Source organism: Carassius gibelio, chromosome B8 (assembly GCF_023724105.1).
Source record: "Carassius gibelio isolate Cgi1373 ecotype wild population from Czech Republic chromosome B8, carGib1.2-hapl.c, whole genome shotgun sequence".
Taxonomy (NCBI): domain Eukaryota; kingdom Metazoa; phylum Chordata; class Actinopteri; order Cypriniformes; family Cyprinidae; genus Carassius; species Carassius gibelio.
Window position 1 is genome coordinate 4343361 of NC_068403.1, and position 288358 is coordinate 4631718.

At 36.4% G+C, this 288358-nt stretch overlaps 1 protein-coding gene across 3 annotated transcripts; it reads right to left on the reverse strand.

Moving 5' to 3' along the window:
• Positions 1–23933: 23933 nt before the first annotated feature.
• On the reverse strand, positions 23934–231480 carry LOC127963696 (leucine-rich repeat transmembrane neuronal protein 4-like). 3 transcript variants are annotated; one of them, XM_052563739.1, is made up of 3 exons: positions 231351–231480; positions 139873–141413; positions 23934–26570 (listed from the first exon to the last, which is right to left on the reverse strand). In XM_052563739.1, the coding sequence occupies exons 2-3, from the start codon at positions 141385–141387 to the stop codon at positions 26349–26351; spliced, it is 1737 nt and encodes a 578-aa protein (XP_052419699.1). In that variant the 5' UTR covers positions 141388–141413; positions 231351–231480; the 3' UTR covers positions 23934–26348. The 3 variants fall into 3 exon arrangements, with proteins under 3 accessions (XP_052419699.1, XP_052419698.1, XP_052419700.1); XM_052563738.1 differs by lacking the exon at positions 231351–231480 and adding an exon at positions 158762–159384; XM_052563740.1 differs by lacking the exon at positions 231351–231480 and adding an exon at positions 158762–159384 and having other exon boundaries at positions 26433–26570; positions 139823–141413.
• Positions 231481–288358: the final 56878 nt, after the last annotated feature.

Sequence of the window (288358 nt, forward strand, 5' to 3'; positions counted from 1 at the left end):
CATATAATTTGAACTTGTTTTGTAGAGTTCTTCACTTCTAGTCACAGTTTCTCACCCGCTTTATTTAAACAAGGAACCTAATTCTCTTTGCAGTGGGTTCCTGTAAGGAGAATCCTCAAAATAGACTGGAGTAAAGCACTTTATATGATGGGAATTGACGTTTAGTGCTTACCTTGGCACAAATCTGGTGTTCCTCCTGCTTTTTGTCTTTCCAAAACACTCTGAAGTATGTTTGCCTTCATAATTCATCTAAGCTGAATCTATTTGTTCTCAACCCGCTGGCACATGTAAACAACTCGTCATGCCTATATTTAAAGTCTTATAAATTTGGGTTTGGCAGGAGTAGAAACACAAAAGATTTCCAAGTCGTTCTGCATGCCGGAGATCAAATGCCAAGCTGTTTGTGCAATCGATTGAGCTCTTTGTTCTGGCCGTCTACATTCAAGGGTGAATCTAATAGTATGTTCTTATGTAAATGCCCTCAGCATCAGGGTTGTGTCACAAGTCAGCAGTGATAATGCCTTTGAAGTTACTGTTTAGTGAATTTTAAGGCATGAACTTGAATCAAATTTGAGTTGAAGTCAGGTGGCAAACAGCACACAGAATTGTTTAAAATATATTTGAATATATAAATAATTTATATATGCATATATTTTAGAGGGGTCATATGATGCTTTTTTTTTTTATTATTATTTTGTGTATTTGGTGTAATAGAATATGTTGACATGCTATAATGTTCAAAAAACACATAATTATTTTTATTTTAAATACTGTACATTATTGTAGGTCCTCTATGCCCCGTCTCTCCATCCGACAAGCACATTCTGCTCTGATTGGCCAACTGACCCAGTGTTTTGTGATTGGCTGAACACTGCAAGCACTCATCAGAAATGCAACGCCTCTTTCTATAATCGGATGCTTTATCTTTCAAAATAAATGTAAAGGCAGTTAATAATGTCCTTAGTTTTACCATCAGATCAAGTCTGAAAGGGGAACAGAGTCGCGTGACATACACAGTGATGAAGCTCGAATGTGTTTGCAGAACTCAAGACGCGGACGGTTAAGACAGCTGACTCCCCTGTTTGATCATCTCTCTCTCTCTCTCTCTCTCACACACACACACACACACGCACACACACACACACACACACACACACACACACACACACACACACACACACACACACACACACACACACAACACACAAAACTCCACATTTGAACTGTCAATAGCAAAGCAGAATGACCTCCTCTCCTAGGTTCACGAGACGGTCGTCCATAAAATGCATTGCTGTTCTGTTGTAAATAATCTTAAAGATAAATGCATCTACTTTCAGAAGGCCAAATAAAGTACTTTTGCTTTTGCCTAGATATACACAGCATCTCCCTGACATGACTGCTTCAACACTAACTGTGTTACTGAACCCACACCTTCTTTCTTTGCATGAACATTTGGGCGGCATTACACAAATATTTCCCCACAGTGATGTAGACATGTGGGGGCGTGTTTAAACGAGCCGTTTTAGGAGGGCGTGGCAGAGTCTTAACTTCGATAAAGAATATCTCTTTGGATTTGAGACTTTAGTCTTTGCAACTTCAGGGATCTTATCTATGCACAATCAGCTTGTAACACTCCAAAGAGAAAGGAAAATTTGAAATAGCATCTTATGATCCCTTTAAAATGTATCCTGTGGTCAAAGCTGAATTTTTATCATAATTACTCCAGTCTTCTGTGTCACATGATCCTTCAGAAATCATTCTAATATGCTGATTTGATTTCTGGTTATCAATGTTGGAAACAGCTGTGCTGCTTAATATTTTTGTGAAAACTGTGATGCATTCTTTAAGAATATAAAGTAAAATAAAAAGCATGTACCTGAAATATAAACATTTGGTGTAAAAGTCTTGATTTAATGCATCTTTGATAATCTTTTTTTTTTTTATCAAAAAAGAAAACAACTTATTGACTCCCAACTTTTGAACAGTAGTGTATATTTAATTGTATCAATTATATAAATACATAATTAAATAAATGTATTTAGTTTAGCTAAATATGTTAAGTAAGTTATAATAAATGTATTTAAAATGCCAGGGTAAATCTGGATAATTATTTAAAATTAATGATGCATTTACTTAAAAACATAGATGCTGGAATAATTTATCGCATTTGAAATCACACACTTGAACATCCTGTTATTTAAAGAAACTCTGACCTCATGATGGATGAAGTGTTCTTTACTGTGCAGGTGTGTATGTGAACATATTTCCATGTTGCCAGAACCGAATGTTCTACAAACTGTGATGTACAAACAACAACTGTGAAAATAATTCTTAACCACGAGAAACAACTTTCTTGGCATCTACAATCTTAAACAGAAAGGGGTTTTTCACAGTGATGCCATAGAAGAACAAATTTTGGATCCCCCTAAAAAACATTTTGGTAAGCAAAAAAAGGTTGGAATTGTTCTTAAAAGCAGCAAAAAAAAAAAAAAAAAAAAAAAAAAAAGAATCTTCCCCCCCCCCACCTTTCTACTATAAAGAACATTTTGTGGAATGGAAAGCTTCCACGCACTTAAAAGGGTTATTTATTAAGGGCTATAAAAGTTATTTATTGGCATTAATGGATTCATGAAGAACATCCATAAAACCTTCCAATGCACAAAAGATTCAAAAAAAAAAAAAAAAGAAAAAAAAAAAGAAAAAGAAACTAGTCCCAAAAGAAAGTCTTGGCAGTGATGTAATACACTGTAAAAAATTTATTGTATGTCTTGACATAAAAAAAAAAAAAAAATGAAGGTGATTAAAAATGCTTTGTATATTTTTATTAAATACATTTTGTTTCTGTGCATTATAGAAAATAAATGGGCACATCTCACAAATAATATTAAATTAATTGTATCATAGATTAAATAATTTCACATATTTGACATGGTTTATTCAGTTAGATTCCATTAAAGAAATTAAGAGAAAAAAAAGACATTGTAACATTGGTAACCTTTATTTTTAAGTATATTAAAGGTTCTTCAAGAAACCATCAATGGTAATAAAGAAATGTTATTTTTAATAGTGTATATCACTTCAAAAGATCTGCCTAGCTAATAATTCTGTGCCATGCCTTACTTTTTTTTAAATCTGAAAGCTAGCTCCCTTACATATATGGATATATTACAAAATCTCAGCAGATGCAGGTATTGTTGGCCTTTACGGTTTCATGAATTCTGTGGATTCAGACATCCCACTTATTTATCATACAGCATTTTGCATGCTTCACAGTAAGAAAAAAAATGCCTATTCAGACTTCCAATTTATGCATTAAGAGAAACCAATTCTTCAATTATGAATTTTGCCTGACCCTGTTCTGCATACTACTTTTATTAATAATAGGTCAAGAGGTCTGTATGCTAATGAGTGTGCTAATAACGAGCTTTGATGTTGCGAATCAACTGTCAGATCAAAGACCAGCCTCGCAGACCCATGAGGGTTTGGCAGCCACAGTCTCCAACCTCCCTGTTTTCAGAGACCAATTAACACCTGCCTCCATCTAATTGCCTGATGCCCTCTACACAGCAAAAATGCTTAGCAGGTGATTAGTGATGCAAAATAGGTGCTGACGAGACCAGTCATCCTAAGCCTGCACGTTTAAAAACTCCTGTAAAGTTGAGCCAATCATTCGGGCGGCTGTTCCCCGGGCAGAGTACTCAGCGTGCTAAAAAGAGGTCAAGATAAAACCTGAGACTCTGCGCGCCAGCGTTTGGTGAATTAAGATGCAAAGGAACATGCAGTTTTGGAGGCTTTGATTTAAGGTAAATGAATTAATTCAACATTGTCGTAGTTTGCTTACTTTCATGAAGCAGATTTCCATACAAGACAGCAAAAAGTTTTTAAAAAGACCATAAAATTAAAATAATGTCATTTGCTAACCTTCATGTTGTTCCAAACCAGTATGACTTTCTTTCTTTCTTTGAACACAAAACAATAATTAACCCTTGTGCTATCCTAAAATTGCTTTAATTTGGTGTTCCTAGTCAAAAACAGTTTGTAAATCTTTCATTATGTTATCTTAAATCACCAGATCTTGGATTTAATATCTTTTTTAAACCTGTTAGCACGGGTTTAGAGTGAGAAAAAAAACGTTTTATATGTGGATCATTTTGAAAATGTACACTCAAAAACTAAGGTGCAAAAGCTCAAATCAGTAAAGTCTACAAACAATCAGTTGCAAGAAGAAATACTAAACCTATGCTAATTGAAAGAAAACTAGTTGCTTAAATTGAATTGAAATTGATTGAATCCAATATAAAAAAAAAAAAATACCATTCAGAGAGACTTTTTCAGCAAGCAATTATTGTAGGGCCGGTCATTTTAGAGCAACAAAAGTGTAAAAAGGTGGGCAAAATTGGAAGAAAACTACTAAAAATACTTATACCCACTATGAGCAGAGTCGGGAGGTTTAGTTCAATGCAACAACATTAACTAGAATTTTCTCTGGGTCAAAGTGACCAGAACACAATATAAGGATTAATACAGTACAGCACATCATGACTCACTTTAATGCTAAATAATAAAAGCCTAAAAGTGAAATCACAAAAGTAATGCCAAACTTTTATCAAGTGTTCAGTTTATATTTACTGTTCTACATATTAATGTCAAGTTGAGTCACATGTATTTTGTTGTACAAATACATAGTCACATGCTTTTAAGTAAGATTTCATGGAGAGGTCACAGTTTCGTCATTGATTTGATGTGTTGTAAACACTTGAGTCTTCTCTTTGAAACCGTTTCAATGGCTGAGCGCAAGTGCACGTGCGTGACTGTGTAAAAATAGTGGTGAAAGGCATTTGCCTCAAGATCTGACGGGATTTCAAGTGGCCAAATCCACGGGTCTCAATCCGATGGCTGAATATGATTATTTTCACAATGAGCTCCATCTTTCAATCAGAAATGTACTGGCCGCCTTGCCATTTGCACATGAGCATGATTGTTCAGTGAATGCAGAATGAATTCTATTTATAATCCCTCTTTTCATATATAGCCATTTTCAAGCCACAAAAAATATGTCAGGCCACAAAATTATAGCTAAAAAATTCAGGACTGTTTGTAAATTGGAGGATTAATATCAAAATGAAGATGTGCCAAGAATTTGTTTACCGCCAAATGAACATGATAGTAATATTTGGCTTTCACCAAACCGTTTTTCTTTCTTTGCCCTGAAAAAAAAACACAAATGTGAGATTAAGTTATTTTGCTTCAAGAACATTAAATCGCTTGCTTTAGAGTCCATCTTTCCTGTCTGTACAATATATTTTGAAAAAAAACTTTGTATTTCTTAAAGCAAAACACCAACACACTCATTCATGACAACATCAAAATACAGTATGTACGGTATGAGATTATGAAATTGCATGATATGCAAGACTTGAGGAGGGAATTAAAGAGAAACAATAACTTTTCAGTTGTCATTTCCAGTTTTTAGATTGCATTGGTTTGGTTTTCATGGGCTCACATGTTCACACGCAGAAGCGGATCTAGAAAAATATTGATGGGGTGGTGAGAAGGGGGCAGGGATTTTTGAGGGGTGGCAACATATGGTAGACGTGTGTATATATACAGAATGTAGTCACAGTTATCACAGTTTGATGATAAATATATGTGCACACTACAAAAGAACACAGGCTATCATTTACAAACTTAATCTCATGCAATCAATGTCTTGCATTTGAAACAGTTCATATAAGGAATAAGTGATCATACCCCATAAGCACCCCAACACTCACTAATGCATACAGTATGCATCGACATGTAACAAAGAGCATTATAAAAGGTTCAGTGTTATCAATATGTCAATTTATTATAAGAAACCCAAGATTTTAATAGCCAATGACATTTCCAGATGGGGAGACTCAACTGATTTTCTACTGTTTAGTGTTAATCATCATCTAACTCAACCAGTCAAGAGCTAGATTTAACCTTAGATGTTATATGAATATGGTCCCTGAAGCATAGGTTTTATTAGCTGACATAATAAATAAACAGTATAGGTACAAATACAAATATACTTTTAGAATTTTTTTTTTTTTTTAAATATGGTGTTATTGTTTTGGCAAGTTTAAATTAAAACATATGTGAGAACTTGTGTGATATTCCTTTAAAATAAAGTTTTAGTAGATCTTTTTTTTTAAAGTATATTTTAATAAGCAATTTCTTACATAATTTCTTTGAGTTAGACCAAACTTTTATTCTGGTGGGTTGTAGACAGAGTTGCTGTGTTTTTTAATTAACTATTATTATTAGCTATTAGGCCTACTTGACGTATAGCATACTCTATTGTGCAATAGTATTATATTTCTGTTTGAATTTCTTCAAGTTATACCAACATTTTATTTTGACAGGTTGTCATAAAGACATTGCCGTTTCTGTCAGTCTGTGTATACGTTACGAATGAATGATGGTAGTTTTATCAAATGAAATGGTGAAATCCTCTCATAGCGTGCTTGCGTGCACATGTGTAGAATACATCATGCATCAATATAGTGAAGAGCTGGAAACACCGCGCGCGTGTGTGTGTGAAGTAGAGCACACATTCCCAGAGACGTGTATAACAACACACCTTTAATATTGCAGACACGAGTCCATATCGAGATTTGATTAAATGCTCTACTTTTGATTTATTAGTTAAAAAATGGCCGAATTCTGCTTTATATAGCAAGTTCTATTTCCGCGATTCAATCCCTGTCGCTTTTCAAACACAAACGGGGTGAATTTATGAATGAAAGTGTGAAAGTTCTGACACAAAACAAAGTTGTTACGTATCCTCACGCTTTAAAGTGGGTAACGTATCACGTAATAGACCAGGCACGTGCACAGGTAGGGCTCAACCTGTGCAGAGCACATGCCCTTTTTGCCCTTACACTCCGAAGTGCCCTTTTTTTGGTGGTGTTTTTTTATTTTTATTTTATTTTTATTTTTTTTAATCAATGCTATTGGTCACCCTTTACGCCTGTCTGTCTGTTTTACCAAATGAAAGTTCTTAAAACGAGCTTGTGTAAATCTTATTCGATCCTCAAGCTGTCAGTAAGCTGATAACTCCGCCCCCTCTATATTCATCGAATCAACTGAAGTTCCACAGCAGCCGCACAGTAGACAACAGCTGAGCTGAACAGTTTTGCGAAGGGTAAATAAATATCTTGGTTTGAATAAGTACTACTAAACACTGTCTATAAAGGCTCATATTTTATTTATTTGATGTCTGACTGACTCACTGACTGAGACATGTGGGACGTCGCCTGAGAGAGAGGGCTAGCATTTGCCATCTAGTCATAGCCAATATATAGCCAACACTTAAATAGCCTGTGCATACAGTTGCATTTCATCTTTTATAAAATGCTAATTTGGCCAAATGCATTTTACCACAGGAAAAACTGAGCGCTCCGTCTATATACCTAAAAAAACTAGTTTGTAACCTAGATGAAAATGTAATGTGATGCCGGCAGCGGCAGGCACCGTCGCCGTTTTAATGACGGACAGAAAAAAAATCACATTTGCGCACATTCGCTGGTCAAAAACTATATATTGATAAGTAATACAACAACATAATTTGTTTTTACCATCGGGAAATCATAACAGGTGCGCCCCCCGCTGTTTCCTACTGGAACTTACACAAAGCGACGAGCGATCCTCGTCACCTAGATAACATATATTTCTAAGAAATTTCTTCTTTGATTCATGATTGCTGATAGACTTAATTTATTAACATTTAGGCTAATCATGTTATGATATACTCTCTGTATAAAATGTTGTAAAACACGGTTTTACTACAGTAATGTAGTAGTAACTAAAAAAAAAATTACAGAAGATCACTGAAATCTTTATATTTTATCATGCAGAATGTAATTCATGATTCATTCCAAGGCTTCATTTATTTGATCCAAAATACAGCAAAATCAGTAATATTGTGTAATATTTTTACAATTTTAAATAACTGTTTTCTATTTGAATATATTTTAAAATGTGATTTTATTTTTGTGATCAAAGCTGAATTTTCAGCATCATTACTCCAGTTCAGTACTCTTCAGTGTCACGTGATCCTTCAGAAATGCTTTTCACTGCAACTGTACTTTTCACACTATTTTTATTTTTCATTGCTGGCTTATTTTAGGGAAAGTGTAGTGAATAAGAGACCTTCAAGAGACCAACATCCCTGGTCCACCACATTATCAATTTTTTGCCAGATACATGGGTCACAGAAGGTTGCTGTTGTATTAGATTTAAAGAAGCCCTTAAAACCCTGTTTATCTATATTATCTAATTATCTAATATTATTATTATGGTTGTTATTAATCGTGAATAAATCTAAAGCTTTTGAGACTATTATTTTGTGTTATTGAATTTGTCATGAAGATGTGACCATTTCTTCCTTTTATGCAGGCTTACTAAATAATCTTGATATAAAAAGGGGGGGGGTGCCCTTTTTCAGTTTCAGCACATGCCCCTCAAAAGGTCTGTGCACGGCCCTGTAATAGACTACACCACTGTAACGTTAGTTATTTATCATCTCAAAGTCTGTGCTTTCATTAAAGCTTCATTTATTGAGATAATCCATTTTTACTTAATGTTTCCTCCTGAGTTTCAGGCCAGTGACACACTGGCTGCATGACGTGAGCGTGGCGGTTCTGCTGCGCTTTAGCTGCGTGGCGGCTGCTTCGCGTTTTCTGTGTCTTTACACACCAGAATCGTGCCTGACGCGGTGCTGGCGCGCTGCTGCTGCTGTAGGTGACATAGAGGGAGACCGCCGACAGACCAGAATCTTGTCTTCACGACAACAATATCTATACTTCATGTTGAGCATAAATATAAAGCCTACTGATAAAGGACACAGTTAACACAGCAAAATAGACTATGTTTGACAGGTACAATATTTGAAAATTGATAAATATTATTTTTTAAATTACATTTTTATTCCTTGGCTTTCCTTGTTCCCTAACCTGGTACCTCTGCTTGTTTTCTGTATTTCTGTGTTGTGTGACGTGATATTGAAGGCTTATTTTTATCAATGTTTTATATAATTATGATTATTCAATCTATGTGTTTATATTTTTATTGTCTTTTTAGCTATTCATTGTACAGCACTTTGGTCAGTTTTGCGCTGTGTGTAAATGTGCTTTATAAATTAAAATTACTTACTTACTTACTATTTATATCTGAATATATGTCAGAGTTCGGAGTGGGTTCGCGAATCATTTGAGTCAGTTCGGGAGTTCGTAGCGGGTCCGCGAATCATTTGAGTCAGTTCGGGAGTTCAAAGCGGGTTCACGAATCATTTGAGTCAGTTTGGGGATCGCGAATCATTTGAATTAATTCGGGAGGTCGGAGGGGGTTCGCGAATCATTTGAGTCAGTTCGGGAGTTCAAAGCGGGTTCGCAAATCATTTGAGTCAGTTTGGGGATCGCGAATCATTTGAATCAGTTCGGGAGTTCGTAGCGGGATCGCGAATCATTTGAGTCAGTTTGGGAGTTCAGAGCGGCGAATTCGCGGATCATTTGAATCAATTCGACAGTTCGGTGCAGGATCACGAATCACGAAAGATTTGCGCTCGTAAATTTTCAAATTGGCTATAACCTTTAATTCGTTGCTGCACCTTTCTTTGGCATTTGCCACCCAGGTAGATATGCCCCTGTTTACAAGCAGTAGCGGCGCCAGGATTTTTATTGTAGGTGGGCCTCCAGAAAACTGGATGGGCCAGTTAAAATATGACCCCCCCCCCCCCCAAAAAAAACCCCGGGTTTCCCTTCATCTCCGTCCAGCGCTTTTCTGCGGTACTGAGGAGGACATCAACTTGTATCGCTGTCCTCAGCTCAGTGCTGAAGGCAAGCGGACAAATAAATACACCTTAATTGTTGGCAGTAAGCTAACTTCATTTATCTCCTATGAACGTTCAATACACAAAAAGACTGAAACGGAATTAAATCTTTCTGAAATCATTCTGTTTCTCTCTCCATTTATTTGTTCATTTGTTACGTTGTTCAGCTGGTTAATAATATTTCCACGTCCTGGCTGGTGACTTTGTTTGAAACCATCCATTTTCCCCAGCGCTGCAGCATGTGCCCTGCTGGCTTCATGTTTGCCACAACCGTCAGAAAAATGTTTCCAGTCTTTGAAGCCCGTATTAATGAACCTATCCTCATAAGCTGCTTCAGCGAAATGACGACAAGACTTACAAAAAACAGCATCTCTTGAGATGCTCATTTCTTGATGAATTTAAAATAAAATAAGCTGCTTTGTTTTGTTTTACGTTTCATATCGGAACAACTGTCTGTGTCTGTCTTGAATGAATGGCGTCCGCCAACGTCATTCATTTCATTGGATCACTTGCTGGTGGGGTAGAAGCCGCTGATTGGCTGAGAAGCTTTCGCTCAAAGCTTTCCTCGGGCTGCTTATTGGATGAACCGCTAGAATGAAAATCACTCACTACTCATAGGCCTGGGCCAAAATGGGTGGGCCCGGACCTTAAATGGGTGGGCCCAGGCCCACCCGGGCCCAATGGTAGCGCTGCGGCTGTTTACAAGGCAGATAAATGTGACACAAATCAGATTTTTTATTCTGTGAAAAGCAAAAATGCCAATGAATCTGACATTGTCCAATCTGGACCGCTTTCACGTGCAGAAATAAAACATATCTATGTCTGTTTTTGGCAATTTTACTGAGTTCAGTGTGAAATGTCATTTCATTTCATTAATTTCAAGCTAATTTAAGACTCCTCATGATAGTGCGCTTGATTTACCTTGGCATGATTCATTAAAAAAATATATTAATTGCATTTGAATACTTAAAAATGTGCAAAAATATATCTCATGTAATACTATATACTGATGCACATAATGTGTATACAACAGATATTTGCTAAAAGCTATTGAATATTAATCCTAATGCATAAGACTGGAAGTATAAAGTCCTTCAAGAAATGTGTTCATACTGATAGGGAGAGTGTGTTTTGGACAAAAAAGTTGTCACCTGTTAAAAGTTATTTTTGACTGGAATAAAAGTATAAGTTTCAAAACCAAATATACGCATGCTAGTTAAAAAAAAAATAAAAAAAATAAAAAATACTCTTAAATTGTAGCCTCTGTGACCACTTAAATAAACGGGTAACCCAAAAAAATTATTTGCTCAAAATGTACTCACCCTCAAGTCATCAAAACTTAGATGAGTTTGTTTATTTTATTAAAACAGATTGGAAGAAATGTAGCTTTGGATCACTTACTCACGGATGGATCCTCTTCAGTGAACAGGTGCCGTCAGAATAAGAGTCCAAACAACTGATTAAAAACATCACAATAACACGCAAGTAATTCACACCACTCCAGTCCATCAGTTAATGTCTTGTGAAGTGAAAAGCTGCATGTAAGAAACAAATCCACCACTGAGGCATCTTAACATCAAAGTGTCACTTCTGGGCAAACTACGAGCCCATAATCAATTAAAACACTTCCCCCAGTGGAAAAACTACATATTCTGTTATACTCTCACATCAAAATCCACCCACATATTTGTTAAGAACCGTTTTGGCTTGTAAACGGTGCTTGATCTGTGTATATTTCCATCCCGATTCAGATGAGATCACAACAGTGTTAAAGAACACTCCATTTTTAGCCTGAAGCAATGGTTTAGAGTCAAATACATCTTAATTGGATGGCCTGAGGTTGAGTAGCCTACATTGTTTAGCAACATTTCATTTATAATAAACTATTTCTTTAAATGAATGCAATGCTTATACAGTATATCACAAAAGCCTGTCATGATCTGGTTTCAAATTTCCTGTCGCATGACTCCAGCGCTGTCATAATGTCAAACGTGCTCTTGGTTGATTGAAGTCTTCTGTCATGGTAATTTAAACGAGCGATAGTAACTTAAGCTTTAATTAAATCCCCAGCAGATAGACCGCGAATGGAGAAGCTGTACCATGTTTTCAGGTGGTGCAAGCGAACAGCCATTTAACTGCATGATTACAGTTCATAATTAGACACTGATATTGCAATTATGGGAGGAGCGTAAATCTCACACATCACAGATTCACTTCTGGATTTACGGCCTTCCTTCCCGGTGCTCTGCTTCAGCATCAGTATTGATTGAGAATAGAGGCTTCTTTTGAAAAAGAGCCTTTTCATTTGTTTTTGGGGTATGTTGTAAATCCGCTCGGGCAGTAACTCTGACATTGTGCGTAAGTTAGCCTTTTAGGTGCGATTATGTAAATTGCGTTTCTGATTGTAGATTACATACTGATATGTTATTGCTCTCCCCATGGGGACTAAAGCATCTAACGAGAAAGAAATCCTATCTGGAATTTCTCTGAATCTCATTATTGCTTAAGCAAACTTTTATCGGGTACTTCATCAAGGCTCAGATACTGGCTAATGCGCTACATTAATTAGAGATACATTTCATTAGTATCTATGGATTGCTGGTGGAGAGCAGATAATGCAGAAGGACACGATGTGCGTGCACGGGGAGCTTGTTCAAACCGAGGAGGTCTGTGATACCTGGAGACAGCGATCGGTCGGCATTCATTCCCATCCATCTCGACTGTCGCAGGACACATCTGCCAGCTTCTCTCACAGGTGCTTCGTACTGCAGCCAGGTTCTTTTGAGCCAATTACATGAGCTGTCAATACCATGTGACTAATCAACTCCAGACCCGCAGCAAAAATTTTTCTTTCGGAGCTGTGGCAACAGAAAAAAAATATTATCAGCTGTTTGGACTCTCTTTCTGACGGCACCCATTCACTGCAGAGCATCCATTGGTGAGCAAGTGATGGAAGGGTACATTTCTCCAAATCTCTTCCACTGAAGAAACAAAAAATTTTCAACAAATCCACCAATATCAACACATGCTGCACCATTTCAATGCAAACTCAATTATCTTTTTCACAATTGACTTTCACTTGCTAAAAAAAAAAAAAAAAAACTGCCACTACAAACCTGTTGTTAAAGCAAATTTCAAATGACAGATGGCCGTACGGCTCCCCATGTGTTCACATTAGCAGGGGAAAAGGCTTTGGCATTTACGCTCTTCACAGCTCTTCAAAGAGTCCCATGTCACATTTTGTCCAAGAGACATTAGCAGGGCCTTGTAAACAGAGAGTACGAGGGCGTCTCGCTCGCTACTGAACTAGCACACAGCGGGCGAGCGGGACACGGGGCAAGTGCTCTTGTGCTGATCCATCACAGATATAACAATAAACCCTCTGAGTCAGATTCTGTGCAGGGACAGTATTTGCACTATGTCCTCTTCTGCTCTCATTTTCACTTTCCTCATATCAAGTCATCTGCTTTCCAAAGAGCCTCAAGAGGAACCCATAATCCCCCTGGGACCCGCTATTCATTTTTTTTGTCCTCTATAGAGGACATATGTTTGTGTGTGTGTGTGAGAATTTCTCTAAGAGTTTTGTGGGATTTTCAGAAATAATAAAACATTTTAAAAAAGGCTAAGATCACAATTTCAGTTCATGGAAAGAGGAACAGTATGTCAATAGGGGTGAAGCTCAAATATATTCGATATTGTAAAGTTTTGTCAAACTATTGTTTTGATTGCAATTTTTATTTTATTTTTGGCCAAAAAATTGTTAATACAATGTATGTTTGTTTATAATTATACTAAACAAACAAATTATAATACAAATTAAATAAATCACACACACACACACAGTGAATATATAGCCTAAAAGGAAATTAATAAATATCATCTTGATGTAAAATAATTTAGTGGAGTGTTTCATGTGGCAAAATGCTGAAACACTCACATTATAATAAGATCATTATAAAGCCTGAAAGCAAAAACAGATTTCTGAATGAAAAACATACTTACCCCGTAGTGTCTTGTCTTCATTTTCTGAATAAATGTAAGCGGATGGTTACCGGGGAGAGCTGTGGTTATGATTCCCTCTCACCGCATGGGTTTGGAACTGCATGAGAGCGAATAAATGATGACAGAGCCTTCTTTTTAAGAGTAAAAATGCCTTTAAACACAAGACTAAAACTGATGAAATTGCTGATCCTTCATACGGAGACTCTGAGGGGCTCCTCAAACCTTTGCCCAGTTGCCCAGAAAATAATACAGTTTCGAAGCTTTATTTTATTTTCATTTTTTTTTTTTGTGACTCTTGACATGCTTTAACAGAAGAGCGTAACACGGTTCACCTCAGCTGATGGGATTAATGAGTGTTTATTTATTTATTTTTTTTAAATCTGATTTAGGACTCTGGGAAGGTCACTGAGCATCAGTGGTCATCTCCAGATAAGAGCCACAATGGAGGAAAGTTAGCATAATAAAGTGAGTGACTGCTGCCCGCACTGGCAAGGACACCTCGTATCTGCACCAGCGAGACGCAGTCCACATAGAGCTTCATTAAGATTAATGCAATGCAAAGTCCTCGAATGAATGCGACAGACGAGAGAGATAAAGAGACAGATTCTCTGTCACGTATCCAGAATGGCGTCCCGTGGTGCCAAACACTTCTTCAAAATGGATTTGACCCCTTTCTCTACGAGCACCGCTTTGACCATGAGGTTGAAATGTAATAGGATATAATCCTCAACATTATAAGGGTGCTTAGCTATTAAACTGGAGCATTATTTCCTCATTCATGACACATCCTTGACCTGTAGGGCTGCTTGTCTTTGTGGAGGAATAAGAATGAACATTTTTTTTAGGATAATCTCTCTTGAGCTTGAGTTTCATGCAGAGCGCAACAGTAAAATCATGTTTAAACTCTCCATAACAAAACTTTATACAGTGAAAAAACAAACTAATAGAGAAATATGATCATGAAGCTATTTCATAGCAATCCAAAAGACAAATATGAGAAGAAACCTCAGAATTCAAAGGTATGTTCATATTGAGGGTATGTTCATATTGTTTTAAAATTCCCGCTGTATTTATTAAATTGCTCTTGTATTTATTAAATGTATAGTGTATTTTATTGACTTCTGTATTTTTAGGGTGCCTGTTAAGACCTGGCTAGGGAAAACAGATGGAAACTAGCACTTGTAGCTAACTCTGGCTTGTTTACAGCGAGTAACTTGTTTGTTGATCAATGAGCATTATCCCTATCAAATAAATAAATAAAATAAATAAATGGATATTAATTCAGAATTGCAATATAATTCTGAGAAGACTGGACTTGCGAGATATAAACTTGTGTACATTATAAGACAAAAGTCAGAAATTTTATATTAAGCATTGGAATTATGTTTTTTATTTGTTACTCTACAGCAGGGAAAAATGTGATATGTTAATTTGGTATTGCAAGAATGAAAATAATAATTCTAAAACTTTTTTTGTAAGTTTGAGTTTATACTTCAAAATTCTGACTTTTCTTTTCAGAATTGGAACATATATCTTGCAATTCTACCATATTGTGAAAAAAGGCAGACATGTGAGCAATTTACTCAGAATTGCAAAATGTCAGTATTGCACGATAAACCGCTGGTATTACCTTTTTATTTTTTACTCCATGACAGAAATGGGCTTCCGTATGTATGCTTAGAAGACACAAGTATATATTTTTTTAATTATATCAAAGTAGCATTGCAGCATTAGCTTAAATAACAGTGTAATTAAAGCAGGACATTCTGCTTGACTAACTAACGGCTCATGGGAAAACCTGTTCGAAAATAATCATTATTAGTTTTACAATTCCATTTTGAGACACTAGTAGCGCTGAAAGAACACTTTAACTTTGATGTATGTTTGTTTTTATTCTTCTCAGTATTCCTGCCATTTACTGGAATCCTTTTCTGGTATAAAGGCTTTTATTTGGCTTTGTCTGTCACTAAGTTTCTTTTTGGCACTTACGCAATTACATCTCAAAGACGCATCGTGTGTGAAAGATAAGATGACTTTTAGCGGGCAACCAAATGCATGCTAGTCTCTGCCATTTGTTCTGTGAAAAGCTGTTTTTAAAACATTTCTCCATTAGTCCCATCTTCTTTTTGTAATATTTACCTTTACTTCTCACTTTTGAACGTTTCAAAGTGTACATTTTATGTGGCGGGAAAGAAAATCAATTCATCTTGAAAAACATGAAGTAGTTTGTTTACAGGAACAAATGTACTGATGCATCAACACATTCTTCTCGCTTTAAAGGATGAGTAATTTTGTGTGTCAGTATCAAAGAGTTTCACACCAGACACAAGGTCTTGATGGAACAAAACTGAACTTCAGATAAAAACACTAGAAGGAAGTGTGCATAAAAAAATAAAAAAATAAAAATCTATATCTCTCAATCCATTATCTTATTTTTCATTTTGGCACAAACTATCCTTTTTCCACCTACGGACACAGGCTCACCATCATAGAACTTTTAACTATTTGCTGGGTCAACACTTCTTCAGTTTAACACAGACCCATTATGGAAAATTCTATAAGAATTAATCTCTCAAATTTAGTGTAATATACTTTATATTGTATTTTTTTTTTTTGTATTAAATGAACAAGAAAACAACAATGTTTTGTTTTTTTCTTTGTTTTTGCATTTTTAAATTTTCATGACTATTAAACACCATTCCTCCAAATCCCTTAAAAAAAAAAGACTTTAAATCAGCAAATATTAAAGGGGTAACAACTTTTTTTTTGGCCAATTTAAATAGTAATATTTGATACATTAAATCTCCTATGTGATAATTTTTTTGATTGCATTTTTAAAAAAGATCACATATATGTAGTCATAAATTTTCATGAAATTAAAATAAAAATTTTAAATTAAATGTAAAAATTAAAAATGTATATATCTTATATGTAGTCATAAATTTTCATGTGTGTATATATATATATATATATATATATATATATATATATATATATATATATATATATATACACACACACACACACACACACACACACACACACACACACACACACACACACACTAGATTGTATATTCACACTAGATTGCTGTGAAACGTTTTTTAAATGAACGATTATTAAAAGGCCGAACAACACATTTCTTGCTATTTAAATAATTTTAGTATTTACCATAATTTACTATAATGCAATATAATAATGTATCTCATCATATGTATACATACTGTACATTAGGGGTGTAACGGTACATGTATTCGTACCAGACCGTTTCGGTACAGGGCTTTCGGTATGGTGCACGTGTGTACCAAATGACCGAATGCAATATTTTGTGTGCGGAACATATACATTTTCGTTTTCCAAACTAACATATTAAGTGGCAGAAGTCTCCTCGTTCAGCGCAAATCCCGCCCTTCAGCTGATACTAAGGCCGGTGACACACTGGCTGCGTGGCGTGAGCGTGGTGTGAGTGTGGCGTGAGCATGGCGTTTCTGCTGTGTGTCAGTTGCGTGACAGCTGCTTCGCGTTTTCTGTGTCTTTACACACCAGAATCGTGCCTGACGCGGCGCTGGCGCGCTGCTGCTACTGTAGGTGACATAGAGGGAGACCGCCGACAGACCAGGATCTTGTCTTCATGACAACAATATCTATACTTCATGTTGAGCATAAATATAAAGCCTACTGATAAAGGACACCGTCAACAGTATTGACGGCAAAATACACTATGTTTGACAGGTGTAATATGCCAGTGTGTCACCGGCCTAAGGTTTACAAAAGGCATCACGCGAGTGTGAACATCACTACAACTAGGAAAAAAACGATTGTAATTCAAACGCAGCTCCCGTCGGCATTAAAACAGACCTTTGGTCTTAATTCCGATCAGTCCAACGCAATAACGAAATCTGAGCAGGTCTAAAAACTGGAACTGTTGATGCTGCACTTTACACTTTGGAAAAGTTATATATATTTTTTTAAATATGAGCAGTCCTACAAGCTTGGATTGGTAATGCTGCACTGTAATCATAGTTATTTATTTATATTTTTCATTATATTATATTGGTTTGAGACTGAGAGTATTTTATTTAACTTTGCAGCAGTATTTTATTTCCTATCCTTTTTTATTTTAGATATATTTTATTAAAAAGTATTTTAAAAATGTGTAAACAAATTGTTAAAAAACCTGCAGTTTAATGTTTGCATTTCTTTTTGTTACTGTACCGTAAATGAACCATACCATGACTTTAAAACCGAGGAACGTACCGAACCGTGATTTTTGCGTACTGTTACAACCCTAATATACGTACTTTAAAACACTAATATTTAATTGGACTGCCTTTAGCTGTTGCTTTAGAGTTGCATTCATTTTTTGATCTTGTATTGACAATGGGAGAGTCAAACCACTTTGTAAAGCACATCCTAAAGACTTTAATGAATTCAGGGTTAAGAGCAGGACTCTGTGCTGCCAATTCATACATGACAATGACTCACCATGCTCACTGAACCACGGTTTCACAATTTGAGCCCAGTGAATCTTGACATCCTGGAATATGAATGTCTTCCTCCATTGTTGTTTGAGAAATAAAAAGCTACACACTGCATCATTTAGGCTTAAAAGTATTCTTGTCAAATATACAACATACCAGAAAAATGATACTATCCTAATATTAAAATAATAATCCCTACAATAATGACTTTGCTTATATTTGTATTTGTATGAAGAAATGTTGCCGACAAGTTGTGAGACCTTGGGTCTGAAAGGTATCTAGACAGTGACTCGGACAGAACGAGGAGCCTTTGAAAGAGGACAAGGACCTGTTCAGATGAGTTTAAAAATAAACCTGATGGAAGTAGGACTGGTGCCATTCTGTAGGTCCACATCCTGTCTGTCTGCCGCCCTGCAGAGTAATCGGAGAGGTGGCAAAGCATTCCCTGACTCTGTCTTTTATCCTTCAGCTTCCCCAGGGAAATCAGCAGCTTTCAGAGCCGCCCTGCCTAGAGTCCCGTCCCCACGGCTGGCTGTGACAGGACCTCGTACCCAACCATGAGGCAGCAGAGAGACTGGGGAAGAGACAGCTGACTTCCACTGTAGTACACCAACTAAAAAAAAACAGAGCACCATCCATCCGGAGCTGATCCGAGCCATCAGCCAATCTGCAGATGTGCACTGAGCTCTGAACCCATCAGACTCCAACTGCTGCATCCAAAATAACTCTCAACAGCTGTTTGCAATAAAGGTAGTTCAACCAAGAATGAAAAATCAGTCATCATTTACTCCTGTAGTTTCAAACACGCAAGTATCTTCATATACTGTATGTTCAAACGTTTGGAGTTAATTAGATTTCATATATATATATATATATATATATATATTAAATCTCTCTCACACACACACACACACACACACACACACACACATATATAATCTTCATAGTGAGTTTTTCACCTTCATTTTACATAAATAAATCTTGAAAATCTGTCCTTTTGTACTCTACAGAAGAAAGTCAGTCACAGGTTTTGAACAACATGAAGCTGAGGAAATGATTAATGAACAGTTCCCAGGTTACATTCCGCTAATTATCCTGGAAATGCATTTACTCATTTAATTTTCTGGAATATATGTACATTGGCAACTTGCATCACACACCTGTAATCCAGAACATCCCGGTTTTGGGTGCCAAAGCAGCACTTGCCCCATCTGCCTGAGGCAAACCTCTGCCAGGAGGAACCTGTTTAAGAAATATCCAGGGGCCGTTGAGCCGTCTTAACACCAGCGTCCTTGAATTATTCTTAGAAAACGTCCTCATGACTTTGACATGTTCATAATAACATTCCAAGCTCGCAACGCATCCCTGGAGTAAACGTGTCACACGTGCAAATATGAATCCGATTAGATGAATAGCATCAGTATGGCCTAACTGTTCCATATAAAAACATTTTAAACGTATAATAGTGTGACTGGAGAAACAGACAATGTTTGATACCATGTGGAAGGGAATCAACTTCAACCCATGTCCAATTCATCTCACAGCAAGAGCCCGGAAACAAGTTAGCCTGCAAATTAGATCTGCTGCATTCATATCTCGTAATATCTTGTAATATGCATAATATAGACTCAAATAGCTTTCGCCTCACAATTACATGATAGGACGTGTCTGCCACGACTGTGTAGCGGAAAGTCTCTCATCTTCATTTATATCATTTGAGCTTTCCAATTTAAGTTTTCATATAATTACCTTGACTGATTGTAAAAAGGAGAATGATCCAAGGCTCTGAATGAAACTATTTCTTATTGCGTTTATGGCAAATGTAGTCAATGAAGCTGAAACGCCAGTAAAGCATCTTGTGAAAAAGCTGTGCCCATTAAATTTCAGAACTCAAAGGAAAACAGCTGAGGCTTAATTTGGATGTGATGAGAACAGCAGAACTTATGCAGGATAAAGGAAGTTTTTTATCCTACTTTAACAAGGGAATAGTTCACCCAAAAAAGGAAAATTCAATCATTGTTTACTTCATGCCGTTAAACCACATATAATTTTTTTGAAACACACAAAAAAGAAATGCAAAACCATCTTTATACAGATGTTTTTTTTGTTCAAAGTAAAAAAAAATACAAATAAAAAAACGATAAAAGAAAGTATATGTTTGTGTTAAGAACACCAAATTTAAGTTTAATAATACAAGGCCAAAAATAAAAATATTTTAAACTATTTTAAAAAGCTTATACTTGAATATATGCAATGCGTAAACCAGTTTTTCTTTTAAACAAAACAAACAAACAAACTATCTATTTTTTTTCCTTACGAAAAACAAAAGCTTATAAAACTTAAAAATATACAAAAAATATTTCAAATTTCACTAAAATTGAAGTGAAAACAGAAGATAAAGCTAATTCATAATATTAGAACACACACTGTGTTTTTTATATATATATATATATATATATATATATATATATATATATATATATATATATATATATATAATATATATGTGTGTGTGTGTGTGTGTATATATATATATATATATATATATATATATATATATATATATATCTATCTATCTATATATATATATATATATATCTATCTATCTATCTATATATATATATATATATATATATATATATATATATATACACACACACATACATACATACATACATACATACATACGTATATGTATATATGTGTTTTATTATCTCAATTGTAATAAAATAACACTGGAGTAAACAATGACAGTTTTTTTTATTTTGTTTGATCTTTTCTGTATCTTAAAGGTATCAAATATGCCTGTGCTTTTCTCTATGCCAATATCTGGCATGAAACTTTGCTTTTTAACGCAGTTACTAGGACAGACTCACTTCTAAACAGGCGCACCAGGCTGTAATGAAAGAAAGGCCTCATTTTGTAAAACTGCAATGTGGTTTCGGAGTCATCTGGGACAAAACCTGAGCCGTGTTAAAAGCCTTGACTATTGTATCAGCTCCTGTCGACTTGTGATCATCTCCACCGATACTGCAGCATTACAGACAGTGTTGAGTTCAGATGAAAGTCTCAGGGTTTCAATCGCTAGCTTTCATACTGAATAATTACTCTTGATTTATGTTTTGCACGGTACTGTGGGTCTAAATCAAGAAATGATAAACATGAAATGCACCAATTATTAAAGGTGATATCTATGACACCAATCAGCAATTTCATGGAAAGATGAAAGCACCATAAGATAAAAGTGTTCCAATTGTTAATTTTAAAAAAAGGCCATTGATTTTTTGAGTATACTTGTGTGAGAACAATGCAAATTGTTGTTCATGCATAATGCAAGTAGGAACATAATGGTAAAAAATCAAGAAAGCCTTGTTTTTTTTCCCCTTTTTAATGTCATGTGAAGGGCTAAAACAACAGAGAAATTAATCAGAACAAGAATGATCTTGTCCTATGCATGACCATTGCTAGGAAACACTTGTTTTGTTTACTGTGTGGAGACTAGATGCTGATATCGCGTTTGGTTCTCGTTCTGTATCACTATCTTGTCAGTGTCTGCGCTTGCTTGGCCATTTGTTGTAGAGAAAATATGGAAAGTGTGTCCAGCTGAATTAATTTAGTATTTAGTTAGACGGATATAAAAAAAGCTTAGTTTACCGTGGCAGCCGTCACGTGAAGGCTCTTTGTGTGAAGACCTATGAGTGTAATGACCATCAACTCGACTGTGCGACTCTACCAAGTAGGGAAACCCGTAAAGGATAAGTATCGCTTTGTATTTCTCTTCTTTCCTACTACTTGTTTTGCTTTCTTAATGGTTTTTTTTATTATTTTTGTGTAAGTAGCTAAGTTGTTTGTTAGCATGTGTGTTTGGCAGTGTTATTTATTAGGATTACTGCAAACTACTGTCGTTTCATTTTGTATTATTTGTATATGTTATTTATTTAAATTTTAATTCAATTATGTCTGTATTTCTTATTCTGTTTTAGTTTTATTTGAGTTATTTAAAACTTGTTTATTGAATTGTTATATCTTCCTTCACAGGAACCGCTGGCACAATCAGAACTCGTTACGTATTTCTGAAGGAGAGGCTTCATAGAACAAGGAAGTCATCAGCCCGTTTTTATGACAGTGAGAACAGCGGAATACAGATAGGGGAATTGTGTGAAAAATACAGTTTTTTTTTTACACGCGAAACATGAACACATGTTATATTGCACACTGTGAACACAATCAAAGCTTCAAAAAAGCACGAAAAACGGGACCTTTAATTTTATTTTACCCATTTTCCCAGGATATAATTTACTGTGTGTGCAAAAACCACACATAAGTAATAATGATAATAATAATAATAAAAATGTTTTTGTCATTATTTAATGTAATTAGTGTTTGTTAAAAATGTGTTGGCAATTTGGAGAATACAAGAAGTCTGATATAATTACTGAAATTCTGCATATACTTTAAAATGAATATTAACGAGCCAATTTTGTGATGTCATAAACAATCTCCAGAACTAAGTGACACCAGTAAGATGCTGCTTGTTGGTGGAGGAAATAAACTCTGTTTGGCACGATTCTAGCAATGCACGTGTTTGTCCAAATGCCTGAGAAAGACGCTGATGAAGCAATTTTTGCTGCGCTAGGAACTTTTATCTGCTTTCTCTTCAAAAGTAGGTCCTGTGAATAAAGCAGAGGCAAACTGAAATCTAATAGTCAACAGGGACGAGGTGCTTGCTGCCTATACAGTACAAAAGATATTTGTTAGCGTGCTGCAGGAAAGGCCTTTAGCATCTTTGCAACATGGGCTCTTTCTGTCCTGTCCTCTCCGCTTATGGCCGCTTTCCACCATTGACTACTGTTTCCCCCAGGTATAAAACTTAATGGGCAAAGAATTTGAAGTTTCAGGGTGAGAGCCCAAATGTCAAATTGAGCGAGTAGAAGCGTCCGTGATTGAAGGTGATCAAGCTGACGGTACAAAGCCGAAGGTTTTGATGGATGCACACGCTATAATGAACTGTAATAGATGAAACGCCATGAACAAGGAAGAATATATAACCATTCATCACCGACATGCCATATCTGCTTTTAACTTTACTGGACTGTACTTCTGCTTCTTTAAGGTCCTTCATTTTCTGGATTGGGGCATTTTTAGGTTGCTGTATTCATTTGCTAGTTGTATTTTTCTTCCTTTTCTTTGTAGAATGAGTGAATGAATGAGAATATCTCAAATGGACTGAATTAAATGTGAGGGGCTGTTCCTTTGAGAGGTGTTCTAGCATTAAAAAAAGCTAGGTGGTCTTCTGCAGAACAAGAACAAATATATTTTAAAGAATATTTGGTAACCGATCAGTTTTGGTTCCCATTCACTTCCACAGTGGAATATTTTAAAGTGGGATATAACTTCCAAATGGATATTTTACATACTTACAGTCTCTTCGAACTTGCTGTGGCATTTTAAATATTGTGCCCCAAGTATAAAAAAAAGAAAGAAAAAAACATGACATGTAAACAGTTTGTAAAGAGCCACCAAATCTTCTACATCATAGCATTTTGGAATGTTGTACATGCGACTGCCTCAATAGAAAATAAGACACAGACATATTTAAAAAAACAAATTTACGCTTTATAACTGTTGAATAGACAAAATGAAATATTTGGACCTCATTGCTAAGATACAGGGAAACACAGTCAAATGCTTAAAATAATCATCACAATCTTGGCATCAAAACATAAACCGGTCATTCCCATCCACAGACGCAAGTATTGCATTGAAGGGGTCGGGAGAACGGAAAACGGAAAAGTATATACTGGTTATCATCTTTTTTTCCCACATAAATACTGGTATAAAAACATTTGGTTGGAAAATCACTGTAATCATTATTGGAGGACAGGTGTTTGACAAACCGTCCCACCTGACAGATGCATTGAACATATGTTGCAATTATTTAAAATCGCAAAGGAAAGTGATTTTTTTTTAACCAAAGTCATTTTTAAACAGCAGGCTAATATTCTAACACAACCATCTTCTCTGTCTTTTTCCATTCACACTTTCATGCATCCACACTATCACACACACACACACACACACACACACACTCTCTCTCTCTCTCTCTCTCTCTCTCTCTCTCTCTCACTGACACACTCACACCCACACTCACACACACACATCCGATGCATGTACGCTTCCTCCTGGATTAAAGATAAGGCTCCTCTTCTAGGTAACAAGATTGTGTTTCTGTAGAAGCAAAGACATCCTTGTTTTAATTTACATAATATGTACAAGACAAGTAGTCCAGTCTGGGAAGTGTGTTTTTCACTTTATAGTGTCTCTAAGTCACTCCCACTGTCTTTATTTGTACAGTTCCAGCTGGAATGTGAGTTGTGGCAAAACAGAAAAGGAATCCATTTCCATCTCATTTAATGGAGCATCCGAGAATCCCCGAAATACGGCACAATGTCCAATAGATGATGATACCGCGACAGAGGTGCAAGATGATGATGATAGTACAGTTTATGGTACTAACGTAGTACACCACAACATACATCCACTTTCTTAATGGGTATAAAAAGGTAGGGTGACCATATGTCCTCCTTTTCTAAATAGCCTAAAATGTGCTGGTTTGGGGATTGTTTTCATGTTGACGTGCTTTCTACAGTCTTCATACATTATATTGACCATGCTCTCTAGATCCTGCCTCTCACACACCACGATTGGTCGATTATGTACAATACTTGCACACTATTGGTCAAACTGCTCATTACCTTCAGCAAGTATGAAGACAAAAGTAAAACAATGCCAAACCTGGACATTTGAGGCAACTTAGAAATAAAAAAGAGGACGTATAGTGACCATAATATAGGATACGGCAAATAGGCTTCAAGAAAGAATGTGGGTCTTTCCTGCTATGCTGGACATTTTCACGTCCTCAAATTTTTTTTATTTTTGTCCTTGCTTTCCGTTCTGTTAATTGTGTGTAATTCTTGTCATCATCCTCCAGGAAGTGACATCATTTTGGAGTGAAAAGAACATCCTACTTGATTGAATCACAAAAACAGTGTAACATCAACAGTTAAAAAAAAAAACACTGCCTCACATAGTTTCTCAGCATAATCTTGCAATAATCGTGATATAACTAAGTTTAAGTGTCTGATGTCGACCTGAAAGTTTTCAAGACCACTTTACACAAGTAGTTTGTGAAATTTCCACTTTTTTATATGTATTTTTCTCCAAAAACTGAAAGGGAACTAAAAATTGTGTCAGACATTTTCCACGGTCGGTGTAAAACAGCACTGATAAATGATGTCACAGCTGTCAGTAATTTTCAGAGTAAAACCGGCATGGCATGATGGGTTCTTTCATCATAATACCGAACAATCAAGATTCACAATAGAGAAGCCGTCAAGTGAGGGTCATATTATCATTTACAATTCAAATTCACCAGCTCACCTTGAGAAATCAAATTTGGGCAATTTCATATAAAGCAATTATCGCTAATTTCACAGATCTGAAAGGACTTATTAGAAAGGGATGAAAGAGATTTTTTTATGCTTAGAAATTCCTCGAATCCATTTAAGGGTCGCTGGTTTACATTTAATTACTTCTGGTTACAGGATAACACCGATCTTGTTGGTATGCGTGGTGTTGAGTCAATAAAACTTGATATTTATTTCCCATTTGAGATGGTAGTATGATGCTTTTGCAAAATTTAGAGGGTTGAGCTCACAAAAAGCCTGAAATAAGAGAATAAACTGTTTTTCCCCCCAGAACATCCTGTTTGATTATTCCAAACACGTCGATCGTACACTAGAATGACTATTCTTGCGAATGATAAACCCGAGAGTGTTCAACCCACTTCACGACAAAGACAGAGTCCTCTCCTGAGAGTCTGTAGTCCATCACACTGTCCCTTATATCTGTGATTCGGTCTGGCGAAGGGTTCATGTTGGGGGTAGAGACTATGCCCCCGGGGACGTTCGTGGAGGAGAGCAAGCGACGGGGACGAGTCCATCTCCGGCTCACTGCGGTAGGGTGCGGATGTCTGACAGAGGGGCTGCAGGCACGGAAGGAAGGAGGCCAGCGGATGGGACGACGCAGCGTTCTCGTGCCCCCAGCCCCTCCAGGGCCTGGGACGGGGGCTCAAATCCCCTGTTGATGTGCAGGGGCTGGTGAGCCTGGCAGTAGTCCACGATGGGCTGCTCGTATCTGTAGAACGCCAATGTGCCCATCTGTGGAGGGGCCTGAGAGACAGAAAACACAGAGAGGAAGATGGTTAGCATTAATGCTGGATTTCAGGGAGAGATTTGCTGTAGGATCAAGGATGACGGCTGGATCTTGTGTGTGGTGTTAATGAATTATTTTATCAGTTCCATGGCAATCATTAAAAAAACTAATGATTTGTTTTAGAATAATAAAAAAAAGTTACTCACACACACACACACACACACACACACACACAAACACACACATATATACTAAAAATATATTAAAAATTTATAATTAAAAAGCAAAATAAGCATTTAATTATTCTACATTAGAAAAGTAATATTATTATTTTGTTGACAGATCCTTCTGACAGATCCTTCAGTGTGTCTTGGAGGGGTGATGTTTCAAAGTCCTTGCTACTGGGGTTCCTCAAGGCTCAGTACTTGGACAACTTCTCTTCTCCATCTACATGACATCATTACGATCTGTCATCCAGAAGCATGGCTTTTCTTATCACTGCTACGCTGATGACACCCAACTCTACTTCTCATTCCAGCCAGATGACCCGACGGTAGCTGCTCGCATTTCAGCCTGTCTGAGTGACATTTCTAGCTGGATGAATGACCATCACCTTCAGCTTAACCTTATGAAGACAGAACTCCTGGTGATTCCAGCTAACCCATTGCTTCATCACAACTTCTCTATACAGCTATAAAAAATAAAATAAAAAAAAAGCTCATGTTACTCCTCTCCTCATCAGGTTACACTGGCTACCAGCAGCCGCTCGCATCAAATTCAAGGTACTGATGCTTGCCTACAAGATGACCATTGGCACGGCACCAACATACCTAAACTCTCTGGTTAGTGCCCTCCAGGCGTTTGTGCTCTGCAAGTGAACGACGCCTTGTGGTGCCATCCCAAAGAAGTTCAAAATCACTCTCACGGACCTTTTCCTGGACTGTGCCCAGCTGGTGGAATGACTTCCCAATCTTAATTCGTACAGCTGAATCTTAACTCATTTTCAAGAAACATCTAAAGACTCATCTTTTTCGCCTGCACTTAACCAACTAATACCAGCACTTTTCCTTTTCTTGTCATTTCATTTATATAAAAAATATATATATATATACCTGGCTATGTGTTCTATACTAGACTAACTGAGACTTCTCATGCCACTTGTATACTGTTGTTTTTCTCTTGTTGACCTGACTGCTTCTATTGTTCTCATTTGTAAATCACTTTGGATAAAAACTTCTGCTAAATGATTAAATGTAAATGTAAATGTTGTTATTATTGTTATTGAAAGGACAACATTAATACATAAATCACAGTTTATACAGAGAGAGAGAGAGAGAGAGAGAGAGAGAGAGAGAGTGTAACAATATTGCTATGAAAATTGCCATCAAAAAGAAAGGGAGAGAGGAATATTATATAAGCAAATATAATATAATAATGAAAAAATATATCAGTAAATAAATATAATACATAAAACAACAAAACTTTTTTTCTGAATGACAAAAACAACAGCAATAATATGCAAATATTTTTGCATTCAACACTATAGAAACAAATATAAATATATTTTAAGTCTAAAAAAATCTAAATAATTAAGTTTGACTGTATATAAAATAATTACATATAATTATATAATTATACACATTTCTACACTGGGAAATTAGCAAAATAATAATAATAATAATAATTCCACAGCGATCATCAATATTTAAAAGTATTCAAAAAGTCTAATTAAAGTTTAAGTCTATTATTATTATTACTATCATGGCCATTTGGTGGACTCTTATTATACATATTTTGGCTATTTGTTGCTGTATTCATGTATTCAGTCTTGAAAGGAAGTATATCGACAGGAAAAACGGATATAGATCTGTGCCTTAGTGTAAATGCAACCTTAAAATCTGTCAATGTCCAAGCGTTCACGGATAAAACCTATCTAAAGTGTGTGAAATGTATTTTCAGTGGAGTGCAGATGAGTTTCCCTCCCTCGTAAGAGCCCCATGAGCTCCGCAATCAACCCCATAAATACATTCTCCATTTGCAGCAACAGGCCAATCAAAAGTTTAACACACAGCAAATGGAATGAGATTGGCAAGCCGGCCACCCACTCGCTCTCCTCTTCGGTGCCAATACAGCCAGCATTTGCAAATAACAGGGAACGCATCTGCCAGGTGGAAGACGGCGGGGAATGCTAATAATATTAGACATGGCATCAAGATCAGAAGATCACACTGAAAGGGTGTTACGTTTCAGTAATTAACATCGCATTCACATTCAGATTTTTTCCTTCCAACAACCTTCACAAAAGAAACCCTAATTACTCCTTTGAGTCTAATTTGGCTGTAATTAGTACCTTTGGATTGCAGAATGTGATAACATCATTTAGAGTTCATCATTAGGGTAACCAGGGCATACGAATGAACTTGTGTGAAAAGGTTTAGTAACACGTCAAACCTGCTTTTTATCAGACGACAGTGATGCTGCAATAAAAACACTAAATGAAAATGATACGCCTACTCCAGCACAACACAGTGGCTGAAATGTCCGCTCGTTATTTTAAAGGCATGGTGCACCCATAATGTAAATTAGTGGAAAACTAAAGGAGATGTTTTGTAAAACATATGACTAGTGCGCTATATTCAAGTCAAGTCACATTTATGCAGATTGTTTCAGCAACTTCACATTAAACAGGAAAACAACAGTTGTAAAATTCTGTAATAAAGTGAAGTCCAGCTGTACAGAAGACAGTTGTGTCATAATTAAGCTCAATTAAGTTTTGTTGTTTCAATACAATTTGGTATACGTTACAGAGTTTATTTCTAAATCTATTTCTAAATATAATTATAAAATAAACATTACAATATTTTTTATATTTACAATATAATATAAAATATATAAAATAAAAGCGAAACAAAATTTAACATCATAAAATTATATCCTAAACCTTTCCTATTTATTATCCAAAAATAAATAAAAGCTTGAACATAAGTAAATTATGCTGATTTAAACATGAAAACATAATTTTTAAATTAAAAATTGAATAAAAAAATAAATACAAGAAAATAATTAAATATTCTGAAAAATGAAAGAATTGAAAAATTACAAAAATGTTTTTATTACTATATAATGTTGGCAAGTTGATTCACTCATATAAGTTTTTTATTATTACTCTGTTTTATTTTATTATATTAATTATATTGTTCATTTCTGTTAATAAAATTAAATAAAATCATCAATCATATATAATAATAATTATTATTATTGTTGTTATTTTATATAATAATGTAATTATAATTTCTTGATAAAAATGAATAATAGTTCAAACTACTATAATATAAACTACTATACACTACTACAATATAATAATAATAATAATAATAATAATAATAATAATAATAATAGTTTATAAGATTAAATAAGAATTATTAATATTGGTATTAATATATATATATATATATATATATATATATATATATATATATATATATATAAAATCAGAATAAACCAAGTTAATGGTGGGTGTTATCAAGTAAAGCAAAACATAAGTTTACTGCAAATTAGATAAAAGTCATTGCTGAGGATTTGGCAGACTGTTTCCATTCTTCCCTGAGTGTCTGTGTGTGGTGTGTGTGTGTGTGTGTGTGTGTGTGTGTGTGTGTGTGTGTGTGTGTGTGTGTGTGTGTGTGTGTGTGTGTGTGTGTATGTGTGTGTGTGTGTTGTTGTTGGGAAATCAAGGATAGCGGGTCGAACTGCAATACGTTTGACATTTAAAGCACAGAAAACACGCGACAAACAGGGTTTAGCACACACACGGACATATGTCTGTGATGCACACATCTTCAAGCAGCATGCAAACATGGCCGCTCTGAGCTGATTTATATGCAGTCCAGAGCTCCAGAGAGAAAGCGCTTACATACCACTGCTTTTATTCTCTTAAATGGAGGGCTTGACTCCATTAAGTGGAGACCACTTATTGCATTACAGCCATTTTGCTGATACTGTGTGTTTGGCTTCCACCATCCCAACCTCTGCCTCACCGCTACTTTGAATTGTATATAATTATGTGCTAATTAAGTAATATTAGCTCCTGACTGTTTTAAAGGAAGCACCCCAGACAATAATGTGCAATAATACATGAGATGAGCAGGTACAGTAAGTTTGTGAACAACCAACTGCACAGGTTGATGCTTAGCAGACATGGGGACTTGTGACTTGGTGACTTGGACTCGAGTCAACTCGAGTCGCTATTTTTAGGACTTGAGACTTGACTCGGACTTGGAAGTTAAAGACTCGAGACTTGACTTGACTTGAGACACGATGACTTGAATGACTTGAGTGTTAATCACATCATTTTTTCAGTTTGAATATAAAATATATAAATTATTTTTTATTTTTTTAAATAAAGTTGATTACTCAGCTGGAGCGCAGGCTGAGAATAGCGTCGTGACTGGATCAGGACACTATAGCCGCGTTTCCACCGCAGGAACTTTACCCAGGAACTAGGGACTTGGTCCGGTACTTGGTGTGTTTCCACCGCAGGAACCAGGAACTAAATAAAAGTTCCGGGTAAAAAAATGCCCCCCAGAAAGTCCCTGCTGGCGAGGTGGTACTTTTTTAAAGTTCAGGAACTTTCGGGGGCGGGACTTTGGCGCTAAACATCCTGATTGGTTGAGTTGACGCAGCATTGGTTGAGTTCAACCACCATTTATTCGGATCAACATTTTCAAAATATTACTGTTATTGTGTCATGAAATGTAATTTTAAAAGTATTTCAGGCGAGAATGTAGTTGTTTAAAACTCAAATCTGTTGTTTATTTATAAAGACAGCGCCTATTTAAAAATGTGTTTCGCCGATCTCTGAGACGGTGAGCTCCACACGATCAGGGAGAGCTCAGTGATCATCTATCCGCCCAGAGGCAGCCTCACCTTGGATAGACCTTCTGATATGTGCCGCTGGCTCTGATGTGTCTTTAGTGGTTAAACATAAAATATAATTCAGCTGCGGGGTAAATCTAACAGGTTTTCTTTGGTCTGTATTCAATTTATCTATATGTTAAAATGAAAATAAAAAAGGCAAGTCTATATAATATTTCGTTTCATTGTAATGGCTGTATATAACGTTACACATATCCCTGAACTAAGTACATTTCTGCAGCTGTTATTATGTTTAAATGAAAACGAAAGGAGGCAGTGGTATTTTATATCCTATTTCGTTTTATTGTAAATGTACTGAGGGGAAAATTGCAGTAGCCAAAGCGATCTGAGTTCACGCAGCATTGGTTGAGTTCAACCACCATTTATTTGGATCATTTTCAAATATTACTGTTATTGTGTCATGAAATGTAATTTTAAAAGTATTTCAGGCGAGAATGTAGTTGTTTAAAACGCAAATCTATGGTTTATTTATAAAGACCGTGCCTATTTAAAAAATGTGTTTCGCCGATCTCTGCGATGGTGAGCTCCACTCGATCAGCGAGAGCTCAGTCCTCATGTATCCGCCGAGATGCAGCCTCAAATCGGCTAGACCTTCTGATATGTGCCGCTGGCTCTGATGTGTCTTTAGTGGTTAAACATAACATATAATTCAGCTGCGGGGTAAATCTAACAGGTTTTCTTTGGTCTGTATTCAATTTATCTATATGTTAAAATGAAAATAAAAAAGGCAAATTTATATAATATTTCGTTTCATTGTAATGGCTGCATATACACATATCCCTGAACTAAGTACATTTCTGCAGCTGTTATTATGCTTAAATGAAAACCAAAGGAGGCAATGGTATTTTATATCCCATTTCGTTTTATTGTAAATAGGAAAATTGCAGTAGCCAAGACGAGCTGACTGAAGTTATCAAGTACGCTGCTGTTTATAGATTTACCGGACTTGCGTCGTCGCGGACATCACACTCCCGAGTCGAATGCACAAAGTCTGAACTAACTACCGAGGATGCACGTCCAAAATCAGCGTACTTTAAAAAAACAAAAACAAATCAGCAGTACTTTGTATTGAGAAACGCGCGCAGACCTACGTCACCAGTCTATTTGCCTAATCTACCCGGTACTTTACACCGCGGTGGAAACGCAGAAAGCAACAGGTCTGGGGGAAAAAAAGTTCCTGGGAAAAAAAGTTCCTGGTAAAAATGTTCCGGGTAATTTCGGTGGAAACGCGGCATATCATCAGTCATGTCCTCTCTACCTTACGCACACCACGCCCACTTAAATCAGATATCACATCACATCAACATGTCAGCCTGAGAGGTACCGAGGGTCATCGCTTTTGTCTTCAATAATTCGCGCCTAAAAACGCGTGGAAAACACTAGTCGCGCCGCTTTCTCCCTCTTTCCAAAGCGCTCGGGCAGAAGTGCTCCTGGGGCGTCTGTCTTTGCTAAGCATCCATGACACGCTCTCTCTCAATGAAGACGCGGAAATTTCAGCAAAGTATAAATGGATTTGCAGCACTAAAAATCGCTCGCAGTAGCTCTGCTACTAAATTCGTTTCAAAATGGCAATCCATATACAGCTATGAACAGCTGTTCCTTCATCTTAGCTGAGCTTTCAACGTTGATACAGGAAAGGATGAAGCTGATTGGTTAATTATTGTCACATGACCTGCGATGCGCTTGCGGCATTCTGAAAAGTTTAGATGTTTTTAACTCGATGCGGTGCGACGCGCGCGCGTTGCTTCCATTATGAGCGCGCATACCGCGCGCCTACATTGGAAATAACGAACTTGCGCGCGCAAAATACGTGATGTGAACGGCCCCTAATGATCTGCTATCAGGCCGTCAAAAAAACGCATTCCAGGGGCGGCGCTAGGGCTGGGCTAAGGGGGCATAAGCCCCGAATATTTTGTTACCTTGTTTTTCTCATAGAGCAAAACAATTAATCAGATTACCCAATCATGAGAAGTGCATATATATATATATATATATATATATATATATATATATATATATATATATATATATATATATATATATACAGTACAGAATATAAATATGACGTATTTTAAGTTGTTTCATACTTTTTTGTTATGTACAGTACAGACCAAAAGTTTGGACACACCTTCTCATTCAAAGAGTTTTCTTTATTTTCATGACTATTGACTATTGTAGAGTCACACTGAAGGCATCAAGGTCTATTTGAGCAAGAAGGAGAGTGATGGGGTGCTGCGCCAGATGACCTGGCCTCCAGAGTCACCGGACCTGAACCCAATCCAGATGGTTTAGGGGTGAGCTGGACCGCAGACAGAAGGCAAAAGGGCCAACAAGTGCTAAGCATCTCTCGGGGAACTCCTTCAAGACTGTTGGAAGACCATTTCAGGTGACTACCTCTTGAAGCTCATCAAGAGAACGCCAAGAGTGTGCAAAGCAGTAATCAAAGCAAAAGGTGGCTACTTTGAAGAACCAAGAATATTAAATATTTTTGGTTGTTTCACACTTTCGTGTTATGTATATAATTCCATATATAATTCCACATGTGTTAATTCATAGTTTTGATGCCTTCAGTGTGAATCTACAATTTTCATAGTCATGAAAATAAAGAAAACTCTTTGAATGAGAAGGTGTGTCCAAACTTTTGGTCTGTACTGTACATAACAAAAAAGTATGAAACAATTAAAAATACGTCATATTTATATTCTATACTCTGAGAGAGAGAGAGAGTGTGTGTGTGTGTGTGTGAGAGAGAGGTGTTCAGAGAGGAGTCTGTTGGATGTTTAGCTGTTATTTGTTTAATGGACTCAATGTTGAAAATGTAAAACATTTCAAACACTGTTGGCAGAAGTGAAAAATAAATAATTTTAGGAAGTTACAATTTTGTTTAATTCCATGATGTATTTTACTGAACATGAGTATTTACAATGCAAATCCAAATTATTTTAATTTACTGACAGTTACTTATATCTTGTCTTTTAACTTTATTAAGATCAGATTCTGCAGGTAAAATAACAATATTAAGGTGACTTGACTTGGACTTGACTTGACATAGCTTGTGACTTGACTTGACTTGACTTGCCCAAGAAAAAAATACTTGGGACTTACTTGAGACTTGAAGGTTAAGACTTGAGACTTACTTGAGACTTGCACATGTGTGACTTGGTCCCATCTCTGATGCTTAGCATCTTAGTTTATTAGAAACAAATGAACTCTGTTCTGAAAGATCATTACGGAGATAAACACAACCTGCAGTACAATGACTGGAGCAGCAATGCACATCACGCTAATGACACATGTGCTGATTGATATGACACTGTTTAGTGCCTTAAATTACACCACAGGAACAGGGTTGGTTATTTGCAAACACTTTTATTCAAAACATTAAGATGTTTTTTAGAATGGTTTTGTAAGAAGTCTCTTATGTTTGCCAAGGTTACATTTGTTTGTTGAAAAATGCAGTACATTTATGTTTAAAAGAACTGTTTTCTATTTGAATATATTTTAAAAATGTAATATTTTAAAAGCTCATCATGAGGATCATGTGACACTGAATAATGTAGCTAATAATTCAGCACTTCATTTCCAAATAAATTAGATTTTAAATTGTAATAAATAATAGATCACATTTTTTTGCCAATGCGACACTTAGCATTTTCATTAAGCTTATGTTAAAGTAAAAATAATAATAATAATAATAATAATAATAATAATAATAATAATAATAATAATAATAATAATAAAACTATAGGCCTACAGACATATTGAAAAAAACAAACAAAAAAAAACAGTGTGACTAATCAAATGACAAAAACACAACAAATTTACTAAAACTTTCAAATTAAAATGAAGACAACATTTTTTAAAAATAAAATAAAATTTTAGATTTATAGAACTATTTACTGCATTATTCATTATTATTATTCATTTAGAAAAAACTTATTATTATTATGATTATTATTAACAGTTAAATGCTATAAAATACTATAATATTAACATTATAACATAAAAAATACGCCATAGGCATGACTTTATTCAGACCTCATTAAAATTTAAATATAAAAAATAATTTCCCACAACAATAAAATTATTACTACTACTAATAACTCAACATAAAATCTAATCAAAAACTATAATAGTATATCAGTGATACTAAATTAATAATTATAATAATAATAACATGAATATATATAGAGAGAGAGAAAGAGAGAGAGAGAAGAAGAAAGAGAGAGCAAAGTAATTTCACTGGATTATCTAGATGCATTATTACAAATGAACAAACCTTGAAAACTAAATGCATCGCAATGCAATGACTGATGCGGCATTTCTATGTGCAACAAGCTAATGATGCACGCACTAATGTGAACAGGGACTATAGGGATCTAATGCTTTTGTCAATTACACCTTTAAATGTCTCAAATGACATCGCAGGAACAGGTTCCTCTGAGCCATTAAGAAAGATAGAGGAGCGTCTTTCCAGAGCTAAGAGAACTGGAACACAATCTGCTGCGATTGATTAGCAGCACCACGGCCATCTGTGAACTCTCTAAACGATCGCTCGAAACCATGCAAACACTGCAGAGCGGAGACGCAGCGTCCAGAGACATGCTGCATGTTCCAGCAGCCCACAATTGGATTGTGCTGCATTACCCAACAGATCGATTTACGACGAACGCTTGTCAGATTAAATATGGCCCTGCCGCCCAGTCGCAATGACGGCCACTGAGATATGTTTATGAAATTGACTTTAGGAAGTAGGCAGAGGAGTTGTGTGTCTGTAATGGCACTCCATTTGTGTGTTTGTTTCCACCTCCCATCCTGATTCATACAGCATATGGCATTTGTAAGTGGAGCGGGCCCAAAAAGTATTTAAACACTGAAAAATGAATGCAGTGCATTAGTGTGAAGGCAGACAGACATTGTGTGTGTAGTCAAGTTACTTTTAAATAAATTATATTTACTTAAAATACTAAAAAAAAAAGGGGGTCATGAAGTGTTTAAAGGATGCTGTGCTCCAATGGAAGGGCATTTGGAGTCAAAAGCACACATCAGGATTTCATATAAAGATACTGAAGTTTTAAATGACAGAACAACAGACAAATTGTTCAAAGTGAAGGCAAGATGTATTTGTTAAAGCCTCTTCACTAACTTCACTTTTCTTCATTGTCTTTGAATCAGCTGGTGTTTTGGTGATTTTTTGGTGAAAAGGAAGCACAGGTGCACAAAATCACAAACAGGGTCACTCAATACCTTTTGTTGTAATTTTCACCTGATTTATTGTTTTATCCTTTCCAACTTACAAAAAAAGTAAAAACAAAAACCCTTGCAAACACCTGGTTGGTGGTGGGCAGGTGCGTAGGTCACCGTGAATTAAAACAAAACAAACACAGAGAAAAAAGTTCCACACTCTTTATTAATTAACATTGTGTAAACAACAAGATATATAAATTACAAGATATACGGTAATATTGTTACTGTTGCTGTTTATATTACTATTATTATTAAAAAAAATCATTTTAATTTTGTCTGACAGTGATGGCATCGTAATTTTATGCTATAACATTAATTCATAATATTTTATAGTACAACTAAAACCACTAATGCTATTGCTACAAATTTTGGAAGTATGTTTTTATTTTATAACATTCTTGAATAATATTCATTATTAATTAATTATATATAAAATATATAAAATAATATTATTAAATAATGATTTTATTACATTAATATTATTAAATATTTTGACATATTTAATACATATAAATATTATATAATATATCTTCAATAATAAATATGATAATATGAAGTAAAATATATGTATCATTAATATGTATGAGTCAACATTATACTATATATATAAAACTTGAAAATGCTTTAAAATAAACGCACTTGGTTTAATGCTTGGTTTATTTTATTTTATTTATTTTTTATTTCTAATTCAATGACAGTCGTACATTTTTTAGTGTAACCTATGTGTCCAAATACCTTTCAGGGCCACTGTATAAATGAAGAAAACGATTATGCAAATCTGCTCAGTAGGGGTCCACATAAAGGCCCTGTAGAACGACTTCAAGGCTCGGTTTGCCTAATTACTTAGATGGAAATAAAGAAGTGAAAGTGTTGCCTTATAAGCATTTAAATGAGCCTATGGCTCTATTGTGTTAAACAAATTGCCACTTTTTACATGTTTCCAAGTGCGCTGAGAGAGGACGGCTCTAGACTTCAAGCAGCATTTCAAACACGTAATCTCTTGCTCATTTCCTTGTTTTGCACGTTCTTTTACACGCCTCAATTACAACCGCATTCTGGCAATTTAACAAAAGTGTTTTTTTCCAGTGTTCACCAGGGCTTTCGCATGCGTTTTGAATGCTACCGCGCTTGTATGCATCTAATCGCATCTGATTGTTTACATAGGTTCAGATCAGTGAAATCCACAAGGTTACATTCATCTTCATGCAGCGGAGTCGCATTCATCTGGGAACGAGGACTCGAGAGTTATCGACCTTTGCTGGAAACAAACTGCATTTGTACAGCCCTGTCAATCCTGTTTCTCTGTTTAATGGACTGCTCAAGCGATCTTTATATATCCAGCTAAGCAATCAATTATCTATAAATGTAAATGGGATTAAAGCTTAACTGTTCTCTTTTCTTTTTAAAGTGCAAAGGAAATAACTGCCAACAAACAAGACGTGTGTACTGTACATAAAACAGCATTCCTGATCACATTCCCACTGTGGTGTTGTTTCTTTCACAAACACCCTTCTGCTCCCTTTCCTTCTGAAAACAGGATTAAAGATGCTTGGAGTGATGAATATTTTAAAAATAAAAGGCTTTTTGGCTTGGCCGACCCGTTGTCCATCCCGGTTTAATCACAAATATTGGGAGCTTTTACGTTTGGCTGCTGCGGTCGGGGCTTTTAAAGATGTGACTCATGGCGGTTTGTGTCTGGGCTCCTGCCAGCGCTCTGTGTTAAGAGCTAAGTGCAGCTGATGCACAGGATCGCACGCCTTAGAAACTCCTCGTCTTCACAATACACAGCTCTGGAGTGCATGTGCTTTCTGTTGCATTTCTATTTGAGAGCTGAACGCACAACAAATAAAGGTTATGTCTGGATTGAATCCTACTGCTTACTACTAGGAGTGATATGACTACAAGCTTATATCACAGCAATTGATATTGTTGCTGGAAAACGTTTTATATATAATATATCATGCTTGTTATCATTAACGAGAACCTTTGCTGATGCTGCAGCGTGAAACTCGTTTGTTAAGCAAATGATTGTCAATAGTGAGGCCTTTTTAGATAGTTGAATTGGGTTTTCTTGGAAAATGTCTCATGAAAAATGATTTTCAGTAATTACTTTCTCTCTGTAATGCCGTTCCTATAACTTTTTAGCATTTTAAATCTCTTCAAATATCATCGTCCACCCTCTAATAACACAATGCAACCATTATTCAACGTAAGAGTACTGAAAACATGTTTGTGCTGTTAACTTAGTTAGTTAAATATTGAGTCTTCCAGGTCTTGAATAGTTTTGTCCAGACTTCACCAGGATCATAGGATTTTAAGATTTCAAGGGAAATTGAAAAGAGTTGAATCAATACATTTTATGAACAAATTACTGCGATAGTATGTAATCAAGTAATCCGTAACAAGTCATCTAATTGAATCATTAGCAATTTTAAAATGTAATATACTCTAATTAGTACTTGTTTCTGATCTGTTAACATAATCCCGTCAGTTACAACCCAGAACTGCACACCACTCTTAGCAAGCGCTACTAAAAATAGCATTCAGAAGGCCTACACATACAAACACAACCTGCGTATTCTCTGTCAATTATTTGATATTTCTAAGCAGATGTCTGTGTTTCTGCAAATCTTCCCTTTCAGATAACACCAGCTTCACCCAGGAAGCCCCTTCGTTCATTCAGAGCGCTCATCTCACAGCGTCAGACGGTCCTGTCTGAGTCATTAGTATGCCACGCTGCATGCTGGGACACATGATGGCCGGCGATTCTGATAGCAGGCTGTCCAAGTTTCCTCACTGCCGCAGCGGACATGGCCTGCACAGGCAGAATTCTCTCGCTGACAAAGGGACGTTGTGGCGGAGATTTTAACTCGGAGATTTTAACTTTATTACCGACGTCTTCTTCCTTTAACGTTTTTCCTAATCACTCAGGCATACGCTTGATGTCTCTCTGCAGGAAAAGCGTTTGGCCGCGTCCTGACCCTTGATGCAGCGCAGAGGGAAACGATCTGAATGAGCTGTTTGATAAGAAATCTAAAAGTAATAGCTCAGAAAACGAATTAATTGTGTTGCACAATGACATTAAAGTGTTGATGGCCTGTGGTCTCTCAGGTCCACATGCAAACCTACACATTGTGTTTTGTGTTTCCCACTACTGACACGTTATCAAATCTCTCTCTTCTGCTCATCAAGGCTGCATTTATTCAATCATTGTACAGTTAAACAGTTAAATATTATTACAGTTAATGATCGCAGTTTTCCATTTGAATATATTGTGAAATGTAATTAATCCCCCTGATTCAAAGCTGAATTTTATCATCATTAAACTTACGAAGAAACATTTTGATTATGATTATTAGCAATGTTAAAAACAGTTGTGCTGCTTCATATTTTTTGGTGGAAAATGTGATATAAATTATTCTGAAAATCTAATCTTTACACTACAGGAATAAAATACATTTTACAATATGTTTAAATAGAAAACAGTTATTTTATAGCAATAATAAATCACACAGATTATATATATATTTAATGGTGCTTTTGAATTCTCTTTTAGGCCTTTTTATCTAAAACTGTGAAATTTACCTACGATAGGGCTTGGAAAAACAAACGGATCAACACTGTCTTGTCTCAAACAGAGCACTCTGTTCTCGTCTTGAGCAAGATAGCATATGATGTCACTATCTGTAGTTTGTGTTTTCTGCTCACTGAAGAACAGATCTGCGTGTACAGATCCATCAAGCGTCCACTGGCCTCATGCCGGATCTGATAGTGGAGAGCATGTCATGTACACTCAAGGCATGCAAGCAGAAAGAAAATGCAGGTCTGAAAGCTGTTTGTTTGCTTTATTCTTTACTGACAGTCTCCTTATTTTGCTCTTTATATTAATCAGACAGATGGTTCAATATCTTTAAGTGGCTTTTGGTTATTTCCGAAGTAGATAAAGAGGAATATATTCCAATACATCAGAAATCTCAGTAGAATACACTGAGATAGCAAGAAAAATATCATCGGAAAACACTTTATTTGTTCTTGCGACATGCATCGCTGTACCTGCAGATCTTGTTATAAAGTTTATTAGCCAAGATGCAGGCGGCAGCATATGGATATTTTGTTTTTTTGTTGTTTTTTCCCTCTATGGCAGTTATGAAAGTCCATTTTTTTTTCTAGCTCTCAGATGCATTTGTCCTGGTATGATACGAATGATATCAACTGAACATTTCTTATGTATTGTTTGACTTTCATGTGCCTCAGTAAATTGTTTCCAGACTCATATTTTCTGTTCTATCTGCTTGGAGTTGTCAATATCTATTACCTCATGTTGTGCAAAGACCAGTTAAAGATTTGTCTATTTTTTTGCAAGCCAGTTCATATAGAGACCATGGTCTAACAGTGAGTTTTCATCTAAAGTTACTATTTCATCTTGAATTCTACAGTGTTGCTTTGATTAAAATAACCCTGTTTTATAAACATATGAAAATGTATTTGGCGGTGTTTGCTACAGCTATTAAACAAACCCGTAAAACGAAAGAATTAAATGTAAGCCGTGTAACTATTATCATACATTTTGTGCCATGGAAGTGCAAAATGTCTTAAAAATACGGGTTGACTTTAAGATGATTGAGCATCACTTGCATGTAAATAATAAAAAAGATTAAAATAATATATATATATATATATGTAACAGAAAATGCGATAATGACCTCATTAAACATGACCTCATTAAACTGCACATTACATTTTACAGTATACTGTACAATATGCTGTAAACCAAGTATATGTACTGTACAGTACACTATTGCCCAGTATAGATACTACAGTTCTAGTAGAACTAGTATGCTGGTATGCCATTCAGAATACATGAGCGCATTGCTGACCATTAAATACATGCATCAATAGCTCCTTGTTGCTAGGCAATAACATGAGATGATAAGAAGATAAATAACTTATACCTAAAATGTAAAACAGGGCTGCTGGGGGGGGGGGGGGTGGGGGGGGCTCATTTATATGATGAATATGTATAGCATGGCCTTAGGTTCACTGATCATTAGATGAACAGCAATCGATTGTAAAGCACTGAATGATGGAACTCAATATCTGTAAAGATCTGAACTTCAGTGCAAAAGAAATGACTATTTATATTTATAGAAAATGCACACATATGGTCTGTACCAGCTTAATCATATTTTATGGGTCATACATGGGTTTTTATAGTTTGAACTGAGACAAGATTCAGTAGATTCAATATGCAAGTATTTACAACAGGGCTACCTATAAATAGAATATATAACAGAATTTATATAAAATATATTGGGTTTATAAAGATATAAAATAAAATAAAAATGTAAATATATAACAAATAATTATATTTAAATATTTGTAATATTTTAACCAATTGTATAATTAATAAAATTATATACATACATACATAATATATATATATATATATATATATATATATATATATATATATATATATATATATATATATATATATATATATATATATATATATATATATATATAATTGAACAATAAATTGAACAATAAACAATAAAATTGGAATTAACACAGCATCAACAACAAATCTGTTAACCCTGCCCTCCTTCATTTAAAACCAGTTACTGAACTTCACACCATAATGACAGCGAGCTATCACACATGAAAACATCATTTGATCGCAGCTGACTGTAACACGTTTCTGACAAGCCTACAGACAAAATCATATTTAATAATCATTTAAATCTATTATTCAACACAAACAGATTCACTCTCCTAAACCAAAACTCTTTTGTAAGCCTTTCCTCTCATTCGCCACAAGATTATAAGAAACATCTGATATGCTTTTTCTGTCTTTCTGCTTTTAGATTGCATGGGATTGAATGTGATGAACGTCATACTCCATAAACTCAAAAACATGTGCCAGATAACATCATCCGTTGACGGTTATCTGCAATGAAAACTGTCTTAAATTGTGCGGTTCATGTGTTTGCTTCATCTTGCAGTGCAGAAAACCGGCCTTTAGGAAATTCATGGAGGTAAACAGCTGCGTCCTGCTTTAAGCATGTGCTGCATTATTGCTGACATGGCTGCTTTTTTAATTCACAATTTGATTTGAAATGTCAAAGTGGCTTCAATCCATCAGATGGGCAGGTTTATCTCCCTGTAATGCCGTTCATCCCATTTACAGCTCGCCAGTGTCACCAAAGCACAGCCCCGCTTGACCGCACATGCTGTTCCCGCCGACCCCCGCTGTCATCTTCATATTTCAGCATCCCTTCAAATTAAATAATCCATTTCAAAAAGCCAAACACTCATCCAGGCAGAATCTGGGCCGTGTTAGTGAATTAGAGAAATACTCCACATCAACCTGGATAGTTTTAGACATCAGCCTTAAACTCATATATTCAACTGGGTTTCCCTTTTTAAATAGAGAACCAGATTTGTTTTGAGAAATCTATCTATCTATCTATCTATCTATCTATCTATCTATCTATCTATCTATCTATCTATCTATCTATCTATCTATCTATCTATCTATCTATCCATCCATCCATCCATCCATCCATCCATCCATCCATCCATCCATCCATTTTCTTCACAGAAATCATATAGAACTGACTTGATGTTTTTCATTTGACTTTCATTAAATCAAATAAAGAAAATGTTTTATTCTATTTATGTATATGCAAATGTTTTATCAACTGTGTTACTAGCCAAACACATTATTGTTTTGTATCATCTGTCTATCTACATTTATCTACATTTAAACTCAAATTGCAGTTCTGCATTCAACTTTTTACCTCAATTAAAATTCATGAACTGAACTGTAATATAAATGCCATTCTCAATTCATTCTGAGCATTGCACGGACACCCACCCACCCACACACACAAGCACTTCGGTGTTTACGGCACGCACAAGGACACACACCCCGCCGCGCGGCCCGATGCAAATGACACCGGCAAACGCTGACTGGCAAGACGCAGCCATTTCATAAATCTACAGAGATGCCTCTTTAGCAAATGGTAATTAAAATAGCCTCAATCCACAAATCCCTGATAAATATTTCATTAAGCAGCTCTTGGTGGCTGTTATTGTTATGGTGCAACTATATTTCAAAGGCTCGCTCAGTAAAATAATTCTAAACGTTGGGTGGGCTAGAGGGGAATTAGGTTTTGGGTGATTCGGGGGTGGGCAGCTGTGATTTATTCAGTGCTGGAGAGGGGGAAAATTCAGTTCGACCTCTTGCAAAATAATGAATGCATACACAGACCCTGGTAATATATTACCGATGGCCAAAAACCAATGAACAGAGCACAGACCTTTATATATAAAAAGCACTTGTGCATTATTTATTAAAGATCTCGCCTTCAGCCCGATTCATGGGGTGGGCAGGTTTGCAGGGCCTGACTGATGCAAGAACTTTTTATCTGCATAAAACATGACAAATATAATACTATTTGTCCGGAGCATAACAATGCCCTGCCATCAAAGAGGTCCTTGTGTGTGTTTCTTATATTGTTCAGCTCTAAGAATGTACTTTTGTAATTCATAAAACTCCACTGCCCACTTATGACATTTCACATACACACTAATGTCTTATGTACACTGTGCATACACTAAAAACAAAGAGATGGTTTGAGCTTCGCTCCTGACATTCAAAGCAGTTCTGGTTAATGAAAGCCTCCACGGCCTAAACTTTTAAAATATGCCATTCTACATATTGCATTGCCATATAACATTTCAAATTGAATTTAGCTACATATATGCTTCCATAGCTGGGAAGATTACTTACAAATTGTAATCTGTTGATGATTAAAAATTACATGAGGAAAATTGTAGTTAGTAACATAATCTGGATTTATTTTTGGATTACTTTTAGATTAAATTTGAACTTGTTTATCACATAGACAAGAATGTGAATATTTTATACTGATATATATATATATATATATATATATATATATATATATATATATATATATATATATATATATATATGAAAATATATGTCATTCTGTGTTTTCAATATCATGAAATGCATTAAACATTACGTTACAGCAGGGTTTCTTAAACTCAGGTTTGTGAAACAAACAAACAAACAAACAAACAAAAAACCTGTCGGATGTTGATGAAAAGCTAATAATGAAGAAAATCATAAAAATGTCAAATTAATATTTGTCAATGCCAATGTGACAATGTGTCCACCGACATCAGAGATCTGACAGTTTATTAGTCTGTTTTATTGTCTGCCAAGTGAAAATCAAGTTCAATTGCTTAGAAAATGAATAGCACACCTCTCTGCATGATTTGAGGTATCATTCAAGTTCACAGCAAAAATGGTGTGGGAAGTTCAACAGGGTTTTGTTGGAAACTGCATTAGCGCCTCAGCCACACTACTTCAGGTTTCATAAGCAGATTTTGCACGGTAAGGACCGATAAATCCCATGAATTACCCAGTGAGAACAGTGTTTATGGTAATGTTTGGAGTCTCAAGCAAATATGCTACAAAACAAAGTACAAACTCTCAACAGAATGTTTAGTTCTTTGTTTTTTTGTTGCATTTCACATTCAGTTGGATTCTTTGATGCTTTTCCTCCATAGAGACGTGAACGCTTTCTGGAATGTTTCAACTTGTTGTGGGAGACCGCGTCTGATCAACCTTTTCCTATTGCATTCAAAAACTGAAATAATGCATAATATAAGATTTTGCAAGCACTGTATGTCAACACAACAAATCTATTCAGATTATGATGGATACAAACTTTGCGACAAACTGCAAATTTCCTTACTTAGGCCAAAAAGGGGCATTAAAGAACCGGTCAGATTATTTTCTTCCATTTTCTTTCCATACAGATGGTCTTAAAGCTAAAGTCCAAGTACTATTTTTTTAATTTCATGAGATCTTTAGGATAACAAAAACAAGATGTTTAATCAGACTAAACTATGCATACATTTTTACTATCCAACAGGCATGTTTCTTCCAAAAACGACATGTATTTGCTCTCAGTACTAATATAAAATCGGCTTAAACCAGTTATGAAATCTGGAAAATCTTCCATTGGCCCTACTTTCTATAATGTTTGCCCATTTCTACTTTGAAAGCATGAAAAAAATCGTTTTGAATGCATAAACATTAGATTATGACTAATTGTTAAAAATACTACTGATATAATATTTTGATGCTTTCTGGACCGGTTGATGATGCACAAGTGTTTACAGTGGCACATGAGTGACAGTCAAATATGCATGATACAATCACATTCATATATTGCAATATGAGTCATTTAATGTTGGCAACAAACAAAGATATTTTGAAAAATGTTGCTAACAAATGATATTTTAAAAGAAGATATTTTTAAGAATGTTGGTAACCAAAGAATTTAATTTGAAGATATTTATTGAAAAATAATATTTAGAATATTCTAAAAAAGAAATAAAAAAAAAAAGATATTTTGAAGGATATATATATTGGTTACCAAAGACATTTTGAAGATATTTAAACTTATTTTTTAAAAGAAGATATTTTGAAGAATGTTGGTAAGCAACAAGTTATTATGAAAAATGCTGGTAACCAAAGAAGATATTTTAATAGAAGATATTTTGAAGAATGTTGGTAACCAAAAAATATAATATGAAGATATTTATTTTAAAAGAATATTTAGAATATATATATATATATATATATATATATATATATATATATATATATATATATATATATATATATATATATATATATTAGTAGAATGTTGGTAACAAAACATTTTATTTTTTGAAAAATGTTGGTAATCAAACAGTTATTATGAAAACTGTTTGTTAACCAAAGAATATATTTTGAAGAATGTTGGAAACCAAAGATGATTTTGAAAAATGTTGCTAACAGAAGATATTATAAAAGAAGATATTTTGAAGAATGTTTTTAACCAAAGAGATTTTGAAGAATGCTGGTAACCAGACAGTTACCACTTACTTCCATAGCATTGGGAAAAAAACATACTATGGAAGCCAATGGCTATCGTCAACTGTTTGGTTTATGTTTAGAAGAAGAAATAAATTAATTAGGAATGCCTTGAGTAAATAATGATAGATTTTTTTTTCCATTAAGATGTCAATTTCAGTAACAACAAACATCTAGTTTCTGCTTCACATTGAGCATGACATTGACCCTTCAACATGCTCTTCATCATCTCAGCTACCACTGTTTAACCTCTTGCCTTATTAACTTATCATACTAGTTGTGGTGATTCACTCAGGACCAGTATAAACACACAGTTTCATCACACAGAAGGCTTATTTAAGGGGTTTGAACTGTCATGCTTGGCTGATTTGTCTCCTTGCACTATCGTCATATCATTTATTTTGATGCTGTTGTGTTTTATTTCTTTCTAAACCTCCAGCACTAAAGCTAGACACCATCTCTGCATTTCAATTAGACAGCATGAGGAAGAATAACCAGTCTCCTCAGACAAGGCCAATGAATAACGCTCAGCATTCAGGGAATCAGAGTAACTGTCCGTCATGTCTGTTTTATCTTTGAAGGGCCCTTGTGAAACAAATCGATAAATCTCGAAACCAATTTTGCAGGGATAATAATGTTGTACTCAAGTGCGCCTCATTTTCCACAAACACACATTATCCTTTTCGTGTAACTCTTTCGTGGCAGGATCTTTGCATGCTTGTCCCAAAAATTATTGCTTGAAATTTCTGACATGACCAAAACAAGGTTCTTGGCACAAGTAAAGAACACAAACCCCAGGCGAGCAGAAAACACACGCCGAACTCTAGTCATTTGCATTTCCGCACAGACGGGACAATGGCAATTCTGTAACTTTGCGCCATTACACAGAACCAGACGTCCCGGGTGAACCCGAGAGCTAAGATCACATTACAAACTGCTAAAAACAGCAACAGTGAGAACATTTGACATGGCTTAAACACTGTTAAAGTGCTGATGCATGTGAAGGCAGCTGATTGAGGGAAAAGACTAGCATAAGGAGACACAGCAGGAAGCATCGGATCTCCCCAGACTCAATGAGCAACTCAAGGGTAATGGAGATATCACTTTGACACCATTATTTGCTAAATTTCAGTGTTAATTTGGCCTCTAATGCTGTAAATGATATACAAATAAAAATATACAAATATTAATAATCAATAGAATATTATTTTATTCTTAAAATTTAACAAATCAGAAAAAAATCTAATTAACCACTTCAATAGTTGTGTGAACAAGATTCATATCAATTTCAAGAGAATGGGTTTCATCAGAATGAGTCCAAACAGTTGGTGAAAACATAACAATAATCCACAAGTAGTGCAAACCACTCCAGTCCATCAGTTAACATCTTGTCAAGTGAATAGATGCATGTTTTTAAGAAGCAAATCCATCATTAATATGTTTTAACTTCAGCCGTTCAGTCCTCTATCCATACCATAGCTTTCTCCAATGAAAAAAGTAATCTTATCTGAATCAGGAGAGAAACATGCACAGATCAAGCACCTTTTACCAGTGAAACCCGTCCAAAACATGTCTAAAGAAAAAGGCAGGTGGATTTTGATATTGGAGGACAATAGAGGATAGACTTTTTCTTGGACTCTCATTCTGATGGCACCCATTCACTTCATAGGATCCTTTGGTGAGCAAGTGATGCAATCTGTTCTGTAAATCTGTTTTGATGAAGCAGCAAATTCAGCTACATCTGGACTGAGGGTGAGTACATTGCAAAATTTAGATTTTTGTGTGAATTATATTTTTTGTTTTAGAAAAATAAGTAATTAGAAAAAATAAAAATGCTACAAATGGCATAAGTGTATGTAGGTCCAATGTTAGACATTATTATGGAAATTCAATAAAAACTAAAATAATTGTGGTCTAAGTGACTGTATTTTCTAAAAGCAAACAGAGCCAAGAGTGGCCATATAGAAGAAAGCATTTATGTGAGTGGACCCAGTGAGATAATTGCAGGTTATGTTAATTTGCTCAGCATTAGTCTACTACACTTCATCTGTACAAAGTTTAAAAAGCTAACTGAAATGACATTATCATAATTTGATTCACTTACTGTAAATACTGTATAGTACTGTAAATACTATGGTTTAAATTGTGTTGTTTCATAGCAAGCTTTTAGCTTCGAGACTTATTTGCATTTATGAACGGATCTTTCTTAATCAGTTCATATGAATGTTAAAAGCAAATAAAGCAAACAGAATGAGTAATTATACTGTTTCTCAAGAAAAAAATAAATACAAATATTCTGTGCATTAAGTTTACCAAGAAAAACTTATTTTTGCAGGTTTACATTACATTTTGCACCTTTTCTCTGACCTTGACATTTCAACGGGCTGTTTTTGCTAATCCACCTTTAAAGGGGTTATATGATGTGATTTCATGTTTTTCTTTCTCTTTGGAGTGTTACAAGCTTTTGGTGTATAAATAAGATCTGTAAAGTTGCATAGACTAAAATCTCAAATCCAAAGAGATATTCTTTGTCAAAGTTAAGACTCTGCCAGACCCCCTAAAACGGCTCGTTTAAACACGCCCCCACATGTCTATGTCATTATGTGAGAAGATTCGCGTAATGCCGCCCAAATGTTCATGCAAAGAAAGAAGGCATGGTTTCAGTAACACAGTTAGTGTAGAAGCAGTCATGTCAGGGAGATGCTGTGTGTATCTAGGAGAAAGCAAAAGCAATTTATTTGACCTTCCGAAAGTAGATGTATTTAGGAATCTTTTAGATTACTTACAACAGAACAGCAATGCATTTTATGGATGACTGTTTCATGAACCTAGGAGAGGAGGTCATTCTGACTTAGCTACGACAATCTGAGAGAGCGAGAGAGAGAGAGTCAAACAGGGGAGTCAGCTGTCTTAACCGTCCGCGGCTTGTGTACTGCAAACACATTTGAGCTTCATCACTGTGTATGTCACGCGAATCTGTTCCCCTTTCAGGCTTGAACTGATGGTAAAACTAAGGACATTATTAACTGCTTTTACATTTATTTTGAAAGACGAAGCTTGTGATTATGGAAAGAGGAGTTACGTTTCCGATGAGTGCTTGCGATATCCGGCCAATCACAATGCACTGGGTCAGTTGGCCAATCAGAGCAGACTGTGGAAGGAAGGAGGGTCTTTATAGAAAACGGTGCGGTTGAGAGAGACGTGGCATAGAGGACCTACAATAATGTACAGTATTTAAAAAAATAATGTGTTATTTGAACATTAAAGCATGTCAACCTATTCTGTTACACCAAATACACAAAATAGTTATCTTTAAAAAAGCATCATATGACCCCTTTAAAACATTTATTACAGTTAACTAAAACTAAAACTTAAAAACATAAAAAAGTTACATAAAATAATAAACTTAAAATACTTAAAATAAATGATGGAATAAAGTGGAATACAATCAAAAATAAATAAATAAATGTTTAGTACTTGATTAACTAAAATAATTACAAATAAATAATTATTATAACTTTTGTACTACATACTTCTATAACTCTCTCCATCTATCTCTATATATACATACGTATACACTTCTATAACTGTGTAACAATGTAGACAAAGCTTCATCATTTCCCTCCAGCAATTAAAAGCCATTCCATTTCCAATGCATTAGCAATTAACTTTAGCAAGTCAAATTGAAACCTAATACAACATAAGCGTCCTCCTCTGAGCTGCTCCATCCAGAAGGCACAGAAATCCAGCCAGAAGAATCCCCATCAGTGTCAAAGCAACACTGATAATGCAATAGGCCAAGATTCACTACACCACTTTCATGAATTCATGCAAGGAAAAAGCCATGTTTCCAACATCAAAGCTTACAAAGGTGCAGCAGAACACGCTTTCCTCCGATACCTTTCATCCCTAGATATATTTTTTATTACCCCCTTTTAAAAAAAAACTAAAATTAAGTGAGGACAAATATATTTGCCTTTTCTTCTAGTTGACACTTGGTTTTGAAGTGCTTTCAGCTGGGCAATGCTTTAGAAACGAGGGGGAAAAAGTGCTTTTGCCTTTTGCTTGCTAAATGCTCAATCGCTGCATTACAGATAAGACATGACTTCCTTTGAAAAGGGCATTTTGTATTGAATCATGTTAAACAGCCTTTTGGAGCTGGTGATTATAGTACTTTAAAATGATGGCCGGGGTTGAAAGGCTGCTTTACACGTGTAACTCAGCACAGAAGCGCTTTTCAAATGGAGTTTTCACAAAACTGTTTCAGGTTTGTATAGTGTCACTGGAGCCATCAATGGGGACAGACTGATGGGTTTTCTTCACATTCTGGCCGTCTGGTTTTCACAACTCTTGAAGGAGAGCTTGCGATCTCTGATCTAGCTTAGATAATCGCATCGCCCATTGTACACGAATACAATGCACATAGATCATCTAAGATGTACTTCTTTAGAGGTTTGCGAGACATTTAAAAATGTCTTCTCGTCTGCAAAACACCAACAGTGACCATTTTGATGTCAATTTGAGTGAGTGACAATGTAATTCTTCTAATAAATCTTTTTTTTTTTTTATGTGTGTGTTTGTTGTGGAGAAAAGAAAAGAAATGTGGGTGTATACAGTGTATATATATATATATATATATATATATATATATATATATATATATATATATATATATATATATATATATATATATATATTTTATTTTTTTTCGTTTCTTTTTTTTTTTTTTTTTTTGCTACAGTGTCTACCGAAACCTTGTTAATGAAGATATTTTCAAAACCTATGAATTTTTTTTTTTAGTTTTGCATTTTAGTCAATGGCTGCTAGTTTTGAGGTCATCTATAAACATGTTTACTCCTCAAAGTCGACAAAATCTAAACGTTTAGATGATTTTTTTATTTTTATTAAATTCATCAAACATGACAGACAGCCTTTTATATAGTTCCAAAATATTTATATTTCAAATAAATGTTGCTTAAAAAAATCACCTAAGAATCCTGCAATTAAAAATGTAGAACTATTTAGACTAAAGTATTAAGCAACAAAATTGTGTTCAGCAAATCAGCATAATAGACTAAATTCAGATATGAATCACAGGAATAAATAATATTTTAACACATATTTCAATAGAAAGCACTTAATTTAAATTGTAATAATATTTCACAATTTTGCGGTTTGTAGCGTGTTAGCTATTAAACAAATGTAGCCTTTGTGAGCATAAAAACCTTATTGCATGTATAGGACTGAATTACATGAATTGTGTTGGCATACATTTACTTTCTCAAAATATCAGTCAGTTTAGGAGCCGTATCATTTATGAGACGCCATAAGAGTCTTTGAATGATTTCCAACCTTTTAGCATCGACATAAATAATTTAGACCCCGAATCCTTAATGTTTCCACAGCAAACCTCCCCTACGCCACCGCCACAGCTTCATCCTGCAGTGCATCGTATTAAAGTGATGGAATATGGCAGGTATACAGTGAGGGTGAAATCAGCTGGTTTTGTTCCAAAACACAAACACTCAGTTTACATTCGCAGAAGCAAACGTAGGAGAAACACATGTAGGAGGCTTGCATGCGGGCGCTTTGAAGAAGCACGCAGATTCACCTCATGCTGCTAGTTTAAGTGCTTCTGCGTTTTTGAGCTGTCAGAAATGTCTTTTGGCAATATTCATGCGTATGAAGTGTTCACAGGACATCTGATGCCGACAACCTCTGCATAAACTGCTTTAGTAAAACATGTTCTCACAGAAATAACACACACCAACACTTTGACATCAATAAATAGCCTAGAATTTGTGTTATGTTAGGCTGTTATGATTTAATGTGTTCTCTGTCTATTTTATTATGTTTAAAGTCATCGAAATGCACATCCATTTTAATGCACGTTCTTGGACTTTGGCATGTGTCTTCATAATACTTTAGCAAATCTAATATAAAATGCGACATCACTCAAAAATACGCAAAACTTATTTTTATCTGTATGTCTTACAGAAATATTACTGACCACAAACTTGTCGCCAATCAATCATATAAGATGAAAAGTGTGAAATAAAATTGGGCTCAAGATAAGCTGAAGTGTTGGTCCAGTCATGTGATCATAACATTGTTACCAAACGGTTTCTTTGCTCTGTTAATCAAATAGTACTGTACATTCAAAACACCCACATGGGAGATTTGTATGATTTCTATCGCTCTAGGGATCCGACCGTCAAGGACAGGAGGATCTAAACAAGCTTCAGGCTTTCTGCTGCGAGCCTAAGCCTCTGAGTCAATATCAATACCTCTCTAATATTGAAGTGTTTTTATGAAATTCCTCTCACAGTCAGCTGCTGGAAATGAATTCTGCAGCGGGCTGAGATCGGCACAGGGCTCAAGGAGGAATTGCTGGTCTCTCATCCTGTCTAAGGCCTGTTTGGATGGGTTCCTCTCCTCTGAAATAGTGCTCCCTGAACCAGAACGCAGATCCAAAATTGAACTCTGAACATTTCCAATAACCCCTGCCATATTTAATCAGCCTATAGCGACCTGACGCCACCTGAGGAGGAATGCTCTTTCTCTCACTTGAAAGCAATGCTTATTGTCCTTTGGGAAGACGTGGTAAATGACTAATCTAAATTGTGTTGACTTTCTTTGTGCTGGATGGAAACATAATAATGATAACTGATAACAGGCAATACCATCACCCACCCAAACCAGTTCATTTCCAAAAACTAAATTATGACTCTTATGTCCCACATTTTAGATAATTTCAGAAGTCTAAAGTCTAAAATGATTTTATCTGTTGGTTAACAACTTAAATTATAGTTTTTAAACAACATATACAACCTTTGAAGAGGTTAGAGTTGGTAAGTTTTTAAAAATGTTTTGAAAGAAGAATCTTATGCTCACCAAGGCTGCATTTGTTGGAAAAAAAAAATCCAGTAAAAATAAGAAATTTTATAATTTATCTTTAGCGTCATATATATATATATATATATATATATATATATATATATATATATATATATATATATATATATATATATATATATATATATATATTTTCGTACCGGACCTTTTCGTTACAGGGCTTTCGGTACACATTATTTTATGTAGTGGAGAACTTTGCAGCTGTATTTTATTTCTTATTCTTTTTTTTTTAAATATATATTTTATTAAAAAAATATTTAAACAAATTGTAAACAACTTGTTAATAAAGTTTATAGTAATAAATAACCTGTAGTTGAATGTTTTGCCATCCTTTCCCTTACTGTACCGAAAATGAACCAAACCGTGACTTTAAAACCGAGGTATGTACCGAACCGTGATTTTTGCGTACCGTTACACCCCTAATATATTTATATTAGGTTGAAAACTGATTTAAAAACATCCAAGAAGTCTACAAGTTTAACAAATGGTAGCCATCAAATCTTTCAAATGAGCTCCTGCAGGAACATCAAATCACAAAATGATGATCTATTTATAGTGAGCGGAGAACAATGCAGGTGTATTCATCTATGGAGTGAGTGATGGAGAGAAATCAAGCGAGATTTCGAGAGTGATTGGTGTGTAATTGAATGGTTGTTCTGGAAATTTCCTGTGCTGGCTCCATCATAGCTGAGATTTCATTGTGATGCATGGCTAACTCCTGTCATAGCAGGACCTAATCAGAATTAATTCAAACATGGTGGCCTCCAGAAATGAAAGCTGCTAGAAACCATCAGCATTTCTCTTTCGAGCAGAAGAGACAGCTGTCGAGAAAACAGGACACTTTCCCCCATCAATCTACGTGCTTCCTTGCCAAAACTGCGGCCCGTTTTACATGAACAGAATGGAAAAAAGCGCTAACATCTTCAGATTTTTGATCTTACATTATGGCAGACATGACAGATAAAGCCCTTCATATGTCACATAACCATCTGTCCGATTAATTTTACGAGTCAAAGTGCTTTGACGACCAGCTAAACTTGAACTGCCATCTGTATATATAAACACAGAGCACGCTTATGTTCAGAGCTAGCGCACTGCTAATCACATGCATTACTTTTAATGCCAATGAAGCTAAATTTACCCCCAAGGCCTCACACAATAATTCATCAGGACCTTTTATTTTTAGGATAATTGACTCTCAGTAGAGTATTTTATATGTAACAGTATTTGTGGGTAATCCGTAATCAACATTAAGTACAGTAAACACATACTATCGTGAATTAGTTATGCCTATATGATATTATTATTATTATTAGGTGAAATGGACAGGTTAATGAAATTCACCCATATTTTGCATATTGCTATTATTATTCCTAATAACTATTATTTATTTTATGTAAAACAGTATATATATATATATATATATATATATATATATATATATATATATATATATATATATATATATATATATATATATATATATATATATATATATATATTATACTTTAACGAACAATTAAATAAATAAATAAAAAATTATTATTATTATTATTGATTTATTTGTATATTATAAACATTAAACATCAAAGAAAAGTACATATTTTATGGTTTCAAAAAACTGTTGTACTGTAAAATACATAACTACATTAAATTATAAATTAGGTTTTATAATTATTATTTACAATAATACATTTTCCTCAGAAGAACAGTACAATCGTCTTAATTTCTAAGTAAAAAAAACAGTTTTTTTTTTTTAAACAAATATTTTGCTAAAAATATATTTGTAATACTTTTACTAGTGTTTGAATGTTTAAAACCTGAGAATGACATTTACATGATTAATGTAAATTCAGCTTTGCCTGATGTCCACGTAAAACAACACAGTAAAGGAAGCAATTAACACACACTTCAGGCAACACACGCAGGCAACCCTAACACACACAAAAACACCGTATTTACAGCATCTTCCTCGTGACCCAGAACCAGACTTATGACTTTAACCCACCGCTGTGTTAGTGTGTGTGTGTGGGAGGTTTGTCCGCTGGTGTAGTGCAGGAGAGCGGTGTGCCGATCCGGGTGTCACTCCGTCAATATCTGACACGTGTCACACCGCGGCATTCCACCTCAGTTTCCATGGTGATAACAGCAGGCAGAAGACTGTATGTCTAAATCTATGGCAATAACTCTCATAGAAATTAGTGATGGGCGAAGGTGAAGGATTGAAGAGGAAGAGGAGAGAGGAGAGGAGGGGTCCTGAACCGCCGCCAGCCTCTCTTGCTGCCTGCTCGGCTGCATTAATGGAGTGCCTTGTGCGCTCTGAAGAGGCTTATGGAAGCTTATATCCTAATGTATTTATCCTTCATGCAAACCACAATATTTACGCAGGATTTTCACGCCAGGATCCCACTCCAAGCCTGCTTTACCCACTGCGCTCAGCTATTTAAGAGCTGATCCTCTGCGTTCCCGCCTCTAATGGAAGACACTTCCTGTTCCATTACAACAGCAGGGACTCCAAACAAAGTCATTCAAACTCGAAAGTCTTCAAGTCGACGGGAAACTGCATTCACAACATCAACTCCAACACATTTACTGCCATAATGGGACGCACTTCAAGTGTATTACATTGAAATAAAGAAAGAAAGAAAAAAAGTACTAAATAATAATTGATTCAAGAATAAACTTGTACAAAATATACAATTATAAGAAAATAAGGGAAAAAAAGAATATATATAAAAAAAATATATAAAAAATATTAGAATAGTATCGTTACAAGTGAGGAAAATTCCAAATTCCAACTAGAAAAAAAACAAGATATGAATCAGGAATTGATTGGTAAGTGAAAATGATGCCAGCTGAAAAGTAAAGTTGTTTTGGAGAAATAACAAATAACATTTTGATGAAAGATTATGACAAAACAATTGCTTTTAAGACTGACATGCATGTTGACTATGAATCATTGACTATGACCAGGAAGGAGAATTGACTTTGGGTACAAATCAAAACGAACAGGGTTGAGCTTTGAGTCAGGAGGAAATATGGTGGTCGCTGTGACACGCATGGACAAATGTTCTCAAAAGGGCACAGAAAGCTTGTACTTCGAAGCCTGGGACGGACGATTGTTGATGCTCCGTGTGAAATCTGCACCAAGCTGATGCACATAAGAGAACAAGTTATTAATGCACGTGAAGCGTCAATAAAAAGCCTGATCTGGAGTCTGAAGGTCAACACTGCTGTGATTAATAATGAGACTTTACTACACTACTTCACCACTACAGCCAAATCCATCCACCACATCTCAGGGTTTCTGCCGGTTTTATGAAGATACATTTAAAACTCTTTTTCTTTCTTTTTTTTAAATAACCAGTTTTAAGAAATAAATTTAGTTAAGATGTACTCTAGCAGTTCTCAAGATTTTTTTAGTTTGTATACTTTCTGTTTTTATTTTAATTTTAGTTAGTTTAGTATTTTGTTGTGTTTTGCTATTTTAAATTATTATTATTTAAAAAGAATGACTTATTTAAGTTTTCATTATTTTAGTATATCAAGTAAAATACTAAATAACTAAATAAAGAAGATAAATGTTCCCTTGGCAGCTTTTTATTATCCGCATAACATAAGTATTATATTTTATTTCATTTTGTTTTGTTTTATATTTAATCTTTTTTGGGTTATTGTTTATTTGGATTTTAACTGATCTAAATTACATTTAAACTAATTTTACAACAAACAAACAAATAAAAGCTTAATTTAAATAAGTAATTATGATATATCAAAATAAAAATAATATCAAATTATAAAATCAAGACACATTGAGAGGTAAAATGACAAAAGATAAAAAGTACTGTGAGAAATTGATCAAAATTAAGTTATTATATGATTCAAACAACAACAAATATCTGCCAACGGGCTCAAAAAAAATCAACTTAATAAAAATTAATAATAAATACAAATAAAATTGCATGCCTCATTGACAGATTGTTCTGGGTTTCACCACAAATTAATTTTATATTGTTGATTTTCAAAGGATTTTTATAAATTTATTTTGGAAATCAAGACAATAAATAAACAAATAAATAAATAAATAAATAAATAAATAAATAAATTGAGGAAGATACTATTTTCTTTTTCTTAAACGCATCAAACATTTAACACCATGACTAGGACTGCAAGACCTTCTGATCTGACTGAACAGCTTTTAAGGCCCTAAGCTGTGTAAGGTTGAACGAGGGGTTTTTTAAGACCCGCAGAAGCCATGATTTCTACTGTAAAGCCTCACACAGCTGTTTCTGCTGGACGGGAAGCAGCACCAGAACCCCCTTCATAATATTGATGTGGCCAAAAACCAGAGCAGACAGGAGATGAAGCAGCCAGATGCCCTTGTGTTATGATATTAGCACAGAAGAATGGGCCGCTGCAGTGGATTGTGATATGAGAGTAGGATGGGCCGTGTGATATGGACGCATGGATGCATGGATGGATGGGCTGCTGTGGGATTACTGTGAACAAAAAGCCTGTGTGCACAACACCGAGAGAATGATGGACCAATTGAGCTCCTTCTGGAAACACACTTACATTACGTCAGCACCACATTAGATAATTATGACCTATGCGATGTGGCACATGAGTCATGCTACCATTACATCCACCTACAAACAAGCAACATGCATGGGAAGCAGCATCTGACAAGCCTTCAAGAAAACAATGGGCTGCATTTTTCCCCCTGGCATCATTTAATGGATGCTGTTTGAAGATTCTGGAGAACATTCTGCTGAGCTCCACTGCACTTTCACATTGAAGCCCACACAATGAAGCATCTACACAGAACGTATTAAGGTGCTTTAGAATGTGTTAAAGGGTTAGTTCACCCAGATAGCAAATTTATGTAATTAATAACTTACCCTCATGTTGTTTCAAACCCGTAAAACCTCCGTTTATCTTTGGAACACAGTTTAACATATTTTAGATTTAGTCCGAGAGCTCTCAGTCTCTCCATTGAAGCTGTGTGTACGGTATACTGTCCATGTACAGAAAGGTAAGAAAAACATCATCAAAGTAGTCCATGTGACATCACAGGGTCCGTTAGAATTTTTTGAAGCATTTGAAAACATTTTGTTCCAAAAAAAGCAAAAAACGACGACTTCATTCAGCATTGTCTTCTCTTCCGTGTCTGTGTGAGAGAGAGTTCAAAACAAAGCAGCTGGATTTCCAGTTCGCGAACGAATCATTCAGTTCACCAAATCGAAATGAACCGTTTTAAACGATTCACATCTCTAATACGCATTAATCCACAAATGACTTATGCTGTTAACTTTTTTTAATGTGGCTGACACTCCCTCTGAGTTCAAACAAACCAATATCCCGGAGTAATGCATGCACTCAAACAGTACACTGACTGAACTGCTGTGAAGATGAACACCGAGCCGAGCCAGATAACGAACAATAGGTTGCATTGGTTTTCGGATCACCAGTAGTTCTTTCGGGCAGTTCAATTCAATAAACCGGTTAAAGAAAACGGTTCACCGGTTCTTTTGTGCTCGACGTAATGGCGTCATTGGCGATGATTGCCCTTGTGTCATGATTCTGCCCTCGTGTCCTTGATTTTTCCTAGTCTTGAGGCAGGATCATGACAGACCCGTCGTTTGTGTACAAGCGCATGGCCTTGTCTTTGGGCCATGTGCTTGTGTTGTCTCGTTCCCTTGCCCCGCCCCCCTTGTTAACCTAGTCGTGTCTTGATTGTCCCATCTGTGCCACCTGTCGTGTCTTGATTGTTCCCCCTATTTAGATCTCCTAGTGTGCTCTGTCTTGCATCGGTTCACTGTTTCACATATGTATTCCTACTGGTCAGTCTTGTGAGAAGTTTACCCTTGTAACCCCCTTTGAGAAGTCTTTGTATTAACGTGAGTGTTTGTTTGTAGTTAGTGTTTGAGAGTTTGTTTTTTCATGTCAATCCTGTCCTGTTAAGTTGTTTTGTTTCTGGCCTAGCCGTTGTTTTCCCCCTCGTGGGTTTTGTTTTTCCCTTTTTGTATAATAAATCCTGTGTTGAGTTACTTCCTGTCTGCACCTGAGTTCCTCCCTTGCAAACCCTGACAGAATGAACCGACCAAGATGGAACTCAGCAGACAGGAGGCAATGCTGGATGTCATCAGCCAGCAAGCGAGATGGTTTTGAGGGCTCTCGCCTAGTGGTGTTCCGGGGGACCAGGGGAGGTCGTTCCGGAGCAAGCGGTCGAGAGGAGGAGCCACAGAGGTCCCCTCCACCTACCCAGCTGGCAACAATTCCAGAGGGTCGTATCCTGGCCGTGGCCGCTCTGGGGGATCAGGCACATCCCTCACCGAGCCCTGAGGTGCCCCCCACACCCGTCGGTCTCCCCGGGAAGCGAGGGAGACTGTTTTCGTGGGAGTCTGCCTCGGAATCGTCGGCGTCGGAGTCAGCCCTGCCAGAGACCGAACTCCCCCAACCCGTCTCTGACCCAGCGGTGACCTCTGCACCACGGCCAAGGAGGAAGAGGAGGAAGAAGGGGTCTTCCGGTCCTGCGACTTTGTCTCCTCCTGCAGTGGTGAGCGTGCCCGAGCCAGCAGCGGCGAGCGCTGGCGTGCCCGAGCCGGCAAGGAGAGCTGTATTCAAGTCTGCAGTCGTGAGAGCGGAGGAGAGAGCCGCGGCCGACTCTGCAGCAGAAACTCTAGTACAGTCTGTCTCCTCTCGTAAGGAGATGCCAGTTATCCTAGCTGCTAAAGCCTTCTCAGAGTATTTGTCCCGTCTTGTCCAGATTCTAGAAGCCCCAGTCAGTCCTGTCTTGTCCCCAGACCCTGTTCCCAGAAGTCCCCCGTGTCCAGCCGTTGTCCCCCCGTGTCCAGCCGTTGTCCCCCCGTGTCCAGTAGATGTTGTATCCCCGTGTCCTGTCGTCTCCCCGTGCCCAGTAGATGTTGTCTCCCCGTGCCCTGTTGATGTAGTCGCCCCTCGTCCTGTTGATGTTGCCCCGCGTCCCGTAAGTGTTGCCCCGCGTCCTGTGTCTGCCCCTGTCAGGTCCTCTGTCAGTTGTCCAGAGACCTCTCCCCACCCCTCTCCACCCAGACCTGCCCGGACCCCTCGTCGTCAGCCTTCGTCCTGTCCTCCTAAGATTCCTACCCCTCCCACCCGCCCTGGTCTGTCCCCCATGAACTTTGTGGTCCCGCCCCCTCCCCTTCCCTGTTTGTTTTTTTTTATTTGTCACCCCAACCCTGCCGTTGTGTATTCATGTTTGCCCTTGTTGTTGTTCGTCATGTCTTGTTGGTTTGTGTCTGTGTCCCAGTCTGTCATGTCAGTCGTGTCCCGTGTTTGATGTTCCCTTGAGGAGCGTCTGGAAGCCGCTCCTTAAGGGAGGGGTTCTGTCATGATTCTGCCCTCGTGTCCTTGATTTTTCCTAGTCTTGAGGCAGGATCATGACAGACCCGTCGTTTGTGTACAAGCGCATGGCCTTGTCTTTGGGCCATGTGCTTGTGTTGTCTCGTTCCCTTGCCCCGCCCCCCTTGTTAACCTAGTCGTGTCTTGATTGTCCCATCTGTGCCACCTGTCGTGTCTTGATTGTTCCCCCTATTTAGATCTCCTAGTGTGCTCTGTCTTGCGTCGGTTCACTGTTTCACATATGTATTCCTACTGGTCAGTCTTGTGAGAAGTTTACCCTTGTAACCCCCTTTGAGAAGTCTTTGTATTAACGTGAGTGTTTGTTTGTAGTTAGTGTTTGAGAGTTTGTTTTTTCATGTCAATCCTGTCCTGTTAAGTTGTTTTGTTTCTGGCCTAGCCGTTGTTTTCCCCCTCGTGGGTTTTGTTTTTCCCTTTTTGTATAATAAATCCTGTGTTGAGTTACTTCCTGTCTGCACCTGAGTTCCTCCCTTGCAAACCCTGACACCTTGATTCAAGCCTTCGGTTTACCCGCGCTCATAACAATAGCACAGAATCAGTTCAGAATCAATCACCAAAAGAATCAGTTCAGTTCAGACGTCCTGTGTGTCGGTCTGCTTCACGCTGAATCACACATAGGCAGATTCATCAGCTCCTAGGTTCTCGAATTGGACACGTCTGACAGAAACGGTTCTTGACTCGTGAATGAGTCAATGTTTTGTTTGTTATCTGGCTCGGCTCTGTGTTCATCTTCAGTTCTCTCTTCACAGCAGTTCAGTCAGTGTACTGTTTGATTGCATGCATTACTGCGGGATATTGGTTTGTTTGAACTCAGTGTCAGCCACATTAAAACTCAGCCACATTAAAAAAGTTAACAGCTTAAGTCATTTGTGGATTAATGCGTATTAGAGATGCAAATAGTTTAAAATGATTCAGTCCGATTTGGTGAACTGAATGATTCGTTCGCGAATCGGATGTCCAGAATGCTTTGATTTGAACTCTTTCTCACAACAGACACGGAAGAGAAGACAATGCTCGTCGTTTTTGCTATTTTTGGACCAAAATGTATTTTTGATGCTTCAAAAAATTCTAACGGACCCTGTGATGTCACATGGACTACTTTGATGATGTTTTTCTTACCTTTCTGGACATGGACAGTATACCGTACACACAGCTTCAATGGAGGGACTGAGAGCTCTCGGACTAAATCTAAAATATCTTAAACTGTGTTCCGAAGATAAAAGGAGGTTTTACGGGTTTGATACAACATGAGGGTAAGTTATTAATTACATAAATTTGCTATCTGGGTGAACTAACCCTTTAAATGTACAATATCAAAACATAAAATTATATTAATGATATCTGATGAAGCACTCCACCGATGGACATTCAAAAGCAGACCTGTTTTCTGACTAAAAATAATATATATATATATATATATATATATATATATATAACTCAGTAAATGTTGTTAAAGTAATGCGTTAGAGGAAAAACTATCATTATCATTGACTTCGGAAACTTCACACTAGTCTTCAAGGTAAGATATTTCTGACGTTGTTTCTGTTTCAGAAGTGGCTTGGTAGCCCTTTTCTTGAAGACGTCTGAGCGTGTGACTCTTGATGCACTGACTCCAGCTTCAGTCATCCCCTTGTGAAGCTCTCCCAAGTGTTTGAATCGGCTTTGCTGGATGGTATTGTCAAGCTTGCAGTCATCCCTGTTGCTTGTGCACCTTTTCGTAAACAATTTCTTACTTCCATTCAACTTTGTATATATATATTAGGGCTGTCAAATGATTAAAATTTTTTCAGTGACTTTTCAGTGTATTAATCAGGATTAATCACTATTTGCAATTACACCTGAATCCTAACCATTTTTTTTTCTGAAATGCATACCAAAAGATAAATAACAGGACACCGATACTTAATTTTCATGTATTGATTCATCAATATGTGGTTCTTTTTTTCTGAATTTCAAAAGTTTAACATTTACTTAGATCAAATTTACCTGAGCACTATATCAAACCATGCCATTTAACTACAGATAGTGTAAGAGTTTTAGGTGAACCAGTGGTTAAATATAGCCACATATCTATGAAATTATGGATAGAGAAACTCGAAAGCATGAAATCAGAAACACAAACATGTGCCACCATCACATAAGCAGCACTCTGGGCACTCTTGTTTTTGGGAGGTGTTCATTTGCTCTGACACAATACTTTAGCATCGATATTTTCACGTTCTGAAGGCTTCAAGTGCCAGTAAAACCGAGTAAAAATGCATATGCTTTTCCAAACAGCTGTAATTTTCGCTGCATTGCATGTAGGCGTTCTGCGCATGCGCAGTGTGAAACACAGGACGCTATAACAGGAAGAAGCTCCAGCGTATCAACTACCAAAGCCGTCTCTGTTTATCGAGCTTGACATTAATGTATTTAAGAGTAACTGGGGTAAAACCTTAAGCTTCTTCAGTGTTTTCGTCGCGGCGCTCGCCGGTGTTTGTTACTATCTTGAGAATTCAGAGATCGACGAGACTTTCCTGACCTGAATAATTTGTCACACTGCGCATGCGTGAAATGCATTAAAAAATTTGATGCAATTAACAACAAACAACTACTTAACGTCGCAAACGCGCTATTTTTGACAGCCCTAATATATATATATATATATATATATATATATATATATACAGTATTGTTCAAAATAATAGCAGTACAATGTGACTAACCAGAATAATCAAGGTTTTTCGTATATTTTTTTATTGCTACGTGGCAAACAAGTTACCAGTAGGTTCAGTAGATTCTCAGAAAACAAATGAGACCCAGCATTCATGATATGCACGCTCTTAAGGCTGTGCAATTGGGCAATTAGTTGAATTAGTTGAAAGGGGTGTGTTCAAAAAAATAGCAGTGTGGCATTCAATCACTGAGGTCATCAATTTTGTGAAGAAACAGGTGTGAATCAGGTGGCCCCTATTTAAGGATGAAGCCAACACTTGTTGAACATGCATTTGAAAGCTGAGGAAAATGGGTCGTTCAAGACATTGTTCAAAAGAACAGCGTACTTTGATTAAAAAGTTGATTAGAGAGGGGAAAACCTATAAAGAGGTGCAAAAAATGATAGGCTGTTCAGCTAAAATGATCTCCAATGCCTTAAAATGGAGAGCAAAACCAGAGAGACGTGGAAGAAAACGGAAGACAACCATCAAAATGGATAGAAGAATAACCAGAATGGCAAAGGCTCAGCCAATGATCACCTCCAGGATGATCAAAGACAGTCTGGAGTTACCTGTAAGTACTGTGACAGTTAGAAGACGTCTGTGTGAAGCTAATCTATTTTCAAGAATCCCCCGCAAAGTCCCTCTGTTAAAAAAAAGGCATGTGCAGAAGAGGTTACAATTTGCCAAAGAACACATCAACTGGCCTAAAGAGAAATGGAGGAACATTTTGTGGACTGATGAGAGTAAAATTGTTCTTTTTGGGTCCAAGGGCCACAGGCAGTTTGTGAGACGACCCCCAAACTCTGAATTCAAGCCACAGTACACAGTGAAGACAGTGAAGCATGGAGGTGCAAGCATCATGATATGGGCATGTTTCTCCTACTATGGTGTTGGGCCTATTTATCGCATACCAGGGATCATGGATCAGTTTGCATATGTTAAAATACTTGAAGAGGTCATGTTGCCCTATGCTAAAGAGGACATGCCCTTGAAATGGTTGTTTCAACAAGACAATGACCCAAAACACACTAGTAAACGGGCAAAGTCTTGGTTCCAAACCAACAAAATTAATGTTATGGAGTGGCCAGCCCAATCTCCAGACCTCAATCCAATTGAGAACTTGTGGGGTGATATCAAAAATGCTGTTTCTGAAGCAAAACCAAGAAATGTGAATGAATTGTGGAATGTTGTTAAAGAATCATGGAGTGGAATAACAGCTGAGAGGTGCCACAAGTTGGTTGACTCCATGCCACACAGATGTCAAGCAGTTTTAAAAAACTGTGGTCATACAACTAAATATTAGTTTAGTGATTCACAGGATTGCTAAATCCCAGAAAAAAAAAAATGTTTGTACAAAATATTTTTGAGTTTGTACAGTCAAAGGTAGACACTGCTATTTTTTTGAACACACCCCTTTCAACTAATTGCCCAATTGCACAGCCTTAAGAGCGTGCATATCATGAATGCTGGGTCTTGTTTGTTTTCTGACAATCTACTGAACCTACTGGTAACTTGTTTGCCACGTAGCAATAAAAAATATACTAAAAACCTTGATTATTCTGGTTAGTCACATTGTACTGCTATTATTTTGAACAATACTGTATATATATATATATATATATATATATATATATATATATATATACACACAAAAAAAAATCAATTTGTTAACACATGACCTCATACATTTACTAAACAACACCTATTGGTAAAAAATGGTCATGACAACTAAATTAAAACTGATTTTAGAACAAAAAAAACAAAACAAACAGTAAACTAGGGAAAATTAAACTCTATAAAAAGAGCAGAATTTGACTATTCAAGGCAAAGATCAAATATTGTCTTTATTTTCATGCTTGACTGTATGTTCTATATTAATCATAAGCACTGGTCATGATATGAGCCGCACATCTCTCACTTATGAGGCACATCTGGTCATCCTCACACCATCAGCTGCTGTTCTGGCCACCGGCGTTTCACTGCAGTGATATAAAGCACAGCCTGAAGGAAGCTCACGGAGGAAACACACCTGTACTGAGCTCAGAGTTCACCACCAGCTCGTGTCCAGCTCAATCACATCGTACACACAGGTCACTATATAGCAGCGACTGGCAGACGGTCTGGAGATTCTGTGCTGTTTGCCAGCGTAAAATGTTAGGCTTGATGTGTCAAAACTACAGCCAAGTGTTTAGTGCATTATCTGACTCATCTCATCTTCAATATACTTATAAAACAAGCATATTCTAAAAATTATATATATATACACACACAGTATATATGCAAAATGCATTTTTTTTCATATATACTCAATGTCTGGACTATATAACACCTTGAACTCTTCTGTTTCAATACGACAACAAGAAAAGTTTGATGTCAGCAGGAAATTATGCAGACAGAAAGCAGTTATGCAGTTCTTTCTACCAGACATCGGCCGTTTCTATAAAGTTCATCTCCTCTCTAGAGCTGTTTGTGTCGAGTCAAATCAATAATGCTGTAGTTTAAGATGCTCTGCATGAAGTGTTGAGGGATGAAAGAACATTAAATAATAATAGAAGTTATTATAAAATAACCAGTCCACCCACAAGAAGAACTAGGAACATATCTCCTGTGTTTTCGTAGAGACTCCATATTATTATAAAATAATATAATAAAATGTTTCTGTCTTTTGTTTATAAAAATGTATCTTTTCTATTTTTACACAAACACTAATATTATTTTTTCTTCTTCTTCTGCTTCTTTTTTTTCAGTCACTACTAGCAAATGGGCAATTTTTTTCATATTTGGACCATTATGAAAAATATATTTATAGTGACACTAATAATAATAATAATAATAATAATAATAATAATAATAATAAAATTCATCATTTAAATTTGTATTTAAAAATGTCAAATAAAACAAAATTTTAAAGAATATTTTTTTTTAATGTATAACAATTTAAAAGTATAACTATTTAAACAAACAAACAAATGTTTATATTTATGTATTATTATTTGTCTGTGTAGGGTTGGCTGGTGTCCAATCCAGCTAAAAAGGCCGACTTAATGCAACATAAAAATAACATGTCGTCTCTGACATATCATTTCGCCAACAGTGCAACTTTTGGTTAATTAACCTTTCCCTTTAATTAATTGCTAGTATTCATATCAGTGACACACATGCAAATCATTAACGCTGATAAATGTCTCGAGTTCATGGAAAGGCTGAACTAAGACATGCACATTCCAGCTCATCCTTCCTCTAATCTAAGACGTGGCCACAGTGCAGACTAATTTAGATGAAGTAGAGGGACATATATTCTGTCAGGCTATTCACTGTTAGACAACGCTGGGTGTGGTCATCATTGACGGGCCAAAATAAAATAGTCATAAATGTCACGCCCACACAGTCCAAAACAAACTGTGGTTGGCCAATTTACCTGTCAATCATGCTGACCCATCCTGCCCTCACTAAACACAGCGTTCCCTTTAACACAAACCAATGTGGGGAAAAATGGCCTTGACAAGTACATAAAAAGTTACATTGTTAGGAACTACAACAAAAAAAAAAAAAACATGTTTTTCTGAAGATTTGTAAGAATGAATGTTTGATTTGAACAATTTGAATGAATCAAATCAAGTGAACGAAAAACTGTCAAAGTGTAATGATCCGTTACACAGTCTGCTATTACTTCTAACACTTGCATGATTCAATTTTGCAATCAGAAGTTTATCCAAGATGATTAAAGGTTTTCCGTTTTCTTCAGAAATCTTCAGGGTGACGCATTTGTGGAAATTTTCACACATCAAGCCACCAAAACATACATACTGTATATGGAGCAAAATGGTGTTTTTGTAAGTTATTTCATATATGACACACATATGAAAGGAAAACAGCTAAATAATTCAACTGTCATATGGTGTTTCAAAATAAACAAATCTAAGTGTGAATAAAATAAAAGAATAAATGTCAATTTTACTGACTTCAAACTTTTAAATGGTAAAAAAATAAAAATTAAATTAAAAAAACGCTCTCATGCTTAGCAAGTAACATCAGCTGAATCAAAATATGCATTTTTGGCCCTGCTCATAAACTTATGTACTGAAAACCAACTTTCGTTTACAAATAAAATATCATCTCTAAAATTGTGAATAGAAGATCAACTAAGTCATGTAATCTTTTGATTAATTAATAACGTTGCATATGTTTTCAAGCGTCATCAATTATGAATCAATGTATTATTAGTTGTTCAAGCCTGTACATAGTAGCTCAACCCATATTCATCCATTTTTAAAGATTTGCCAAAGCCAAGCGCAATTGGCTTGATATGGGTTAGATCTTAATTCCAGTGTCAACTTTTTCCCTTTACGCTTCTCTTTGGCTTATTTCTCTCTTCAAAGACGATTTAACTTTCTAACGCCCTGCAACAATGATGTTAATATAGCTTCTCAGTTTCTCATTTTCTGCTCCTGTCCTTGGAGAATTATTCCAACTATTCAAACCAATTTATATGAGCTCAACTTGCATTTATTCTTAAACTAGTTTCACTATGATGAAATGAACACAAATGATCTCTTTTGACCTTATTTTACCCCCAAAACCCTCTTTAGAATATTAATTGAAACCCTATAATAGCATTCCATCCAGGAAAAAAAAACCCTGCTGATGTAGGCCATTAGAAAACGTCTCGATAAATACGAATTATGCGAAGATTAATGTTTTTCATCCTGCGTTCTCAGTGAGGGTTTCATGCGGCGATAGAGCATTAATTGCAGTCGAATTGGAAAAATGATACACTATTATTTCAATAATCACTGAAGTTTTCCTGCTAAAGAGAGCAGCTGATAAACGTAAAAAACAAAGCTGTTACAACAATAGAGTCTGAAAAAAGAAAGGATTCCAACAATGGAAGGCAAAAGATTAACTGAAATATGTGTACGTGTGAAGAAAGTAAATTATATGTCGAAAAAAACTGGAGAATTAAGGCTTAGGGATATTTTACTTTGCATTTGCAAATGTCCGTGATTGTAAATACTGATTTGGTTGCAAATAAAAAAGTTTATATAAATGCATTCCACTCAATTAAACAGTATTTTGGTATTGTAGCTGGTGACTTAAAAAACATCATATTTGTGTTATAGCCAAGTGGAAATAGTTTGATTTGGGTTAGCTCTTATTTTTAGTGTCAAATCTTTCCCTTACGCTTATCTTTGTCTTATATCTCTCTTAAAGACAATTTAACTTTCTGATGTCCTGCAAACAATATTTAATTTTAAATACAGCTTCATTTAGACTCTTCAAACCTTCTTGTAAGATCAGCATTACAAAATGTAATATATATATATATATATATATATATGTGTGTGTGTGTGTGTGTGTGTGTGTGTGTGTTTGTGTGATGCAATAAAATAAATACAATTAAAATAACAGCACAGTGAAATAATATTATCTAATTACTTAATTTTTTTAATGTGGTTATCTAATTTATTAAAGTAAATAATTAGTAAAATTATATCAGAAACAAAAACTAAAATCATGTAATGCACTGAAATGAATTACAAAAATAAAATGCATACATAAAATTATATAATGCACTACAATAAAATAAATAAAAATGTGATAAATTCAAAAACTAAAATTATGCAATGCATTAAAATGCAATGCAAAGCAATAAATCAAGTATTTAAAAAAATAAAAAATAAAATGAGTAATGCAATGCAATGAAACAATAATAATAAAAAATTAAAAACAAACTAAAACTATGCAATGCAATGCAATGCAAAAAAAAATAAAAAATAAAAAATAAAAATGCAATGGAATGGAATACAAACAATGCACTATAACAAATTGTAAATAATAACTAACTGAGGATTAAGGCTCAGTGATGTTACTTGTCTTGGACTGTAAATACAGCTTTGGTCACAGATGAAGAGCTGATAGAAATGCATCCCACTCAATTAAACACCATTCCATTATTCCAGCCAGTGACCTTAAAAATGCTAACTTCTCATCTTGTACATCAGTGCATGATTACTGGCACTTCAAACACCAGCCGAAACTCCATTACGGGCTCCAGACAACACTGAGCGTCGACATCAGTCAGAGACATGAACAGAAAGGGAGTCGAGAGTGACAAGATGCCAGATCACTTTCAATTAATAATTTGCTTGGACAGCCGTGCGGGACGCTCTCTGCGGAGTTCAAACCACAGCTGACACTGCAAAGATAGCGGAGGGGGACAAGGCCACATATCAAAATGTATCAAAGGAGAACAGCAGGAGATAATTGGCAGGGGACCGCGGTCAAATTGACAGCTTCCTTAAGTCTCAGATTAGGCTTTGCCTCTGTCGCGGCGGCGTACCGGAGAGACGAGAGACAACTGTTTTATCACGCTCCACCGGGAGGATGATCTGAGGGCCGCTTTGTCAAAGACGAGCAAAATAACGTCTGCAACTTCTGGCTGAAACGCAGATCGAGGGAGGAGGGAAAGAGACTGAGTTTGACCCGGAGTGCCACTAGCGTGATATTAGTGCCGTTCATGGACCGTATAGGGTCCGAGTTCCTGCGGTTCTGCTTGACATTTTCAGCCGGGTCCATTTCTGAGATGGGGTCAATCTACACTTCTGTCATGGCCGGGAAAGTGATGAACATTTCACTTAACACGATGCGGAAAACATGTATGGGGTTTTTACCAAGCTGGTGTCTTATAGTGTCACTTTACTATACTTTGAGTTTACTGACATGAACTGCATGGATTACTTACAAACTGTGGTCATGACAGGAAGAAAACTGCAGTCCAACTGCAGTAATGAAATCTTTTAGATTACATATCTTGAGTAGTGTATCCTGACTACTATTTGATTACTTTTAGATTACTTTTGGCCTAATTGCAGAGATTTTAAGTGGATGATTTTCCACCATGTTAATGTCAAAAATATGTTCCATTCCTTGTTATCAACAATATCATCAGGTTTTATGAAGGAACTGCAACAGCTTTGGGAGTTGACGGAAAAGCTCATTAAATAAATCCTGAAAATGTTAACTTGAAGAGAAGAAGAAAAAAAAAATACATTTAAAATAAAAACAACACTTGAACACTAAATATATATATATATAAAATCTAATTACAAATACTGAATCTGATTATGTTTCCAGATTACATATAATCAGTTACTATCTAGCACTGGCACATAGCAACACCATTTGAAAAAAAAAAAAAAAGTAAAAACTTAACTTAAACTTGCATGCTTATGGTTCATCATGCAAATTATTTAGTAAACAAAGCTGTACTTAGATCTTCACACCCTCTACAATTTACTCAAGTAGCCCAGTGCAGAGGAGCATGTCCTACAAATATCCAAATATTCTCCAAACCTGCGCAAACATACCACACCCACCATAAAACATACAAACTTTTCCATGACAGGGTATTATATAGTAAAAAAAAAAAAAAAAAAAAAAAAAAAAAAAATAATAATAATAATAATAATAATAATAATAATATATATATATATATATATATATATATATATATATATATATATATATATATATATATATATATATATATATATATATATATATATATATATTCAATGCAACACAATAATAAAATATAAGCTCAAATAAAAGCTAAAATGGTATATTATACTACAATGCAATTAAATAAACAGAAATTAAGTTTAAATAATTACGGAAACTAACCTGGTGCCAGTGGTGGACGAAGTACACAAATCAAGTACTTGAGTAAAAGTACAGATACGTATAATAAAATATTACTCCAGTAAAAGTAAAGGTACTCCTTTTTCAATTTTACTCAAGTGAAAGTACAAAAGTACTAAATTTTTTATGTACTTAAGTAAAAAAGTACTGAAAGATAGATGTTTGCAATTTTATATAGGCTAATTTAATTTTATATTAGCACATTTGTTTTATTTTTTTTATAATCCTACTGCTCAAAATACCTGGGATTTTTTCCAAAATAACCACTATATGGAGTCAAGATATATTTTTGTTGTTGATATGGACTACGTTGATGAGAGTAATGTTAACTGTGAAGCTTACACTGTGATGTACCTGAGAGAAAACAGAGATGACCATCTGATTTTCACCAGTAAGAACAAAGTATTTTAAAGTTTGTTGTTTTACAGAACATCACAGTTATATATGACATGATAATAAGGCCTGAAGATTTTAAGGAAAATATAATTATATTTTCGTAATGATTTTTTCCTTCTCAAACCTTGTCTGGGGTGTAAAAACACCACTGGCCAAACGGGGTGCATCTCTTCCCCTCTTTGATAATTACTGTAGTTACCATGTTCTGAACATCACATCCTTTTTTTTCTCCCCAGATGTAATCTAATATATATATATATATATATATATATATATATATATATATATATATATATATATATATATATATATATATATATATATATATAGGTGGTTGAATAACGTCCTTTATTAACGTCCTTAATAACAATGGATGAAAATTTTAGAGCTCTACTGATCATAGCTGTCAACACTGAACATTGAAAATAAGGGACATTTCCCGGAATCCATCCCCAAAATAAGGGATTTTTTTTTTTTTTACACGATTCTTATCCACAAACTTAAAAAAAAGCACTAATCATTAACAGTCTAAAGAGTTTATAACTACACAATATATATTAAAGAATGACAGACCAATTGATATGTTAAAAGTGATTTATTTATGAACAAGGTAATATTAATAATAATTTAATATTAATAATAATTTCGTGCTGAGAAACGTCGTTTTTCCCGACAACGACAACTTTTGCAGTAGGCATAATTTGGACCTACTACGCTGCTTGTCAGGTAGTGGAAGGTGGACTCCCATTTACTCAAATATCGACATAATTTTGGTTGGCGATTAATTCAGTGATTTTGGCATTCGGCGTCCTAATCCATCATCGCACATCACACTCATCTACTCTCTCGAAGTTCACTTGCCGCTACTTTTCCCCTCTTCCTCCCGCCCGCTGGCGCCGCTGTAACTGTCTTCTTCTTCGATGGTGGCCTAAGCTACTGCCACCTGCTGTACTGGAGGTCAAGCAACCCAAGTGCAAGCCACTTCACAGACACAGATAGATGCGTGTTCTGAGTTAACCCATAGTGTAAAATTACGGGATATTTTACGGGAAAATACTAAAACGGGAAGACAGCGGGAAAAGACCTAAAATACGTGAGAAACCCGGAAAAACGGGAGGGTTGACAGCTATGCTACTGATGATTAAGTCTAGAGTGTGTCCACCTTTGTGTGTGGGTCCATGTACATGCTGAATCGACAAGTAAAAAAAAGACTCAAGTCCAAATATTAATTTATCACCAATTAACTGTTTGACAAACACTTCCTGCTTCGATGTCTGAATTTAAAAAAATCTCAAACATGCTCCGATGTCCCGATCTGAATCAACCGAGTCGCGACCATTCTCAGAAGTGGCGATCTGAATCAACCGAGTCGCGAACAGGCTCCGAAGTGCCGATCTGAATCAACCGAGTCGCGAACAGGCTCCGAAGTGCCGATCTGAATCAACCGAGTCGCGAACAGGCTCCGAAGTGCCGATCTGAATCAACCGAGTCGCGAACAGGCTCCGAAGTGCCGATCTGAATCAACCGAGTCGCGAACAGGCTCCGAAGTCCCGATCTGAATCAACCGAGTCGCGAACAGGCTCCGAAGTCCCGATCTGAATCAACCGAGTCGCGAACAGGCTCCGAAGTGCCGTTCTGAATCAACCGAGTCGCGAACAGGCTCCGAAGTCCCGATCTGAATCAACAGAGTCGCGAACAGGCTCCGAAGTGCCGTTCTGAATCAACAGAGTCGCGAACAGGCTCCGAATTACCGATCTGAAAACTTCGACCAAAGAATGTAAAAAAAAAAAAAATAATAATAACTCAATTTCTCTAATAACTCTAATAACTCTACAAATCTATGAAAGACTCAGATCACGTGTCTAAAAATAAATCGCTATAGTAAAAGAGAAGTAATAAGATGAGTGAAGTTTCCTACCGTTCTGCTGTGTTTGGTCCTCACGCGCGTCTGACGCTGCGCGGCGCGTCTCCGCCCCTCACACGCGCGTTTACAGCGCTAAATTAATCATCTTTGCTAATTATACATTTACTTCATTGTCAGCTCCAGGTACTTCATTTATTATTGTTCATTGAACTGTTTGAAACAAAAAAAGGCTGTGTTTCAGTAATAATTCTAAATTATCAAAATAAAATATATAAAATAATGGTTTCTATTTTAATATCCTTTAAAATATAATCTATTTCTGTGATGTGCGCTGTATTTTCAGCATCATTCCTCCAGTCTTCAGTGTCACATGATCTTTAGAAATCATGAAAATAGATGATTTATTATTAGAACTATTAATAGTTGTGCTACCAAATATTATTTTGGAATCTGTGATCTGTGAAAGTGTTTTAAAGTTTGTGGTTTTACAGAACATCACAGTTATATATGACATGATAATAATGCCTGAAGTTAGGAAGAACATTTTAAGGAAAATATAATTATATTTTCATAATGATTTTTTTTCCCTTCTCAAACCTTGTCTGTGGTGTAAAAACACCCGGTTCTTACTTCTGGTGACTCGCACTAAACGATTCATTTGAATCAGTGAGTGGTCGACTCCAGAACAGCTGCAATCGGATCATTCTAATTCGTAAACGAATCGTTTGGTGCGATTCGCGATCCGATTAAAGTTTATTTTGAAAAGACTCAGTTCGTTCATGATGAATCAGACACCGCTTCTGCGTGTCGGAGCACGTGATATATTATAGGGAGTAACGATATGTTTTATGAAATGTAGTGAAGTTAAAAGTACGATCTTATGCTTTGGAATGTAGTGAAGTAAAAGTAAACGTTACTCAAAATAAAACTACTCCAGTAAAGTACAGATACTTGAAAAATGTACTTAAGTACAGTAACGAAGTAAAGCTACTCCGTTACTGTCCACCACTGCCTGGTGCAATGCAATAAAATGCAAAAAAAGAAAAAAAGAAAAAAAGAAAAATTGCAATTTAATACAATGAATAAAAACAAATGACTCAATAACTACCTTAAAATATTCATTACAAACAAATAATAATTTTAGTAGTCATCAAGCACTTTGCATATGGTAGTATAGTCTGACCTTGCTGTTGAAGCCTCTGGCAGTCTTAGGGCCCGGGTATATGCCAGTAATCCTGCACTGTCTTTTGGAAAAGAAGGATACTATAACCCTTATAGGACAGCTGGAAGCTTGTTATATCAGTTTGCTGGTCTGCATAATTACACGAGGCAATTGTGGCTAATGGACTGGTTTAAAAACTTTCCATATTTTGGCACTGTAGGTTATGCCAACGGTTCCCAGGGTCATATGCTTTATTAACAGAATACTGCACACAACTATGAACAGAATCATGCCGTTGCATTTGGATATGAAAAATCCCATAATCTATTTAAATGCAGTATAGTACCTACAACATCATATTTACTGGGAACCCCACGCCTACATTTCTTCAGCAAGAAGTGGTTTTATTGCAATACAAACATCATTGCATCTTTTTAATCAGTTGCATGCATTTGTTTTGATCTCAAGCAGTTGACTTAATGCCAGACATCTTCACAGAGAAAATGTACTTTCTGACAAGAGCTCTGTGGTATTTATCCATGTTTTTTTAATTAAAGGAGTCAGTCACACAGGACACAGTCTTGCATTTAAAAACAGCTAGACGGACCGCAACGGAACAGAACACAGGGTTTTAATACATGATTTTAAAAGTTTAACTACTTTTAGTTTGACAGCATCTTAAAAAAAGAGCCTCATGACATGAGACTCTGAGGTAGCAGCAAAACGTGGCACGCAACCAAATAAGTTCATATGATGTGCATATGCACAGACTATTAAAAACAGTGCAACCTGAATGCATGAACATGCCCTGCATGGACCACTGCTTGCTTATGTTTTAGACACTACTGTTCAAAAGTCTGGACTCAGTAAGATTTTTTAAATGTTTTTTAACAAAGTATCTTATAATCACCAAGCGCAAATGCAATCACCTGCACTTATCAAAAATACAGTGAAATTCTGAAATATTATTACAATTTAAAAGCACTGTTTTCTTTTTGAGTATATTTTAAAATGTAATTTATTCCTGTGATGCAAAGCTGAATTTGCAGCAATATTACTCAGTGTCACAAGATCCTTCCGAAGTACTTCTAATATTATTTGCTGCTTAAGAAACATTTCAGATTATTATCAATGTTGAGAACAATTGTGTTGCTAAATAATATGTTTTACATTTTTTTTTTTTCCCAATTGAATGGCTTTCATTTGAAAAATTAATCTTTTAACATCACAAATATCTGAAAGGCACATTTGAGCAATTTAATGCATGGAATAAATATATTGTCTTAAAAAATAAACACAAACAAACAAAATAAATAACCAATCACTCTAATATGCATATTTACTGCTCAACAACCTGTTGCACTGCTTCAAATTTCAAAAAGTTTACAAGAGCAGCATTTATTTAAAGGGGGGGTGAAATGCTCGTTTTCACTCAATATCCTGTTAATCTTGAGTACCTATAGAGTAGTACTGCATCCTTCATAACTCCAAAAAGTCTTTATTTTTATTATATTTATAAGAGAAAGATAGTCTGTACCGATTTTTCCAGGAAAAACCCGAGCGCCTAGAGGCGCGACGTGTGGGCGGAGCTAAAGAATCACGAGCCCCAGTAGGCTTTTTAGTTGAGAGCGTGTGGAAGCTGTGACACAGATCCAGAGGCTGAAATTTAACAAGAGCAGCATCAGCAAAGGCGTCTCTATGTGGTATGTACTGAAACTGTATATATTTGCTTAGCGGTTTTGGAAAATGACTAAGTTCCACTTTATGTCGTCTTTTTTTTTTTTTTTTTTAAGCTGTACATGTGGAAAGTGCAGTTTGATGACAACATCGCATGTTGTTTACTTGATGTGCTTACGCGCTGATAGCTAAGTTAACAACACAGAGATATTTGAAGCAGTTTTACTCACTGCATGTGGTTCCAACACACGATCGTTACCCTTTTTCGTTGGGACTGCATTATCCTTAAGAAATAAACAATGTGCAATCCGAAATGCAGGGAACAAACACAAACACTTGCACAACTCCGTTGATGCTCTGTAAAAATAAACTCCATCCACTGGTCACTTAATGCTGTTTTTTTTTGGTAATCTGTGCAGGGTTGTCTTGCCCTGGCAACCAAAAACACATTTCTTTTGTGACTTTTCGCGGCGCTCTCGCTCTGATCAGTGAAGTCTGTTGTGCTCTCAGTGCTCTGCTATACGGGAGCGTGCGCTCTTCCGGCAGAAGTGCCTCAGGACCCATATAAGGAAATTCCGCTCCATCTAACGTCACACAGAGCCATACTCGAAAAAAACTTTCAGAAACTTGTGACAAACCGGAAGGAGTATTTTTGGAACAAAAATACTCCTTCAAACGTACAACTTAATTTTTGAAACTTTGTCCATGTTTAGCATGGGAATCCAACTCTTTAACAGTGTAAAAAACTCAGTATGCATGAAATAGCATTTCACCCCCCCTTTAAAGTATAAATCTTTTGTGTGAAATTAGAAATGTCTTTATATTGAGACTTGTAATTAATTTAATGCATCCTTGCTGAATAAAACTATTAATTTATTACTGACCCCAAACTTTTTAATGGCAATGCGAAGGGTATTTTGCATACTTTGTTCCTTTTTAATTTGACCTCTGTTGACCCCTCGGTTGCCAAATCCTCAATAATGAGTGCAACCGCATATGCAGGTTTATTTCAAATAAGTCTGCAAAATCCTAAAGTCTTGACTGCTGGGCTTATATTGCGCTTTGGAAATGTTCTGCATTAATGCTGCTGCAGGTTCTGCTCTCCACCTCACATTTTCATATGCCATGCTGTTGTTTCCCTTTACCCCGGGCTAAAGCCGCAGCCCTCTGCCATACCTGTCCTACCTGATGTGAATTTCTTATTCTACCAGAAGCCTCATAAACATTGAATGTTTGCCACCACTATTGGAAAAAAAGAAGATGTTTACTGAAATGGGCTGCAGTGAGAAGCGTAACACAGCAGAGACCTGTGGTGCTGAGGCCGTAGCACACTGAGATGTGAAGCATCCATTTTACTGATGGAGGATTTTATAACACACGCTGACCTTCATATCATCGGAGGGCCGCGTGGCTGGAGTAATGGATTAGAGTGAGATATGTCACTCTGCCCTTCAGATCAGCTGTGTCACACTATCACTCATATTTTGCTTTCTTGCATTGATGCACATTGCTAAAACATGCAATTGAATTGCACGTTTAAAAATATGATTTACCATTCCGACAGTTCGCAATAAAAGACTTCAGCAGCTTTTAGTCGATGCTATATCTTAAAATATTCAGCTAGTTTAGTCTATGATTTTTGTTGAAAATCCTTTACATATATAGATTTTTATTTATTTATTTATTTTGTACACCAGTCATAAGGTAAAAAAAAAAAAAATAATAAATAAAATTTTTCTTTTCTTTTTTTTTTCTGGAAAGTTTTTATACCCTGTGTGAGCAAAGTCAGTAAAATTTAGTCCAATTTAAACATTAACTAGCATGTTCAAAAAGAAAATCTTTTCTAGGTCAAAATGTCCAGAACACAACATCAGAATCAGAATCACGTTTATTGCCAAGGTACTTATGTATACATGTATGAGTAATTTGTCTGGGTAAATAAATTGGTGCTTGTCAAAGACAAAAGAAAAACAAGAATAAATAATAGAACAATGAGATAAGGGATTTTAGTAAAAGCTATACAATAAGAGCAGAGAGAGAGGGTGAAAAAAGCAGGAGGATAAAAATATAAAATACAAATTAAAAATGAACATTAACTCTACATTTGTGCAGAATATGTAAAGTGGGGGAGTGCAAATGTTCACAGTTGAAACTTGAATTGTACATTACTAAAAATTGTGCAAAATGTGTAGCAAGGAGCTAGTAAATGAGGGTTAAGGAGAAACTTGGAAGAGCAAACAGCTTTTTAGTCTTATATACTTTTTACCTCATTAGACTGAAACATGCATGTTTTAAATGGCACAAAATTATTAACTGTAGTAAAGACATCTTAGAAAGATATTTAATGCATTTTCCCCAACTCTTTGCAAGGACATAGTAAGAAAATCAGAAATGTTAAAATTTAAAACGACCCATTTTCTATTTGTGAACAGCAGAAGCGCTGTAAAAGCCAACGATGCACGACGGGCTGCTGTACCGTCTGCATAATTTGCAACTCTAATTGAAATGATTTCAAAATGAATTTCACAGTCGGGAGAATGGACAACACTCGTTTCTGGAACATTACCTCTCGGGATGCATGTTCCTCCTACGGACACGCTGCATTGGGAGACGTTCAAATACAAACACATGCACGGTTACATCATGAAACGCTCAGAATCCACCTACTCAAGAACACACACCCCTCCACCTCCTTGCTCCGGCAGGGATTTGCCCAAGGCCAAGCGTCTACTAAGAGCCGTAATCAGTTAAGTTAGTGCGCCGTTGTGAACGCTGCAGCACATCTGACATGACAGCGCTCGGGACCGGTCATAAATCAAGCCGTTCTTTCGCCCAAAGCTCAAGTGGCTCCAGTGAAGATTCTGCATGTGTACATCAACCTGCATTAGAGGTGAAGCGCTCAGAGTGCGATACCCCAGAGAACCTCTGCTGAAACTTCTCGTTATGTTTCGGGAGCTAAAAGCTGCCGCTTCTCGACGCCCTGAGCCTGGTGTCACATCCAGACACACAGCCCTCCAGGGCTGCAATGAAATGCACGGATTGTGACTGACAAATCCAACACACCAAGACTTCACAAGATGTTTTACAGCCTTAGCTGCAGTACAATATTATTATTCTACGTGATGGCATTGCGGTTGGTCAAGTGTTCTTGCAATGCACGTCAAAGCACATCACCGGTTTGTCAATGGCAATGCACATCAACCTAAACTTTGCTGCATAACTTATCCTTGGGATAAGTTATAAAGGAAATATCGGTTGCACTTTATTTTACAGTACATGTACTAACATGTACTTATAGTGAACTTACAGTGTATTTATCTAAGAAAGTTCTGGTAATACAAGGTAACTACATGGGGTAGGGTTAGGTTTAGGGGTAGATTCGGGGTTAGTACCTAGTTATTACATAGTTATTGTAATTACTATAATAAGTACATAGTATGTACATGGGGAACAGGACTGTAAAATAAAGTGCTACCGAAATATTTCACCCAGAAATGAAAATTCTGTCATTTACGTACCCTTGTGTTGTTTTACTCCTGTTTTCTTTCGTCCCACAAAATACATTTTGCGAAGATTTTAAGCTTTGATGCAGAATATAAGTGAAAGTGATTTCAATTGGTTTTCGTTTTCCTCACACAATTCTATTATATGAGCTGAAATTCGGTGCACAAGTCATGTGAACTAGAAATGTTGCTTTTTTGGTCCTTTTTGAGATTATATAATATAATTAGCAAATTTATACTTTGTTTTAAAGGCATATTTTACGATTAAGATACAGTCACTGTTCTTTATCATTTAGTTATTATTATCCTTTAGAATTATTTAAATTAATATTACGTTTTTAACCTTTGTCGAGAAAAGTACATAAAAACTTTAAAAAAGTTTTATTTTTCTTTCTTTCTTTTTTCTTCAGTTAAACACATAATAAGAAGTTGCTGAGCTCTGATGTAAATTATAGCTTGAATTAAGCTCTTTTCTTCACCTTAATCTATCATATGACTTGAAACATGTCATTCAGCTTTTTTGTTCTTGTGCTTGGCAAAAATAGCACTTTCCTCTTTCATTGCATCGCAAAACAATTCTGAATATTGCTCATAATATGTCTTTTGTGTTTCAAAGAATAAAGACTTGCAATGATATGAGAGTGAGTAAATGATGCCAGAACGCTCATTTTTGGGTGAACTATCTCTTTAACGAGCAGTCAGTCGTGTGAGTCATGTCAACGTCGTGACAAATGACCACTAAACATCTGGAATTGCAAATCCCCACATGTACCTGAACTGAAATACTACCTGCAGTCATGCATATCAGTGTCAGATGTGTCCGCTGGCGTGGGAAACGAAGGACAGGTGTTTGGAGAAACAGGGAAAGAGAGAGAGAGAGACAGAGCGAGAGACAGACAGACAGTAGTGGGGATTTGGTTTGGGGAAATCAAAGTTCTCCCCGATGAATTTGTAATTTTCTAGAGAATAAATTATTCATACATTGTGATTGAAACAATTACATCCAAATCAGAGCCTGCAGGAGCAGAATTACACTGTCAAAAATGGGATTGAGAGATGGGGGAGAGGCGGAGGATTTGTTATGTAAGAAATTACATAAGATGACATCAGAAGAGGACAGGGCTGAAAACACAGAAATGGCAGAAAGAAGGTGTAGGTGAGTACAGATACAGAAAGTCTGCACTGCAGCAGAAAACAGTTTTTTTTCTCTGAAGAGTTTGAAAACATTCTGCAGTAAAGAGTACTAAACCTTAAACCCAACCAAAATAAGCTCCAACACGACTCACAAGTTCAGGGGCAAAAGAGTGTAGGAACAAGCCAAAAAAGTGACAAAATCCACATTATAAGTCTCATCAACCTATTCACGAGTAGCTGCCACGGATATATGAAATACAGTATTTAACAGCGTGAAAACTACACTAAACCTGGCTGTCTGTTAAATAAACAGACCTAAAACTCTTTCAGCAACAGTGACAACATTTCCTCATAATTTTGACAAAGAAAGAAAGAAAGAAAGAAAGAAAGAAAGAAAGAAAGAAAGAAAGAAAGAAAGAAAGAATTTGAGATTTTACAATATATCGGTTATCTTCCAGAAAGAAAGAAATATTTATAAAGTCAAAAATTTTGATTTTACATAATAGATGGATTAACTTCTAGTAAGATACAGTCACTGTTCTTTAATTGTTATTAACAACAAAAACAACAATAATAATAACAGATACCATTTTTTAACCTTGTGGGGCAAAGGCACAGACAGACATCAAGATAATATTTATTCTTTTTTTATCCTGTTTAATTAAAGAGAGTGATTAAGATTCTACTAAGACAAATCACTGTTATTAACTTAACAATAATAATAATACTTCTACATTATTTGAAATATTTCTTTTTTTTTTCAGTTTTTAACCTTGTTGGGACAAACATACACACTGACTTAAAAAAAGACAATATCTTCTATATTTATTTATTTTACATTTATGTTTTATTTGGGTGTGTTTTTGATTTAGCATTTACAATTAAGCACCTTGAAAATGTGACAGGGACTTTTAATTTGTCAAGTAAAAGTAGTTGTGATCACAAGAAAATGATTTCATGTTACGTTGATGAGAATAAGAATATTAAAACTTAAATTTGATCACAATAAAACAAGAAAATAAAATGATAATCAGCAACATCTTAAGACTTTTATAGTTACTGTACATCTGTATAATCTTAAAAGTGCTGTATGTAGGGTTGACACCAATGGCGGTCCAGAGTCAAAATATTGGAAACAGGATTTTTTATCCTGGCCCCTCCTCCTCAGACTTGATGCACATGCAGGTTGCCAGATTGACGACCCCAACAAGAACGAGCGCACTTGACAATGAATGAAATGTAATACGCTGTGTTTTCCACCAGCTGGTAATCTGGAGGGCCGAAATACAATTTGGTAAACTGGCATTGGGCTGGTTTCACAAACCAAAACAGAGACCGACATTCTGGCCCAGAACGCACATTTTTCAGAGAAGAATAACTGACTGTAGCATTGTTTTTCAGATATACAAATATTAGCATGTTTCTTAATTATCTGCACACATATTATTGTATTTTTATGCTTTAGTAGAGTCTTATGATTTAACAAAATAATGCTTCAAACAATATCAGTTTCTTTTTTAAAGACAGTGGTTGCTAATGCCAAGTTAGCAACATCTCTATGGTAACTATGGAATATCGGTGGAATCTGTGGTTACCATATTAAATTTTCGGAAGGTCCTGGAAGTTTCGAATGGCTTGTTTATTTCAGACTGTTTTACGTGTGACTTTTTGCAGACTGCTATCCTCGCTGGCTGCTGTAATCTGAGAAATCTCCTCAGAGAGCAACTTTGCTGTTGTTTTCCGCTAGTTATCTTCTGAGCTCCGCGGTAGCCGAGACGGGAGACTTGGCTTTGATAGGGTGTTTGTCTACAGCGTACCTGGCTGCTGGCTAACTCCCGCTATTACTATGAGTCCTACAGCATCCTGTGCCAATATCCATAGGAACAGGAGGCTCTGGTTCTTCTTCGATCGTCTAACGGGTGTCTAGCTGTCGGTTCACCATCTGTTTACACTCCGAATCTTCGACTGATCTGGATGGGAAAAGGTGACTCAGTCTAGCATAGAAGCTAGTAGACTGCTTCATCTCTGTGATCTCTCCTCTCCCAAACAGACTTCAGAGATTAAAAAAACACACTGCTGACATGCAGTATAGCGGTTTTCAGGGCTAAAGTCCTAAAACTTGAAGAAAGGCCATTTCAAAAGTTTTAGAAAAATAGAACATAAACACAGTGTTTTATCAAAAATATATAAAGTTTCACTGAAAAAAAAATAAAAATAATAATAATTTTATATATATATATATATATATATATATATATATATATATATATATATATATATATATATATATATATATATTAGGGGTGTAACAATACGCGTATTCGTATTGAACCGTTCGGTACGAGGCTTTCGGTTCGGTATGCGGTACGCATTATGTACCGAACGGTTCGTTGGACTAATTAATTATATTTTGAAAATAAATAAAAAATGGTGAAATATAATGATATGCGTTCAACAAGGTAGCCCAATAACCCAAACGATGTAACAGGCAACGCCCCTGACACTCCCGAAGGAAAAAAAACACCAACTTATATGTTTATGTTAGGCTACTCAGTCAGGCGCTCGCTCACTCAGTACGCGCGGAAATAGTTGCTCGTTGCAAAATAGCCAATGCGTTTAACAGACCAGAAATAGAAGATCCTCCAATAACCAACAGGTCTGGTGTTTGGGTGCACTTTACCAATCGATCGGGGCATCCAAACAAGCACGGAAATCAAAATGGACTAGTAGTGTACTGTGTCGGAATTTCCTGAGCAGTACAATACAATTAACAGGCCTACACGTTACTAGATAGAAGAACTGTTATAAATAGAACGTATGCACGGGCAGTTTTGAAAACTCCACCTACTTTGCTCTTGGCATAGTGCAGCGCAAATCGCGTTGTATCTGAAGGGCAACGCTGAGCCCAGGGTCCAGCGCAGCGCGTACCGCGTCCTGTGTGAAAGACCCTTTAGCCATTTTGCAACGAGCCTTCAGCACATACTGAGTGAGCGAGCGCCTTACTCTGTATTGGAAAACACAGGTTTTAAGAACATGCTTAATGTAATTAAGCCCCGTTAGCCTACAATATTCCTTCACGAGCCCATTTCAGCAAGACCGTAATTCCTGCTTTGTTCCAAAAAACATAAGCCCTATAGAGAACCAACTGAGTAAAAACACACTCAATATAAAGAGTTATAGAGTTCCATATAAAAAGTTACATCTTTGTATTTGTTCATAACTACTACAACAGTATAACATTTAAAAAAAAAAAAAAATTATAAGGAGCTGTTTTTGTTTTATACAGTATGCTGCTAAGAAAACACCATAGAAGATGGGTAAAGAATAGCTCCATCATTGTTCAATGTAAAAAAAAAAAACAAAAAAAAAAAACATATTTTGTTAGTTTTAATAAATAAATTTTTTTTAAAAATCGAATAAATTTATCTGCCAATTTTTTCTTTTTGTTGTATCTAAAACGTAACGAACCGTACCGAACCGAACCGAACCGTGACACCAGTGAATCGTATCGAACCAAACCGTGAATTTTGTGAACCGTTACACCCCTAATATATATATATATATATATATATATATATATATATATATATATATATATATATATATATATAAATAACAATTAGAGTATGTACAGAGTATTCTGATTATTAGGCCCAAGCAATAATAAAAATCAAATTAACCATTTGAGATTAAATCATAAAATTTTGAGAATAAAGTCCTACATTTTTAAGAAAACCTAATTGAATTTCAAAAAAAAAAAAAAAAAAAAAAAAATTGTTAAATTATGAGAAAAAAATTGTCAAATTTTTCTAAAAAGTTGTATTAAAATGTGAAGCAGGCTCTAGGGAGAGCTCTGTTGTCCCGATAAGGTAGCATCTAAGCTATTTAATAATTTTAGTAAATAAAATTATTTACACTCCGTTATTATTATTTTTTTCTCAAAATGTAACAAGTTTTTAATTCTAATCTAAATTAACTCTAATTTAGTAATTTTTATTTAAGTCTAAGTTAAGTAATTTTAATTATTCTAATAAAATAATAATTTTAATAAAAATGTTTTTAAGATTTCATTTTTTATTTCTGTATTTTTTTATGGCTTTAGATTAAGTTTTAACTAGGGATGCACCGATGTATCGGCTGCCAATATTTATCGGGCAATTTTTTTTTTTTCAAAGCCATCTGCAAATTGGAAATAGCATGTAAAGGGCAAATACTGATGATTTATAAATTAACTGCATGGAGACAATGAGTTGCATGTCTGTTGCATAATCCAACATTTTTCTCTGGGCAAAATAATTAAATACTTGCCAAAACAAAATAAAATCTGTACAAAATATAGTTTGTCAGACAGCATAGTACGGCCATATACAAACATGATGCTGATGCATCCAACGAGTAAAATGCCTGCGCTAAGTTGTAAATTTGATTTGCAAAAGCTTTACAGTTTTGAATGATGTTTTGCTGCTATCTGAATGACCAACCACCATTGGTATGACGATAAATTCCCCTTAACAGTTGGGAAAACAATGCAGTGATCATGTCTGTGTCTGACAAGCACATTCAACGAATTTTTGCCTATTCGACATGACTAAGACTCTCTTCATGGTTTTTTCTTTTTGAGTAAATTAAACGCTGTTCTTTATTATTGCTGGCAAAGAAAAAGTAAAAAAAACAACGCTATTAACTGGTATGTTTTCTACTCAAACTGGTTTCACAGAGGAACGCAGGAACATAAACGTTCAAATACCGATTCTGCTCGGAGTGAACCAATGTTGGTTTTTCTTCTTCTCTTTTTTAAGCCCTGCTTTATGCAATGGACAAATGTGGGTATCGGAACAAACAGTTGTTTGTTAAATTCAGTATCGTATCAGCTAAATAATTTCCTATCGGTGCATCCCTAGTTTTAACCAAAGGGCAGTTTCTACACTCAAAAAAATAATAATGCTGGGTTATTACTATTTTTTTTTTGTTTAGCAATTGATGGGTTCATCCTCATTTTATGGGGTTGTTTTTCACATTTTTACCCAGGTGCTGGGTAGTTTTTCTGGAAATACACAGTTCTGGCATGAAGTTTTGATTGGTCACCATTGGCACATAATGCAACAAAGATTGCTAAAGTCAGCATATTTTACTAACAGACCTACCAATCACTGTGTGCCATCTTTCTGAAGTAATTTTTTAACCCCCTTTAACTTGCTTCTGAAAAATTGCCATTTTTACCCTCAAAATAAAGGATTACTCAGTAAGTATTCATCCACTACATGTAATATTTTGCCTTTGCTGCGCAGTATTTCTCTCAGATGTCTTTTTCCCAGACTCCCACCCCTGTTTTTCAAGCTCTCACTGTTTACATCTCACTCTTAAATATTTCAATCCAAATGCCACAAAATCCTGAATCATACATGAAGCTTTGGAGCTGACCGTTATAAAATATTACACGTCCCTAAATCACTTGGGCACAAGCTCACCATCTGACCATCTGATATGAAATCACATGTACTATAATTTTATTTTTCGTGTCAAATATACAACTTCACTCCAGTTTCCACCTTTAAAGGTTTATTCTTGAAACGGCTTTTGGAGCTGGATTATGAGTCCATTATAAAGGGTTGCAAAGTATGACGACAGTTTGATTACTCCGAATCTGGCTTTGATCGAACATCTGCGCTGCTGGGAAGTAAATAAGAAAACACACACACACACATATGCATTTATCAGAGCGGTGGTATTGTAGGCCGCACATATCATCGCTATCGCCTTCGCATGCTTTGATTAGCACTTAATGACACTCCGCAAAACTGAGCAAAGATTACACAGACCATTTAGCCCATAGCTGACGTCTAATGAATGATTTCTGAATGACTGTCGAGTAGCTTTAATAAGTCAGCGTGATATATTAGTGGTGCGCGTGCACATAAAATACAACCGTGGCCTTAACAAGCTCAAGATGAGAAGACTTGATGGGAAAAGCGCGTCAGAATAATCGATGACTCTTTTCCTCTGAGAAAACAAATTACCCTGCGCTGTTTCTTTGGCTGATTAAACACCATCCCGGATGTTATTTTTCTTCTTTCGTTCCCTCTCCAGTGGTCATAAATAGCATTTATAAGAGATTTCTCTCGTCCGTTGCATGTTTCCAGGTGCTTGTTTCCCTATAAAAGTGCTCGAATCGTGACCGGTAACCCTCGGCCGTGCTCAATGTCATTAAGAGCTGACCTTTGAGGGTGAACAACAAACATAAAACATGAGTTAGAGAGCATGTCACATCTTTAATCATATCTTAAATGAATTTCAGCTGGGGATTTATGTGACAGAAGCTTTATGGGGTTTTAAATTCATTTTAAGAGGACACATCTGAATTTGTAAAAGCGGGATTTGTCAAGGGCTTTACAAACTCGTAAAAAAAGCTTAAAAATGCTGTAAGTGGTAAATTTTGGACGTTAAATAACCCAGTGCCTCTGAGGATGGCCGCTTTAAAAGACCGCCTCAGAATTTAAATGAGATTTATAATGTCTCAGCCAGTGTATAAAGCTTAAGTGGGATCCTTGAGATTAGTTTAAAAGGCAACAGAATTAAGATGTTAAACACAAGCTAGATTTTTGCATCTTATGAGGAAAACACGTCTGACTGAACTCATAGGGCCCTATTTTAACGATCTGAAACGCAAGTGTCAAAGCGCGAAGCGCAAGTAAGTTTGTGGGCGGGTCTCGGCGCTGATGCTATTTTCCCGGCGGGATAAATGGCTCTTGCGCCCGGCGCAAATCTAAAGTGGGTTGGTCTGAAGCAGCTTCATTATTCATAGGTGTGGTTTGGGCGTAACGTGAAATAAACCAATCAGAGCGTCATCCAACATTCCCTTTAAAAGCAGGTGCGCAAGTTCCATTATGGATTGCTATTATTATGGCGTATTTACCAGGCGCACGCCAGGAGCGGTTCACAGCCGAGGAGACTGATGTTCTTGTAAGAGCAGTGAAAGACAGAGAAGTTGTGTTGTATGGGGATGGGAGAATAATTAGCCTGAATAATTTGTAAGCTAGATTTATGCCTATTTTGTTCACATCTTCGTGGCACACCACAATGATTTCCGTCATCTCATGTGTTAATATTTTTTTAGTGTAACAATTTATGATTTGCAAAAATAACTGTTGCATCTGTGTAGATTACATGAGCAAAGTGTATGCGCGTTGTGCACGCTATACATTATGGTCAAGCATGCGCCCATAAAATAGCATAATGAACAACGCGCAACGCGCCACTGACTTTAGACTAGGTTTTTTTTGGTCAGTGGCGCAATTGTTTAATGGAACAGCAAAATAGCACCAGGGATTGTTTGCGCCGGAACACGCCTCCTTTTTTGCGCTGAACCGCCCAGGGAGCGCAAGTTCATTCACTAGTTTAGCGACGTGCCTCTGTGGAGGGAAAAGCGCGCTTTGCGCGGGTGCAAAATAGGAATGACACATGCGTCGGTGTACAAAGTCAATTGCGCTGGGTGCAAGATAGGGCCCATAAAGTTGCATTCTGAAGCCATTTTTTGTATTTAATGGTATAAATGCTGCTGCATGAATTACAGCTATGTGTCAATAGCAATAGTGATACCAAAAGGGGTTATTATCGGTAACTAAAACTATCACACATTTGTGTTCATTGAAATAAAGCTAAAATAAAAATACAGGTAATAATGATAATATAAATTTTATTTATAACAATAATAATAGAAACACCAGATGAAAAAACCTTTATGCAAAAATAAAAAAAAATGTTGCCTATTTAAAATATAATGTAAGTTTAAGTTAAAGCACTAAAATTACTAGCTGGAAATTAATAAAAAATAAAACTAACCTAAATCTAAAACAGAAATAATAATAAAATAAAATAAAATAAAACCTAAACAGTTGATGTTTATAAATAAATAAATAAATAAATTGATTAATACAAAATACTAAAACTGAACTAAAATAAAAATAAATTAAATAAAAATTTTAAAAATGCTAAAAACTGAAATAAAGGGGAAACCCAAAATAATTATATTTATAAAAAAAGCATAACATGACAAAAAGCACATAAAAAAAGTTACTAAAAAACCTTAAAAATGAAATAAAACTAAACATGAAATAAAAATACATTAAATATAAAAAGTTATTAAGAAGAATAATAATTACAAACTTTACTAAATATATTTAGGTTTACAATATTGTTTTAATTATATATTAAAAAGAAAAATTGCAAAAGAGGACTTAAAATTACTAAAATAAATTACTAATACACATAAATATATATTAAATGTACTTAAATAGACAACAATGTAAATACATGTAGAATAATAACAATACAAAAACACCAGTAATAAAAGAAGAAGAAGAAAAAATATCCAAAGAAGCTTGGCTGACATCCTAAAAATGAAAGTGAATGAATCTCAACAGACTCGAATGTAATTCCTACCATATAACATGAATAAATTCTTATAAAAAGGTAATATAAGGAACACTTATGTAAGTCATTACAGCAGCAAGGACTACGAGAGCCACCCACATCTCGCCGGCAGCTTCTGATTCATATTTACACAATATTTACTGATGGATTACATTAATTCTCTGATTATGAAAAGTCATACAGTGGACCGAGTTTCATTTCCATACGCATTAACTGCTGAGTGGCGTCTGATTAAATTACAGAACGTAAAAGCGCTTCGACACTTTCCAGGTCTATAAACGGTCTAATAATGCTCTTAAACAGCTAATGCATTAACCCAATCCTGCCCCGGAAAGACAAAGAGACAGAAAACCCCTCACATCTTGACCCGGCCACAGAAAAGAAAGGGCAATGAAGTTATTTGCGTAAAATGAACGCTCTGTTTGCCCTTGCCACGGGTCTGCAGCATGGGACACGGGAAATAATCTAACAGTCCGAAATCACACACAAAGCCCTCCAAATGAAGCAGGAGGTGAAATTGATTGTGTGCTCGGGGCATCTCCCGCCGGACCACACCGCAGAGCAGCTTTTTCCAGCTAGTCTGAGAAACAGAGCTCAGGAAAACACCCATTTCATGATAATAACAGTGGCGTGTCAAGTTCTGCATGGAAATACAAGTGATTCTGCTTTATTTCACCATGTACAATGGAAGCGACAAGGTAATACTATGGTATCTCTGAATTGCATTATACTGCTGTGAATAACAGTAATCAGAAAGTGCCATAGAGATGCAGGTAAAGGTTCATGGGAAATATCCTGACAAATAATGCATCACCTCCAAAGGGCTCCGAAAGGACTTTAAACTATTGCACATGAATTTCAGCGCCAGGGTCACATTATGAATTTGATATACTTTGCATATTTAAGTTATATAGTAGGCCTAAGTAAATTAAGCATCATATGTACCCCCTTTTCATTTAGATTTAATAAAATAACTAAAACGAAAATGAAACTTAATCAAAGCTATACAGACATTTTTAAAAGACTATTAAAAGTGAATTAAAATCTAATACAAATGACAAAAAACACGATACAATTACTAAAACTTTACTATATAAATAAAGCAGAAAATCTTAAATTGTATATATTATATGTAAATGTGTATTAGTTGCACCTCGGGTTCGATCATTGAATATTTTTTACGGTTTATGAGTTGAGTTATACAGTTTTCTTTGGAGATTTAAGTTTTGGATCAGTGTCTGGGCTCTTTAAAGCACCAGAAAACTTTCTGATGAAATAGAGAATAAAAAGTGAATGAAGGCTTTACTTTTAACCCCAAATTGCACAGACGTTGGAGACTAATTCGTAAGTGGACAAAAGTAAATGTATTGTATTCTAATCATGATGGTTATTTATTTTCATGTTTCATGTTTCAGTCTAAATTGGAATATTAATACCCCATCTCCAATATGTGGGTCAAAAAAGCTTTACCATCTGTTATCCATATATCTAATTACATATAAGCACTGTTAAATATGTTCATGCTCAGATTTAGTACGAAAATAAATATCAAGCTGTCATTTCACAGATGCTTTCACACCAAGCCATTTATAGTAAACATATTACAGTGACAGTGACCCGAGGTTAGGCACGCGCGCAAACACACACACACACACACACACACACACACACACACACACACACACACGGTCAGACCAGTCAGGGTTGTGCTGGTTTAGCGGATGCGTTCTCAGTGGGATTGTGTTGGAGATCTCAGTGAGGCTGAGCGTTCATGTCTCTGGCTGTTTGAAAACACTTGAAGCAGACATGCACTGTGACCCTCTGGATGTGGTGATGCCCTTGGGCACGTGCCCAAATGACCATATGGTCAGCTGTTTTCAACAACGCAAGAAAGCCTGATTCACACAACGCAGCTAAAATATTATTTAAATGTGTTTTCACTGATAAAACAAGACATTTTATAAAGAATATGAATCTAATTGTCTCCAACACACTGGTACTTTAGTATCCTTGAGATACTATTCTGGGTTATATTTTATATATACATATATACTGTATATATTCAGTCTTTGTGTTTGTTTTATTTGTCTGGATTGTCTGGATTGTTTATTAATTTCTATTTCAGCTTAAGTTATTTTAGCACATGAAGTTCCACTAAATATAAAAGAGAACTGTTTTTTTTTTATTTTATCTTAGAAAAAGTTTCAGGGTTTTTTATATTTTATTTGATGTCATTTCAAGTTAAAAAAGTTTTTTGTAATGGTTTTAATTAATGCATTTACTTTTTCTTTTTTTTTACTAAAATGGGCAAAAGAATGGCAAATGACTAAGAATAATTCCTATGAAGACGTTATTATTATTAATAAAGCTCGATAATAAAAATTTAAAACTAAAAATCATAAACTTGAAATAAATTAAATCTTAATGGAAATGTTTAATAATAATAATAATAATAATAAAAACACACAGAAATGACAAACATTTATTAAAATTATAAAAAAATAAAATAAATAGTGCATCAGTGACACTAATGCAAAATTCAACGTATACATACATATATATATATATATATATATATATATATATATATACACACACAGAAAATGCTTGTAGTATTAAATACAAACTTATTTCTAAATGCATTTGAGAATAAATTTGAGAAAAATACAACTACTTAGCAGGCAAATCAATCACAAAAAGCATGTTTGTTTGTTTTTTTGTCATAAAAAAATTTACCCAATGCTATTGGATAAACAGTATTTCAATAATTCTCACCCGAACCCAGACGAGGATGAGCTACAAAGCGATCGATGTCTCGAACAAACCACAAACACACAGTGCAGAAGAAACAACAACAGCACTTAACCTGAGGGACGTGTTAATAAATGACAGTCGATGGCGAGATAGAAATAAAGGCTGAAAAATTCATCAAAACCAGCCGCGCCACGAGAATCCCACAGGCGCTGGTTCTACACCATGTTAAAGCCGTTTCTATCAGAGGTGAGGGATGGGACGTCTTCAATGAGGATCAGCTTTGCCAGAAGCTCTCTCAGGACCATCTACTTCGCTCTATCACCAGACGTACGCAACTCTCCCTTGGAGCCAAAATTGATTACGAGGCCTTAGCTACAGACAGCTTATTGTGCATTGTTCTCCATCACTCTCAACACGAGAGTTCGGAGTATTGTCGCTGGATTAGATGCTTGTGTCACGGTGTTTTTCTTCTTGGTCGTTGGTTTTTTGAGGGATGTTTTCAGATGGAAACTTCATGTGCTTCTTTTTACTGTTTGGATATTGGAAACGACTTCCAACATACACTATACTTTTGAAAAGCTTGTGAGATTTTTGAAAGAAGACTTCTGCTCACCAAGGCCGCATTTATTTGATCAAAAATATGTATTTAAATTAAGTGCTTTCTATTTGACTATATGTTCAAATGTAATTTATTTCTGTGATAACATGCTGAAGCAGAAAAAAATAAAAAAATAAAATGATAAAAAAGCAAGCATGAGATAAAAAAGCCAGTAAAGCTCTGTGTGCTTGTGTGTTTTTTGGCACTTTCTTTTAGGTTTTTTCACCTTCATAGAGTACGAGACTTTGCAAAATTTATGAGAGGAGAGTATTTCAGGGAATCATGCGAGGTGATTTATTGTTTGAAGAAGTTTACTGATATTTGCACCATTATTTACCGCCCCCCCCCCCCCAAAAGCATGTCTTAACTCATTTTGCACCTGTGTGGTTAGTAAATAACCCACACATGATTCATTAGTTTGCACGGCTCTTGGAAGATTTAAGAGATTTAAGTTTCACGTTAATTTGTGCTGTTTAGTAAATCTGGCCCTAAATCTTGTAACCACAGTAATCCAAACTTGCAAATAAAATCCTGTACCCAATGACAGTTAAAAACACAATCAAAAAAAGCAAGCATGAGATAAAACATTTTCAGTTTTGTTATTTTGCACTTGCGTTTTGTTTTTATTTATTTTTTATAGTGTGCAAGACTCATTAATTGATTCATTTACATTTTGAATGTTTGGATACATCTAGTGTTTTGTAGAATTTTTCAGGTGCAGTGAATTTTGTGTGATTTTTTTTATATACATTCAACACATGCATAAATGTAAAATATAGATTATCTAGGTCATACTAGAGTCCTGCATGGGTTCGGGTACCCGCGGGACACACGGGTTCAAAACAGTCACGTGCAAACTTAAAAATAGGCCTACATTCCACTTTAAAAAAAATCACCACCGCACGAACGGCTGCATGAGTCATTAGTTAACAGACGTAAAAGATCAGCAAGCTGTTTGTTTTTTTCGTTGTTTTTGTTTTCTGTTTATATATATATATATATATATATATATATATATATATATATATATATACAGAATCTGAATTAAAATGTGTTTGATTTAAGCCTATTTCAAAATTTGTGTCATAAAATTATATCGTGCATACAGCTCAACTAACGCGATCGTTATAAAGGTGTTTAAATACAATACACTTCCACTTGCATGTATTTGACAATTGGAATATCAGATATTTCATTCCATAGCTAGTGCATTTGTGAATATGGGCCTAATCTAGGCTATCTAGGTTTTTTTTTTTTTTATTGCATCTGAAAATGACTTTGTGCAGCTCATTCACATGTGCGCTCTGGCGCAGATCCGCCTCTCGCGATGCTCAACTGTGAACGATTTAAAAATGGGTGCGTTCGACTTGAAGCACAACCTCAGACGGTGCTATTATTTGCTCTTTTGTTGTTCTGTTTTCTTTCAGGATCAAAAATACAACAAATGAAAGTGTTTTGTATTGTATTATGAGATATTTTATTCTAATGTGATCAGTGACTCAAGCACAGATGGACCAAAGAGCACGTATTTCAACATTTGCAGTAAAAAAGTGAAATATAAATTCTCAGAAAATGCATTTAATACCAATATATTGAAACGTCTGTTTAAATACTCCATTAATAAAGGAGTCCAGACATTGGAAAAATATCAGTCCACATGCGTTTTATATTTAATATGAGGGAAATAGACATGCATGCATGCGTGACACAAAAAATATTTAACTTTTAGGTAGCAAAATATGTTTTAGTAATTCTGTCAGTTACACTAAGGTTATTACATTGTATGTATGCTATATATTTGCTTCTTATTTATTAAATACGGGCAATTGATTGATAAAACATTAATCAAAATTAAGATAAAATGTATAAAAAATGAATATCTTTTAAAAAGAGTTTTCCATAAATAACTTCTGTATGACCTGGCAATAGAATTCGAAAAAAGTGTGTCTAATGTGATTGGCTTAACTGATTTGATTGCTGGTGCGGGTGGGGTGTCGGTTCTATTTTAAGCAGGTCGCGTGCGGATTTTAATTAGTGCTGTTGTCGGAAAAAGGGTCGGATGCAATTTTAAGCACTGCGGGTACGGGCGGGTGTGGATTTACTAAATCCGACCCGTGCAGCAATCTGGGTCATACCATCGTGTACAAACATCTTCCGACATGCATTTGAGAGTAAATGTGAGAAAAATGTAACTAATTAGCAGAAAAATCAATTGTAGTTATTTAATACATTTCTTATTAATGCTGAAACTTAATGCTTTTGGGTGAGCTATCCCTTTAAATTGATCAAACGTGACAGTAAATCCAAATATATAATGGTACAAATCATTTCTGTGTGAACTATCACTTTAGTGTTTTATTGCTGAATAAAATTATCAACAACAAACAAACAAACAAACACATAAAATACATTTGATACAGTTAATGTGATCGATCAGAATCGAAATGCACATGACCAAGTGTAAATGGGCCCCTTTTTTTTCTTAGTAAATTGATTTCCATGTAGATGTTGTATTTGTTGGCCCACGTCCACCTACCAGCGTTTAGAGCTCGGGTAAGCAGATTGATAGCCGGGTGTGGGCTTTATTTATCATTGTGCAGAGGTCCTACAGTGCATTTGATTAATGTCTCCTCCATACTATCAATCTCAGGGATTGATCCCTCAAATAGAAGCACCACGGGCTCTGGTTTCCAATCACTTGTGATTTTCATGATGCTGGTTATGAATCTGTGAAGATAGAAATAACAGCATAGCAGAGCATGAAAAAAGTGATGAGTTTTTCCTCTGGTGTCATTTTAAAGGCTTGAGTACCTGCGGAACGGGAAATCAGCTTTAACATCTCATTACAGACGGAGAGGAATGGTTCGAGAAGACAGCTCTTGTCATAATTAGCGCTGGCAGCTCTTAAGCAGATACGGAAGACAAATGTCACACTAAAGACATCATTCCATGTTATTTGATGAATAAAAAAATGTTCATACTTGCAATTCCAACTGTTCTAATTTTAAATGATCTTTTTGATGATGGGCCTGGCGACAGACTGCTCCGCCAAGTCTGACGCCGAGGGTGCTGGAGGATGCTCGACCAGGGTACGCCAACCGGGGAACTCTACTGGGAGAAGAAGGCGCTCACATCCCTGTGTTAGGGGGAATGGCGCAGCAAGCGAGACACCCAGCCAGCCCTTCCCGCCAATTACCTGTTACCCAACACACGGGAGGAAACTGGCTCTACACGGAGGTTGTAAAACCTCGCAAAGGTGTTAGGTGTCGCCCAGCCCGCAGCTCGACAAACGTCTGCCAGAGAGGCGCCGTGCGCCAACGCATAGGAGGAGGCCACACTCCGTGTGGAGTGGGCCCTCACCCCCAGGGGGCACGGCTCGCCTTGGGAATGGTAAGCCAAGGCGATGGCGTCCACTATCCAGTGGGCCAACCTCTGCTTAGAGACAGCCTTCCCCTTCTGCTGACCTTCAAAGCAGACCAGGAGCTGCTCAGAGCTTCTGAAGCTCTGGGTGCGGTCCACGTATATGCGAAGCGCTCTTACGGGACACAGCAACGACAAGGCTGGATCTGCCTCCTCCAGGGGCAGCGCTTGCAGGTTCACCACCTGGTCTCGGAAGGGAGTGGTGGGAACCTTGGGCACGTATCCAGGCCGGGGTCTCAGGACAACGTGAGAGTAGGCCGGCCCGAACACAAGGCACTCTTCACTTACCGAAAATGCTTGGAGGTCCCCGACCCTCTTGATGGAAGTGAGCGCGATCAGGAGCGCTGTCTTGAGAGACAGGAACTTCAGCTCAACCGAATCCAGCGGCTCAAAGGGACCCCTCTGAAGTCCCGCCAGGACAATAGAGAGGTCCCAGGAGGGAATCAGGGGTGTCCTAGGAGGATGTAACCTTCTGGCACCCCTCAGGAACCTAACGATCAGGTCATGCCTCCCCAGGGACCGGCCGTCCACTGCATCGTGATGTGCTGCAATGGCAGCCACATACACCTTCAGGGTGGAGGGTGACAGCCCACGCTCCAGCCTACCTTGCAGGAAAGAAAGCACGACTCTGACCGGGCATCTCCGGGGGTCTTCTCGGTGAGAAGAACACCAATTCGTGAACAGACTCCACTTCAGAGCATAGGCCTGCCTCGTAGAAGGGGCTCTAGCCTGAGTGATAGTGTCTACCACCGCTGGGGGCAGATCACTTAGGTCTGCCGCGTCCCGTCTAGAAGCCACACGTGGAGGTTCCAGAGATCTGGACGCGGGTGCCAAATGGTGCCAAGCCCCTGAGAGAGAAGGTCTCTCCTCAGGGGGATGCGCCAGGGAGGGGCTGTCACGAGGAGCATGAGTTCCGAAAACCAGGTCCGGGTGGGCCAGTAAGGCGCAACCAACAGGACCTGTTCCTCGTCCTCCCTGACCTTGCACAGTGTCTGTGCGAGCAGGCTCACTGGGGGAAACGCATACTTGCGTAAAGCCCGAGGCCAGCTGTGTGCCAGTGCATCTGTGCCCAGGGGGGCCTGGGACAGGGAATAGTACAACTGGCAGTGGGAGGACTCGTGGGAAGCAAACAGGTCTACCTGGGCTTCCCCGAATCGACTCCAAATCAGCTGGACCGTCTGGGGATGGAGTCGCCATTCCCCGGGGAAAGTGAGCTGTCGTGAGAGCGCGTCGGCTGCACGATTGAGCTCCCCCGGGATGTGGACAGCGCGCAGCGACTTGAGCCACGTCTGACTCCAGAGGAGGAGATGACGGGCGAGTTGAGACATGCGGCGTGATCGTAACCCGCCTTGTCGGTTGATGTACGAAACAGCCGCAGTGTTGTCCGTGCGGACCAACACGTGCTTGTCCAGCACTAGCGGACGAAACCGTCGCAAAGCTAGATGCACTGCCAGCAACTCCAGGCAGTTGATGTGCCAAAGCAGTCGAGGTCCTGTCCAGGACCCTGAGGCTGCCTGCCCGTTGCATGTCGCGCCCCAGCCCGAGTTGGAGGCATCTGTTGTGACAACAACGTGCCGGGACACTTGTTCTAAGGGCACACCGGCCCGTAGAAAGGCAAGGTCCGACCAAGGACTGAATAGGCGGCGACACATCAGTGTGATGGTGACACGATGTGTACCGCGGCGCCATGCCCATCTCGGGACTCGGGAGTGTAACCAGTGCTGAAGTGGTCTCATATGAAGCAACCCGAGCGGCGTGACTGCGGCTGCGGATGCCATATGCCCCAGGAGCCTCTGAAAGTGTTTCAGCGGTACCACTGTCCTGCCTCTGAAGGAACTCAGGCAGTTCAGCACTGAGTGGGCACGCTCGCTGGTGAGACGTGCCGTCATACTCACCGAGTCTAACTCCATACCGAGATAAGAGATTCTCTGCACAGGGGAGAGCTTGCTCTTCTCTCGGTTGACCTGAAGCCCCAACTGACTGAGGTGCCGAAGCACGAAGTCCCTGTGATCGCACATCTCTTCTCGGGACCGGGCCATAATGAGCCAGTCGTCGAGATAGTTGAGGATCCTGATGCCCACTTCCCAAAGTGGGGCAAGGGCGCCCTCCGCGACCTTCGTGAAGACACGGGGGGACAGGGAGAGCCCGAAGGGGAGGACCTTGTACTGCCATGCCTGACCCTCGAAAGCAAAGCGCAGGAACGGTCTGTGACGAGGGAGGATAGAGACATGAAAGTACGCGTCTTTCAGGTCGATCGCTGCAAACCAGTCCTGGGGCTGAACGCATTTGAAAATGCGTTTCTGCGTCAACATCCTGAACGGGAGCTTGTGTAGGGCCCGATTCAAGACTCGCAGATCCAGGATAGGTCGAAGGCCACCGCTCTTCTTGGGCACGATGAAGTAAGGGCTGTAAAACCCCGTCCTCATCTCGGCTGGAGGGACCGGCTCGATTGCATCCTTCGCCAGGAGGACAGCAATCTCCTCGCGCAAGACAGGGGCGTCCTGGACTGCCACCGAAGTCTCGAGCACGCCATTGAACTTGGGGGGTCGCCGGGCGAATTGAATCGCATAGCCGAGTCGAACCGTCCGGATGAGCCAGCGTGATGGGTTGGGCAGCGCAAGCCACGCTCCCAGATACCGTACAAGTGGCACCAAAGGGACAGTCGACATACCCGCAGTGGTGCAGCGATGGGGAGTCGTGCCGGAAGGCCCAGAAGGCACTGCGTCCTGGGTCATCGCAACCACACTCCTCGTGTTCCCGGAGGAACTGGCCAGAGACGCGTGGAGAGGCGTTGCGTCTCCGAACCGCGACCTCTTGGCCGCTGGCGAAAGGGGGCGTCGTGGGTGAGAGTGAGGAAGCTGTGCGTCGCTCATTGTCAAGCCACGAGCCTTGCAACTCGGAGGAAGGAGAATTTGCTCTTTTATTGAAAATGTGGCCAGTGGCGGAACAAAACAAAACAGAAACTGAAGATTCTCTGCCCGGCCCTCCTCCGGGGGAAGGAGTGGCGCTGTCTTCGCCATCTCCTGAAGAGCAGTTCTCCGCATCTCCGAGTTGCCCGTGTCAGGGCCGCTTGGTCGACTTCTTGGAGGACTTCGCAGCCGGGAGTGACACGGGGGGCGCCGCTCTCCTGCGCGGGGCTCGACGCGCCGGCCTCGAAGAACTCTCAGCACGGGGCGGAGCTGGCGTAGAGGACGCAGGGGGGCGCCCACGGCGACGAGCAGGCTGAGGCGCTACCCGCGACGGAACGTCTGGGAGATGGGGGCGTCGAGAAAGCGTGCTTTGTCCATGTCCCTCATCTCAGCCAGGTTCAGCCAGAGATGCCGCTCCTGGACCACCAGCGTGGACATCGCCTTCCCGAGGGACCGCGCCGTGACCTTCGTTGCCCGTAAGGCAAGTCGGTCGCCGTGCGCAGCTCCTGCATCAACCCCGGGTCGGTACCACCCTCGTGCATGGTTTTGAGTGCCTTGGCTTGGTGTACCTGCAGGTTAGCCATGGCATGCAGGGCAGAGGCAGCTTGGCCCGCAGCACTGTAAGCCTTGGCAGCGAGTGCGGCCGTCAGCTTACAGGCCTTGGACGGGAGGCGCGGACGATTCCTCCAAGTGGCGGCGTTTTGTGGGCACAAGTGCACCGCAACCGCCCTCTCCACCTGGGGAACCTCTACGTACCCCCTGGCTGCCCCGCCATCGAGGGTGGTGAGGATGGAAGAGGGAGAAGAGCGGCTTCTGGCCGTGAAAGGGGCCGTCCACGACTTCGTCACCTCTTCATGCACCTCCGGGAAGAAAGGCACCGGAGCAGAACGAGGTTGTGAGCCGCGTCCCGCGCCGAGAAACCAATCATCCAGCCGTGAGGGCTCGGGACTGGGCGGTGTTGTCACCTCCAGTCCGATACTCACGGCTGCCCGGGCAAGCATGGCCGACAACTCCAAGTCCGATTCGGCAGTAGCGACAACACCCGAGGGGGGCAGCCCCGCCGAACCTTCATCCTCAGAGGTCGATAACCCATCCCCCGATGCAGCAATCGACATCTGGTCTTCGGGCGGCGCACCGAAAGACACGCTGGGACCGCTGTGAGACGGCCCAGCAGAATCAATCGGCAGCTGCACGGGACAGTCGCTGCGTGAGGAGTGAGAGGTCCGTGGGGCGTGGCCCGGCGGAGAAGCTCTCACTGTGATCCTCAGATCTCCCAGAGCGCCAGCCGGCGGCCCTCTGCTCGAGCCAGAGAGACCGGGACGGGTGGCGACAGAGGGGTCTGCTGCACTCCCCTTGAGGAGTGAGAGACGCGATCGCAGCGCTGCCATGTTCATACGCCCACAGTAGACGCATGAATCATCCACGAGCGCAGCCTCAGCGTGTTGGACGCCCAGACACTGCAGACAACGCTCGTGACCGTCAACCGAAGACAGGAAACGACCGCATCCAGAAGGACACGGACGAAACGGCATCTTGAAAAAGACGCGAATCGTCCGTGATTTGCTCTTTTAGAACTGTCTCTTTTAGCCGAAGCGCCCAGGGGAATCGCCGTCTCGCAGGGACACCGCTGTAACGCGCCGTCACACCGACCAGGAACAGTTCAGCAAAAACAAAGATGAATGGCTTTGTAGTGATCTTCTTCATCGACTACTCGGCTCCGAAGCAAAAATCTAATGAGTGGATGCACCTGTCGCCCTATTTATACCCGCTGGCACGGGGAGTGGCTCAGGTGTGTTAATCCACTTGCCAATTTCATTGGCGTTTTCTCTTAAAATCAGAGATGATTGGCCTCCCAAGTGAGACCCCATTTGTCGGTCGACATAACTCGTAGTGACCGACAGATAGGGAACCTGCTGCCATGATGCCAGAGTGTTGGGATGCTATGATGCCATATTTAAAAAATAAATAAATAAATAAACTGACATAAAAAATTGAATTAATGAATGTATAAATAAATACATAAATTACATACAAATTAAATAGAAAATATATATATAAAAATAAATTATATATAAAAAATATATAAATACATAAACACACATTACACATCATTTGTGCACTGATTCATTTTCATATGTCTAAATAGTACTACTACTACTACTACTAATAAATGGGATATAAAAGTCTTAAATTAATCAGAAATAAATTACAGTAATACAATTTTTATTCATGTTTAACCTTCAAGAAAATAAAGTCACAATGTTAAAATTAAATTAATGAATGAATATTTAAATGTATAAATGTATTGCATAGTGCCTTCTCATATTTCAGACATATCAAGGAAAATCCTGTTTTCTAATCATGTTAATCAAGATTAATAATACTAATTCAAGGGAATTAAGAAAGAAAAAAAAAATAAAGAAAAAAGAAAGAAAGAAAGAAAATACACATTACTGACAACTTTTTAGTTGTCTTTAACTTTCAAGAAAATACTGCTGCGATGTTAAAAATATTTAATTGTCATTAAAGCAATAAATTAATAAATAAAAATGTCACAGTTATTTTGAATAGACAAAATATACCACTCAATAGTTAAAAGTTTTAATAAATATATAAATAAATAAATTGTATCAGTCCCATTTTTTAAGCATGTGTCTTATGCTCACCAAGGCTGCGTTTGTTTAGTTTAAAATCCACATTAATATAGTAAAAAAAATAAAACACCAACATTGTGAAATATTATTTTCAATTAAAGTAACTCTTTTCTGTATAAATATATGTTAAATCTAATTTTCTTCTTGTGATTGTTACTCCAGTCTTCAGTGCCATATGTCTTATAAACCACGTCTAATACACCATGAGAAGCTGTGCATTACACAGACTTTACTATGCTAACCCAATTTTATCTACACAACAACCACAGAAGGAACACATGATGCGAGTAAAGCGATTATTCCCCTTCTACATAACTAGGCTGTTTATGAGGTCTTTGACCTGCAGGTAATGCTCCAGCATTCACTTAGGTAAAGCATTGATTCATTGATGCGGCTATGACTTAGGGGGCACAGAAACGGCTGTCTGTTGACAGTCAATCAATGATATGCCTCGGCTCTCATAAAGAATCACGGTGCCAGGATATGCACGCCAGCACTTCCTCAGGAAACTCATTATAAAACGAGAAACGTGAAAAGAAAGAAAGCTCTGTGGTGATCTATGCCGAACCGAGAATTCATTTTGTTGTCTGGCATGAAAACAAATGATGGGGTCCTAAATGGAAGTTTGCTTTGAGATTGCCGACATGATTCGGGACTTTTTAACGCTTCAGTCCAGTCATAAAGCTATCATCAGGAATCACTTCATTTCCTTTATCCTTTTAACAGTTTTACTGATTAACATTTATTTAGCTCTCTAAGTCCAGTTATTTTTTTAGTCCAAGGCTTTGCACACCACAAATTATCATTTAGTTTACCGTGAAAAAAAATCAGAAGTATTTTGCTGTAATATAATTTTTTGTTATCTTTTTGTTATCTTTAAAGTATAGTAGTCGCAATATACTTAAATAGTTTTATTTATTTAAATAAATATATAGCATAGTGCACATTCACATTTAAAAAGAGCAAGTAGAATCTTCTTTTCCTATGATGTAAGGGCACAGATGTCTTTAGTCTCTGTGTTGTTGTTTGAGATTTGAAGGTTATTTTGCAACTCTTGTTTTCTTCAGTTGAAGTGCTGAGTTTTTCACTGTGGAGGTAATGGGGCATTTGTTTGGGAAATGCAAAGACGGTGAAATGGAAAAGCCATTGAAAAGGCAAAAAAAAAATAAATAAGAGTGAACTTGGACAATGAATGACAAGTATTGTGCTTTCTCATGCCCTTATTTACAATCCAGTGAGCATTTCCTTAGTTGTGAGATTTTCGAGATTATTATTTGGATCAAATATAATTATTATGGCAAACGAACTATGAAAAACTAGATTCACATCGACAAAGCCAAATTCATCTTCCTGAAGCTTGTTTCTGCCATGGAATAAAAAAAGAGATAAGGTAACTCGCAATTACATGTCATAAATTCAAAATTTTGAAATAGAAACTTTCAACTGTGAGTCATAATGAAAGAATTAAGAGATATAAACTTAAAACAGCAAGTTTTGTCAGAAACGCAAAGTATAAATTGCAACTGCTAATCAAAGTCAGAACTGTGAAATACAAACTCTTAATTGCGAGTTATAATGTCAGAATTGCAAGGTATAAATCGCAACTGCATAACAAATTCAGAACTGCGAGGTATAAATTTGCAATTGCATTTCAGTTTCAAATAAACTCGCAATTGTGATTTAGAATGTCAGCATTACATGAGATAAAATTACAATTTACTTTTTTTCTCGCAATTTAAAAGTTATATGTTGCATTTCAGACATTGTGAGAAAAATGTTATATCATGGATTTCTGGACTTGTAACTTGCAATTGTGAGATGTAAACTCTCAATTATGTGAGTATTGTGAAATAAAAAGGTGCAATTACCTTTTTTTTTCAGCCAATTGAAAAAGGTGCCTTCAGGTTACATTTGTGTATGAAATGGTTTGCATTATTTTTTATGAATATATTATATATACTAGTCTGTTCCTGTATTGTCAATCCCTAGTCTCTGTTAATTGTGTGCATTTTGAGACCAGAAGTCCATGAGAAGGATATTTAATACCATTTGTGCCACAACCCCAGCAGTTTATTTCGGCAGTGCTGAATTTCAGATATGACTCCCTAAAGTTTGCTGAAAGGTCTTGTTTTGTCTATCAGCGGAGGCTTCAGTGTGCTTCTCTCTCTGTCGATCTTTAGAGTCAGTCAGACATTAGTATTCCAGTGCGCACTCCTCACAGCAGTAGCCAGTGCCAGCCACTTAATTTGTCATTTATTGCTCTACGACAACTGAAGTAATTGAACCTTTTGCCCACGTAACGTCACTGGCAACCTGGTGGCCATTTCTCCCAGCCAGCCTCATGGTGGCCACATTTCAGAGACCATGGGTTGAAAATGGAGGGCAGGGATCTCATTTATAGAAAAGCCGAGGTGGTTAGTAGGTATCCTCACCTCTCAGCCTCCTCTGGACTGACCCGGACACCTCAGATGCCTAGAGGCATGGATAGGAACAGACAGGGATAGAGCAAGGTTATGACACTTCAACTAGCTTCAAGACAGGGCGATATGATCCTAATGAAACTCTTAAGCACTTTATACTGCTCTGGATATGAGTGAATATCATGAAAACCAGGTCATATTTTAACTCAAGATCAAAAGAAAAAAATTGGAAATTTGAAGAAAACAAAGCCTTTTTCATGACAATTAATTGTAGTAATAATAGTATTATTAATAGGAATAATTATGCTTGTAATACATACAGTATAATTACAATTTAGCAAAAATTAAACAATTTATATATATATATATATATATATATATATATATATATATATATATATATATATATATATATATATATATATATATATATAAATATAATACTAATGAATGTAGGTGAAAAAAAAAACATTATTGTAATAAGAGTTTTAGTTGTGTTTAACCTTCAAGAAAATGTCAAAAAGGAACTAGGCATAGTAGATAGATAGCTTCACTTAAAGCCTTTATATTATGCATTGGAAATACATTTAAATTAAATAAATTGAAAGTTTTACTTTTAAACAATCGTCACTCAAAAATTTGGAGTAAATTTCACAAATATTTCCAAAGAAATGGATTGAATTAAACAACTACAATAGTATTTTCCTGTCACACCTTTGTTTTAGCTGAGCATATTACATTGAGAGACAGTATTCCACTCAGTGTGCTCTGATTGTATACTGGACACTGGACATTGCGGAAAATGTATCAGGTTTTACAAAGATTATCCACAATTTGCATACTGTAACTGAAACTAAATTCCAAATCTAATTTGCATGATATTTGCAAAATAGATTTCTGTGCGCAATTCTGCAAAAATAGTACAGCTAGTATGGTAGTATGCTATTCCACACCTAGCCTGGGGTTCTACAGAGCGCGCTTCATTCATTTAGATGCTGCCGTTCTGGCTTCAGCACTACTGGTAAAACCATCTTTCAAAGCCGTGAAGGTAATTTACACAAGCTGATGTAATGGAATGAAAACTTATATGTACGTAGGTGACTGTGACTTCAGAAGATGATCCTTTAAAGGGTTCAAAAGCTCCATGGAGCTCATATGTTCTCTTGTTAACGGAAATTCACAAAGCTTCAATAGGCAGATGCCAGGTTTGAAATCAGTCAGCCGTCAGAACTCAATATTATATGGGAACAGATCAAACCTAAATAATGACCTTTTCTTTGGAATATCTTAAAAAAAAAATCACCATGATTTATAAATAAAACAATTCACCTGGAGCTTTCTCACTGAGATGTAGTGTGTTCGTTTGAGTTATACGATCATGAAATATGCATGCACATCTACATACGGTATGATGAATGTGCTTCATTCGCTGAAGAACAATCTATGGAATATCAATGCAAACGCTCACTTCTGAGTTTCATCTAAAACTCTGACTCCAGAAATCAATCCCTGCTAATTACTGCATTGCATTTATGATGCATTAACTTGAAATCAATCAATTTGCATTAAAATGAAAAGTCCTTGTTTAAAAACCAAACCACTATTAAAAATTTTACATGTTGCATTTGATCCTTTTATGTTAGATGAACCCTACATCGGTTCATTTTTGTTTTCATGTCACATCTCGGTGTCACAAACATGTGGACCGGGACTGAGAACTAGTGAGCGCATGATGCATACTTGAAAGGTGTAGTAAATACTTAATATAAGATGTCAGTGGTTTCTGGCGCTCCTCAATCAGATTTTATGCAAAGCAGATTTGAGTGTAATCCAAAACTATGTTCAAATAAATTGTGGAAGACATGCCATAACTTACAAATAACTTCCTGTGGCAAACAATAAGAAATAGTATGCTATGTATGTCAAGAAGATCAATACCTTTCCTATATATCCTCTCATGTAGGTATAGAGGCAGCCTGTCACCACCGGGATGGAGAGCAGATCATATTCTTTTGCTTTTTACCTGTAAAGACGGCAGCCATCCTCATGTCTAATTCAGGAGGTGCATCTATGGCACGTATCTCTCTCTTTCTCACTTTTTCATCAGCATGCAGCATGCACCCTCCACGCTGCACGCTGCTTTATGCCCACACAGCACTTATTTGATTTGATTCGTTCCCAAGAAATTGATGGATGCAGCATCATTGTAAAAATAACTCATAGAAAGAGCCTATCACCTCCCCACCCCTGAAAATGTCAGAGGGCCCGCTGCGCCGGCTCTTTATCACGGAGGATGAAGGTTTTTGGATGGATCTCATCTCTGGTGTTTACAGAGCTTTTTTTGTCCACTGTTCATCACACTAGTTCACTAATTGTGTTTAAAGGTATAGCATTAAAATGTGAAGTTAGAATGATAGAAAGATATGTTGATTGACGGAAAGATCAATATATGGAATAATAGAATTATAGAACGATAGATAGAAAGAAAGACAGAAGATAGAGAGAACGATAGAGAGATATACAGACAGGCATATGGAGGGACGGATAGACAGATAGAATGATCAAACAGGCAATTGATTGATCAACAGATCTACTGATTGACAATGATTTATGATAGATGGATAGAACAATAGATAGATAGAATGCTAGACAGAACAACAGAGTGACAGAATGATAAAAGAATGATAGATTACTGGGGCATTTTTTCTCAGGAGAAAGATTTGAGAAGCAGGAAAATTGAGCAGAATTCTCCATCTGCCCTTGACTCAATCTTATTGCGGTCTAGGAAATATAATTGACATATTAAAGAGATCTCATTTGTGATTTTCCTTTTCTGTCTGTCAGACGTCAGAACGCCATCCTGCCTTTCTAAAGATGGCTGCCTGTAGATCAAGTCTTGGCTGACAGCACAGCATGAGCACAGAGGTCCATTTTATGTGCTGCTGCTCAGGATGGGACCGCTGCGAGGACGGAGAAACAGAAACAGGATGGAGATTATATTTCTCCTCAGCCTTCTACAGCTTTTATTAATTATTTAAACATATTCACTAGTTTGGGGGTCAAGGAAATGACACTTATTTGTTTAATCAGGCTCTATGAATGTATTTAAAAAATGTAACTCATAAACACAATGATCTGAAAAGCTCTTCTTAGATGAAGATACTTTCAGTTTCTGAGTTATAATTAATTTGGATATTTTTGTGGGACTTATTGAAAAAAATTTCAGTATTCTGAAATTTTGATGGATGGATGGATGGATGGATGGATGGATGGATGGATGGATAGATAGATAGATAGATAGATAGATAGATAGATAGATAGATAGATAGATAGATAGATAGATAGACAGGCAGATAGATAGATCAATATACAGATGGATAGAACAGATAGAAAAAGATGGACAGAATATGTATAAGCATGTAAAAAAATTAATTCACACAGACCATGATTGGAATACCTCCTGCTTTCAATTTCTGAGTCAAAATCCATTTGGATACTTTTGTGAGACAAAAAGGCAAAATTGTTAGGACTACATAAGTGTGCATAATCTTTTATTAAAAGTAGTGAAGCCTTTTGTAATGATATATGAATACCTTTGAATCAGAATTTGCAAACCTTTAGAAGTCTGTATGAAGCCAACATGAATACTGATATTACTTTTTCCAATAAGCTGGTGTGTGTTTTTCAAACGAGATAATTTGTCAAGCTTTACATTTCACCGTCTGAGCTGTAGTTTTCAGTACAGATTTATAACGCTATAGAGAAAGCGTCTACTACAAAGCAGGCTTGTCTCCAGGGTTAAAAACGGTGGCTTTGCGTAAATCCTCGCTACCTCTGACAGATATAAAGCTGCTGTGACCGAGAAACGTTGGAAAGCTTTGCCGAATCCTTGTGGAAAACAAAGGCCGCCGACCGCTTCCTTCTTGTCTAAACTGACTTTGAAACAGAACGAACAGGTAGACGATGCCTTGAGGGGAGAAAATAAAGAAATACACAATAAGCATATTTGTGGCGGCGGCTGAGGCGCTGAATGCCGGTAAACAGATCTATCTTGGGACCGGCCGACTTTGCATTTCAGAGAGGCTGTCCATTTGCACTTCTGAGCTCAAACATGTTTAAGGCATTTCTCTCCGCCAGTCCCCAAACTAATTGCTATTGCTTATGCTCAGCCGCGGAGCATTTGGAAGAAAAATATGAGGAATCAGGAAATGTCAGTCCAGTTCTAAAGCTCAGCTTGCTAAAATACCACGGAAGCACATAAAGCCCCTTCCACTCGGGGAGATTCACTCTGGGTTTGCTTAAGCATCCAAGGTTATGCTGCATAAGAGCACATTATCACTTCGTGATAAACAACAGCCAAAGCTGCACTCAATATGCAGAATGTTTGACTGAAAACACACAGGATATTGGCAGTTGTCAAGCGAAAAGTGTGAAGTTGAGAACAACCACAGTCTAATAACATCCAAGCATCTGAGCTTCATGCAGCAGCCACACAAATCAGATTTGGACCTTTTCTGAATAAGCAAGAGAAGATTGCCTTTGCAAAACATGTGCTGCCATGTGGCTGTTGATAGAATGTAACTCCTAAAAGTAGCTTTGGAAAAAAATGAATAAATGCAAATGTTAATTTCAGCTCGACCTTGAGTCAACTCTATCCCATCCCATCAGAATTACACGCAGAGGCCACAACAACACTCAATACCCGATTTGAGAAGACAAATATAAATCCTGTGCAAACATGATCAGGGTTATGTGGATTAAAGGATTTTGACATGCGCTCATATTTGTAGTGATGTGGGCTTTTCCTTTTATTTCCTTTGTGCTTTAAAAGAAAGACAGAAAAGAATAATCAAATAGATATGTAGGATGTACAATTTACTGGTAGGTTCTGTATGGCTGCTATCATGGTATTACTACAAATACTTTCTGAAATGTGTCTGATTTCTGATCGGATGAGCCATTTTAGTCATCTTATTCATAGAAAAATCACTGACACTTGGCCTTGTTGCTTAATTAATTACATAATGAAAGATATTTAAAGTGTTTCCAGAGGCAAATTTGAAATTGAATCTATTATGTAATGACATTAACAAACATTCTAACATAATCATACACCAATTGATTAATAGCATAGTCTGACTTTTGGTTTTCTTTCAGGTGTTTTTTTCTAGAAGAAACTTTAATATATAACTTTCTTTATGTAATGACATGAAGAAACATTCTTACATTTTATAATTGATTAATAAATCTGAAAGTCAGAAATGTTCCAGATATATTTAGACATCTGAAGGAAGGAGGAACAGAAAGGAATGAAAAACAGGCAGTGGAAAGAGTGTGTGAATTTGTATTTTTAGTATACAACTGTTCAAAAGTTTGTAAATAAATTAATACTTTTATCCCACAAGGATGCAATAAATTGATCACAAGTGAGAGTAAAGCCATGTATAAGGCTGCAAAAGAAATTTATTTTAAATAAATGCTGTTCTTTTGAACTTTCTATTCAAGAAACTTGAAAAAAAAATGTATCAGTTTCCACAAAAATATGAAGCAGCTCTAACATTGATCAGAAATAAGAATAAGAAATATTTCTTATTCTTACCATAAGAATGTATTCTTAACAGCAAACCAGCATATTAGAATGATTGCTGAAGGATCATGTGACACTGAAGAATAGGGTAATGATGCTTGAAATTCAGTTTTTAATACAGGAATACATTTATTTTTTAATATATTCAAATAGAAAAGAGTTACATTAAACTGCAATGATATTTTACAGTATTACTGATTTTACTGTATTTCTCATCAAATAGATGCAGTCTTGGTGAGCAGTGAGTTTGTACGTTAGCTACTGATCTGCGAAGCATTAGAGATTTTATCAATGCTATTTTATTGCTGACACATTAATGAAGTTAATACAAAGTGTTTCAGAATCTAAGGAAACAAGAAAGAATAAGAAGCAGACAGCAGCACAGTGTTGCTCTCTATTTCACAGCTGTGCTCTCCGTGCCAATCCAATAACCCAGCAGCACACCAGGGCTCATCCAGTGTGCTCAGCGGGTAACATGTTTATGGCGGGCCGCTGTGTGACGCCTGCAGCTTCGGCGAGCTGCCGTTACAGCTCAGAGCCGCTCTCTAGTGTCGCCATCATCACCCGGCAAACTTCAAGTGCTGATTCACTGGGCCTGACCTTCAGAGAGACTGGGCCAAAGCCAGTGTCTGTGTGCCATGATTAATGAGAGAGGCTGAGTCCAGACAGAACCAAGTTTATGTTTGTGAGACGAGTGTGGTGAAGAGAGAAAGGGAGTGAGACAGAAAAAGCAAAACAGAGAGTTATTACTCAACTGCTCTCTCCTGGTGAAGTTTCTAAATGACTGGTACTCACAGACAGATAGTCAATTGCCGAAGCAGACCCTGGATCTCAGTAACTGTGCGCCACTTTCATTAGGGCTCAATATCAGCACCGGCCCTTAAATCTTGACTACATATTTTTCCCTTATTCGTGCTTCTCGTTTAATGCTTAAATCCCTATACGAAAACTCTCAGAACATCACTAGCTGCCTCATCACAAACTATTTTATTAAAGGAACAGAAAAAAAAGGCTACGTTACTAAGCCCATTACTATCTATTGTGTTAGTTTCATTAACTATGACGAAACTTCATAAACTCTGATGCTTGAGGCTTAGATCTTTACAATGATACATAGATTGTCAAGATTAAATTTGTCCTGTTTCATTTAATCTATTCATAAACACTGACACGTGCGAGTTGAGAGGCTTTCAGGACGAGGGCGTCGGGTGCAGGCTAAGAGGTTAAACTCTGCGGCTTGTGACAATACATTGATGTGTAAAGACACAAAATGATCGGTCTGTACAAGAAACTGAACGCATCCTCAGCGTGTTCTCAACAGCCAGTGCCTGATGAGTCTTCTTCTTCTTCTTCTTGCTTTACAATGGATTGCAGACTTACAAGTGCATTACCGCAAACCTATCTCTCAAATGGACCATGACACTCCTAATTGAGATTGTAGATAGAGTGTCAATTATCAGTTTGTGAGCTAAGTTGGCAGTAATGCACTTATAAGTCTGCAAACCACCGTAAAGCAAGAAGAAGAAGACATCAGGGACCAGCTGTTGAGAATGTGCTCAGGACAGTGCAGACATTGTTGTAAAAAACGATATAATTCGATATATTTCTTGCAGAGACTGATCATTTTGTGTCTTTACACATCAGTTTATCATCACGAGCCGCAGGATTTAATTTGGTTTTGTTTTTTCATGTTATCTGACTCTCAAAGCTGTTATACTCATCCACTTACATTATATGACTGACAGACTGCAATGGTTTGAGATAAAAAAAAATATATATATATTTCTACTGAAGAAACAAACTCACCTACATCTCTAATTATCCAAGTGATTGGAAAGCAAAAGTGTGGAGAAAAAAGGGGAACTGCAAATGATCCTAAGCATCTGTAAAGCATGGTGGAGGTGGTTTCATAGCATGGGCATGCATGGCTGTCTCTAAAACAGTACCTCTTCATTTTAATGATGACTTAATGTATGATGGCAGTTGCAGAATGGATTTGGAATGGTACAAAATCATATTGCCTACCAATATTCAAGAAAATGCCACCAAACTCATGAGAAAGCACATCAGGACAGAGAAATGTAAAGTCTTAGATTGCCCAAATCAATATCCAGATTTAAATACAATTGAACATTCATTTCACCAGCTGAAGAGGAGACTAAAGACAGAAACTCCCCAAAACTAACAACATTTGGAATTGGCTGCATTAAAGGCTGGATAAATGGTGGTGATGTCCATGGGTTGCAAACTCACTGCTCTGATTTCATGCAATGGATCTGCAACTAAACATTAGCTTTTAATCTTTTGCATCTGCCTTAAATTCAACTGTTCCAATACTTATGCTCACATCAAATAGTGGGATGAACTCTAAAAGTGTGGTCCTTTTTATTTGTTAAAACATATATATGTTGAAAGACCCCAAAATAAAATGTGACATTCTTTAGTTTTGTTGTATATTCATCTTTTAATCATATTTGCAAATATGTTGACTCCAAGCTATTTTGTCTTTACTATTACAATATTTATGGAGGGAACTGTATATATATATAGGACACACACATACATATATAAAATCAAATACAAATATTAATTATATAAAATAATTAAAAATAAAAATGACAAAATAAAATATTTCATTTTACTCCTGTCCACAAAAATAGTCAACTACTTACCAAACATTCTCTTAAAAAACATGTGAAATCCTGTGATTTTTCACATAATTTTCTTCTGTGTTAGACATTTGTCAAGGATAATATTAACTGACTGTCAACTAAATTGTTATGGTTAGCAATATTTCTTACGGTTTTTAATACAAATGCATAATACAAATTTGAGGTTAAACTGAACAAAAAAATATTATTTGGTTGTTCTGACAAGGCCATGCAAAGTACAAATGCAAACAGTTGAACAGTTGGGAAACTTGATGCTTTATTTCCTAATTGAGAGCGAAATAAAACTGATGCACAGCGCTCCAAATCACATCCCAGTCTGCTGCTTTTCCCTTACTAGATCACACAGCCAATTCAGGCTGTAATAGTGTGTGATCTACAGTCATAGGAGGAAAAATCGCAGTTCATAGCGCTGCACATCTGCTGTGGCGCAGCTTTCAAGTCTTCCCTCCGTTGCGGCTTGCAACTGCTGGAAGCAGAAGGTTGACACATATAGTAAAGATGAGTTTTCCAAAAATTCAGAGGGGAGCTTGAATGACAGCTGCTGCAGGACACTGCGCCAGGAAATATGGGGTGGCAACTGTAGCTCAAGGTCCCCCTCTCAAAGTTCGATTTTTGGAGGGAAAGTCAACAGTGAAGCAACTTAACTGAGCAGACTTGAGCCCCACCTGAGGGTTTTCTGATTAAAGCGTGTTCGAAATAGCCACCTGTCTCCCCACGATGAAATCAATCCAGCCTGCCGAGAGCCCCCGTTCCTAAATCGAAAGTTCTCTCTTTGCCATCAATCAGCAGAGGGATATCTGACAGCCCTTTGAGTGGCATCTGGTGTCTGTGCACATTTTTATGAGCATCAAGGCCATTATTTGCCTGTTCGTGGGTCCTTGCCTGCACTCGGCTCACCTTGGGCTCTGCTAATTTGGCATTGCTGAGCAACGTTGACATCAATCACTTGAGAACAACCAATTAGCCTCTTAGCCTTGGCTCTCCCCTGCTCCCATTACGTCTAGGTGGAGAAGCGGCGTGCCAATCAGCGACAATGGATTTCAATCAAATATGCTCAAGAGTTACCTGAACAAGCTTTGGGGATATACAGGTGCATCTCAATAAATTAGAATGTCATGGAAAAGTTTCAGTAATTCAATTTATTTCAATAATTCAACACAAATTGTGAAAATCGTGTATTAAATAAATTAAATGCAAAAATTAAATGACTGTTAAAAAGTAGTTTAAGTCTTTGGTTCTTTTAATTGTGATGATTTTGGCTAAAAAAATTTTTTTTTTTAGTGAATCCTTCTGGAAAGTATGTTCATTTACTGTACATATACTCAATACTTGGTAGGGACTCCCTTTGCTTTAATTACTGCCTCAATTCGGCGTGACATGGAGGTGATCAGTTTTTGGCACTGCTGAGGTGGTCTGGAAGCCCAGGTTTCTTTGACAGTGGCCTTCAGCTCAGGGTCGTCGGACTGGGGGTAAAACCAGTACTGATTACCAGGGCCCCAAAGGAAGAGAGGGCCCTTGAAAAGTCTGGAATATATATTTTCAAGGGGAGGGGGCCCATTAGGACTGCCTATACATAGGGTTTGGGATCTTGTGCAGCGCCCTTGCTTCAGCTCATCTGCATTTTTTGGTCTCTTGTTTTTCATTTTACTCTTGAAAATACAGGTCTGGTGAGTTTGCTGGCCAGTCAAGCACACCAAAACCATGCTCATTTAACCAACTTTTGGTGCTTTTGGCAGTGTGGGCAGGTGCCAACTCCTGCTGGAAAATGAAATCAGCATCTTCAAAAAGCTGGTCAGCAGAAGGAAGCATGAGGTGCTCCAAAATGTCTTGGTAAACAGGTGCAGTGACTTTGGTTTTCAAAAAACACTACGGGCCAACACCAGCAGATGACATTGCACCCCAAATCATCACAGACTGTGGAAACGTAACACTGGACTTCAAGCAACTTGGATTATGAGCTTCTCCACCCTTCCTCCAGACTCCAGGACCTTGGCTTCCAAATGAAATACAAAACTTGCTCTCATCTGAAAAGAGTACGTTGGACCAATGTACAACAGTCCAGTTCTTTTTCTCCTTAGCCCAGGTAAGACACCTCTGACGTTGTCTGTGGTTCAGCAAATTCCTTGACAGGTCTGTATGCCTTGACCAGCCTCAGTCCATTTCTTGTGAATTTCACTCAAATTCTTGAATCGATTTTGCTTGACAATCCTCATAAGGGTGCGGTTCTCTCGGTTGGTTGTGCATCTTTTTCTTCAACTTTTTCCATTCACTCAACTTTCTGTTAACATGCTTGGATACAGCACTCTGTGAACAGCCAGCTTCTTTGGCAATGAATGTTTGTGGCTTACCCTCCTTGTGAAGGGTGTCAATGATTGTCTTGTGGACAACTGTCAGATTAGCAGTCTTCCCCATGATTTGTTAACCAAACTGAGAGACCTTTTTGTAGGCTCAGGAAACATTTGCAGGAGTTTTGAGTTGATTAGCTGATTGGCATGTCACCATATTCTAACTTGTTGAGATATTGAAATGTGAGCCAAAATCATCACAATTAAAAGAACCAAAGACTTAAACTACTTCAGTCTGTGTGCACTGAACTTATTTAATAAACAAGTTTCACAATTTGAGTTGAATTACTGAAATAAATGAACTTTTCCACAACATTCAAATTTATTGAGATGCACCTGTATTCACTCAAAAATCTGACCATTACCACCACGAGGAACACCCAATGAGCCAGTGGGGTTTATTACAGCCATTCAAGTGCTGTGTTTAAACAATATGATCAGCTAGGGCACAAGTTGTAGTCCCGACAGGATGAGACACGGCAGGGGAAAAATAGGCAGTAGAATTTAGTAGTTCTTGCTTTAGAAGATTTATTAGTTTAGGTGCTTTCAATTAGCATTTATTTAAATCTATTTGAAGTTTATTTTCCCCACCCTTGGAACACAACAGGACTTAGAAAAAAAATATATATATATATAAAAAAAAAAGAAATAAAATATGCCTAGAAGGTTTCATTAGCCTGCGTTCAAATCTGTTTGACTTTTTCCCAAATATAGAGCATAAAATGAGTTTCCTAAATAAACAAATAAATAAAGCAAAAATAAATAAATAAGATAAAATAATAATAATAATACAAAAATGCCAGAAAGTTTCATATAGCCTGGGTGCAAATCAGTTTGCCATTTCACCACATTTAGTACATAAAAGGAGTAATCAATCAATCAATACAGTATAATACAATACTTTAGGCTAGATTAGTTTAATTACTAAGGGTCTAATTGACATCAGTCTAATTAACAATTTTCAACAAATTTTAACAACTTTTAACTAACAACTTTTTTGACTTTTCCACAAATTTCAAGTGTTAAAGTTAACAAAATAAATTAAATAAAACATTTAAAGAAAGTAAAATTAATAAGATAAAAATTTTTTATTCAATTAACATGGTTAAAAAAAGGGAGTTAGATGATATCAGCACAAATCATTTAGTGAAGGTAGTGCCGAAACAAGAGACGGCAAGCTGTTAACAAGTTATAAGTTATACAGTTATTTGTAAATCATCTCTAAACGGTGCTCTAATTTGTCTGTTGTTCACTAACCTTAATTGACAATCAGTCAATGAAGCGATAAATATCTGCTTGTGGATTCAAGGTGTGCACAATTATCAAAAATTAAACCCGGTCCAAGTTTAATGCAGTAATCAGTCATCACAGCTGCCAATGTGACACTTGACTGTACAGTACACTGCCATTATCATGCAGTCAGAAATAAAGTCAGTAATGCTGGCCTTTAAATGCAAGTTACTTGGGAATAAGGATTTCTGCTGTTTATATCCAGCTAGACAGCCAGTGATTGTCATGTATTTTTGTTGTACGGAAAAGCGGAAATTACACTCTGATAACTCCTTTTGTGTTCCATGGGGAGAGAGACTTTTCATAAGAGTTTCAAGTAAAAAGAGGATGGGTAAATGATGACAGAATTCACACTTACCATGATCTATGAATGGTGCAACGTGATTAGACTGACACATTTCTTTTCGTTTTCTTGAGCAAAGCATTCAAAATCCTTTGCTCAAAAATCAGAGCGGGGGCTTTTTTCGATCCCTGTTGATTTATTCAAGAGAATTCAATGACTTGTTTATCACCTCATAATTTATGCTGTCACATTAAGGTTTACACAGTTGTGTATCATTGTGGTACAAATCTTTATCTCGGGGGCTCTCACTGGGAAACAGAGGTTCCTGCCAAAGACAAACATCACTGAACCTCACTGCTAGAATGAGTCTTTGATCAAATGTGTGAACACGGCATGAATTCAGTATACTGTAGGTGCGTCAAACCATGTGCATGCGGCGCGTTGAGCAGTTTTTGACAGGACATAACAGCTCAGATCATAACACTGTTTGATGTCTTGATTTGAACACTCTTCTTTAAGATTCTCACAATCGCACAAACACGTCTTTGGAGTTGGATACTGAGATCATCTTAAATGTCAGAAAGGAATTCTTCATCACAGAATGAAAATTCTCTCATCATTTACTCACCCTCATGTCGCTCCAAACCCATATGTGAAGCACAAAATAATATATTTCAAAAGACCTTGGTCTCCAAACATAATTACATTTCACCATTCTTCTTTCAGTTCCACAGAAAAAAAAACGTCAGTCATAAAGCGGGAATAACAATGGCAGATATTTGTTTTGGGTGGGGGGTGGCTATTTGTGCGAGTTGTTTTGAGAAATGCACTTACTGTTTTGCAATCTCAAGGATGATTAGAGAAATGTACCAAAGTGACTGAGAAAAAATGTATGTTACTAAATTTTGTGGTGTAATTTTTATAACTTTTAGTTTTCAATCTACAAAAAAAAAAAAAAAATATATATATATATATATATATATATATATATATATATCTATAATTTTAGTAGAAAGGAATTAAAGAAAAAAAAGTAAAACTGAATAAAAAAAACATTATTTATATATAAATGTAAACATATAAATGCAAACCTGAAATAATTGTGCATTCTTCATATAAGCTATTCGTTGTCCGTATTTTAGACATTTGGAGGGGGGATTAAATAAAAAAAGAAAGCATTGCTACAAAAGTATAGAATGAGGCTCTTTGATAAAATAAAATAAAATAAAATGGTACAAGAAAATTGAATGCAGCACCCCTTGATTAAAAAAAAAATGCTACAAAAGTATAGAATGATGCACATAAAAACTACAGAATAAAAAAGTATAGAATGATGGTAAACAAACAAGCAAAAAAATAAATACATACTATAAAATTATAGAACAACGATAAACAAATAAATAAATAAATGCTACAAAAGTATAGAATGAGAAACATGATGAATGAATGAATGAATGAATTGATGAATGAATGAATTAATGAATTAATGAATGAATGCTACAAAAGCATAGAATGATGACAAACAAACAAACAAACACTACAAAAGCATAGATGACAAAAACAAACAAATATATAAATGCTACAAAAGTATATAATGAGAAACTCGATGAATGAATGAATGACTACAAAAGTATAAAAGATGGCATGGCAAACAAACAAACAAACAAGCAAGCAAGCAAGGATACTAAGTATATAATGCAGCACTTTTGATGTATAAAATACTTGACATTGGCTTTTCCATCAGCCAATATTCATGGAGATGGCCTGACAAGGATGAGTCTGTCACATCTCAGTGGACTATCAAGAGAAGGCGGTGGTCATCGACTGCATGTGAACATACCTGCCACTGGACAAGCTCCCTATGATCAGACCAGATGTTGCTGAGAATGCTGTCCACAAGCCTGTTATTAACTAGAGACCAGAGAGGCCTTTGATAGGGTTTAGGACAGCGGGAAGAGAGGAGACCGCGCTTGGGAATATCAAAAACACAAACCTCTTGAGACAGCACAAATAAAAGACATGGAATCACAGCCCGGGGTGCCACCTCAGGATCTGCCGTCTCCAGCCGGACAGCTAATGAGCTTCCACAATGAGAAACCTCTGGGATGATGGCTTTCAATCTCCCATCACAGAAAAAGACAACCACCATGTCTCAACAGCCATAGGAGAGGAGGAAGAAGAAAAGATGGATGGACGAGGTGAAACGAGTATCAACTCAGATCAGCTGCCTCTGCTGATGGCCTTGGATCATAATAGACTTTTGGGGGGGTTGACATGGTACCTAATGTGACTGGCGGTTATTTATAGTGTTTCAGAGCCCTGCCTCTGCAAGAAAAATTTGAGTTGGCTACAATTTATCAGTGGCCTCATTAAATATTGGGCCGGTGGGGCAAACAGCATAGCCAAGACTTTGTATTCACAAGAGCTCAATTTACATGGACCCGAATAATACAAATTAATGGATCAATTGGATTGAAATGCTTCATGTAAACACCCCAATAAATCCAAATGAATGTGCATACTGTATAAAAAATAGATGTGTCATCAAGAAAAACTACAAAGGGGGGTATAAGAAAACATGTTTGGTTTCTATAGAAATGCTGATATTTCACAACATGTAATTTGCCAATTAAGTAAATTAGTGCAGTTTCTTGCAAATATGGCATAAAAGCAGAAATCAGATGTTGCTGATAACCTGCAATCAGACTGGATTTGTTCGGATTGACAAAAATAAGTGCATATATATGTGTACCTTTCTTAGAAAGTTATTCTTAATCTGGTCTCATTTTGAGGCTTCTTTTCGGCAAAGTTTGAATTCTGCCAATTCTTCTACAAAGCGGTTATGCAGATGCTTGCTCCGCTGCCCGGTTAAAAATGTAACAGAGTTACTATCGTTTCAGAGCAAAGTGAATATGAAGCCCTTGGGTCCCCTTTACAGTTAACTGGAATCTCTAGCAGGAAGGAATATCTCGAAAACATTTCCCATAGGCAAACAATGAAAAGCGCAGCACCTCGTGAGACACCCAGGAACATGGCGGATCTGGGACTCGGTTTCATAAAATCAGCCTCTGTGCGCCAATGATAAGCAAAAGTGAGGGGAAACAGAGTATTTTAAAACAATCATAAAACAGCAGAGGTTTCATGGGTCTCTTCGCACGGCTGTTATTACGCGTGTGTGTCGTATTCACAGAGGGAAGGCTTGCAGGAGGCCAGACGATATATAAACGAGTTTGAAAATGAAACCGTTACTGCTGCAGAACTGGAATTTGAAGCAGTGCATTAGGCTAAAATATGCCAGACACAAACATAAAAACAATAGAAATTCCTCTGGCCTTACAGACTGATGCATGTTCAATATTCTATTTAGATTATAGCGGTAGCTTCCCTCGCTCTCTTCTTTTATTTAGTAATTACGCTCTAGGAATCCTAATAGAAAACCTTCCATTACCATGGTAAACAAACCCACATTTTAGAATCTGAAACACATTAATACTAGATAGGAGGTCTATAATACCAGGAGAGTTAGAATTAACATTCATCTTAATGGCAGCACACAATCTGAACTCTGCAATCTTAGCACACTCACTTTAGTTTAGATGCTGTTTTTGAGACAATAAACTAAAGTGCCACATGACTAATTACTCTGTAGCCGCAGCATGATGATGTTAAAGCTCAACACTGATTGGCTGATAGCAGCACAACACACACACACACACACACACACACACACACACACACACACACACACACACACACACACACAGTCCCAAACAATTTACTAATGAAATCCGTGCAAATTTTGGTAAACATGGAAAAAAAGATCAAATTAATGTTTTTCAGAACATAACAAAAATCAGAAACAGAAAGAACTTTACTGCCAAGTTTATTTGCAACAAGGAATTTGTTTTGCAACATAAGACAAGAACAAACACACAGATAAAAATAAAATAAATAAATAAAAGATATGTAAATAAAACACAGACACACACACGCACACGCACACACACACACACACACATATACATATATATATATATATATATATATATATATATATATATATATATATATATATATATATATGTGTGTGTGTGTGGAAGTGGAAGGTTCTGGAAAGAATGGAAGGAATCTGAGGGTGCAAAAAATATCTAAATATTGAGAAAATCTAAAATTAAGTTTAATTATACTTATGGTAGGAACATTTTTTATAATTTAATAATAATTTATAATTTAAAATAATATCTTCATAAAACATGATCTTTACTTAATATCCTAATGATTTTGGACATAAAAAAAGTAAATAATAAAAAAAAAAAAACAATTGAAAATAAGAAAATCAATAATTTTTACTATTTTTGACTATTAATACAAAAATATACAAAAATATATAATATAATATAATATAATATATGAATTATATAAATAATTATATAAAACAAATATAATATTATTAAATTATTATTAAAATAATAATATAAGATTCATATATTGTCTGACAAAGTCCAAACAAAATGGAATAGAATTGCATTAAAACAGTTTTGTTGACTAAATGATACAACTACAGATTATGGTGTTGAAAACAAAAACAAACATCACTTGGACACTTTCTGACTATCAAGCATTACTTATGTAGTTATGATTACCATGTTTCTCCAGAGGAAAGCGTTGGCATCATTTGCTTGCAGATGCCTGCTATAAAAATGTTGATAGATCACAAAATATAAATGGTTTCTATAAAAAAAAAATAGATTTCACCAAGTGTTAATATTTTTAAATTGCCTTTGTATATTGTTGCATTATGCTGCAAAATATGCCATTATAATGGAATCAGTCGATTATTAGAGTCTTGTGTAATTTTTTTCCTGTCAAAAAGTAAAATAAAGATAGATGGACAGATGGACAGATGGACAGACGAATAGATAAACATATTATGTTTCAATCAAAGCTGAATGTAAAATGGGCTGTTATTCATTCATCACTGCAGTTTTGCCTAATAGTGACAGGATGTTGTGCATTGACTCGGTCTTGACCCTGACTACACTGTCACTACTCTGACTAGTGGACAAATCTGACATGACAGCCGTGCAATGTGATCTGAGTGTCAAGTAAAGTGCTTCGGACAGAGATGTCCACTTATGTCCTAATTAAGACTGGCAGTTTGAACCGTCACGGCTTCAGGCATAAATACACAGTTTACACTGCATGTTTGAAAGCATTGATCATTTAATCAAACTGAAGGACAATTGGCCCTTTCTTCGCTCAGTGTGAAAGCTGATTGTTCAATCTCTGATGTGATGGATGTATGCGGCGTCGCTTTAATAACGACATCTACTCACATGCATCTGCTTAAACAATCCTTAATCAGAACCTGATTGGCAAAATGCTCAGCAGCTTTGAATGCCATTGGCAGAAAAGACTTAAATCAGCCGGCTCTCCTTCAATCTTTTATTTAACACATGGGGGGAACGGCATGCGGGAAAGGCAAATGCCGAGAGATGCAGGCGGCGTCAAACATGCGGCACAGCCGTGGAGATCGATACCGGCTCCTGATCTGCAATTGATGAAAAGCTTCTGCTCTCTGCTCTTGTATAATCTCAGATCTTGATTTATCTGTGCAGGGAATGTTTTACCGAACATGTGATATCGACCAGCCTGTGTCTCTCATCCCTGGGTTTTTCTCACATATCTATTCTTCTTCTTTGGTCCATCCTTTAGTTGCACTCTCTTTTCTATTGCTTCTATTTGCATTTGCATTTTCCATTGTGCTGTAGGGTCTATAATGACCAGAAAGAGCCGTTAGCGTTCACATTCGTCTGGTCGTTTGGCAGGCGAAGCCAAATTTAAATCTATGGAATCGACAAACTCCAAAAACGGATGAACCACTGAAGAACCTTTATTTGTAAGAGTTAAATTGTTGCCACCTGCCACTCTCTTTAGCATCCGTTTTGTATTTTTAAGCAGATTTCTCCAGAAAGTGCTCTTACTGTTCCTCTAGATGGTCGGGAAGGAAGAAAAGGGTAGGAATTCAAAGGCTTGTTTGAGGCTCTCTCTATTTACACAGCAGCTGCTGGCAGATGGGCTGTAAGTATGTCCTATTCCTTACTAAATTGCTTTTACCGTGATATAGCACTTCTGGGTATCATTTTCACAAGACTTTGAAGTCTTTTTACTTTTCACTTGGTAGCAACCTGTTCCACTTCTTCTTGCACCCTGGTCTCAAATCAAGTGTTATCAGCGGAGAATATTCTCAGTTAAACTCAGCACTTCCAATCTAGCCAAAGCCTCTTTTATATGCTATGGTTAGTGGAGTATTTATTTATATTGCAGAATGCCTTGCAGGAGCATTTAAAACATTAATGTAGCATATAACATTTCCCCCCTGATATTTTAAAGGATTTATTTTTTGGTACGCTACAAACTTTTACATATAGAGCAAACAAGGGATTTATAAAAACTTTTTAGATAAAATTAAACACACCTGTGCGTGTGTGTGAGTGTGTGCTCTTGTTTTTGTGACATATCAGGACACAACTCTGTATAATGACATGGGTATGACACAGGTATTACAAGGAGAGGATGACTTATGAGGACATAACCCATATCCCCATTTTTCTAAACGCTTATAAATAATACAGAATGAGTTTTTTGAGAAAGTAAAAATGCACAAAGTTTCCTGTGAGGGTTAGGGTTAGGTGTAGGGTTGGTCAAGGGCCATAGAATATACAGTTTGTACAGTTTGTACAGTATAAAAACCATTATAGCTCATCATAGCTCAAAATTTATTTTAATGCAAGATTATGTTAGAAATAAAAAGTGAAATGTGCCATTTGTGTTGCAGAATCTAAGACAGTCTTAACGAGAACTCAACTTGTTAATAATTACTTCATCTACATGCTTGCTAGATAAAAACTGCAGAAAATTAATTATGTTCATGGACAGCTGGAAGATGCTAAGCTGACATATTATCAGAAAATAAAAGTTAAAGCAAAATACAAATAGGTACAAAAATATCCAAGTGTTTGCTTCTCAACCAGTGTTTGCTTCATCAAAACAACTGTATTCTTGGTTGTCTCTCAAAACTCACTGAGCGAAAAAAAAAAAAGAAAGAAAAACTGGCCTTGTGAGAGAAGCTTCTGAGAGGCCAAAGATGACTTTGAAGGCGCTACAGAGTCCAGAAACTGAGCAGATGAAGGTGGACCAGTCAACCGTACACAGAGTTCTGTATAATACCTGTCTATATGAAGAACACAAAAGGAAGCCATTACTCAAAAAGAAGTGTGTGAAAGCACCTCTAGAGTTTACCCCAGAGCATAACAGTGACCAAGCTGCACTGTGGGAAAAGATTTGTGCTCAGATGAGACCAGGATAGAGCTTATTTTAGCCACAAATTCAAAGCTATATGTGCAGTGCAACTGCAGTGCTGCCAGACAGAAAAACAGCATCCGCACAGTGAAGGATGGAGCTGTTAGCATCCTGCTGTGGGGCGACTTTCCATCAGTAGGGACTGGACATCTTGTTAAAGCGAAAGGAAGAATGGATGGTGCAAACTTCATGGATCTATTGCACGAGAATCAATGTCAGATTGCTAAAAAAACTATCTTTCAATGGGATACACATGATGCCAAATTAACATTGGAGATGCTATAGCCTATAGTCTTCTCAGTCCACTTGAGTACATGCAGCACTGTTTAGAAATCACAGTGCGCAATTTTTATACAACCTAAAACGAATCTCCCCGGAAGAGTGGCAAAATGTAGTATGCAAATGCAGTGCATAATTTGTACATACCCTAAAAACTGTCCATGATGCATAAACAAACTAGAGACAACTTTTACAGACTAACATCTGCACTGTATCTTAAAATACATAAAGGGAAACACAAGGGTCTGTAAAGTGCATCACACAATTAAAAGACGAGAAAATGTAAAGCTGCATACCCCTATATGTCAAACACAATTAATCAAACAAAATATTATCACACCAAAATAAGTACATGGATCCAAATAAAAATAGATAGAAAAATATAAAATGTTTTATTTAAAATGTATATATTTATAAAAAAAGTATATACATTTTTTATATTTTAATAATATATTTAATACATATAAATAAAATAGGTAACACTTTAGTATAGGGTACAATTCTCACTAATAACTAGTTGCTTATTAGCATGCCTATTATTAACATATTGGCTGTTTATTAGTGCTTATAAAGTACATATAATGCATGACATCCATAATCCTACCTAATACCCTAAACTTAACAATTACCTTATAAACTATTAATAAGCAGCAAATTAGGAGTTAATTAAGGCAAAAGTCATAGTTAATGGTTAGTTAATAGTGAGAATTAGACCTTAAAATAAAGTGTGACCAAACATATTAAGCCAACTGGTATTTATTTTCAATAAGCCACTTATTTTTATATATAATATTTAACTATATATTAAATTCAGTTATAGTGTTGACAACAGAAACAAAAATCATTTTTAAATCAGACTGTCAAACGTTATAATGAACATGTTTGCTTTGTGAAAAGCATCGGCACCGTTTGTTTGCAGTTGCCAGCTGATTTGATATTTTGTTTCTAATGCACTGACACGCATACATTTAAAGAGTGCAAATACTTTTTGGGGCTCCTGTTTATAAAGCTTCATGCATTAAATATGAACATACAGTATATAAGCCTCAAGGTATGTAAAATAGTCTCCTGTTTTATATTCTATTCATTGCCCTGCTTTCCACACGAAGGGTTTTCCTTCAGCAAATTCATATTTATCATGCAGCCTGTCAAGAAATCTCACAAATTATAAGGCGGCATGTACTGTAGGAATGCTCAGTGCTGACATGTCCCTCTCATGAACCGACACACTCATTCTTAAATACACCCTCTGGCTGAAGGAATCTGGTAACCACAGTAACTGATCGAGCTCCCGCTATCTCCTCGGCGGCACTCGATGATCTGTGCACCATTGTCTGCGCTGGCACTGATGTTCTCCCAGCTGCCAGGAGGAATCAGTTTACTGAGAAGCCCGCCAGACAGAGTCCCTTTAAAGCCGGCCTGTCACCAAAATTTGGAATCCTCCCCAAACGGAGGAACAAAAGCCTAAAAAATCTTCTGAAGAGATGCCTGTGGTGTGATAGCCTGCATGGCGTCCTCTTTGGTACGTGTGTGTGTGATTTATACAATGCTAACGGGATGGAAGTTAATGGACTTCATCTTCCTAGAGCGTGTTTGAAAACGGTGAGCAAATAAATGCTCAGTGTGTTTTCACCGCTGATTGTGTCGAGTGTTTTATAGGGTCACCGGCTGCGTTCGGAGTGGAATACTTGTCTAATGCTTAATGAATATTGTCCAGTACATACTGTATACTGCCAACTGTTTTTAATCTGATTGCAATTGACAAGACTAGAAAAATGCACAAAAACATAAATAAATAAATACGCATTTTAATTTTTGTTAGACCATATTTGTTAGAATTAAATAAACAATAATGATTTTTTTTTTTTTTTTAATGACAGTACATTCCACATAACTTCAATGTACAAATGTAAGCAGGTAGAGCTTTTTCACTCCTGAACTCTGGAATAGCTTTCCTGATAACGTTCGGAGTTCAGCGACACTGTTTAAAGGTAGATTAAAGACTCATCTCTTTCATTATTATTTTTTAGCTTGGGTTAAATATTATTTTTTTCTTTGTTGGGAAAGCAGCTAAGTAAATTTTGTCTCTTTTTGTTTCTCTGTTTCTGCAACTAGGATTTACACAAGCTCCAGTCTGGATCCAGAACACCTTAGAAGAGATGATGCCAACCCATCAGAGCTCCTCAGATGATGCTAACCCTAAAACAACATACTACCAAATTTTATATTTATTTTCTATAAGTTTGATTGCATCATATAATAATTGCTGTTAATAGTGTTCATCATCTTTTTGTTTATTAATTATAAGCTGCTTTGCAATGATTTGTATCATAAAAAGCACTAGACAAATAAACTTGAACTGAATTGAACTATAAATAAACTATAAATATAAAATATACTTTTTTTTTTTTTTTTTTGAAAGACCCAGTGGTAACCTTAAAGTACCTCTATTATGGATTTTTGAAAATGACCTTTCATGAAGTGTGTAACACAGCTCCAAGTGAATAAAAACATCCTACAAAGATTTAAATCTGAAAGTGCACTGTGTATAAAGTTGAATCATTGATTTGTTTAAAAAAAAAAAAAATTGGCAAGTGCAAAGACAGAACGCGTCAGAATGCGGCTCCGAGATGAAACGGAGCTGCTCGTGTGCGAGGATATAGATTTAGAAGAGATAGCCTAATTCATGCGATCATGTGATGACTATCCATTATGACATGTAGGCACTATGGTGCAGTCTATTTTCAGCTCTTTAAAATAGCATTGCGCTAGCAATGCGCCTGAACACACCTCTTTTTTAGACCAGCACGCCCATGGGTGCACAAATGACTGCAAATGCATTTGCTAATTAAACAACGTGATGCTGGACGGGAAAATGCGAACGCGCCAGACTGAAACTAGCAAACACACTTGCGCTGCACCTTGCGTCACATTGCGCGGGGTGTATTATAGGGCCCCTAGAGTTAGAGGGTCAAATAAAGATGGAAGAGATGTGTTTTTAGGTGATTCTTGAAGATGGCTAAGGACTTAGCTGCTCGGATTGAGTTGGGCCATTCCACCAGGAGGGAACAGTTATTGTAAAAATCTGTGAAAGTTATTTTGTGCCTCTTTGAGATGGCACAATAAAGCGATTTTCACTTGTAGTATGCAAGCTTCCAGAGGCACATAGCTCTGAAGAAATGAATTTAGGTAAAGGGGTGCAGAGCCAGTGGTGGTTTTGTAACATCAATGCCTTGAAATTGAGTAGCTATTGGTGGACAAATATAAACTGTGACATAGAATTCCACTTCAGCCACTCAGCATGCAACATATTTCATAAAATTCATTATATTAGTGAAGCATAATGGCCTTCACATTACGAACACTAAACATTTTACAATAAATCTCAAGAGTTTGTGTTGGTTATGTGGTGGTTGTGATTTTTTTTATCACAGAGAACAACAGGCTCTCGATTGAGCCGTGTGGTTTAAACACTGGTGGCCAGAACTGACTGTAATGAAGAGCTTCGCCTCTTGTCTCCACTTCCAGGCACTCGTGATATCCGGCGCGTCGCTGCTCCATGCCAAGAAGCAGCACAATGAGAGCATGTGAAGTATCCTCACCTCTGGAGAGGCGCAAAGATGAAGTGCAGCAGACGTTGAATTGTTTTGTCAGAATACTTGGCAGCACTTAAAAACAAGTGAGGCATTTACAGCATGCAAAATACTCACCGAGCGCTCAGAAGGAACACTGGTTTGGGAAAAGTAGGCCAGGTGCTTAAAAAACTTTTTTACTTAAAGTAAAAAGGTCAATTTGGATGTTCTACTGACTAATTAAATGAATAAATATTGTTGACATATTGAAGATATTATATGGACTGGCCAAGCTCTTTAAAAATGTAATCAAATGTAACATAACAGAACAAAACATAATGTCCAAAGATGTAATATTTTAAAGTAAGCAGAAACTGGTACTATTCCTGTAAAAAGTAAAAAGGGTCCTTTTTGATGTTTTTGACTAAATAAATAATATACTGTCCAAACGCTTTTAAAAATAAATATATAATATAAAATAAAAATAAAATATGTCCAGAGAAGTTCTGATAGAAGATAACTTAAGGTCAGCAAAAACTACTACTTCCCCATTTGTGACAAAATCTGACTCAAATACATAAATTCCTAAAGAAAAGTGTATAAAAACTTGAAAAGCTGAACAAGTTAAATAATTCAGAGACATGAATCCTATGAATCACTCTCTCTGACTGAGGGGAACGAAGGACAGGAATGTAGGAAAGGGAACGGGAGGTTTGTAGGACTCACCTAAAAAAAACCTGAGAGAAGCAGAGAAAGGAATAAAAGTAAGAAGGGACTGCCCTGCTTCGGGTCGCATCATTAAATGCGCTCGGGTGCAAAGTGACTCATCACTCGTTGACATTCGACGGCGGTTCTGAGCCACAGCCTGCTGTTTTTTACAGTCAGAAGACGTGGGAGCAGGAACGGGTGGGCTGAAGAAAATGGAAAGGTGGGACCTTTGACGAGAAGTCAGTCCATCAGACAGTCACGCATGCATGAAGTGCTGTTAAAACTTTAATCGTCTCATTTCCAGGGGAGAAACCAACACAAATGCATCCATTTTCACAGCCAGACCAGTGAGAGTTGCTTCAAGCACACAGGACAAAAAAAAAAAAAAAAGTATTAGGTTTTAACAGCCCCTTAAGAAGGAGTAAGCCATTAGATCACAAAAAAAACAACCTTGGAGATATTAGTCATTCTAGCCAGAATAAATACGATTATTAGGGTCTCATGTTCACTGGTCCCATGCTGCATTCCTAAAAGAAAGTCCAGACGCTCCACTTTCTCACTGAAAACTCTTTTGGATATACTCAACACGTTGTATTCTGTTTGATGGCTGCCATGCTGCCTAGATGTTAAATAATTTATGATTTCGCTGAGAAACATCTTTATCACATTTGTGCTGGTTTCTGCATTGGAATAAATGTGTGTTTGATGGTTGATGATATAATCATGTAGCTCTGAAGTCATTGAGAGAGATGTTTCTTTAAGAAAGCAAAATGAAATATTACTCAATAGGAATATCACTGCATTAATAAATTATATTGTCATCAAGTTGTATTTATCACACAAACATATTCTCTTTCAAAACTATCTGATGCATTCAATCGACTAGACGTTGTGCAGGGAGAGAATGAGTGCGAGCAGAAACATGTCAAGACTTGCCGCGGTTAGTAGGGCGAGAGGCGGTTAACGCTTGACTTAACGCTCTGGTCAGAACTGGATCAACTGGGGGTTTGGGCCCTAAATTAAAATGAAATCACCTTCCTGTCAATCAAGCCAGTGGACCTCAGCAAGAGAACTGAATGCGGTGCTGATGTAAGAGTGAAAATGACATGAAAGAGCATTTGACCAGAGAGTTCAAGAAAGATGTCTTATATGAAGTGCACCAGGACCTTATTTGTACCAGAACAAGTCAGGTCCAGATCCAGAATGTGATGTACCTTTTATAACATAATCTGTATAAGATATGTTATAATCTATAATCTGTGCATATGTTTATGAAAAATATAGTATCTTCAGGACTTATTCTGCTTGATCTGTCCGCTGCTTTTGACACGGTTAACCACCAGATCCTGCTATCAACCCTACTGGTAAAAGGCATCTCAGGAACCACACTTCAATGGTTTGAGTCTTACCTAGCCGATAGGTCCTTTAAAGTATCTTGGAGAGGTGAGGTGTACACAAATAAATCAGAACATTAACACTGATATTATAACATTTAACAGACGCATGTGTGTGTGAAAGAATGTGAGCATGTGTATGAATGACTGAGTGCAAACTCCATTTCTACCAAACAACACAGAACAAGCATTTAACATTGTTTTTACAAATTATACACTTACAGTTTGTTTTATAGTCCATGAATACAGATCATGCATCACTGTCAATTTTCATGATCTCTTTAGCATAATTGATGTAGTCATGAAGAAGCCCCATCAGTACAGCATGTGACATCTTCATCATCCATCATTACCTTCATCGTCCTCCTTTAAAACCACTGCTGCATCAGTTTAGGGGAAAAGAAGTTCTCTTCTCTGACCAGCATTCATCTCAGTTACCACCTGTTCTTCATCAGTGGTCTAAAAAGAGAAACACATTTGAAAAAAGAAAACATTTAATTCAACTCTATCCATTTTCAGATAGACATGTATTTACAGCTGTACCAATAGGTAAATAGTCTGTTTTATAATTTTAACACTTTGTGTGGTTGTTTAATGTCTCTGTCTACAACAGCGCTATAGAATGCTATAATGGCAGCACTATAGTGTGAGGGCATGTAATATTGTCTTAGTGGATTTACTGAAATTAAATGAAAATTAAAAATATATTCATTTGTATTGTAAAGAGAGACAAAAGTCTTATGGGTCTGGAATGACATGAGGGCAAGTAAGTTATTTTTGTGCGAACTATTCCTTTAAGAGGGTAGACCAAGAATGATGACTCTCCAAATCAGACAACTCCAAAGTTGGTTTGAGTTCTGCAATGAAAAACACAGACATCAGTGGTTTTAATGAAATGAGCATGTAATCACACTGTTGTTGCATCACAATGTGTGAAGTTAACAGGCAGGACACAGCAGAAACATTTATTTTCTAATAATAACTCACAGTAGTCTAAAAAAAATTATGTTATCTTGTTTCTGGCTTTCGACATCTACAAAAACACACATTATTTTAGTCTCCTAAAGAAAAATAAAGATAACTTGATCGTATTCTGAAGTTTTCTTGCCTTAAACCCATCTTTCCCTCTCTTTAGAAGAAGCTGAGAAAATCACCTCCTCCTCACAAAAGCAGGTTTATGTGTAGTTAACCCCCAGCGCGGATTTAATGAAGACGCAAGCTCAACAAGTCTGAAATATTACATGCAAAATATTACTTTTAACAATTACCACTTCAACAGCCTCAACATAATTATGCTAGTCTTTATTATACAACGCCGTTTGCTTTAGAAAACTAATGTACTTACGGTTTAACCGTGAAAAATAAGAAAACTGCATCCATATCCGTGTATTAACACCTCATAAAGTGTAGATATATTGTAAAATTGTTTGTAAATATGACATAAGGCACACACGGACGTTATATTAAAAGTAACGTTACCTCTTCCGTTCAGTAACATTAAATGAGGACGTTAAGACCTCAGTTTCTTTCTTTTTTCTTTCAATATAAGCTCTTTTATTTCCGCCTTTCATGAAACCTCAAAATACTCCCGAACATAAACAATGAATGATAACTGTACATTTTGAATCTTTACTTACCATAATGTCTTTCACTTGCTTCTCACTTCTTTCACACTGAGAAAATGGCGGCTTCTCGCATTAGCAACGTCCGGTGTGAATGTGACATGCATGCTCTCTTTCATGTCCATGTTCTCAACCCAGCACCGCTGGGTTATGATCAAGACCAATTTTCAACCCCAACTTGGATTAAACAACCCAACGTACTACCCAGCGGTCTCAACCCAGCGTTTCGGTTGAAAAAACATCCCAGCGTTTTTTATAGAGTATACTATATAGATCATAATTGATTTGAAAGTAGAAGTGTATCTGTGAATTATATCTTACAATCTTATAAGAAAACAAGTAAGTGTTGAATTTAACCATTCGTAGCTCTGGCTATATAATGTGACATTAATTTAAATATTTGCTTAGTTAAAGATTCAGATACACTTTACAGTGCAGTTCTAAAAATGCACAGCATTAACAGCATTCTTGTCTTCTATGAAACATTATAATTTTTTTCCAGATTCTTATATATTCTATAAACAGATTAAAAAGAACAGCATTTCTTTGAAATAGAAACCTTATGTAACATTATAAATGTATTTACTGACACTTTTGATCAATTTAAGTAATTGTTGAGGATTAAATTTTACTGAATGAAAATGGTATACCAAAACATTTTGACATATACATATATATATATATATATATATATATATATATATAAAAACAATGGCACATTGGCACAAAATAGAGGAACAATTGAACAATAGTACATTTAGAAAGTAACATTACAAAATATAAAAATGCATTTTAATACTAAAAAAATTATATTCAAAAATTGCTTGGAAAGTTTCACACAAAAAATGACAAAGAAACAGCAACACTGATTTAAATGTATTCTTTTGAAATAGGAAATAGCATTTTTTGTTAAAATATACTCCTATAATCTTTGTTTTTATATACAACTTTTCATTAAAATAACTGTTACAGTGTTGGTCATGATACCTATATACAATTGTTTATAAATTGAACTTTATTGTAAAGTGTTATCCATATATCATTTTTTTTTATCATTCTAAATCATACATCGAATACAAGGACTGAATCTTGCACGACACAGGATTTGTCTTCCAGTCTCTCCTGGAACTGGATTATTTACAAATTCCACACTAAAGAGAACAGATCTTGCCAACAGACCTTCCCAAAAGCAAATGTCTAGTTCAACTGACATCCTCTACACAGCACTTGAAGCCTGTTAAGAGATAACTGCTAAATAGTTATTCTCTAATCAGAGTATACCCAAATAGTTTCCATCAAAGCATGCTAAAAAACTAATCGGTTACAGAGGAGGTGCTCTTGAGTTGCTTTACCTGTGCAGCTGTGAGCCTGGATTCAATCTCACGCTCAATAAAGGCACCTGAGCCGTGTGGCCAGCCAAAACAAAGCTTTTACACTCAACTGCAACAATGAAAGCTAAAGCGATGCCCTCCTCACAGCTGCGTGCCTCTCTGCCAGCAAACACAGCACAGACAGACAACGGTGCAGCTCCACTACACTGTCTGCCATGGTGTGTGTGTGTGTGTGTGTGTGTCTCACACTGTTTATCACACTCCAAAAACACTGCCAGAACCAGGACAGCTGCAGAAGAGAAGCGACAGTGATGGGAGGGGTGTATTTACTTTCTTATCCCATCCCTTGTGTATTAATGGGTCCTTAAAGGGTGTCATGCAACAAAAAAAAACAGGGTTTCCTTGCTATTTTGAAGTTAATATAGTACTAAATTAAATATTCAAAATGCAATCCTCTCGTCCTATTCCATCCCGCTTTATGGCATCACAATCATGTATGCATGTCATTAATGTAATGGAAGTCAGCAAAATGGTTTCCTTTTACATTCGTAATTTACATTTTTGGTCTTATTATGAATGGTTTTAATGAAAAAAGTCATCAAAATATAATGCCGTACTCCAGAGAAATTATCCTAAAACATTTGTCTGTTTGTTATCTAATGATATAAAATGTAGGCAATTTTAAGAGTGACTCAAGTGCCTTTATACCATTATATTCTATAAGTAAGTTTTTTGATTATGAGACTCAGAGGAGATAATTATGTAAATCACTTATGTAATAGAGGAAAACAAACTCAATGAGAACAGAAGGGTTTCATTTCATTAGGCACATCTGTAGAGTTTGGTGAAATATAACCAATTCAGCAGAATCAAGTGAATGATGAAATCTCTCATGGACTCACCTAAAATCAATATCACAAGCGTTTGATCCTGGTTCAGCCATCTTTCTGACAATAACAACAGCGTTCCAGTCATCTGGGGTCAAGGCTTACGACAACTTCCTGAAAGATACCTTTTGTCCCGAACGTTTGCCTGAATGGAACTGTATAATTGAATTTCATTATCAATTCATTAATTCAGTAGAGGTCTGGCATTGCTTGAGAGCCACCGCTAAAGCTTGGGCTTTAAACACCCATCAGTGGCTTTTATTTTATCTGACCTGACAGGTCAGTGCTATAAAACGCTCTGTTCCCTTACTTTATAGAACTATAGAAAGAGAAAAGGAAAAGTAAGTGAAACTCTGATACTATTGTGTATTCAAGTGTACTTAACGTCCAAAACTGACTTTCATGGTTTTATTGTATGCAATTCATCAATCTATGCTATTCTAGAAATAAAATAAAATAAAATAAAAAATATGTGCTTACTGTATGAGCTTATAAAGAGCAAAACTGACTTTAATAATAAATATTCAGGTGCACAATTCATCAGTGTATGCTATTCTAAAAAATACAACAAAATAAAATAAAATAAAATAATGAATTTGAAAAAAGGATATATTAATAGTAATTAATTTGAAAATAAAATAAGATCTATTCTATTCTTGTAGAGAAAATTTATTCTGGTAGGGCCTGCTGTACATTACACCAACTTGCAGTATAACATCCACACACACACACATATACACACACACGCACATTCAGCCTGTGGACGCATTATGACTGCTTTTACAATCAAGGTCAGTGACTAAGGCCTAAATGATTCTGCTTTCGATTTCTTAGCAATTTGTTCTTCCAATCCACAGGAAAGCCTTCAGCATCCTTCACTGGCATGTTTCATTTAACAAGACACTAACAACCCAAGCTGCATCGCCTCCAGGTTATATTTTGTTACCTTGCGGCCTGGTTTTGTTAAAGTTTGCGAAGTTAAAGACATCTGTTTAGATGCTTCCTTCCAACTTTTCCAGTGCAGCAGGATCACTCTCACTTATTGTCCAAAAGGGCTTTTTGTTTCTGACATATGTTCACTTGGCACTGCATCCCAGATGTCAAATGTGTGAACATACTCTTTATGCATTCATATATGTCATCTCTTCCCTGAGAATTCCACTTTTATTATAAATACACATCAGATCTGTTCCAAAACCTTGTGAGCTGTCCAGCTGTCTGCTGCCTACTCAAGCAGATGTCCAACTCAATTGGAAGCTTATAAATGTATGATTTGAAACATTGCAGTGCACAACACATGCACAGGATGCTAAACTAGAGTTTGGTATTAGAATGTTGATAATTTAATATTTAATTGATAAATTAATTGCTATACTTTGAGTCATCAGATTAATTAATCCAAGATTCAACTCCAGTTTTAAAGTCAGTTTAATATAATTTAAGTTGAAATATCTTGTGCAGAAAAATCTTTAGTAACACAACTTTTTTATAAAAATTGATAATAATAAGAATCAATAATAATAATAAAAAAGCATCATATGATTTCTGAAGGATCACGTCACACTGAAGACTGAGTAATAATGGTAAAAATTCACACATGAATAAATTAAATTTAAATATATATATTCAAATAGAAAACACACACACACACACAGTGGGTAAAATAAGAATTGAACACGTCACCATTTTTCTCAGTAAATAAATTTCTAAAGGTCCTCTTGACATGAAATTTTCACCAGATGTCGGTAACAACCCAATTATTTAGGGGTGGGTAATATGGCGAACATATCCTAATATCTTCTTTTGTGTTAAGCACAAGAAAGAAATTAAGCTACAGGTTTGGGACAATATGTGAGTGAATGACAGAAATAACATTTTAGAGTGAACTATCCCTTTAATGAAAGTCGGTATCAAGTTTAATACTGTCCCTTTAAGAGCTGCACACATCTAATATACAGGCATGCATCTATTTTTCTCTCAACTGTTTACTTTCATTTTAGACATAACCAGCTGAGTCTATATATAAACCTTGTGTGTTTTGAAAGGTTTAGCTCAAAAGATTACTTCGTTCAGTAATCAGGCACTGTTTAACGGGCTTTTTAGTGTGCACTCTTCGGGTATGAATAATGATGATGAAGATGAAACAAGGGTGGACATTTTAGCAAGACAATGATCCCAAACACACAGCCAAGGAAACTCTCAAATGGTTTCAGAAAGAGAAAATAAAGCTGCTAGAATGGCCCAGCCAATCGCCTGACTTGAATGCAATAGAAAATCTATGGAAAGAACTACAGATCAAGAGTTCACAGAAGAGGTCCCCAGAACCTTTAAAGATATGAATACTGTTTGTTTGGAAGAATGGGCCAAAAACACAGCTGAGCAATGCATGTGAATAGTTTCTCCATATATGAGGCGTCTTCAAGCTGTCATTAACAACAAAGGCTTTTGTACAAAGTAATAAATAAATTTCAGTAAGTGTGTTCAATATACTTTTGTTTTCCCTGGGCCATTTAATTTTATTACACAGAACTTAATTTCTTATTAGTTTTGTTTTCTTTTTATGTATGGATCGCTTGGGTTGTTACCGGCATCTGGAAAAAAAAATTCAAGTCAACAGCATCTTTAGATATATATTAAACGTGCCGTGTGTGTGTGTGTATGTATATATATACACACACATACACACACACACACACACACACACACGCGCGCGCGCGCGCGCGCACGCACGCACGCACGCACGCACGCACACACACACACACACACACACACACACACACACACACACATATATTTAGTTCAAAAATGCTGTCCAGGTAATAAGTTTGCTAAGTAATTCTTGGAACAGAGGTATTTTTTTGTCTGAAATCCCTGCAGAATCACATTCAAACTGAATATTCAAAGCAAAAGTCCTTGAAAAAGAGATACATGCATTAATCTCCTAGTCCCAGCCCTGTGTTTGTATAAAACAACCATCGAGTAAAGGTTGGGTTGCCGGGAGAGTTGCGGCAGAAAAGGTGAAGCACCACTGCTTGGGCCAGAAACACTGGGAAGCCGTCCAGAAGTCAAGGACGAAGCCTTCGCCATTTGGAGCAAAAGGAGCTGACCCAACAAAGAGCCCTGGGAGAGCCCTGTTCTGCTAAAGAGGACATTTGTAGTTTCAGGGAAGCTGTTGTTCATTTTAATACGCTGAAACAATGCTGCCAAAGCCCACTGGCTTTTTACAGTAGCTCTGCTTCTGGAGAAACACCAAAACAAGGTCACAATGATTAAGCAGGGACTTCACAGCGGCATTACAAACGAATCGCTCATTAATACATCTGCAGTGACAGATAGGAAGTTGTAGAATCACACTATTTCTTCATCCTTACATTTTTTTTGATCTGGTCCAAGAGTGAAAGCTGCTCCTAGTTAGTTACTTGTCAAACTTACATCATTACCAAAACCAAAAACGTCAAAGGAATTTTACAGCATTTCTGCAAAGAATCTGAACCCAAAAATGAAAATCTGTCATCATTTGCTCACTCTGATGTCGCATCAATTCTGTATGAGTGTCTTTCTTTCTTTAGTGGAACATAAAATGAGATCGCAAAACATATAGTGATCAGGGGCTATCAAGCTGCTCATTTCTGCTAAACTACATATAAACTGACTGAAATATAAACCATTAATTTACAAAACACAAGAAAACTCATATTTCTAAATACTGACTGTGCCAAGCATCCGTTTCAAAATGAAACAAGTGTGTTCATCTGTAATCCCCTTTCCATCACTGTGTGTGTAGGAGACAGTCCGGTCCAAAATCACAATATATTATCACAGCAACGTTATTCTATACCTCTTCTCTTCTACAGATCTGTAAGGATGAGCAATGCCATTGACCGTGGTCACAGGAGGTCACAGGTTATCACCGTTCAATAAAAATTGCTTTCTGACAGCCGTAGCTTTATGTCTCTGATCTTGTGCTTTGACACTTCCAATTTTCCGAGATAGAATCACCGTCCTTCTCGCTGTAAATATGGCCAGCCTGACTGCTCACAACATCAAGAGGCTTCAGTAATGGCCCACTGCCTGGACTTCCTGTGGTTCTGCCTTGTCAACAAAAAAAGCTGTCAGGGACTCATCTAACTCAAGCAGGAGAGCAACCGTACGATTAAAAAGAGAGATGGAGAGCCAGGCAGACTATAAAACCTTGTAGTTGAAGATATATTCCCATAGTACAAGGACACAACCAAATGTTAAAGATTGAGGGGGAACAAACTTACACCCCAATTATATTGAATCTCAGACTGTAGCTATAATGTGATAAAATTACCAGGATTCAATCAGATTTACTAAAAAGGAAGCATCTGTGTGTCTATCATGGTCTATAGATCTTATTTTAAATAATAGGTGGGAAGTTCACTTTGCTGATATTGCAAATGATGGTGTTGATAATAATAGGTTCATAGTGCATTTCACTTTTTTCTTCTTCTGATGTTTAGCATGCTACAACAGCATTAGAAAAACATAGTTAGTGCCTAAACTTCACTTGCAGCTGTACATTAAAATCAACCGAAAAACAATCTACTGTACCATTATATAGAAAACATAATACTGTAAATTATATGCTTTCGCAACAGGGAAAACGTTTCACATAAGGTCATAAAGGTACTAGCCAATATCACTGTGTTACACATTAGCCGTAAGGGTTACTTAAAAAAAGTAAAAACTTAGTAATTGTCAAAAGACAGAAAAACACAACAACAGGAGCAACAAAGGGAGCAAAGGACATGATGGATGCTAACAACAGAAAAACCAGAAAGCAAAGGAATCAACACGGCAACAATACACAAGCAGAAAAGCACAGCACCTTGTTTAAAATGCGGATTTTACTGGTGAGAAAAGCAAAGGCATTCACCATACTGTAGCACTTCCAAACAAAACACTAATAACTTTATTAGTATATTAACTATATTAATAACTATTTAATCTGAACTTGTTTCACGGGAAATACTTTCTGTTATTACTTCCTGTGCAAAGTTGAAAGCAAACCAGCTTTCTAATTTTTAAAGCTGTTGAAATGCATCCCTTGGGCTTTCTCATTACTTACAATGAGAATATAATTGCCATGCGGATTTACCTACAATCCCCAAAATAAACAAAACAGAACTAAACGATGGCTGTCCTGTAAGTTAGACTCCCTATGGATCTCACACTTGTTCTAACACTTCCGTCAATGTGATGGAGGCAATACTCAAGATGGCCTTTGCTGAAAGCCATGCATAATTAGACCCGTGAACACTGAATTTATTTCTACCAGGAAGATTTGTAATTTGAATTTGTAATGTATGTGTACTTTGACTCCCCTGAGTAGATGCTTTGTGGCAAAAGGCTTTACGCTTATTTTCTCAAGCTCCTCTATGTCTGGGCCTGGGCCTTGTCATATTTCATGTGGAGAACCTATGACACTACATAAATTATGGGATGCAATTGCCAAGAGTGGCCATGTGGCAGGATTATGTACAAGGATCAGCAATGTGTATCTTTAATTACTTCCTGAATTGCTGATTTGTCTGACAAAGTGCATGATTAAGGGAAATCTCTCCAACCCCTCAATAATCCGGTCACTGCTACCATGAATCCAAAATGAGGCAAAAAATTATCTTGGAACCAGACCAATATATTAGCTCTCACATTTCATCAATGTCTTTTTTTGGTCTCTTTCCTTTAAACAAGCAGGCCACTGTAATTTATTTGACTTAACAGCCACTTGTCTGGGGTGTTGCATGTTGATATTAATGCAAAAACACACAGAGGATAGGAAAGGAGCAATGCACAGAGACTTGACCCAGTATTTGAAGCTACACCAATTTTTTGTAGTCAATCGTTGGTGTATTTTAAAAGCAGTACTCAATATTGTGCTTTTAGCCACCAGAGAGTAAAAATTCCCCAAGCAGCTGTCTGATATATAACAAGGTGTTTTGGGCTTGAGGGTGTTTTATCTTACTATACCTGAAGAAAAAGGAGGAAACAACTTTGATTACAAGCCTGAGAACATATGACTCAAGTTGCCATGCACTGACCCATGTTTCCTACCCATTAGAGGGGAACAGCTAGCAGCGGAAAAATGGGGGAGACAACACAGTTTTTTTTTGCCTCACATCGACTGGACATTTACCTCTTGTTCCCCGCAGTGGTAATGGATTTTAGGAGGGCGACGGATCATACCTCACATTCTCGGGAGCCGGAGATGGTGTAGGTACAGGGTCCTGTCCCATTGACCAGTACGTCCATGGTCTCAGAGTTTGTGGGTTTGTAGTCCACATAATATTCCTGAAGCGGGGTGCTGATGGTGCGCTCTGTCTCCCGCACCTTTTTCCGGCGTTTTCTTACCATGGAATGCTGCTGCAGTTGCTTCATGCTGCTGGGATAACGCTTCCAAGAGACATAGATCACTAGCAAGATCATGGCCACGGACAGGAAGAGGGCGACGCTGCCAGCAATTATCTTGTGGAACGAAACATGCTCAAAGTCCTGCTCAGGGATGAGTGGGGATGCAGCCGTTGGGGAAGGTGCAATAGCGTTGTTGCGTGTTATTTTCTCATTCACCCTGAACATGGTGGGCAGGGGGAAACGTCCAGTTTTGGAAGGGGAGCTTACGGTGGAGGAGATCGGCTGGTAAGCAGTGGGCATCAACTTACAGATTCCATGTGTGTCAATAGCCTCAATGACTTTCTCACCCTGAACCTCCTTTGGTCCAGCACAAATCATAGTAGTCTCCTTGTTCCCCTTGAAGCTCCTCAGCCAAGCTACAAGGGGGCATAAGCTGGGGCTGCATTCCCAAATGTTACCAGCAAGACTGATGGTAGTAAGAGATATCCAAGCTGATATGGCCTCTTGAGACACGTTGCTAAGCTTATTGGAGTCCAGATTAAGAGTCTGCAAGTTAGGGAGACACTGGAAGATGCTTGAATCCAACACCTGCAGGTCATTTCCAGAAAGATCCAGCTTTTGCAAAGAGGTCCAGGTCCATGTAATTCCCTGGGTTATAGATTTTATCCGATTCCACTGCAGATACAAAGCACGGAGGTTGTTCAGCCTTGGGAAATGAGAGAAATTGATCTTTGAGAATTGGTTGTGCTCCAAGTGTAACTCAGTCAGTTTGAGAAGTCCTGCAAATGCGTTACGGGTAAGACTTCGCAGTCGATTGTAGCCCAAATCAAGAAACTCTAGGTTTCGACAATCCTGGAACACTCGCATGGGAACCGTCTTGAGGGAATTCGATCTGATGTGGAGACTCAACAGTTTCCGCAAGCCCTGGAACTGGTTTGGCTGCAGGACTTGAAGTTTGTTGTAAGACAGGTCCAGATTGCGTAGGTTGGGGATTGAATGGAACGTGCTGTTTTCCAAATGTGTGATCTTGTTGGAGCTGAGGATCAACTCCTTTAGTCTTCGAACACCCTGAAAGGCTTGTTTGTCCACTGCATTGATGTAGTTGTGGTCCAGGTACAACCATACTAACTGGCTGAGGCTGGCAAATTGACCAGCCCTGAGGTTCACCAAGCTGTTGTACCGCAGAGAGAGGCCCTGGCATCCCACAGAAACATTCTTTGGCACATCACGGAAGGCATTTGACTCGCAATACACTATTTTGCCATCGCAGCGGCAGCTTCGGGGACACGGTTTCTCTCGGACTCTGCCTTGGGAAGCCAAGAGCCAGGCCTGCACGAGCAAGGGGATCATCAGCCAACGGGATCTCACCAGGGATCCTGCATTAAACACAAAGAGAAAGATGGAATAAGCCATGATTCGGTTAATGCTGAATCCTAGTCTTTTGCATTTAGTCAAAAACTGATGATAACTTACTTACAAGGATTAGTAGATACTTAATTAGTCCCGCTGCACAGTTTGCACAAAGTATGTTATCAAATTACATAGCCAATGTTTACTGAATAAAATCTTGAATGTAGGAGGAAAGTAAGAACTTATTTGTTTTGCCTTTAGTCTAAATTTTATTTACCTTCTCTTAATTTCCCATTAATGTGATTACTATGCAAATTGTTGCTCTAGACTAGTATTTGGCATTCTTAAAGTATGCAGATGTCAGTTGATTCTCCTAGTTCATGTACTTTAATTAAAAATGAAAGCAAATATATACCTTTACCTTGAAGCAACCAGGAGAACTCAATAGGCAAGTCTAACTTTATTCAAATTAGGAAGAAAATACATTTCCCTTAAGGTTTCTTAAAAACCATAATTACACACTGGCTCGAATAAACAGTCTCTGTGGTAGAGAAACCAGACTGTTGACTTAAAATAATACTGTTCTTTAAGCTCATGGTTCATGTATGATATCAAAAGATACTATAAATAAGAACTTAGAAATTTTTTGGATAAAGAAGAATACAGAATAACGCAAGACAAGCTACAGATAAAAAAACAGAGACACAAGTATCACAACAATACAGAAGAGAGAGAGAACGGAGAGCATTGAGTGATGCCTAGATGTCCTTGTGATTGCTTTGTTATCTAAATGAAAAAGAGTAAATCAAATATCTGTGGCTACAAAAATATAAATTATGATTAATTGTGCTTGATTGTGCAGTACAAAAATCTGCAGTAGGGTCCCCCTTGGCAGAAATCACATTCGGGCTCTTGGAATCGTCTGCCCACCCCACTTAACACCGCCCATGTTCATGAGCGAATCATTTTTTGAGTCTGATGAATCGATTAATCCACTTCAAAACTGAATGATCTCAATAATTTGGGGTTCAAATGATTCTCAAGCTCAACTAACTGACTCAGTGAGCCAGTCGCAGAGGTTAACAGCTCACTGGAGAAGATGATAATTAGTGAATAATGATGTAAATCTAGGTCTTTTCATTACTTAAAGCTATCAAATGACTTCAGAAGACTCGGAATACAGTGAGTCAGACTACTTTTGTGATACCTTTTCATAGTGCTTTTGTGCCCTTTATAAAGCTTGAAAGCTTCAGCTCCATTCACTGTAATTGCATGGAAAACAGCAACCTGCAGAGTTTTTCTCCTTTTGTATTTCCTAGTAGAAATATGGGTTTCATACCACAAATAAACTACAAAAAGATGACAAAATTACTATTTTAAGAAAAAAAAAAAAGAAAAACATAATATTTTGAATAATTGAAAACATCTTTGCCAATCAATGAAGGACAGTGACAATTTCCATTTCCTCTTTGGCTGGCTCAGTGTCTCTTTATGCTTTGTTATCCGATTTAGCTTCTTCCTCAGTTTGGGCAGAGTTGAGTCTTTTTCTTTTTTCTCGAGCTAAGGGTGTGCCAAAATTGATAACAGCCCTTTGTCTGCTGTTCTTGGAGCAAAAACAGTAAAAATTATTGGTTTATCTTGAGTGGCCAGCACAAAGGCTTACCATCTGAAACTTTAATCATATTACAGCTATTCAGTAAATATAAAAGTAATTGTATAAATGTACAATGGTGAGCAGCAATGCGTTTGAATCATCCAACCCAACCACTGTTTGCCAGCCTCCAGATCTAGATCTAATCAAAACATTTTGTGTAGGTCAATTGAATGAAACGGGCTAATCTAATATTCTTGAAGACAGAGCGTAGGCTGGCCGAACAACCTGTTATCTGCAGGACAATCGGTTCAGTGTGGCATTGCAAATTGCTGTTGAATTCATTTAAAATAATGAGAGAAAAACACAGTCCCTAATCTTCCTCTGAAGAGTCTGCAGTAAATGTGTTATAGTGAAAAGTAGTCAAAGTTTATAGCTATATAACTTAAGGCCTGTCTCTGAGTGAACATACTCAACAGTAAAAGTTTTCCTAGTAAAAGTCCATGTTACCGCTGCTTGTAAATTCATACTATGAGAACATAATGCTTCATTTGTACAGTACAATATAGCCTGTTTGCACTTCTCTAGACCCACTTCACATCGTAAGGCAATGAAGATTAATTGCTCATATGTGAGCCTGGACCACAAAACTAGTTATAAGGGTCAACTTTTCAAAATTGAGATTTACACATGAAAACTGAATACATTAGCTGTGCATTGATGTGATGTATGTCTTAGGATAGGACAATGTTTGGCCGAGAGACAACTATTTGAAAATCTGGAATCTGAAGGTGCTAAAAAAATCTGAATATTAAAGTTATGAATTCTTAACAATGCATAATACTAATCAGAAATTAAGTTTTAGTATGTTTACAGATGGAAATTTACATGATCTTTATATAGTATCCTAATGATTTTTGGCTCAAAAGAAAAATCAATAATTTTGACCAATAGAATACATTTTTGGCTATTGCTACAAATATACCCCATAGCATAGTGCGAACTACGGGGGAGCTAGGGGGAGCTCGGCTCCCCTTAAGAAGACATGGGCTCCCCTGAAAACGAGAAATGTGAAATTTTGGGGGGTCTCAAAAATATTAACAACGTGAATATTTTGAAGTGCAATTTCAGTTGTGTAATGTGATCATGATGGATTATTAAGAGTAAAATAGCAAAAATATTATTCATTCATGCATGACGGCAATTAAAGCCGAATTTACTTCAATAAAGATTACTATACATGCTATTCTTGTAATGAGCATCAAGGTGTGGGGACGCTGCGCTGCAAATTCCACATATGTTAGTACGTCATACATATTCGTAGAAATAAAATAAACGTTGGAGGCTATTTATCGCGTGCAAAGTCCTTAATTGATTTTGCAGTTATAGCATCATAGCCATGGCAAAAAGAAAACAAGGCAGTTTAATTAATTTTGGTTTTATTAAGAAATTGTTTAGTGGTGACGTTAATAGCACGACTGATTCACCTGCTGCAAGCACTGTTACCTCCCGCCGCGCCCATAGTGACAACACAAGAAGCTGAAGAAAAGACAACTTTGGATGAAGATGGTAACAGCTCGTCAGAGGCCGGTCTGTCTTTATAAAGTATCTTCTTATTAGTACACTTAAAAAGTTCTCAATGCTTCATATTCCTTAGGCTCATTTTGCTGCGAAATTGTCCTTTAACCTTTGTTAATGTGAACTCAAAGACTGCCTATTTATAGACATTTTGTGGGTGGCTGTTTGTTTGCTGTTTGACCTATCAATTTGTGTCGATAAAGTATAATAGTGCATATACAGTTGTAGCTGTTATGTATCTTTGTAAGTCATTGTAAGTCCTTTTTTGAGGCACTCGTGTCGATAATGTATAATAGTGCCTTGTAGCTGTTGTAAGTCCTTTTTTGAGACACGCGCAAGCGCACAACCCCCCCCCCCCAAAAAAAGTGGGCTCCCCACTTTATTAAATTAAAATAAAACATTTAATAAAAATATGAAATATTATTCCTCTTTACTTGCATGCTATGTGACCATGTGAATAATATGTAATCATGCAATATGCAATATGATCTAATTACAAGCAGTGCAAATTGCGTTTTTTACAGTAAATACTTTTTATGGTATTTTTGCTGTACATCCTCATCTGGCCTGGGCTTGCATTGTTTGTTTTTAATTTAATTAGATAGATAACTTATATTTGTGTCATTTGACATTTAAGTATTGGATATTTGCATTTTTTTATTTTTTTTATTTTGAGGAATATTCAATCTGTTTCTGTGCCAGTGAGATGAGTAAATGGGAGTTCAATTTTAGTCTAGAACTACAGTTTTCACAGTGCACACAACACCTTTGCTCTTTCTCCTGATTTCTCTCAAACATGCGTATACAGGCCACCAGGGCACCATACAGACTTTATTAAAGAGTTTGGTGATTTTACATCCGAGTTAGTTCTGGCTGCAGATAAAGTCTTAATAGTTGGTGATTTTAATATCCATGTCGATAATGAAAAAGATGTATTGGGATCAGCATTTATAGACATTCTGAACTCTATTGGTGTTAGACAACACGTTTCAGGACCTACTCATTGTCGAAATCATACTCTAGATTTAATACTGTCACATGGAATTGATGTTGATAGTGTTGAAATTATTCAGCCAAGTGATGATATCTCAGATCATTATTTAGTTCTGTGTAAACTTCATATAGCCAAAATTGTAAATTCTACTTCTTGTTACAAGTATCGAAGAACCATCACTTCTACCACAAAAGACAGCTTTTTAAGTTATCTTCCTGATGTATCCGAATTCCTTAGCATATCCAAAACCTCAGAACAACTTGATGATGTAACAGAAACTATTGACTCTCTCTTTTCTAGCACTTTAAATACAGTTGCTCCTTTACAGTTAAGAAAGGTTAAGGAAAACAGTTTGACACCATGGTATAATGAGCATACTCGCACCCTAAAGAGAGCAGCCCGAAAAATGGAGCGCAGCTGGAGGAAAACAAAACTAGAGGTATTTCGTATTGCTTGGCGGGAAAGCAGCATATCCTACCGAAAAGCATTAAAAACTGCTAGATCTGATTACTTTTCTTCTCTTTTAGAAGAAAACAAACATAACCCCAGGTATTTATTCAATACAGTGGCTAAATTAACGAAAAATAAAGCCTCAACAAGTGTTGACATTTCCCAACACCACAGCAGTAATGACTTTATGAACTACTTTACTTCTAAAATCGATACTATTAGAGATAAAATTGCAACCATTCAGCCGTCAGCTACAGTTTCGCATCAGACAGTGCACTATAGACCCCCTGAGGAACAGTTCCACTCATTCTCTACTATAGGAGAGGAAGAATTGTATAAACTTGTTAAATCATCTAAACTTACAACATGTATGTTAGACCCTATACCATCTAAGCTCTTAAAAGAGGTGCTTCCAGAAGTCATAGGTCCTCTTCTGACTATTATTAATTCCTCATTGTTATTAGGACATGTCCCCAAAACCTTCAAACTGGCTGTTATTAAGCCTCTCATAAAAAAGCCACAACTTGACCCCAGAGAACTAGTTAATTATAGACCAATCTCGAATCTCCCTTTTCTGTCCAAGATACTAGAAAAGGTGGTATCCTCACAATTATATTCCTTCTTAGAGAAAAATGGTATATGTGAGGATTTCCAGTCAGGATTTAGACCGTATCATAGTACTGAAACTGCTCTCCTTAGAGTTACAAATGATCTTCTCTTATCATCTGATCGTGGGTGTATCTCTCTATTAGTTTTATTGGATCTTAGTGCTGCGTTTGACACAATTGACCACAACATTCTTTTGCATAGACTTGAACACTTTGTTGGCATCAGTGGAAGTGCATTAGCATGGTTTAAATCGTACTTATATGACCGCCATCAGTTCGTAGCAGTGAATGAAGATGTATCATATCGATCACAAGTGCAGTATGGAGTACCTCAAGGCTCAGTTCTAGGGCCGCTACTCTTCACGCTTTATATGTTACCCTTGGGAGATATCATCAGGAAACATGGTGTTAGCTTTCACTGTTATGCTGATGATACGCAGCTCTATATTTCCTCGCAGCCCGGTGAAACACACCAATTTGAAAAACTAATGGAATGCATAGTCGATATAAAAAATTGGATGACGAGTAATTTCTTACTGCTAAATTCAGAAAAAACAGAGGTGTTAATCATAGGGCCTAAAAACTCTACTTGTAATAACCTAGAACACTGTCTAAGACTTGATGGTTGCTCTGTCAATTCTTCGTCATCAGTTAGGAACCTAGGTGTGCTACTTGATCGCAATCTTTCCTTAGAAAGCCACGTTTCTAGCATTTGTAAAACTGCATTTTTCCATCTCAAAAATATATCTAAATTACGGCCTATGCTCTCAATGTCAAATGCAGAAATGTTAATCCATGCATTTATGACTTCAAGGTTAGACTACTGTAATGCTTTATTGGGTGGTTGTTCTGCACGCTTGGTAAACAAACTACAGCTAGTCCAAAATGCAGCAGCAAGAGTTCTGTCAGGAATCACTCGACAGAATCCAGTAGCGAGTAGAAATAAGGTTTATTTCAACAGTAAGTAGACCAAACAGAATTGCTTGCAGACAACGGGCACCAAGCAGGTCCTAGGGAACACAACAGCTGTAGTGTAGACTCCAAGCAGGGCAGACCAGAAATGTGATGAGCTGAGACGATCCTCAAACATAAGCAGACCACAGATCAAGCAGACATATAAGCTGGATCTCCGAGCAATCCAAGAGCGTGACCAGAACTGCACAGAACAGAGATCAGAACACAGACAGCAACCCAAACGATCTGACACTGAACCTGACTGACACAGCCCTACATATAGGACTAGTAAACGAGACACACCTGCGACTGATCTGATTGCTCGTCAGCGCAGCTGGCGCTGATAGGCAATCAGATCAGTGCAGTACACACAAAATGAGCAAGCAAACCTGCGAACCGTGACATTACCCCACCCCCTAGGAGCGTCACCTGACGCTCTCAGAGGGTCCTACCTGGCGATTGTAAGCATCAATAAGGGAATGATCCAATATGTCCCGGGCAGGTACCCAACTCCTCTCCTCCGGACCGTAACCCTCCCAGTCCACCAAGTACTGGAATCCACGTCCCCTCCGCCTTGAATCCAGGATACGATTAACCGAATAGGCTGGTTCCCCATCTACGATTCGCGGCGGTGGGGGAACCGGGACAGGCGGATTTATAGTTGAACGAAAAACGGGCTTGATTTTAGATACGTGGAAGGCGGGGTGAATCCTCCGGTATGCCGGAGGGAGTTTGAGGCGGACCGTCACCGGACTAAGAATTTTGGTGATGGTAAACGGGCCGATGAATTTAGGAGCTAATTTTCTACAAACGGAGCGGAGAGGAATATCAGCAGATGAAAGCCACACTTTTTGACCAGCGACGTAGACGGGAGGTTTCGACCGGTGGCGATCGGCCTGGACCTTAGTGCGCAAACCCACCTGGAGAAGGGTCTCCCTGGCCGTTCTCCAGATGTCTCTGCACCCCTGGACGAATTCGTGAGCAGAGGGGACCGCGACTTCAGATGCCAGACTAGGAAAAATTGGTGGCTGGTACCCTAAACTACACTCAAACGGAGAAAGGCCCGTGGACGACACTGGTAATGAGTTATGCGCATACTCAACCCATGAGATATGCTGACTCCAAGAGGACGGATTCTGTGACGCTAAACATCGTAACCCTCGTTCCAAATCTTGGTTAGCCCGCTCCGTCTGACCATTGCTCTGGGGATGAAACCCAGAAGAAAGACTGACATTCGCCCCCAGCAACCGACAAAACTCTCTCCAAAATTTGGATATAAACTGGGGACCCCTGTCAGAGACCACGTCTGTCGGGAGGCCATGGATACGAAACACGTGGTCTATGACAGCAACTGCTGTCTCTCTGGCTGATGGTAATTTGGGCAGAGGGATAAAATGCGCAGCCTTCGAGAACCTGTCCACCACAGTTAAAACCACTGTGTTACCCTGTGAGGCAGGGAGACCTGTAACGAAATCTAGCGCAATATGTGACCAGGGTCTCGAAGGAACTGACAACGGTTGAAGGAGCCCAGCAGGAGGGCGAGTGGAAGACTTACAACTAGCACAGACCGAGCAGGCCAATACAAAACGACGAGTGTCACGAGCCATAGTTTGCCACCAGAACCGTTGCTTAATGAGAAAAATGGTGCGATTTACTCCTGGATGACACGCCAGCTTGGAACAATGACCCCACCGAATGACGTTGGACCTCAATTTCTCTGGCACAAATAAACGACCCGGTGGACATCCGGGCGGAGGCACTACCCCATCTAAGGCCATGCGGACCTTCGACTCGATCTCCCAGGTCAACATTGAAACCACACAATTATGTGGAACGATGGACTCGGGAGAAACCGGGCGTTCAGATTGGTCAAAAATACGGGACAAAGCATCAGGTTTGATGTTCTTGGAACCTGGACGATAGGAAATGGAAAAATCGAACCGACCGAAAAAAAGTGCCCACCGAGCCTGCCTAGAGTTAAGTCGTTTGGCGGATCTGATGTATTCAAGGTTCTTGTGGTCGGTCCAAACAATGAAAGGTACCCCCGAACCCTCCAACCAATGACGCCATTCCTCCAAGGCTAACTTGACTGCCAACAACTCTCTATTACCAATGTCGTAATTACGTTCAGCGGAAGACAAACGATGAGAATAATAAGCGCACGGATGAACCTTGCCGTCCATAGAGGAGCGCTGGGAGAGAACCGCACCTACCCCCACCTCTGACGCATCGACCTCCACCACAAACTGACGAGAGGGATCAGGAGCAACGAGAATGGGGGCTGAAACAAAGCAGTTCTTGAGTTTAGAGAATGCAACATCAGCTGCACTAGACCACCTGAAAGTCGTCATGGTGGAGGTCAAGGCTGTTAGAGGCGCGGCTAGTTGGCTATAGTTGCGAATAAAACGCCGGTAAAAATTGGCAAAGCCCAGAAACCTCTGCAGGGCCTTGCGGGAATCTGGAGTTGGCCAATTAACCACTGCCTGAATCTTGTCGGGATCCATGCGCACCCCCTCAGACGACACGATATATCCTAAGAAAGGAACAGACTGTGCATGAAAAGCGCATTTCTCCGCCTTGACAAAAAGTCCATTCTCCAACAGCCTCTGAAGCACTCGTCTGACGTGCTGAACGTGTTCCTGGAGAGACGAAGAAAATATCAATATGTCATCCAGGTAAACATATATGAACTGATCAACCATGTCTCTCAGCACATCGTTAACGAGTGCCTGGAAAACCGCGGGGGAGTTGGAAAGACCGAAAGGCATAACCAAGTATTCAAAGTGCCCCCTGGGGGTATTAAATGCGGTTTTCCACTCATCCCCCTTCCTGATGCGGACCAAATGATAGGCGTTACGTAGATCTAACTTGGTGAACCAAGAAGCACCCTGCAGCCTCTCGAAAGCTGAAGACATCAGCGGCAAAGGATAAGTATTCTTTACCGTGATGCTGTTCAACCCTCGGTAATCAATACAAGGACGCAGGGAACCGTCCTTCTTGCCCACAAAGAAGAATCCCGCCCCTGCAGGAGAAGAGGAAGGACGGATGAGTTTGGCTGCCAGAGAATCAGAAATATATTTCTCCATGGCCTCCCTCTCCGGAGTGGAAAGAGAGTATAATCTGCCCTTAGGCGGAGACGTACCTGGCAATAAGTCTATAGCACAGTCATAAGGACGGTGCGGAGGAAGAGAAGCAGCTCGGGACTTACTGAACACCTCCTTCAGGTCGAGGTACTCCCCGGGCACGTTAGACAGATCCACCTGCTCATCCTGCAACACAGAACAAGACACAGAAGAACACGCAGACACCAAACAAGATGCATGACAGTTATCACTCCAAGACATGACAGAGTTCTGACGCCAATTTATGTGAGGGTTGTGCAGTGTGAGCCAAGGGTGTCCTAACACCACAGGAGCCAATGCGGAGTCAATAAGGAGAAAGTGAATCTCCTCAACGTGGTTACCCGACGTGATCAGACTCACCGGTCCGGTGGAGTGGGTGACCGATGACAGGAGTTGTCCACCCAGGGCATTAACTGAGATGGGGTGAGTGACGGGAATTATAGGTACTCCCAGACGAAGTGCCAGGTCACGGTCCATAAAACTCCCCTCAGCCCCGGAGTCCACCAGAGCCTCACATCGATGATAAGAGGAGCCCCACTGCAGTCTTACTGGAAGGAGTGTCGCTTCACGAGAGGATTCATCCCAGGATATGCCACCCGTCAGTAACCTCCGTTCTACTGACGGGTGTTGGCTTTTACCGGGCACTTAGACGCAAAGTGACCCCCGGCTCCACAGTATAGGCACAGTCCTTGCGCTCTTCTGCGCTCCTTCTCCTCCCTGGAGAGACGAGCTCTGCCCACCTGCATGGGTTCCGGATTGAACGAGTCACCAACCACATCACCTGAAGGAAAGACCGGATGGACCTCCATATCTGGAACTCGACCTCGCTGCACCAGAAGACTTCGACGTTGTAACCTTGTGTCTACTCGGATAGCTAGATCAATCAACCCATCCAAAGTTGCAGGTAGCTCCAGGGTGTATATCTCATTTTGGATGCGGTCGGCCAACCCGTGCAAAAACATGTCCCACTGCGCCTCGCTGTTCCACTTACACTCTGCAGCTAGTGTCCGGAATTCAATGGAATAGTCAGTAACCGATCTGTGGTCCTGACGTAAATCCGCCAACACTCGGGCTGCTTCCCTGCCTGCAACTGCCCGATCAAAAACTTTCTTGAGCTCAGTGCTGAAAGTCTGGAAGGACTCTAAACAGTCATGTCCCTGTTCCCAAACAGTGGTTCCCCATAGCGCCGCTCTTCCAGATAGAAGGGTAATGACAAAAGCCACTTTAGATTCCTCAGTGGGAAATGATGAGCTCTGAAGAGAAAAAAACAAAGAGCATTTTGTCAAAAATGATCGACATAGATGTGGCTCACCAGCATAGGCAGCAGGAGGAGGCAGACGGGGCTCCGTATTGTAGGTGCGATGATCCGTGGGGGGAACAGCGGGTGGTGGAATGGGCGCAGTGGGCACGTGGGCAGGCTCGACTCTAAGATGTTGTAACTGCTTGGTTAACTCCGATACTTGTCCCACCAAGGCCTGTATTGCTCGACCAGAAGCCATGATCTGTTCGTCTTGTCGATCAAATCGTGCATTATTATTGTGGAGGGCTTCTCTCAGTTCGTTTACACTCGCTGGATCCATAACGTGGTCAGATCGTTATGTCAGGAATCACTCGACAGAATCCAGTAGCGAGTAGAAATAAGGTTTATTTCAACAGTAAGTAGACCAAACAGAATTGCTTGCAGACAACGGGCACCAAGCAGGTCCTAGGGAACACAACAGCTGTAGTGTAGACTCCAAGCAGGGCAGACCAGAAATGTGATGAGCTGAGACGATCCTCAAACATAAGCAGACCACAGATCAAGCAGACATATAAGCTGGATCTCCGAGCAATCCAAGAGCGTGACCAGAACTGCACAGAACAGAGATCAGAACACAGACAGCAACCCAAACGATCTGACACTGAACCTGACTGACACAGCCCTACATATAGGACTAGTAAACGAGACACACCTGCGACTGATCTGATTGCTCGTCAGCGCAGCTGGCGCTGATAGGCAATCAGATCAGTGCAGTACACACAAAATGAGCAAGCAAACCTGCGAACCGTGACAAGTTCTTACTAGAACCAGGAAGTATGACCATATTAGCCCGGTCCTGTCCACACTGCACTGGCTCCCTATCAAACATCGTATAGATTTTAAAATATTGCTTATTACTTATAAAGCCCTGAATGGTTTAGCACCTCAGTATTTGAATGAGCTCCTTTTACATTATACTCCTCTACGTCCACTACGTTCTCAAAACTCAGGCAATTTGATAATACCTAGAATATCAAAATCAACTGCGGGCGGCAGATCCTTTTCCTATTTGGCGCCTAAACTCTGGAATAACCTACCTAACATTGTTCGGGAGGCAGACACACTCTTGCAGTTTAAATCTAGATTAAAGACCCATCTCTTTAACCTGGCATACACATAACATACTAATATGCTTTTAATATCCAAATCCGTTAAAGGATTTTTAGGCTGCATTAATTAGGTAAACTGGAACCGGAACACTTCACATAACACCGTACTTTCTACATCATTAGAAGAATGGCATCTACGCTAATATTTGTCTGTTTCTCTCTTGTTCCGAGGTCCCCGTGGCCACCAGATCCAGTCTGTGTCCAGATCAGAGGGTCACTGCAGTCACCCGGATCCAGTACGTATCCAGACCAGATGGTGGATCAGCACCTAGAAAGGACCTCTACTGCCCTGAAAGACAGCGGAGACCAGGACAACTAGAGCCCCAGATACAGATCCCCTGTAAAGACCTTGTCTCAGAGGAGCACCAGGACAAGACCACAGGAAACAGATGATTCTTCTGCACAATCTGACTTTGCTGCAGCCTGGAATTGAACTACTGGTTTCGTCTGGTCAGAGGAGAACTGGCCCCCCAACTGAGCCTGGTTTCTCCCAAGGTTTTTTTCTCCATTCTGTCACCGATGGAGTTTCGGTTCCTTGCCGCTGTCGCCTCTGGCTTGCTTAGTTGGGGTCACTTCATCTACAGCGATATCGTTGACTTGATTGCAAATTAAAACAGACACTATTTCATCTGAACAGAGATGACATCAATGAATTCAATGATGAACTGCCTTTAACTATCATTTTGCATTATTGAGACACTGTTTTCCAAATGAATGTTGTTCAGTGCTTTGGCGCAATGTATTTTGTTTAAAGCACTATATAAATAAAGGTGATTGAAAAATAAAGGTGACATGCATGGGACAGGAGAGCTGCCAGTCATTAAATGTGAAAAAGTAACTGGCGTTGCTTATTTAAAAAAAAAAAAAAAAAAAAAATTCATGTAAAATAAAAAGTAATACACTGCTTTTCTAACTGAGAAAAGTAATCTGATTACATAACTTGTGTTACTGGTAATGCATTAACCCAACACTGATTACAAGTGCTTAATTTTTGGAATGTGATTAAGCAATCCAGATTACATGTAATCAGTTACTACCCAGCTCTGTGAAAACACCAAAATACTGTAGGTGGTTGCCAGGGCATTTCTATATGTGGTTTTGACATGTGAAAAATCCCACATACCACCTAGAACACCCTTTTTAGGCTAATGTAAAGCATTCTAGCCGGTAAAATTGTCCACATGTCACTTGGGAAGGCCAGAACAGCCTAATTAGAAAAAGATAGATGGGTAAATCAATTTAGTCTCTGCAATATCACTAGCTACATAGAACACCTTGGGCAAGATCACACAAAGTTATGCAAAGGTACACAAGGACACAAGGAGCAATTGAACAACCCAAAAGGGTTTGCATGCAAATTCACAAAGTTTTAATTAACTCTCACAGCGTAGCGGCTGGAGTCCCCCTCATGAGTCATGCTTTAAGTACAAAAAGAGCCAACCTGGAAACCTCCATTTAATTTTTCTTTCTCCGCATATATGCATGATAACATAAGTGCATCTTGGCCTCCCCCACCTTCCTACATCCAATTTATCACGATAAAGGCACGGCAGCCAAGATGCAGTCAAATAGTGCGTGTAAACCAGCCCTTGATCTCAAAACTCATTCATCATGCCACCAACATTAAAACACGTCCACATCCAGTTCTCAGAACCGCAGTTTCTGCTAAGCCTTTCTTGTGGTAAAAGCAATCTCTCCGACTGGATGCTAGATACCCATGGGAAAGAAAAATCTAAATGAGATCCCTCTAATATCGCAATTGTTTTTCCTCCACAGCAAAGAGGTGGAGTGCTGAGCAAAGAGAGACTTTTAGTGTCTCTGGCTGAAAAAAAGACCTCAGTAATCTCCCATATTTCTCTTTTGTGTCTCATCATCTTAAGATAAAATAAAAGACATCTGTGATCAAAAGTAAAACAAGAATTTCCAGTGAAATTATTCCAAGGAAATTCTTCGACATTTATTTTATGGGCCCTATTTTAACGATCTAAACGCAAAGTCTAAATGTTAACTCGTTTGGGCCAGTTTTATGTCTCCTAATCAATTTTAAGAGAAAGCGTTAAAAAAAAATACACAGATTACTTTCATTTGACTTCGGATGGTAGACTTTTTTTGAGATCCCATTTGGAAGTGTAGAGGAAACGCATGAGAGGTGTTACACCTTTAACGTCCATAGAACCTTTCCATTGGACAAAAAAGGTTCTTTCTAGATGAAAAAAGTTATTTAGATTAATAAAATGTTTTTCACATAAGAAAGTAATGGTTCTTTTGAGTGCTATTCACTGAGAGATTCTTTGGGTAACCCAAAATGGTTCTTCACTCTTAGAAATAAAGTTTCAAAAATTTGGGTTTTACATCAATGCCAAAGAACAACTATTTTGGATACCCAAATAACCTTTGAGTGAACAGTTTGAAAAAGAAAGAAAGAAAGAAAAAAAAAACTTATATTCTTAGTTAGGGGTGAGAAGAGAAGATGCGCCAATAAACGCTGAAAATGAAGTGGATTTGCGCATCTTCTCGATTAACAACGGCTCTGTGTAGTAACAGCTGCTCTATGTGAAATCACGCACCTGATGGAATTAACCGCTGATAGATAACCGGCTTTACTGACGAGATGCGCATAACGATCGGCCGATCGTGATCGGAGCACCCATATTCTTAGTGTTAATCTAAAGAGACCTTTTCTACTAAATGACCCTTTGTCCAATGGAAATGTTCTATGCATGGTAAAGGGTCTTGGAACCACTGATGCCAGTAAAGATCCTTTATATTTGATAGTGCAGTCTATAGAGACCCATCTGAGATCATCATGAGCTTTCATCAAAAGTGTCTTCAGTTGCTTTCCAATTAATGTCATCTCTGTCTAAGTGAAATTATTGAGATACAACAGTGATCTCGTTTTGATTTTCCTTTCTCATATGACATTACCTAGCATTTCACACTCTTAAAAATAAAGATTATTTGTTGGCATCTATGATTCCATGAAGAACCTTGAACTTCCATGGAAATTTTCCATTCCACAAAAGGTTCTTTAGAATATTGAAATGTTCTTCCAACTAACAAAAACTGTTCTTTTAAAACCAGTAAGTATTAAATTCAGTAAGGAGCTATGAAAAAGCAATATCTGCAAAACAATTTGGATTGATTTTCATGTCTTGATTATGTACTTCTAGTGCAATTTCTTTCACTGCAGAGTGCTTACAATAAACTACAAGCATACTTTAATGCACATACATGATCACCAGAGCCCTGCGGAAAAGCTCCCTGTAACAGTGGCCAACTTTTTCAGCGCTAATCCCATCTGTGATTTGTTTCTGTGTGAGCAGGAAAAGCATAATCCCAAAACAGCAGTGCTAATCTCAAAGAAAGATAATCTGACACAAAATTGAACAGCTCTGAAGTAATCCCATCACATTCAAAAAGGGGCCCACATGCAACAGTCACAAACCTAATGATATTTCCATTGCCCACATGTTAATTTCCCCTGGCGGAACAGGTCATAACCGAGAATCTGTCTTCACAGTTTAAGCAGAAAAACCTGAGAAACAGATATGGCTACTTCCTGTGTCCATTTCTCACTGGCTGACATGTTTTCTGTCTCTCTCCCCAGTTATCTGTTTTGACAGCCTCTCCACTCTATTACCTGGAAAAGCTCTTAGACGTTTAATAAGGGAAACTTGATGTGTCCAGACGTCTTTCGGTGTGTTGCGGTAACGCGAGACAGGTAGCAAGAATGAGAGGAAGGGGATTGAGGAATTAGCTTTGGTTGTTATCCATTCTGTAGCGCTGTAATTTCGCACTGAGGTACTTAACAGGAATATGACAGTAAGTAGTTGTTCTTCATGCAGTGCTATTATCATATTGCTTTACAGCTTGTTTGAGCGTGCCAGAGTGGGACAATGGTATCTTCATCACAGAGTGACAAATACGGCAACATTTCATGCTACTGACATGACAGTTACATTCTGGTAAATATTATGGCATGCATTTCACTTCCACACAATGCATTTGCAGTGCACATGACAAGCAAAAAATAGACCACAATAAATAAATAAAATGAACAGACTAATGAATTAATGAATGAATGAACAGGTGATTTTCACACTGTCAAGAAATGCATAAACCATATTTCAAACAAAGATCATGAAAAAAATAAAATACAATCTAAATAAAAATATCTCACTGTCAAGAAATGCATAAGCCATATTTCACCCAAAAACCTAGAGGACAAAATAGAAAATAATAAAAAACTTAAGCATAAAAATACATTTGATTAATTACTGAATTGTTTAATATGTAATCATTATTTATTGAATAGATAAAAGAGATCGATTACCTTTTTCATTGTATTTTTATCACCACTAGCCCACTACTAGATAGAATCATCATTACTGATAAAAAATGTCTAGTATTTAGATAGCAAAGTGCTATTTTAATTCTTGGATGAAATGTAATGTAATGAAATGTAACTAAAAATAAAATCTATGCATGCACACAGTATGATTTTGATTACTGTATAACAGTAATGAGGATGTTTTATTAATTTTTTTGCACATTAAGATAATGGAAATAGGATGGGGTGCTCACTGTAATTGTCATGCAATACATTTTAATATCACAGAATGAGTGTGAGCTGAGCGATTCGAGTGAACAGCACACCTGTGAGGCACAACATCCACCTACATCATCTGCTCAGTAAACAGCCACGGCACCCAGCCATTATGATGACAATACTCTGAACACAAGAGTCACATTTGTTTCATCTATTCACACTTCCAGCACCATTTCATTAAGTCATACTTGAATGAACGAGTTCTCCATACGTTATACAGGGCGATCCCTGGAAAAGGAAAGGGGGCGGGGTGTTATTTATTATCTGATTATGATTATTTATGATGGGGACAACTATCTGTGCTCTCAATAATTACAGAATGATTTTAAATGCATCCATGGGACAATATTCCCTCAATCCTCAAATTGCAACAGAAAAAGGGACCAAAAAAAAAAAAAAAGCAACAGTTAAAACAAGACCTCTGCACTCCAAGCTAAATAAACGACTGCATTAAATCAAATAGTAAATCACAGCTTTCCACTATGACAGCATAATTTGCTCTAAAGCAATCAAATGTTATTTATTTATTTATTTCTTGAAGGATGCAAGGACTGACACAGCATTCTTGATAACTGCAGGTTTTACATGTCCTTCACTAAATGCATTGCTATTTGGGTGCTATGTGAAGCCTGAAAAAGCAGTGTAAATCCCTAGAATTCCTCAAATTAAATCTGCACGGACACATATGAGGCAGCACAGATTCTCTCCAACAGATGTTGAGTTGGACAAATCTAGGAGCACCAGAGATTCCAATCAGGACAGCAAAACATCAGATAGAAAGACAGCCTGTTGATCACACAACACTCGTGCAAAATCTAAATAAGGCAATGCATTCTGTTCAATATGATGTATGCAGGTATGCGTGATGAAAGTTGGACGCTATGGAGAACTGACTCAAATATGCTTCATTCATTTGACACATGCAACGCACTTATACATCCCATAGCAATTCTATTTTAAGAGACGATTTTAGGGTTTCGATAAACCTCATATCCTATCTGTAAGAGCCAACAGACAATACGGATTCATTTCGACTCGTTCAAATCAACGAAAACATACCCATCTCTGCGTAAATGTCGCGTTTCCAATAGGTTTTAAAGCCTTTCGATGCGCGGTTCCAGATTCCGCATGGCACCGTCTTCAAACACACTCAGAAAGGAGCACCTGCCCAAAGATGCGATGCCCGAGATGTTGGCGAGGTTCGGAAAACTCCGGCAACGGCAGCGTTATTTCAATCCCGCAGCTGCGCCGCTGCGCAACATGTCCAGGTGAAGAACGCAGGAACCCTTAACGCTCTTTCCAGCGTAAAAGACAAACGTTAAGGGTGTATTTACCCAAAAGGTCCTTAAAAGAACATTTCCAGAGAGCACGCGTGTGTATCAGCTATATCCTTCGCCTCAAAATATCCTCCACTTGGTTGGAAAGTTTGGAGAGATTTGCGCAAAAGCGCACCATCGGATGCCCGCCAAGTTGCGCAGCTATGAAGAAAGCCAAGCGAGGGATGCAAACATTTTTCTTATGACCTGTAAAAAGCGTAGCTGTGCGCAGGATGAGTGATGTATTCCAGATATCTGCTGATCTCACAGGAGCTCAGAGCTGCTGCTGTAAGCCACATTCATGGCGCTTTTCTTTCGCCGAATATCTGTCAAAAACAGAAGAAGGTTTTAAGAGGAGTGTGCGAGTGTGATTGCACTCAGCACTGGCGCAGTCATTCCTTAACCTTCTTTTGCAAGTGCTATGCATCGGATTGCCCTCTTCTGGTGGGAAAAGACTACATGCATCGCCCATTCACAGCATTTACCCGTAAATAGCGAGACTAAGTATTCTTGAGCGCCTCTTTGATATGACGGCATAAAATATTAACATGCAGTAATTGCATTTATAGGGCTACGCATGATTCATTATGCCTTAGAGGCGTAAATGTAAGGTTTAAAGGTCCTTATACCATTTATTCTGCACTGCTTCTTTTAAACTCATTCATTAATATTATTGCATATGTTCTGACTTAATTACTTGAAGGTATGGTCTATACATACACATAGGCTATATAATTAAGTATTACATGCTTACATAGTTATTTATTTATTTATTTATTATTATTATTATTTATTAATTTATTTTTATTTTTTGCTGTATATCAAGTGGTTCTCAAATCATATTTTAACCTTACATTTTCACAAAAACAAGAAGGCTATTTCATGTTCCAAATTACAAATAAAAATCAAAGTCAACATGAAATCAAACAATCCCTTTACTTTCAATAATCTATTAAGTATTTTACATGCTTCTGATCTTATTATAAATGGTTTATCAGTGCATTTTATTCATATGTAACTATATGCAATTCTGTAAACCATAAAGATGTATTTATTTATTTATTTGTTTGTTTGTGTTTTGAAAGAAGTCTCTTTTTCTCACAAAGGCTTCATTTATTTCTTATAGTTTAACATACCTGCTTACTACTGTATAAAAATCTATTTTAAAATGTAATTTTTTGCTGTAATCAGAGCAAAATTTTCAGCATCATTCGTCCAGTCTTTAATGTCACACGACCCTTCAGAAATCATAATAATATGCTGACCTGCTCCTCAGTTATATAATTAGAAATAGCTTATATGTGTGTGTGTGTGTGTGTGTGTGTGTGTGTGTGTGTGTGTGTGTGTGTGTGTGTGTGTGTTTGTGTGTGTGTGTGTGTTTCATGATTATTCAAACCCTTCTCTCATAAAATATAAAGTTGATTTTTCAACATGCAGTCAATTAATGAGAATTAAAATAAGTTCTGCCCAGAAGAAAAACAAGAAGAAGAAGACCAAGAACAAGAACCATTGTGCAGATGCCACTTGGTTTCATATTTCATTATCCGATGCTATGGAATTAAAACATTTTCAAATGTGTCCAAATATGTTTGTGGCCACTGTAGGTTTAACCAAACTGCTGTGAACACGAACAAGGATGCATCCGTCTGGAAGGACAAAAACTATTGCCAAGCAACACTGAGACCTTTCTACACTGTGACATCAGCTTGCACAACAGATCAGGAGGTCTGGATTCACAAAGACTGTCCAGCTGTGACATAAAAGCTATTTATCTGTCAGTCCTTCATTATAAAAACCCTTTTAGAAGCAAATAATGGAAATGCAAGCAAACTAAACATGGGAAAGCATCTTTAAAGGGTATACAGTGGTTTACATAAACAGTTCATTTCTGTTTATAAGCCACTTTAATAATAATAATAATAATAAAAAAAACATCCCACTCCCCTATGAAGCAGTTCAAGAGAATATGACCGCCTAGTGTCATTGTGCATCAGGGTCAACACCATAATTTTGAAAGTGGCTGTCTGTATCTGCTCTGTACGGTCCATCTAATTAGAGATAATGGACACTTGAGCTCGTATCTGTAATATTCTGAATCTGGCTCCAGAAAATACAGCTGGGAAGCACCAATCACACATATCAGCCACTCAGTAACAGGCTGGAAGGAGAGTGAATCTGTCCATCTCTATCGAGGATACACACGATCAAGGACAATAAGGTGACAGCAGGTTCAGGCCTCGGTGGAACAGAGTGTTTGTGTTGTGCGTTCAACCGATCTCTGTTGTGATGCAAACGAGTGCCAAAGCCACATCTTCACGGGTCGCATGCAGTGGTATTTACAGCATTAGGCTATAAATTAGACTAAACAACATGAAATGAAGATTTGCAGAAAATGTATTTACCCCCTTAGGCCATCTAAAATGTAGATGAGATTGTCTCTTCAGGGGGAACAGATTTTGGAGGAATTGAGCTTTACGTCACTTGCTATCCAATGGATCTTTTGCAGTCAATGGGTGCTGTCAGGATGAGCTGATAAAATACCATTATAATGTTTTTAGCGTAAAACCATTGCTTTCGACCGTCTGTATCTCATGAACACTTGACAATAACACACAACACTACTTATTTATCTAACACACATACTTCATCTACACTTCAAATCTGCACACAATATACCTGTACATAAAAAAAAACTGTCTATTGTAATATACCTGCACATACAATTGACAATTTGTATATTGCTATTCCTTACTTGTTCTATTTTTTATTCTTTTATTAGCTGTGTTTTTGTCCTGTTGCACTGCGGAAGCTTCTGTCGCGAAAACAAATTCCTGGTATGTGTAAACATTCTGCTTCTGATTCAAGCTAAAATACGAGTCCTGGTTGTCTTGTCTGAATCGGGAGATACACATGAGCAGATTAAGCAGTGTTTACAAGCAAAACCAGTGCAAAATAAGTTCTAAACAAATATGTGGGTGGATCTGAATGTGAGAGGACAACAGTCAATGGACCTTTTCACTACAGGAAGTGTTATTATGCATTACTGAATCCATATTTTGACCAGAAGTAGTTCAATGATGGATTTGCTTCTTAAAAGCATGCAGATCTTCACTTCCCAAGACATTAACTGATGAAATGGAGTGGTGTGGATTACTGTGATGTATTTATCAACTGTTTGGTGCCGTCAGAATGAGAGTCCAAACATCTGATAAATACATCACAGTAATCCACACCACTCCAGTCACTGCAGAGGATCCACTGTTGAGCAACAACATTTCTACATTTCTCCAGAGCTGTTCCCATCAAGAAAGAAAATCTTCTCTCTCTCTCTCTCTCTCTCTCTCGATCTGTTCTAGGGAACAACATACCTAATTTGGAAGTTTAGTTCTTACGTGATTTAAATAGTAGAAACCTGTAAGTGGGTGTTTGTAAAAGAGGATATTTTGATTTGACCAACTAGAACTAAAATCTTGTTAGTCAAACTGTTAAATCCAAATGTAATGGATATATCACAAGCCTTTTTAAACATTTGTTTTGAATCAACAAGACGGAATATGAAAGTGCAGATTATTTAGAGAAACTTGCCTGAACCGTCATGAATAATGAAGCTGCCGTATTCATGCAGGATGAAGTGAAATCTGACTGTTTTCCACAGTGATATCTGTATATCAATACATACTGTGTGCCAATGACCTCAACTGCATTCATACTTCTGTAAACATTACACAGGCTGATCGCCGCATCTGCTTTCATTCAGCTGATAGAAGAATCCACACTGAAGAAAACAAGAAAAAAAGTAAGTGCAAATAAGGCTTCTAGCTTGTTCAAATCAACAAATGTCATAGTTTTGTATCGTGCAGAAATTTTATCTGGAAATAATGGAAAGAAACATATTGTGTCAAAATATATATATATATTTTTTTTCTTTGTTATGAACATTTCAAATCAGATTTATGATTATACCTGTGCACTGACTAATTCAGCTCTGGTAATCAGCCATCAGTGTGACATGGACATTTTGTGAGCTGCATGAAAAATCCTCCAAGGTTACAACAGAAAATGGAATTTGCTCAATGGCAACGCACATTAATTAACCTTATTGTACTAATAAGGCTGTTGCTTGAGCTGCATCACTGGCCACCCGTAAAATCAGCACAGGAAAGCTACCAGTCATTCAGAAGGTAATAGAACAACAAACTGCCTTTCCCATTTGCCACAAAATATATATTTTCTGGTCAAAATCTATTGTAAATATACTAAATGCATGTTGTCAAAGGCTAAAAGCTCAGTGAAATATACTTTTTAAATTAAGATATTTAAAAAAGAAATACATACAATTATATATACATAATACATACATATATATATATAGAGAGAGAGAGAGAGAGAGAGAGAGAGAGAGAGAGAGGGAGAAGGAGAGGGAGAAGGAGAGGGAGAGGGAGAAGGAGAGGGAGAGGGAGAGGGAGAGGGAGAGAGAGAGATATTTCGTAATCTTTCAAACAAATTCAACAAAATTTTACTTTAAACATGACACATGTAAAATTATCTTCTTGAAATGAAATATATGGAGAGCAAAAAATATTTTAAAATCCTTTAAACATTATTTATATTTTAAAAAATCCCCACACCATGTAATTGTTTAGAAAATATATTTATATACATATATTTTGAAATATGTTTTAGCAAAAAACAAATTTTTTTTTTGTGTTTTTTTTTTTTTTTCTATATTTTGGAATATATTTATTTCATTTCATTTATTTATTTACTTTTTATTATTTATTTATTTATTTTTGGTAATTTACAGTGCACTGAGAAGGAAAACTATATTTGTAAAACAAGACTTCTGGGCTTTTATAGCTGTTTAATTCTCTCAACTAGCAGACGCTTCCTTTCATTTCAATCTGAAGGTCGTACAGGAGGAACAAAAGGACACTATTTATAAGGCTGTTTGCTTTTGTAAGATCCGAAAGGTCATGTCAAGAGACCCTTTCTTTGTTAGTAAATTCCATGCAAACTTCATTCTGGACAAACAAACCTTCACAATTTCTGTCCAGGTGTGTTATCTGTGTTTGTATATGCCTGACAAGGAAATGCCAAAATATGGTTCTGCTCAGAAAGCACCGGATCTGCCATGGCAGCCATTTAACGCTCCCTCCCCTTACCAGCTGTCAGAAAGACTCCCTCAGTCGTGAAGATACATTCAGAATAAGCGGAGTGTTTGCACGAGGTTAAAATGAGCGCTCGGCTGTCAAAGTGCAGGGCTCCGTGAGGGAGTTCTGGGTGAAATGCTTTGCTCTACTGTATTCCTCTCCATCGGGCCCCAAAACGGCTCTCCCTTCTGCTGTCATTCTGCGTCCGATGGGTCTGCTGTGGGGGGACTGACATCTCACAAACATAAACAAGCAAAGGATGATACTTATAGTCAACAGGAAGCAGAGAAGGAATACCACCACTGCAAAAGCTCTTACAGCGGAGACATACTCTACAAGCGTGCCTTTCTTCAACTATATTTACTTGTTGATCTAAAGAGGTTTACACTGCATTTAAGATTAATAGTTCATGCATTCCCTAAGAATCAAACCATGACCTGGAGCTACTGGAATGCCTTTTATGTCACAATGACTGATTTGATATTGATTATATGATGTTAACTTGATATGAAGAAATATAAGGCATGTTAAAAAGTTATAAATTAATAAATGAGACTGTGTGAAGGAAAATAAAGGTAAAACCACTTTAGCATAATTTCCAATGCATGCTGAAAGCTTGCAAAATTATAGACAAGTGTGAAAATATGTTTTAATTGTTTGCATTTAGGGAAAAATACTAGCTTTGAAAAAATACTTGGATGATACAATACATAAAATACATAACAGTTATGAGACATTTTACATTTTAAAAGAAAATATTTAAAAACAGTAACAGACAAACTAAAATATGAATTGCTTTTTATTCTGTTTTTTTAGAAAAATATTACAACTTACAAAATTCGATGATACAAAAAAATAGGTATTTTCATGACATTATAGTGGAAGATAGTGAAAAATATTCCTAGACAAATTAAAATATTATTTAATAGCTTGCATTTAGGTAAAAATACTAGAACTTATTAGATCCAACCATTATACATATAATACTATCTATTAAATTAGTCTGGCAAATATACATAAATAAATAAATAAAATAAAAGAATTCATTTTATATTCATTTTTACATAAATAGACTAATGCCAGCAGCCATATCACCCTGCAGCCCAAGACTGGTTTCCCACTGAAGCCAAGCAAGGCTGAGCCTGGTCAGTACCTGGATGGGAGACCTGGGAAAAACTAGGTTGCTGCTGGAAGAGGTGTTAGTGAGGCCAGCTGGGGTCCTAATGCCCCAGTGTAGTGATGGGGACATTATCCTGTCAAAAAGCCCCATCCTTCAGATAAGAAGTCAAACTGAGGTCCTGACTCTCTGTGGTCATTAAAAATCCCAGGATGTCTTTTGAAAATATTAGAGGTGTGACCTCGGCATCCTGGTCAAATTCGCCCCCTGGCCTCCGACCATCATGGCCTCCTAACAATCCCTGTATATCTGCTGATTGGCTTCATCACTCGGTCTCCTCTCCATCAGTAAGCTGGTGTGTGGTGGGTGTTCTGGCGCACTATGGCTGCCGTCGCATCATCCAGGTGGATGCTGCACACTGGTGGTGGACGAGGAGATACACCCTCAAAATGAGTGCTTTGAGTGCTTAGAAAAAGCAGAAAACATATAAATGTAATTAATTATTATTAATGAGTTTGAAAAGTCTATTTTAAGTGGGCTCAATAAAATAAATAAATAGGGGGGAAAAAGCTCAGTTTACAAGTATATGTTGTTGTTATCACAACCACTTGACTGCTCAATACATTTATCCACTGACCTACAAACTCCAAGACTAGCAGTTGGCAGATGTAGTGATGAAGCTGTCAAATGAAGAATGCTAGATGTTAAATGTCTTCTGATACTGTTTAAGTGATTTTTTGGACATTTGAAATTAATTTTCAAATTTGATTTGGGAGTGAGTAAATTCTCTAGTACAGACTGAACTGTAAATCAATAAAATGCACAAAGTGTTTATCAAAGCAGTAAAATATCACATTAATTTGTCTGTGCATAACCATTACACAGTTGCCAATCCATCACCATTTTATGACAGCAAAATCAGCACATTTGCAAACACCCAGCCCACTCCGCACGACTTTTTAAAACAAAGTGACGCCTTTGATTTCCGGCCCTCTGCTTTGCACAGGAAGCTGTCACCGGCCGAGGCTAATGAAGCGTGAGGACTGAGACGCTCACATGCTGTGTACAAACATAGAGCAAGAGAAACAGGTGCACTGTGGTCATGTTCAAATGTGGAGATAATTGCGGAATATGATTGGTGTAAGCAAACGCTGGGAAATGCCGTTTTCTTTAAAGGTGAGATGTGTGTGCTGTACAGATCATCAATTACATTTACAACAACTCCAGCCCAGAGTAAAAGAAAACATACACACAAATATACAGTATACAGGAACAGATATAGTACTGCAGCTGCTGTCTGTCTGCATACTAATATATATATATATATATATATATATATATATATATATATATATATATATATATATATATATATATATATATATATATATATATATAAGAATAATAATAATAAACCCACAACACTAAAGAAGGGGAAATCGTTCTTCAAACTTTCCATTAAAAATCAGCAGGTGGATGATTTTGTTTTTTGTTGAAGCATAAGAAAGAAAAATCTTATATATGCATCATTCTCTACACAATAGAATTAAATTGCCAAGGTGAAAGATCTGAAACATCTGACAATCTATTGAATGAAATGGTGACGGACAGTGCAGGCTTCTTGTCATGCAAACAAAAGCCATGAAAACACATTTTACATATATCAAATGGCCAATCAGACACTTCTCTGCAGATGCTTCTCCTCTTGCTCTTCAAACAAACTCATGTGAGCTACACTAACCACATTCATTTTCAAGATCATTTTAGATAATATATATATATATTTTTTTTGTAAATTAATAGTTCTCCCAACACTTAAAATTTGCTGGAAAATTATTTATCCTCAGGCCATCCAAGATGTAGATGAGTTTACTTCTTTATCTGAACAGATGAAATGTAGCAGTGGATCCTCTGCAACAGAATGAGATCCTAAACAGCTGATAAAAACATCACAGTAATCCACAAGTAATCCACACCACTCCAGTCCATCAATTAATCTCTTGTTTAAGGCGTTTTAACTTTAAACCTTTTCTTCTGGCCAAAATATGATTTAATAATCCATAATAACGCTCTAATAAAAAAAGTCCATCCACTGTTGTTCTCTCACATCAAAATACAACCACATATTTCTTTAGATCGGTTTTGGAATTTATTTATTTATTTATTTATTTATTTTTTTGTTGTAAGCAGTGCATCATGTGTGCATATTTCTCTCCTGATTCAAACTAGATATTGTAACTTTTTCAATGGAAACGCAATATTATTGGATAGAATACATATTTTAATCTGAAAACAATAGTTTAAAGCTACACAATAGTTTAAAGCTAACAAGTATGTTAACTTAGCATGTTTCTTAAATATCTGAAAAGAAATTATGGTATTTTAAAGCCATTCAAAATCGTACATACAGCTTTTAATTAAATTAACTAAATTTTGCTCTCTATGTTTGAGCAACCTCTGAGCAATAAAATATGGGCAGGTTAGCTTGGCAGAATAAGCCAGATATGGAATTTGTTTTTTGTTTTGTTTTTTTCTCTTATAGTTTAAATGCTGTTCTGCTCTTGTTCATGCCATAAAATCAATAAATGTTACTATAACTTTAAAATACATCAACAGTGTGCCATGAAGATCAAGATTAATGTTAAGCATGCATAAAACACACACACTCATGAACTCATTGGCTTTGTTGATTTTCCACACGGCTCCTAAACATTGTGGGATATTTAGTGATTTCTGCATCATGTGTCTAATCAAACGACCCTTCTAGTCTATTGACCTCTGGAGGGCTGCCATCTGCTCAAGGATAATTAGACCCATCCAATCTATCACATCCTTTTAAACCCCTTCATTCATTCATCAGCTTGAGTCATTTTGCATAAGACAGATTTAGATACATTTAGGAAGTAATACATAGAAAATTTAAATATAAGTATTTTATTAACCACTGGATTTAGTTTTGAAAATATGAGGTTATAAAATTTGACTAAGAATCTGCATAAACAATATATAAGCTTTTAGTTTTTGTTTACTTTTTATGTCATTGTAGACATATTTTTCTTGCACTGCATACAAAAATATTAATAATACAACAAAGATTATGAAGAATACAAAAACAAAGAAAACCAAATGTTTGTAAAATAATACAAATAAGAAATTCAAATAATATTAAGAATATGAAAAAAAACAAAGAAAAATATGAAGAAAAATACGAAAAAGAACACAAAGAATGTGAAGAATGCAAATACAATAAATAATACAATGAATATGAAGATTACGAAAAAGAATAAAAAGAAAAAGAAGAAGACAAACAAAATGAAAAAGAAGAATACTAAGAAGTAGGCAAAGAAAACAAAGAGAAAAAAATAATAGGAAGGTAACAATGAAGAAAACAAATAATATGAAGAATTATACAAAAAGTAAGAATATGAAGAATATAAAAAAGAAGAATGCAAAGAAATAGTTTTACACCTAAAGTAAGAACAACAATTTTCCAGTGTGGTAAGAAAACAAAACCTAATTCACATGATTTTCTCAGAAGCAAATCTCAGTTTGTATCAGTGGTGAACGAAGTACACAAATCAAGTACTTGAGTAAAAGTACAGATACGTATAATAAAATATTACTCCAATAAAAGTAAAAGTACTCCTTTTTCAATTTTACTCAAGTGAAAGTACAAAAGTACTAAATTTTTTATGTACTTAAGTAAAAAAGTACTGAAAGATAGATGTTTGCAATTTTATATAGGCTAATTTAATTTTATATTAGCACATTTGTTTTATTTTTTTTTATAATCCTACTGCTCAAAATACCTGGGATTTTTTCCAAAATAACCACTATATGGAGTCAAGATATATTTTTGTTGTTGATATGGACTACGTTGATGAGAGTAATGTTAACTGTGAAGCTTACACTGTGATGTACCTGAGAGAAAACAGAGATGACCATCTGATTTTCACCAGTAAGAACAAAGTATTTTAAAGTTTGTTGTTTTACAGAACATCACAGTTATATATGACATGATAATAAGGCCTGAAGATTTTAAGGAAAATATAATTATATTTTCATAAAGATTTTTTTCCTTCTCAAACCTTGTCTGGGGTGTAAAAACACCACTGGCCAAACGGGGTGCATCTCTTCCCCTCTTTGATAATTACTGTAGTTACCATGTTCTGAACATCACATCCTTTTTTTTCTCCCCAGATGTAATCTATATATATATATATATATATATATATATATATATATATATATATATATATATATATATATATATATATATATATATATATATATATATATATAGGTGGTTGAATAACGTCCTTTATTAACGTCCTTAATAACAATGGATGAAAATTTTTGAGCTCTACTGATGATTAAGTCTAGAGTGTGTCCACCTTTGTGTGTGGGTCCATGTACATGCTGAATCGACAAGTAAAAAAAAGCCTCAAGTCCAAATATTCATTTATCACCAATTAACTGTTTGACAAACACTTCCTGCTTCGATGTCTGAATTTAAAAAAATCTCAAACATGCTCCGATGTCCCGATCTGAATCAACCGAGTCGCGAACAGGCTCCGAGGTGCCGATCTGAATCAACCGAGTCGCGAACAGGCTCCGAGGTGCCGATCTGAATCAACCGAGTCGCGAACAGGCTCCGAAGTGCCGATCTGAATCAACCGAGTCGCGAACAGGCTCCGAAGTGCCGATCTGAATCAACCGAGTCGCGAACATGCTCCGAAGTGCCGATCTGAATCAACCGAGTCGCGAACATGCTCCGAAGTGCCGATCTGAATCTACCGAGTCGCGAACATGCTCCGAAGTGCCGATCTGAATCAACCGAGTCGCGAACATGCTCCGAAGTGCCGATCTGAATCAACCGAGTCGTGAACAGGCTCCGAAGTCCCGATCTGAATCAACCGAGTCGCGAACAGGCTCCGAAGTCCCGATCTGAATCAACAGAGTCGCGAACAGACTCCGAATTACCGATCTGAAAACTTCGACCAAGGAATGTAAAAAAAAAATATAACTCAATTTCTCTAATAACTCTAATAACTCTACAAATCTATGAAAGACTCAGATCACGTGTCTACAAATAAATCGCTATAGTAAAAGAGAAGTAATAAGAGGAGTGAAGTTTCCTACCGTTCTGCTGTGTTTGGTCCTCACGCGCGTCTGACGCTCCGCGGCGCGTCTCCGCCCCTCACACGCGCGTTTACAGCGCTAAATTAATCATCTTTGCTAATTATTATACATTTACTTCATTGTCAGCTCCAGGTACTTCATTAATTGTTGTTCATTGAACTGTTTGGAACAAAAAAAGGTTGTATTTCAGTAATAATTCTAAATTTTCAAAATAAAATATATAAAATAATGGTTTCTATTTTAATATCCTTTAAAATATAATCTATTTCTGTGATGTGCGCTGTATTTTCAGCATCATTCCTCCAGTCTTCAGTGTCACATGATCTTTAGAAATCATGAAAATATGATGATTTATTATTAGAACTATTAATAGTTGTGCTACCAAATATTATTTTGGAATCTGTGATCTGTGAAAGTGTTTTAAAGTTTGTGGTTTTACAGAACATCACAGTTATATATGACATGATAATAAGGCCTGAAGTTAGGAAGAACATTTAAAGGAAAATATAATTATATTTTCATAATGATTTTTTCCCTTCTTAAACCTTGTCTGTGGTGTAAAAACACCCCTGGCCAAACGGGGTGCATCTCTTCCCCTCTTTGATAATTACTAGTAACCATGTTCTGAACATCACATCCTTTCTTTTGTCGCTAGATGTAATCTATATACATATATATATATATATATATAGGTGGTTGAATAAAAATATTTGGACATTATTTATAAAAATTACCTCAAGTTAGCACCAGCAAGCTTGTTAGTTAGACATTTAGCATGAGCTACAATATTTACTTATTTTCAGTACTGTTATGAATAAACATCTAACGTTGTCTAGTTAATCCAAACAATATACATATGTATAACGTTACTGTTAATACACAATATAAAAACAGATGTCATGGTAGCATTTTAATAAAACTGTTAATATTACGGTAGCGGGAAATTTGGGATGCATGAGTTATTTTATTTAAACTGTGTTAGTTTAAGGTTATTTTATTTTATTTTTTAACCTAAAACACAGAGACGCTGATTGATGTGTCTGCATGTCAGCATTTCAGTGGGCTTAAACAGATCACTCTTTACAGCGGATTTAGTTCCCAAACAACTGACAATTTTGACCTAAATATGATTTTCAGTTACAATAATTAATCCTAAATTTCGACATTAATAACTTAGCAACATCAGACGCACGCGCGCTCACAAGATCTCCCGGTTCTTACTTCTGGTGACTCGCACTAAACGGTTCATTTGAATCAGTGAGTGGTCGACTCCAGAACAGCTGCAATCGGATCATTCTAATTCGTAAACGAATCGTTTGGTGCGATTCGCGATCCGATTAAAGTTTATTTTGAAAAGACTCAGTTCGTTCATGATGAATCAGACACCGCTTCTGCGTGTCGGAGCACGTGATATATTATAGGGAGTAACGATATGTTTTATGAAATGTAGTGAAGTTAAAAGTACGATCTTATGCTTTGGAATGTAGTGAAGTAAAAGTAAAAGTTACTCAAAATAAAACTACTCCAGTAAAGTACAGATACTTGAAAAATGTACTTAAGTACAGTAACGAAGTAAAGCTACTGCGTTACTGTCCACCACTGGTTTGTATGTATTTTGTCTCTCAAGCAAAATGTTATTTTAGATTTATTTATTTTTACAGGAGAAAAAAAACAAAAAACAAATTCTGCCTAAAAAAAAGCAATTTGAATTGCCATTATGCGTGAAATGTGTCAATAAATAAACCTGCCTAATGATTTCTAGTTATTATGAATCGTTTGAGCATTCCAGTTCAAGAGCATCTGAATCACCCGGCAGTAAAGGAATGAAATACCGTCCCTACAGCATCCTCAGTTGAGTCAAACCCAAAGAAAAGTGCCAGTGTAGCTGCATAATGCTGTGTTTCTCTGCCCTCTGTGATTTCAGTGTTGTTCTAGCATGCGGGAACATCACATCCTTGATTACTGCCAGCCATGTTTCTACGGGGACTATCAATCTCCCTGGCAACAGCACTAATGTGAGTATGTTTCTGTGTTGCTCCTTGAACATTGCTTTAGCCGCACACCTCCTACAGCGGCAACACTCCCCTGGCGTCTCTCGCTTTCCTGTGCGATCACAAAATATGCATTACAAATAAACAGAATACAAGTGATATAAATAATTCACTGCAAAAATAATGCTTTGTTTTGATTGCTTGAGGAGGCATTTTAAAGTGTAAAAGTCAATGCTTTCACTTACAAGTAATGCTTCTTTACAAATACAAATACATTGCTCATTGTTGGTACAAAAAAAATAGATAAAAATAATATGAAATAAATGATTTAGCAACTAAAATGAATGCTTACTGCTCAAGTTGACTATCATTAAGTGCAGCAACAGCTGTAAAATACCAAAGTGCTTGGAAAAAAAGTGAGTGATCACTGCTGTTCTGCTATAGAAGGGCTGGGCGATAACTGATACAGTATTGAGATAAAAATGTATGTCAGTAGTGATAAGCTCTAGACATTTTAATTTGATATGAATTATTCTAACAGCCTTTCATATAGCAGAAATAAATGTGACAGGATCCAGTCAATGCATGTCTCTAATACATCTGCATGTTCTGTATGTCTTTGTGTGAATGAATGACACAGTTTTGTCTCAATAACAGGTTGCCAGGTCTGCACAATTCAATTCAGTCCAATGTCGAATTAACCCATGCCCAATTGTGGCTTTCACGGTTTTCTGAAAGCTGTTAGAAGCCCACAAGGTTAGAAAAACCCACCGCAATGCTCCGGAAAGAGGCCAGAGGGGGAGCAATTTAACCCATGGGCTATATAACAACCCTCTGCAAAAGTAGGCCAATACCGCGGGAAAACTGAGGACTTGGCAACACTGCAACTCAAACACACATGAAGCATCTGCGTTTCAATAAATGAGGACATGAACACATGAACACATGAACTTCATCTCCAGTGATGTTCTGAGGGGTCATTTCACCATTTCTTTTGAGAAAACTACTGTTAAATGCAAACTGAAACCCAAAGGCACTTCCTTAAAGATCTTTACGGCAAACCGCCAAAATATAAATTAGGTTTTACTTGAAGGAGTTATGAGAGAAATATATTACTACTGCATACAAAAATGTACTTCTGAAAGTGTTAGTAACAGTATTCTTTTTAAGGAATATCATAACAATATCATATTTTATTTTTCATGCATATTTTAATTTATACAAATATTTTGTGCAGCATCTTACTTGACAAAAAATTTAAATGCAATGTTTTGTTGTAAATTAATTGTTATAGTTTCACTTATTTTGCTTTTGAAAGACTGATTAAACTTTAAAGTTTTATTTATTCATTTAATTAAAATTATTAAATCAGAAAGCATCGAATCCATAAAATATAAAATGGATTATTAAAATATATATTAAAAGGTAGCTACTCTGATGAATTTAATTTGGAACCAAAAAGTTATGTTCATTCTCAAGGTCTTACAAACATATGGAGACTGAGAGCATTTCCTTAATCATTAAAAGTTAATGAATATTCTGATAAATACTGATATCACATTTAATAATTCATTTAATTGGATAAAATATTTAATTATAAATTTCATATATCATAAAACACAACCCAGAAAGAGTAGAGCTCTACTTTTTATACTTTCTACCTTTTTTTGTTTGTTTGTTTTTGTTTTCTAGGTGAGGTGTCCAAGTCACAACATCTAACTACTGGGGTGCCTCAGGGTTCAGTTCTAGCACCACTTTTCTTCTCTGTCTACATGGCATCACTAGGTTCTTTCATTCAGAAACATGGCTTTTCATATCACTGCTATGCTGATGACACTCAACTCTACCTCTCATTCCATCCTGATGTTTCGAAGATAGCTGCTCGCATCTCTGCATGTCTAACAGACAGTCCTTGCTGGATGATGGACCATCACCTTCAACTCAACTTTGCCAAGACAGAACTGTTTGTGGTTCCAGCAAACCCACCATTTGACCATCCAGTTAGGCACATCAAACATAACTCCTTCAAAAACAGCCAGAAAACTTGGAGTTATGATTGATGATCAGCTGACTTTATCAGACCACATTTCTAAAACTGTCTGGTCCTGCAGATTTGCTTTATTCAGCATCATGAAGATCAGGCCCTTTCTTTCGGAACATACTTCACAAAACCACCACTGGCTCTGCACACCTTTACCTAAATTCATTACTAAATTCAGACTTATGTGCCCTCTAGAAGCTTGTGTTCTGCAAGTGAACGTTGCTTTAATATGCCATCCTAAAGATGCACAAATTCACTTTCACTGGCTTTTACATTAAATGTTCCCTCAATGTTCCTTACTCAATATGAGCAGCTGAGCCCTTAGCTACCTTCAAGTATCGGCTAAAAACACATTTTCCATTATTTGTATTTTTTTGACCTTCTAACTCTGGCACTCTCTATTCTAATTATATTCTTTAAAAAATGTCCCTTTTAGACTTGCACCCTATTTATTTCAGAACTGCTTGTAATAAAACAAAACAAAACTAACACCAGCTTCTCTATTCTTTTTGTAATCTTTTATGTACAGTATCATACAATTAACAAAAGCAAAAGAAAAAAAGGCCTATTACACTAGCTTGCTCTATTCTTTTTAGATTGTATGTTTTCTTTTTATTTAGAATATAGTAAAAAAAAAAATAATAATAACATGCTATGCGTACTGTGTTAAGCTAACTGAGACTTGTTATATCACTTGCATATCATTGCTCCTTTGTTGATTTTAATTACTTACAGTACATTGTCATCAAGTCTATTTGGATAAAAGCATCTGTTAAATGACTAAGTGTACTTTAAAATTTCACGTTTAATTAAATGAGTTAGCAATTCATAAGTTAAAATTGTTTGCTCAGTGTTAATTAATATTGTGATGTATTTCATTATTGTAGCAAATGGGGAATACTGTGCATATATATATATATATATATATATATATATATATATATATATATATATATATATATATATATAGTGATAAAAATGTGTTGGCCATACCGCCAAGCCCTATGCTATAGAGTTAATACACGCAAATCTATTGTTTTCCTTTTGGAAACTATTTCCCAATGAAACTATTTCCCAATTGGGAATCAGCATTATGGCAGAAAACAAGGAACATGGCAAAAAAGCTCTGAATTTCCTTTCAAACTAAAGTCTTTGTAGTCAATAAAGATGGTCAGTATGGTACGTTTAAGCACCAAGAGAGTGGGTTTATAACCCAGCAAAGGTGTGATGAGGGACGGTCTTAGCACAAAGAGGTAGTAATGTGTGAAGATTCAGAGGTAGAGGCCATTCTTCATCGACATGTGTTCAGATGGGGCACACCTGCTCACATCAAACTAAATTATCGGATTTGCTCTGTAGACTCATGCTAATTACACCCTGGTGATACATCAATGTGGATTGATTTAGCTTTGCTCCATAGAGCACAAAAAGCCCTTTAAATCATTTCCCCATCTACCCCAAACGGGGGGCTGCAGTCTTCAACAAGGCCACAGGAATGAGGTACAGCAGTCCCAGAGTAATTACAGGGAGGCTCTAGGACTGATTAGACATGTCCCAACAGCACTCACTGTGTTTTCAGTCTCTAGCACTGCTGTCTTGGTTAAGGGTTTGTTATGAAAAGCTTTCATGGTCACAGATTTGAAACTGACCTTTAAGAAGAGTGACTCGAACGAGTGTCATTTTTCTTCTGCCTGTGATAAGAAATATTTGGAATTGCATAAGCTTATAAGACAGAACACAATTTTGTTATTGAGATGGATTATAGATAGACATTCAGACACTTTACTGAACTGCTAATTTGTCTCCGGCATCTCAAACAATTTGAGAACAGACAAAGAGACTGCAGATCATTACAAAAGAAAACTAAATCAAACATCACATATTTTATAAAATATGAAACAAATAAAATTACATAAAATCTTTTTTTAAAACATCACATTTTAACACATTTTTGTGTAATTGTTGTTATACATTTTTATACAAGCTTTGGTTCAATAATACTATACAAGTAATAAAGAGTACAAAAAGTTGTCTTAAAATAAGGTTCATGCCACTCATTTTCTGTTTTCCCAAAAATAAATCCTCATGTTGAATTTAGGACACTGTGATTTCATGGACCTGCTCAACTAAATTTCCAAACATACTTCAGAGAAAAAGAGATGGTTGATCTAAAGTTACATCACTAGACTTTCTTTGATAAAAATTTTATCAACGACTTGACCTGGATTGGATTAGGGAACAAAATAAATAAATAAATAAATAAAATAAAACAACAACAACAAAAACAAAACACCTACAAATTACTGTCATGGAGAACCTGTGCTTTTTTTATTCATTCATAATATTAATATTCTAACATATTCTAACATGCTCATGCACATTGTCCACAGAAATAAATTGGATAGTTAAGTCAGACTTAGATGTCTGTATTTAATTGTATTGGATAAAATATCAAATAAAATTTAAAAAATATTATTAAATATTAAATCAAGCATTTATTTGCACTGAAAAAATATAGTGGAGGGAAAGAAATCTGAAATTGCTTGATACTTCGTAACTATAAACTGTAAAACTGACAAGTAAAACATTAACTTTAACATTAATTTAGTAAGTGAAAGTTTTGCACAAATTCTGCTCTGTGAGCTGCAGAACTGCAGTGCACTTCAGCCTCCCTTTAATCATTAGCAGTGAAAGGTGCTCTCTTCAAAAAGAATTAACTCACAGAACTTCCATAATGGCATTTCACTGAAGTCATCATTATTGCTTTCATGATTTACCTTTCCTTAATAATTACAGTGTTGCAGGCATTAAAATCAGGCCTCATAACTTCATGTTCTGCATCATAAAACAAAGTTAATCTTGCCGCACAGGCCCATTATTGGGCATCGAAGCTCGCGGCGAGGCATTGCCGGCTGATAATTGTATTTGTTGCATGGACTCTGTAAAGGCCGCTGAGCTGTAAGGTGCGAGAAACAGATGCCTGCTCCAGTGTGTCGAGATGCAGCGGAATTAGTTTTCTCCCCCGTGGCCATGATTTGTCAGCTTCTGTGTGGTTTTTAAATAAGGAGTGTGAAAGTGAAACATCTTAGTCTGGCGAGTGTGTGGTCACTGGAGTGCAGGGGGAAAAATGTGCTGCTCAAACTCTTTAGGGGCCTGTACGCTTTTTCAAGGACTTCCCTGGAGTTTCTGTTGATTGTACAGCTCTTTACAGCACACAACAACATCTTTGTGTCCATCTGTTTCACTCGTTACAATAATTTGTTATTTTTACAAAATTTTCTGCATCAATAATTAAATCAAAAGTGTTTGAGAAGATGCAATAAACTTATTACTGCAGGTTGTTATCACTTCTCACCAGTTAATTTGAGGTGACAGTTAAACGTTTAGTGAGCTCAAGTGTGCATTAAAGGTACAGTTCACCCATAATGTAAATTTTCTAGAATTTTGTTTTTAACCTCAGGCAATCCAAGATCAGTTTGTGTGGACTTAACTTTTATAAAGAATATCTCTTCGGATTTGAAACTTTTAGTCTTTGCAACTTTACAGATCTTCTTTATGCACCAAGAAAAAAATTGCGGAAATTGCAATAATTGCAAAGATTGAAAAACAGGTTCAAATTGTATTCCTGCTAACACATTTCTTCCTGAAGCTGTGGCCGGAGTCACCACGGACAGCTGCGGTTTTCTGCAGGGACCTGATTAGGACCAAGTCTCTGCTCCTGTGGCATCATGGGACTGCTGTGAAAGTAACTAGTACAACATTTTCCCAACCTTTCAGTTCAGTTGCAATCCCCCAGAAAGAAAACAAGCCCATCCGAACCTTTAGACCTTCGTTAAGGCCAGCTAATGGGTTTGCTTCTTAAATGGCTTTTCTTTGTTGTTGTACAGAATGTGCTTTATTTTGAAAGTTGAATGAGACCAACAGAAATTCCAGTGATGCAACTCCATATCAACATTCTCCTCATCTCTGTTTCTCAGGGTTACATTGGGCGCTTTAGTTATTGGGTCAGTACATAAAAAAATGGCCTAACATTTACTCTATCTATCTATCTATCTATCTATCTATCTATCTATCTATCTATCTATCTATCTATCTCTTTTCTGGTATATTGTCTACTCTTGTCACATCACATGAACAGCAGGCCTGCTCTCCAATTATTAACCTTCGTTTGGCCTGTTATTTCCTGCAAGCGTCCCATCATGCCTTCCTGCAGAGAGCCAGGGAACCTCCTGTTGGGTGAAAGTGTGTGACCATCATCTGTCACACAATATTTTTAACAGCAAGCTCTGACCCATATCCTCTCTTTCACATTTCAATCCAATACTGCTGATATCTTGACAGTTTTTAGAATTAATTTCTGTTTTTTTTTTTTTTTTTTTCAGTAGATGAAATGTGAAATATCGTTTGGCTTTGATATGTCACATCTCATAATAGGTCAGATGTCAGAATAACTGTGCCAGATCTAAATTGTGAGTTCGACTGGAAGTGACATCTATTAAAACTGGAGTGCAAATGTGGTCAGGAACAGATTCAAAAGCTATTTTTATGATATTTTCTGAGTGGTGTTTGTCAGTGCAACACTCACACCACTATGCTATGTGCTGTGTGTCCAAACAGTGCCTCAATCAATAGCATGAGTAGAAGACCAACACAAATTTGGGAAACCTACTGGAAAAACTAACCCTTATCTCAGAAATTACATGAAATAATACCTATTTGGCTTCTTAAACAAAACTGCATTACTAACATTTCACATTTCATAGCATAAATCTTAATATGTTTACAATCTGAAATATTTTCCTGTAAAATGCACTCCAATAATCTTTGTTATATTTACAGTTTCAAAAAATTGTGTTTTTCATTTCATTAAATTGGTTGATCTCAAATATTATAATCTCAAATTTTAACTACATTTAATATAAGATAAAACATAATACCTTATGTAAAGTGCACTAAATTTATAAATAGACATTAGATTTACATACTTTTTAGGAAAAAAAAGGATTCTGAACCACCGCAATACGTACGTGAAGCAATGAAATAAAAATGCTGCGATAATATTGTTTACCAATAATATTGTACCAATGCAATAAATATGTGGCCATGGTGATGTTTTAGCACCTATCATTGGCCATTTCACTTTGAAAATTATTTTTTTATTTTTTAAAATAATAAATCTAATTAATTAAATAAATTAACAAACTGAATTAAACACCAACAACAATTTTTTTCAACAAGTCTTTTTGGTTACACTTTACAATTTCCATTAGTTTATGCATAACATGTGAATATGGTTTATATTTATTTATCCTGCTGATCGCTTATTTGATTAGCTCAGGTCTATTAAATAATAACAGATACAACTTTCGATATAATTTATGTATTAATAAACTATCAAATTAAAATGTATGATTTTTAAATGCTTTAGAAATATTCCTATAGTTCTGTGAAAGTTGTGTCGATATCTCTCAGCATTACATATCATGCACGTGCTTCAAGGTTCAGTTCTTATCACTAATGCATCATCTGTCCTTGAACTGACCCATCCGTTACTGCAGAAAAGTGCTAGCGTTTGGAGAAAGAAGTGACCTCTCTGCTTAGTGACAAACCCTGGCTCTTCCTCTCTCCTGACTGCATCACAGTGTCAAGCTCGTCATTAATTCCTATTAACTGCCAACTGAAAGGCCCATTAGACATGCAAGGAATGATCATATTCCTGGTGCGTTTGTCTGATTATCTCCAAAATCAAGGAAAGGCTGGAAACATGGATAAATGGTCAACACATTTCCCCATGCAAAGTGTTAAATAACTCATTTGGGACTGTTACTACAGAGAAAGGAATCATGATTTATAGTGGCCTCAACATTTTATGCTTCCCAGAAGTTTTTTAAAGCAGTGCAACAGCTTTGAAGAAAGAAGCCTCTTTATTTCAACTCACATTTAGGTAATAGCCATTAAAAGCAATTACAGATGTCATGAGTCTTAATTAAAGAGCAGTTTGTTTGAATTGCATCATTAGCTGCACTTCGCAGGAACAAAGTGCTTGTTTCAGGTCACAGCAAAGCAGGAGAACATGCAGTCCAGCACGTGAGACGAAACCACATTTCATATTCAAGAGTTGCAATTTGAATTGTGTTCCACAACATACTGAATTTAAATTGAATTTGGATGACACAAATTGGAAACATACTGAACAGAATTGAGTCAGAGATTAAGTATAATTAGTTAATAGGCAATTCAGTCGTTAATTATGATTAATTTTATCAATTAAACTGTTACTGCAAACAGATTCAAACATTGTGTGTAAACAGACTTGCAAACTAGATTGGTGTTTGCCAATACAAACTCCACCATTACTATGGGATGTGTTGTGTGTGCCAACACTGGCTCAATCAATAGTTTTTTTCTTATTTGACATGTTTCCCAAAACTATCAAACATACAGCCATCATCAACCCAACAAAACATAACATAATTAATAATTAGTGACATATATAACATTTAATATGTTATATACTGACATATCATGGTAAATCAGAGCATTTGTAGACAAATGTCAAATATAATATTATCTGCACTAAAAAATAAATAAACGTATAAAATAATATTGCTGTTTTAGTTGACAGTTACTAACTACACAATACTTTTCACTTGCAAGTAGATCAAGTCACAAACAATTACAAAGAAATGGCAAGTAACACATTCAATGAAACTTTCTGAAGTAGAAAGACTGAAACAGCATTTTCTTGAAAAACATTCTAATAATCTTAGTATTATTTGCGACAACAAATTTTGTTTGCAAATATATATATATATATATATATATATATATATATATATATATATATATATATATATATATATATATATATATATATATATATATATATATATATATATATATTATTTTATTTATTCATTTGTTTTAAAGACATTAACCAAGAAAATACTGTTTTACTCTTTAGACTTCAAAATTTGATGTTCAGGGCCTTACTTGCCATTTCTTTGTAATTAATTGTGAAGCCTACTAGCAATTTCTGAGTGAATATTATTTCTAAACCAATTATTTTTCAGTGAATCAGTGACAAACTTGAGGTAAATGAGGTAACCAACACGCACAGCACTTCCGATATCTCATGACACGCTCCTTCTTTCTCTACCACACACACAAATCATTTTTAACTGAGAAAAGTGCAGCTTGCCTGTTATTTTTGGCTCAAGTTTGAACCTAAAACGTGCATCCCTAAAATCTCAACAGCAACAAGTGCAGTTCTGCCCTCAATCAAATTCAGGAGCTGAACTGAAAGAGAAGAGAAAAGCATTCACAATTCAACCCTGACATTGATGCACAATGTCCTTTATGTGTCACAAACATCTTCAAAATCCACTCCTCACAATCTCTTAATTACATCGCTTCCAATTACAGGCTTAAAAAGATGCAATCTGTATGAATAAATGAGGTTATTTACTGCTCACACTATTTATGTCACATAAGTACTGCAGTGTTCATCTGAACGACAAGCAGAGATTAGGAACCATCAGAATAAAAGTGTTCCATTTCTCTGGATTCATGCATACAGAAGCATACAGACGGATACAGATGTGTAGGTCAAAGGAGAATCAATGAGTGACCTGATTAAAAAAACAACCCACTGACCAATGAAGGGGCATTAGAAGCCCCACCGCAGGACGTCCTGTGATTGTAATGCATATAATCTGTATTTACTATCAAGAGAAACAAATCAATAAGGCAAGCTATCCCTCACCCACTGAGAAGGACAAAGCTCTGTTTCTGTTCAGCCAGGGTCGTCAGGCCTGCGAAAGAAAACCAGCCCAATTTCTAATCAAACTAGTGCAAAATTAACTAAAGCACTTATTTTCCTCTTTGGGTTTCCCCCCAAGGAACATATTTTTTCAGAGAAGATCGCTTTAAACTGTAAAAAACCACATTCACAATAATAGCCATTCAATTATGTAGGAAACGGTGGGCTCAGCATTAGTGAGCAGCCTCTGAACAAAAAAGTTGGTTTACAAACAATTTTCACTCAGAAATTGCTAGTAAATATCACAAACAAACTGCAAGTAGCACATGGATTTAAACATGTAAAAGTGAAATGGTATTTTCTTGTTAAACGTACTGTACTTCAATAATCTTTATTTACAATTAAAAATAAATAAATATATGTAAAAAATGTGTGTGTGTTTGAGTAAGATTTATTCAAAAAAAAAAAATTTCAGTATTCAGAGGAACCATTGTAAGACTTTATAGCTGTTCCCTGAACACACTGCAAGTTTATTGATGATCTATTTCTAATACATTTTATACTAGAAGTTTTTAATAAAATGCTCAAATCCAATAAAAATGAACACATGATGAAAAAAAAACGTTATGTTGCAGTATGCCATCTTAAGTTGAAATCCATTGTAAGGCAATTTTTACATTTGCCATTTAACAAAGTTTGTCTTCTTTACATGATCAGTAGTTTCATATTGTCCAAGAGAAAAGAAAATGTATCAAAGTAACATCCATATAGCATTCAAACAACTGCTTTATTATAATACTTGTATGTGGTCATGCATACAGGTGATACAAAGAACGTGTAAAGCAGCATTACAACCTGTGAGTGATTACAATATAAGGATAATATCTTGCAGTTTTGCATGTCATTCCAAAATTGGCACCATCAGAGGTCTTTGCAAGTGTTGTTACTCCTAAAAAGTTAATCCAACATCAATGCAATGGTCAAAGACCACATGTAACTCCCTCATACTGATGCTGCTTTCACTCCATCAGCATCCAGGGACACTGGATTATATTTGCAAAAACTATTTCATTTCTAAGCAAATGCCCTAATGTTGTATTGAGGAGATTAGTCCATACTAATCTTAATGGGAACAAACAAAAAGTACTTAAAGAACAGGTCATATGGGTTTTTGAGAAAAAAAAAAAAAAAATCTCTTTTGCAGTGTATAACGTATAACATTTATTTAGCTGCACTGGCAGTTACAGGGTTAATGCAGGTTACCTGCTCCTGTGATACAGCTGTTCTGCATTCTGATTAAAAGTTCAGTCGGATTGGTGCACTATATTATTGCTTTATGTAAAGGTGCTTTGTCACTGGTAGTGCTCTCTAACTGGCTCAAGGACACCTCTCTGTGCCAATCACAACAGGCTTGGCTGCCGACCAATCAGAGCAGAGTAGGTTTATGGAAGGGAGGGGTTTGCTCCAAACTTGCTAGGAATGAATCATTTTGGAATCATTGGCAAATGACTCTAATATTAAATGTATATTCTGAGAAAATTACAATGTTTTCAGACCTTAGATTTAAACCATTTAGACCTGTTGTAGGGGACTCCAACACGATATTAGTAAACTTTAAAATACCACATGACCTGCTCTTTAATTATACCATGTAAAGACATGCAAACACAAGGAAATGTGTTTAGATTTTTTTACACAACCTGTATGACTTTCTATTAGATGGAAAAAAAAGTGGATTACAAGTTGTAAGATGTTATGATGGTTTCCATACTCTCCATAAGGTGCCTAAGGCTGTCATTTGTTTTTAAAGGTGAAGCGTGTCGTTTCTGTGCCACCGAACAGAAGTGCAAGAATAATGACTGTCTGAAAAAAAATAAAAGATAAAAATAAATAATAATAATTCTTACAAACCCCCCATGGTCCTCTATAGTTTGGCCAAATCTGCCTTTTTATCATGAATAGATAAATTACACAGCAATGTGATTAAACCTGGCACAAACTGAGAATCAGAATCAATGCCAACATTTCTCTCTGTCACTGAAAAGAGCAAAGATTAATTTACTAACAGTGTCAGTGATTAAGACATTTCATCATCATATTCACTATGATGCTACAAACTCTTTAGTTTTACCTCCACTGTGACCAGAATCAATATTTAAACATATTAACCTTACGATGTTAAAATCAACATTTATTTTAGAGGAAATGTAGGTCTAAAAATGATGAAAACCACTATTTTCTGTTTCAAACGTTCACATAGCATCTTAAGGGCTATAATAAAATTAAAAAATTCAATCCAGATTTTGATTTAAATATTCATTATAAAAACTGATAGTTTTTTCCCCAAATGCAATAAATCCATTGAATCAATATAAAAGTAATTTGTTCTTGTTGAAACTATTGAAAATACACATCAAACAGGGTTTCATTTAAGACTTTTCAAGACCTTTCTTAAGACCTGAACACATCAAATTATTACCATATGAGTAGTGTAGGGAAATGTCTATAGTACCAAATAAAGTACTATAAAATTACTTTAAAAAGCATAATTTACAGTTAAAGTTTTCACAAAAACAAAGTTTTATAAAATGATCAACTTTACATTCAATTCAAAAGTATAAATGAATATATTAATTATAACAATTATTATCAATAAATTATTATATAAATTACATAACATAAATTAGTGGTGTGCAATATTGATAAAAAAAAATTATATCTCCAAAATATTCTGGGATTTTATTGATAATTAGATGATATTTTGCTGAGTGTGTTATTGTGCTGATATCTTAAAGACTACAGTGGGCAGCTGACTCATGATTTTTTTTTTTTTTTTTATATTCTTCATGTTCTGTGTGTTCAGTTCACAGTAGTAATAGAAATGAATAATTTCCATCAAGATTTATGGGCATCTTTTAAGTCAGATTCTTGCATTTGGGTTGTTACCAAGCAAATTGTATCATCATCAACAGAATTTATCTTTGCAATGCTGAGGAAACACAGAAGCTGAATTTGAAGTGTAATTTACATGCATTTACACACTGATTAATGCATCTCAGAGGCACATGGGATACCTTAATCTGCAGTTAGGAATGCATGAATAATGTTTTGATATTTTACACAAAAAAATATTGAAAAGAGATGTTTGAAATTATTAAAAATAATAAAAAGATACCTTAAATGTGAAATTAAAACCGCCAGTAGGCAGGCAGTAAGACACTGTTAATAAGTGAGTCATTACGACTGATCTGAATCTTTTAAATGGTTGATTCATTCAGGAACAAAACAGCGTCCTGTTACTCAGAGACGCAAAACAGCGCTGTGGCTGTGTTTGAAATTATTATTATTTATTTATTTATTTTTATTGAGAAATATAGCAAAAACAGGAAATATGGTGTCTAAAACATAATCTCTTAATATTAATTACTTGTTTATTTAACTGTTGTATAAAATCAATATCACATTTGTAATCATGCTTGCTTTTGGAGGGAAAAATGGCACTCTTCATGTGATATTGACTATATGAAATAAAAATTATATAAATATAAATGTTCTACCTCCTATCTTACATTAGAACGTGCACTAGTTTAACTTACTAGACTTCATCACGTAATGTATGTGTGCACTCTGTAGGTATGTTTTGTGTGATACTGTTACAATTTGATACAAATGTGATACTATTTGGTGCAAAGAAAAAAACTGTATTAAATGTTCTTCAGTCAAGAGCAGTGAGTTATTTTTCTCTTTGTGTTTTATTTTATGAACATTAAAAGAATAGTTCACCCAAAAATTGCAATTAGTATATAAAGTATATGTTGTGTTTTGTTAGTAAATGTTTCATTGCATTACTTGTGTTGCCTCCTTCGTTCACTATAACACTATTGCATATATTGCATCTGACACTGGTGTCACTTACTTTTGTAACAAGAGCCCACACTTTCGAAATTTTCACTCTTGTCACGATGACTCACTGCACACACACACATAAACAGCACATGCGCATGGATATCACACTTACGTCGAACAAATGCACATCTCGATAGTAAAGCCAGTTCTGTGATTAGTAGTAAATCTCCATCACACGTTTTCAGATGGAGCAGCATTTAAGACACAGAGCCGTAGGTCACTGACAAGCTACGCAATATCACATTCGTAATCAAAGGCAATTCAGCTGCGATTATAACGTGGTATTGTATAGCTTGTAAGTTTTGGTTTACAATGCTTGGAATGGTGTGCTGTGATTGGTTGAGTGGCTGTATTGCATTCTGCAGAGAAGGGAGACTGGCGTTTGTTGCAGTTTGTAACGATAGGGAGAAAACACGACAGAACAACTTGGTGGAATTAAACTTGGCATAACATGAAAAATTTACTTTTCAATTCTGACCAGACACAATACGGATTTTGGCAGGAACTAAATGTAAAAAAAAAGAAAAAAAGAAAAGGCGCTTATGACGTTTTGGAAACAAACTCTTCATATATATATATATATATATATATATATATATATATATATATATATATATATATATATATATATATATATATATTCACACACAGACACACACAAACGGTGTTGAGGAAAGTTACTTTACTTGGTTACTTTTTTGGAAAATAATTTGTGACGTCACTTTGTATTTACTTTTTAAATCTGGGCAGGGTTTACCTTTTTGTTTTTAATATAAATTCTTCTTTTTACTAATGTAAAAGCCCTTTCATACCATTTCATTAACATTTAATTATTGCAGGATTATATAATATTTTGAGTTTGCATTTGGCTGGTTTTCTTTATTTTAAGGAATTCTGAACCTGTTTTTGTGCATGTGAGATGAGTAAATACATGCTGACATTCTGTCTGAAACTACGGTAACATGTTCACACTGTGCACACAATTGTCTGCACTTACTCCTGATTTCTCTCAACACAGTAACTCGAGAGCTGTCATTCAATACATGAGATATATATATGTATATAAATTATCTCTGTATAATATTGGTAAAATATGCTGCCATGTATAAAATAATAAAACTACCCGAACACACACACACACAGACACATAGACTATACCTAGTAGAAAGTAGAAAGTTGAGTAGAAAGACTTAAAAATCAGAGATAATCAAATGCCGACCTGATTTTTATAAAATAATTTTCAACCAGTTTTAAGGTGATGCCTCAGAAATGATTTGTTTTAGGTCGGTTATTTGACCTCAGCTCTGACAGGCCAGTCATATTTTATTCTGTAGAGGGAATGAAAGCTTCTCAGATGTTAATAAAGCTCTGTGAGTACAAACAGAGTTCATCTGGGGGCCAAATCATTCGCCCTCAGTGCACATTACTACCGCCCTTTTCTCCACACTCTGCATTTCAGAACATTCGGCCTGGATTGGTGGACGTCTTGATTCCAGGCACGAGCTCATAATGGTTTCTGGATGCAGTCCAGTCCCGCTGGGTCCTAAGATTAAATGCTAGTGACATGTTTGATTGACAATGGATTTGCATAACTCAAGCATGTCCTTGAAACACAAGCTCACAGCAAAAGGAGATGCATGCTTTTCTGAAGAACATGTAAGTGTTGCAAACCTAGCTGTCACAATTCTAAAATATTCACTGTGTTTTCATACTGGTCTCAAATCTATACTAAACTGAAATCTCTGTGATGTGCTCTCTAGATGTGGCTCAAAGCCTGGTTAATTCTAATCAAAACAATCTGAAGGAAATCTAAAAGCCATGCAGTGCTATTTTAGTTTCATTGATAAACTATTATAGTATTTATTAATTTGTTGAAAGTGTTTATTTGTATATTTGCATCTAATGTTTTAGTATTTTTTGCATGTCTCCGCCTTCATTCATTCATTCAAATAGATCTACAGAGTTTTATGTTATTAATTTTTGTCTTCAGTTTTAGTGATTTAGATTGAATGTTGGCAAACATTTCCTTTTGTAATCTACACTAGTGTTTTCTAAATAAAAAGCAGCATTTCCCAGAGTTTAGATCATTCCTATATTTATTCATCTCGATCGGTCTCTTTATTTGTGTGTGTTATGGAAATAAATTGAGCTTCCCTGCGTCTGCAGAAGGACAGAGAAGTGAAGGTGCTGTGAGTGGGAGTTATTTGTTCGGGCAAATGCTGTTAGTCGGCCCACACAGCCTGATTCATGCCACTCTTTTCCATTCTGACGGCTGGAGGAATGCAGCACAGAGGGCATGATTGCAGAGTGTTTGTTATGTCCTTGAATGAAGGGGAATCTTCCGTCTGGACACCAAACAAACGACGAGAAACCCATCCAGCAAAACTTGACATCGCAAGAACTATAAAAAGAAAGTTAACATGTTTTCTATGCGAAACATGAGACTTAGTGCAATTTTGACAGGAATGTCATTGAGCAGGACAATATATTGATTATTCAAGACTGTATGATATGGTGAACGACTTTCCTTTTCTGCTGACATCATCAAGCCTACCAACTCATCCCGTCCAACCTGTCATTTAATCAATTCCTGAAGGACAGTCCAGGATAACTGAATATCCCATTTTACATGTTAATTGGGTTACAGTACGTTAAGGAAGAAAAATGTTTTGATCAGTTTCAAATATTATCAGCTTAAACTGTTAATTACTATGAATTGATTAAGTTTCATCCAACAATATGTTAATCTAAACCCCCACTTTGGTGAAAAAAACATCTATCAGTCAATCAATAAAATAAAATAATATTATCACAATATTCATATTTATTATTTTGTTTAAAAGACAGGATTTGCAAAAAATCTGTGATCAAATAAAATTTAGTTTAGTTGAAACCTACATAGATAGATAGATAGATAAATTTCAAAATGTAATAACATAAATCTGAAAAAAAGTGTATTGAAGATATGTGAGATATAAGGTTGTACATATGATCAATCACATTATTGTTGTGTCCTCATTGCATTTGTAAGTTGCTTAGGATAAAAGTGTCTGCTGACTTGTAAATGTAAATATGAGAAAAAAAAAACATTTGTGGTTAAAATATCATCAAAAGACTTTCCTATTTAACATCTTGTATATATTTTAGGTATATTCAAAATACATTTTATTTATCTGATGCAGTCATTAGTTTATCACTTACACTAGAAGAAAGAATAAAGCAGACAAATCCCACCCACGACTCGAGTGAAGCGTAGCTCGATCCAGGGGAAAAACTCCCTCTTTCCAGATGAGAGGCACATCTGACTCACAAGCAGACATATTTCCAGTCAAGCGATCGCTCATTTTTTTGTGGGGCTGTGATGTCAGCAGTGGATTTTTATTTATTTCATTGTTTATTTTCAGCTCCTGCAGAAGTGGGAGGAGGAATTGGCTGTAAAAGCTCACACACGTATCCTGATTCTCACTACCAGCTTCAGACATTATTGCCTCCACTCGCTGCCACAGGCGTGCAAACGCCAAGACATGGAGAACACTTGTCAGGTTGGGAAGTGTTATCTATTTTTTTCAACATGCCAGAGCGCGTCTCAGGCCGTCAGACGTGGTCCTGGCACATGCATCCGGCACACGAACCTCACTGCAGGCCTGACTCTGCCTCCAAATTGCCACCTATGAAAGTTTAATGGTTGTCTGTGACTGAATAGTGAATAATTGAACAAGAGAAAAACCTGATTCTTTCCTGGATAACGAAGCCAGCAGTAAACCTTAGTGTGAAGGAAGGGAAAATGTGTGTGTGTGTGTGTGTGTGTGTGTGTGTTTCTAAAGCAGATGATTATTCACAGTTTCATATTTAATATATGCAGAATTGAAGATATATTTAGACAATTAATAAATTAAACATTAACGTAAACGCTTTTATAAATTAATATAATATTAGTAAGGGTTAATGTACATCCTGCCGGTTGTTATCTCAGAATAAACCACAATAATAAACATAAGTAAATAATTAGACACAAAATTAATTTGAGTTGAAATATTTACTAAATATTTAAGCAAAGATCATATTCCATGAAAATATTTAATAAATTTTGTACTGAAAATGTATCAAAACTTAATTTTTGATTAGTCATATGCATTGCTAAGGATTCATTTGGACAAATTCAAAGGCGATTTTCTCTGTATTTAGATTTTTTTATTTTTTTTGCACCCTAAGATTCCAGATTTTCAAATATTTGTATCTCGGCCAAATATTGTCCGATCCTAATAAACCATACATCAATGGAAAGCGCATGTATTCAGCTTTCAAATTATGTAAAATTCTCAATTTTTGAAAAATGTACACTTAAGACTGGTTTTGTGGTCCTTGATCACATATTATATTTTATTATATTGTAGTAATCCTTCTACTGAATATGCATAATTCACAGTTTTTTTCCTGAGAAAACTTTCCCATGATTTCAATTCTAAATCTCCTCTCTAGACTCATAACATATTGACAAACTGTACTTTTGTCGAGACTCGTCAATATACCAAAGTCTGCAGAAGTCAGAGACCTCAATATAAATGCATTTCTCTTGAAAGATCAAGGGATCTGAGCTGCTATTGACACTCATTTTAGAACTCTTTTCTATGACAACTATTGTTATTTCTCCCAAGCATGTTTAGGAGAAACATCTGAGAATGACACTTTAATGAAACAGCTCCTCGTGTCTCCTGAGCTCTGGAAAAGGTAAATCCCTGAGCAATAAAACCTTCCTGTGGGTCAGACAGGAAACAATGCAGCCACCGGCTTTATAAGACCTTCACGTCAAGCCTGTATTTAGGTTTAATTACAGCTTCCTGTCTTTCTGTCCCATGCGGTGTGACTAGCAACTTAAGGGTTTGGTGATAAACTCAACACAGTTTGCCTTATACTGTATACAAACAATACCTTCAAACCATCACCGCCAGCTTCGGCATTTCATTAAGAAGGAAATCCTGCCAATATGATGCATTTTCTTTTGATTAATTGTTTCAGCAGGTCTGTGTTCACTTCTATTTTGATGACCTGAGAAAACAGTGACACGGCTTTATAATATCCATGAGATTCCAGGCCTCGTTATAGTGACAAGATTTGCATTTCGACATTGATTTGCATTTTTTGTCTTTTGTTGCTTAACAGTAAAGGTGCATTTATAACTTCTACAGCTGTTTTCTGAGGAGACGTACGGAAGCTGAACACAATCCATTTTATTATTATAGGAATGTGCCGTGAGTCAAAATACATTTATGGTCATTTTAATTGTCTCTTACAGTTATTGCTTCCCTTATTTTATCCTGCGATAAAAGGCCCCTGCTAATCTGACATGTGCCTCCTCGAGAGTTTTTAAGAAAAGATTTTTAATAACGTCTCAAACTCAGCTAGGATTTGTCAAGACACCAAAGTCAAAGATAATCTTAATATTATGAGCTTCAAACATTTCATTAAATTAGATCAATAAGATCAAACCTAATATGGCTTGCTGAAACCAAAAAACAAACAAACAAACGAACAAAAGTAATGTATTAAAATGAAATGTAAAAAAAAAACACATTCATTTTCAGGTTCAAAGTGAACCATACCTGTACAAACCGCTGAATTGTGTAATATCCTAATATGTCCTAAATCATATAATGAATGAATTATTTATGTATTTATTTGTGAATCATCAATAAGAGCTTCTAAGTTCCTTCTAAGATTATACCCAGTATTGGCTTGCAGAGACAAACATTTTCCACCTGGCAGATAATGAAACTGGGTAAAACTAAACTTAAATTTTAAGAGGACATCAGATACAAAAATCACATTTACATGGTATTTGAGCATGTGCTGGCAGTGTGTGTACACAAACCAATCTATAATGATAAAAAAAATATATATAAATAATAATTAAGGTCAGTGCGAAAGACACAAAAAAATGCTCTGTCGATTTTGGTCACACAAATAAGTGTTATACATCATTCAAAACTGTTAAGTTTCTACTTTTATTTGTGTACACTCACAACAACTTTGCACTCTCGGTCTTCTCTTTCTCTGTGAACTGCTGTTAGAAACATAAACTTAGCAAACATGTAAATGCCCACATAAGCTCCGTAAACAAAGTGTGTGGATAGTCCAGTTCATCATGGCTACTGTTCGTTTCTGGAAGAAGATGCGCGGAGAAGAATAAACCTGAATTTACAAAAGTGTACAGTCTCATGCAAACTGCTCGTCACCCCAATGAAGATATATAATATAATATAATATAATATAATATAAAATAATATAATATAATATAATATAATATAATATAATATAATATAATATAATATAATATAATATAATATAATATAATATAATATAATATTAGCAGCTGCATGTTAAACACCCCGGCAACAACACAACACAGTTCTAGGATCATGGCAGTGACTTTGACATTGAAAAGCAGTATTCACATATCCTGGTCTTTTATTCAGCTTTATCCATATGGATATTGTGTCATCGCTGCCTGTCAGGCCAAGCGTCATCACAGCTTTGATCTGATTTCTGTTGCCCTGATCGTCCGTCTTTGATTTTTCAGCATGTTCCCTTCTGTTCTCACCTGCAACTTCCTTCACCTTTTCTCTTTCTTTTTTTTTTCTTATAGAAGAGATAATAACCATCAGTGAAAGATGCCCTTTTGACCAGCCATATGAGGGCAGAGGCAAAAAGAAGAGTTCTGCACTTTGGGCCATATTTCAAGATATGACATTTATGTTGACATTTTTGTGTTATGAAGGATTAATAAGTGAGTCTGCTATCCACTGTTCTCCTCACACAGAAAGGTTGAAAGATTTTCTTTTCTGCAAAATAATTCTCATCCCAGTGTAACAGCACACTGGCTCTCTCCTCTCATGATATCACCATCTGATGGCCATCACACTTACAGTATGAACCTAGAGATGCTTTCAATTGCATCAGGCTGCAGATATCTTAAACATTCACCACTCTGTAAAACAACACGAGATGCTGAAACCGTAAACAAGTTGAAATATCATAAATCGCTTTGCAAAAAAATTGCTGTTCTTGTTGATTCACTGTTGCAGAAACTTTTAGTAATGTCACAGACTTCTTCTGTACACTACTCTGAGATCGGGTCATGGTTTTGTGGATCATGCAAAGCAGACACAAAATAGAAATCTTAAGACTGGGATTAAAATCTTTGTACTTTTGGATGTAAAATTAAGTAGAAGAATTTTAGATTCTGCACTTTTTCAGTCATTAAACAAACTGATATATGATTTATGATTTATTGACTTTTCAGCATCATTACAGGTACCCAAGGATGTTTGTCATTAGGAGACACTGAATTATTTTGGTGTGACAATAAAATGTCAATACCAATTTATTTCATATTAAAATAGAGGGGAATAAATAAATAAACCTGTAGTCATTAAAAATCCTCACATATATGGAATAGGCAATCTGCCATATTTTTCTAATCGGCATCTGGCAATTGTTAGTTTTTCTGAGTCCCTCATCTGGTGTCCAGTCAACTTTTCTCTAAGTGTTGGTAACCAGTCTCTAAAACTAGACTTGTATAGCTTCCTAGCAAAATCAAGACACAGTTGGACTCGTCTCTCTGCTAGTGTGCACAATCCAAGTAGGGAGAGGGCATAGGAATATCCTTCATACCTTTATCCCAGTATGATTTTACAAACTTCTTTCTGCACACTTTCCAAACTTTAAATCTGATCAGTAGTCAATGAACTGTGCCAAACTGGAACTGCATACTCTAACACAGGCTGCACATAGCATGTATAGAAGATGACCAATTCTTGCTGTTGAACACCACATTTCTTTAGCATGCGGAGAGCGAAAACTTTCAGATGCCACGATTATTCAACGTCTGCTGGAGAGTACAGGGCTGATGAGAAGTCCACCCCTGGGCCATGTTCAAGCTGTCCACATATTTCCAGTGGGCAATTTGATCCTGGAGAGCATTGTTAATCAGTGCTAGGAAGATTATGGGCCCCAATATGGTTTCCTGGGCATATAGATTCCCAGTCATATAGATATGCTTGATAATGTACTCTTTGATGATGATTAGACCTAAAATTACAAATCCATGGATCCAGAATGGTCAGCATCAAAAGCCTTGGCAAAATCAGTTGTAACTAATGTGCACACTGAATCTGGTTCTTCGCTGGGCTTATACCCAAAATCCATCAAGCTAACCAGATTGTGTATTGTGGAATGGTTCTGTCGACTATCAGACTGCATGGGGTCTAGGTTTGGTGTGAAATTATTCACGATCTATTGCTCAACAAAATTCTTACAAATTTCTCCACAGCTGAGATGTTAATGAAATCGGCCTCAGTTCCTCAATATCCGGGGGCGGTGGGGATTTTGGTATGGTACAAAAGTAGCCTCTCTCCGTTGTGTGAGAACAATGCCTTCTGCAAGGAAGCTATTAATAATGTCACAGATGGGATTGCTGATTTAACATGCAAACTCCTTCAGTTTTCTTGGAGGGATTATGTCTGGGGATGGGGAGATTTGTGACAGTTTATAAAGGACAATCTTCTATACATTTACCATTCTGACATAGTAGGCAAAGATAGTAAGGGAGGTAAGAAGGTACATCTGCAAACTTAAGGGGCAGGAGAGACTGGGACACCTTGACTGACTTTGTGTTGATCACATTAGCAATTGTCACAAATTCTTGGGGTTTAATTCCTGGAGCTTCATTTCGATCCACCTTTTTTGCGGGACATTGATTTAATTTTGCTGTGCCAAGCCCTTGGACTTTATTTTACCTTCCACTCTTGATTTGTAGAAGTATTTTTTTTTTTTTTTTGCCGCATGTATTTCCCTTTGTACTTCATGTAGATCTTTGATAGCGTTCTTGATTTCCCAGTCTTGAAGGCTTTTTGTCTCAGCGCTTAATCATTGGAATGATCTGTGGTTTATCCGAGGGATACATTTTTATTGTCTTCATGGGAAAAAGTCTGTAAATTTCAGGCAAGATAGAATTATGAAAGGCATTAGCCTTTTCATTAGTACCTGTTACTTTATTTGCATCCTGCCATAATAGAGTAGTAATCCATTTGCCAAACTCATTCAGACTGGACTCGCTTAATGCACTGCATTGTGCTTTTGGCCTCCACAAAACACAACTTTGACACAATGAAATAACAGGGGGGAGAATTTCAGGATTCTTGTACACTGTTTTAATATTAATTATAATCATGTTAAGAATGTCTTCACCTGGTAAAGTTTGTTCAACTCCTGTAGCAAATTAATGTGTTTTTGTAAGAAACATTTCCATATTTCAAACATAAACACTTTTCTCTTACTTCTGGTATCTGTCATATGCAGAGGCTGTTCCATCACGTTTGAAATATGGATATTTTTCTTACATAAAACACATGGATGTACTACAGGATGCCTTTATTCAGTCCCGGGATCTGTGAGAGTCACGCTTTATTATGGATGAGTGTGCTTTATTTGAGGACTTGTGGACTGCAATGACAGAGCTTGGAATATCCAGGACATTTTTTTATATAACTCCAATTGGATTCGTCTGAAAGAAGAAAGTCAAATACACCTAGGATGCTTCGAGGGTGAGTAAAACACAGCCTAATTTTATTTTTTGGGTGAACAAACCCTTTAAGCTTTGGTTCTCAAGTACTTTTCTAAATTTAAATGAAAATAAAACTGAAATAATTATATTTGGGCATAAGAAAAATTATGTGTTAGGTGTTGAATGTCTCTCTGGCCCCATATGAAAGTCAGTGTGCTAGAAATCTGTGCGTTCTGTTTGCTCATAACTTTTCTGACAAAAAAATGACAAATAGAACAGTGCTATTGTAAAGTCATCCTTTTTTCATCTCTGTAAAATTTTAGTAGTAAAACCCTTCTTATCACTGATTGACTTTCAAACAGTGATCAATGCTTTTGTTTTGTTTTAAATTCTTGTTTTATTCTTCTTATTTCTAAGTTTTATAATCTATTCTGTACACCACTTTGGTCAACTTCGGTTCTTTTAAATGTGCTTTACAAATAAATATTGTACTGTATAGTGTGTGTGTATATGTCTGCATGTCTGTATATGTATATGTATATGTATATATATATATATATATATATATATATATATATATATATATATATATATACACACACACATACATACACACACAGTCAAACCAATAGTTATTTAGACAAGAGACAAGAGATGCAATTTGTGAATAGTTTTTCCTAGGGTGCAGAAGACTATAGTTAATTTATTTAAATGAGGAAAGCAAAATAACATAAACTGTGACATATTATACCCAAAAATGATTCATACAGTGGACTACCAGAAAAACTGCTAAATATTTGGGACTAAAAACCATTCACACACTTTGACCTGACCATGTTTTGCTTAAGTGTTTTTTCTTTAGTTTATCTTTTAATGCCACAGACTGAATTGGTAATTGGTTGACCTAAATTGGTATTATTTAATTGTGTACTTAAATTTAACAGCTGACAGCTATTCAATTCAAACAAGCTAATTTGTGAGACAGTCTAACAGAAGGATGGCATTATCAAGATTAATTTGTTCTGACACAGTTTAACTCTGAGCTCTTGTCGTATTTTATTTCCATTTTCTAAACTCTAGTGAATAAACTAATAATTTGAGAAATGTTGAAGGTGTCTTAATAAATTTAGATTTGACTATATATAGATGCAAAATATTTTATAATTACATTTTCATTTATCATTATTATTATTGATAAACATAATTATTAAATAGCCAATCAGAGCCAGTGTTTTTACACACATGCAGGCACACGCGCCAGCGGCGCCAAACACACACACACACACACACACACACACATTAAACACCCACACGCACGCAACAGCAGAGATTCGCAACAGCAGCAGAAATGGCGAGGCAGGAGAAATCCAATGAAAAGTTGGCATTTTCATGGCGGAGATATAAGCACTACTTCAAATTAATTGTGGTCAACGTCAAGAACGTGCATGTAATGTGTACATGTGATGTGTGACACGCATCTACAAAGCTAGTGGCCAAAAACACTTTTCTTACAAAGGTAATACTTGAAGTGCAGGATAAAACTCTTGCTGTATGTTTGATGTGCAATGCATATCAAAAGTTATGTACGAACACCTGTCTGTTCTACTCATTTCAACTGACTTGTGAAAACTGCAAAAAAAAACAAAAAAAAAATATATATATTATTTGACATATAGCATTTTATTTATTTATTTTTTACAGTAACACAAATAATTGTTTTCCTTGGTAACGAGTTACTTTTATTATAGAGTAATTCAGTTACTAACTCAGTTACTTTTTGGAACAAGTAGTGAGTAACTATAACTAATTACTTTTTTAAAGTAATGTTCCCAACAGTGGTGCAGACAGAGCAAGAATGGTAGACAAACCTTCCTTCCTGGTATTGTAGTACTTTTACTGACTGTGCTATGAAGTTTTCTCACTGGTGAGTAACAAGTAATGTATTGTAGCGAAGTAGTCTCTGGTCTGGTTTGTGTGTGCATGTATATGCGTTCAGGGGGCGTGGCCTTGGATGATGACTGGGTTGGACATTCGCTTTCGGTGCTATCAGGCTAAAGTTAACATTTTCCGGGATCTCCTACTGCACCTTTAATATAATTGTATAATTGTGCATATATTAAAAGTGAAACACCTTGAATCAAAACAGTATTTTTCCTCCAATTTGTCCCTCACAGACGACACCCGTCACTGAGAAAACTTGCTTCTTTGAGATGTAAATGACATTTTACACAATGTGACCTTTATCAAGACTCAATGATATCTATTAAGCCCTCTCCTGCTTGCTAGTGACGGACCTGCCAATGAGGTCAGACTATTGTTACCCGGCTCACACACCTCTGCATTGTTTTACAAGGTTTTGTTTATCCATCTGGATTCATCCCAACTCAAGCTATAAAACAAAGAGGGCTGTGGGACTGCATTCCCATTCAGATGATTTAATTTAACTCTGGTCACCAAAGAATGATTCCAATGTTTCAAACTGTCACATGCGCATGAGACGCTTCCTGGAGAAAAAAAAAAGAAAACCTGATGCTGCATGTTAATAAGACTGGAGACCCTGAATATCTCCATGCTAGATGAAGTGTAAAGAATGAAGGCTCCACTCAATTACCGGCGGCGAGGTGCGACACTTGCGTGCACTTTTAATTTACTGCACCACTTTCTTCCCATTCGGCCCTGTCCTCAAAGGGACGCTGATGAGAGTCAATTGGCTTTGTTTGGGAATAAATCCAGAGGAAGCAGTTTGAACACTCCACCCGTGTCACAGATAAATGTTTGTCATTGGCATCTCCGGTCCGTCTCAAAGAATTCCGATAAGGCTGTGAAGACGCATGATAATTGTGCACTGATGTAACAAATGTGACATTTAACAAACAAACACTGCATAAACAGATCAGCCGACTGATAGTGGGTAACGGATAGCGCTGGAAGGTTACGGTCCGCTGAATAATCCCCGTATCAAGTGCAGGGGTCAGCGCACGTACACTGCGGTGTATTTGTCGGTGATGAGATGGCGAGATTTGTGTCGGTTTAAACACGACAGCTTATCTGCTCAAACGAAGGATTTGGACGAATGGATCAGCTAGTGAAAGGGTAAATGTTGTTTTATTTAAAAGGACAGAATTTAAGATGTCAGGATATGAGGATCTTCTTAATGACACACGTGTCAGAGAGAGAAGGCGGGAAGCTTGACATGGACTTCTAGTTATAAGCAGCTGTCTCATGTCCTTTTGGACACAAATGTAGTAACACTTGCTTCATTCTGTACTAGATTTCCTGGAAGAAATGGTAATTGTGTTTGTTCTGAATATGCTCTGGTGTTTTTAAATAGCTAATGTCTGACTAACTGCTATACCTCACGCTTAAAAAAAAAAAAAAAAAAAAAAAAACCCATCAGACTGAAGAGTCTATTGTTGTTAAAATGGTTCATGTCAAAGTTTAGTTTCTTTTCTTTTTTCCCCCCACTTTTTTTTTTCGATTTTTCAAATCTGCAATTGTTCAAAGGCAAAGCCAACTCATAATTGATTTTCTGGAGCTCAGCAATCCAACTATGCAAACTTTTAACACATTCTCAACACAAGTTAAATAAATGGTTTTCCTGGATGTAATGGTAACACTTTGTTCTGGAATATGGAATGAGAAAAAAAAAAAAAAAGAAAAAAAAAAGAAGAAGAATTGGCCTTACAGCTTAAACAGCTTTTTTATTTTTATTTATTTTTTGTTATTATTATTGTATTTTTCTAAATAAAAAATATAATAGTATTAATACTAATATTAATAATCTAAATATACTAATGTTAATGAAACTAATTAATAAACTATTATTAAAGGATATTTATAATACTGCTAAGGTCCTTTATAGCACGTTCAAAGCATGATTCTTTATGGAACTTTGTGAAAAAAAAAAAAAAAAAAAACTATTAAGCACCAAAAAGGGTTCTGCTATTGTAAAAAGTCAATCATGTCAAGTAACCATTATTAATATAGCGTTTTTTGCAATGCAGATTGTGTTAAAGCAGCTTTAAAGTATTAAACAAGCTGAAGGACTCCAGTTTGGTACTATTTAAAACCAATTTTCTTAAGAATGCATGAACAAAAGCAATGAAGACGCTTTCAAACGGTACAAATTCCAGCTAGTGGATTTGTTGTGGATGTCAAAGGCTGAGCTTCCAGTCAAACTCGGCCGTATTTTGATACAAATCCATCTGTCACTCGGCAGAACTAGTCAGCATGACATGACATGCCCTCATCTTTGACAACCATGAACAAAACCAAGAAATGTAAGAGAAAACATAACTCAAACTGCATTAACAAAGCCTGATGTATATGAAATCAGTTATCAGAAATCAGAAAAATATAGCTACACATTGCATATGTGTTTTGTGTTGAGCATCACATTTAATACAGGCTTTTAATATTATTATATATTGAGTATATAAAGCTATACTCGAAGAAAAAAAATATTCTCATTCAGAGGCTCAAAGTGAGTCAGTTATATATTTATAGGAGTATAGCAGACTACTTACATAAAATGCATCTAAATATCAGTCACTCTATATATATTTCCAAATAATGTCTTAGTAAGATACTATTTAAATGTTTAATTTTATGATCAAAGTTCTGTAGTTTCAAAACATTTAATACAATGCAATGCAATTACGATGAACACAAACATTTCTTAAAGCCTGATGATCATATTTGATACTCAGATTTTAACATGATTTTTCTAATTGATAATAAAGAGAACATAATTCAGTTCAGTAAGTGTGCATGTTGAAATATTATTAAAAAATGTAGACGTTTTTCATATTTTTACATATAAAAAATTATTAAAGATTTCAAAGCAAGAAAATACATCAACCACAACTTGAAGGTGAACATTTTTACAAATATATTAAAGGGCTTTTACTTGCTAAAAAAAGTCTAAACGATCAATCAGATGATGGAAGGCATGTAGTAGAGATTGTGTATAAGTTTCATGTTGATAATTTGCATATCAAATGATATAATAGGCTTAGGTTTAAACATGAGATCACAAGAAGCAAGCATGAACATGCTGACCACAATGTGTTTTATACTGTAAAATATTTGCTGACATTTACATTGAGTTAATATTTTATATTTTGCTGAAAGCTACATACAAAACGCTAACAAAACACCCCTTTTAATTAGCTTTAGCAATGTTGTGGCATTACAAAGGATCTATTGGTTCAGCACCTGCATGAGGAATCAGCACCATGGACAGCAGCCCTGCTCATATTCAGTCAACTTGTCTCATGCTGATATACGGCAACTCTTTGCACTTAAAAGGAAATCTGAGGTCAGCTCTTTTAATTCCTCTAAAATCTTAACCATAAGAACATCTCAGCAAACCCTAAATCAGTAGAAAAGGCCAAACGGAGGTTAATGAGAGACCGAAGAGACTGCATGCATCCATGAAATATGGCAATCAAACTTCCTTCATAAAATCTAGTCTATTTATAGTTATAACATATCATCTTACAAACATTGTACTCCATTAACAGATCACACTTTTTTTTACCCTGTTCATTAGTGCAATTAAGCATATTTTATATCTTGTGTTAGCATGCTGAAGTGAATAGATAAGGTTGGCCGACTCCAAAAAGTCCTGAAGTTGAATCTTGTACATAAGGGCTAGAGAAGTTTGGAAAATGTAAATGTTTTTTATGCTTGAGAGAATTTAAATTCGGGGCCTTTAAGTGTCCCTGACATCTATATGCATGCGATCAGCGGACCAGACAAAATTTACGAGAGGTTGGGCAGGCACTGATTTGTTGACCTCGCTCGCTTAGTCAGAATAATGCAAACTTCTATGTTTCTGCTTTATTCTGCATGCAAACCATCATTTATTTCCTTTGGCAAGTTATTTCCTTGAGAGTGACAATATAGACAATATATCAAGGTTGGGTCTGATTCCTGAGCTGCCACATTTCTCCATTTCATTCTTCTACAAAGCAAATTAATGCATGGCTCCCTTTTCTTTTGCTCTTTCTACCAGCTTTTTTGCTTTTATTTAGTTTTTTTATATGGTGAAAAAAAAATATTTTAGAAAAATGGCAGCATAATTTTATTTCTCACAGAGATTGGTAGGTGCCTTTACTATAAATGGATGAAATTCAATAATTTGGACATAATGCTTGATGAGATCCCCATAACTACATGACTGAACAATATAGATCCTTAAAAAAGGAAGATTACAAAATAAAAGTTTATTTAAAATGAAAATCTAAAAGGATACTGAATTATGTTTAATAATTTGAGAGTAACAGGGATGCAAACTTTGAAAAAAATAATATTAGATGCACAGGTATTAACATTAAATGCAATTGTTTTGATAGAGGTGAGTGAGATACTTTTCTAGCTTCAAAATTATTTGTTCACAGACACTCGTCTTCAAAAGTAAAAAGTATCATCTATGCACAATGTGACCCATATTTTATTGTTGGCCTTTGAAAATGTGCATAATTCACTCCAAGAGCCATATTGAGATCCCAATATATCTGGAATTGAACCATATAAGGCCTTAAAACTAAAGATACAAAAACAAAAGTTTGTCAAGAACCATTAGTACTTCTGGAGTTACAGTCATGCCAAATTGGGGAGGGTGGGGGTGGGGGGGGGTCCCCATTTCTGAATTGGCAAATAAGGCAACAAAGATTGCTGAATTCAACAGATTTTATCAAGAGACCTACCAATCTTTGTGTAAAAATAACATAACGATGCTGCCATCTTTCTGAAGTTATTTTTAACCCCCTTTGAATTTGTTTACAAATGTCAGGCGAAAATTGTCATTTTGACCATTCTCTACAAAATGACCCTTCCTGTATTTATTAGTAATCAGCAACGTAATAAGTGAAATAACAATCAGCCAGTTGGCCATCACTGAAAATCATAAACGTGATGCACGTTTCAAGCTTATTTTGCGATAATGTCTCACTATAAATTATGCCTTACATGACTGTTACTTATAAGACAAAAAAAAAAAAACAATTACAGTGCATATCAACACAGCAGCAGCACACATATGATAATCAGACCACACACACGTTAATATTTGCTTGAACTACATCTGACTCTTGCTTAATTTCACACAGAAAGCGTTGAGAGCCATTAGGCAGCAGAATGAGTTTGTTCTCATGCTGTGTGGTAGATTGACTCTCTCTTCACTTTGTTTGATCACAGCATATACTGAGACTTTTTGGCACTGCAGTTCACATAATAGAAGTATAAATTAAATATTAGGATGGTCCAGGACCTTTAACTAGACCTTTTAGAAGAAAACCAAGAAGTTCACAGAGTAACATAACAGCCCTACGGAAGTGTTTTTAACAACAATTTAGATGGAAGTATATATCAAGACAGGGTGATTTAATGCATATTCGTAGGTGTATGTTTATTTATTTTCATGTTCTTTGGCACCATATACTAAATGAGCATTAAACAAATATACACTGTACTTTTTACAAATACTATTTCAAACGTTCTACTTCAAAATATCCTTTTTATTTCAGTGTTACTTGCCTTTTTTTTTTTTTTGTGAAATTTACTAGCAGTTTCTTTTCTTTTCTTTTTTACAGGACAGCAATAATAATAATAGGCACCATAAATTATTAATTATAACAATATGAATTAGAATTAAAACCTTTTTTTTTTTAAATATACATCCAATATACTAAATAATACCTTTACAAAATGTTGTCTTATATTTTAAATACTATCAAATTTAGCATTTTATCAGTAATCCTGATTATAAACAATAGATTAAACATGAGAGTTAAATATCTGAAACACACACACACACACACACACACACACACACACTAAAATTACAATATTAACACATTAAAAGCTTATGAAATGTAAACTTTAGACTTACATTTTTATTTTAGAAGTTGTCACAAAAATTTGCCTTTTACCAATGTATATCTATGAATATGTGTATGCAATTATTTGATTGAGTTAACAAAAATGCAGGCTTTTACCTACAAATACATCATTGTAAAACTGTCAAGACATGGTATAAAATGGTCCGATGGATTTAGTGTTGGAGAGCTTACATCAAACTACCTTGTTTAACCTTTGCAGTGGCTTGTAACATGAGGTCTAGTGAGCGTTGCAGGCCTTGCGTCACCTCTCTCTCATAATGTGAAGACGGTCTTCAGGAGATCAATGCTTCCCTTGAACTGCATGAAAAGCTTTAATGGTTTATCAGTGCAAGATAAAGTAATCGATAGCGCTGGAGTCAAATGGAGGCCATGTATTCATTCATCTGATCACAGGTGATGAGTAGGTCTTGTGCCCGTATAATCACACCTCTAGAGATCTTCTCAAAGGACCCCATTAACTTCTGCATGCTCTTTAACATTTTCATAAGCTACTCAAAAAGTTGCTGATGCAGCTTTGCCATTTAAGGAAACGGTGGCTTTCCCTTTAGCAAAGTCAAACATGCCATCAATTCCCAATTGTTGCATTTGCAAAGCAGACAAAATGTTTGACTTGGCACAAAAGTGGGCGGTCTGAAAAATTATCATGTTTACACATGACTACAATATGCAATAAGTCAATGTATCTACAGAATATTTTCTCCCATGCAAGTTTAAATAATTTAAGACAACTGCAGCCGTCCATTGCCATCCAGTAAACTATTCACAAAAGAAAGTGGTAAAGTTTTGTGTAAAATAAATACAATTACATTGTTAATACTTTAATAGTTTGGTAGTCTTTAAAATAACAACTAAACAGTAATCACAGGTAAAAATTAACTTATTTAAGAATTTATTATTATTTTTTACATTTTTTTAATACTAATCCTAACCATGAATTTTAATCATAATTTATTATGATTTATTATTCATGATGCCACCCACATACGTAAATATTTATTATTTAGGTATATTTTGCCTGTTTTTTTACTATGCAAAATAATAATAATAATAATAATAATAATAATAATAATAATAATAATAATAATAATAATAATAATAATAATAAATTAAGAAAGCAAATAATCATGTTCATTTATACACTGCTAACTACAAAATTATAGTACTTTAACTACACACATATACAAAAACTGTAGATCTGTTAATTAGTATACTTTCATTCCTATGGAAAATGTGCATTTTCAAACCACATCACAATCAGAGAGCGAATCTCATATCAAAACACCCAAATCAGAGGCTTATTATTTGGCAGCTGATATTTTGAGAAAATAATCATACAACAACAGCTGATCATGTTCTTAAATAATTAAAAAACAAAATAGGTGTGAAAATATTCAAAGATGAGATTCCCGAAGCAATGATGATTTTGCAGCAAGCATGAAGACAAAATCACCCCTAAATAAACGCTAATTCAATATCATACAATAGTTATGCAAATGGGTGCATGTGTGAGACCTGCTGAAAGATGATGAGGGCTTGAATCATACAAACGAAGGCTTTTGTTGAATGAGAGATAGTTCTTCCCATAATCACTGAACTGTCTAATTGCATTAGCCCTTTAAATGCTGAAATCTAAACAAGAGCGCTGAACGCCTCGTTTGGCAGATAGAACTAGTACAGCACCCATGTTCAAATGAGGGCAGTGAGTCAGCGAACGACAGACCAACCCACATCATTAGAGTCAAGCTGCCTCCACAACAACAGATCTGCCACCAGAAACAGAGAGAGAGAGAGAGAGAGAGAGAGAGAGAGAGGGAGAGAGGGAGGGAGGGAGAGGTAGAGAGAGAGAGAGAGAGAGAAGGAGAGAAGAGAGAGAAAGAAGGAGAGAAGAGAGAGAGAGAGGGAGAGAGAGAGAGAGAAACCCTTTGGAGATCATGGGCAGTTTGGGCACATTTTCTTCACAAACTAATGCAAACCTGCCTGCCTGCCAGAACTGTGTCCTCCAACAGGAATGCTACCATTACATATTTTATACTGAGAAAGACCAGAGTTAGAGTCAACATTGAATTGAATACTTATTATAAAATACAACAAAAGGTCAGTGGTATCTGAAAATAAACTGGTGTAGAGCAGACCTATTACAGGTAACTAAAGCAGAAATCAACTAAACAAACAAATAAATAAAAAACACAAATGACCTAATAATGCTAAATGCTCCAAATATAAGTAACATTGTTATAGTATCTCAATGGGGGCATCTGGAAAAAAAAGATAGAGACTAAAATTAAAGTATAATATTAAAATATGATATCTCATAATAACAATTTTATCTTACATAATGTGACTTTATAAGTTTATTTCTCATAACTGTGACAGTATATCTCATAAACACAACTTTATCTTCCATAATGTGACTTTATAACTTACAATATGACTTTAAATCTCACAATTGCAGCATTGTTTCTCATAAATGTGAATTTATATGAAAGATTTTGCCATTATATCTCACAAATGTGACTTCAATGACTTTCTAGCTCACAGCTGTAACTATTTTGTAACTAAACTGCATTCTTTCATATTCTGGTTGCACTTCATCCAATGCCAAGCTCTATAGAATGCTGGAATGTTCAAGATTTACATGCTTGGGTGGAGTTTCAGAAATAAAACTTTAATAGAGTTCTCACTAAGTGTCTCAGTGGCAGTAAAATGCATCTGTCTTGCGGGCTCATAAGGCCTTTTTGTTAACCCACTTACATTAGACAATCTTTTTTTATCCCAACATTTTAGCTAGTTTGTACTTTGGCTTTCCCCGGGAGCACAATGAATCACAGCACTTTATGACTTACTGGCCCGGGCTATACATCGGAATCAATTTTCATGGAAGTGCCGGAGAGATTAGTAATGATGTTCGGTGGAAGTTTATCTTGAAGATTTAATCCATCAGTCAAAGATCTGGAATATCCTGAAGACTTTCAGGATTTAACAAGATTTGTGCATTTTGACAGATTTTTTTACATTTTAAGCGTTTCAGCACGAGCAACTCACACTGCATCTTACAACACACACTTTATATATGCAGATATCATGAATAACACAGCAACACCCACATTATGTGACCGTGTCAAATGTACAGACAAAACCACAGTATATTGAGTATATAGTGCAGTGTAGTAGACTCTCAGCATAATATCTGGACAACTTTGGGATTTATTCTGACCAAGAATCACCTGCTTACACTAGAAATTCATTATGACTAATGAAATCATTCTAGTTCATAGGTTGTATCGCATAGTATCACATGTGCAGTGGTGGTAAGTAATGAAGTTAAAATACTTTTGCTACTTTACTTAAGTATTTTTTTGGGGGCTCTGTACTTTACTTGAGTATGTTTTATTTACATCTACTTTCACTTTTACTCCACTACTTTATTAAAGACAAAGTTTACTTTTTGCTCCGATACATTTCCCCATGCCCGCTTCAAGTATTTATTACACAGATTTTACAAACCAATGAAAAATTTGGTTTTCTTTTGAAAAAAAAAAGAATGCGCAACATGCGCTCACGCAGCAGTTAGTTTGAGGTGGAAGATGACCGCTAAAATAGGTGATAGTGCAGCTCTTGCTGCCCGCAATGATCCCAAGATTCCCGACAGGGATCACCCATGGCCATATCTCAAGGATATGTTTGAATTCACTGAAGTCAAGGGAGATTCTTATTGGCTGAAATGTCTTCTTTGCCTGCCACGGGTGAATGAAATTTCAGTAGTGCTGTGCAAAAAATCGAATGCGATTTTCAAGCTCATCTCATCAGTAACACTCCTGTAATTAGTAATATGCCAGCACATGGGTTGCCAGGTTTTCACAATAAAAACTGACCAGTTGCTTCTCAAAACTAGTCCAAAACTAGTCCAAAACTAGCAGAAACGCGTTTCCAGGATAAAAAATTGCTTCCCGGGGTTAAAATATATGTTTATTGAAATGGTTGCCTTTGGTAAAATTCACATTTTAGGCGCTAAATATCAAGTTACTGGGATTGGGTTTTCTTTGACCGACGGACATGAAAAACAACCATGGATTTGGCAACACTGGTTCAGGTGGAGCGGCAGTTACTACACAGAGCCGTAGTCCACCGATTTTTTTCTTGATTTTGTGTAGATTGTCAGTGAATTACGGCTCTGTGTAGTATATGCCAACCAGTGTTGCCAAGTCTGTGGTTGTTTTTCATGTCCGCAGGTCGAAGCGACAATACCAATAACGTGATATTTAGCCCCTAAAATGTGAATGAGAGAATTGTAATTTTTGGGAGAACTAACTCTTTAAAGAGGTGGTTTTTCCTCATTGATATTCTGAAACAGTCTTACCTTGTATCTTGTACATCTTCTGTTTGATGCAGCTATAATGTTATGGAACATGTCTATTGAAAGTTCAATCCCTATACTGCGATAAGGTTCTTCATTGTCTCTTTTGAATGTAAATCTAACTAATTCTTAAGTATCTAATCTCATCATTTGTTCAATTAAAACACTTTATACCACTCCCAAAACAACTGATCTGCTTAATTATTGATATTTAAAGTTAATTTGAATATTTACTTCCGGTACTTAAGTATGTTTTAAATTGGATAATTTTGTACTTTTACTCAAGTGGTGTTTGAATGGAGGACTTTCTACATTTACTGGAGTCATTTTTTATTTAGATACATCTACTTTTACTTGAGTATAACTTTTGAGTACTTTTACAACCCCTGCACATGTGATGCAATAAAACACTGTGAACCATAAATTAACTTTACAAAACATCTTCCGATTTAGTTGCAAAAGGCAGTGTAGTCCGAATCATGAACAAATGATTCTTATGACCAGATTTTTTTCAGTGAATTAAAAACACCAGTGGTGGACAGTACGGAGTAGCTTTACTTCGTTACTGTACTTAAGTACATTTTTCAAGTATCTGTACTTTACTGGAGTAGTTTTATTTTGAGTAACTTTTACTTTTACTTCACTACATTCCAAAGCATAAGATCGTACTTTTAACTTCACTACATTTCATAAAACATATCGTTACTCCCTATAATATATCACGTGCTCCGACACGCAGAAGCGGTGTCTGATTCATCATGAACGAACTGAGTCTTTTCAAAATAAACTTTAATCGGATCGCGAATCGCACCAAACGATTCGTTTACGAATTAGAATGATCCGATTGCAGCTTTTCTGGAGTCGACCACTCACTGATTCAAATGAACCGTTTAGTGCGAGTCTCCAGAATTAAGAACCGGGAGATCTTGTGAGCGCGCGTGCGTCTGATGTTGCTAAGTTATTAATGTCGAAATTTAGGATTCATTATTGTAACTGAAAATCATATTTAGGTCAAAATTGTCAGTTGTTTGGGAACTAAACCCGCTGTAAAGAGTGATCTGTTTAAGCCCACTGAAATGCTGACATGCAGACACATATCAGCGTCTCTGTGTTTTAGGTTAAAAAATTAAATAAAATAACCTTAAACTAACACAGATTAAATAAAATAACCCGTGCATGTCCAAATTCCCCGCTACCGTAATATTAACAGTTTTATTAAAATGCTACCATGACATCTGTTTTTATATTGTGTATTAACAGTAACGTTATACATATGTATATTGTTTGGATTAACTAGACAACGTTAGACAGACATGTTTATTCATAACAGTACTGAAAATAAGTAAATATTGTAGCTGATGCTAAATGTCTAGCTAACAAGCTTGCTGGTGCTAACTTGAGGTAATTTTATAAATAATGTCCAAATATTTTTATTCAACCACCTATATATATATGTATATAGATTACATCTAGCGACAAAAGAAAGGATGTGATGTTCAGAACATGGTAACTAGTAATTATCAAAGAGGGGAAGAGATGCACCCCGTTTGGCCAGGGGTGTTTTTACACCACAGACAAGGTTTGAGAAGGAAAAAATCATTATGAAAATATAATTATATTTTCCTTAAAATGTTCTTCCTAACTTCAGGCCTTATTATCATGTCATATATAACTGTGATGTTCTGTAAAACCACAAACTTTAAAACACTTTCACAGATCACAGATTCCAAAATAATATTTGGTAGCACAACTATTAATAGTTCTAATAATAAATCATCATATTTTCATGATTTCTAAAGATCATGTGACACTGAAGACTGGAGGAATGATGCTGAAAATACAGCGCACATCACAGAAATAGATTATATTTTAAAGGATATTAAAATAGAAACCATTATTTTATATATTTTATTTGATAATTTAGAATTATTACTGAAATACAACCTTTTTTTGGTTCAAACAGTTCAATGAACAATAATAAATGAAGTACCTGGAGCTGACAATGAAGTAAATGTATAATAATTAGCAAAGATGATTAATTTAGCGCTGTAAACGCGCGTGTGAGGGGCGGAGACGCGCCGCGGAGCGTCATACGCGCGTGAGGATCAAACACAGCAGAACGGTAGGAAACTTCACTCCTCTTATTACTTCTCTTTTACTATAGCGATTTATTTTTAGACACGTGATCTGAGTCTTTCATAGATTTGTAGAGTTATTAGAGTTATTAGAGAAATTGAGTTATTATTATTTTTTTTTTTACATTCTTTGGTCGAAGTTTTCAGATCGGTAATTCGGAGCCTGTTCGCGACTCTGTTGATTCAGATCGGGACTTCGGAGCCTGTTCGCGACTCCGTTGATTCAGAACGGCACTTCGGAGCCTGTTCGTGACTCGGTTGATTCAGATCGGCACTTCGGAGCATGTTCGCGACTCGGTTGATTCAGATCGGCACTTCGGAGCATGTTCGCGACTCGGTTGATTCAGATCGGCACTTCGGAGCATGTTCGCGACTCCGTTGATTCAGATCGGGACTTCGGAGCCTGTTCGCGACTCGGTTGATTCAGATCGGCACTTCGGAGCCTGTTCGCGACTCGGTTGATTCAGATCGGCACTTCGGAGCCTGTTCGCGACTCGGTTGATTCAGATCGGCACTTCGGAGCCTGTTCGCGACTCGGTTGATTCAGATCGGCACTTCGGAGTATGTTCGCGACTCGGTTGATTCAGATCGGCACTTCGGAGCCTGTTCGCGACTCGGTTGATTCAGATCGGCACTTCGGAGAATGGTCGCGACTCGTTTGATTCAGATCGGGACATCGGAGCATGTTTGAGATTTTTTAAAATTCAGACATCGAAGCAGGAAGTGTTTGTCAAACAGTTAATTGGTGATAAATGAATATTTGGACTTGAGGCTTTTTTTTACTTGTCGATTCAGCATGTACATGGACCCACACACAAAGGTGGACACACTCTAGACTTAATCATCAGTAGAGCTCTAAAATTTTCATCCATTGTTATTAAGGACGTTAATAAAGGACGTTATTCAACCACCTATATATATATATATATATATATATATATATATATATATATATATATATATATATATATATATAGGATGTGATGTTCAGTGTTCAGAACATGGTAACTACAGTAATTATCAAAGAGGGGAAGAGATGCACCCCGTTTGGCCAGTGGTGTTTTTACACCCCAGACAAGGTTTGAGAAGGAAAAAATCATTATGAAAATATAATTATATTTTCCTTAAAATCTTCAGGCCTTATTATCATGTCATATATAACTGTGATGTTCTGTAAAACAACAAACTTTAAAATACTTTTTTCTTACTGGTGAAAATCAGATGGTCATCTCTGTTTTCTCTCAGGTACATCACAGTGTAAGCTTCACAGTTAACATTACTCTCATCAACGTAGTCCATATCAACAACAAAAATATATCTTGACTCCATATAGTGGTTATTTTGGAAAAAATCCCAGGTATTTTGAGCAGTAGGATTATAAAAAAAAAATAAAACAAATGTGCTAATATAAAATTAAATTAGCCTATATAAAATTGCAAACATCTATCTTTCAGTACTTTTTTACTTAAGTACATTAAAAATGTAGTTCTTTTGTACTTTCACTTGAGTAAAATTGAAAAAGGAGTACTTTTACTTTTACTGGAGTAATATTTTATTATACGTATCTGTACTTTTACTCAAGTACTTGATTTGTGTACTTCGTCCACCACTGAAAAACACTCAGCATGATCAGTGTAGTCCCATTTTTTTATATAGAGTGAAATCCTGTATGGCTACTAAAGAAACTGAAATCATACAAACAACAACCTAGATATAAAGCCTATATTAAATGACTGTATCTGAACCAGGGCTACTAGAACTAGTTTTGTGGCCTGGTTTACAATGAATGTGAAACTTTTCTAGAAAGAAGCAGTGTAGACGAAGGACTGGAGTGTCCCCAGACCCCAGCATCTGCAGAAGTAATGCGCAGCGGTGGGTGGCCAGCAGCTCCATGCTAACATGACTGACTCCGAGCAGCTGATTAACATGCTCCTGCAGCGGGGAGTGAGATTCGAGCCTCAGGTGTTGAGCTTCCGTCAGCGGGGGATCCACAGAAGAGGGTCTGTAGATAAAGAACACCCCACCTCCTCACTTTGAGTCTAATATTGACTGATCTGAACAATACTAGCTCAGGTTTCTGGTTTGAGCTCCTTGGGATGTTGCTCAAAACGGCCATATTATACACGCGCAATGCGCAATCATGAGTCAGTGAGGAGAGCAGAAATGAGCGTTGAAATATTTCAAGCATTTCATAAGGACATTGGGCAGAAATAAACAAATGGCAAAAAATGTTGCTAATTATTTCTTACTTTCTTATTCTAATTAGCAGATAACCTTGTAAATACATTCTTGAACATAATATCAACATTTTAATGATTTATTATATCAGTTTTATATATGCATGAGGTTATAATACAACCTTTTCATCTTCATCGAGCCACATTTAAAATCAGGAGGTACCTGTGTCACCTAAAAAGTCACGGATTACAACTAATTCCAGATTTTGATTCAAAATCCAGGATTAAAATGCCCAGAGGACAAGTAAACCCATCCACAACATGTAAATCTGATCCTTTCTATGGCTTATTCAACATATGATTTATTTCCAAGAATTAATGCCAAAAATCCACAGGGAAATTCAAGCATTAGTGTAGAAGGACATACATTTATATATATATATACACATACACACACACACACACACACACACACACACACATATATATATACATACATATATACTCTCACACACACACACACACTACAATACAAACTAGATTTGTACATAGTAATACGAAATAAGTAAGTAAGTCATTAAATAAATACATACACATTTAGGGCAGCAACTGATTTATTAATTTAAGTAAAAACAAATAGTCCAGGGCCATGCACAATGGGGCGGCCTGTTGGCTAGCCACTTCCCCTCTCAAACAAGCCAGCAGGTAAATCATATAGAATATTTAGCAGAATATTTACTTTATTTCTTGTAATTAAGTATATTTCCCATTATAATCACTTAGTTGATTCTATAATCTAGAACACACCATATGTACAATATTTTATTAAAACCACATTATTAGTAGGCCAATAAATAGTTAATAGGTAATATAAAAGCTCTAAATTAAATGTTTATTGGTAAATATAATAGATTGATGCTGTATAATATTAAATAGAAAATGTATTATACTTAAGCTTCCACTGAAGATGAGGCAGGAGAAGCAGGATATATATATATATACACATTTGCTGTCATTTTTCTAAATATATTTAAATAAGTTTTTCCCCCTATTCGATCATCCAGAAAAAAAAAAAAAAAAAACTTGTTAGGCTGCTCACATAGAAAAGTATGAGCAAACATAATTATATTTTAATTTTAATAGGTTTCATTTTAAATGTGTAAAATGTATTTGTAAATATAATTATATATAAATATCAAATCTGAGCCAATAGTGGAATGTTTATATACCATTTCACTGATACAGCTCTTCATTATAAGGAGGGCCAATAACTTACTGTGAGACGAATTTAAGTAAATTAAAATTTTCATTACTAGGTCAATTCATAATGTCTGTGTAATGTATTGTGCTGTAAATAATGCATTTGTTTGCATTTACGTGTGTGTGTAGAAAATTAAACAGTAAAATAAAGTATATTTATAAGGCTCTTGGACAATGACCAAATGAAACCTGGAATATAATCATATTTGCTTCCAGTACGCCATTATAAATTGAAAAAGAAGAAGTAATCCATTTCTTTCATTCATCCTTATGTTCTCACTATCAGACAGCAGGAGTTGAATATAAACGCTTTGTGGAATATGAATACAATAATCGGGCATGACTTTGTCAGCACACAATGTTTATTCAGATGCTCAACAGAGATGAAACATGTCAAGGATGTGTCAACCGACTTGACAAAGTGCCTATTATTGAGTGTAAAATTTCAGTTTTCTCTCTCTTTCTATGTAAAGCTTTTAGCTCTGATTGAAGCCTAAAAGCATGTGCTGTGGCAGAATGTTTTCAGCTTTTGGTCTTTGATGAGTCGTACAGACATTTTATACCGCAGTAGAATCGTTTTCTTACACGGAGCAGGTGCATTTGGGGTCGAAGTAAAATGACAACACATGCTGCATTTAAGAGAGCTATTGAAAACAGGAATTGACCATGATGTTCCTACACTAATGGTAGTTTAAGATTGAGCTCCTTTTGCAGAATTTCTCGAAGTAAGTCCCCCACCTCTGATACATACATATATAACATACATAAAAAATAAATAAATAAATAAACAAATATAACATCTAGAAATTTCAAGTGATAGAAGTAGCCTAAAAAAGCCCATGCAAAAACATTATTTGTGCTGTTTTTATCAGCTGTTTGGATTCTGTATTTACCATCAGAGCGACGCGTTACACATGGACAAACACAAGTCAGATTTTCTAGCCTCAACAGCTGCATTAAACAACATGCTATTACAGCAACAACAGGGTACGCAGCAGAGATTATGCAGATGTGCACATTATCATGCAATTTTAATACAGCAGTGACGTGGCATGACCCTCCACCTTCAGAGGAGCACAGAGCACTGACTCCCACACACAGACACCCACAAGGAGCAAGGGTATTAATAAAGGGGCATGAATATGTTTGAGAGTCATAAATCCAATAGACTGGGAGCTCTTGAGACCTGCGGAGCCTGTAAATCTAATGATGGATGCACAGAGAGAGTTTTCACTCCCTTCAGCCCCTGAGTCAGCAGCTGCTCAGCCTCACACGGCAAATGTGAATGAGAGCGGGACATACATCAAAACTAAGGTCACCCTGTGTGACTGAAGCACTCCCTGTCATCTCAAGCGAGACGGCCTTAGACTCGGGAAAGAGCCAGTGGGTTCTTGAGAAGTGGATGGCACTGGCAAATCAGCCTGTGAAAGACACCCCAGGGATTTTAGGACCAAATTTCAGGTGTGTGGAGAAAAGGGAGAGAGTAACAATGTTCAAAACCTCACCACACTTAGCCAATCAATTCCCAAAACCCCACCTTGCAGATTTACTATTAACAACAGAAGCTGAAAATAGTGTTTAACTACAATGATCTGCTTAAACTATCACACATTTTCTTCCCATATATAGGAACACACAAGATGATTGACAGGAGAAATATTTAAGTGCCCTTAATGGCAAAACTAAACCTAAATGGCTTAACTAGCCATCTTGTGATTAGTCAATTCACTTCTACAGAGTACTAATTATCATATATTATCATAAAAAAAAGTGTGAGGTTTATCATTTGATCATTTATTTAGTTTCTGAAAAAAAAAACACTATATCAACTGTAAATCAGTTCCTATTTTGTGGTCTACAACATGAAAGAAAGCCATTATAACATGCTGTCCTAAATGAAAAATGTAGAAACATTGGACAACTATCGGACACCATTGTGCAGCCGCAAGCGCCACAACAACAAAAAATAACGTCAAGGTTGATTTAGTTAAATGTGTGCAAATGTATAGGTCACCATTCCTATATTTTGCCTGGACCCCCAAATTCACTAAGTTCTTCCCTGAATTTAAGTTGAAGTATAAAATTACTAAACAATAATAATAGGAAACAATAATGAATGAATAAAAATGACAAAATTACTAAAACTTAAAAAAACACAATTAAATGACAAATGTAAAAAAAATAAAAAAATAAAATAACATGTTAATTCAAAATAAGTGAATTACTAAAATGAATAACACAAAAAACTGAAAAGTTTATTAAAGATATAGAAATATAGAAAAAAAAAATGAAAATGACAAAAGCACATGAGAATTTCTAAAACTTGAACTAAAATAAATAAAATAAATATATACACAGGATGCACAAGCAGTGTCCTTCATGTACAAATCAATGCATTGTGATGAACAACAAAAAACAACAACAACAACAACCAACTGTTGATTACAAATATATATTGTTTATATTTTATTCAGTACAAAGAGATCGATCAATTCAATTAAAAATGTACTATTTTAGATGTGTGCACTACATACTTTATGCTTATTAAAGTGTTAGTTTAGCAACATGCATACCACCAAACTTTCTTGGGACATGAGTCAGAGTCTCTTGTGCAGTGGTGGACGAAGTACACAAATCAAGTACTTGAGTAAAAGTACAGATACGTATAATAAAATATTACTCCAATAAAAGTAAAAGTACTCCTTTTTCAATTTTACTCAAGTGAAAGTACAAAAGTACTAAATTTTTTATGTACTTAAGTAAAAAAGTACTGAAAGATAGATGTTTGCAATTTTATATAGGCTAATTTAATTTTATATTCGCACATTTGTTTTCTTTTTTTTATAATCCTACTGCTCAAAATACCTGGGATTTTTTTCCAAAATAACCACTATATGGAGTCAAGATATATTTTTGTTGTTGATATGGACTACGCTGATGAGAGTAATGTTAACTGTGAAGCTTACACTGTGATGTACCTGAGAGAAAACAGAGATGACCATCTGATTTAAACCAGTAAGAACAAAGTATTTTAAAGTTTGTTGTTTTACAGAACATCACAGTTATATATGACATGATAATAAGGCCTGAAGATTTTAAGGAAAATATAATTATATTTTCATAATGATTTTTTCCTTCTGAAACCTTGTCTGGGGTGTAAAAACACCACTGGCCAAACAGGGTGCATCTCTTCCCCTCTTTCATAATTACTGTAGTTACCATGTTCTGAACATCACATCCTTTTTTTTTCTCCCCAGATGTAATCTATATATATATATATATAGGTGGTTGAATAACGTCCTTTATTAACGTCCTTAATAACAAAGGATGAAAATTTTAGAGCTCTACTGATGATTAAGTCTAGAGTGTGTCCATCTTTGTGTGTGGCTCCATGTACATGCTGAATCGACAAGTAAAAAAAAAGCCTCAAGTCCAAATATTCATTTATCACCAATTAACTGTTTGACAAACACTTCCTGCTTCGATGTCTGAATTTAAAAAAAATCTCAAACATGCTCCGATGTCCCGATCTGAATCAACCGAGTCGCGTCCATTCTCCGAAGTGGCGATCTGAATCAACCGAGTCGCGAACAGGCTCCGAAGTGTCGATCTGAATCAACCGAGTCGCGAACAGGCTCCGAAGTGCCGATCTGAATCAACCGAGTCGCGAACAGGCTCCGAAGTGCCGATCTGAACCAACCGAGTCGCGAACAGGCTCCGAAGTGCCGATCTGAATCAACCGAGTCGCGAACAGGCTCCGAAGTGCCGATCTGAATCAACCGAGTCGCGAACAGGCTCCGAAGTGCCGATCTGAATCAACCGAGTCGCGAACAGGCTCCGAAGTGCCGATCTGAATCAACCGAGCCTGTTCGAACAGGCTCCGAAGTGCCGTTCTGAATCAACCGAGTCGCGAACAGGCTCCGAAGTCCCGATCTGAATCAACGGAGTCGCGAACAGGCTCCGAATTACCGATCTGAAAACTTCGACCAAGGAATGTAAAAAAAAAAAAAAACTCAATTTCTCTAATAACTCTACAAATCTATGAAAGACTCAGATCACGTGTCTACAAATAAATCGCTATAGTAAAAGAGAAGTAATAAGAGGAGTGAAGTTATACCGTTCTGCTGTGTTTGGTCCTCACGCGCGTCTGACGCTCCGCGGCGCGTCTCCGCCCCTCACACGCGCGTTTACAGCGCTAAATTAATCATCTTTGCTAATTATTATACATTTACTTCATTGTCAGCTCCAGGTACTTCATTTATTATTGTTCATTGAACTGTTTGGAACAAAAAAAAGGTTGTTAACTATTAATAGTTGTGCTACCAAATATTATTTTGGAATCTGTGATCTGTGAAAGTGTTTTAAAGTTTGTGGTTTTACAGAACATCACAGTTATATATGACATGATAATAAGGCCTGAAGTTAGGAAGAACATTTTAAGGAAAATATAATTATATTTTCATAATGATTTTTTTTCCTTCTCAAACCTTGTCTGTGGTGTAAAAACACCCCTGGCCAAACGGGGTGCATCTCTTCCCCTCTTTGATAATTACTAGTTACCATGTTCTGAACATCACATCCTTTCTTTTGTCGCTAGATGTAATCTATATACATATATATATATATATATAGGTGGTTGAATAAAAATATTTGGACATTATTTATAAAAATTACCTCAAGTTAGCACCAGCAAGCTTGTTAGCTAGACATTTAGCATCAGCTACAATATTTACTTATTTTCAGTACTGTTATGAATAAACATGTCTGTCTAACGTTGTCTAGTTAATCCAAACAATATACATATGTATAACGTTACTGTTAATACACAATATAAAAACAGATGTCATGGTAGCATTTTAATAAAACTGTTAATATTACGGTAGCGGGGAATTTGGACATGCACGAGTTATTTTATTTAATCTGTGTTAGTTTAAGGTTATTTTATTTTATTTTTTAACCTAAAACACAGAGACGCTGATTGATGTGTCTGCATGTCAGCATTTCAGTGGGCTTAAACAGATCACTCTTTACAGCGGATTTAGTTCCCAAACAACTGACAATTTTGACCTAAATATGATTTTCAGTTACAATAATTAATCCTAAATTTCGACATTAATAACTTAGCAACATCAGACGCACGCGCGCTCACAAGATCTCCCGGTTCTTACTTCTGGTGACTCGCACTAAACGGTTCATTTGAATCAGTGAGTGGTCGACTCCAGAACAGCTGCAATCGGATCATTCTAATTCGTAAACGAATCGTTTGGTGCGATTCGCGATCCGATTAAAGTTTATTTTGAAAAGACTCAGTTCGTTCATGATGAATCAGACACCGCTTGCGTGTCGGAGCACGTGATATATTATAGGGAGTAACGATATGTTTTATGAAATGTAGTGAAGTTAAAAGTACGATCTTTTGCTTTGGAATGTAGTGAAGTAAAAGTAAAAGTTACTCAAAATAAAACTACTCCAGTAAAGTACAGATACTTGAAAAATGTACTTAAGTACAGTAACGAAGTAAAGCTACTCTGTTACTGTCCACCACTGCTCTTGTGCAAAGCACTATTTGTGTACAGTAGCTTGCAGGACGCTGCCTTAGAAGACAGCTGCGTAGACAGCTATGCAGCTCACTATAGTTTAGAACATCACTACAGGGTCAGTGGCAGGGTGTCAGTGAGAGTGTCTGGAAGTGAATGAGTCAGAGGGCTGACATTAATGATGTAATTAACACAGATAACAACAAGCTTTGCTCTGAAGAACCACATGTTATTTGTTGAAACCCGGACTTCTGCTCGGAAGCTAAAAATATCCTTGTCAGCAGGGTAGAAGGGCCATACAAGATGTCAGAACAATGAAGCCGCGCTCATGCTTGCCTTCTGCGGTCCCACATGTCAACTCATGCCTGCTTCACAGACGGGATGTGTGACATCAGTGACTGAGTGAATCAGACAATGAGAGTCATGAGTCAGGCAGAACTCGTCAGACGCTGCACAGATGCACGGCGAAGCTCTCCTGAAATATCACCAAGACAAGCCACAAACAAATATCCTCAAATGCATTCAGAACAGTCAGCTAAACGTGAACCAGCATGAATAGACTTTACTGGCATCTGTGGTTCAATGAATCCATGGAATCTTTCTACTGCACAAAAGGTACTTATAGTAAAAAAAGGTTCTTTTTTTTTTCCTTTTTTTTTGAAGATTGAAGACCAGACCCAGTATGGCTAATTGGAAAACTGTTCTGTTGTCAGACGAATCAACATTTGAAGTTCTGGATATAACTGGAATGCTATGTCATCCGGAATAAAGAGTCCAAGAACAACCCAAAATGTTATCAGCGCTCAGTTCAGAAGCCTGCATCTCCGATGGTATGGGGTTGCATGAGTGTGTGTGGCATGGGCACCTTACACATCTGGAAAGGCACCATCAATGCTGAAAGGTATATACAAGTTCTAGAACAACATATGCTCCATCCAGATGTCGTCTCTTTCAGGGAAGACCTTGCATTTTCCAACATGAAAATACCAGACCACATACTGCATCAATTACAACATCATGGCTCCGTAGAAGAAGGATCTGGGTACTGAAATGACCAGCCTGCAGTCAAGATCTTTCACCCATAGAAAACATTTGGCGCATCATAAAGAGGAAGATGCGACAAAGAAGACCTAAGACAGTTGAGCAGCTAGAAGCTTGTATTAGACAAGAATGGGACAACATTCCTATTCCTAAACTTGAGCAACTTGTCTCCTCAGTCCCCAGATGTTTGCAGACTGTTATAAAAAAAGAGGGAATGCTGCACAGTTGTTTACCATGACCTTGTCTCAATGTTTTTGAGATGTGTTGACGCCATGAAATTTAAAATCAACTTATTTTTCCCTTAAAATTATACATTTTCTCAGTTTAAACATTTGATATGTCATCTAGGTTATATTCTGACGCCCTGTTTTCATTCACAATATGTACAGTGTCCCAACGTTTTTGGAATCGGTTTTGTAATTGAACCATCTTCCTCCTCATTGCAAAACTATAAATGGGAGAAATGGGTTATGAAACGCTGAATTAGAACACTGTAGACAAAGTTCACAAGTTCAGAACCGTTTTTAAAACTTGTTCTACAACCTACAGGTTTTCAAAGTACACTGAATTTGTATTCCCAAAGACCAATGAAAAGTCTGCCTTTTTCCGCTAAATGACCTCTTTAATATTACTGACATTAATATTTTGAGGAAAACTGGGGCAAGGATTGTTTTTTGTAGCCGTGCTATGCTATAATATTAACTCGGTTCCCCTGCTGGCAGTGTAGGCTGGCCTTTTCCTTCCCTGATCATTAGATACATTTACTTACACTGGGTCACTAGTGCTTGAGCAGCGTGAGACGTGGCTTAATGTAGCCAGCTGGCATTGCAGCATTAGAAAAATGATACAGAACAAAGAAGCATGAACTAGACTGCTGTTTAGAACATATAAAGTAATCAGAGAAAACAAATGTGTGCCGTTTAAATGACAGTGATGGATGGAATTGATTTCTCTATAATGAGTCCATAATGTGTATTAGCTATTTGTTGTGGAGTGTATTTGATCTCCATGTGTTCAGTTTGTCTACTGCTTCCACATGCTTTATGTCCACTTAGTGAAAAGATATTATTATTGCTGCCTTGTTTGTTAAAACTTTGATCCATCCATTAATGACACTGAAGAATGGAGTAATGATTTTAAAAATTAGCTTTGCCTCACAGGAATAAATTACATGGAAAATAATAATAATAATAATAAATGTAAAAAAATGTAAAAAAAAGAACAAAAAAAAAAAAAAAGCATTATTTAGCACTGCATCACCAATGGATCCCCTGCAGTGAATGGGTGCCGTCAGAATGGACACAATTCCAGTCCACCAATTAACATCTTGTGAAGTGCAAAGTGCTTGTGTTTGTGAAACATATCCATAATCAAGATGTTTTAATTTGCAAAATAGGAGTCCTCTATCCATAATATTGCTTCCATAAAAATGCACAAATCAAGCACCATTTGCAAGCATAAATAAATAAATATAAATAAAATAATAATAATAATAAAATATACTATTAATAAAAAAAAATTCAGTGTTTTGGTGGATTTTTTTATTTTACTTTTACAAACACAGAGCTTTTCACTTCACAAGACATTAACTGATAGACTGGAGTGGTATGGAGTACTTATGGATTATTGTGATGTTTTTATCAGCTGTTTGGACCTTCATTATGATGGCACCCATTCACTGGTGATCTAAATTTCTCAAACAAATGTTCTGATGAAGAAACCAACTCATATCTTAGAATTTCAGCAATTTTTTTCTTTTTTTGGAGAACTATTCCTTTAACATAACAGATAGATTGTCAGATGTGAGTCAAATCTATAGTATGTGATGTAGGGCTTAAGATGCATTCACAATTAAAATCATTGTTTTGTTTTGTGTTTTTAGTTAATATACAGATGACTCACTACATAAGAGAAGAATGAGCTCACTTCCAGTTCACTAATTTCATAATAGGTCATCTAAGAGTAGAACAGACAGGCAGATACTTCAGGAAAGTAGGATACTTCCCCTGCATACTTCCCTTGGGATATAACAAGGTGGAAGATCTTCTACAGTGTGAGGAGAAAACAGCGCTTCTGGACTCATTAATCACAAAACACAAAAATAGCCACTTTGATCTATTAGGTGTTGATATATTATGTTTATTTATATATTTATTTTTGTTTTGATTCTGCTGCTTCTTCTGTATGATCACATCAAGGCCAGTGTTACCTTATTTAATTTGGTGTCTTTAGCCGCGCATGGTTTAGTTGCTTTGTTTAGAGTAAATCTCTTTCAAATCTACTTGACTATCCTAAAAAAAAAAATAATAATAATATTTATTCCTTCTCTCTATAGCTTGTACTTTTGTAGTCAATGAGCTTACTGCCTTGAATTTATATGGCTGGCTAGCATTCACTTGAAACCCTTCACCTTCCCCAGCTCCACCTGTATAGATCTGTGTGTACAGATCACAACACCACACTTTCATTTATATGCACTAAAAATATTCCTGGTTAAAATTCCTGGTTTGTGTGTGTCATCGCCGAATGTAAAACTTAGAGTGCAGAAGCCATGGATATAACTGATGAGACACAGTCCCTGCTTTTAATATTTGAAGAATTAATGCAACAAGACACAGCAAAACACTTCAGATAGGGAGATGAAACTCTAAAAGCGCCGATTTTCTTGAATCACCCAATAATAAAAAGTGACATTCTGTAGTTTCATGTTCAATTTTGAATCATATTTAAAGATTTCTTGACTCCACAGCAAAAAGAACAGTTTTGTCTTTACTGTTCTAATACTTATGGAGGGCACTGTATTCTAATATACTGCTACTCAATAAACTGCTTATTATTAATATTGAAAACAGTTGTGCAACCTAACATTTTTGTGGAAATTGCATTTTTTTTTTTTTTGAATAAACATTTAAAAAGCATTATTCAGACATAGAAATCTTCTCATAAACTAGTAAAGAATTTGTGAATTATTTGAGGTCCTAGAATTTCACAATTCAGAATTGCAAGTTAATCTCTCACAATTCAGCTTTTTTCTTTCTCTCTCTCTGAAATATAAATACAATCTCAGAATTGAGAGAACAGGTCACAGTTGCAATTACTTGTTTTTAAATGTATTTATTTACTTGTTTTATCCCATTGCAGAAACAGGCTTCCATATTCAACAGTTTATCTATGCAGCATAAATGATTCAAACTAGGAAGTCCCTGTCAGGCTTCAGGCACAAGTGAAGATCACTGCTGACTTGTATGACTAAAAGGACTCAATTCTGGCAGACGTAAAGACTTCTCATCCCTGATTAACTGCGCCGGTTCACTTCCACCAGCGCCGTAGGCCACCAGCTAATGAGTGATCTGGCACAGGCCTGTCTCACGATAGAACAGGCAAATAAACCTGTTGATGAGCAGTTATGTGGCAGATGTGGCAGATGTGGAGGGGGGACACAGTCTTTTGAGGGCACTGAAGTTGGCCGGCGTAGAAACAAGGCTAATTAGATGCGAATCAAAATTCAAAACATTAGCTTGTCACTTCTGCATTCGTGAATAATTCACAAGGGCCCAGAGTTTAGTTATTAATTGTGTTAATTAAAGCATAGGAGTCACAGCAGACGTATCTTACAGAGTGTATTCGGTGACAAGGATGCCCTCGAGATAAATTAAGAGAAAAATAATGTATAAATAAAAGTAAAAAAAAAAAAAAAAAATGTTTCTTTCAGGATTTGCTTAGCATTTGAATTATGTCCATTCACACTGTTTGCAATTTACAAAATATTCACATTTTACTTTACTTTTTTTTTTTTAAAGGTAATCTGTTTGCATCTGTTTTTTTTTTTTTTTTTTTTTTTTTAAGTGTGCCCAACTAATTAGATTTTACAGTTTAAGATGTGGATGTGTTTTGCAACTCTTTTAAATGTCAAAAGATAAATCACATTTTAGCAGTATTGATGTTCATAATCTTAACTAAGACAACCAAAACTAGAAACATCTACTAGAGGTCAAGCATTTCATGGACTGGTCAAATGCAGAGACAAAATCGCCGACAGTGTGAATGAGACTTTACAGTTTATATGTAATAATTCCAACACAAAATGATTTTCTTATTTAGTATCTTTTGTCTTGTTTTCCAGTACAAATATCTAAACACTCTTAAATCAAGATTCATTTACTTGAGAAGCAAAATAACAGGATATTAAGTCTTGAGTTTGAGACTCAAAAAGAAAATAAGAAAAATATTAAAATAAAAAAATCTGCAAGTGGAGTCAGAGAAAAAAAAACTTGCTTCCTTTTTAATTAAGTGTATTTCTCACATGCCACTGGAAGATATTGTTTCTTGTTTTAAAGCATGAACTCTTTATTATTATTATTATTTTTTTCAGAAAACATTTTGCTTCTCAAGTAACTGTGTCTTGATTTTAGAATGTTTAGACATTTGTAATACTCTGCACTTGAAAACAAAACAAAAATATTAATTTATTTACTGGCTTGCTTACTATAAATATATACTAGCTGTAAATAAATATGTTTATTTAAAAATAATCTTGCTAGGATAGTTGTGATGGGGTTTGTGGCCCAAAAAAACTAACAAACAAAAAACATTTAAAATAATAGATTACATTTCAAAACATATTCAAAATAGAAAACTGCTATTTTAAATTGTAATAATATTACTAACTGTATTGTATTTTTTAATTAAATAAATGCAGCCAGCACAAAGACGCACAGGCTGAATATGACAGACATGCAGGTAGTGTGTTATGAATGCTGGCATGAAGGTTAAATCATCTCTCTTCCTTCAAATCAACAGAATTGACTGCAGAAGATAACAACAGATGCAAATGGAGATGTTTTGTTTTGTGATGAGAGCCTAATAAAAAGCCACATTAATGCACTCTTGAATTTATTCAGCATGCTCAGAACAAAATTAATTATTCGCAAATTCCTGTTATATTGCTAACAGCATTAGATAATGTGCACTGGATTTGCAAACCATTTTTTTTCTGCTTAAATTAATTATTTATTATTATTATTTTATTTATATAAATCTCAGAAAGAATGGAGTCAGACCCAATGGCAAGCAGTTTAGTATACATATGTTGATCTATGGTGTATGCCAGTTCCTGATCCTTTCAGAAGCAAATATAGCCTTTGCATGCACTACTAACAAGAGAATTGGGGTGAGAGAGAGAAAGTAGAACTATTTAAGTGTCTCGACACAGCTGTTTGACATTACACCTCCATCAGTGTCTTCTTGTTTTACAGTATTTTGCAGATTCAGCAGCCGGCGTGTGAGGGAGTGAGTCAGCAAGACCGAGTCGCACGGAGGACAAATCTCAATATCTGTCACTGTTACGCCTGCACTATCACTAACACACATCTGCTGTCCTCCTACAGCCAGACTGCACTTCACCTAACAACCCCTCGCAAAATATACCACCGCAACTGGAGTTTCCAAAAATAACAGAAAGATTCTGGAAGTCTAAGAAGGACATCCGGTATTAAATTATTATAACTACAGAGGATACATATAAATCTTTTTTTTGATAGAAAATGTAAGGTTTACCCTATATTCTGGAAATACATTGATGCTTTTATCTCCTCTTCATTTCATTCAATTTAATGTACAACAAGATTGAATTATCCTGGAATTACCATTTCCCACAAATTACTCCATATAGTACTGTATCTAGCTAAATTAATAAGACTTGATTAGTTCATTCATTTAACTAATGATGACTTTGAAAGAAGAAACTTCCCAACAAAACATATTGAGTCTAATGAGTACATATTACATTCTGTAAATAAAGAAAATAAAAACTGTAAAAAAAATAATTAATGAAAGCATTCAAATGATTTTAATAACATTTTTTATTATTTTTAATGAATTAAGTTTCACTTAACATACAATAAAATTAAATAAATAGCATTCTTCAAAAACAGGTCAACATCAAGATTAATTTTTAAATAAAATAAAAAATAAAATAACTATTCCAGTCTATTTAACCCTAAAACAGGCCAACATTCATTTTAATTTTAATAAAATAAAATTTTAAATGAATAAAGTCCAATTTCCAGTCAACAAATAAAACATATACTTAACCCAAAAACAGGTCAACTTGTTTAAGTGTCAGTGATCGTATGAATGATGGACGCATTACACCCAGCACTACAGCCGCTGTAGATAGCATGACATCATATAGTGTTGCTTTACCACCCGTGTCTTTTTCAATTCCCACTTTTTGATGCAGGTTTCTGGGTTTTGCCCGTATGGACATCTGATTGAGATGTTATGTTCGGTCAGTACTCTCAGGACCTGATCTGTGAGCTTCGCCAAGTCCTAATGCACACACGGATTCTCACTAGAGACCTGCACTGCTGACCGGACTCACTTGTTCTCTGTGATTTGTTATTTATTTATTTATTTTTTATTTTTTTTTGATGAGAGGAAACAAAAACCATCCACTGTCGGTTGAAGCTGATCAAATATTTCAATGCTTGCTTATGTAAACACATACCAAACAGATTGGACATAAATTTGGAATAAACAAACTCCCTTGCTCAATTACATTGTGTCATTACTAAAATAATAATCAAATATGATTGCTGACAAATATGCAGTGAAAATATATAATGCTTGGAATAATCAAGATTGTTATGTATTTGAACAAAATCTATACATGGACCAAACATGGGAACAAATGCATATACTTAATATCTAAGCATATAATTAATGCAATAAATATACATTGTTTCAAGCTTCTATCCACCATAAATGTAATCTCAAGCCACGGTCTATGAACTGCTTTTGACCTCGTTCTCAGATATCACTGCTTGACCTCTGATATCCCCACTGGAAAATAAAGCGTGGCAATGTACTCTGACGCAGCTTTTCACGTTCCTAGTGTTTAGATTAAAAAACATTTAATCACACTATCAGAGACCATCTAAGCCCACAATCTGTTCCTGAGAGGAGAAACTGTGCTAATCCTGTGATTTTCAGCATTAGGGCAAATCTCAAGATTTATAATATTGACCATTTCTGTCTCGCACTCATAAATCCCTGCCTGCGTATCCCTCTCTGTGACGGCCGCATTAGAATTAAGATTTCATTAGGTCTTATGGCAGAGCTTCTCTGACAGAAATCTTTCCCATCTGGCACTGTGACACATGACCACACACTTTCCCTGTCTGTCTCGCTCTCTCTCACACACACACGCACACACACACACACACACACACACACACACACACACACACACAGTATGTAGACTGCACTTACAATACGTGCCCTGCATATTTTATCTCATCATTTTACATTCACTTTATACATCACTGATGCTTTTTTTTCAATAAAGCCCCGTCAGATTGCTTTGCCCAAATAGTTTTGTGTTCCATGCTAACTGAATGAATCATGCAAGTAAAAAATAGATTTGCTTTTGCATCCTGTACAGCTCAAAAGGGAACATTCCCAGTCAAAACAACTTGATTTTGGTCGCTGTAAAAAACAAAAAAAAAGTACTGTATGTTCAATATGACATGGAAATATATATCATTACATGACTTGCTCACCAATGGATCCTCTGCAGTGAATGGGTGCCATCAGAATGAGAGTCAGAACGGCTGATAAAAACATCACAATAATCCACAAGTAATCCACACAACTCCAGTCCAGCAGTTAATGTCTTGTGAAGTCAAAAGTTGCGTATTTGTAAGAAACAAATCCATCATTAAGGTGTATTAATTTTAAACTGTTGTTTAAATCGTTGATCCATTTGTGAGCAAGTGATTAAATGTTAATTTTTTTCAAATATGAAGGAGAATAGATTTTCAGCAAATTTTTATTTTTAGGTGAACCATTCCTTTCAAACACCCAAATAATTTAGGCAACTTTATTTTTATTTTTTTTACTTTATAATTTTATTTATACTTTATAATTTATTTTCTTAAGCTCCATATATAAGTTAGTTTAATATGATTTGACTTGAAATAACTTGCACAGCCAATGATTTTTTTAAGTGTTCAGATTGCATCGTTTCATTAGTTATCCGTGACAAAAATAAGAGATGTGATTGATAGTGTGTCAAAGATGAAGGGGTTTTCAAGCATCAGAACAATAAAAGTTTAATACAGCTTTAATACCCCGGTACAACAGAATGTGTCCACATTTTTACCATTATTACAGAAGAAACTCATTAAAGAGCTCAGGCATTTAATGCAACAGACCACAAAACAGCAGCACATGCTTATACCAAACTGAATGTAATAGAGTTCTCTTTATCTGGAGTGATTGGGCCTTTACACTGTGAAACACAGGTGCTAAATCATACTGTATGTAGGTTACAGACATTTGTGGAGGGAACGGCCAAGGTCACTTTCACATACAGTAAGCTGTAGCACATAGAGGGATTCTTCAAGCTAATAATAGAACATATGACTGGCCTTATTAGTGTTACAAACCATCACGCAGGTCTGGAAGAAATCTTGCCTCTTCTTTATTAACCTGCGGACGCAGAGCAGAAATGAGCCAGAACAGAAGTAAGGTGAGAGTGAGCGTTCTGTCGGCCTGGTAATTGCAGATGGTCCTTGATTAATGATTTTGCATGGACGTGAGTTCGAATTAGAGCTTCTTGGCAAAGGAAGTCTGTTAAATTAGCTGAACTTGCACTCAAGCTCATTATTATCCATCCAGCTGCAGAACGATATTCTTTGTGAGGGGAAAAAAAATGGCATAATGATTTCGTTGGGAAGTGTTACCATCATTATCTCGGCGGCGTGAGAGTGTGCTGCATCTCTGCTCAACCTGAAGGCACTGACCAAATATACACTACGGCATCGATGTTGACTCACGTTCCCATGATCTTCGGCTCTGGTTATCCAAGGTGAATGTTCGGTTCTGTTCAGCCTTCTTGTTTCATGGCTTCAAACTCTGATCTTTTGATATTATGAGGCCGATGTTTGTGTTTTCATCTTTAATGGAGTAACTTCAGCTTATGTGTTGAAGATAAGCCATGTTATCTTTATCAGAAATTATATGGTCAAAAGCGGCTTATTAATGGTTTTTGAGACATAAGTGCTATTTTTCTTTAAAATACTGCACTATAATTGTATATTTCCATATGAAACACTAGGCCAACTTGCTTTCAGACTTAATGGAATTATCAATTGCATTTAAGTTAAGTGCTGGCTTTGAATTGGATATTTCCCATGATTTCCCTTATATATAAATTAGTTAATAGTTCACATTTAGAAAGAGTATAAAGCAATAAATTGAATGTGGATAATGGCTACTTTCATTTGACTTAATATTTTGCTTGCAGATAAAGGCATTGTTTGAAGCATTGTTGAGAATTCATGAAGCTCTAGAGGAGAAATTACTGTGGTATTTTTCTCAGGAGCACAAGAATCACTGCAAATGACAAGTACTGTAGTTTTACATGTTTGTTTTAGGGTCTTTTTAACATATATTACCTTGCTAATATCTATGAAGCAGTATGAAATACACCTTAGGGAACAGGTAAGCAACTTCCATTGCATAGCAGCTGGAAACAAGATGGGATGCACAGATACTAAAATTGCATGATGAAAAATGGATGATATTAAAATTCTGTACTCTGCATTCTTGTCTGAATATCTCGAAAATAAAACACTGAAAAAAAAATGAAATTGAATTTTGATATCAAAATGTTATAGCAAACAGCGAAAATAGGATTACATATAAGAGTATAAAATATTGATGTTGTCAAATATTAATTTTAAGTGTGCATTAGATGGAAACAAGTAAAAGAGTAAGCATACAAAATAACTGTAAATATCCAAGGTCAACTGATATGGTATGGTACCATATTATGTTGCACATCAAGATAAATATAGAAACAATAAGAAACACGATCAATATAATGTTATGAATTATCTACTTAGAACATGAATTGTATTGGTGTCTTCTGTGCACCTTAAAAATTAGCGAATAAAAACACTCACATAAGAAAACATGACTTTTGTGTGAGGCTCAACAATTTACCATCAACTCACTATGGCATTTCTTTTGAAATTGTAGGATTTGATTTAGGTTTGTTTGATGTCCAAAGCTTCATGTCCGATATTACCCAATGATTAGAAGGAACTTCCTTCAAACAGCTTACAGACATCATAGCATGTCAAAAAATATTGATTCCCTCCATAAGACTGGCGGCACAGCAAATAAGCCCACTTCCATCTCTCAAAATATCAGCACAACAGACATGACCAACCCAGTTTTGCAGAAATGTATGTAGAGGCATGCATTTCCAATGAGCCTATGTTGGACATTGCATGTCCGCTTTGCTGTTTAAATAACTGTTTAATGGCAGTTAAGCAGCTTTACCACAACTGAAGACAAATGAAATGTCTTTGAAGAGACCTGTAGATTTATAAAAGTGAATGCTCGACGTAGATTTCATAGACAGTTGCAATCCTTATACCTGTCTTAGAATCAAACCAACAAACAAACAATTTCATAACTTAACTCAGTATTTAAATATGCTAATCTCAATGAAGAATTATATTTGTCAGGACAGAACTACTCCTCAAATCAAATCTCGATTAAACTTCACAAACACATATTAGTCTGACATTCCTAATATGTCTGACATCTTATTTTGACAAATCCATTTACAGAAGCACCTAGCGATACAATGAAATTTTTAATCACAATCTCTTCTTTGTTTTTGTTTTTTTGATGGGACATACAGCCTAGTACAAAACAATATGACAATGACTAGCAGGTCTCAGCAATAACAATATTTTTCAATCAAGCTTCACAAGTCATTCTCGTAAATTCAATCAATGTCAGCCAGCCAGACAATGTTAGCACTGCGACACATTTAGATCAGCAGACACTGCACAACAACAGTGTCAAAACATCAGAGAAAAACAAATGTTAGGTTTGCAAGGCATAAAACTGCAAGGCAAAAATGATGATTCATAAATGCAATAATACTGTAAACAAAAGGACTGGACCAATGGGAAAATGACACATTAGAGTAATGTCAACTGAGCCAAACTTTTCAAACAACAGCATATATATAACTACGTAGATAGCTAGGTGGCTTGTAACAATTCAAAATAAGGATTCTAATTATATTAAATACTATACTATATTTGAATACTTTATATCTCTGTGATTTGACTGAACTACTTGCTACTAGCTAACTTCTTCTTGTTAAGAAACAATAGGAACACAAACCTACAAGTTTAAAATAATGACAAAATCATAACTCACTTGACTCTGTGGTGCATTGTATGCTCCAGATTATACTGTGGTATTGCCATATGCTACCGTCCCTTTTCTCTTTTTAAAACATGTTTGGTTATTCCATATTGCTGCAGGTAAGATAATGCTGTGACTGGTGACATAACCAGCCAATCAGAATTCAGCCCCTCATCTCTGATTGGCTGGAAGAAAGGCATTTATTTTGGCTGTGCCTAACAGTATGAGTCAAGTTTGGTTTAGCTGGTTAGCATGACCCAGTTAGGCCTATGCAAACATTTTTTTTTTTCTATTGACTGAAATTCATAAGTAGCCATATTCTGAACATGTTTTATTTACTATTATTGCAAGCATCATGTAAATCATAAATATTTTCTTTTGATAAAGGAGCTGTTTTGCAAGTATGTATTTATTTATGCACGGAATTCTAGGCAAAAGTCTTCATCAGCATAATTTTTGAGAACAGAATATATTTTTTGTTGGCTCTGACTGAATTATTCTTTGCAAGACAGTTCATTTTTCAACAAAACTGGGCTCATGTCCATGCAAACTCTATGCAATTTTTATGTAATAAACTGAATTTTTCTAGTAAATTTCAATTGTCAAATATAAAAAATAAAGTATAAAAAAGATAATTGTGATTTTTTTTATATATATTTTTTACAATTGTGAGAAATAAACTTGTACTTATGCACAATAAATAAATAATCTGAATTGGGAGATAAACCTCAGAAGTGTGAGATATATACTTACATTTTTTGAGAAAAGAAGTCAGAATTGTGATATATAGATTTAGTTTATATGACTAATTTCTGACTCTGAGTTTATGACTCCCAATTCTAACTTTTTTTCTCAGAATTGCAAGTAACAAAAAAAAAAAGTTAAATCTGTGAAATAAAAGTTTGCAATTACCCCATTTTTTAAGATAAAATTTATTCAAAATTAATTCCGTGGATGTAACAAGCTAATGCTGTTGATTACAAGGGGAAAAAATCCTTATCACCTGAAGCTGTTCAGACCACATGCAGGTTTTGCAGTGTTTGGCCAGGTGTCATACACATCAGGTGACTCTCAGGCTTTGGCCCATAATGAGCTAATAATGCATTCCCCAGAGCGGATGCAGATTTTCAGTGCATGCGTTTCGATAAATAACAGTTTACAACGTGCTTTTAATGCCAATAAAAAACCGCTGGCGCAGGTCAAACAAACAGCAGAGCAAATAGCACATTCATCATTATCAGAGGATAATCCAGCGGGCTTCACCACCAGCTATTGGCGCACATGGAACGGAAATGTACAAATACACAACCAAACGCTTTGCCTAGAAATTTCTCTTAGCATTTGAATTACAAGACAGATGAGTTTGGCCTCAAGTCTGTGTCTGATATGGAAAAACATTAATCAAAGGAAGACCGGGGAAACGACATCTATTATGGTGCAATAGACTTCTGCGAAGTTCGCTCCCACTTCTAGTTCAACTTTCTTCCAAGGATCATATAAATCTTGCACGTCATTGCATCATAAGAATAAATATCACAGAGCATAACCGTGAGCGACATTTATATTCAAATCCAAAAATAATCTCCTGAGGTAAAACAAGGGAACTTGAACTGAGGCACAATTGCGAGTCTTTTAACATTTTAACACACATCCCACAGTCAAATTCAATAAGCAATCAGTCAGTCGGTCAATCAATACAAAGAAGTTGAGTAACTTTTATTTCAAATTAACAATTAAAAAGCATGAAAAAAATCATTAATTTTTAAGTAGTTTTATCGACCGTCATTTCAGAGGCTATCATCAACTATTTAAGATTGTATGTTTCCAGCTCTGCAAATAAAACCGTGCTTCTGCACGAGCGTAAATAAAATATAACTCTACTTTCCAAATGTGATTGAAAACCCACAAATTCAATTTTCCAATCTGGGTAGATTAATCCGTGTGATACTCTGGATCAGGAAGAATTACTGCAAGAGTGATTTGATTATGGTAAGGGGGAAAAAATGAAAATCTGACATTGTTTATTGATATGCCTATGATATTTATGAGACTCCATAAATATAGCACAGGAATCATGCCAGGGCAGATCACAGAAAGTGATGAGAAATGTGCTCCACCTGCTCACCGCTGTCCTCATCACACATTAATTACACGATCCAGAAGTACATGTGCAGTCCAGCTCATTTGAAGTTGTTTGATAGGTTAGCAATAGTGAGTTGAAGCTGCTTCAGACTTTGCAAGAGTGATCGAATTTAAGCGCTTTAAAAGAGTAATGCATCCAGGAACATGTCCGGAGGGATTCCATCCACATTTTTCAAGTGTGTATTTTAATGTCAATTACCTATTAATGCTTTTAAAATTCATTTCTGGTAAATGCAACTGTAAATGGAGTCTATCTATATCCAGATACAATATAAACAAAACGCATATCAATGTTTTAAAAGATATATAAACACATTCTACTCTCAGATTAACTCTTTAAACCTAGCAAATTGAACTATATATATATATATAAATTAATAATAATAATAAAATGTGTATATATATATATATTTGGATGCCCAAACTGAGCAAAACAATGTGCGGTGAAATTTGTATTACCTGTAAACAAATGAGTTCCCTCTCAGTCGGTCACTCTCAACGCCACGTCGGTGACCGATGAGAATGGGATATCACTTTGAATTTTGCCCAATTCCCCTGTGCGACTCAGCCCTAAAAGAGTATTTCCTAAAGAGCAAATTTCTCTAAAAGGGCTTCAAGGGTTGTCTTTACAAAGACAACGGATCGTCCTTATAAGAATTGCGTTTCACCTGTGCGATTCTGGGTGCGGCCGTTACCTGGCAACGGGTGTTGGTCACAATCGCTACCTCATGTGTCTGGGCCTCGAGCACGCTGAGGTGGCCTTCGTGGATGAGTCATGTTCCCACTGTGGGGGAAACGGCCGGCCGATGAGCTCCTCCTCCCTCATCAACCTCGATGGGGGTGCAGCGAAGGAGTAATTCGAAATCCCGCCAGTGGAGCGTGCGGTAATGATGCAATTGTGTCTTAAGTCCACCTCCTACTCCCAGTACTGCCTTCCCGAGCCTGTAGGCATTCGTCAGGTCTAATCGGCAGTGCCTATGCAGCTTGCGGGGAAGCTGCTTCCACCTTACACGCTATGGCATTATTGCAGGTGTACCAGGCTCTGGCACTGAAGGACCTGCATGAGGGTGGTCATGATCCAGCGGTTCTGGAACTTAGAACCACCACTGACCTTGCTCTTCGAGCAACGAAGGTCACCGCAAGTTCGCTGGGTCATGCGATGTCCACATTAGTGTTCCAGGAGCACCATCCGGCTACGTGCCCAAGGTTCCCACTACACCCTTCAAAAACCAAGTGGTGAACCTACAAGCGCTGCCCCTAGAAGAGGCAAACCCAGCTCTGGCTTTGCTATGTGCCATCTAAGCATTGAGATGCTACGTCGACTGGACACAAAGCTTCAGGACCTCAGACCAGCTCTTTGTCTGTTACGGAGGCTGGCAGAAGGGGAACGCCATCTCTAAACAGAGGATGGCCCACTGGATTGTGGATGCCATTACCCTGGCTTATCAGGCACAGTGTGTGCCCTGCCTGTTTAGGTTGCGAGCTCACTTAACTAGAAGTGTTGCATCCTCCTGGGTGCTGGCTCGTGGCTCCTCGCTGACAGATATTTGCAGAGCTGTGGGCTGGGTGACCCCTAACACATTCTCTAGGTTCTATATCCTTTGTGTAGAGCCGGTATCCTACTGTGTTCTCACCTCAAACAGGTAATGGCACTGTGAGTCCCTGGTTAGTGTCGGCTTGCTTAAACTTCTCCAGAGTGTCCGTACTGTAGACCCTGTTGAAATCCTCCATCAACCTAGGCAGCTGAATGTGGAGGAACATCCAGCGCCAGGCCTTCATGATAAATCCGTGAGAACCATGGAAGGCTGGGTTAATAATAATTAATAACTGCATGCCAATGTGCATTGGCTCATTTAGTTTACACTCAAAGTAGATTGGTCTAACGAAGTGAAATACCATTCTCGTCAGTCACCGACGTGGCGTCTCTGTTCCCTCCTTCAGGGAACAAGGGTTACCATATGTAACCGAGACGATCTTTAAAACATTATAACAGACTGCTTACATTAAAATTATATAAACATCAGTCGTCACTCTATATGTCCCAACAATGTGTCTTAGTAAGATGAAATTTAAATGCTTGCTTTTATAAAGTTCTGCAGTTTCAAAACATGTAATGCAATGCAATACAACTGATGATTGAGAGATAAACAAATAAATGTTCCTCAAAAGCCTGATGATTATATATAAAACAGGTTTCAACAGGTTTTCAGCAAAGTTCTGAGAAATGTACATATCAAAAATACAGTAGTTTTTTATAGAGTTAGATTGGCTAAGAGTGAAATCAGCTGAATCTCTGCTGTATGAACTGAACTGTGAATGCCATTAGTTGTCTGTCACATCATTGACATACGAATGCTTTGCGAGTTATTTTCTTGCCATCAATCACTAATGTTAGAGCTGTCAGCCTCTCTCAGGTGATGAAAATAGCAGAAAAAATAAGACACTGTGTGACTGTGTGATTGCAGAGTGAGACAAAACTCCTGTTAAGTGTGTAAGGAGGAGAAAGAAGAAAAAACAAACCAGACTGGAGTCTGGCTGCACATCTGAGAGGATGAAAACAGCAGGAGGCATCCCAAATATTCCAGAATATATATTAAATCCTCAGAAACAAGTTATAAAAAGAGTTATAATTTTATCATTGTTGCTTGTTGAATTTATTTCATTTTTAAAAAAATATATTTTAGTCTGACTGAGATGGCATGTAATTTTAGTTGACAAAAATAATATTATGGTTAAGAATAATATGCAAAATGATGGAACAGAGTGTCAAACTTAAATATCAAATGAAAAACATATACACATTTAGACAGTTACACATATAGTGAACATAAAAACGATAAAATACATGTGAAAAGTGTCCCTGTTCATGTTGTAAATTGTATCGTTTCTGTGATTTAGATGTTTATGATGTCGCATTACATGCAGTGTGTTTTACTTAAAGGGATAGTTCACCAAAAACTGCAGATTTGATGTTTATCTACTTACCCCCAGGTCATCCAAGATGTAAGTGACTTTGTTTCTTTAGTAGAAGACAAAGATAGATTTTTACTCAAACCATTTCAGTCTGTCAGTCTTATAATGTAAGTGGATGGGAATCACGGCTTGGGAGTGATGGGAGTCAAAAAAACATACAAAAACAAAACCAAATTAAACCCTTCAGTTCGTGATGATACACTGAGGTGTAAAGACACAAAACTATCGGTCTGTGCAAGAAACTGAACAGTTTTTATATTGTTTTAAACCTCTGATTCACCGCACAGATTCACAGATGCTTCACCTCTGATTCCTAAATCCTTAAATACACAAGGATGCATTGTTTCTACATGTAATTATGCTTTGATTTGAAAGAAAACAGCTCATCAGCTCATCCTTGTGGCGTGTTTGCATAGACAGTTTGAGTGATGTGGAGAGACACAGAGCAGACTGTTGACAAAGAAACTGTTGAATAAAGTCGCTATTTTTGTTTTCTTCGCTTACAAACAGTATTCTTGTCACTTATCATAATGTTACGGTTGAACTACTAATGGCAGATGGACTATTCTGATGATGCTTTTCATACTTTGCTGGACCTTGACTGTCTATGGGACAGTCAAAAACTCCCGGTTTTCATCCAAACTATTTTAAACTGCCCTTATTATGCCTTTTTGACTATTACCTTTCATGCAGTGTGTCATGTAGCTGCATGTAAACATAAGCTATCTGCAAAGTTGAGAAGCCACTGCAAGTTATTATATGTCAAAAAAAAAAAAAAAAAAAGAGTCAGCTCGCAATTGCCAAAACTAGTCATCAGGAATTTGAATCTTATTCTGTCACGGCTCTACGTCACAAAGTAACACATTTGCATAATGTCCACCCATGTTTTAAGTTGCCAACTTGCCTGCCCACAAACACAGTAAAATGTCTACGTGGTTAACATCATTTCGAGAAGACGCTGTGTCCTACGCTGTGAGAGAAAATTTGTTTGATCACATCTCATCATTACCACAAACTTGTCAACACTTGACACTTACCACGGAGAAATGTCCTGCTCCAGTCGTGCTTGTGAATCAGTCTCTTGTCGATCAGCCACTTCAACCGTTTCATCATCAGACTCTGGCTCGAGTTGATAAGCTACAATCCATAAAATCTTTTCTATATATTGACAAGGCTCCAGGGGTGTAATTCTGTCATGGCAATTGGCATTTCGTTTCCGACATGAGCTGTATGTGCTAGACCAATCCAGAGCCATAGAGAGATTTCAACTGAATGTATTTTCTGAAAAACGAACATGTTTTTTTGACCTTGCATGCATGCAAACCTGTTTTAGTAGACTTATAAAACAGTATTTGCAACTTTAAAAATGGTATAGAAAAATTATATGTATATACATATAGATCTTTGATAGCTGTTAGTAAATCCATTTAATGCTAACATTAACTCTTTAATTAAAATTGGCATAAGGCTTGCTGATCAAGGAACATGGTCTACTTGCCTCATTGTAAATGACTAGGGTTACAACGACTTTATTTCTACTTGTGTCCCATATTCCTCACTGTTTTGTTCCATAATTGGAAGAAGTATGAAAGTATGCTCTGCTCCAGCATAAGCAATACCCATACTGAGAAAGAGAGAGAGAAAGCAAGAGCGAGCTGCAAAGTGTCTCTTGGGAGAAGGCGACAACCAGCTGTGCTCTACATAATGGTGGAGAGCAGTTTCCAACTCCCACAATTAACACTGTTTAATTAAGGTGGGCCGCTCCTGCAGTCTGAGGAGGGTGCCATTAGTAGGGTGGAGAGGAGAGGACTCAGGAGAGACGGAGCTGAAAGCGGTAACCATCTGCTGTGTTGGTTTAGCTACAGCTCAGAAGATTTTCAGAGCTTTTTCAGTTCTTTTTTTTAATGTATTGTAAAAAACCATAGAACAGGATTAGAAACACTTGTACTCTGTCTGCAATCATTTTCTTGGCCATTCACTTGGCTTTGTCATTAGTGAGAAAGTGTTATGTGACAAGTGTTTTTTATATCCTGCTAATTTGTCACCTGATGGTATGTGAGGTAATTGGAACGCGCAAGGGAATATTTGCAGATACTAATGGCAGGCTTCAAGCATGTTTGCGGCAGGTAAACATAAGTATAATAAAGATTTAATAGCTTAAAGATTGTGTAGAGTTAAAGAGTTGAAGGGGTGTTATAGTAAATTGATAATTGGCTGGAAACACAAAGGCTGTAGATCATACAGAGGCAGAATTTTGATTATCGCTGTAAATTCTGAGTGCAGTGTATTCTAGCCAAAATACACCCGGCTGGACAGGAAAATGCTTTAGTGACATGGAAAGCAGCCAGTCATGGTTCTCTTGAACCCTGCATAAAAAGATCCACATGACAACCTGTTTCCACGACTTCTGATGAATTGAATTGTACTAATTGAATTGTTATTCTCGTTGTATTCTCAGACAGTCTTCCTATCCACCGTCTCTGAAAAAAATTACAAATAAATAAAAATTATATTATTATTATTAATATCAATATTTATATATAAATATAATAATATTAAAATCGTCCGGGTGAGATAATTACCATTAGTAATTCCAGTAAGCTTACAGATAAATATAGTTCAAAATACGGGGAAAACACATAAATACAAATATATATAAAAAACACAAAAATATAGAATTTTCAACAATACAGAAAATTCCTTTCAAAATGCAAACAAACAACCATGGCAGCTGTATTCAGTGTTATGATTATGTATTTATTTTTATAATTGAGATACTATTATAGTTTGCATCTTCTTTTTTTTAAATGTACATGTAAGTTAAACTTTTGGTGATTTTGTTGTTTTGTCATTTATAGTGTGTGTGGTTTTATGTGTCTTTGTCTTTTTTCCCGATTTTATTTCAGTTTTAGTTATTTTAGTACATCACATTAACTAAATTAAAATGAGAAATGTTAGCTTGCCAACATTTTTTTAATTAATAAAAATGTTTAATTTATTCATTCATTCATTCATTTATTATTTAAATATGCAAACTGTGTATAACACAATATGTAATGTACATTTGCAAATATGGAAATTGTTCAAAATACAGTATCATGTTTCATATTTTACAAAAGGAAAAGTCTCTTTAGGTTTTCAAGTAGAATGAGGGTGAGTAAGAAAAATTGTAAAAACAAAAACAACAACAACAAAAACCTTACAGGAAGAGATTCCCCCAAATATTTATCATCTGCCTAGTCATATGCTGAACCCGAAAATAAGATGGACCCACTCACTTTTAGTGCATGAAAAAAAAACATATATTATATTGTGCTGTACAGGAAAGAAACCCGTACAAATTTGCAATGACATTGTAAAGAAATGTATAGATGTGTGTAACCGTGCAACAGATACTGTACTGTAGCTCCCCTTCCAAAAATCTTTCCAGCAAAAGCTAGAAATCTCAGATCATTTCAGTACTTTTCCCAGCTGAAACCGATTCCCTCCTTTACTTCACTTGCATTGAACACAATGTATTTTTTATGGCACTCACTGTTTTACTCAGTCTTCGGTGGGTCACTTCAGGTGATGATTTAAAGCAAGAACAGCAGGCTGCTGTCTCCAGAAGGGCAACTAGGACACGGGCATGTTATTACTGAGAGCCGGTTGAAGGAGGAGTGTCACGTACAATAAATGTGTGAGAATGATGACAAAAATGAGCCTATTCGTCAAATTCTGACATACCTTTCCCCTAATTATCAAGCTCCATTCAGCCCACGCCAATCACTCGCTAAAGGCAATTGAAATGTCTTTTGTCCTAATCAGTCTCATTTCAGATACAAACCATAGGCGGTGGTTATTAACATTCATTTTCCCTCCGGCGACCCAGTTTCAGAACATAAATGTGTTAGATGGCTTTATTGAGCCAGACAATGAATTTTCATCTGATGCTGCCTAACGTGTAATTTTGACTTTTTTTTATCTTCCCTTGTTCAATTACATCTTTAACTAGTTCAAGACATCTCAACCAGTGCGGATTGATATGATCAAGTGACTGTTACACGAAGGGGTTTTCAGGGTCAGCATGTTCATTTTCTGCATTTGAGACGGGTGGAAGCAAACAGAATAATGCAGCATGCATTAGCTAGACATCTGAAGCTATTGACCCAAGTAAATATAGTGAAGTTCAATTTGTGTGTACAAATGGTTAGATTCAGTGAACCAGTTGCACAGGTTTCACAGGTTCATTTGAGTCATCATTCAGTAGAGCTCACATTCAAACATATGTGACACTATGACACCAGAAGCAATGACAATCTACTGTATAGTCTGTAACAATGCAACATGTAACATAAATAGCGATGTGTGACATCTATGTCACAAAAGATCCATGCCTTTGTGGTCTGAACTTGACCATAACGCACCCACTGAACTTGTGTGTCAACACCTCAATGCTCAGAACATCTCAATTCTCTCGCTGCTATTGATTTCCTTCAGTACCTTGTCATCTTTGTTTCTCAGGCTCTGTAGGACACTTCGCAGGGAGTTGTAGGGGAGCATTTGTCTTATTCATGAGATGTACACCACATTACAGAGTATTCGGTCTTAACAACTTCTTTTTGGGTCCCTTGTTTCTGACCTACAGAAAGTGCTGACCCATCCAGAAATACGGTAACAGATGCTTCTCCTCATCTTCCTCTCCAGTGTACCTGTTGCCTGAGTCTGTTTCTTCTACCCCATTGCCCTGGTTCCCCTCTGATTTCCCAAGCCTTGGGTCTGGACATCTGCTAACAGATTCTCAAGCCTCTGTAATACATCTGTGTATCACACACATTAGTTCTTGGTTACAGTATCTTTCAGCTGCATAAACTGAAGTTCTGGCTACTCACTGGTCAGCTATAGTAGATGCCAAATCTACACCATTAATTGGTCAAAAAGCATGGATGGAAGTATCCAGGTTGTGTAATTCCAGAGCCCAAATTAAGCTGCATCTAAACTAACTGACTTGTAAAAAAAAAAAAAAACCTGAACAATGAATGTCAACATGAAATCAACATCGACCCTATTTCCTCTTTTATACATTGCTAGTCATTTTGCAAAAGGTTCATTGGTATATGCTGGTTTATATATATATATATATATATATATATATATATATATATATATATATATATATATATATATATATATATATATATATATATGGTGAACATAGATTCATTTTTTTAATCTAGATTAATCTCACTGTGATCTTGAAATTAATCTAGATTATTCTAGATTAAAATGACTCATTCAAATTCTGCTGAAGGCTTTCAGAATATGTGTGTGACCAAAATAAAATTGACAAACAGTAAGTCTCTGAGAAGGGGTTTATCAAGCTAGGTGGTGCATTAGAAAAGGGGCTCATCTCCTTTTTCCAAAATGCATCACAATGTGCTTGAAAAGCTGTAAACTAATTCCACATTGCACAAGGTGCAAACAACCTTACGCCTGTTTCACACCAATGTTTAATTTTTTTTTTTTTTTCAAGTTTGTAGGTGTCAAGGTACAGAAACAAACAAACAAACAAAAATAAATAATGTAAAAATGCACTGGATAGTATTCAATGTAAAAATGAAATATACAATCAAACCTACATTTATTCAGACACCTTCAACATTTCTCAAATTATTACAGTTTTGCTATATATATCAAAAAATATATCTGGTGTCTGAATAATTTTTGGTTTGACTGTTAAAACTATAAAGTAATTCAGTCAAGAGCAGTGATTGATTTTCATTTTCATTTTCTTGGATTAACATTACAGCAGCCAGTAGCTCTTGGTCACTTTAAGAGACGATGAACGTATCCAATATAATACACATCCCATTTTTTTCCTCAACTGTTTACTTTCACTTAAGAAATAACTGACAGTTTTTTCGAGCATAATTTCCAAGGTGGATATTTTGACATATTTTGTATGTATTTGTCGGTACAAGAGCAAAAATAAGCAAATTCGATGTTCAAGTGTTTTGAGGCGCCTTTCTCTGCAAGCCCTGAACACCAGAACACCGCGAGTACTGAATTGGGCTCTTTCACATCTTTTTGTTTGTTCAAACTGCGATTTGTATTTGTTCGTTCAGGTGCAGGAGCGACTTCGAGGAGAACTTCGCAGAAGAGAGCTCGGTTCAGTGTCGCTGTCTGTGATACGCGTCTCTCTCTCTCTCTCTCTCTCCGCACCAAACACAGCACTAGTAACCAGCTACTCTGTTCAGCTTTTCCGTGTCTTGTGTTTGGATGCTTTAATGTTTAAATCGACAACTGGTAATACTTAAAAACATGTGGAAAAAGATAAGCTTTCATGACGATGCGCAGCAGTGGCCCGTCAACTGTCCTGAGCATCTTTTTAGGCTGGCCTCAGCCAGTCGGTTATATAAAATATCAAGGTGAAAGTCATCATAGCTTGCTTGGTATAGACCCAGCTCCCAACCCAACTTTGAGAATAGATTAACGGCAATATTTTTTTTATCGCCTGATAAGAGTCTCGCGTTAACGCAGCACGTTAACGCCGATAACGGCCCACCACTAATATATATATATATATATATATATATATATATATATATATATATATATATATATATATATATATATATATATATATATATGCATATATAATAATATAATGCATATTTAGAGTGCTGTCCGTGGAAGTGCTCTGAGCTTGGGAAAGGACTGTAGTACCGCCCAAAAAGCAATTGAGCAAAGGACAGCCGTCAGACTAAGAACCCCCCAAATATGCACTGAGATCTGGCTGGGGCCGATATTTTGAGAATTAAACTGAGGCCGAATAAACCTCAACTCCAAAAATTAAAAGGGAGCAGCTTACAGCATTGGAACGGGTGAGTCCTACTGACCAATGGGGGAGGAGCAGCGTGATTGTATAGCCCTACCAAGAGGGCCTGAGTTGCCTTGACTGGAACAGCTGGTAGTGTCAGCTTACGGGCCCTACTGGCTGACTGCTAATCGGTGGGCAGAGGGCGAAATGGCTGACTGAGAGGGCCCATGAAGCCTACAACTGGAGATGGACGACGGACGTGCAGGTCCTCTCGGTTTGGCAGATAAAAGGCTTTGGGTGGTCCAGAAAGGAGGACCCTTGTGACATCCAATGGGAGATCCAAACTCACGGGTCCAGATGGATAAGTATCGATTGTGGGCAGCAAGTATAGAAGCCCAACCGGGAGTCCTCTTGCCAACATCTGACGGGAGATCAAGACTCACACAGCATTGAACAGGCAAGCCTTGCTGACCATAGAATGGAAAAGGTAAAGTTTTCTGGCCAGGAGGCTCTTGCCCACATCCAACAGGAGCACACAGCATTGAACGGGTAAGCCTTGCTGACCGTAGAATGAAAAAGGTAAAGTTTTTTGGCCAGGAGGCTCTCGCCAGCATTTGACGGGAGCTCAATACTCACGGCATCAGACGGGTAAGCCTCACCAAACATAGAATGGAAAAAGGTACATTTGTGTGGCTGGTATGCTCTTGCTGGTATCTGACGAGAGATCAATACTCACAGCATTAGACGGGTAAGCAACGCAGACCGTAGAATGGAAAAGGTAATATTGTGTGGCTGGGAGGCTCTTGTGGCATCCGACGGGAGATCAATACTCACGGCATCGGATGGGTAAGTCTCGCCAGTAGACAGATAAAAAGGGTGGTGTTGTGTGACCAGGAGGCTTTCGCAACATTCAATGGGAGCTCAATACTTGTGGTGTCAGACAGGTAAGCTTCGCTGGTGGTCAGACTGAAAGGCTAAGATTTGCTTGACCAGAAGTCTCTTGCAGCGTTCGACAGGAGTTCAATACTCACGGCATGAATGGGTAAGCATCACTGGTAGTTGTTTCACTCAGCTGGGAAGGCTCTCACAGTATCTGATGGGAGATCAATAATCAGAACAATTTGAGTTGTCTAAAAGGGGAAGATGTTATGAGGATCATTTTGCATAATTGTTTGACGAATCCAATAAGCTGCTTCTGATAACACGTCAGAAAATCTTGGTGCTGCTTTGCGTCCGATAGTTAAGCGCATCACAAAATAGAATTTCCTGTGCCAACGTACCTCAAATAAGTGCCATGAATCTGGATGGATAGGCATAGCTTTGAAAGCTGAGGTGATGAGTACTTTTTCCAGGCAAGAGCTAAAACCTGTGATTTTATCATATTGATTGAATGATCAATGTCCTATTATTGAGTGGGAGGCAATAATAGCGACCCCCCCCCCCCCCCATGAAAATATCCAGGTAAAATAAAATATATTCCAGACTTTTCAAGGGCTCTCTCTTCCTTTGAGGCCCTGGTAATCAGTACTGGTTTTACCTCCAGTCCGACGCCCCTGGGCGAAAAAAATAAATAAAATTCCCAGTACAGGTCTCGTCATTTGGATGGGAGAAGTTGAGTCTGAGATACAATGACAAGGTGCAAACTGAATGCTGATAAACCATCAACGTATAGAGGTAAGTCAGCTGTATTTATATAATGGTGTTGATTAACCTGAGTATGCTTCACCTGTGTTAATTAGGCTAAGTATCTGACACGCTCCTCCCGAACCTTGTTGATAAAACATCATATAATAACTGAACTTGAACTTAACTTGAACTTAAAGGGAACTATATAATACTTAAATATTAACTAACTAATAATGACTTTTATTACAATCAATACATCAATAATGCTAAAATTCCCTATAATTTTTTTTTTTTTTTTGTCTTTTGTAGTTCTCTCACAACAATCCTCTCTGATTTTCCTCCGTCCTTTCTTGCCATATCTCCATCTTTATCCTTGAGGAATGAAAGTTTAATGGTCTCAGCTGTTGCCAGCTCACACCCCAGCTGTTGTCCTGGTGCAACAAGCCATCCTTAATCATTAAACGACCACAGCTTCCATTTTGTCTCCTTTTGCATGTCTTTGATGTGAGTGAAGGTTCGGTTTAGATGCCAGCACACATCTGCCCTTGGATCTGCTCGCACCTTCAAACATGGCGACATGCCGGCAATTTACTTTCTTCTTGCTATTTTTTCATTAGGATGAATCCCACAGCAAGAATCTGGCAGATGGGTAAATGGATCAAACTGAAAATCCTGGAAGAGAACAAGAGTTTACTGTTTTGTAGATGTTAACAAAGGTAGATGATTAACATTGGTAAAAGCTGAACAAATGTTGATTATGTATCTAGTCAGAAAGAATCATGAGCAGAAACCTTTTTATTTTGGGTATGTCATTTCTGTCTCTATGCCAAAAAATGGGGGGTGACTGGTAAGGGGTTAAGTTTAGAAACGGACATGATCGCTGTCTCTGTGTTACCAAAACAGCTTGACGTTGTCTAATTTGGCACAGTCTCCCTGCTACACTAATAACACGAAAAGTTTCTCAGAGGGTGGTTTGGAAGAGGGGGCGGGGTCAGCATAGCTCATTTGCATTTAAAGTGGCATGCAAGAAAATAGCTTGCTCTGAAAAGAGCTGTTTTTGACAGGGTAAAAGGGTGTTGTTTTACACTACCATCGAGAAATTTTAACCAAAGTATGTATTAGGCTTTTCATCAAAAACCTAAAGAATCCTATCAACTTGTGGAAAATGGGCATCCGACGACCCCTTTACAGAACATACCATCGTAACCATATTTTCTGCTAAAATAACATTTGTTACTGCAGTTTTTACTACATAAATCATCATCCGGTGTCATAAAATCAAGCAATAACAATTTTAAGATAGAATAATATTTTAACACAAATTACTGTTACAATACACTGAACAAAAAAAAAAGCTGGTACAGAAAACATTTTCACAAAAAAATGTTCTCCAAGAAATATCAGTTCAATCCATTTCTTCCTTCCCCAGAGCTGGTTTGTCTAATAAAAACAAACACATACGAAAGTTAGCATGGCCTTTTTAGATTTCTTGCATAGTGAATTGTTGTATGTTGAACTTTGTGCGACATTGACACATCTCTTCATTTATTTACAGTGGTGGACGAAGTACACAAATCGAGTACTTGAGTAAAAGTACAGATACGTATAATAAAATATTACCCCAGTAAAAGTAAAGGTACTCCTTTTTCAATTTTACTCAAGTGAAAGTACAAAAGTACTAAATTTTTTATGTACTTAAGTAAAAAAGTACTGAAAGATAGATGTTTGCAATTTTATATAGGCTAATTTAATTTTATATTAGCACATTTGTTTTATTTTTTTATAATCCTACTGCTCAAAATACCTGGGATTTTTTCCAAAATAACCACTATATGGAGTCAAGATATATTTTTGTTGTTGATATGGACTACGTTGATGAGAGTAATGTTAACTGTGAAGCTTACACTGTGATGTACCTGAGAGAAAACAGAGATGACCATCTGATTTTCACCAGTAAGAACAAAGTATTTTAAAGTTTGTTGTTTTACAGAACATCACAGTTATATATGACATGATAATAAGGCCTGAAGATTTTAAGGAAAATATAATTATATTTTCATAATGATTATTTCCTTCTCAAACCTTGTCTGGGGTGTAAAAACACCACTGGCCAAACGGGGTGCATCTCTTCCCCTCTTTGATAATTACTGTAGTTACCATGTTCTGAACATCACATCCTTTTTTTTTCTCCCAGATGTAATCTATATATATATATATATATATATATATATATATATATATATATATATATATATATATATATATATATATATATATATAGGTGGTTGAATAACGTCCTTTATTAACGTCCTTAATAACAATGGATGAAAATTTTAGAGCTATACTGATGATTAAGTCTAGAGTGTGTCCACCTTTGTGTGTGGGTCCATGTACATGCTGAATCGACAAGTAAAAAAAAGCCTCAAGTCCAAATATTCATTTATCACCAATTAACTGTTTGACAAACACTTCCTGCTTCGATGTCTGAATTTAAAAAAATCTCAAACATGCTCCGATGTCCCGATCTGAATCAACCGAGTCGCGACCATTCTCCGAAGTGGCGATCTGAATCAACCGAGTCGCGACCATTCTCCGAAGTGGCGATCTGAATCAACCGAGTCGCGAACAGGCTCCGAAGTGTCGATCTGAATCAACCGAGTCGCGAACAGGCTCCGAAGTGCCGATCTGAATCAACCGAGTCGCGAACAGGCTCCGAAGTGCCGATCTGAATCAACCGAGTCGCGAACAGGCTCCGAAGTGCCGATCTGAATCAACCGAGTCGCGAACAGGCTCCGAAGTGCCGATCTGAATCAACCGAGTCGCGAACAGGCTCCGAAGTGCCGATCTGAATCAACCGAGTCGCGAACAGGCTCCGAAGTGCCGATCTGAATCAACCGAGTCGCGAACAGGCTCCGAAGTGCCGATCTGAATCAACCGAGTCGCGAACAGGCTCCGAAGTGCCGTTCTGAATCAACCGAGTCGCGAACAGGCTCCGAAGTGCCGATCTGAATCAACGGAGTCGCGAATAGGCTCCGAAGTGCCGATCTGAATCAACAGAGTCGCGAACAGGCTCCGAATTACCGGTCTGAAAACTTCGACCAAAGAATGTAAAAAAAATAATAATAATAATAACTCAATTTCTCTAATAACTCTAATAACTCTACAAATCTATGAAAGACTCAGATCACGTGTCTAAAAATAAATCGCTATAGTAAAAGAGAAGTAATAAGAGGAGTGAAGTTTCCTACCGTTCTGATGTGTTTGGTCCTCACGCGCGTCTGACGCTCCGCGGCGCGTCTCCGCCCCTCACACGCGCGTTTACAGCGCTAAATTAATCATCTTTGCTAATTATTATACATTTACTTAATTGTCAGCTCCAGGTACTTCATTTATTATTGTTCATTGAACTGTTTGAAACAAAAAAATGTTGTATTTCAGTAATAATTCTAAATTATCAAAATAAAATATATAAAATAATGGTTTCTATTTTAATATCCTTTAAAATATTATCTATTTCTGTGATGTGCGCTGTATTTTCAGCATCATTCCTCCAGTCTTCAGTGTCACATGATCTTTAGAAATCATGAAAATATGATGATTTATTATTAGAACTATTAATAGTTGTGCTACCAAATATTATTTTGGAATCTGTGATCTGTGAAAGTGTTTTAAAGTTTGTGGTTTTACAGAACATCACAGTTATATATGACATGATAATAATGCCTGAAGTTAGGAAGAACATTTTAAGGAAAATATAATTATATTTTCATAATGATGTTTTTTCCTTCTCAAACCTTGTCTGTGGTGTAAAAACACCCCTGGCCAAACGGGGTGCATCTCTTCCCCTCTTTGATAATTACTAGTTACCATGTTCTGAACATCACATCCTTTCTTTTGTCGCTAGATGTAATCTATATACATATATATATAGGTGGTTGAATAAAAATATTTGGACATTATTTATAAAAATTACCTCAAGTTAGCACCAGCAAGCTTGTTAGCTAGACATTTAGCATCAGCTAAAATGTTTACTTATTTTCAGTAATGTTATGAATAAACATGTCTGTCTAACGTTGTCTAGTTAATCCAAACAATATACATATGTATAACGTTATTGTTAATACACAATATAAAAACAGATGTCATGGTAGCATTTTAATAAAACTGTTAATATTACGGTAGCGGGGAATTTGGACATGCACGAGTTATTTTATTTAATCTGTGTTAGTTTAAGGTTATTTTATTTTATTTTTTAACCTAAAACACAGAGACGCTGATTGATGTGTCTGCATGTCAGCATTTCAGTGGGCTTAAACAGATCACTCTTTACAGCGGATTTAGTTCCCAAACAACTGACAATTTTGACCTAAATATGATTTTCAGTTACAATAATGAATCCTAAATTTCGACATTAATAACTTAGCAACATCAGACGCACGCGCGCTCACAAGATCTCCCGGTTCTTACTTCTGGTGACTCGCACTAAACGGTTCATTTGAATCAGTGAGTGGTCGACTCCAGAACAGCTGCAATCGGATCATTCTAATTCGTAAACGAATCGTTTGGTGCGATTCGCGATCCGATTAAAGTTTATTTTGAAAAGACTCAGTTCGTTCATGATGAATCAGACACCGCTTCTGCGTGTCGGAGCACGTGATATATTATAGGGAGTAACGATATGTTTTATGAAATGTAGTGAAGTTAAAAGTACGATCTTATGCTTTGGAATGTAGTGAAGTAAAAGTAAAAGTTACTCAAAATAAAACTACTCCAGTAAAGTACAGATACTTGAAAAATGTACTTAAGTACAGTAACGAAGTAAAGCTACTGCGTTACTGTCCACCACTGTTTATTTAGATCTCTTTTTGTTTAAAGGTGTGTTTCTACCTCATGGTGGTTATAGCTCCGTCTACCCAGCAGGCAATTGTGAAAAATCTCAGTTCTACATGTTTTACGTGCCGCTCTCTAATAGCAGGATTCGGCTGAAGATAAAACCACAAGCTATGGTTAATGGGCCAAGGATAAAGACAGAGTTGAACTCTATTTGATGACGAAAGCTCCAGATTCCTGGTGAGTCTTCTCATCTTCAGCAGGTGGGCTATTTTTGGCTCAGCCCATACTGTTTAGACTATAAAACACTTCTACAGGAAAAGAAAGCACACAGTGAGGCGTAAAGTGGATAAACCGTTGGGTGACTGGATATTTTGATGAACCGTTACTCTCTTGTTAGTGTTTATGCACTATCAATCTTCCACAGCATGTGTTTTATGGTTAGTATTAAGTCATTAAAGGTCAGTATTACGTCATTTGCCAGACACTTTTACCCAGAGTGTTTTACAGTGCAATCAAGGTGTCCATTTTATTAGTTCTTGAGATCCTTGGAAATCAAACCCATGGCTTTGGTGTTGTTAGCTGTATGCTTTACTATTTCAGCTACTGTGTTCATAAACAAGTACAGTCAAAACTAGTAAAAAACTTAATTTTTGAAAGATTTTTTAATTGTTTTCTATGAGAATATATTGTAAAATATAATTTATTCCTTTGATCAAGGCAGAATTTTCAGCATCATTACTCCAGTCTTCAGTATATGTCTAATATACTGTATAAAATAGTATAATATAATAATATATGCAGTATAATATGCTGTTGATGATTATTATTATGTTGAAAACAGTTGTGCTGCTCATTTTATTTAAATTTATTTATTTGTTTACTTTTGTCAGGACACTTTGATGAGTAAAGGTTTTAAAAGGACACCATTTATTCGAAATATAATTATTTTGTAATTTTTTTTTTTTTTTTTTTTTTTTTATTGGCTTTTGTATGGTGGAATATATTGTTACAAAATAATTCTATTTCTAATAATTTTGCTGTTACTGTATTTTTCATCAAATTAATGCAGTCTTGATGTGTATAAGAGACTGTAAAAAATAATGTTCCATACTTTTCATTAGTGTATGAATAAATGAAAAAACCCTTTTGTTTGAGCATCTGTTTCATCCATAGATGCTGTTTCATCCACAGATATTTCTAGTGTTGTAGGAGATGGAAGGTTAATTACTGAGGAAACAAAGTTCTCTCAGAAAGATTGACGTGACCACATATCTCGCTCACGGCACAAACAAACGCTCAGCTCAAAGACAAACATCTCTCACAAGTTTGGTGAAATAAGTTCTAGCAGTTCACGACACACACACACACACACACACGCGCACACACACACACACACACACACACACACACACACACACACAGTGTTTTAAAGCACTTCTAATTTAATCAAGATGACTTTGCCTTGATTAAATTCTCTCGGGAGCTGTCGAGCCGGTCCGATCTCTCACCAGTTCATTTTCCTCAGCAGCATATGCTGGAAGGTTTGCTTTCTCGTCTGTCTGCCTCCAAACTCCTCTTTCAATTCCTCCCTCTCTGGCTTTCACACTACCAGTCATGGAGATGTGAGTCTGTCATTTGCACTCCTTTAGAAAATGACAAAAAGAGACATTTGCTACAGCCATTGGGTATCTGTGGCAGTCTAAACATAAGGAAACAATCACTGTTTCCATTGTGAACTGTCAGCTGCCAGTTCAGTGTTTTCAGAAATATATATATACATATATATATATATATAGAGAGAGAGAGAGAGAGAGAGAGAGAGAGAGAGAGAGAGAAAGATAGGAATATATATATATTTATTCTAGGGGCTAACTGGGTCATGGTAACTAGCTGGACCTTGACCGCTTGTTCTTTCAGAAGAAGAATGGGGAAAAAGTAAATTATGGTTACTTTATTATGGATACTAAATCATGGATAGGATAGGATTGAAATGTTTTGCACTTCAAATCAAGCAAAAAAATAAAAAATAAATAAAATAAAATCCAGCAGATTTTATTTATTTATTCATTTATTTTTCATTTTGCCATCCAGTTGAATAAAAGAAGCAAAGACTGGTCAATGCATTGAATACAGTTCAGGGCCAAGCTGATGGGAAACTAGAGCAAACTCATATAACATAAATTAAACTGAACAAACCACCAATCATTTTGTGGCATTCTGAACCAACTGAATACTGTTCGAACCAAATTAACCTCTGAAGGAACTAGAAACACGTTAAAGTCATGGGTTTGATTCCCATGAAGCACACATACTTGTAAAACATACTTTGAAAGCACTGCAAGTCGCTAGGGATGAAAGTGTCTGCCAAATGAATAAATGTACATACAAATGTAAGTGCACTAAGTCTCTTCAGATAAAAGCATCTGCTTAATGACTACTCACTAACAATAATAATTGCAAAAAAATAACTAACAGTATAAGGGTAAGTGGCCCATCTCAAAATGAATCTGGTGTCTAACTGTCCATTTCATTCCAAGCTCATATGGATTTATTTATCATGTCACCTTAAGCGCAGTCCTTGCTTCTGTTTAAATTGAAACACCTGCTTCCTGTCAGACCCGAATCTGCAAGACAGAGAGCTTTTCATTTTCAAGGTGCTTGATCTCAGGAACCTTTCATGTCTGGAGAAACAAGTCTCTTTTGACTCTGCCACAATTCCCCGGAAAAATACCTTTCAAGTTTTAAAGTGTTGTTCTTGTTGCTTCTCAAATACATTTTTTATTTTATTTTATCTTTTTAAACCATCTGTCCATATTGTTTAAATCCAATTGACTTGCAGTATTAGATGGGAGAAGCTGACAGAAGGAGGTGCACTTTGATTTACCTGCACAGGTTCGTCAGTCGGTCAGTCTGCAACCCTTCTGGACTGAAGAAAGCTTTTACTGCTGTTTGTTTTTGAGGGCAAGTACCGACAGGATCATGAAAGGTGAAGGACGTTCGCCCAGCGTTCTGATACAATGGAAAACCACAGAGGAGACAAACCCTGAAAAATTGGAAACTTGTCACTTGTAAAAGATTCTTAGTCTGTGCATATTTCTCTCCTGATTCAGACAATTCTACTTTTTCACTGAAAGAAGAAATTTTACTGATCAAGGACTTAGATGGGAGCAACAGTTTAGCATTTAACATACATTAATAATTGATTTTTACTTTACAAGCAGGCAGCTTTTCCCTTCACACAATGTTTACTGATGGCTGGAGTGTTGTGGATTACTTGTGATGTTTTTAACAGCTGTTTGGACTCTTATTGTGATGGCATTAATTCACTGCATATGATCCATTGGTAAGCAAATTATGTAATGTTACATTTAAAAAAAAAAAAAAATAATAATAATAATAATAAAAATGTTTGTTAAAATAATACAGAAATTTTTGTAAAAATAATTGTCAAAATATTTGCTGTAACTTAGTGCAGGAGAGAAATCCACAACAAATGAAATACAGTAAGCTAAAGTTTTTTTTGTTAGCAAATCAATTACTGACTATTCATCTCTTAAACCTGGTGATGCTGCACCAATGACATTTACTAAACAGCAAAACGCCTTTGCATAATTAAGTTCTGTGAAAACATCTTTCCACAAATATTTTTTTTCCACTTAACTAATTAACTGCAATTAAAAAGTTTGTGAGCACACAGATGCATTCATCAGCAGCATGAAATTGCTTATTATTCACATGCAAACTGCTCTTAATATCAAGACAATATTTTTGCATACTTGCCAAGCCAATTACCATTGACACTAATGACACAGGAACGCATGCTGCCGTACCACGGTTTTATGTTTAAATTATGTTTTAATGATAATATTAAGCTTCTTAGTTTAGTAACCATTTTCTACCTACAGTATTGTTGCTAATGGACTCAAATCCTATGTGTGAAAGACATAAAAGCACCCAAATTATAAAAAGCATTGATACGTTTACAAATGGTTTAACACAAAGTAGCAGGATCATCGATGCTAAATTTCCTTTTTTTTTTTTTTTTTTTTGATTTTCCTTATCACTTTTAGGATGCCAACATTCATAAAATCCCACTTGGGATATAAACACAGACTTTTCTTCTAAAGCATTTGATGTTTGGCTGATGTATGATGGATTTTCTGCTAAACAGATTTCTTTTCATGCACAGCTCCTATAGATGTAGTTGTAAACAGCGAGTTTGACCTCCTCCCTGACTCCTGTTTTGTATTTGGACGTGTTTTGTATTAACGCAGACTCTCTCTCAAGAAAGGAAGGCCAAAAGTGAATCGTGATATTTCAAAGTCACTGTTGCAAACAGAAAATAATTTGAGAGAAATGGTAATGTGCACTGGTGCAAATACATTTTGCCTCTCCCTCTGCTGCTGTAAGAAATGTCCATGTGATCGGCTGTGTTTCCAGTTTGATGAGGTGATGAACACTGATGACATTGTATGAGAAAAATAACTTATGTACGTGCTAATAAATTGCATTGTGCCATTTTAAGCTGAAATAATATATCACAAGCCTTACTATCAAGGGTGTGAAATTAAAATGTGCTTATTCAATCCTGATATTTCTACATACATAGGCCGACATACCTGTACATACAGTGCCTTGCAAAAGTATGAATTTCTATCATGTTTTGTTGTTGTAGCCTTAATGCTCTAAATTACTTTTTTTCCCCAAATCAATCTACACTCCATTCATCATAATGAAAAAGTAAAAACAGAACAGTCACAACAAATGTATAAAATACATAATACAAAATAAAAACACAAAATGAGTACATTTCATAAGTATTCATACCCTTAACTAAGTACTTGGCTGAAGCACCTTAACAGCCTCCAGTCTTTTTGGGTATGTTGCCACAAGATAATTTGGCAATTATCTGTCATTCTTCTCCTTGCCTCTTCACCCCTCAAGCTCTGTCAGCTTGGATGGGGGCAGATGCACATTTTCAGGTTTCTCCAGAAATAATTGATTGGGTTCAAGCGCAGGCTGTGCCTGGGCCACTCAAGGACATCCACAGAGTTGTCTATAAGCCACTCTTGCTGTGTGCTTAGGGTCACTGTCCTGTTAGAAGTTGAACCTTCTGCCCAGTCAGAGATTCGGAATGCCCTGGACTCGGTTTTCATTAAGACTCTCTCAATATTTTGGTGCATTGAGCTTTTCTTCTACTCTGATGAGTCCCTCAGTTCCCGCCGGTGAAAAACAGCCCCACAGCATGAGACTGCTACCAGCAGTTTTTGTGTGTTTTCATGAGGAGGAGATCAAGTCTTTCCACACTGACATAAAGCCCAGATCGGTGGAGTGTTGCAGCGATGTTTGTCCGTTGTGACCATCAGGTTCTTAGTCACCAGTCTAGACAAGGCCCTTCTCCATCAGTTGCTCAGTTTGGCCAGGAAGCCAGCTCTAGGAAGAGTCCTGGTTGTTTCAAACTTCTTTCATCATGGATAATGACAGCTACATGATTCTGTGAACCCTCCATGTGTGGGGCTTGACACAAACCTGTTTCCGAGCTCTTCAAAAGCAGTTCTTTTGACCTCAGTGCTTAGTTTTTTGTACAGAGTGTAGAATGATGTGGGAGAATTTAAAACAATGTAACATAAGGTAGCATCATAACAAAACAAGAAACAAAGAAGGGGTATGAATACTTTCACAAGGCACTATATATACACTGCACACACACACAGTGGTACACAAATAAATATATATCAAATTGTAATTTAATATACATTCTTATTTGAATGCACAAACATCTGATTTATTAAAAAATGTTTTTCATCATTTATCCTCTTTGATTCTTGTTCGCTCAGAAGGGAAGACAGTCCTCAAACAAACTCATTTTGAGAGCAGATGGTGGTGAACACCTGCATGATCCACCGAGACAAACCCTCAGCTGATTCCTTCAGCTGCTTCTGACGTTCCCTTTAAAATAATAGAGATCTCTGGTGATGTTTGACATCCCTGCGCTGCGTGTGGGGAGCATTCAGATTAGAGTTTGCCTTTAAGGATCCCGGCACGTTTCACAGCGAGCTCTTTTTTTCCTGTGATCTCTCTACAGTGGGGCTTTACCACATGCGGCGGATATGGCTGGGAGGTCATTGTAAAAGCGTGTTTAGGCCGAGGATTGAAGCTGTTTACACTTCAGACTGCATAATGTTAGCGGGAGCTTAGCAGCCAAAGATCAAGGCTAATAACCCAAAGGCCCTGGTTCAAACTGTAGAAAGGCTGATCTCATGAACCTCACAGAATAGACATGAAGATGCATATTTACACAAAGACAGCAATAGACTGACTTCTATTCAATCTTTGGGAGTTAGAGTGTACGTTGCATATGCATATAATATATACCACTGTTCAAAAGTGTGGAGAAGAAATTTCTTAAACACAGAGGCTTACTTTATTTGATAAAACTACAGTAAGAATAATTTCTGCGATGCAAAGCTAAATTTTCAGCATCATTACTCCAGTTTTCAGTGTCACGTGATCCTTCAGAAATCATTCTAATATGCTGATTTGATGCTCAAGAAATTATCACTGTTGATATTTTGATAAACATAAATAAACTTTACTGTCACTTTTTAATGTTTCTGCTGAATAAAAGCATACATTTCTTGTAAATTTAGTAAGTTTAATAAGTTTCTCAAACCAAATCAAAATGCACATAGCATGTAAATAAGAAATAATGAAGTAATTTAAGAGTTTACATACACTTGTTTTACAGCATGATGCTCACTACACTGTTGGTTTTGTTAGAGAGAGGTGATAACAGTTCATATAACAATGTGTTAAACACTATTAATGACATCAATTGTCTTTAAACTGTTTACTTTATCTATAAAATTAAAGCGCTCGTTGTATTTGCAGACACATACTGCACTCATTTGTTACTTAATTGTTCTAACACGTGGTTAAATGCAGACTTAATTGCAATTATATGTCCATCATTTGACATTGTTGGTTGCTTTAGAAGTATAGTGAAGCTGCAGAAGGTATTAATTTATTTATTTATTTTCATACAGACTATTTACTATTTACAAACAACAATTTTTTAATAGCTAATGGCCAAAGGTCCTGCAGCTCTCTATCTAAAAGATACTTCAATATGTTTTAATAGTCAAGACTAGCATTATATTGAAGTTAAATTTAAACTGAAATGAATATTAAAACCATTAAAAAGAAAATAATAATAATTACTAAGAATTACAATCTCTAATTGAATAAAAAAAAAAAATGTATGAATGCCAAGGCAACGTTTCTTACTAAAATAACTAATACTCAAATAAAATGATAAAAAAAAAACTATATAGCTAGCTACTAAAAATAAAGACAAAACTAAATTACTTTAAAATTAAAATAAAAACTGAAAATATAAAACAACCCCAGTTATTGGACAACCCCAATTATTGGGGTGTTTTCAACCAACAGTTGGGTTTAACCTTGGGTTTAACCTTCTGGGCAGTAACCCAATCACTTGTTCAAAACAACCCAATTGCTGGGTTTGTCCATATTTTACCCATATTTTTGTATTTAACCCAGCATTTTTTTTAGAGTGTGCAATATATATATATATATATATATATATATATATATATATATATATATATATATATATATATATATATATATATATATATATATATATATATATATATATATATATATTCTGAGCATGAACAAAGACTAATAATGCTAGTATTATAATAAATGGTAAAAATTAAGGATTCCTGTGTCTAAATATTTGACAGGTAGACATGATCTTATTACTGTACTGTACACAGATGCTCCACAATATTCAATTTCCAACTCAGCACCATCATTCATCTTAATGAACTCTTCTTTTGTGCTTCCACTGCAATGCTGCATTCAGTGTAGCGTGAGCAAGAATACTCTCGATGGATTTTCCCATAAACACATGAAATAGAGAAGAGCTTACCAGTTAATCACTTACACGCTCTACAAAAACGTGTTTAATTGGAAAGTTATCAAATAACTCACGACACAGTGTGCCTCCTGAAAGCGGATATTGATTTCAGGTTCCCAGTGCTATTGCACAAATGCCATCTCCAAGAGAGTTTCCCATCGACGGGCACTTGGACAATGATTGATCGTTTGCAAAGTGGATGACCATTGATCATTACTCAATCATGGAGATGATTCCAGCCTGTAAAACGTCCCTGTCTAAACAGGTCATTCATCTTTAGACGCCCCCGCTTTCACAACGGCTTCTTAACAACAACCTCCACCAAACAGGCAAATGAGTCACATTTCTCTGCCGGTAGGTCCCGCAAACCCTCAGACGTCAGTTTTCATTTGCACGGCTTCTGTCAAAAGTTGATATCTTGTGCGAGAAAAAGTTCCACTGGATTGTTGCATTTTCCAGTCCTTTACAAACATTAATGCAAAATGAATGCTCAGCTAAGCATGAACCGAGCAAATGCAAACAAAGCTAAGGCATGCTGCAATTCACAAAACACATTTCATGCTGCAGACTTGAAGCCTGGACTTGAATCCCAGACTGGATAAAGCTTGTATTGTGCCATGCCATATATCTGTCTGCGCTCGATCAGATATGCCAGTTTGCACCTGCTGGGCCAATAATTCGGTCCTGCCAGACCTGGCACTGCAGCAGGTGTAAATTAGAGAGATGATTTTTTGACTCTGGGCCTGAAATGTCAGACATCTTGGCATTTATTCCCTGCTGATCATCAGTAAACTGCTATGGAAGGCTGATTCAGACTTTTACTTTAGAAATAATGGCAAGTCGTTAGCTTAAAGGAAACATTCTAGAATTCTGTAGCAATTTAGTCTTTTGTGAGTCTATTCATTTGGTCCCTGTTCAACTGAAAACAGCTTTTAAAAAGAAACGTTGTATAATTTATCCATCATGTAGTCACCCTTATTTTTTTCCAAACCCATCTGGCTGGCTTTATTCTGTAGAAAAAGATGAAATATTAATGTCTGGACATATTATGTTCATATATTGCACTAAAATCTTTTATCTGCACTGTTGTTCACTTCATTGATTTGCACTCTATCTGCCATTTGCCTTGCGCTGCTTTATTTAACTTTATTTTTAATTTTATTATATGTCTTTTTTTACATTTCCTTATTGTATAGTTTTATCTACATTTTATATCTGATCTAGATTTTTAGGCTTTAATGTTAATGTAATTTGTATGCACCAAGGTCTGAGAGTAACGTAATTTATGTACTGTACATGTGGAAGAATTGACAATAAAGCAGACTTGATTTGACTTGATTTGACATAAAACTAGAAATAACCATTGAAAAATATGCTGAAGACCTTATTCATCATTCATGTTCACTTTCACTTCAATATAACATGGAAATCTAAGCAGGTATATTTGTAAACTGCCATTCAAAGTCTGGAATCAATAAAAATAAATAAATAAATAATAACAATAATAATAAAACTATATATATATATATATATATATATATATATATATATATATATATATATATATATATATATATATATATATTTTTTTTTTTTTTTTTTTTTTTTTTTTATTTTTTTGATCAGAACAAAAAGAGTTAATTTAATTTAATTAAATAAATGGTGTTCTTTTTATGATCTTTAATGCTTTTTTCCTTTAGGTTTGACATACTGTGTTCTTTTTCAAATATATCAAAATGTAGATTTGTGATAATATGCAGCATTAATTGAAGAGATTCACAAAAATAAATATATAAATAAATAAAACATAAAAATTCTTTACCCCAAAATTTTGAGTAATAGATAGATAGATAGATAGATAGATAGATAGATTTGTTTTTAAAGTTTGCAAGTTTGTAAAACTGTCGCTTTGTATTGTAGACAAATGTGAGTCAACTGGTTTACATGGGCACCACAATTGACACCGTTTGTAGGGCATTCAAATATGCATTTTAGTTCCATTTGCTCCCTTTAAAGGTAGCTGCTTGTTTAGACAGCAAACAGCAAAGCAGCTCACTTGGTTTGAAAACTGAGTTTATGTCAGCACTGCAAAATGACACTGGTGCAGAGCAGAAATATGACAGTGGTCAGCAGTTTCCGTTGACAAGCATGACAGGCATTTTCTGCTAACACGTCTCTTAGGACTATTTGAGAACAAGCTTGTGCATTAGAGGCACTTAAGAGTAACATTCCTCTTTCTCCCTGTAGATCAATACTGTTGAAGTAGACGTCACCTGCTCCTTTTATCATGTGATAATTGCTGATGGTTCCAGCAGAACATCCCACTAACCTTCCCTTTTCCCTTCCAGGTCAGTCAGCTCTCAGATGGTCACAGTTTTTTTTTTTTTTTTACTATTGGCAAATCACTTTGCAGCATGACAAGATCAAACCATTCTTACAGCAATAGACCATCATCCTACGACATGAGGCTACACCAACAACAGTTTGTTTTGTTCTTGAGCATGCAGTTTAGGGTTGGGTTATTATGAAAAAGACACTGCAATAGAATAAGCAAAAACTGAATAATGGTAATTATTACTGACAGGCTGCACAGAAGACAACACAAATCTAGCCAGGCGTACTTGTAAAACTAAAAAAAAATCATATACACTGGAAATTTCATTTTAAAATACCAATAAAACATGCAGTACTGTAGGTACATGATATCGGTGTTGCTACCACTTGTTCAACCTCCATTTCTCCATCATCAAGTCAATTGTGCACATCATAAAAAGCAGTCTCTTATTCTTTTGAACAAGTTGTGATTACTTTGGTACATACAGTACATGCAATTGATTATGTACATTTGTCTGTGGTTTCCTACATTATCAGTGGGTAATGTTATGTTGCTCAAAATGTATTATATAGTTCAGCTAAATGATAAACCTGTTCTCTCAAATAGCTCAAAGGTGCATCTCATGATTCTTCAATTGGAGCGCATATATAGACAGAGGACAACACATGGATACGACAATGGATATTTCCTCGCCATTGGTCTGGCAAATCAACAGTAGCCCTGTGGCTGATGACATTTCGACCACACTTTCGGCTTTTGGTCAGGTTGAAGCCAGGCTCATCCACAAATATGAAGTTATGAGATGCTTCACTTGACTCCAATTCCACATTGCATTGCAGGGGAAGACATTCGTTGTGATGTAGATGAGAATCTGTGGGCCGACAGACTGGCACATCAGGAGGCGATTCCTCATGCAGTGCTGCATGCAAAAGCAAAGTTCTGCCTAAGGAGTGTGTCCTGATTTTGTCTTTATAATTGTGTATTTTCAGCTTTGTGCCCATATTTCTTTTCTATATCACAATGAAAATGTTAGTGTTTTTTTTTTTTTTTTTTGTCAGATCACTAGTAAAGTGTAACTGTGAATCCTATCCAGTCTCTTTCAATAAATATCCCACATACAATAATGTGCAAATTTGTACTTTTAAAATAGATATACGGCATAAGAAGTGCCTCCTACAGTAACTGCCATCCAAACTGTTGCCATGGTTTACATCAGGTAATACAGAGTGTACGGTCATATTGACAACATGACTAAACATTTTGACTATCTTGTTTGTAAACAATGACACAAGGACCTTATTCTGATGGCCCTGATATGTTCACTGACACAAATACCTGCGTTTGAGGGATGAACTAAAGACTATGAGATAGTTACTGGCTCTTGCAGGTGATCCATTGTGTGGTGCTGTTTGTACAAGTTGTTTTGAGAAAATGCACATACTTCTCTACAAATATTAAAGAAGTATCGAGAAATGCTCCAAAGCGACTGAGAAAAACTGTAATAGATCGCTAAGCTAGCCTAGACCTAGCCTAGTCCTGCATGTTGACATGTTATATTTCACCTTGAACTGTTTTAAAGAGAATTTTGCTAATAATCATATTTATAAATTCAGTTTTAGGAACAAATGAGTAACATTTTGTGCCATTTGAAACTGAATTTGTTATGTTTTTGTTGTTGCTGTTTTTTATTATTCAATTACTATATCTGAATTGAATTTGAACTTAGGGGGCAAACAAAATGCAGAATTGCAAAGCTTATGAAAGTTTAAATATAAAAATTCTTGAAACTTGAAGGTGTATAGGCTAGACTAGAATGTTAGTACAATAGAACACTAGACAGACAGACTGATAGATGCAGGTCCATTTAATCTACTGTAGGGGCAAATGTGATATATGGTATATACAAAAACCTGTAAAAGGATAAAAGAGATTGTGAGCAGTCAATAAGGCCACAGATATAGTTTCTATCATACATCTAATGTAAAGCCAGACAATCTGCTTTGATCTTTGAATGCTGTTATTTCCGCAGGCAGTGTACATCAGTGAATGAACAGAAGGTGGTAAAGTCATCTGAAGGTGTGACTGCTATTACATGAGCATTTACGCAGCAGTGAAGGGTGGGCCGAAGTTTACAGGTGCTGTTGTTCACTGTGCCAAACCATCAGCAAGACTTGTTTGATTTATTTTTTCTTTCTTTTTTTTTGGCTGCTTTATTTTTGATATTCTAGTGGGCAATTGGCTGGTAGAGCTGGCTGCCACTGAACTCAGCGTGCATTTGAGAGCCATGAATACAACGCCTGAAGGCAAAACACAAACAAAGACTTACAAACACACAAAACACACAACCTTTCAAAGGATGCAAAATGACTTTAAACATTAAATTCCAGAAATCTGCTTTAACATTGGTTTGCTTACTTCTGCATGCATTTAACCACAGTAATTATTATTATTTGTATTATTATTTTTGTACAGACTTGCAAACGTCTCCAAAATAAATGCATCCATGCAAGATGCTGATAAGTAGCCGTGCTGTATCTGCCGTAGCAGAAGCATATCTTCAAATATTCAGATGGTGAAATCGCGCTCGTCTTATTTCCTTTAGCGGCGGTAGACTCATTTTCCTCCGCACTGCAGGTGTCTGGCCATGATACAGGCGTGGGATACAGTGAGAGATAATGCTTATTCTCATGAACTATTGCTGAGCATTTTGATTGAACTGTCAGATCCAGTTGCTATTCTCACAAGAAATCTGTCAAGCATGCTTTTTCACCTGATGTTTATTTTCTGCCCAAAGCCCGTGCCATTTCCTTCAAATGTCATTGTGCTGGAGTCAACACATCACCCATCCTACCATCACGGTGCATTCCTCACAAAAATGGTTTGCAGAGATGTAATTCATAGCACACACGCCAAATGTGAAATTTGATTTGAGTTCTCGAGAGAAAACAAAAAATGTTAATCAGAGGTTGCTTTTTCACAACTCAGGAGATTCTATGGAGCCCTCAGCTCGGTTTCAATTGATTGTCTCATTCATCAACTCTGTCTCAGATGTTTCTCCTTAAACTCATGAAATTAGACTATAAAAACAATAAAAACTCATTAAGAATAATAATCACATGACCGTAATAATTAAATATTTAGCTAAATAATAATGTTGAAATAATAGATTTTAGGAGTATAACGGATTATAAATGAATATGGATAGCATTACTCAGTTTGACAGCAAACATCTAAGCATTGACTGATGCATTGTTAAAATTATTTCTGAAACTCTAGGAGACTTTCCCATTCATTTCATTTCAATGAAAAATCGAATTGAAATGAAGATCACATTTGTTGTTATAAATAGTGCATTTTTTTAAATAAATCACAGGAAATGAAACGATAGTAAATCAATCAGATGAATTAGAACTCAAGCAATTATGTAAACAAATATGCTTTATTAATAAACATGTCAACTTATCGGGATAGCCTTATTAACAGATTTAAAATAACATCAATTAACCTATATAATTGTTGTAGTATGCTCATAACCTGCTCTTTAACCTCATGTAATAGAGTTTGACATGCTGTAAGCCTTTTCCCCTTCAGTAATTAACTCAATCAGCAGATTCCCCTCCGTTCGTCTGGGTTCAGATTTAAACGAAGGCCTTTGCATGTGGAGGAAGAATCCTGTCACTAATTGGAGCGATGCAAAGGCACTTAATGAGAACGGGGATACAATATGAAACAGAAAACTGCACAAATATCCCTGTGTTTAAAATATACCCTCAGAGCAAACTTGCGCTTTGGCATTTAAAGCAAACAAATCCATATGGTAGGCCCAGACGCCTACACATTAAGCAATGTGTGACAGCAGCTCTCTGCAATGGAATTGAATTACTGTACGCTTTGAAATCCCGAAGCGACGGAACGAATGCAAGGGCTAGACAAAGAGCGAGCTCGGACCCGTTTCTAATGCCTGAACAGTCAGCCAAGGCAGCAGGCAGAAAGCACACATCACCGACGGTGGTCCCGTCCTCGTGCGTCAAAGCGCGACACGCAGGGCATTCTGGGAATAAAACGTGTCACAAGTCATTAACCCTGAGCTTAGAGTGAGATGTGTGGAAGCCCATAGACAGGCCAGAAAGCTATTGATTCACCGCATACTGGACCCTGATTCTGAGAGCGAGGTTAGGGCAAGGGTAAGCTTACTGTGAAACCCACAGCTGCTTCCCTTCATTCTCACCCTGGTGTGGGGTCTATCCTCCGGGTGACCTCACAGTGAGTCGGCCAGGCCATGAAGAGACTGTAAATGTCTGTAATATGTTGCCGTTTCTTCTGTCAGCTGTTCTGCTGTAGATTGCATGAATGTTGGCCATTTTCTTAAAGTAAAATGATCCTACATTCTTAAAAAAAATAAAGATTCTTTACTGTAGCTGAATGTTCAATAGAGAACCTTTAACATCCTTTTAACCTTTCCATTGCATAAATGGTTCTTTATAGTAACAAACGGCTCATGCGAATAAAATGGTCTTTACACAAAGAAAAAAAAAAGGTTCTTTTAAGAACTGTTTATGGAAAGGTTCTTTGGGGGATCTAAAATAGTTCTTCTATGACAGTGGTTCTCAATCCTGGTCCTGGAGAACCCCCAACACTTCACACTTTTGGTGTCTCTCTTATCTGATGCACACATTTGAGGTCTGGGAGTCTTCACCAATGAGTGATGAGTGGAATCAGGTGTGTTTGAATAGGGAGACATCTCAAACGTGCAGTGTTGGGGTCTCTTCAGGACCAGGATTGGGAACCACTGTTCCATGGAATAACTGTGAAAACACACATTTGGAAACTTAATTTGTAATAGTGTATTGCAGCTTGGAATTGTTATCAGATCAGAAACATGCAAGACAAGATATCTGAGGTAAATTATAGAAATAAAACTTCACGTTAAACCATATATTGTCAGTCAATTAGTGTATGGTAGAATTAAAATTGAAAAAAAAAAAAAAAAAAAAAAATATATATATATATATATATATATATATATATATATATATATATATATATATATATATATATATATATATATATATATCGTTACATATGTTTATGAGTTCTATTTTAAAAAATCTAATTTTACAGAGTAGCCTGATTCTTGAATGAATGACTCCTGTAAGCTCTTATTGGTGAATCAAACCATAGCAACACCAGTTTAATGATACAAAGTCATAGTGTAACTTCTGTCTAACAGTCTAATTCTGAACAAATTACACTTCTGAGCTGGTTTCTTTTATTACAAATTACTGTTATTCTTTTTCCATCAAACCTTGAAGTGTAATCTAATTTCCCAAAACAATGACTCATCTTTCATGAATTAAAACCATATAGAACAGTGGTGGCCAACCCTGTTGCTGGAGATCTACCTACCTGCAGAGTTCAGTTCCAACCCTGCTTCATCACACCTGCCTGTAATTATCAAATGCTCCTGAAAATCTTAATTTGCTGGTTAAGCAATGTTGGATCAAGGTTGGAGTTGAACTTTGCAGGAAGGTAGATTTCCAGGAACAGGTAGATTCGGTTAGTTTGCTCATATGAAAATGTTTTCTTAAAGGGATAGTTCACCTAAAATTTTTAATTCTGACCTCGTTATCTTGCCCTTACATTTGTAGACTCAAGACTATGTATATTACAACTGATGGCCCCCGATGACTTCCATAGAATTAAAAAATATAAAAAAAATAAAAATAAATAATAATAATAATAATATCTATCTATCTATATATATATATATATATATATATATATATATATATATATATATATATATACACACACACCATGGAAGTCAGTGGGGACCATCTTCTTGTATTTTCAGCAGAAGAAAGAAATTCATACACATTTGGAACAACTTGAGGGTGACTGATGACAAAATTTTCATTTTTGGGTAAGCCATCCTTTTCAAAACATACACTTTATATAATACAGGTGTTATAAATATGAATGAATGGAGCATTCAAAAAATTTGTTGGTTTAGTATTGTTTATGTAACATAGCTAAATGCATGTGGTTAAAGTTTCTCAAAAATACAAATTCTGTGATCACACTCACCCATATGTTATGATTTGGAACACAAGATGATCTTTTCAAAATACGTTGACTTCAATTATTTAAAAAAATAAGCCGAAAAATAAATAAATAAAATCCTAGAATGTTTTTGTAGCTGTTGTTGTTGTTTTTGTGCATGAACTACCCCTTTTAAGGTCAGTGTTTGGAATGCATTCATGCCACCTCTAAAAGAGCAAAAAGTCATTGAAAGGTCTATGTAAACACTTTTTCGCAAGATTTTCTTTCAGCTCTATTTACTTCCAAAGGTATCTCATCAGTTGGCATAGGAATTTCAATTAATTTCTGATTCACGAGGAATCAGAAGCAGAATTTATAAATTCCTTATGATTCCCATGCAGCAGAATGTAGTGTACTGTAAATCTCTTTGGACAAAAGCAACTGCCACATGCTTGTGTGGCAATAAATAAAGATTATAGATTCTCTTTGCAATGGTTTCCTCATTCCCTGCAGCAAACGGCTGTAGCATCAAAAGCAACAACTCTAGTCTGAGACCAATCCATCACGAGGGGATTTCTGAATGGGAGTCTCTCCCGTGTGTGACCAGAGGAAGAGACGCACAACATCAATCGGGGAAACATTTCCCCGCAGTCTCTGCGCTAAGAGCATCGTAAGAATGTCTGCTGAGACCCCAAATGACACTCCAGTAAATAACACTGGGGAAGAATGATGTCACATCAAAAGCAATTTGATCACACGCTGCAGAAAATGAAAGGGGAGAGAAGTGTTGTCAGACTAAAAGAAGTGTGAGGAGAGGAGACAGTTCAAACACATCCAGCAATGGAAGATTTAATTTGCTGGCGATAGAAATCCGGCAGGAGTGTTGTCGTAAGACCAGCGGAGCAGCTAGAGATGCCAGAGCTAGTAATAACAACCCTTTCATGACTGTTACTCTGGTTAAATCAAGGCTTTATTATAACTTTCAAAAACCTGAGTGTGATGACATCTCTTCAACATAAATCTTTCCACTGTGAAGTGGCTGAGAAATGGCTTTCCACTGTGAAACTCTTTTTAGTTATGTGCTGATGTATTGTTGTTCACACAGAGTGGTATTGATACAAACTCCAAACACAAGCACTAACATTCTCAAGTTTTAGAGTCTAGACTAAACTGCCAAGAACATCTTAGCAACCGCAAAGAAATATACAAACACCCTAGCAACATTCTATTCCCCAGCACCATAGCAACATACTAGCACCCCCCCCCCCCCAAATCACCATACTAATTCCATATGAAAATACTAACCCCCAAAACCACCCTAGCAACATATTATCATTCTAACCCTCCAAAATCACCCTGGCAACACTGTGGCGACATTCTAAATCCCCAAAAGCAACCTTAACAACAGCACAGAAACATTCTAACCCCCAACACCATAACAGATGCATATCAACACTCTAACTCCAAAACCACACTAGTAACTACGCACAGTAGCTTAATACTCACCCACCCAAAAGAAATCAACCTAGCAACACAATACCAACTTTCCAAATTCCCCCAAACCACACTAGCTTCTACATAGCATCATACTAACCCCTCAAATCCAACATCACTACAACTTAGCATTATACAAACCCTCCAAATCACCCTAGCAACTCTATAGCAACATACTAACCCTCTACAAACCACTTTAGCAACTCTGTGGCAACATACTTGCCCCACCAAAATCAACCTAGCAATTGCATAGCAACATATCCACCCTATCGACTCTACACCAACATACTAAGCCCCAAAAACATCCTAGCAACTCCATTGCAACCACCCCCCACCCTCACCAACCACATATCATCATCAGCTTTGGTTGCAATGGTAATTTTTGGAAGGACAAAAATAAAAAGAAGAGGACAGATGCGTTTCAGATGAGGATTTCCTCTCAGCAGCATGACGTCCTCTCCTGTGAAGCCTGTGTGGTTCTAGCTGGGCTGGGCCACTAAACGACAGCTTTACGTACGCCTGACAGCCTGTCGCCGCTCACAGATCAGGTCTGTCTCCTGCATATATTCTAATTGCCACAGCAAGCGTGAAAAGCTGTTCAGCGTGTCCATCAATCTCTCATCTGCAGACAGCAGGTTGAGAAGAAATGTATTCTGGGGGCAAGAGAATATGAGAGGCTGAGGAAATATATGCAGAGCTACATGTTATTTAACAGTCTCTTGAATATTGAAGTGACGGAGGGGCTGCAATGCAACTCTGGTACCCTTCTCACAAAGCGCCTGCGGTCACTCGTCTCGGCACACGGGGGAGTGGATATACACATTCTTTTGCATAATGCATCCCAGCATGCCCTGTATCTAAAAGAAGCACTTCTGAGAAAACAATGAATTTAGGAATATAATATGCCCGATATCTTTCAAAGCTCTGCACCACGGGATGAATTTGTATTTATATATGTAGGCATATCTGGAAACACTGGACACTGAAGACAAGCAAACGATTGGTAAAATGTTTCTGTGATGACTGCGTCCTACAACAGTTGCAAAATACAGGCAGAATGGGGCATGTTTAGTGGAAGGTCTCATCCTTTTGGCATTTAAAAAAAAAAAAGAAGCAAAATAGCCCAAAACATTTTCTCTGTGCATGTAAAAGAACACGAAAATGATCATTTGGAAAGAAAACCAGAAAATGAGCTTGAATTTCAGGCTGCCTATCATTGCCTGGGTTTCTTCACCCATACCAACACATGCTGTTTCTGATAGCGGATAGCTAAGACCAGAAAAACAAACAAACAAACAAATAAAAAACCTCAAATGACTTGCCCTGTTTATCTCATTGCTAATCGAACACCCAGCAATTTATTTATTTTGGCGTTGGAAATGAATTCACTCAGGCGGCAGTGGTGGACGAAGTACACAAATCAAGTACTTGAGTAAAAGTACAGATACGTATAATAAAATATTACTCCAGTAAAAGTAAAAGTACTCCTTTTTCAATTTTACTCAAGTGAAAGTACAAAAGTACTAAATTTTTTATGTACTTAAGTAAAAAAGTACTGAAAGATAGATGTTTGCAATTTTATATAGGCTAATTTAATTTTATATTAGCACATTTTTTTTTTTTTTTTTTTATAATCCTACTGCTCAAAATACCTGGGATTTTTTCCAAAATAACCACTACATGGAGTCAAGATATATTTTTGTTGTTGATATGGACTACGTTGATGAGAGTAATGTTAACTGTGAAGCTTACACTGTGATGTACCTGAGAGAAAACAGAGATGACCATCTGATTTTCACCAGTAAGAACAAAGTATTTTAAAGTTTGTTGTTTTACAGAACATCACAGTTATATATGACATGATAATAAGGGCTGAAGATTTTAAGGAAAATATAATTATATTTTCATAATGATTTTTTCCTTCTCAAACCTTGTCTGGGGTGTAAAAACACCACTGGCCAAACGGGGTGCATCTCTTCCCCTCTTTGATAATTACTGTAGTTACCATGTTCTGAACATCACATCCTTTCTTTTCTCCCCAGATGTAATCTATATATATCTATATATATATAGGTGGTTGAATAACGTCCTTTATTAACGTCCTTAATAACAATGGATGAAAATTTTAGAACTCTACTGATGATTAAGTCTAGAGTGTGTCCACCTTTGTGTGTGGCTCCATGTACATGCTGAATCGACAAGTAAAAAAAAGCCTCAAGTCCAAATATTCATTTATCACCAATTAACTGTTTGACAAACACTTCCTGCTTCGATGTCTGAATTTAAAAAAATCTCAAACATGCTCCGATGTCCCGATCTGAATCAACCGAGTCGCGACCATTCTCCGAAGTGCCGATCTGAATCAACCGAGTCGCGAACAGGCTCCGAAGTGCCGATCTGAATCAACCGAGTCGCGAACAGGCTCCGAAGTGCCGATCTGAATCAACCGAGTCGCGAACAGGCTCCGAAGTGCCGATCTGAATCAACCGAGTCGCGAACAGGCTCCGAAGTGCCGATCTGAATCAACCGAGTCGCGAACAGGCTCCGAAGTGCCGATCTGAATCAACCGAGTCGCGAACAGGCTCCGAAGTGCCGATCTGAATCAACCGTGTCGCGAACAGACTCCGAAGTGCCGATCTGAATCAACCGAGTCGCGAACAGACTCCGAAGTGCCGATCTGAATCAACCGAGTCGCGAACAGACTCCGAAGTGCCGATCTGAATCAACGGAGTCGCGAACAGGCTCCGAAGTGCCGATCTGAATCAACCGAGTCACGAACAGACTCCGAAGTGCCGATCTGAATCAACGGAGTCGCGAACAGGCTCCGAAGTCCCGATCTGAAAACTTCGACCAAAGAATGTAAAAAAAAATATATAAATAACTCAATTTCTCTAATAACTCTAATAACTCTACAAATCTATGAAAGACTCAGATCACGTGTCTAAAAATAAATCTCTATAGTAAAAGAGAAGTAATAAGAGGAGTGAAGTTTCCTACCGTTCTGCTGTGTTTGGTCCTCACGCGAGTCTGACGCTCCGCGGCGCGTCTCCGCCCCTCACACGCGCGTTTACAGCGCTAAATGAATCATCTTTGCTAATTATTATACATTTACTTCATTGTCAGCTCCAGGTAGGCTACTTCATTTATTATTGTTCATTGAACTGTTTGAAACAAAAAAAAAATTGTATTTCAGTAATAATTCTAAATTATCAAAATAAAATATATAAAATAATGGTTTCTATTTTAATATCCTTTAAAATATTATCTATTTCTGTGATGTGCGCTGTATTTTCAGCATCATTCCTCCAGTCTTCAGTGTCACATGATCTTTAGAAATCATGAAAATATGATGATTTATTATTAGAACTATTAATAGTTGTGCTACCAAATATTATTTTGGAATCTGTGATCTGTGAAAGTGTTTTAAAGTTTGTGGTTTTACAGAACATCCAAGTTATATATGACATGATAATAAGGCCTGAAGTTAGGAAGAACATTTTAAGGAAAATATAATTATATTTTCATAATGATTTTTTCCTTCTCAAACCTTGTCTGTGGTGTAAAAACACCCCTGGCCAAACGGGGTGCATCTCTTCCCCTCTTTGATAATTACTAGTTACCATGTTCTGAACATCACATCCTTTCTTTTGTCGCTAGATGTAATCTATATACATATATATATAGGTGGTTGAATAAAAATATTTGGACATTATTTATAAAAATTACCTCAAGTTAGCACCAGCAAGCTTGTTAGCTAGACATTTAGCATCAGCTAAAATGTTTAGTTATTTTCAGTACTGTTATGAATAAACATGTCTGTCTAACGTTGTCTAGTTAATCCAAACAATATACATATGTATAACGTTACTGTTAATACACAATATAAAAACAGATGTCATGGTAGCATTTTAATAAAACTTTTAATATTACGGTAGCGGGGTATTTCGACATGCACGAGTTATTTTATTTAATCTGTGTTAGTTTAAGGTTATTTTAATTTATTTTTTAACCTAAAACACAGAGACGCTGATTGATGTGTCTGCATGTCAGCATTTCAGTGGGCTTAAACAGATCACTCTTTACAGCGGATTTAGCTCCCAAACAACTGATAATTTTGACCTAAATATGATTTTCAGTTACAATAATGAATCCTAAATTTCGACATTAATAACTTAGCAACATCAGACGCACGCGCGCTCACAAGATCTCCCGGTTCTTACTTCTGGTGACTCGCAGTAAACGGTTCATTTGAATCAGTGAGTGGTCGACTCCAGAACAGCTGCAATCGGATCATTCTAATTCGTAAACGAATCGTTTGGTGCGATTCGCGATCCGATTAAAGTTTATTTTGAAAAGACTCAGTTCGTTCATGATGAATCAGACACCGCTTCTGCGTGTCGGAGCACGTGAGATATTATAGGGAGTAACGATATGTTTTATGAAATGTAGTGAAGTTAAAAGTACGATCTTATGCTTTGGAATGTAGTGAAGTAAAAGTAAAAGTTACTCAAAATAAAACTACTCCAGTAAAGTACAGATACTTGAAAAATATACTTAAGTACAGTAATGAAGTAAAGCTACTCCGTTACTGTCCACCACTGTCAGGCGGTAATCAGAATGTTGATCAGCAGGTTGCAGAATAATATGAATTTGATGAGCTGAACGTCCATAAAAATGCATTTTTAGACAGTTCATCAGTTAAAAACTACTTTTTTATTAAAATAGGTAGTGATTAAATGACTGTAAAACCTGCTGCAAAAGTAAAAAAGAGTGAGTAGTTTTATTTTTGAAGGGTTTTTTTATTTTTATTTTTTAGTTTGGCTTTTTTGAAGAGGTCAAAAGCATGGGATGATTTAGAAATATACTGTAATCAGCTTCTATTTGAGAATAATAAATTGCATCTAAATATAGCACAATATCCTTTAATGGAATCCACATCCACATTTAAATGCATTAATACATTAATAAAGGAATATTTCAGCAGAAAATGAAAATGCTCTAATCGTTAATTCACGCCAATGATATTTCAAAGGATGTTGGTTGTATTGATGGACAAAAACTTTGACACGAGAGTGAGTAAATGATGACAGAATGTTCTTGCTTAAAGCTTAACTTGATGAACTGTCGCTTTAAGCGAAGCATGTCATAGAATATCAGAATATCTTCAGGAACTGTAAAACAGAGTTAGATCAGAGCAGCCTTTCAGGACTTATGCATTTTGGATTTCATGAAATATGCTTCCAAAAGGGGCTTAAATGAGAGCAACGTTATTCAATTTTGACTATATTTGCCATATACCCACAACTAAAGTGATTTTTTATTTTTTTTATTTATTTGTATTTTTTGCCATATACCCACAACATTTACAAATATTTAAATATAGATGCAGAATATGTATGTCATAGTAAAATACATAATTGATTGACATGATGATTTCTTACAATGACTGCATCACTTTGATTTTGGATATCTCAGGCATGACCAATGGAATTGATTAGGAACAGATGCACAGGACAACGTCTATACTACCACCGACTGTCAATGAACTCCCAGTTAAAACTGTTCCTATGCACCAGGATATGTCTTTCCAAAATTAGAAAGCCATCCTAACCTCCTCCACACATGAGTGCAGGAAAATAGATCTGCTTTCCAGCATGTCTGCTCTCATTAATTAAATGTCAGTAAGGCTAAAGACGACCTCACACTGGACAATACAGAACTGTCGATATTTGCTGGTTTCATCTCATCTGTTTACACTTGATTTTCTGACACACTAAAGTTTCTGCAGGAAAACCCAAAGAGAATTCACATTGCTTAAACTATAGAGATAAAGATTACAATTCATGGATCTCAAAATATAGTACAGGCATGTTGAAAATAACATGTCATTGTGCCTCAGTAGCATACTATTTCTAGTGGATTTTTGTTATGCATGTGCTTGTATGCTTGCTTTTGTGCTAATATTATCCACAACCCAGAACTTTTGTTGTTACTAAAAATGGTGAGGAATGTGAGGCTAAAATTGTTGCATCAGTGGAAATGGCATTCAAAACACATTTTGCTTCCATATTTCTAAGTGGACAGTATTAAATGAGGAAGAATGTAGGCGGAACAGATTTTAATATTTTACATTTAGGTGATTACATACAAAAACTTAGAGAGGTTTGTTGTATATCAACATGCCAATACTTCACACATACTTCCCCATCACCAGTGAAGCACATAATTGCAGATCATCATAGAAGAGGGCAAATTGGGATGCAGCTTATGCAAAATGATTTATGTACAGTGTCCGTCTGGAACCTCAAATCTGTTTAAAGTGGCTGAAATGTTATGGAAATGCACAATTTTTCCAGATTTTATTAGTTTTTAATTTGTGTTTCAGCTGGCTGCCAGTCAAAATCATATGTCATTACCTATTCTTTTGTTGTTGTTGTTCAAAATTTAACCTAAAAACAAGATATACAGCATTATATTGCAAGTTCATTTTATAAAATCTATTAAAAACACTGGTGTTTGATATAACATAAACATTAACTGAAATAAACATTTTTATTTACAAATTTTATTTCAGCTATTTGCCAAGGAAAAATCTTATATATTTTATTATTATTATTATTATTATTATTATTATTATCATTATTATTATGTTTAACTTTATATATTAATTAACTACTGAAATTAAATGTATCAAAAAAACTAACATAAATGCATCAAAAATTAAATAAATTAAAAAATATTTAAATATATTTAAAATCTAAATTTACAAACGAATAAAAAGGACAAACACACAAATCAAATGAAAAACAGAAAACAAAAACTAATTCAAAGTATTAATAAAGCATCCTAAGTACAGTGTGTATCTAATCACTCGGGGCGTTCGGCTGGACTTTGCTAAATCAACGAACTCTATGAGCAATGACATGTACAGTTCCCTGTTTAATTGGTTTTAATTATTAATGCAAATTAGTTGTTAATCTATTTCTTCAGAGAGCATGTTCCATCACTCTGTGCGCAGATGCCTCAGGATAGGCGTTATCTCGCACTGCAGTGAATGATGGCACTGTGGTCTAATGAATCACACATCACAAACTTCATTAATGTAAACTCTACAATCTTCTATATAAAACTCTTACAAGGTTTCCTAGTAAAACAAGACACAAAGCGCAACATGGGCTCTGTTCCAAAGCTTAGTGAGCAGCATTGCGGTCTACTGTCTATATAACATCCTAACTCAAATTAAACCTTTTTCTAAACTCTCTACATACAGTAGGAAGCATGGTGTTTCACCTACTAAGCAAACAAGTGCAATACACTAATACGCATATATTATATTTATTTAAATTTATATTAGGTGAAATAGCTCATTTTTAATTAGATGACTATTTTTATGTGCAAAATACCTACAGTATGATGCTGCCTAAGAATTTGACTAAAGTATTTTCTAGGCAACATTATTAAACATCCTATCTTTTGGAACAGCTTTTGCACTGGGGTGCACTAATGCCCTAAAGTGCAGCCTGCATAGGGTGCTCAGTGGGTTTTGGGATGAAGCCAGAGTGTTTTGAAACATTAGCATCAGTGTGAATTGAAGATGAAGTTTGTCTTTGGATGCACTGACCTTGGATTCGCTGCAGGCCGCGTGTAATGAGGGTAAACATTATGTTACAGCTGAAAGCCGTGTGAGAGAATATGTCAGGTCATTTAATTGAATAATTGTCCCAACAGTCCTCCTGTTTGTCTGTCTCCTCCCTACGTTCTGATCAGCAGACAGGGATTCATTATCACACCATCTCGAGTCTCGTTTGCTGGCCGTATATCTGTCTTTACTCTTCACTTGTGCTTTTGCAGTGAGGGTCTGTACTGTAAACAGGTCTTATTTGTCATAGGTAAGTGCTATGCAGGAGGGGGAAAAGTCAATGAAAAGACACCTTAAATTGAACGTTTTTTCAGCTGCGCTCATTTCCAGTGATGTGTCTTCTTCCAGACAGAATATCCGTGATGACATTAAATGTGTTCTTATGAAACTGTTTACATACGCTGACTGCCGGATGGCTCTTAATTCAACACAGTTGCATTGATCATAATTATGTGCAACATGAAATATTGTCTTTCGCTTTACAAACACTGCAAATGCAAGGCAACAAGACACTGGGAATGGATTCGACTATGTTTTCAGAGTAGGTCCTCCACAAAATACATTTTTAAAAGACATTGCTGTGTTCGTGTATATGTGCTTTAGCTATAGGCATGGACTAAAATTCACAAAATGTTTTGTTTTCCAGAAAGTGTTAATAATTTAAAATTAGGAAATGTAAATGCATATATGTGAGGAAAATGCAAAAGCATGTGTCAAAATTAAAATGAATTTGCATAACATTGAAGTTTATCTCGTCACATTTTGCATGTTAATTATTAATAATTAATTAACAAATTTTAGATTTTTTTCTATGTATGTTTTAGTTTCTTTTGGTTGAAGGTGTTATGTGAGCATATAATTTTAGAATTATACGAACCTCTTTGTTCATGCCTTGGAACAGCTGATAAAGTATATAAAGTATACCATTTTTTTAATTAGAGGTTGTGTGAAGCCCTTGAGATGTTATCGTCAGGCAGATCAGAACTTTCTCCATGTAGACATTGTGTGTCTCTCCTTGAGCAGAAAGTACTCATTGTTCATGTAACCATGGCAATGTTCTTGGCTCTCACAGACTGTCACTGTCAATACTTTCAACATTCAAGGCTTATATATTATTACAGCGTGTACTTCTAACTCAGTGCAACATCATGCCCTAACAACCTTAAACGAAAAAGAGTGGCCACGTTTGTTCTATTGACATTTCAGTTCATCTGTTGCTTGATGTTTATGGATCAAATAGCAGGGATTTTGATGCGGTTTAACATGGATTTTCCTGATTTTAACAAGCAGTCTTAATCATGAAACCATTCGCTCTATGAACATTTGTGCTTTAGCGATAAAAGACACTGTACCTCAAACACATTAAAACTATTTTATAAAAATCTAGCTATTTCTACTTAAAAACGTAAGTTTAGTTGCTGCCTTAATTTTTTTTATTATAATCAACTTGGTTGAACACATAATTTTACATGAAAAAAAGTTGAATTTCGCAAAACTTGTAAGTGAGTCAGTTTGATGAGCTCAGTGGTGGACAGTAACGGAGTAGCTTTACTTCGTTACTGTACTTAAGTACATTTTTCAAGTATCTGTACTTTACTGGAGTAGTTTTATTTTGAGTTACTTTTACTTTTACTTCACTACATTCCAAAGCATAAGATCGTACTTTTAACTTCACTACATTTCATAAAACATATCGTTACTCCCTATAATATATCACGTGCTCCGACACGCAGAAGCGGTGTCTGATTCATCATGAACGAACTGAGTCTTTTCAAAATAAACTTTAATCGGATTGCGAATCGCACCAAACGATTCGTTTACGAATTAGAATGATCCGATTGCAGCTGTTCTGGAGTCGACCACTCACTGATTCAAATGAACCGTTTAGTGCGAGTCTACAGAAGTAACCGGGAGATCTTGTGAGCGCGCGTGCGTCTGATGTTGCTAAGTTATTAATGTCGAAATTTAGGATTAATTATTGTAACTGAAAATCATATTTAGGTCAAAATTGTCAGTTGTTTGGGAACTAAATCCGCTGTAAAGAGTGATCTGTTTAAGCCCACTGAAATGCTGACATGCAGACACATCAATCAGCGTCTCTGTGTTTTAGGTTAAAAAAATAAAATAAAATAAAATAACCTTAAACTAACACAGATTAAATAAAATAACTCGTGCATGTCGAAATACCCCGCTACCGTAATATTAACAGTTTTATTAAAATGCTACCATGACATCTGTTTTTATATTGTGTATTAACAGTAACGTTATACATATGTATATTGTTTGGATTAACTAGACAACGTTAGACAGACATGTTTATTCATAACATTACTGAAAATAAGTAAACATTTTAGATGATGCTAAATGTCTAGCTAACAAGCTTGCTGGTGCTAACTTGAGGTAATTTTTATAAATAATGTCCAAATATTTTTATTCAACCACCTATATATATATATGTATATAGATTACATCTACGAACAAAAGAAAGGATGTGATGTTCAGAACATGGTAACTAGTAATTATCAAAGAGGGGAAGAGATGCAGCCCGTTTGGCCAGGGGTGTTTTTACACCACAGACAAGGTTTGAGAAGGAAAAAAATCATTATGAAAATATAATTATATTTTCCTTAAAATGTTCTTCCTAACTTCAGGCCTTATTATCATGTCATATATAACTGTGATGTTCTGTAAAACCACAAACTTTAAAACACTTTCACAGATCACAGATTCCAAAATAATATTTGGTAGCACAACTATTAATAGTTCTAATAATAAATCATCATATTTTCATGATTTCTAAAGATCATGTGACACTGAAGACTGGAGGAATGAAACAGATTATATCACAGAAATAGATTATATTTTAAAGGATATTAAAATAGAAACCATTATTTTATATATTTTATTTTGATAATTTAGAATTATTACTGAAATACAACATTTTTTTGTTTCAAACAGTTCAATGAACAATAATAAATGAAGTACCTGGAGCTGACAATGAAGTAAATGTATAATAATTAGCAAAGATGATTAATTTAGCGCTGTAAACGCGCGTGTGAGGGGCGGAGACGCGCCGCGGAGCGTCAGACGCGCGTGAGGACCAAACACAGCAGAACGGTAGGAAACTTCACTCCTCTTATTACTTCTCTTTTACTATAGCGATTTATTTTTAGACACGTGATCTGAGTCTTTCATAGATTTGTTTATTTATGTACATTTATTTTTTTTTACATTCTTTGGTCGAAGTTTTCAGATCGGCACTTCGGAGTCTGTTCGCGACTCGGTTGATTCAGATCGGCACTTCGGAGTCTGTTCGCGACTCGGTTGATTCAGATCGGCACTTCGGAGCCTGTTCGCCACTCGGTTGATTCAGATCGGCACTTCGGAGCATGTTCGCGACTCGGTTGATTCAGATCGGCACTTCGGAGCCTGTTCGCGACTCGGTTGATTCAGATCGGCACTTCGGAGCCTGTTCGCGACTCGGTTGATTCAGATCGGAACTTCGGAGCCTGTTCGCGACTCGGTTGATTCAGATCGGCACTTCGGAGCCTGTTCGCGACTCGGTTGATTCAGATCGGCACTTCGGAGCCTGTTCGCGACTCGGTTGATTCAGATCGGCACTTCGGAGCCTGTTCGCGACTCGGTTGATTCAGATCGGCACTTCGGAGCCTGTTCGCGACTCGGTTGATTCAGATCGGCACTTCGGAGCCTGTTCGCGACTCGGTTGATTCAGATCGCCACTTCGGAGAATGGTCGCGACTCGGTTGATTCAGATCGGGACATCGAAGCATGTTTGAGATTTTTTTAAATTCAGACATCGAAGCAGGAAGTGTTTGTCAAACAGTTAATTGGTGATAAATGAATATTTGGACTTGAGGCTTTTTTTTACTTGTCGATTCAGCATGTACATGGACCCACACACAAAGGTGGACACACTCTAGACTTAATCATCAGTAGAGCTCTAAAATTTTCATCCATTGTTATTAAGGACGTTAATAAAGGACGTTATTCAACCACCTATATATATATATATATATATATATATAGATTACATCTGGGGAGCAAAAAAAGGATGTGATGTTCAGAACATGGTAACTACAGTAATTATCAAAGAGGGGAAGAGATGCACCCCGTTTGGCCAGTGGTGTTTTTACACCCCAGACAAGGTTTGAGAAGGAAAAAATCATTATGAAAATATAATTATATTTTCCTTAAAATCTTCAGGCCTTATTATCATGTCATATATAACTGTGATGTTCTGTAAAACAACAAACTTTAAAATACTTTGTTCTTACTGGTGAAAATCAGATGGTCATCTCTGTTTTCTCTCAGGTACATCACAGTGTAAGCTTCACAGTTAACATTACTCTCATCAACGTAGTCCATATCAACAACAAAAATATATCTTGACTCCATATAGTGGTTATTTTGGAAAAAATCCCAGGTATTTTGAGCAGTAGGATTATAAAAAAAATAAAACAAATGTGCTAATATAAAATTAAATTAGCCTATATAAAATTGCAAACATCTATCTTTCAGTACTTTTTTACTTAAGTACATAAAAAATTTAGTACTTTTGTACTTTCACTTGAGTAAAATTGAAAAAGGAGTACTTTTACTTTTACTGGAGTAATATTTTATTATACGTATCTGTACTTTTACTCAAGTACTTGATTTGTGTACTTCGTCCACCACTGGATGAGCTTTTTAACAGTGTCAGTGTATTAAACAGATAAAGAGTGTCACTGAAGGGGTTAACTCACACATTTCTAGCTAAATTAGCTGGTGCTGGTGAAAAGGACTCTGAGTAAATATGGATTGATGGCTGCAGGTATTTAAATAGAGTTTTGTATTTTACAGCTTGACACGTAATCTTCCTCTTTCCAGACTGAGTACAAATTAAATCAACAACAGCTGGAAAATGAGAAAAATGGGTATGATCAGTCATCTGCGATTAGAATAGAGCATTAATGATGATAAGGCATCACACATTTAAAAGTTTGACGAGCAAATCACGCCTGCTGCACTACATATTTACTCCAACATGTTTCAGTTCTTTTAGCCACTTCTTAAAGATTTGAGGATCTTTCTTTGTAACATAAATAATTTTTAACGTTGCTTTCAGAGAGCAAAAACATCAGTTGATATAAAGAAACGTCATGTAGATCCTCTTAAATGTGTATGAGGAACAGTTCACCCAAAACATACTTGTTAAGAAAGGTTTTACATTGTTTCTATTTAGATTATTTCTATTTAGATCTGTGCAAATCTTTGCAAATTTCTCTCCTGATTCAGATTTGTTGGTACATGGACTCGTATTTTATCCAGAAGCACCGGTTTGAAGTTAAAACCATCTTAATGATAGATTTGCTTATTGCAAACACACATCTTTTCACTTCACAAGATATTACCTGATGGATTGGAGTGGTGTGGATTATTGTAATGTCTTAATCATCTGTTTGGACGCTCATTCTGACAGCACCCATCCACTGCAAAGGATCCATGTGATCTAAAGGAGTAAAGTTTTAGCAAATGTTCATTTTTGCTAACTATTTCTTTACTGAGGTCATATTATGCTTTTTTTAATTCAGTTGTTTTCTCCCTTATGTATTTAGAACATCTGAACTCAGAAAGTTATTTCAATAAATGCACTTTTTGGAAAGGGGAAAAAGTTCTGAAAGTTCCAGTACATTTTCACGAAACTCTTGTGAGGACAGTTGAGGTCCTCGTGATTTGAGACAAGGAAATATTCTAAATCCCAATAAATCCGACTTGTTGCACGTCCAGGAAATCTGTGATATTTAGTTCCCTGCAGTCATACTTATGTTGTGCAGACAGTGAATAGTCCTGCAGAAACGTAAGCCTCTTGAGAAACTAATATCCTGCTTTAGACAGCACAATGAAATTAGATCAATCTGCTTCTTATGAAACACCTCATTCTCTTATTACTGTAATTATTGACCTTCATCTTTTCCTGAATAAATGTAGTTTCGTGTATTAGGATTTCAGAGTATAGCATGTTTTAAACTGATTTTGAAATTGGCCTTCACCTGCTCAGTTTCTCTAACATATCAGGATCTCAAGTTCTGAGCAGTGTTACAAACTGTATAAAGATGTAAATTTAGCAACTAAACAAGCAGCCTTGAGGCATCTTTCTAATTCGTTCTTATCACACTGAAAAAAAAAAAAATCTAAGGCTGAAAGAGAATCGTGTTTTAGTTAAAAAATCTTGCTTTTAGCAAATCCAGGCAATAATCAAAACGCATTTAGAATGGAAAGGGTTCAATAATAAACCCAAGGGAAAATCTTATCACTCAGAAGTTGCTCTGTCAGAGAATTCTCAGCGAGATGGCTCTCCTAAAAGTGCTGAGGGATTGCTTGAGCCATGAATTCACAAATCTGACAACATAAAAAATACAAGTCAGAATTGTGAGATATAATATTCTTTCTTTTCGGGGGCAGACACACACACAAAAAAAGATTTATGCAATGCAAACACATTAAGTAAATATGCAAGTTCTAAACAAACAAACAAACAAATAACCTCTCTCTCTCTTTCTCTCTCTCTCTTTGGAAGAAACAGGCTTCCACAGAATAGGAATTACTAAGATACAAACACCTTATCATCAGCATAAAAGAGTTTCAGCAAGCTATGTGGGTTTTGCCTGATAGATTCACGAAAGGCTAACACAAAACTGCTAATGAGAAAGGTGACTGATGACCGGCCGTGTTCAGACATATTTTGATTTAAAATGACAAGAGCTGGCTGCATGTGCAGAAATAATTTTAATCAACTTCACGTGTGGGTAAAACTGCTTTTCCTCTCGGCAACATCACATGCAGTCAATCAGTGAGATGCACAAGGAACTTCAGGCAGCAGCTGAGGCCGAGGGAACCCTGTTTCAGTGGGTTAACAGAAAGCAGTTTGGACATCTCTGTCTGGTTTAAGAAACTGAAGGTGAACACTAATAGTGAATGGCTGATTCAAACTTCTCAAGCCAGCACATTTACATTTAACATTTACATTTAATCATTTAGCAGATGCTTTTACCCAAAGCGATTTACAAATGAGAACAATAGAAGCAATCAGACCAATGAGAGAACAACAACACAACACAAGTCTCAGTTAGTCTAGCACAGTACACGTAGCTATATTTCTTTTATTATTATTATTTTATAGAAAAGAAAATAAAATAAAAAGAAAAGAAAAGAAAAGAAAAGAAAAGAAAAGAAAAGAAAAGAAAAGAAAAGAAATAAAAGAGTATTAGTCATGAAGTGCTGGCAAAAAAAAAAAAAAAAATTTTTATTGATATTGGGAAGTCATTTCACCGGCTGGGCACAGTCCAGGAAAAGGTCCATGAGAGTGATTTTGAACCTCTTTGGGATGGCACCACAAGGTGTCATTGATTTGCAGAACGCAAGCATTTGGAGGGCACATAAGTATGAAATAGTGAGTTTATGTATATTGGTGTAGCCCCAGTTATCATCTTGTTGGCAAGCATTAGTACCTTCAATTTCTATCCGGGAAGCTACTGGTAGCCAGTGTAACCTGATGAGGAGACGAGTAGCATGGCTCATTTAAAACTCTCATTGCTGCATTCTGGATCAGTTGCAGACGCTTAATAGAACATATCTTATATTTTAAGATTAAGATATCACACACACAGACACACACACACATACGTACATGCATTAACTGCACTACTTTTGTTTTAGCAAACATTGTGCAAAGTCCTTTCAGTTCATTCACATAATTCAGTCAATTGCTCAAGGCTTTTTGAAGGTTGTTATATACGTAAAATGAACTGATGAAAACTATAGCAGATAAAAAAAAATAAAAAAAATAAAAATAAAAATAAAAAAAGGAAATGTGAATGCTATACTGAACTAAACAATAACAAAAACAACAAAACATAAAATATAAGCTAATTCTGCAACATTAAAATTACTTGTTATTTATTATAATTATCCCTCCTCTAAAATTAATGAATTATTTATTAAATAAAATAATTTATAATTAAATGAATAAAAAAAAAAAATTAATTCTGTTAAATTTCAGTGAACTTAATATTTGAATATGAGTAGTGATGTCATGACATCAAGTAGTGATGTCATGACATCAACACTTTGATGATACTTGATGAACTGGGAATGGAGTTATGCATGTTAGAGTATGTATATACATCATCAACTTTTAGCAGGTCATTTTAAGTGTTCCTTCAGATATCATAATCATCCCTTTTAAAGGGATAGTCCGGCCAAAAATGAAAACTCTGTATACGATTTACTCACTCTCGTGTTATTCCAACTTTTACTACTCTTCTGGCTTCTATGAAACACAAAAGGAGATGTTAGGCATCGTGTTACCTACTGACAGCTCACTGCACTTTATTTTTCATACAATGAAAGTGACTCCAGGTGTCATTCTGACAGACATCCACTTATGTGTTTCACAGATGAAAGTCAGTCATACAGGTTTTGAACAACACGAGGGTGAATAAATTACAGAATTTTCATTTTGGAGTAAAGGATCCATTTCATGCCATCAAAACTGTACAGCATACTCCTAAATGTGCCTACTTTGTTGCATGAGTTGATATTTTAGTTTGCATATAAATAAGTGCATGTGCTATAATTTGAGTGCCATTGATGCCTATCAACCCTAACCAAAAAATGACTTGACTTCCTAGAAGAATAAAAAGAAAACATCTGGAAAATTGTTCTTATGAAGTCTGGATCTGGACAAATCGGTCGTGGCCTGACATGAAAGGCATCAAGTGGAAGTCATATAATAAAAGCTTGATTGGTGCCTTTGATCTGCCAGCGAGCAAATACCCCGCAGGAGCGGAAACACTTTCCTCTGGCTTTTATTTTTTATATCATTTTTGTGACCACTTATTATTGAGTTTTACTGCACCATCTCAAGGAAAATCTACTTAGAATGGCGCCCATCGGTTAGACGATTCACCCCCAATACTTTATGATGTCTGATGAGAGCTGATGGGAAAACATTTGTAAAAAGCTCATCACTAGCTGGCATCAGACATCATTTGTACCTTTAAACCTTATTTGACATGACACACTACAATATATTTTTGTAATGCAAAAGATGATGGCACTAAAACTGAAGTTCATTTGGTAGAAATGAATAAAAATGAATATGCCATTAATGCACAACCTTGCTTACCTATTAAAAACACACTAAATAGTTTGCATATTCTGATATGCACCATTAGAAAGGTACAGTCCTTGGTTGAGCAAGACGTAGTATTGTTAAAAGAATAACCTAAGAATGAAAAAAAAATGCTTTAAGAAAAAAATTAATTAATTAATTACTCACCGTCAGGCCATCCACTGAACAAAATTATAAACGCAACACTTTTGTTTTTGTCCCCATTTATCATGAGCTAAACTCAAAGATCTAAGACTTTTTCTATGTACACAAATGGCCTAGTTCTCTCAAATATTATTCACAAATGTGTCTAAATCTGTGTTAGTGAGCACTTCTCCTTTGCCTCCTCATAGGTGTGGCGTATCTGATTAGACAGCAGGATTTTTGCACAGGTGTGCCTTAGACTAGCCACAGTTCAATTATTAATTCTCTTCTGACCAGTGCAAAGCAAACAGGTCACTTTTCCAGTTACTGTTTTCCAAGATCAACGTAAACCTACAGTAATTTAATCTACAAATTTCATCTGTGCACAATGGCAGAGATTTACAGCCAGACCTTTCATGGAAGCTGGACTCCACACGACATGTCCTGTCACAGTGGCCCAAGGTAGGTGGAAATATAAGACTGACCTTTTCCCAGTTTGCTGCACTGGGATAAGTTCATAGACTACAGTGTTAGGAGCGGAAAGGGTGAGAGAGAGCTGGAGAACTTCAAATTGCACAATCACTTCACAAAAGGAAAAGGAAATCTGGACTTAAAAGACAAGAGATTGAAAAGGGAATACAGCGGGACGATAGGAAGCTGTTTGGGGTTTCGACCACATGACATTTTATATTATACTGCAGCGCTTTCCGAAACGTTTCAGAAAAAAAGCAATTTCAAGAAAACTGGAATAGAACAGTATAGGTACAAAGAAAGTTATTGTTTAGATTAACAATGTTTTGATATTTTAATATCAGGCAAAACTAAATAATTAATTAGTTTGAATATGGCACTAATTTAAAAGTGAAATGTTTTTAGTTCTTTAGATCATACTGTCAAAACGGCATCACTGACTGAGACCTGAACTTTTTTTCAGTTGACTCAGAGACAAAAGAGAATAAGAAATACAAGGCTGTTCCCTCAAATCATGCCAAAACATAGATCAATATGACTCATTTTGTGTAAACAAGACCTCCCAACTCTCTCTGCCATCAAAGCGCTACATGGTGAGAACTGAAATAAAAATCTATTGTCTCACCTAATAGAGATGTGAAGGCTTTCCTTGGAGTCAGTGAGAGCTTGTTAAGTCAGACACATTTGTACAAATTTGCTGTGAGAACTGACAGACAGAGAGAGGCTGTTCAAACGCTCTTCATTGGCCTGTCATACAGCATCTTGAGCGGCAAAAACTGCTTTTCAGGACTCACGTTTTACACTGAATGTCAAGTGGTGACATGTCATGTTAGCTAAAAATAACACCATTAACAAACATTTCTGTTGGCTAAAATAAAGCTATAAGTATTATAAATATGAAATAAATGAAAGACAAAAGCGCATAGCAAAAAAAAAAAAAAAAAAAAGAAAAAAAAAAAAGAAAATGCTACCTGAAATAAATAACGTGTAGAAATATTAGATGAAAATGGAAAATAAAAAAATGAAATGTAAAAAAAAAAAAAAAAAAAAAAAAAAAAAACATTTTTGCCTTGGCAATTGACTGAAATAAAGTAATAAAACATACTAAAACTAAAGCAAACAAGCAAAATTAATAAATAAACTTAATAATAAAAAACAATTAAATAAATAAAAATGACAAAAGCACATAACAAAATACTTTTTTTGTTAACTGAAAAAAAAAAATGAAAATATTAAATGAAAATTTAAAATGTACATAACCAAACATTAGAAATGTTGCCTTGGAAACTAACTAAAAATAAAGTGAAGTACTAAAGTACAAAAATGTATTAAAATTAAACAAACAAGCAAACAAGAAAATAAAAATAGAACAATTTAAAAACAAATAAAAATAATACAATCTCTAAACAATATAAATATTTTTTATATTTATATATTTTATATTTATAATTTAAGTTAAAATTAAAATGAAAACTGTATTGTGCAAAAGTAATCAATATGTCATTAAAAGTAAAAAAAAAAAAAAAAGCATTTATATTTTGAGTGATTTATTTTTAAATATTGTAATAATTTTCATGACGTTGTGGTCAGTATACCAACATGTTAGTTTCAGGTGGTATTTTCTTGTACCTTGTATAGTTTTTGGCCCACATAAATTATTCCCAGAATTCTACTCACGATGCATGCTTGTTTTTTCCTGAAATCTCACCTCAGTGGACCATCTCTCTCCAGGACCTGCTGTGAAAACATCCTGGACATCAGCTCTGGCTTACAGCACAGTTAATGGCCCATCAACAGGCCAGCTCCTCTCCAGCTGGACCAGCGAGGCTGGCTGCATTCGGCTGATTCACTCATTTCTAACACCAAGAGAAAATCACTTGTCACTCCAGGTCCAAAAACTTTCCTCTTTTGCACCACAGTGGTAAAATGGCCCTCTAACCGCTGTTAGGACAATCTAACTGTGGACACACTTCAACTCTTGTTAAAATCGGAAGAGCTCTGCTGTCAAACTCGACTGCATTATTTTTATCATGCATTCTGTTATACAAATCTTGGATTTAGATTTGCAAAGTCTACAATTGTGCTGAACAGAGTTTTATTGTTTACTAAAACTAAGACCTAATACTATAAAACTTTTGTTTGAAGAGCAAAAAAAAAAAAAAAAAAAAAAAAAAAAAAATGATGAAAACAATTCAAACAAAGATCTAATATAAATATAATATAAAATAAAATGTAAACATTATATTAAAACTTGACCCAAATTTGAAATGTTGCATTGAAAACTATTGAAATGAAATAGTTAAGTACAAAATTACTAAAACAAACAAATCTTAATATAAACAAAAAATCATTTACCATTGACAAGCACATAACAACACCGTTTTTGTTAACTAAAACAAAGCTAAAATAAAGACGAAAAACTAGAAAAGTACGCATTGTCTTAGAAATAATCTAACAGTAATACAACTACTAAAACTAAACAAACTAGACATTTTTGTAAATTAGATTTTAATATAAATGTTTTAAAAAACAAACCAAATCTAAAATTGTCTAAAAACGTAATAAACTTTAATAAATATTGAAACTTAAGTGATATTTAACGTTTCTAATTCTACATACTAACAAAAACTATAAAATGATAGTTACTGAGTTTCATGTTGGATCAAATGTGCATTTATATTATAGAATTAGAGTTTTTTTTATAGAATTACACTATAATAGTACTCATATTATAGAGCTATTTCTTAATACTATACAAAAACTTATGTTTGATCTCATGAAATTAAAGTTTTGTGTCTTAAAAGCCAATTACACACTGAAAAACACAAGGAATGTTTGATTAAAAGAATTGTGTAAAATCAGACTGACAGAACCCTTTGGTGAACATCTAGACACCTTTCAAACAGGTTTTCTGAAGAACTTAAGATGCAGAAACTCGGCAGAAAAAAACGGTCCTGTCAGGAACTTGTTCATTAGAAAAATGTTTTTTTAAGCACTTGAAATACAAACTAAAGTTACTCGATTATAGAAATACCAAAAGATGCTTGAGGCCCCCTGAAAATTGTCTCAATGTGTTCTTCAGTGGGTTTCAACAGTCTGGAAATCTGAAAAAAACAGCTCTCTGAAATAGCATAAACTCTTATTTTTGTCAAATATGACTGGGACATTTTCTAGACAGGTTTTGTGATATTAACCTCAACACGGGAAAGAAACTGAAGTTCCTTAAAATATTTTATATGCTCTTTAAGTGAAAGTTAATGCACTTTTAGAGCTTTTCTTAATAATGTTAGAGGTAGAGAAACTACAGCTAAAACATTAATGTATTTATGTAGTCTCCCCAGATTTGACATGATTTCTTTTTTTATATATATATACTGCAAATCTGTCATATTCTCAAGAGCA

Excerpts from the sequence above, each read along its gene's own strand:
- LOC127963696 (XM_052563738.1), bottom strand. Across the intron at positions 26,571-139,872 it reads CCGGCTCCCGAGAATGTGAG|GCCCCTCCACAGATGGGCAC; the intron begins GTATGATCCGTC and ends TCTGTCTCTCAG.